Source organism: Haliotis rubra, unplaced genomic scaffold (genome assembly GCF_003918875.1).
Source record: "Haliotis rubra isolate DU_JTF1 unplaced genomic scaffold, ASM391887v1 Scf119, whole genome shotgun sequence".
Lineage (NCBI taxonomy): Eukaryota > Metazoa > Mollusca > Gastropoda > Lepetellida > Haliotidae > Haliotis > Haliotis rubra.
This window is the reverse complement of record NW_025765103.1, coordinates 753,854-1,042,211: the sequence shown is the minus strand read 5'-3', so window position 1 is coordinate 1,042,211 and position 288,358 is coordinate 753,854. Positions and strand designations below refer to the sequence as shown.

The following is a 288,358-nucleotide window of genomic DNA, read 5'->3' as shown; positions in this document are numbered from 1 at the left end:
ATGAATAGTCAGGATAAATTATGATATTGTTGAAAGTTGGAGCCTGTCTGTTTGTCTCAGACAGGGAGGCACTGGTACAAATGAAGACATCTTGGATGGAGTTTGTATCTGTCACTGGCTATCAGGAGCTACTCCTTCTCTGTTGGTTTCAGTTAGAGACTCAGTGTAGTGACCAGCCTAACTACAACAGACCAGACAGTTTACACATGTTGACAAGTGCTTGTCTTCATCATATAGTATAAACCACGCTTTTGTTTATGTGCTTCATTCTACAGCAGTTGTAACACTGTACACCCTATGTAACACTGTACAGCCCATGTAACACTGTACAGCCCATGTAACACTGTACACCCCATGTAACACTGTACACCAGCCCATGTAACACTGTACACCCCATGTAACACTGTACACCCCATGTAACACTGTACACCCCATGTAACACTGTACAGCCCATGTAAACTGTACACCCCATGTAACACTGTACACCCCATGTAACACTGTACACCCCATGTAACACTGTACACCCCAGCCCATGTAACATTGTACACCCCATGTAACATTGTACAGCCCAGCCCATGTAACACTGTACAGCCCATGTAACACTGTACACCCCATGTACACCCCATGTAACACTGTACAGCCCATGTGAACTGTACAGCATGTACACCCCATGTAACACTGTACACCCAATATAACACTGTACAGCATGTACACCCCATGTAACACTGTACACCCAATATAACACTGTACAGCATGTACACCCCATGTAACACTACACCCCATGTAACACTGTACACCCCATGCAACACTGTACAGCGTGTACAGCCCATGTAACACTGTACAGCCCATGTAACACTGTACACCCCATGTAACACTGTACAGCCCATATAACACTGTACACCCCATGTAACACTGTACACCCCATGTAACACTGTACACCCCATGTAAGACTGTACACCCCATGTAACACTACACCCCATGTAACACTGTACACCCCATGCAACACTGTACAGCCCATGTAACACTGTACAGCCCATGTGACACTGTACACCCCATGCGACACTGTACACCCATGTGACACTGTACACCCCTTGCAACACTGTACACCCCATGTAACACTGTAACCCCTTGCAACACTGTGCACCCCATGCAACACTGTCCACCCCTTGCAACACTGTACAGCCCATGTAAACTGTACAGCCCATATAACACTGTACAACCCATGTAACACTGTACAGCCCATGTAACACTGTACAGCCCATGTAAACTGTACAGCCCATGTAACACTGTACAGCCCATGCAACACTGTACACCCCATGTAACACTGTACAGCCCATGTAAACTGTACAGCCCAGTAACACTGTACAGCCCATGTAAACTGTACAGCCCATGTAACACTGTACAGCCATGTAAACTGTACACCCCATGTTACACTGTACACCCCATGTTACACTGTACAGCGTTTACAGCCCATGTTACACTGTACAGCGTGTACACCCCATGTGACACTGTACAGCCCATGTTACACTGTACAGCCCATGCAACACTGTACACCCTATGTGACATTGTACATCTCATGTGACCCTGTACACCCCATGTAACACTGTACACTCCATGCAACACTGTACACCCCTTGCAACACTGTACACCCCATGTAACATTGTACACCCTATGTGACATTGTACATCTCATGTGACACTGTACAGCCCATGTAACACTGTATACCCCATGTAACACTGTACACCCATGTGACACTGTACACCCCATGTAACACTGTACACTCCATGCAACACTGTACACCCCATGCAACACTGCACCTTATGCAACACTGTACACCCCTTGCAACATTGTTCATCCCATGTAACACTGTACACCCCATGTGACACTGTACACCCCATGTAACACTGTACACCCCATGTGACACTGTACACCCATGTAACACTGTACACCCCATGTAACACTGTACACTCATGTAACACTGTACACCCCTTACAACATTGTACATCCCTTGTAACACTGTACACCCATGTAACACTGTACATCCCTTCAACATTGTACATCCCTTGTAACACTGTACACCCCATGTAACACTGTACACCCCATGCAACACGGTACACCCCTTGCAACATTGTACATCCCTTGTAACACTGTACACCCCATGTAACACTGTACACCCCATGCAACACGGTACACCCCTTGCAACATTGTACATCCCTTGTAACACTGTACACCCATGTAACACTGTACATCCCTTCAACATTGTACATCCCTTGTAACACTGTACACCCCATGTAACACTGTACATCCCATGCAACACTGTACACCCCTTGCAACATTGTACATCCCATGCAACACTGTACATCCCATGTAACACTGTACAGCCCATATAACACTGTACAGCCCATATAACACTGTACATCCCATGTAACACTGTACAGCCCATATAACACTGTACACCCATGTAACACTGTACACCCCATGCAACATTGTACTACATTATGTTCTGTGTAAAACAACATTCAACCATTGTTGCATGAAAGTTATGAATTATATAAAATATTTAATATAGAATGCTTGACACAAGCAGCTGTTAATATCATGCAAACAAGTTGTTACCATGTATATAATTAGCTTTCATCACCAGGTGCATAAAGCTAGTATGGCATGCCTGGAGTATATCACCAACCATGATATACTATAGTGTGGCCTAAAACAACATCTACTATCTTATTCCTCAATCTATATATCTCGTGTTGAAGACTGTGTGTGTGCAATATTCGGCATGCATTAGTTTGTGTGTTTGGACAGGGTGTATGCCTGGAGGCTAGTTCCTACTTTGTACAGAACTGTACTATATAACTGTGTGTGTTTATACAGGGGATAAGATTACCAGATTAAATGGTTTAAGACTATATATACACTACTTTGACATGGAAAGATTATGACTTTAGTATAAACTGATAGGCTCTTGAATCTACAGCAGTCAATGTCCCTATTGAGGGGCTGGGTGGAGATATTCCAAGTCGTTAATTTCAGATTACAGATGTCTATCTCACAGCTGACAATGTGTCAAATTATGCTTATGATTAATGAGAGTTTGATTGGGATCATTTTCAATCAGGGTTTAGTTTTCAGTTAAATTGATTAGAAGAGAATTCAGTCTAAATTTGCATGTTAAATTGAGTTTATTAAATATTGTGAATGATAAATTATATGTATGTTCAGATTTGAATTGAGATTGATCTTTTTAATTCAATTTAACTGGATTGAAATTAATGAAAAGCATTTTAAATTTTTTTTGCTAATGGACACTCAAAACCCTCTAAGTTTAGGCTAATTAATAATGTTATTATTAATAATTGATCATCACTTGATCAGGCAATATTTCAAGATTTATTAGAAAGATTTCAAAAAAGCATAAACTTTTCATTAAAAAAGCATGGACAGGAAATATTTGTAAAATATGTCAGTATTCTGGTAGCATTAGATATAGAATCTCGTAAGAAAAGAAAATATTTAGCCATTTTAAGCATATCCCTTGAAACATGTAACGCTACACTTAACACATTCAATTTGATATCAGTGTTTAATCAGCTCTATAGGATCCCTATCATCAACGTTGGTATTTGCTATACTTGCTGGATATCATCAACATGGGACATGCCATTCACCATTTTCCGTAAACACACCAGATCGTTAGAGCAGTCAGTGGAGCCTAGCCTGTTTATCATAGGGCTCATCCTGTCCCCTGCATTCATTGACAAGCTTTTGTACCGCAAATAACCACTTCAACACGGTAATGACTGTCTCGTTTATTTTCAACTATTTTATTCCCAAGATAGGAATCGTGGCCTATCAGAGTGTCAGAACAAGAGAACATATACATCATTATCACGTCAGGGAAGAACATGTAAACAAAAACTGTCTTTTGTTTGTAAATCTGTAGGTTTCATCGAAGTGACTTCATGTCCAGGAGCTATCATGAAGGCTAAGACATTGAAACACAGTAGAAACTGTTGCAGGAGTTGATCAAGTTCAAAGTGGTCGATGGTATCTCCTGTAACAAGGTACCCTGTAACACGCAACAGGTCTGGTGAGATGTGTGTTGGGAGATAATCTGGTCAAGGCTGAAATGGAATGTCAGCCTCAAAACTAATGTCAGATTGGTTTTGCTCTCAGATTGTAGAATATGGTCTGTGTTATTGCAAATCAATTTCTGATAGAATTCATTAAGATAAAATGGGAATGAAATATGTAAAGATTATTTTGGAAAGTCTGTTTAAGGAAATTATGTCTTGACATGGAATAGGAACTCAAGAGTTGAAACCATACTAGTAGTTTGTTCTCATATGTCCTTTGCAAGTAGCAGTACAATATACTGTAGTAGTACAATACACTGTAGCAGTACAATATACTGTAGCAGTACAATACACTGTAGCAGTACAATATACTATAGCAGTACATTATACTGTAGTATTACAATATACTATAGCAGTACATTATACTGTAGTATTACAATATACTGTAGTAGTACAATACACTGTAGCAGTACAATATACTGTAGCAGTACAATACACTGTAGCAGTAGCAGTACATTATACAATACAATACTACATTATACTAGCAGTACAATATACTGTAGTAGTACAAATACTTGTACAGTAATACACTGTAGCAGTACAATACACTGTAGCAGTACAATATACTGTAGCAGTACAATATATAGTGTATAAGTACATGTGTATTGTACAATATACTATAGTAGTACAATATACTGTAGTAGTACAATACATAGCAGTACCGTACTGTAGCAGTACAATATACTGTAGCAGGAGAATATACTGTGATAGTACAATATACTGTACCCTGCTATATCCCATTACAATATGGGTACTGTTTGGTTACCCTTTGATTGGGTGTTGTTGGAATATGGATGGGGTAATGTTGGAACATAGATGGGGTATTGTATTGATGGTGTATGTTTGGAATATTGATTACACATACAGTTGCTAGTGGCATCATGATGAACACACTTTGCTATAGTGTCATCATGATGAACACACTCTTGTCAAGTGTCATCATGATGAACACACTCTTGTCAAGTGGCATCATGATGAACACACTCTTGTCAAGTGGCATCATGATGAACACACTCTTGTCAAGTGGCATCATGATGAACACACTCTTGTCAAGTGGCATCATGATGAACACACCTTCTTGAACTATAGCAATACAATAGTGGCATCATGATACTATACAGTACTTCTTCAAGTGGCATCATGATGAACACACTCTTACCAAGTACAATATCATAGTGGCATCATGATGAACACACACTTAGTCAAGTGGCATCAAGTGGCATCATGATGACTAACACACTCTTGTCTATAGCAAGTGGCATCATGATGAACACAATATCTATGTCAAGTGGCATCATGATGAACACACTCTTAGCAGTCAGTATACTATGGCATCAATATACTGAACACAATATCTATGTCAAGTGGCATACATGATACAAACACACTTTTGTCAAGTGGCATCATGATGAACACACTCTTGTCAAGTGATTCATCAAATGATGAACATCCCATGCTTGTCAAGTGGGCATCATGGGTGTTGATGGAACTGGACACTCTTGTCAAGTGGCATCATGATGAACACACTGGTTGTGGCATCATGATGAACACACTCTTGTCAAGTGGCATGAGTCATGACACATGTCATAATATTTCTGCATTTGTAAGAATTCTATATTGGTTCATGTTTTTTAAGTATATAACTCGTATCATTGTAACATTCTTTACATTTATGATCTAATTAGAAAGCAAGTCCTGTAGTTTCATGCCAATGTCTAATGAAGCTGAAACATTACTTTGTCTTATCGCCATATGAATTAAGGAGAAACTGATGAATGTCATTAAAACATCATAAACGTATTAATTTTCCGTGTGGACCTTTGTGGCTGATGATGAGGGCAGCTTGTTTTTTGTAGTGTTCTCTTGGAAGTCATATTATCTACACAATAATCGTTGACCCTGTGATCTTTGGGCTGTAGTGCCGTTACCTAGCATTTCTTGAATAAGAACCCTTTGTTTCCACTACAGGGTACAACTTTATACAATAATTACAAGAAGCACTGCAGCCATCATCAAAGCATTATGGGTAAAACTGAGTGAGTGATATACGTCTGAGATAAAACTTCAGCTTTGTTTTCATCATAATGTGTTTCTTGGCCGCAAGAGTAATAAATTTCTCATACCTGAAACAAAATCTTCCAATTCATTAGTTTGATTGGTTACCCCTGACTTACGTTTTAGTGATTCTTTACTCAATGTGAAACAGTGCCATTTCCCCGCAGAACCCAGTAATAACCAGGAGACCTGTTTCAGTGTAATGATCGGTCCTGCATTGTGAGTTGCCCAAGAGGTTTATGATAATTGCTTCTATTGGGCGGCCCAGCTTTAACTGCAGCCAATGAACCTGTTATCAACAGACAATTATATTCGGAAGGACTTGGCCTTGTCGATGAAAAGATAAAAATCTCCCACCCCTTTATATTGGGGATCAGGGATAAGGTTTGGTGTAAAAGTAATACGGTTGTTTTGGTTTTGAAAGATTTTGACAGATTTCATGGTGTTTGGTCACAAGTATTGCTGCTTCCTACAAAAGAGCTTGTTTTGCTTATGTTACTGTTTTCATTGCCACACCCAAATTTGGTGTAAAACTGATATTTTTTGTTAAAACCAGAGCGATCATTGTTTTTGTTGCTATGATTAGGATGGCTTAAGGTACATGTATCCATAGATTGCTGGGTGGGTGTCAGTATTTTGTTTAGGATTGCAGGGACAACTGATGGTCCAGTATTGAAGTGTCTGTTATAAGGGTAGTTTTGCAGGATCCAGTTTTACAGGGTCCAGTATCTGCAGTGTCCAGTTTTACAGGGTCCAGTATCTGGAGGGTCCAGTATTGCAGGGTCCAGTTTTACATGGTACAGTATCTGCAGCTTCCAGTATTGCAGTGTCCAGTTTTACAGGGTCCAGTGTTGTAGTGTCCAGTTTTACAGGGTCCAGTATCTGCAGTGTCCAGTTTTACAGGGTTCAGTATTGCAGGATTCCAGTATTGCAGGGTTGCAGTGTCTGTTCCATTCCATACTGATCAGCATCAACAATATACAGATCCTCAAGATGAAATCTGCTTTAGCCCCGATATTTTGTTCTGGTATTTGCAACTAGAATGATCGGTAAACCTTTAATAAACTGCTGAACTGTACCAGTCATTGACATTATCTATATTCTGGAATTCAATGCATGGCACAGACACAGGAATGGCCTCTGGCTTGCCATTAAATCCTTATATGCATGATCTTGATCTTCCATTGGGGAAGGTTGACCTAGGTATGAAGGATGTTTAAATTGTTGAAGACAATGTGGCGTCATGACTTGGAGGGTCTGATGTAGAATCTTCCAGTCCTGCAACTTGCATGGTCACCATGCCTGTGACAAGGCATAGGTACGTGTGTGTGCAGCAGTTGTTTGCTGTTATTGGGCAGGGATCTCTGTCATTGTAGGTGGCATTTTACCCATTACATTGTGTTGTGGTACGAAATTTATTCACAGCAAAAACATTTTTTATAAAATGGTGTGATATGCAATTCCAGTGGCATACAGCACTTGAAACCATGGTTGGAGATTCCACAAAGACAAAAACTATAGACAGATCTGAATTTGATATAATCAGTTCTGTCATATTTCGGGGGTGTGGGTGTGTGTGTGTGTGTGTGTGTGTGTGTGTGTGTGTGTGGCCTAGTGGTTAAGGCATTCACTCGTCACGCCAACGACCTGAGTTCGATTTCCGACATGGGCACAATGTGGGAAGTCCATTTCTGGTGTCCCCTGTCGTGATATTGCTCGAATATTGATAAAAGCGGTGTAAAACCCAACTAACTCACTCACTCACTCACAAACTATGATTCAGTACAAATTCTTTTCTCAAATGAATAATTATATATCATCCACGTATACTCTTCAACGATGAATGATCACCAATAATGCCTAAAAAAAATGTGGTTCCGATTACCCGACCGACCCTTGAATTCTGGTGCCAACCCTATTTTTTTTAAGAGGTATGAATAAAATACGCTTTCAGATACCATTGTTTTTTCCTGGCACCAATGGACATGGTCATTCTCATAGAGAAAGTCATGATGACGTTAAGCTTGATTGAATAAACAATTACACATTGATAAATGTGTTATTAGTTCATACTTTGTCTGTGATGTGTGATCCTTCACCAGCTTATTGGTTAGAAACAACATTTCCCTAATGTCTGTGATGTGTGAGCCTTCACCAGCTTGTTGGTAATCACATCTCAACATAATTGTTTATTACACCCTCGCATCAGGTGCAGCCCTGTTATCACACGCGTCAATTTCAGACGTACATTTCAAGGTATATATCCAGCAATACTGCTTCAAGGCCCATTAAGTAGAACATATTTCATGTAAACAGATAACCCAGACTCATTCACATCAAATTCAGAAACAAACATCCTGACAAAAAAATATTTTCAGATGAGTTTTATCATCTTTTTCAAGGATTCGTGTATCCATCAGGCTGCTTTTAATCGCCTTTATCTCCTTGTGTGCCATGAGGAGCAGTGAAGTGCATAGTAATGTATATTCTGTCATCTGCGGATTAAGTAAGGGGGAAAACATGAGCATTATATAGCAGTGGGATCTTCACAATGTGAAGATTAAGAAGATCTTTGTACAGACCTTCGTGCAAACCTTTCCAAATTTTGTATCAACTGTTGAAGTATGGTGTATCAGATAACAAACTGTTTGGAGGGTCACCAGGAAGGGGGCTATGTTGCGGGTTATTTTGTACACAAAACATCTTTGTGGACAAGCTGGCCAGAATACCTTAGAAGTCGTCACTTCATTAAGTGTTGGATTCTCTACGTGGGTACTGTGTTTGTCAATCTACAGTACTTGTCTTTCTTTCAAACTTTGTAAATCACCAGTGATGAGACTGAAAAGTTTAAGATTGTTGTGTATACAATAATTTCTTGTAATTGTTTAGTGTTTTCCTAATAATGCATCTAATTAAATATTAGATAAAAGAATTATATTTGAATAATTGAATAAGATTTTAAAAAATAAGGCTGTTCCAATTTTTGAGGTAGTAATATTGATTATTCTTTAAGAAGACAATATAATTTCCTGACCAAATCACCACCCTGGTGACCCTCGTCCTTGAACACAGCCAGGTATTCTGAAGAAATTTGATTCACTCATAAATTATCATCAGTACTCATATCTGGTTTCTCAATTTTACTTACTCACCGAGGGACTGTGACTGTTATGTTTATAGCCTCTATACATCATCTCCATGATGTCATCCGCTGTGGTTGAACAGTGACATTGCAACACTGAGTATGTTTCTGTGCATTGCCGAACGGGGATAGGGGTCTCACCTGGTCATGAATGTGATACACGGCATGATTCTAGTTTTCAGTCAACTTGTTGAATCATAAAGTGTCTACCTGCCTGAACTGCCCTGTTGTTGTTTGGAGTACAAGGTGTTCTGGTTGTTGGTGTGAGATGGGGATGACACAGATAGTTGTGACACCTCCATGTGTCTGTATGTGTCAATGCCACGTAATACCCCAGAACACACGCTGCCCTCAACGTGACCTAATGTCAAGGTGGGGAGAAGAGAACACATGAGTATGTACGCTGCCCCTCATGAGGTGACCTAATGTCAAGGTGGGGAGAAGATGTTCGACACATGAGTATGTACAGAAAATATTGCCATCCATGAGGTGGGGAGATGTCAAGGTGGGGGGGATAATGTCAGAAAATATTACCATCCATGAGATGAGGTGGGGGGGAGAAGATGTGGGGAGAAGATGTTCGACACATGAGTATGTACAGAAAATATTGCCATCCATGAGATGAGGTGGGGATAATGTCAAGGTGGGGAGAAGAAGATGTTCGACACATGAGTATGTACAGAAAATATTGCCATCCATGAGATGAGGTGGGGATAATGTCAAGGTGGGGAGAAGATGTTCGACACATGAGTATGTACAGAAAATATTGCCATCCATGAGATGAGGTGGGGATAATGTCAAGGTGGGGAGAAGATGTTCGACACATGAGTATGTACAGAAAATATTGCCATCCATGAGATGAGGTGGGGATAGTAAGGTGAGTTGAGGTGAGGATAGTAAGTAGTATTGAGGGAGTAAGGTGAGGTGAGTAAGGTGAGGTGAGGATTGTGAGGTAAGGTTGGTGAGGTGAGATTTATTGCATGGCATTCCTTGGAGAAACAGTAGCAACACTGAACAAACTGCAAAATATATCAGAATAGGTACAAGACACACAGGTACATTCTACATACAAATGAAAAATTTTGATATTTGCAGTGTATGAGAAATGAAGTGTAATTAATGATGTGAAAATATTGGGAATATTGTAAACCTAAGGTAATACTGTAAGTACAAAGTAGGAAAATAAAACCTGGCACTTTCAATGGTTGTCCATTATTTTTCTAAATATTACTGTCGTTCCACTTCAGTTTAAATTGCATGGTTTACTGAAATCCTGCTGACTGTGTTGCATCTCTTGGGACGTGTGTGTCTCCAAAGTAGCCTCCTCCATCCTTAGCCCCATCCCATCATACATTAATTGTTGTAGTTAATCCTATTAGTCTCGCAATTTAATTACAACCAAATGATGTCACTGTTTTATCTTGTTAATTGTCCATTCAACTTGAATTAATTTTCAAGGTCACACACAGAATGGTCTAAAGACAAAGAGTAGTTCATTACTGTTATCAAGTGAAACAATGACATTGTTATGAACCAGGTGGACATTAACACAACATTTGGCCCGGAGTTATCCATCTTGTTGAACACAATTTCTTACATTGCTTCATTCCCAGATATGGTCCTGTCAGTGGAACTGGGTGTGCTGAGCTGGCACCGGATAACCACGGGAATGTGAACAGAAGACCACTGTCTTGTGGGACATAGTTTAAATTCTTTATCATTGTTTATCATTGTATATCACTGTTTATCATTGTATATCACTGTTTATCACTGCGAATGTGCAAGTTTTGACATTAGACCATGTTAAAATGAATCACATCGGCACCTTGTATTCAAAATCAACAGGCTATGGTGCAGCTTCCTCATTTATTATGCATCAGGCAGTTTTTGAAACATGATTGTTAGAAACCATTTAGCTTAGGTAAAGAAAGAAAAGTCCGTATTTTGAGTTTTCAGGTGAATTGATTTGCCTTTGCATGATTTTGTGATGTGTGTCACCATCATGACATGATCTGATAGTGATTCATAAACACTCACAGGAATATTTGGGAAGATATACTGAGGGAAAAAATAGGGGATCACGTGAAAGCACAAGTGTTCCTATATTTCTTTTCCAGGTTTCTTCACTTGTGCTTTCATGTGATCCCTTATTTGTTTCCCTCAGTATATTTTGAATAAAATGTGCTCAGTCTTCACAACAGATAATATCCCTGAAATCCCGAACATTTTGTTCAGTGTTGTAGGAATTGTCCAATGGACCATTCCTCTAGCAGAGATTTCTCATGGAAATGATTTCTTGTCTTTCCGTCAAATTTGGACAATCTATTAAAGAACCACTAAACTTTGTTTTTTGTTACTCTTTTAACCATTACATATGAAAGATTTGTGGTTAGTCTTATGCGGAACACCAAATTTATTCTTTAAAACGCCTGCTTCCTCTCGCCAACGCCATGAAACCACAGACAGGTTACGTAACTCTGTCGCCAGAGCACTGCAGTGACGTCATATGAGGAACGATTTTCAGTTAGTTGTATAGAAAATGTGTAGCACGCTCATCATTTTGATGATTTCGACATCAACGACGACATGCCGAATCGTTGCTTTGTCGTCAATTGCTCTCCTAGGGTCGGGGCGATGGTGTCCCCATGCACAGATTTCCACAGGACCCCGCAGTTCGTGCTAAATGGGTTATGTTTGTGAGTGCGGTTTAGCGTTGTGGAAGCCTGAAACGATATCTTACTTGTGTTCAGATCGCTTCACGGAAGTTAAAGAATCAAAACTACTTACTAGTTGTAGTAAAATATGCATACGATTGATGACCATAAAGATTTTCTATGACACAACTTGTAACATAACGATTTCTTCCTGGAAGTGAGGTTGTGGTCGAAGTAACAATAATATTGTAAGTAGTATTATATTGACACCCACCTCGCTGCCACGAGAAATTGTTATGATATACGCTATGTCATGCAAAATCCTATTGGCCATGAATAAAATACATATTTTACTAGAAAGTAGTTTTGATTTTAGACCGGTGAAAACAAACCTAAATACCATTTATCCTCAGACTGGCGGATGTTTCCGACAGGGCTACCATTTTTAAAAAAAAAAATCTGTTAGAATTAATGAGATTATAGTTTGTTTTCATCAAGTTAGAAAATCAAGACTACTTTCTACTCGTTGTTAAATATGTATTGGAATCATAACCAAACGGATTTTGCATGACACAACTTATAACATAACGATTTCTTCCACGGAAGCGAGGTGGGGTCGAAGTCACAATACTGCGCGATAAATTTCTTGCTACATTACCATGGTTAATGTCCACTCACCAGTATGTAGATACTAGTCAATGTGCGTCTTTATATTTGGTCTTATAATCCTAATTAGTTTATTATCACACTTGTATGCATTTTGAAACTAAAAATAAAAGCAGACGATCTGCTGATACTTATAGTGAATATATAACAGAACTGTAATATCTAGACATTTTATAGTTTGCCAATGTGAATCATAATTCGCACACACACCCTAGTGCATGTTGTCTGTCTCATTACACTTCACTGGCGAAAACAATGATTCTGTTGAATGCTACGACAAATGAATAAAAACAAAATGCAAATATTAAAATTAAAACAGATTAAAGTTATAGGAACAATATCAGGCCATTACCTTGTTCGAGGGAATGTATCCATCAATATCCACAAAACTGTTCCAAATGATGTGTCTTTTAACAGTTTAATAAACTGAAAAAAGTGATAAATCTTTTCAGGTATTGGTGTATAGTCTCATTGGTCACCCAAGATAGCACACCTGGCAACTAATTGCATAATGTCCGCCTTTCTTTAAAACAGTAATTTAGTTAGCCAATAATGGGCAATCAATCAATGTATTGCCGGTTAATCCTTTGAAAGAAGGACGTTGTTTTTACTTGAACACCGATTAACGACAGAGTGTATTCAGTATAGATTAGTAAATCTACATACATAAACACTACCTTTTGACAATTCCGCTGTGTAAGATAAAAGTAATTAATCAATCAGCGTGTTATCGGTTAATCCTTTGATCGATGTTTATAATGTTGAATATTTACTCCAGACACAAGAAATGCCAAATGGGAACCTTTGTCGGGTAATCTAAGTGTGTTACCACTAATTATACCTGTTATAAATTCATTAACTGACCATCAAGTGAATGATGACAAATAACATGTGTAGGTTTATACCACCTAACCGCCAAGCGTTACAGCGAGGGAGTATTAATTGCTGTATTGCATGTGAAAACTTATGGGCCGACACTGTTTTGAGAATACAAACAGATTTTTACATGACATGATTAAATATCGAGGTAAAACAACACAGAAATGGGATAAATTTGGATCAGTCATTATACAAATAGGGCCTAACGACACTAATCGATTTTGACAGAATCGTCTATGAAAACAAGTTGTAACTCGGAAACTAGGCAAAGCAGGAGACAAAATTAAATGACAGTAGATTGTGAGAACATATAGCTTTCATTTTCCACAACAATTGTCACGATTTCAGGTTTATACAAGCCTGTAAACACGATAATTTACCCCCTAAAATGTAGATGAATTCTGCATCGGCCCTCAAAGCTATTCCTCATATGACGTCACAGAGGCGCGCCGTTCTGATTGGTTGAAATTTCGTTCGCGGGTGAGAATTGTGCACTGTTGTCAAAAAGGTCGATTTAAGTCAATTAAAGGTCGAAATGAGTAGTTTTAATGACGGGGTTTCATTTATAACGATGCCAGTTAGTGATTTATGTATTTGTACCCCCTAGGGTTTATGTGACCTTTAAAGCCTAAATGTTCTGATGTCACTTAAGAATTGTTCCAATTAGATACTTCAATAACCTGTGAGACTAGAACAACATGGATTCATGGCCTTAAACCTAGCGAGATACAAGCAGCAACTGTACACCTGATGCTGGAACCTTGCATGAGTGAGTGAGTTGATATCACTCCTTGTACAGGGTATCTTTAACAATGTACGGATAGTCAGTGGCTTAATACTCACTCTATGTAGAAATTCAAACATTTCCATGACTTAGCTCTCTGTATGCCCTAGTACAGGAAAAACGTATGTTTTTATACACAGTCCTGTGAGACAGCAAAATATGAAGGAAGGAATGCCTACAAAATAAAGTATATAGCTTTGTAAATTGTAAATTAGGCTGATCTGATTACATGTACAGTGCATAGGTATGAATGTGTAAAATTTCAAGACCTAACCATATTTCTTGTAATCATCCAGTTGACATCATTATAAGCTTATGTTGTCAGCTGTGAAATGAATTAAACTCAAATCATCTGATTGTGAAATAAGTAGCTAGATACGAGGCATTAAGTTGGTGCTTATGTTGCATACATTCATTTCAAAGACCATTCCATTGCATATCATTCATATCACATTCCATATTGTATACATTTTTGTGGCACATTTTACCTGTTGTTATGTATCAGATTTTGTGAGCTGTGAAAGACACTGTAGGTTTTTAACTGTGGGTATTTATTGAAGATGCTCACTGATCACCCAGGATGATATATCGTTATGTTACCAATCACCGTGGATGATATGGGGTTATGTTACCTAATCCTGATACTTGGGTGGATTATTGAGCTATTGGTTACATACACAATGCCCTGCTAATGTCACCTCAGATGACAGTCACCTCAGCTAGGGGTCAGCGCAATCCCTAGGGTGGGATAGAAGAAGGGGTGACTAGCCTCCCCTGGGGATCTGTTGAGTAACTTGTTGGAACAGAGGGTAGATTATCAACAGGGTATCCATTTCATGTTGGATTTGTGATGAAATGTGTCTGTTTCAATGTGTAGAAACAAACCTTACATTGCCCCAGGTCTACACACATAGTCTATAGTCTCTTTGCGGTGAAAACGTACCAATGAATTTCACTTTAAACAAAAAAGTAAATGAAATACAGTGAAATTAAAATGCGAATCCTCATAATTTTACCTTGCCAATTGAACATTAAAATCTCAGAATTTTATTCAACTTAGGGTAAAAGTTGTTTAACAAATGATCATAGTTTCAAATCGCTGTTATTGGTTTGTACTACAAGGGGTATGCATATTAAATGAAACCCCGAGAACAAGAAGGGTTGGTTTCTACGGTAGTCTAAGTTAACGTTCATCATGCACCGCACGTGCATTTGTTTCACTGTTCCAACTACTGCGCGTATCCCCTTGTCTCTGTACAGGTGTATGACAGACTAAGTCTCTGTACTGTTTAAGTGAGTGAGTGAGTTTAGTTTTACACCGCACACAGCAATATTGCAGTTATATGGCGGCGGTCTGTAAATAATCGAGTCTGGACCAGACAATCCAGTGATCAACAGTATGAGCATCGATCTGCGCAATTGGGAACCGATAACATGTGTCAACCAAGTCAGCGAGGCCGGACCATCCGATCCTGTTAGTCTCCTCTTACAACAAGCATAGTCGCCTTTTGTGGCAAGCATGGGTTGCTGAAGACCTATTCTACCCCGGATCTTCACAGGGTTAAAGACAGACTAAGTTTCTGTACAGGTGTAGAAAAGACTAAGTCCCTGTACAACAAACTAAGTTTCTGTACAGGTGTAGGACAGACAAAGTCTCTGTATAGGTGTAGGACAGACAAAGTCTCTGTACAGGTGTAGGACAGACAAAGTCTCTGTACAGGTGTAGGACAGACTAAGTCTCTGTACAGGTGTAGGACAGACAAAGTCTCTGTACAGGTGTAGGACAGACAAAGTCTCTGTATAGGTGTAGGACAGACAAAGTCTCTGTATAGGTGTAGGACAGACAAAGTCTCTGTACAGGTGTAGGACAGACAAAGTCTCTGTACAGGTGTAGGACAGACTAAGTCTCTGTATAGGTGTAGGACAGACAAAGTCTCTGTACAGGTGTAGGACAGACAAAGTCTCTGTACAGGTGTAGGACAGACTAAGTTTCTGTACAGGTGTAGGACAGACAAAGTCTCTGTATAGGTGTAGGACAGACAAAGTCTCTGTATAGGTGTAAGACACTAAGTTTCTGTATAGGTGTAGGACAGACAAAGTCTCTGTACAGGTGTAAGACAGACTAAGTTTCTGTACAGGTGTAGAACAAACTAAGTTTATGTACAGGTGTAACACAGACTAAGTTTCTGTACAGGTGTAGGACAGACAAAGTCTCTGTACAGGTGTAAGACAGACTAAGTTTCTGTACAGGTGTAGAACAAACTAAGTTTATGTACAGGTGTAAGACAGACTAAGTTTCTGTACAGGTGTAGGACAGACAAAGTTTCTGTATAGGTGTAAGACAGACTAAGTTTCTGTACAGGTGTAGGACAGACAAAGTCTCTGTATAGGTGTAAGACACTAAGTTTCGGTACAGGTGTAGGACAGACAAAGTCTCTGTATAGGTGTAAGACACTAAGTTTCTGTATAGGTGTAGGACAGACAAAGTCTCTGTATAGGTGTAAGACACTAAGTTTCGGTACAGGTGTAGGACAGACAAAGTCTCTGTATAGGTGTAAGACACTAAGTTTCTGTACAGGTGTAGGACAGACAAAGTCTCTGTACAGGTGTAAGACAGACTAAGTTTCTGTACAGGTGTAGGACAGACTAAGTTTCTGTACAGGTGTAAGACAGACTAAGTTTCTGTACAGGTGTAGGACAGACTAAGTTTCTGTACAGGTGTAAGACAGACAAAGTCTCTGTATAGGTGTAAGACACTAAGTTTCTGTACAGGTGTAGGACAGACTAAGTCTGTACAGGTGTAGGATAGAATAAGCCTCTGTACAGGTGTAGGACAGACAAAATCTCTGTACAGGTGTAAGACAGACTAAGTTTATGTATAGGTGTAGGACAGACTAAGTCTCTGTACAGGTATAGTACAGACAAAGTCTCTGTACAGGTGTAAGACAGACTAAGTTTCTGTACAGGTGTAGGACAAAGTCTCTGTACAGGTGTAATACAGACAAAGTCTCTGTACAGGCTTTTGGACAGACTAAGTTTCTGTATCGGCTTTAGGACAAACTAAGCCTCTGTACAGGTGTAGGACAAGCTGTACATGTTCGAGGTGTTTGTCATATCCTTCGATCCCTATTCATCATATTGTTTGAAGATTTTAAAAGCAGCCCAAAAACATCCATCACACTTGCTCACTGACTTGGACACTCACTTGGCCACACACCAACACTGTTGCCTTGTTTTGGAACTGAACAGCTTAAGAAAAGTTTTAACCTCTATGTTTTCTTGCGATGTATTTTATCTAACTTTAAAAATTTAATACTTGAGAATATGAATGGTATGTTTGCAGATGTTACTAAATTCCAATTGTAAACAACGTTTCTATCCAAGAATAATACTGAACTATTTCTCTTAATGGGTGATATATGTTTAAACCTTTGTTTATTCACGAACTAACTGAACCATGCAGACAGAGTTTACAAAAGGTTGCTGTGGATAATTTGTAAATCCTGAAATCGACAACTTTGCTTAACTCGTGAATTACATCCAGACGTACAGAATATCATGATTCAAAATAATTTCAGTTTGGGTGAAATATGGAATCCATTCTTTTGAAAACATTTCTCCCCTTTCTTGAGATCTGCTGAAAGGAATGTGCCAAATTAAATGTTTGTTTTTGATTATAAATTAACAACAGCTGTGTAAATTGCATTGCATAACAAACAAGGGAATGTGTTTCATGTGAATGCTGTGAAGCAAAATAAGGGAGAAATAAGCGTGTTTCTTTTGGCATTCTCAACTGGCTGCCTTTCTTTGGTCCCTGTAACGTACATTGCATTAACTCTAAGTCAGACTAAATGTGGAATAAATGTCTTGACATGACATAGGAATACACACCATTTTGAACACAAAACACAACTGAATTGTACCTAGCGTCAATACACAGTGGAGTTGACAGACTCCAATATATCTCCTTTAGTGGGGGAAACATTGTAATGATGACTTTGTATGGGTTAATTTAAGCTCTCACACATTCATCTAAAGCATTGAAAGTCTTTTGTTTTTTAAATAGCTTTAAGAGGTATTTAACTAGTTTCATATGACCGTGTCCTGTTTTTGAGATTCCAGCATGGGTCAGCTCTGGTACACAGACATGTATGCAGTATGGATGTGGTCTGTATCAACATACATGGATAGTGAGTGAGTGAGTGAGTTGAGTTTTACACCGCATTCAGCAATATTCCAGCTGTATGGCGGTGGTCTGTAAATAATCGAGTCTGGACCAGACAATCCAGTGATCAACAGCATGAATATTGATCTGCATAATTGGGAACCGATAACATGTGTCAACCAAGTCAGCGAGCCTGACAACCCGATCCTGTTAGTCGTCTCTTACGACAAGCATGGGTTACTGAAGGCCAATATTCTAACCCGGACCTTCACGGGTCACATACATGGAAAACCTACAGTGATATACTTACAACACAGTTAAGGGCAATAATGGATTTAATCATGTTCTTGCAAGCCCATTCAATTCAAAAGGTCAAATCCAGAAAATCCCAAAAATATTCTGATAAAAAGCATTCCAAGAGATATAAACGGTAACATAGTGAAGAAAGTTAAGTGAAGGTGATGACACCAGGGGTTTGTATTGGTAACACCTTCTACTGACTAAATTCCCATTAAAAAGTAAGTGCCAGTGAGTAAGGTTTACTTAGTAGTGAGCTCACTCACTTATCACAGCATGATATTGCTGGAATACTGCTAACATGGCGTAAAACCATACTCACTAACTCACTCACTCACTCACACTCTGTCATACTTACAAAATTCTCCACTGTATACAGTACTCACTCACTCACTCACTCACTCACTCACTCACTCACTCACTCACTCACTCACTCACCTCACACTCTGTCATACTTATAAAATTCTCCACTGTATCCAGTATAAGAGAACTCACTCACTCATTTACTCACTCACTCACTCACTCACTCACTCAGTGTACTTGCTCTAGGTTGTGTCAGAATAAAGTAAGCAGTTTAAGTGGTGTGGTCAGGGTTTATTGCTTGACATGAAAATACATCTTGTCATACAACTTGAGCTGCCATCATTGCACATTTGTTTACACAGAATCGGGAAGGACACAGAACAATAGTGAATTCCTCGCTTGCATCAAACTGTAGTGTGAAGGCTGTGTTGAATGTGAAATAATATTTTATGATAATCAAGGATTACATCTGGTAGGTATACTGCATACATGTGTTTGATATTCCACATTGTGACACAGTCTGACAAATGTATACTGTCATAAGTGGCCCTTAGATTACAGCAGTAATTGATTGAAGAGACCAGAGTTAAAGGGGTACTCACCTCCATGATCCGGTGCCCTATCTCCACATTGTAAAGGATGACTTGTGTCAAACTTGGTCATTATCTTCCTGTAATTGGAGAAGATAATTGTTGAAGGCCAAACTGGAACAATCACACAATCTGAGGCAAAGTGAACTTAGCAAGTTTCATGTAAAACATCCAGTGGATGCCATCTGACCCACCTCTAATTGTATTGTATAAAAGAACATAGGTGAATGGTTCTTGACTAAGTGTTGACTCAAATAATATTGATAGATGATGCTTGTTCCTTCCACTCACTCACTCACTCGCCTTCACACAGCTGTAATATTGCTGAGTGTGCTTGCTTGCTCACTCACTCACTCATTCATGCATGCACACACTCATGCACACAGTCAGTCACTCACTCACTCACCACCATACAGCTGTAATATTGCTGAGTGCTCGCTTGCTCATTCACTCATTCATGCATCACACATGCATGCACACACTCACTCACTCACTCACTCACCACCATACAGCTGGAATATTGCTGAGTAACTAAATAACACTCCCTCACTGGCCTGAAGCCCTGTCTGCCCCTCATATTCAAGATTAAGTCATAAAGTGGCATGTGTGAAGTGCTTGGTCCTGACCTGTGCCCTACACCACAACATGGTCAGTGTGTCCATCTGATGCAGAACACCAGGCAGGGCAACATCAAGTACCATCTATATACATCTTTTGAAAGGTTGTGGTCAGGGGATCAGACCACCAACCTATGTACGTCCGAGTAGACACTCGATCAACTGCATCACTGTCTACTTTGTATCTGATAAACCGTTGAAAGACTTGACAACCTCACACCAACCATTCATGGAGTATATTCCAGAATGTGAAATACAGAATGTAACATCTTCTTCACACAGCCACACTTCAGCAGTCAATAAACAGATCAGATACTTTATAGTCATCACATGCACAAAAGTTTACTCAACTGCAAAAAGTACAGAAAACATAAGAACCCATTTTATTTTAAAATTTGAAGGATAGTGTTAATGTTTTCTTTAGGTTCTCCCATTATCAAGTGTGTCTTCAGCAAAAACATTTAGCACACAAAGCAAACAAATTATAACTTGTGCTTAAATTTACATAAACTTCTCTTGAATCACACAACGACATTGAGGGTAGAGTCTGAGAGTGGGATAATATTTTTCTTTTTATTCTATAGAAAAGTAAACATTGTACTTACTTTTATATATGCTTGTGGTAAACAGTTTAAGATTTCAAAGACTGGTTCATTGTTGGAGAGGTCATCCTGATTATCATCTGAAGGCTTCTTAATGTTGGTATGCTGCTAGAGCGTGGACTCTTGCTGGAACTGTGGTTGGGACAATAGTGAAGCTTCACATGTGTCAACTATAGGAACAAACTAATTTTACAAACTAAAGTTTTTAAACCTCCTTTATATACTCTTAAAAAAACTCAAATTTCCCTACCCCCACCCCCACATCTCCCCCACCCCCACCATTACCTCCTCCTGCTCCTCTTCCATACATGTCATGAGCAATTTAAGAAACACTCCAGCCTAATATCTTGTTCTTGTTTCATGAACAATTATATTCAAAACTACCATGCATTAAATGGCCACTTGAAGATGCAGCTTATGTTCATCATGAGGCTTTATTGCCCATGAGAGATACTCTTTTGCTGATATGGGGAAATATGAGTCAATTTTTAAATAACACTATTATTCTCTAAAAATACCTTTGCTTGCCTACAAGAAAGGAAATTGTCCAGGCATTGTTACATACTACTTTCCTCAAACTATCTTTATGACTTCATATTTGCTAACAGAAAGCGGTATTATATGCCTTAATGCTTGTTCGGGGAAAATTACAGGGTGCTTTGTCTTGTTTAATAGAGGTTGGTGATTATGATTAAATAAATACTGTTGTCAAATGTGAGTAGCTTTAACTTAAGCATGACGACTAAATTGTGGCATTTGCTATCAAGCTGTGAGGACTCATTATGTATTCAAAAAGTTGAACAGACAGTATCGGAAATAAGTATGCAATTCTACATTTCAAGGAATGTGTTGAACCTGTTTGAAATATTAAAGTATGTATTTATCAAAACATCTGCTTGTTACGACAAATGGGACTTCAGTGAGAAGTGACAACATTCTTTATGACAAAAATATTCAAATTGTAAAGTATTGGTATGTTTGATATTTTCTTATTGATCTTGTGTTTTGAATTGTGTGGTTTAAATCTCTGATACTTTTCAGCATCTATATGTTCTGTTACATATACCATAATATCTTTGTTAGGTTGCCGTTAATATATTTTTGGATTTTCATGAAAACAAATGTGATTCGCCTGGATGGGGTGGTGAATTAATGGTGTATAGTGTGTGATTGTAGGATGAATTTTATGTGAGAGGAGAACAGTTCCATCGTCCGTTATGATGCTTTGCACAACATGGACCCAGCTGTGAATGGGTACCTCGTAAGGATGGGAAAGCCACATAGTGGCTGCAAGAGTTGTATGATCCCCAGGGAGTTGAGATTGATAATACTTTGTGCTGTTTGAGACTGACATCCAATGATCGAGGGAAAAACAAAGCGCCTTTGAGCAGGTGATCTGAATATTGGCGCTATATAAATATATATAGATAAATAAATAAAATAAAAGGAATTAGTTATGACTTTGGGCAGTGCATGGAGAGAGCTCCTGTTTTTCAGTTTGTGGTTTTCAAAATTAAACTATAATTTTTTTAATTTTTTTTTCAGTCCAATGTTTAAATTCAGAAATCAGTTTTGATCACTGATGTTCCAAAGCACATAAAATGTGATGTTATTACATGAATATAATTGCCGTCTATGTTCAAACATTCGATACAGTGAGATATATATAAGACACATTGGTGCCCTCTGTGTTCAGGATGTGAAGGTGTGACAATGATGTGTGTGTATTATGGTGTGTTTGAATTGGAAAAGTTTGGATTCATGAAGTTGAAAGAAATGGACATTTTACTTGTGTTTTCATGGTTTCTGTTTTTAAAAGTCGGGCTTAATTTTGGTCTGTGATCTTAGCGCTAAGATGACCATATCTTCCACACGATCCATTTACTACACAGGATTTTCATACATCCACTTCCAATATGGACTATAATCTTGAAGCACCACACAAGATATGCTGAGTGTCAGTATGTGAAACCTAGTACTCAGTGCCCCTGCTTGAACATCCAAATCTGATGAAAAACTGTTCTCAACTGTAACAAGGAATAGGAGTCATGTGGAACATTAATTTAAAGTAATGTACATATTTTATGATTATGGCCCAAATATTTTTCTTCAATTTTGGATGTCATTCTTCGGGATGATTGCATATTATTAGCCTAAGGAAGGCACATTGACGGGTTTTTTTGCATATTCAAACTAGCCGAGGAGCCGGGGAGACAAGCTTTTTGCATCTACAATTGAATTTCATGACATAAACCTCCTATGTCTATTTACCTCCGTGATGATATTTTCACCTGAGGTTTACCATTTGATTGAAAGGATGAAAAGATGTTTTCAGGAAATTGTGATCCCATTAAGCAGCGGGTCGTAAGATATTTCCATAGAGGGCAGCAGATCATTGACCCATGAAAACTGGAAAGTCGTATGTTTTGATTGCTATAGTCACGTGGCAGTACAATCCGAGAAATAAGAGCGTCATGTGTACCTGTTAACACATGCAGACAATAGAACAAGTCAAACGTAGGGAAGGACACATATCAACTCCATCCCTAGCAATACCGAGACACAATGAAGAATACCGTATATGGTATACTATAAATCTAATTCTAGTATATGAAAACATGTTTACACATACAAAATCATACAAAAAAACAAGGTTTGTCTCTGATAAAATGACATCATGATTTTCGAAATTAATTGATAATGCATCGTTAATTTACACAGAAAGATGAGATCAAAGATAATTTTTGTCTGTTTTCAAACGTTAACCTGGCCAAATAAATAACGCCTATCATGAAACAACAAGATGTAATTTAATTTGTATTCCAAGAGAAAGTCCACACAAATTTAAAGGGTTATGACTACCTACCCATGATTCTGGAACATATTAAATACAGATGATTTCACGTGGAAGGTATGTATTGTCTGTCCACCTGGTGGCCGGGGATCAGAAAATTGGACAAGGCACCTCTGTCGTCAAGTGAGAGTGACAGTGGGGTTTGATGCCAAGGACAAGTCACACCAACAGTCGTTAAAAGATGGTACTTGTTGTTGCCATACCTTGTGCTGAACATTAGGGGATAAAACACTTATTTGTTCAGCAAAGCCTACAAGATGTAATCCGTGCAATTAATTGCTATATACCAGCACTATATTAGTGTATATTTTGGTTTATTGATTTATGAATGGGAATTAGATATGGGAATATCAGAGCTCACCATGTACAATGTCAGGAGCAAGTCTAAATGAAAGATTACTTAACATGGAAGCAATCAGACCAAGGGTCATGGTTAGGTAACACTGGGATTCGAACCCAGAACCAGCAATCCTGATAACTAGGGAATACAACTCATATCAGCTGGCAGGCCCATCCTTCACTATAGAGTAAGGGAAGGGAAGTTATTGAAGTATCTATGGTATGCACCACCCACATTACCAGGTATATTCCTATAGTTTCTGAATATACATTTGTCCATAATGACCAGGGATTAAGTTGCCTGTTCCGGTGGTTCGTGTCATACCCTTTGACCCGTGCGGCGCTCGTGTGCACTCTTTATACACAGTGTTAGATTCACTGACAAGGAATGTTGATGGCTTATGACATTATTTTTAGGTCTGCAGACTTAATGGCTAAGGAAGTGTGAAGTAGTAGGACAAATCCTTACCTACCGTCTTTTGTCATCAGCCAATTTAGGAAGCAATTAAGGGCAATTTGAACCTTCCTGAGATCAGGTCAGACCAAGTACGAGACACACCTGTCATAGTCCCCACATCCAGGTACAAGACACAATCATACATACCTGTCATTCATCATCTTGGTCAATCCATCAAATCATTGGTTTTTCTTTGTTTGCTTGTTGTTTATATGCAATCATCAATATTCCAGCTATATGGTGGCGGTCTGTAAATGAATGAGACTAGACAATCCAGTAACATCATGAGCATTGATCTACGCAGTTGGGATACAATGACGTGTTGACCAAGTCAGCAAGCCTGACCACCTGATCATGTTAGTTGGTTCTTAAGACAAGCATCTTCCTTCATTCATCAACTCACTCACTCCATCCTTCATCAACTCACTCAATCTTTCATTCATCAACTCACTCATTCCATCATTCATCAACTCACTCATGCCTTCATTCATCAACTCATTCATTCATCAACTCAATCCTTCATTCATTCATCTCACTCATGCCTTCATTCATCAACTCTCATGCCTTCTCATGCTCATTCATTCATCAACTCACTCATGCCTTCATTCATCAACTCACTCATGCCTTCATTCATCAACTCATTCATTCATCAACTCACTCATGCCTTCATTCATCAACTCATTCATTCATCAACTCACTCATGCCTTCATTCATCAACTCATTCATTCATCAACTCACTCATGCCTTCATTCATCAACTCATTCATTCATCAACTCACTCAATCCTTCAATCATCAACTCATTCATTCATCAACTCACTCATTCCACTGTATGTTTTCCATTTCCAGAGAAGAACTAAACCATTTAATATTCCTTGTTGAAAGTTGACATAGAATTAAGTCCTGTGGTGAACTGGATCCTTTTGATCACTTGGGAGGTGTGTTGTATCTGGAGCTACCTGAAAATGGGGATGTGTCCCACTCCAGAGGAGAACTCCAAAACAGTTGGTTACTCTGTTATGAAACTTGCTATACAGATCAGTCTGGTGCCCTTTATTGATTTGAGATATCATAAAATAACAAACAGCATTACTATTTTCTTTCCCAGAACGGAACATATCCAGTGAATGGGAACCAAAACTGAATTGCACCTGACTGGGGGGATATGTCATCTCCTGATCAATCTCGTTCATCAAGTTACTCGTTCCATCATTTGACAACTCACCCATGCCATCATTTCTCCTCTCTTTCACTCCCACATTCATCCATCAAGTCTTCCATCCACGTTCATACCCCATTACAGACTGAAGGCCTGTGTCTCTACCACGGCCAATAGTAATTCAACAAGTTCCATACTTTAATGATACAAAATTTGTTGTACAAATATTTGCATTCGTGTTTATAAAAAATTGAACATAATGGAAAGAAGATTTGCCACTCAGTCTGTGTCAACATTAACTAATTTTTTTCCGAAAACACCATTCTTTAAATTGTTTCCCAACCCCCTGAGGGTTTTGAAAGCGTATATGCACAAGAGCCGATGTGTTATTATGTAGCTCACAAAGATTTACCTCCCAGAATAAATGAATGTTGGTGAATAGCGATGAAAATTCTTATCGCCCCATCAACATCGAAGTATCGAGGCAGAGGATCAATTTTCAGCTGGTGAAAAGGGGGCATGATGGGTAATTTGGGTTGCCAGCGGAGCGGCAACATCACCAGGTAGCATTAGGTAATTCTAAATAGCCCCACTATCGTGAATCTCTGATTACTTTCTGAAGAATAATCCTGTGATGGTTTGAGCACAGGGAGCTATTTCCACCCCAACACAGCCTGACTGTGGGCCTTTGTGTTGGCCTGATACCAATATATATTCAGTTGACGTTCCACTGAAAAGTTTTTTCGCTTGGGTAAACATATAGAAGTGAAGTCGTTTGAAGTATCCATCAACTTATTGTAAATATATCTTAAAAAATACAAAGGCGATCTTCAGTGCTGTAAATGTCTTCAATTTGAATGTCTTGTCAAAGATTTAGTGTTAATTTTCCAGTCATTGCCAGGAGGTGTAAATAATGGGCCAATGTCGTGACCGCACCTTGCCTTGGTGAAGACATCCTTCTACTTTGCTCTTCATATATTGGTTTTGATGGATTTATGTGGTTATTTATTGGTTCAAATTTATCTTTTTAAAAAGTGTGTCCATATTTATTGTTGGTAAACATTGCTAGATAAGACACTGGATATGTTTAATATAGTATGTTGTCTGGTCTAGACAAGTTAAACAAAATGCATGAAGAATTACATGGGATTGTCAGGTAGTGTACTTGGTTTAAGAGGTTGCAGGGGAAGAACCCAGGATTTATTGTACATTGTATGCGACATATTGTTTTGATATATTGTTTCAATATATTGAATATGTGATATTGTTTCGGTATGTTATTTCGGTGCAGGGGAACATGAAATACGTTAAAAATACCGGGTTGTTGTTAACATGGGATAAGATAGAGAGGACAGAGTTTAAGGTTCACTTGGGATCGGCTAGGAGGATGGGATATAGGGATAAATTGGGATGGGCTAGGGAGAATGGGTTTTAGGGGTTAACTTGGTCTTGGAGGGGGAGTATAGGGTTAACAAGGGATGGGACAGAGAGGATGGGCTTAGGATTAACCTGAGATGGGCTAGGGAGGATGGGTTTAGGATTAAGTTGAGATGGGCTAGGGAGGAAGGGGTTTAGGGGTTAACTAGGGATACACTAGAGAAGATTAGGTTGGGGTTAACTTGAGATGGGCTAGGGAGGATGAGGTTTAGGGGTTAACTAGGGATACACTAGAGAAGATTAGGTTGGGGTTAACTTGAGATGGGCTAGGGAGGATGGGTTTAGGGGTTAACTAGGGATACACTAGAAGATACACTAGAGAAGATTAGGTTGGGGTTAACTTGAGATGGGCTAGGGAGGATGGGGTTTAGGGTTAACTAGGGATACACTAGGGATACACTGAGAGAAGATTAGGTTGGGGTTAACTAGGGATACACTAGAGAAGATGGGCTGAGAGGGAGGATAGAGAGATTAGGTTGGGGGGGAGAGGTTTAGGGGTTAACTAGGGATACACTAGAGAAGATTAGGTTGGGGTTAACTTGAGATGGGCTAGGGAGGATGGGGTTTAGGGGTTAACTAGGGATACACTAGAGAAGATTAGGTTGGGGTTAACTTAAGATAGGGATGGGCTAGGGAGGATGGGGGTTTACGGTTAACTTTGTCTTGGATGGGGGGGGGTATAGGGTTAACTAGGGATGGGACAGAGAGGATGGGTTTAGGATTAACTTGAGATGGGCTAGGGAGGAAGGGGTTTAGAGATAACTTGGAAAGGGCTAGGGAGGATGGGGGTTTTACGGTTAACTTGAGAGTGAGGGGGTGTCATCACTTTGGTCACACAGACACAGTGGGAAGTACTATGGTGGTTATCCCAATTCAGGGTGATATGTGTGTTGGTGCACAATTTGTCAGAGGATCCATTTTGTATGCTGAAAGTTAGTTGATTCTGTTGATGACGCGAGGGAGAACCCATTTCACAAGAACGTAATGTTGTCCAGCAAGGCAACACTAAATATTCAAAATGTTTGCTGCTATGAAGTATCGACAAGACTTGGTCTGATCTAGTTGGCATAACAGATTCTAATGATGTAGACAAGAAACCTTGATGGGTTGTTCCAGGGTGAGTGAGTTTAGATGCCATATCAGCATTGTGTCTGCCATATGACTACAGAAAGAAGTAACAAATGCTGAATGTGTCGACCCTATCCCAACACAAACATGTGCTGGATGTGTCGACCCTATCCCAACACAAACGTGCTGGATGTGTCGACCCTATCCCAACACAAACATGTGCTGGATGTGTCGGCCCTATCCCAACACAAACATGTGCTGAATGTGTCGACCCTATCCCAACACAAGCGTGCTGAATGTGTCGATGTGCCCTATCCCACACAACACAAACGTGCTGAATGTGCCGACCCTATCCCAACACAAACATGTGCTGGATGTGTCGACCCTATCCCAACACAAACATGTGCTGGATGTGTCGACCCTATCCCAACACAAACGTGCTGGATGTGTCGGCCCTATCCCAACGCAAACCTGTGCTGGATGTGGCGACCCTATCCCAACACAAACATGTGCTGGATGTGTCGGCCCTATCCCAACACAAACGTGCTGGATGTGTCGGCCCTATCCCAACACAAACATGTGCTGGATGTGTCGGCCCTATCCCAACACAACAGTAGACTTTGAATGTATTTGAGGAAAATACTGCTTGATTGATTTGAATAATCAATAGTTCAGTTTGCAGACAAGTGACTTTGAGGTGGCTTGTGTCCAACTTGCTAGAACTGTCACTCCCCCTTTAAATCATTAACAAAAGTGATGCCCATGACTCCAAGGCTGTAGGAGTTTACAGATAGGTGTCTGGAGATGTAAATGAGTGGGGAAGGAAGTTACTTAATTAGCATCATGGGGGTGGCGGATGCGTTAATTTTGTTGTGACAATCAGACAATCTATGCATGTAAACTTACCTTGAAGGGGTTTATATCACTTTCCCCACATCTGAATGTTTGGAAAAGGGATTAGAAGGTCACTGGACTGTGGATGTGGGACTATGGTCTGTTCTAATTAGAGTCACTGGTGAATACTTCTCACTGTCAGTAGAAGGGAGCAAAGGCCAAATATAAATTGTGAACTGTTTTAATAAAACAATCTGAGTCAGAAGATCCCCGAATCAACCAGTTTGCAGACTATGTGACAGAGCAGTGGATCAATGGTGACAGAGAAATATGGAAACATTTCGCCACTGTGGGGCCAAGAACAACCAATCATCATCTGGAGGGTTGGCACTGCAAACTGAAGAAGCTTGGTTCGGGCCATCCAACCGTATTTAAGTTCCTTGACTTGATCAAGAATGAACAAGAAGACATTGAACTCACCATCAGAGAGCTCGAATCTGGGGGCAGAAAGGTATGAATTGAGTTAATTAGTTATCCACAGTCAGGGCTGGATATATGTAAATGAGGTTGAGGCATCTGTAGAAGGAACCTGCTAGGTTTCATCAACACGTGTTTGTTTGTTGTGTCATGTTTCCACTAGCTGATATGGAAATTAATCTTCTGTCTTGCTCAGTTTCACAACTCTGGAAGTTAAATGAATCAATAATAAACATCTTCATTTGAAATTTATGAGCCAATTATTTTCAAAGGGAAATGTTTGATGTTAAGTTAACATTTGCTACTTGGAATGCACATAAACTCTGGGGCATATAAAGGGTATTTGAATGTGTAAAGATGATTAAAGACTCTAAATCAGACAATTTCAAAAGTACAATGAAACGCTAATGCTCAAGGTGAACACCAGCGCTTTTTTGGAGCGCATTTTGGGAGACTGGAGAGTTTATAATTACGGAAGCCTCTCACACCACCCTGTCACACCAGCCTCTCACACCTTGTCACACCAGCCTCTCACACCTTGTCACACCACCCTGTCACACCACCCTGTCACACCACCCTGTCTCACCACCCTCTCACACCAACCTGTCACACCACCCTCTCACACCAACCTGTCACACCACCCTCTCACACCAACCTGTCACACCACCCTCTCACACTACCCTCTCACACCCTGTCACACCAACCTCTCACACCACCCTACCCATGACCCTCTCACACTACCATGTCACACCAGCTTCTCATACCACCTTGTCACACCACCCAGTCATACAAACTCTCACACTGCCTTCACACACCAACCTGTTACACCACCCTCTCACACCACCCTCCCACACCAACCTCTCCCACCACCCTCCCACACCACCCTCTCACACCATCCTGTCACACCAAACTCTCTCACCACCCTCTCACACAAGCCTGTTACACCATCCTCTCAAACAACCCTGTCACACTCTCACACCAACCTCTCACACCACCCTCTATCACCACCCTGTCACACAACACTCACACCACCCTCTCACGCAAGCCTGTTATACCACCTTCTCACACAACCCCGTCACACAACATTCTCACACCAACCTCTCACACCGCCCTTTCACCATCCTGTCACACCAAACTCTCACACCACCCTCTCACACCAGCCTGTCACACAACACTCTCACACCAACCTGTCTCACCAGCATGACACACCACCATTTCACACCATTCTCTCACACCACCCTCTCACACCACCTTGTCACACCAGTCTGTTACATCAACCTCTCACACCACCCTATCACACAACCCTCTCCCACAACACTCTCACACCACCTTGTCACACAACACTCTCACACCAACCTGTGACACACAACCCTCTCCCACAACACTCTCACACCACCTTGTCACACAACACTGATGGGTGGGGTAATAATGGTTCAGCAGTATGAGCACTCACAGGTAGCATGGGTTGTATACTCTATATCACATGGGTGGGGTAATAATGGTTCAGCAGTATGAGCACCCACAGGGTGCATGGGTTGTATACTCTATATCACATGGGTGGGGTAATAATGGTTCAGCAGTATGAGCACTCACAGGTAGCATGGGTTGTATACTCTATATCACATGGGTGGGGTAATAATGGTTCAGCAGTATGAGCACTCACAGGGTGCATGGGTTGTATACTCTATATCACATGGGTGGGGTAATAATGGTTCAGCAGTATGAGCACCCACAGGGTGCATGGGTTGTATACTCTATATCACATGGGTGGGGTAATAATGGTTCAGCAGTATGAGCACTCACAGGTAGCATGGGTTGTATACTCTATATCACATGGGTGGGGTAATAATGGTTCAGCAGTATGAGCACTCACAGGGAGCATGGGTTGTATACTCTATATCACATGGGTGGGGTAATAATGGTTCAGCAGTATGAGCACTCACAGGGTGCATGGGTTGTATACTCTATATCACATGGGTGGGGTAATAATGGTTCAGCAGTATGAGCACTCACAGGGTGCATGGGTTGTATACTCTATATCACATGGGTGGGGTAATAATGGTTCAGCAGTATGAGCACCTCACAGGGTGCATGGGTTGTATACTCTATATCACATGGGTGGGGTAATAATGGTTCAGCAGTATGAGCACTCACAGGGTGCATGGGTTGTATACTCTATATCTGGGTGTTGGGGTGGGGTAATAATGGTTCAGCAGTATGAGCACTCACAGGGTGCATGGGTTGTATACTCTATATCACATGGGTGGGGTAATAATGGTTCAGCAGTATGAGCACTCACAGGGTGCATGGGTTGTATACTCTATATCTATATCACATGGGTGGGGTAATAATGGTTCAGCAGTATGAGCACTCACAGGTAGCATGGGTTGTATACTCTATATCACATGGGTGGGGTAATAATGGTTCAGCAGTATGAGCACTCACAGGGTGCATGGGTTGTATACTCTATATCACATGGGTGGGGTAATAATGGTTCAGCAGTATGAGCACCCACAGGGTGCATGGGTTGTATACTCTATATCACATGGGTGGGGTAATAATGGTTCAGCAGTATGAGCACTCACAGGTAGCATGGGTTGTATACTCTATATCACATGGGTGGGGTAATAATGGTTCAGCAGTATGAGCACTCACAGGGAGCATGGGTTGTATACTCTATATCACATGGGTGGGGTAATAATGGTTCAGCAGTATGAGCACTCACAGGGAGCATGGGTTGTATACTCTATATCACATGGGTGGGGTAATAATGGTTCAGCAGTATGAGCACTCACAGGGTGCATGGGTTGTATACTCTATATCACATGGGTGGGGTAATAATGGTTCAGCAGTATGAGCACTCACAGGTAGCATGGGTTGTATACTCTATATCACATGGGTGGGGTAATAATGGTTCAGCAGTATGAGCACCCACACAGGGTGCATGGGTTGTATACTCTATATCACATGGGTGGGGTAATAATGGTTCAGCAGTATGAGCACTCACAGGGTGCATGGGTTGTATACTCTATATCACATGGGTGGGGTAATAATGGTTCAGCAGTATGAGCACCCACAGGGTGCATGGGTTGTATACTCTATATCACATGGGTGGGGTAATAATGGTTCAGCAGTATGAGCACTCACAGGTAGCATGGGTTGTATACTCTATATCACATGGTTGGGGTAATAATGGTTCAGCAGTATGAGCACTCACAGGGTGCATGGGTTGTATACTCTATATCACATGGGTGGGGTAATAATGGTTCAGCAGTATGAGCACTCACAGGTAGCATGGGTTGTATACTCTATATCACATGGGTGGGGTAATAATGGTTCAGCAGTATGAGCACTCACAGGGTGCATGGGTTGTATACTCTATATCACATGGGTGGGGTAATAATGGTTCAGCAGTATGAGCACTCACAGGGTGCATGGGTTGTATACTCTATATCACATGGGTGGGGTAATAATGGTTCAGCAGTATGAGCACTCACAGGTAGCATGGGTTGTATACTCTATATCACATGGGTGGGGTAATAATGGTTCAGCAGTATGAGCACTCACAGGGTGCATGGGTTGTATACTCTATATCACATGGGTGGGGTAATAATGGTTCAGCAGTATGAGCACTCACAGGGTGCATGGGTTGTATACTCTATATCACATGGGTGGGGTAATAATGGTTCAGCAGTATGAGCACTCACAGGGTGCATGGGTTGTATACTCTATATCACATGGGTGGGGTAATAATGGTTCAGCAGTATGAGCACTCACAGGTAGCATGGGTTGTATACTCTATATCACATGGGTGGGGTAATAATGGTTCAGCAGTATGAGCACTCACAGGGTGCATGGGTTGTATACTCTATATCACATGGGTGGGGTAATAATGGTTCAGCAGTATGAGCACTCACAGGGTGCATGGGTTGTATACTCTATATCACATGGGTGGGGTAATAATGGTTCAGCAGTATGAGCACTCACAGGGTGCATGGGTTGTATACTCTATATATCACATGGGTGGGGTAATAATGGTTCAGCAGTATGAGCACTCACAGGGTGCATGGGTTGTATACTCTCTATATCACATGGGTGGGGTAATAATGGTTCAGCAGTATGAGCACTCACAGGGTGCATGGGTTGTATACTCTATATCACATGGGTGGGGTAATAATGGTTCAGCAGTATGAGCACTCACACAGGTGCATGGGTTGTATACTCTATATCACATGGGTGGGGGGTAATAATGGTTCAGCAGTATGAGCACTCACAGGGTGCATGGGTTGTATACTCTATATCACATGGGTGGGGTAATAATGGTTCAGCAGTATGAGCACTCACAGGTAGCATGGGTTGTATACTCTATATCACATGGGTGGGGTAATAATGGTTCAGCAGTATGAGCACTCACAGGTAGCATGGGTTGTATACTCTATATCACATGGGTGGGGTAATAATGGTTCAGCAGTATGAGCACTCACAGGGTGCATGGGTTGTATACTCTATATCACATGGGTGGGGTAATCTGGTTCAGCATTATTCTTTTTATGTGTGTGTGTCCATCCATGACAGACTGGCTCCACCTGAGATAAGGTACCTGTAAAATTCTGAATAGCCACACAGAAATAGGAGAAGCTCACAATGGGAGAATCTTATTATGTTTTTCCGATATGGTCCAAACTTCCGATAATGGTGCAATGCCTACTCTGTTAGTGTCGGCGTTAGGTAAAATATGAGACCGCCATGGTGGTGGAGCATGAAGGGTACAATCGAGAGAGATTATCAACGTCTTTACAGTATGTAACAGTCAGCTGACAATTTCAAAGGGTATTGTAAATATTAAATTGCGCAAGAAAGTTTTGAAAAAAGTCTTTGGTGAAGAAGCTTTAAGTTGCTGCTCTCATAAAATGACAATGTGCCTTTGTTAAAGGGAAATTTCCAGAATTTTTCTAAAACTTAACTGCTGTAATTTTTAAAAAGTTAAATATGATCATAATTTTGGTAACTTGGTATTTGAACTATGTATTTGACATAGATGAACCCGCTGGTACAGGGAACAGCTAGTTTACCTTTATAATACCATGGTAAACTTGTAGTTGTTTCACCCTAAATGTTGCTCTGGTTATTGAGCTTGACTTTTTCTAATGTGTCTGTCTGAAGATTAGGTCAAATAAATACTGATTTCACCTGATGTTCTGATTTCACCTGTCAGGGCTCCAGATAAGGGCCATATCGGCGTATGTACGGATAAAAAAATATGCACGATACGGTAGGAAATAATTTAGGAAGCGTAGCAGATACGCTCCACTACAATGGTGTACGGTCTAAGCATCATTTACAGACGTATTTATCTGAAAAAGTATTGTTTTATTGTTTATTGACCTGTTTACGCAAGCCTAGCAATGGTGTGGTGCAAATATGAAATGAAACACAAGATTACTGATACTCCATTAAATTCCATTCAGTACTCTAAATGTTCTGTTAAGTTTTTCCAGTACTCCTATATTGAAAAAATAAGGAGTACGTACTCCTGATGTTGAAAAATTATCTGGAGCCCTGCCTGTTGTTCTGATTTCACCTGATGTTCGGATTTCACCTGTTGTTCGGATTTCACCTACTCTTCTGATGTTCTGATTTCACCTGATGTTCACCTGTTGTTCGATTTCACCTGTTGTTCGATTTCACCTGACTTCACTGATTTCACCTCACTTGTTCTGATTTCACCTGATGTTCTTATTTCACCTACCTGTTGTTCGGATTTCACCATTTCACCTGATGTTCGGATTTCACCTGATGTGATTTCACCTTCGGATTTCACCTCGGATGTTCTGATTTCACTGATGTTGTTCTGATTTCACCTGATGTTCTGATTTCTGTTTTCACCTGATGTTCTGATTTCACCTACTGTTCTGATTTCACCTGATGTTCTGATTTCTGATGTTTGATTTCACCCTGTTCACCTGATGGATTTCACCTGATGTCTGATTTCGGATTTCACCTGATTTGTTGTTCTGATTTCACTTGTTCTGATTTCACTTGTTCTGATTTCCTGATTTCACCTTTGCCTGTTCTGATTTCACCTGATGTCACCTGATGTTCTGATTTCACCTACTGTTCTGATTTCACCTGATGTTCTGATTTCACCTGATGTCGGATTTCACCTGATGTTCTTGATTTCACCTGATGTTCTGGATGTCTGACTTCACCTGATGTTCTGATTTCACTTGATGATTTCACCTTTCGGATTTCACCTGATGTTCGGATTTCACCTGATGTTCGGATTTCACTTGTTCGGATTTCACCTGATGTTCTGATTTCACTTGTTCTGATTTCACCTGATGTTCTGATTTCACCTGATGTTCTGATTTCACCTGATGTTCTGATTTCACCTGATGTTCGGATTTCACTTGTTCTGATTTCACCTGATGTTCTGATTTCACCTGATGTTTTGATTTCACTTCTTCTGATTTCACCTGTTGTTTGACTGAACATAATTCCTTAACATGTTCATGTAAAAGTCCAAAGGAATGAAGTGATGGATGATAACTCTCATCATCTGCTACATGTAAAATATGTTCGTAACAGCTGTTCCCATCAACCAGGTGTTCAAATTTATTCATCATGTTACAAGTTCATTTGCATTTTGACACAACAGGTTCTCTATCAGAGAGAGGACTTGTCTCTTATCATAATCCATCACTTGCCAGTGTAGTATATGTCATGTATATTCAATCTAGATAAATACAATCCAACAGGTGCCCCTTACCTCCACAACTTCCTACAGGAGAGACACAACACAGTCCAAAAAAAGTTTTACTATATTTTGATGTGTTGGATTTACCCTGTGCCCAGTGAAGCAAAACCACCAGTGACTTGTTACACACAGACTTCACAGATACCTTGTTGTTTTCTTTATGTCTTTGCAGTTTAATGTCTCAACATTGTCTCCACAAGCGACAATTGGTTCTTAAAAATATGCACAGTATATTATGATAGTTGTACAGTGATCTTTGTTACACAAATAGAAGCAATGCCTGTATGATACATGTAGAATGATAACTGTTGTATTCCCCAGGTCACCAACCTCTGTATGTTACATGTAGAATGATAACTGTTGTATTCCCCAGGTCACCAACCTCTGTATGCTACATGTAGAATGATAACTGTTGTATTCCCCAGGTCACCAACCTCTGTATGTTACATGTAGCATGATGACTGTTGTATTCCCCAGGTCACCAACCTCTGTATGTTACATGAAGAATGATAACTGTTGTATTCCCCAGGTCACCAACCTCTGTATGTGACATGTAGAATGATAACTGTTATATTCCCCAGGTCACCAACCTCTGTATGTTACATATAGAATGATAACTATTATATTCCTCGGTTCACCAACCTCTGTATGTGACATGTAGAAAGATAACTGTTGTATTCCCCAGGTCACCAACCTCTGTATGTGACATGTAGAAAGATAACTGTTATATTCCCCAGGTCACCAACCTCTGTATGTTACATGTAGAAAGATAACTGTTGTATTCCTCGGTTCACCAACCTCTGTATGTTACATGTAGAATGATAACTGTTGTATTCCTCGGTTCACCAACCTCTGTATGTTACATGTAGAATGATAACTGTTGTATTCCCCAGGTCACCAACCTCTATATGTTACATGTAGAAAGATAACTGTTGTATTCCCCAGGTCACCAACCTCTGTATGTTACATGTAGAAAGATAACTGTTGTATTCCTCGGTTCACCAACCTCTGTGTATGTTATATGTAGAATGATAACTGTTGTATTCCTCGGTTCACCAACCTCTGTGTATGTTATATGTAGAATGATAACTGTTGTATTCCTCGGTTCACCAACCTCTGTATGCTACATGTAATAAGATAACTGTTGTATTCCTCGGTTCACCAACCTCTGTCGGTACATGTAGAAAGATAACTGTTGTATTCCCCAGGTCACCAACCTCTGTGTATGTTACATGTAGAACTGATAACTGTTGTATTCCTCGGTTCACCAACCTCTGTATGTTACATGTAGAATGATAACTGTTGTATTCCTCGGTTCACCAACCTCTGTATGTTACATGTAGAATGATAACTGTTGTATTCCTCGGTTCACCAACCTCTGTATGTTATATGTAGAATGATAACTGTTGTATTCCCCAGGTCACCAACCTCTGTATGTTACATGTAGAATGATAACTGTTGTATTCCTCGGTTCACCAACCTCTGTATGTTACATGTAGAATGATAACTGTTGTATTCCTCGGTTCACCAACCTCTGTATGTTACATGTAGAATGATAACTGTTGTATTTCCTCGTTCACCAACCTCTGTATGTTACATGTAGAACCTGATGTTACATGTGATAACTGTGTTCCCCAGGTCACCAACCTCTGTATGTTACATGTAGAATGATAACTGTTGTATTCCCCAGGTCACCAACCTCTGTATGTTACATGTAGAATGATAACTGTTGTATTCCCAGGTCACCAACCTCTGTATGTTACATGTAGAATGATAACTGTTGTATTCCCCAGGTCACCAACCTCTGTATGTTACATGTAGAATGATAACTGTTGTATTCCCCAGGTCACCAACCTCTGTATGTTACATGTAGAATGATAACTGTTGTATTCCTCAGGTCACCAACCTCTGTATGTTACATGTAGAATGATAACTGTTGTATTCCTCGGGTCACCAACCTCTGTATGTACATGTGAAAGATAGTAAAGATAACTGTTGTATTCCCCAGGTCACCAACCTCTGTATGTTACATGTAGAATGATAACTGTTGTATTCCCCAGGTCACCAACCTCTGTATGTTACATGTAGAATGATAACTGTTGTATTCCTCGGTTCACCAACCTCTGTATGTTATATGTAGAATGATAACTGTTGTATTCCCCAGGTCACCAACCTCTGTATGTTACATGTAGAATGATAACTGTTGTATTCCTCGGTTCACCAACCTCTGTATGCTACATGTAGAAAGATAACTGTTGTATTCCTCGGTTCACCAACCTCTGTATGTTACATGTAGAAAGATAACTGTTGTATTCCTCGGTTCACCAACCTCTGTATGTTACATGTAGAATGATAACTGTTGTATTCCTCAGGTTCACCAACCTCTGTATGTTACATGTAGAATGATAACTGTTGTATTCCCCAGGTCACCAACCTCTGTATGTTACATGTAGAATGATAACTGTTGTATTCCTCGGTTCACCAACCTCTGTATGTTACATGTAGAATGATAACTGTTGTATTCCTCGGTTCACCAACCTCTGTATGTTATATGTAGAATGATAACTGTTGTATTCCCCAGGTCACCAACCTCTGTATGTTACATGTAGAATGATAACTGTTGTATTCCCAGTTCACCAACCTCTGTATGCTACATGTAGAATGATAACTGTTGTATTCCTCGGTTCACCAACCTCTGTATGTTACATGTAGAATGATAACTGTTGTATTCCCTCAGGTTCACCAACCTCTGTATGTTACATGTAGAATGATAACTGTTGTATTCCTCGGGTCACCAACCTCTGTATGTTACATGTAGAAAGATAACTGTTGTATTCCCCAGGTCACCAACCTCTGTATGTTACATGTAGAATGATAACTGTTGTATTCCCAGTTCACCAACCTCTGTATGTTACATGTAGAATGATAACTGTTGTATTCCTCGGGTCACCAACCTCTGTATGTAGAATGATATTCCTCGGTTCACATGTAGAATGATAACTGTTGTATTCCTTGTATTCACCAACCTCTGTATGTTACATGTAGAATGATAACTGTTGTATTCCTCGGTTCACCAACCTCTGTATGTTACATGTAGAAAGATAACTGTTGTATTCCTCGGTTCACCAACCTCTGTATGTTACATGTAGAATGATAACTGTTGTATTCCCCAGGTCACCAACCTCTGTATGTTACATGTAGAATGATAACTGTTGTATTCCCAGGTCACCAACCTCTGTAACCTAGAATGATAACTGTTGTACATCACCAACCTCTGTATGATGTAGAATGATAACTGTTGTATTCCAGGTCACCAACCTCTGTATGTTACATGTAGAATGATAACTGTTGTATTCACCAGGTCACCAACCTCTGTATGTTACATGTAGAAAGATAACTGTTGTATTCCCCAGGTCACCTGTATGTTACATGTGTATGATACATGTAGAAAGATAACTGTTGTATTCATGTAGGGTCACCAACCTCTGTATGTTACATGCTACATGATAACTGTTGTATTCCCCAGGTCACCAACCTCTGTATGTTACATGTAGAAAGATAACTGTTGTATTCCCAGGTCACCAACCTCTGTATGTTACATGTAGCATGATAACTGTTGTATCCCCAGGTCACCAACCCCAGGTCACCAACCTCTGTGTAGGTCACCAACCTCTGTGTATGTTACATGTAATAAGATAACTGTTATATTCCCCAGGTCACCAACCTCTGTGTATGTTACATGTAATAAGATAACTGTTGTATTGCTCAGGTCACCAACCTCTTTGTATGTTACATGTAGAATGATAACTGTTGTATTCCCCAGGTCACCAACCTCTGTGTATGTTATATGTAGAAAGATAACTGTTGTATTCCTCGGTCACCAACCTCTGTATGTTACATGTAGAAAGATAACTGTTGTATTCCCCAGGTCACCAACCTCTGTATGTTACATGTAGAATGATAACTGTTGTATTCCCCAGGTCACCAACCTCTGTATTACATGTAGAAATGATAACTGTTGTATTCCCAGGTCACCAACCTCTGTATGTTACGTGTAGAATGATGACTGTTGTATTCCCCAGGTCACCAACCTCTGTATGTTACATGTAGAATGATAACTGTTGTATTCCCCAGCCCAGGAACCCTGAGATGCTGCATATCCCAGACCAGGGACACGTATATAGCATTGGATGAAAGATAACTGTTGTATATCCTATGAAAATATGCCCTTATTGTTGTATGAAATACGGTAGCATCCATGGTTACACTTGGTTTAAGATGAAACTCTACCCTTTCATTATAGAGTTACCTTTCTTTACAATCACTCTTCTGTCCAAAGGACTTGATAGGGATGGAGAAACTCACCTTTATAATTACATGTTTTGGCTCTCAACGCTTGACAGAGTTTGTCCAATTAAAATACGGATCATGTGCGTTCTATACAATAGTTTGTCTATTGTGTGTACATTTCAAAAGACAAGTTTGTTAAATAATCTGGGGACAATCACACCATGAGACACATATCGGTTGTAGGTATCGTTTGTTCCTTGTCCCATGTGAGTCATCGACGAGGCGATTTCCTTCCTTGATATACGATATACTGTAATCATTCTGTACATGCAACTCGTCAATTTCACTCATCAACATCAACTTTCGTCCTTATTTCCTCAAATGTATTTAAGTCGAGTTATACGTGACAGTGACAAGACAAATCTAGTGTGCTTAAACACTGACAAGTTTCTATCAAATTTCATTTTTTGGTCATATCATTTTGTATGGGAATATTCATATTTGTAGGCACACACATAATTTACATTTAACAGATGTGTCAAAAAAAGTTACTATTTTCAACTCTTGAATTTGTTATTTGAAATTATCAGTGATAAACATACTTTGTGACACGTTTGGTAGTCATTTATAGATGATGCCCTTTTACTTTGTACTTGTCAAAAGAACTAACTTTTAATGAAAATAAGTTGACCTTTGATGATGTTACAGTGTAGGTAGAGGATGACTCACTCACTTGGTCACTCACTCACTCACTCACATCCATGTGTTATTGGGAATATTTTAAATAATGCATTGATTCCATGTTGAAAGATATCTGTGTGACTACCCTGAGATCTGCTGAAAGCATTGTCCTTCCTGCAGCTGGAAGCTATTGTCAATGTTACAAAACATGTCTGTACATAATCAGTGTTACTTTATTTTAACAATAATGAAATTGAGGAAGGATAGGATTTCAAAAGCTGTGCGTAACTAATTTCAACATTACATGAATCATTTTTATCACTCTAACATCAAGTTTTGTTCATTAATTGTTTGTATTACCATAGTGTTGTAGTGTTATGTCATCTTCCTTTGTCTAATTACCACTTGTGTTAATTTGGTTCATATCCAGTTAAGGTCAAAGGTTAATAAGGAGATCAGCCTGATGACCAACATTTTGCCCACGTCCAGTTGGCTAGCTTCCTCTGTCACTTGAAGAGAACACTTCTCTGGGTGACTTGTTGCTATGGCGACTTTGATTATTTGACTTGTTACTGTAAATGTTGTAAATGTTGATATTCCTGTGATCCTGACAGAGCTGGAAGCCAAGATTGCAGCATTGGTAATTAGAACAACAATACACTTCTTAGAAAAACTGATGCTAGTTTTTTGCTAGGATAAGTCAAGTGAAAATATCAAATTCAAAATGAGCTTTGTCATGACATCAATTTCAACATGGTTGTTGCAAGAGTGAGTGAGTTAAGTATTACGCCGCACACAGCAATATTCCAGCTATATGGCGGCGGTCTGTAAATAATCGAGTCTGGACCAGACAATCCAGTGATCAACAGCATGAGCATCGATCTGCGCAATTGGGAACCGATGACATGTGTCAACCAAGTCAGCGAGCCTTGACCACCCGGCCCCTCTTGTTTAAAGAAGTGGCATCTACCACACGACAATCTCATATAACCTAATTCTGTGAGATGAGTGTTGATTTATTTCATCGGAGGACTCTTCACGTGTAGACCTGTGCATGTCGGTGACGCATCAGATTCCTGAGGTGGATGCACTTCTCACGGCACATTGTTATCTGTATCTTGTTTATTGGCTGAAAAGCAGGCCTTCTGACCCCAGTTTTAGTTTTATGAACCTCATAATATCATATATGTCATCATAAATCTATGGTTATATTTGGACGAGGATCATACAAAGCTTGTATATTTCTGTTGATGTTTATTTTGCCTTTGCAAAAATGAGATCATATATTTCATTGTCCTGTTGTTTTTGTCAATAATATTAGACTCTTTGATGATCGGTTCCAAAGTGTGTTTCCCTGTCCAATTCTTTTGGGTTTGATAGTGATTTTTTTCAAATGTTGATAGTTAGGTGTTGTTGGGTTAGGCCATGCTCCACCGCCATGATCCTGTTCTGTCAAGTCCTTAGCTGAGGTGAAGCAGGGGTTTTGACAAGCTGCTTCCCCTAGAGGTTTCCACTCGGGGTTTTGACAAGCTGCTTCCCCTAGAGGTTTCCACTCGGGGCTTTGACAAGCTGCTTCCCCTAGAGGTTTCCACTCGAGGTTTTGACAAGCTGCTTCCCCTAGAGGTTTCCACTCGGGGTTTTGACAAGCTGCTTCCCCTAGAGGTTTCCACTCGGGGTTTTGACAAGCTGTTTCCCCTAGAGGTTTCCACTCGGGGTTTTGAATAGCTGTTTCCCCTAGAGGCTTCCACTAGGAGTTTTGACACAGCTGTTTCCCCGAGAGGCTTCCACCAGGAGTTTTGACAAGCTGCTTCCCCTAGAGGCTTCCACTAGGAGTTTCATCGAGCTGCTTCCCCTAGAGGCTTCCACTAGGAGTTTCGACGAGCTGCCAACCCTAGAGGCTTCCACCAGGAGTTTCGACAAGCTGCCAACCCTAGAAGCTTCCACTAGGAGTTTCGTCGAGCTGCTTCCCCTAGAGGCTTCCACTAGGAGTTTCGACAAGCTGCTTCCCCTAGAGGCTTCCACCAGGAGTTTTGACAAGCTGCTTCCCCTAGAGGCTTCCACTATGAGTTTTGACAAGCCGCTTCCCCTAGAGGCTTCCACTAGGAGTTTTGTCAAGCTGCTTCCCCTAGAGGCTTCCACTAGGAGTTTTGACAAGCTGTTTCCCCTAGAGGCTTCCACTAGGAGTTGTCACAAGCTGCTTCCCCTAGAGGCTTCCACTAATAGTTTCGACAAGCTGCTTCCCCTAGAGGCTTCCACTAGGAGTTTCGACAAGCTTCTTCCCCTAGAGGCTTCCACTAGGAGTTTTGACAAGCTGTTTCCCCTAGAGGCTTCCACTAGGAGTTGTCACAAGCTGCTTCCCCTAGAGGCTTCCACCAATAGTTTCGTCAAACTGCTTCCCCTAGAGGCTTCCACAAGGAGTTTTGACAAGCTGCTTCCCCTAGAGGCTTCCACTAGGAGTTTCGTCAAGCTGCTTCCCCTAGAGGTTCCACTAATAGTTTCGACAAGCTGCTTCCCCTAGAGGCTTCCACTAGGAGTTTCGACAAGCTGCTTCCGCTAGAGGCTTCCACTAGGAGTTTTGACAAGCTGCTTACCCTAGAGGCTTCCACTAGGAGTTTCGACAAGCTGCTTCCCCTAGAGGCTTCCACTAATAGTTTCGACAAACTGCTTCCCCTAGAGGCTTGCATTAGGAGTTTTGACAAGCTGCTTCCCCTGGAGGCTTCCACTAGGAGTTTTGACAAGCTGCCTCCCCTAGAGGCTTCCACTAGGAGTTTCGATAAGCTCCTTGCCCTAGAGGCTTCCACTAGGGGTTTCTATAAGCTGCTTCCCCTAGAGGCTTCCACTAGGAGTTTTGACAAGCTGCCTCCCCTAGAGGCTTCCACTAGGAGTTTTGACAAGCTCCTTCCCCTAGAGGCTTCCACTAGGAGTTTCGATAAGCTCCTTCCCCTAGAGGCTTCCACTAGGAGTTTCTATAAGCTGCTTCCCTAGAGGCTTCCACTGGGAGTTTTGACAAGCTGCCTCCCCTAGAGGCTTCCACTAGGAGTTTTGACAAGCTCCTTCCCTAGAGGCTTCCACTAGGAGTTTCCGATAAGCTCCTTCCCTAGAGGCTTCCACTAGAGTTTCTATAAGCTGCTTCCCCTAGAGGCTTCCACTAGGAGTTTTGACAAGCTGCCCCCCTAGAGGCTTCCACTAGGAGTTTTGACAAGCTCCTTCCCCAGAGGCTTCTACTAGGAGTTTCTGATAAGCTCCCTTGCCCTAGAGGCTTCCACTAGGAGTTTCTATAAGCTGCTTCCCCTAGAGGCTTCCACTAGGAGTTTTGACAAGCTGCCTCCCCTAGAGGCTTCCACTAGGAGTTTTGACAAGCTCCTTCCCCTAGAGGCTTCCACTAATAGTTTCGATAAGCTCCTTCCCCTAGAGGCATCCACTAGGGGTTTCAACCAGCTGCTTCCACTTGGGTTTCAACTAGCTGCTTCCACTAAAGGCTTCCACCAGGGGTTTCAACAAGCTGCTTGCACTAGAGGTTTCCACTAGAGATTTCAACCAGCAGCTTCCACTAGGGATTTCCAATAGAGATTTCCACCAGAGGCTTCCCTAGGAGTTTAGACAAGCTGCTTCCCCTAGAGGCTTCCACTAGGGGTTTCCACTAAAGGTTTCCACTACGAGTTTCGACAAGCTTCCCATAGAGACTTCCACTACAGGTTTCCTTCAGGAGTTTCAACAAACTGCTTCCACTAGAGGTTTCCACTGGGGGCCTCCACTTGGGGTTTGAACAAGCTGCTTCCACTTGGGGCTTCCACTGGGGGTTTCCAATAGAGATTTCCACTAGAGGCTTCCCCTAGGAGTTTCGACAAGCTGCTTCCACTAGAGGCTTCCACTAAAGGTTTCCACAAGGAGTTTTGACAAACTACTTCAACTAGAGGTTTCTGCTAGGGGCTTCCACTGGGGGTTTCCACACTGGTATGTGTATATCAAGGGTGATGACTTTAATGAGCCCTCGTGAAGATGCACAAGATGAGTTGTGCCATGGACTGTGTGGTCATGCTAGAACATTGAGTTGATGCATGCCATTGTATCGCAGTTGTATAACTCTGTGACAAGGACTGTGTGCCCTGGCTTCATCAGTTCCATCTCATGCCATCTACGGCTGGTCTGCCTGGTCCAGACTTGAACAAGGTGGCCTGCTGATGTAACCTGGTCCAGACTTGAACATGGTGGGCCTGCTGATGTAGCCAGGTCTGCCTGGTCCAGACTTGAACATGGTGGGCCTGCTGATGTAGCCAGGTCTGCCTGGTCCAGACTTGAACATGGTGGGCTTGCTGATGTAGCCAGGTCTGCCTGGTCCAGACTTGAACATGGTGGGCCTGCTGATGTAGCCAGGTCTGCCTGGTCCAGACTTGAACATGGTGGGCCTGCTGATGTAGCCTGGTCTGCCTGGTCCAGACTTGAACATGGTGGGCCTGCTGATGTAGCCTGGTCTGCCTGGTGGTCCAGACTTGAACATGGTGGGCCTGCTGATGTAGCCAGGTCTGCCTGGTCCAGACTTGAACATGGTGGGCCTGCTGATGTAGCCTGGTCTGCCTGGTCCAGACTTGAACATGGTGGGCCTGCTGATGTAGCCAGGTCTGCCTGGTCCAGACTCTGAACATGGTGGGCCTGCTGATGTAGCCAGGTCTGCCTGGTCCAGACTCTTGAACATGGTGGGCCTGCTGATGTAGCCTGGTCTGCCTGGTTCAGACTTGAACATGGTGGGCCTGCTGATGTAGCCAGGTCTGCCTGGTCCAGACTTGAACATGGTGGGCCTGCTGATGTAGCCAGGTCTGCCTGGTCCAGACTCTGAACATGGTGGGCCTGCTGATGTAGCCTGGTACAGACTTGAACATGGTGGGCCTGCTGATGTAGCCAGGTCTGCCTGGTCCAGACTTGAACATGGTGGGCCTGCTGATGTAGCCTGGTCTGCCTGGTCCAGACTCTGAACATGGTGGGCCTGCTGATGTAGCCTGGTCTGCCTGGTTCAGACTCTGAACATGGTGGGCCTGCTGATGTAGCCAGGTCTGCCTGGTCCAGACTTGAACATGGTGGGCCTGCTGATGTAGCCTGGTACAGACTTGAACATGGTGGGCCTGCTGATGTAGCCTGGTACAGACTTGAACATGGTGGGCCTGCTGATGTAGCCAGGTCTGCCTGGTACAGACTTGAACATGGTGGGCCTGCTGATGTAGCCTGGTCTGCCTGGTCCAGACTTGAACATGGTGGGCCTGCTGATGTAGCCTGGTCTGCCTGGTACAGACTTGAACATGGTGGGCCTGCTGATGTAGCCAGGTCTGCCTGGTCCAGACTTGAACATGGTGGGCCTGCTGATGTAGCCTGGTACAGACTTGAACATGGTGGGCCTGCTGATGTAGCCTGGTACAGACTTGAACATGGTGGGCCTGCTGATGTAGCCAGGTCTGCCTGGTACAGACTTGAACATGGTGGGCCTGCTGATGTAGCCAGGTCTGCCTGGTCCAGACTTGAACATGGTGGGCTTGCTGATGTAGCCAGGTCTGCCTGGTCCAGACTTGAACATGGTGGGCCTGCTGATGTAGCCAGGTCTGCCTGGTACAGACTTGAACATGGTGGGCCTGCTGATGTAGCCAGGTCTGCCTGGTACAGACTTGAACATGGTGGGCCTGCTGATGTAGCCTGGTCCAGACTTGAACATGGTGGGCCTGCTGATGTAGCCTGGAGAGTAATGAGGTGTGAAACAATATCCACTCTATAAAACTGACACATGTTCAATCATAACTCCTTATGCTTGCTTGTATTGTGAGACCAAATGCTAATTATTACGGTAATGAAATATCTTGTGTATGCTGATTGGTGGTATGATGTTTCCGACCCATGGCGTCGTGGTGGAGCGGAGTGGAGTAGACTGCACTCAAGTATCTCAGGAAGTTCCATGATAGAGTCACCCTAGGCCGAGTCATCGGTATTTCCTAACTCGAAATACATCGCCAGGAAAGTAGTATTTCAAAGTGGTCAGTGTGATGGTGTAACAAACGCTGACTGATTGATGTCGTACATATACAATGGGTGCTCTATGACACAAAGCTCACTAACTGCATGTGAAATATTCAGCTAGGTTTGGTTTCCATTCCAAGATATTTGTAGGTTATACATGATATGTCCAAATTGTTTGTCTTGAACTCTCTGCCTTGCAGAATGTCTTTACAAGGCACTGTGCTGAATTAATTTTGGGTGATCACTTTTGAAGGGCAATTTTGTGTTTATATGTAGTTGAAGTGTCCTGAAGTCAAATAGGACTGAAATATTTTATTTCGCAATTAATTGATGAAGTTCATAAATTGCTGAAGGCCACTATGGCACATGGCATCTGCTACCCTGAAATGTTAAAGAACATGTAATTCTTTCATATTACACTAGTTAACCTGTCATACTATGCAGGCTGCTTTAGTAATATTTCTTTAACTTCTTTTGGCTCTCAACGCTTGACAGAGTTTGTCCAATTAAAATACGGATCATGTGCGTTCTATACAATAGTTTGTCTATTGTGTGTACATTTCAAAAGACAAGTTTGTTAAATAATCTGGGGACAATCACACCATGAGACACATATCGGTTGTAGGTATCGTTTGTTCCTTGTCCCATGTGAGTCATCGACGAGGCGATTTCCTTCCTTGATATACGATATACTGTAATCATTCTGTACATGCAACTCGTCAATTTCACTCATCAACATCAACTTTCGTCCTTATTTCCTCAAATGTATTTAAGTCGGAGTTATCGTGACAGTGACAAGACAAATCTAGTGTGCTTAAACACTGACAAGTTTCTATCAAATTTCATTTTTTGGTCATATCATTTTGTATGGGAATATTCATATTTGTAGGCACACACATAATTTACATTTAACAGATGTGTCAAAAAAAGTTACTATTTTCAACTCTTGAATTTGTTATTTGAAATTATCAGTGATAAACATACTTTGTGACACGTTTGGTAGTCATTTATAGATGATGCCCTTTTACTTTGTACTTGTCAAAAGAACTAACTTTTAATGAAAATAAGTTGACCTTTGATGATGTTACAGTGTAGGTAGAGGATGACTCACTCACTTGGTCACTCACTCACTCACTCACATCCATGTGTTATTGGGAATATTTTAAATAATGCATTGATTCCATGTTGAAAGATATCTGTGTGACTACCCTGAGATCTGCTGAAAGCATTGTCCTTCCTGCAGCTGGAAGCTATTGTCAATGTTACAAAACATGTCTGTACATAATCAGTGTTACTTTATTTTAACAATAATGAAAGTGTTATATCAGAAAATTGAGGAAGGATAGGATTTCAAAAGCTGTGCGTAACTAATTTCAACATTACATGAATCATTTTTATCACTCTACCATCAAGTTTTGTTCATTAATTGTTTGTATTACCATAGTGTTGTAGTGTTATGTCATCTTCCTTTGTCTAATTACCACTTGTGTTAATTTGGTTCATATCCAGTTAAGGTCAAAGGTTAATAAGGAGATCAGCCTGATGACCAACATTTTGCCCACGTCCAGTTGGCTAGCTTCCTCTGTCACTTGAAGAGAACACTTCTCTGGGTGACTTGTTGCTATGGCGACTTTGATTATTTGCCTTGTTACTGTAAATGTTGTAAATGTTGATATTCCTGTGATCCTGACAGAGCTGGAAGCCAAGATTGCAGCATTGGTAATTAGAACAACAATACACTTCTTAGAAAAACTGATGCTAGTTTTTTGCTAGGATAAGTCAAGTGAAAATATCAAATTCAAAATGAGCTTTGTCATGACATCAATTTCAACATGGTTGTTGCAAGAGTGAGTGAGTTAAGTATTACGCCGCACACAGCAATATTCCAGCTATATGGCGGCGGTCTGTAAATAATCGATTCTGGACCAGACAATCCAGTGATCAACAGCATGAGCATCGATCTGCTAATTGGGAACCCGATGACATGTGTCAACCAAGTCAGCGAGCCTTGACCACCCGGCCCCTCTTGTTTAAAGAAGTGGCATCTACCACACGACAATCTCATATAACCTAATTCTGTGAGATGAGTGTTGATTTATTTCATCGGAGGACTCTTCACGTGTAGACCTGTGCATGTCGGTGACGCATCAGATTCCTGAGGTGGATGCACTTCTCAACGGCACATTGTTATCTGTATCTTGTTTATTGGCTGAAAAGCAGGCCTTCTGACCCCAGTTTTAGTTTTATGAACCTCGTAATATCATATATGTCATCATAAATCTATGGTTATATTTGGACGAGGATCATACAAAGCTTGTATATTTCTGTTGATGTTTTATTTTGCCTTTGCAAAATGAGATCATATATTTCATTGTCCTGTTGTTTTTGTCAATAATATTAGACTCTTTGATGATCGGTTCCAAAGTGTGTTTCCCTGTCCAATTCTTTTGGGTTTGATAGTGATTTTTTTCAAATGTTGATAGTTAGGTGTTGTTGGGTTAGGCCATGCTCCACCGCCATGATCCTGTTCTGTCAAGTCCTTAGCTGAGGTGAAGCAGGGGTTTTGACAAGCTGCTTCCCCTAGAGGTTTCCACTCGGGGTTTTGACAAGCTGCTTCCCCTAGAGGTTTCCACTCGGGGCTTTGACAAGCTGCTTCCCCTAGAGGTTTCCACTCGAGGTTTTGACAAGCTGCTTCCCTAGAGGTTTCCCTTTCGGGGTTTTGACAAGCTGCTTCCCTAGAGAGTTTCCACACTGGGTTTTGACAAGCTGTTTCCCCTAGAGGTTTCCACTCGGGGTTTTGAATAGCTGTTTCCCTAGAGGCTTCCACTAGGAGTTTTGACACAGCTGTTTCCCCGAGAGGCTTCCACCAGGAGTTTTGACAAGCTGCTTCCCCTAGAGGCTTCCACTAGGAGTTTCATCGAGCTGCTTCCCCTAGAGGCTTCCACTAGGAGTTTAGACGAGCTGCCAACCCTAGAGGCTTCCACCAGGAGTTTTAGACAAGCTGCCAACCCTAGAAGCTTCCACTAGAGTTTTCGTGAGGCTGCTTCCCCTAGAGGCTTCCACTAGGAGTTTCGGACAAGCTGCTTCCCCAGAGGCTTCCACCAGGAGTTTTGACAAGCTGCTTCCCCTAGAGGCTTCCACTAGGAGTTTTGACAAGCCGCTTCCCTAGAGGCTTCCACTAGGAGTTTTGTCAAGCTGCTTCCCAGAGGCTTCCACTAGGAGTTTTGACAAGCTGTTTCCCTAGAGGCTTCCACTAGGAGTTGTCACAAGCTGCTTCCCCTAGAGGCTTCCACTAATAGTTTGGACAAGCTGCTTCCCTAGAGGCTTCCACTAGGAGTTTCACACAAGCTTCTTCCCCTAGAGGCTTCCACTAGGAGTTTTGACAAGCTGTTTCCCCTAGAGGCTTCCACTAGGAGTTGTCACAAGCTGCTTCCCCTAGAGGCTTCCCACCAATAGTTTCGTCAAACTGCTTCCCCTAGAGGCTTCCACAAGGAGTTTTGACAAGCTGCTTCCCTAGAGGCTTCCACCAGGAGTTTCTCATCAAGCTGCTTCCCTAGAGGTTCCACTAATAGTTTCTGACAAGCTGCTTCCCTAGAGGGCTTCCACTAGGAGTTTAGACAAGCTGCTTCTCCTAGAGGCTTCCACTAGGAGTTTTGACAAGCTGCTTCCCCTAGAGGCTTCCACTATGAGTTTTGACAAGCCGCTTCCCCTAGAGGCTTCCACTAGGAGTTTTGTCAAGCTGCTTCCCCTAGAGGCTTCCACTAGGAGTTTTGACAAGCTGTTTCCCAGAGGCTTCCACTAGGAGTTGTCACAAGCTGCTTCCCTAGAGGCTTCCACTAATAGTTTCGACAAGCTGCTTCCCTAGAGGCTTCCACTAGGAGTTTGACAAGCTTCTTCCCCTAGAGGCTTCCACTAGGAGTTTTGACAAGCTGTTTCCCCTAGAGGCTTCCACTAGGAGTTGTCACAAGCTGCTTCCCTAGAGGCTTCCACCAATAGTTTAGACAAAACTGCTTCCCCTAGAGGCTTCCACAAGGAGTTTTGACAAGCTGCTTCCCCTAGAGGCTTCCACTAGGAGTTTCGTCAAGCTGCTTCCCCTAGAGGTTCCACTAATAGTTTCGACAAGCTGCTTCCCCTAGAGGCTTCCACTAGGAGTTTCGACAAGCTGCTTCCGCTAGAGGCTTCCACTAGGAGTTTTGACAAGCTGCTTACCCTAGAGGCTTCCACTAGGAGTTTCGACAAGCTGCTTCCCCTAGAGGCTTCCACTAATAGTTTCGACAAACTGCTTCCCCTAGAGGCTTGCATTAGGAGTTTTGACAAGCTGCTTCCCCTGGAGGCTTCCACTAGGAGTTTTGACAAGCTGCCTCCCTAGAGGCTTCCACTAGGAGTTTCGATAAGCTCCTTGCCCCTAGAGGCTTCCACTAGGGGTTTCTATAAGCTGCTTCCCTAGAGGCTTCCACTAGGAGTTTTGACAAGCTGCCTCCCCCAGAGGCTTCCACTAGGAGTTTTGACAAGCTCCTTCCCTAGAGGCTTCCACTAGGAGTTTTCGATAAGCTCCTTCCCCTAGAGGCTTCCACTAGGAGTTTCTATAAGCTGCTTCCCCTAGAGGCTTCCACTAGGAGTTTTGACAAGCTGCCTCCCCTAGAGGCTTCCACTAGGAGTTTTGACAAGCTCCTTCCCCTAGAGGCTTCCACTAGGAGTTTCGATAAGCTCCTTCCCCTAGAGGCTTCCACTAGGAGTTTCTATAAGCTGCTTCCCCTAGAGGCTTCCACTAGGAGTTTTGACAAGCTGCCTCCCCTAGAGGCTTCCACTAGGAGTTTTGACAAGCTCCTTCCCCTAGAGGCTTCTACTAGGAGTTTCGATAAGCTCCTTGCCCTAGAGGCTTCCACTAGGAGTTTCTATAAGCTGCTTCCCCTAGAGGCTTCCACTAGGAGTTTTGACAAGCTGCCTCCCCTAGAGGCTTCCACTAGGAGTTTTGACAAGCTCCTTCCCCTAGAGGCTTCCACTAATAGTTTCGATAAGCTCCTTCCCCTAGAGGCATCCACTAGGGGTTTCAACCAGCTGCTTCCACTTGGGTTTCAACTAGCTGCTTCCACTAAAGGCTTCCACCAGGGGTTTCAACAAGCTGCTTGCACTAGAGGTTTCCACTAGAGATTTCAACTAGCAGCTTCCACTAGGGATTTCCAATAGAGATTTCCACTAGAGGCTTCCCCTAGGAGTTTCGACAAGCTGCTTCCCCTAGAGGCTTCCACTAGGGGTTTCCACTAAAGGTTTCCACTACGAGTTTCGACAAGCTTCCCATAGAGACTTCCACTACAGGTTTCCTTCAGGAGTTTCAACAAACTGCTTCCACTAGAGGTTTCCACTGGGGGCCTCCACTTGGGGTTTGAACAAGCTGCTTCCACTTGGGGCTTCCACTGGGGGTTTCCAATAGAGATTTCCACTAGAGGCTTCCCCTAGGAGTTTCGACAAGCTGCTTCCACTAGAGGCTTCCACTAAAGGTTTCCACAAGGAGTTTTGACAAACTACTTCAACTAGAGGTTTCTGCTAGGGGCTTCCACTGGGGGTTTCCACACTGGTATGTGTATATCAAGGGTGATGACTTTAATGAGCCCTCGTGAAGATGCACAAGATGAGTTGTGCCATGGACTGTGTGGTCATGCTAGAACATTGAGTTGATGCATGCCATTGTATCGCAGTTGTATAACTCTGTGACAAGGACTGTGTGCCCTGGCTTCATCAGTTCCATCTCATGCCATCTACGGCTGGTCTGCCTGGTCCAGACTTGAACATGGTGGGCCTGCTGATGTAGCCAGGTCCAGACTTGAACAAGGTGGCCTGCTGATGTAACCTGGTCCAGACTTGAACATGGTGGGCCTGCTGATGTAGCCAGGTCTGCCTGGTCCAGACTTGAACATGGTGGGCCTGCTGATGTAGCCAGGTCTGCCTGGTCCAGACTTGAACATGGTGGGCTTGCTGATGTAGCCAGGTCTGCCTGGTCCAGACTTGAACATGGTGGGCCTGCTGATGTAGCCAGGTCTGCCTGGTCCAGACTTGAACATGGTGGGCCTGCTGATGTAGCCAGGTCTGCCTGGTCCAGACTTGAACATGGTGGGCCTGCTGATGTAGCCTGGTCTGCCTGGTCCAGACTTGAACATGGTGGGCCTGCTGATGTAGCCAGGTCTGCCTGGTCCAGACTTGAACATGGTGGGCCTGCTGATGTAGCCAGGTCTGCCTGGTCCAGACTTGAACATGGTGGGCCTGCTGATGTAGCCAGGTCTGCCTGGTCCAGACTTGAACATGGTGGGCCTGCTGATGTAGCCAGGTCTGCCTGGTCCAGACTTGAACATGGTGGGCCTGCTGATGTAGCCAGGTCTGCCTGGTGAACATGGTGCCTGGATGTAGCCTGGTCTGCCTGGTTCAGACTTGAACATGGTGGGCCTGCTGATGTAGCCAGGTCTGCCTGGTCCAGACTTGAACATGGTGGGCCTGCTGATGTAGCCAGGTCTGCCTGGTCCAGACTTGAACATGGTGGGCCTGCTGATGTAGCCTGGTACAGACTTGAACATGGTGGGCCTGCTGATGTAGCCAGGTCTGCCTGGTCCAGACTTGAACATGGTGGGCCTGCTGATGTAGCCTGGTCTGCCTGGTCCAGACTTGAACATGGTGGGCCTGCTGATGTAGCCTGGTACAGACTTGAACATGGTGGGCCTGCTGATGTAGCCAGGTCTGCCTGGTCCAGACTTGAACATGGTGGGCCTGCTGATGTAGCCAGGTCTGCCTGGTCCAGACTTGAACATGGTGGGCCTGCTGATGTAGCCAGGTCTGCCTGGTCCAGACTTGAACATGGTGGGCCTGCTGATGTAGCCAGGTCTGCCTGGTACAGACTTGAACATGGTGGGCCTGCTGATGTAGCCAGGTCTGCCTGGTACAGACTTGAACATGGTGGGCCTGCTGATGTAGCCTGGTCCAGACTTGAACATGGTGGGCCTGCTGATGTAGCCTGGAGAGTAATGAGGTGTGAAACAATATCCACTCTATAAAACTGACACATGTTCAATCATAACTCCTTATGCTTGCTTGTATTGTGAGACCAAATGCTAATTATTACGGTAATGAAATATCTTGTGTATGCTGATTGGTGGTATGATGTTTCCGACCCATGGCGTCGTGGTGGAGCGGAGTGGAGTAGACTGCACTCAAGTATCTCAGGAAGTTCCATGATAGAGTCACCCTAGGCCGAGTCATCGGTATTTCCTAACTCGAAATACATCGCCAGGAAAGTAGTATTTCAAAGTGGTCAGTGTGATGGTGTAACAAACGCTGACTGATTGATGTCGTACATATACAATGGGTGCTCTATGACACAAAGCTCACTAACTGCATGTGAAATATTCAGCTAGGTTTGGTTTCCATTCCAAGATATTTGTAGGTTATACATGATATGTCCAAATTGTTTGTCTTGAACACTCTCTGCCTTGCAGAATGTCTTTACAAGGCACTGTGCTGAATTAATTTTGGGTGATCACTTTTGAAGGGCAATTTTGTGTTTATATGTAGTTGAAGTGTCCTGAAGTCAAATAGGACTGAAATATTTTATTTCGCAATTAATTGATGAAGTTCATAAATTGCTGAAGGCCACTATGGCACATGGCATCTGCTACCCTGAAATGTTAAAGAACATGTAATTCTTTCATATTACACTAGTTAACCTGTCATACTATGCAGGCTGCTTTAGTAATATTTCTTTAACTTCTTTTTTATAGCATATTTTTAATAATGTCATGTCCTTTTCATCTAACTGTTCTGAGTGTAGTTTGCCTGACTTTTGTTTACAGAGGGCAATAAAATACACATTTGTTATGTTCTATGAAAACTATCCAATTCAGTTTTATATATAGTTAGTTATAGTATTGTTTCCATATCATGATAAAATACTATCAGCCCATAACAAACACTAGGTGAGTGGTGGTTGCATGTGTAATAGGTGTTGAACTATTTTCTATCCACCTGTCTATCAGTCCATCTCTCCCTCCCTCCCTCCCTCCCACCCACCCACCCACCAATTGTACGGACTTGAAGTCATCACAAACAAAGTTCAAATAACAAGTCCTACAGTTTGTGCCTTTGCAAAAATAAATCTTGAAAATTAAACTTGTTTTTGTTAATTTTATTTCCTGAATATGTAACTGAAACTTGTTTCACCTCTACTTTAAAGGAATTGTTATTGTTTATCACCAGGGATATCTGGTTCTACTGATAAGGATATTTATTACAGATGTGAAAGTCAGGGCTGCCTTTTACAACAAAGGCCACGAAAAATGGAATTGTTTTGTTAATTGCATAAATGAACAATCAAATCATTGTCACAATGGATTGTGTCATCATATGTGTCACAGTAAACTGTCAACAAGAAGGTTGTAAAATGATTTGTCAACATTTGGGCTGTAAACGACTTGTCAAGGTGCAATTACACTCGTTAATGGTGTCATTTGTAGTTCACTGGTTAGTGCAACAGTCCAACAAAAGGATTGGGCAAGTTGAGTGGGTCGAGTATACATACTCAGGCATATTCAGTTTTGAATGTTAAGTTTAGTTATCTTATCATTGAAGGATGTGTAACCAGGCAGAGGGATTATTTGGCTTTGTGGTATCGGGAGACATGGGTACATGTGTGCTTATATGATTTTTAAATTATTTCTTTATTTGTTTGTGTGTATTTTGATACAAATGTACTGCAGTATGCACCAGCATATGATATCCGACTCGTTTGTACCAGCGATGGTAATATACCAGTAGATTTGATACAATGCATTTTTCAGTGCGGAAGGTCGTGGGTTCGATCCCCGACCGTGTCATACCAAAAGACGTTAAGATATGGTACTTGTTGGTCCCTGCCTGGCGCTCGGCATTAATGGGTACAACAAGGACTTGTCGGCTCGGAGTCAGTATAATGTGATTGAGTGGGGTATTCATGCTTCACTGCGGCATGGTATCTCAGTGGGCTAGCACTATAAAACCAGCTTCAGTCTTGGCTAGTACAAGCAGCCGCACATACACATACACACGCATGCACGTCGTCATATGAGCAAAATATTCTCAAGCACGACATTAAACCCAATTCCACCACCACCACATTACATTTTTCAAACATGACCAACTGATTTGATACTACTGTACATAAATACCTGTATTTGCTATTTGTACCACCACCTACAACTGTTGAGAAGATTCCAGGACTCAACAGGTCCCCAGTACCTCATGCTTGTCTCCCTGTGGAGATTCCAGGACTCAACAGGTCTGCAGTACCTCATGCTTGTCTCCCTGTGGAGATTCCAGGACTCAACAGGTCCGCAGTACCTCCTGCTTGTCTCCCTGTGGAGATTCCAGGACTCAACAGGTCTGCAGTACCTCCTGCTTGTCTCCCTGTGGACATTCCAGGACTCAACAGGTCTGCAGTACCTCATGCTTGTCTCCCTGTGGAGATTCCAGGACTCAACAGGTCCGCAGTACCTCATGCTTGTCTCCCTGTGGAGATTCCAGGACTCAACAGGTCCGCAGTACCTCATGCTTGTCTCCCTGTGGACATTCCAGGACTCAACAGGTCCGCAGTACCTCATGCTTGTCTCCCTGTGTGGAGATTCCAGGACTCAACAGGTCCGCAGTACCTCCTGCTTGTCTCTCCTGTGGAGATTCCAGGACTCAACAGGTCCCAAAGTACCTCATGCTTGTCTCCCTGTGGAGATTCCAGGACTCAACAGGTCCCAAGAGTACCTCATGCTTGTCTCCCTGTGGAGATTCCAGGACTCAACAGGTCCAAGCAGTACCTCATGCTTGTCTCCCTGTGGACATTCCAGGACTCAACAGGTCCGCAGTACCTCATGCTTGTCTCCCTGTGGAGATTCCAGGACTCAACAGGTCCAGTGTCCCCAGTACCTCATGCTTGTCTCCCTGTGGAGATTCCAGGACTCAACAGGTCTGCAGTACCTCATGCTTGTCTCCCTGTGGAGATTCCAGGACTCAACAGGTCCGCAGTACCTCATGCTTGTCTCCCTGTGGACATTCCAGGACTCAACAGGTCCCCAGTACCTCATGCTTGTCTCCCTGTAGACATTCCAGGACTCAACAGGTCCGCAGTACCTCATGCTTGTCCCCAGTACCTCATGCTTGTCTCCTTGTGGAGATTCCGGACTCATCAGGTCCGCAGTACCTCATGCTTGTCCCCAGTACCTCATGCTTGTCTCCTTGTGGAGATTCCCGGACTCATCAGGTCCGCAGTACCTCATGCTTGTCCCCAGTACCTCATGCTTGTCTCCCTGTGGACATTCCAGGACTCATCAGGTCCGCAGTACCTCATGCTTGTCTCCCTGTGGACATTCCAGGACTCATCAGGCCCGCAGTACCTCATGCTTGTCTCCTTGTGGAGATTCTAGGTCACAACAGGTCCGCGGTACCTCATGCTTGTCTCCCTGTGGAGATTCTAGGTCACAACAGGTCCGCAGTACCTCATGCTTGTCTCTTTGTGGAGATTCTAGGTCACAACAGGTCCGCAGTACCTCATGCTTGTCTCCTTGTGGAGATTCTAGGTCACAACAGGTCCGCAGTACCTCATGATTGTCTCCTTGTGGAGATTCTAGGTCACAACAGGTCAGCAGTACCTCATGCTTGTCTCTTTGTGGAGATTCTAGGTCACAACAGGTCCGCAGTACCTCATGCTTGTCTCCCTGTGGACATTCCAGGACTCATCAGGTCCGCAGTACCTCATGCTTGTCTCCCTGTGGAGATTCCAGGACTCAACAGGTCCGTAGTACCTCATGCTTGTCTCCCTGTGGACATTCCAGGACTCATCAGGTCCGCAGTACCTCATGCTTGTCTCCTTGTGGAGATTCCAGGACTCAACAGGTCCGCAGTACCTCATGCTTGTCTCCCTGTGGACATTGCAGGACTCATCAGGTCCCTTGTCCCCAGTACCTCATGCTTGTCTCCCCTGTGGACATTCCAGGACTCATCAGGCCCGCAGTACCTCATGCTTGTCTCCTTGTGGAGATTCTAGGTCACAACAGGTCCGCGGTACCTCATGCTTGTCTCCCTGTGGAGATTCTAGGTCACAACAGGTCCCAGTACCTCATGCTTGTCTCCTTGTGGAGATTCTAGGTCACAACAGGTCCGCAGTACCTCATGCTTGCCTCCCTGTGGAGATTCTAGGTCACAACAGGTCCGCAGTACCTCATGCTTGCCTCCTTGTGGAGATTCTAGGTCACAACAGGTCCGCAGTACCTCATGCTTGTCTCCTTTGTGGAGATTCTAGGTCACAACAGATCCGCAGTACCTCATGCTTGTCTCCTTGTAGAGATTCTAGGTCACTGTGGGTCTTCACCACCCATATATGGCAGGGTCATGAGGGTGACCTTTCAGCGTTGCTATCACAGTTGTGAAGGTGTGTGTTCATGCTGTCAACCACTGGTCAGGGGGACAGTTTCTGGGCATCAACAAAGCACTATAGTCCACCAGTATCACAACTGCTTATCAATATATTGCTGGTATAAGGGCATTACACAAAACTTACGAATTCCTTTTATTAGACTTGTTAAACTGATAACTATCGCAATGTCATGATTAAGAAATGAAAATGTGCTGTTGACGCTACATGTGTCTGAAGGAAAGTTTATGTAATCTGTAGTATCTCAGGAATTAACTCCCAGATAAAGCAGTCATCAAACTGACACCTCTATCTACTATAGGGAACAGACATAGCTCCTTCACATGTTAAACATACTGCTACAGATTTACTCGCCATTGTTGAAGCTAATTAGCGTTATCCAAAGGATAATAAATCCAGTGTCTTCTGACAGCAGTAATTAACACCTACTTGTTATGTTCCCTTGTCCTGTGCTCTATAAACAGTGGCATTACAATCCACCTGACACTCATGCTGTAATTTATTGCTGGAATTGTCAATAAAGTTGTGTCATAACTAGTGTATGAAAGGCCAGCCATTACAGGATCAGCAGATATCTTGATAAGACATTCTAAGATGCCTAGCGGTTAGAACAATCGAAAACAACAAACATTATCTGACAATAAAGGTGTAGTTTTTTGATGACATAACAATTGAATGACGTTATCACGTCACTGCGCCATTCTAGTGTGCCCCCTCGTAATCGAACCATTTTACATTACGTCACAATGTAAGAGACCTCACGATGCATGTCAGTTGTCATCGCCTCGGACGGCCTCCTACAGTAAACTACTCCGTTGCATCCCGTTTCTTGGTTTGCAGTTGCTTCACGCAGCTAACATCACTGGTGGAAACATTATGTTTGTGTTTTACGACGGTTAAAATGTGTCAATTCGACTCACAAGTTTTCAGCGACACGGTAACGTCGCAATGTTTACGTTCCCACAATGTAATCGTGGAGTGTCGCTTGACTACTCAGCTTCTTCTGGATGTACTGATCTAAACTTACGTTGGTAGTAGAAATGCGACGTTCATATTGCCCCATATGGTTTATGTTAATGACAGATGTAATTAAAATAATTAAGAGAAGATAAGCGTCCTCGTACTTTAACTATAATAGTTCAGGGCGAAAGTGTGTTTTATTACACTATACATGGTGACAGAGGGAACTGTATTTCTTAATTGCCTGGCGTTTACAGTGCAACTTCTGGTAATGTGGGGCAATGGGTGCTTCACTGGAACTATGGTGCTTCACTGGAACTATGGTGCTCATGAGAACTATCGGTCATACATTGCAGCTTGAACTACTCAAGCCTCCATTTACTTTCTTGAGAGATACTGATATTTAGAATTGGTGTGTTATCAATTTAGTTTTGGTCATTCCACTGGTGTTTCCATGTTATCAATTTTTGTAAAATAAAAAGTATAGCAACAGTTTGTTGATAGAAAATTTCTTTTAAAAAGAAATCTTGAAATAAAATTTAAAAATTCAAGCGATAATGGTTTAACAATTTATGCTTTTTATTGGACAAAGAAAAGTACATTGATCAAATGTTTCTTGCCAAACTTATTCCAAATGTTAACCTTTGGTCTTCTTCATGGTGATTTGACCTCAGCTGGTGTGTCAGGAATTCTTTACCCTTTTCAATATCTTTCATTTGTAGAAAAGGTTTTGTTTCCTAAAGACTATTCCCTGTGTCTGTAGTATCTGCCTGTGTTTTATCGCTTAGTTTACTGTGATATATATATATATATTCTGTTAACCTCAGAATCTGTTTATTTAATAAATGGAATGTATGTGGTGTGTAAGTGCTGAGTGTGATGTTACAACATAGAGAAAAGTTCAAGGATAACAACTTTGTATTACACGGTAAGAGTATATTTCTGTATAGGTTCTTATACTGATGTCAAGCAAGGCTATTGAACATGGTACAGGTTATTTACAGCAGGTGAGGGATTAACAGTAACAACAGTTATCACACCTGAGTGGGATTAACAGGTTAACTAATAACAACTGGAGGATATTGTTGTACTAACATGATGGACAGAGAACACATAATCAGGAAGCTAATTAAACCGGATTACATTATGTACCTTGGGTGATTGGAAAACCTACTGCTGGATGATGTCATAGTTGTCGGATGGATTGAAACAGTAGATTAGAAGGCTTGTGGTGGACTGTGGTAGTCTTCTTTCAGAGTAGTGAGTTTAGTTTTACGCCGCACTCAGCAATATTCCAGCTATATGGTGGCGGTCTGTAAATAATAGTCTGGACCAGACAATCCAGTGATCAACAGCATCTTTCAGAGAAGTCATGGAGCTGGTTGGGGAGGTTTTGGACATTTTTCCCAATTGCTGTTGCTGTTGATTCTATGCTCATGATGTGATCACTAGATGGTCTGGTCCAGATTCAGTTATTTACAGACTGCCACCATATTGCTGGAATATTGCTGGGTGTGGCCTTCAAAAACAATCCAACCCACCCACCATGATATCACAGACCACATCGGGCCACGAAGTCGCAATCTGGACAATTAATTAGGACAATCAAAATTGTCACAACTATTATGACAATTAGGACAATATTGTCACAACAGTGATAACAATTAGGACAATAAAAAATGTCACAATGATAACAATTAGGTCAATCAATTTTGTCTCAACAATGATAACAAGAAATTCAAACCCAATCGTTAATCAACACATTGTGTTTATCCGATCATTGTGATGCAAAGTATTCTCCTAATTTTATTATAGTGGATTGTAACGTATAGGTACTGTTTCTGCTTATAGACACAAAGAAAATCATTGACAGTCTACTGACGCTCTCAGTTGACAGATATTTTGGAAACATAAAAGTGCAGCCTCTGTGAACATGATGGAGTTTTGTGTCTGTTTCATAATGTCAGTTTCATTACCACAACTCGTGACAATGAGTTTGCTCTGCCAGCGATACTAAAACAGTGATGCTTGAAGCTAAAGGGCATGTTATCATGGAGATGATATTGGACCTGAAATGTGTCCAACTCTTCAGCTGATTTGTTACATGGTTACAAACACTTCTACAACTTCCTGAAGCAGAATATGAGAACCTTGCCCAACTCTGATTATAACTAATTCTGTCTTTCTTTGTAACACAATCAAACTGGAATCCTAATCCACTGAGAATGTAATCCAGTATAGGGTTTTTCTGGTACTGTGGAAATGGGTTACAGAGCACAGATGAAGATGCACACTGATTGACAGGTGCCCTTTTCATTTAATAAATTTTAAAACCATTGTGTTGACCATTTTTGTGAAACTGTCGACAAGCTTTTCGACATTACTAAAAGCGGCGTAAAACCAAACTCAGTCAGTCAGTCCTATGTCAAGTGAGTGTGTGCAATCACATCTTGGTAAGTCAGGACATTTCATATACAAAAATGTACCAAAAGACATGTACCTTATCTCAACTCGAGAATTTGATATCAAAATCATTTCTGTAAATGAGGAATTTCATTTTGTGCGTGGTATATCTCCTCGGATGATCGCCCGAGATAAATGTCGTGCAGGGCAGAGTGTATAACAGACAATATATCATAAACAAAGCCGCCTGTGTGTTTGGCAACAAACACTTTCATGTGTTTTGTGAAGCAGATAAAATATCAACATTGTTGAAGAGCACTGTGCATGTGGTATAATGCTCATATCACTCACCCCTAGAGTGAAATATACAAAGAAAACTACATCTGTCTATCATTCCATTATGGTGTTCAACTGCATCAGGAACTGGATAGGCAAGTTATCTCCACAATAAAAACTATCTGTTATTGTTGTGTGATGGTTTATATCGAACAAACTCATATCAACCTGTCATTTTTTTCTTTTCAATTATGATATCTTTTGGATGTTACGGGAAAAAAGAGTACATTTTTACCTCATATTTGCGAATTTATTTGCCAAGTTGAATAATGAACATGTTTTCTATATTTTCATATATCAGTGTCAGAAAAAAAGGGTTTTGAATTTGAGAAGAAACATGCTCTTTAATTGCCTTGTTATGCTAATATAAACCTTTTTCAACAATTTACGTCAAGAAATTGACAATAAAAGTGTGTAAAATAGATTTATCATTTGTTATTGTACATGTCAACTTCATCTCTGGTATCAAAATGACGTAAATGAATCTAGGTGAAAAAAATTGGATACTGTATTTACTTCAAGAAAAAACAAGACATGGATAGAATTAAAAGCATTGTTTTCCTCTGAATCTAGCATGTTGCATGTTACCAAAAATACAAAATAAAAGTAAAGTAATTCCACTTTCTGTGTGTAATACATCGTTTATTCCAAATGCCATCTTTTCGATGATTGACTGTTTCCATCTGAAATTGACATCGTACATTGCACTACATAAAACCTTTAACAAAGACTGGTGTGTGTACCATGTTTATGATGCTTGTACATATGATATATCACACTATATCTACTTTCACCAGCCCCGGCCCCTAAGCCTGTCGTTGACCTTAGAAAAGGTCCCACAAGCATTTGGCACAAGTCCAGTAGAGAATGTTAGAGAGTGTTATGTGTACCATAAAGACGTTATTAATCTTAGGTGACATGGCTTTGTTCCCAAACCTGACTGGAGTAGAAGGTGATATGGTGTTTCTGTATTGACATGGGAGTGTAGGGTCGACTGAGAGAGTGAGTGAGGGATTTGTCTTTCTTCTGCTTTTAACAATATTTCAGCAATATCACAGCACATGACACCAGAAATGGGCTCAGATATTGAACCAATGTAAGAAATCGAACCCAGGTTTTCTCAGTTATGAAAGAACACCTTAACCCTGAGGTAACCTCATTGCTCCAACTGTTGAGTAGTAAGGGCAAACACAACAGTTTTGAGGTGTTGCGAGGTTTTATAACCAAGTTCTGTTTCATATGGGAAATCAGATCCAAACAATGCCAACTATTATCCTGCACTTGTAACACATGTAAACTGGAAAGGGGTAATCAGTTGAAAAGATGAATTAAATTAGATTGCAATAACATCAAAGAAAACTTTCAATACAGCTTCCGATAAAACCTGTAACATGACCAAATGCAACCTTCAACATATCATTCAGCAAACAACTTTACAACCTTAACCTTCAACACAGCCCCAACCTTCAACACAATCCCAACCATCAATACAATACCAACCCTCAACACAATCCCAACTTTCAACACAATCCCAACCTTCAACACAATCCCAACCTTCAACACAGTTCAACACAATCCCAACCTTTAACACAATCCCAACCATCAACACAGCCCCAACCTTCAACACAATCCCAACCTTCAACACAATCCCAACCTTCAACACAATCCCAACCTTCAACACAGTCCCAACCTTCAACACAGTCCCAACCTTCAACACAGTCCCAACCTTCAACACAATCCACACCCTCAACAATCCCAACCTTCAACACAATCCCAACCATCAACACAATCCCAACCCTCAACACGATCCCAACCTTCAACACAGCCCCAACCTTCAACACAATCCCAACCTTTAACACAATCCCAACCATCAACACAGCCCCAACCTTCAACACAATCCCAACCTTCAACACAATCCCAACCATCAACACAATCCCAAACCTTCAACACAATCCAAAACCTTCAACACAGTCCCAACCTTCAACACAATCCCAACCTTCAACACAATCCACACCTTCAACAATCCCAACCTTCAACACAATCCCAACCTTCAACACAATCCCAACCTTCAACACAATCCAAACCCTCAACACGATCCCAACCTTCAACACAGCCCCAACCTTCAACACAATCCCAACCTTTAACACAATCCCAACCATCAACACAGCCCCAACCTTCAACACAATCCCAACCTTCAACACAATCCCAACCCTCAACACAACCTTCAACACAGTTCAACACAATCCCAACCTTCAACACAATCCTAACCATCAACACAGCCCCAACCTTCAACACAATCCCAACCATCAACACAATCCCAACCTTCAACACAATCCAAGCCCTCAACACAATCCCACCCTTCAACACAGCCCCAACCTTCAACACAATCCCAACCTTTAACACAATCCCAACCATCAACACAGCCCCAACCTTCAACACAATCCCAACCTTCAACACAATCCAAACCCTCAACACAATCCAAACCTTTAACACAATCCCAACCACCAACACAGCCCCAACCTTCAACACAATCCCAACCCTCAACACAATCCCAACCTTCAACACAATCTCAACCTTCAACACAATCCAAACCTTCAACACAATCCAAACCCTCAACACAATCCCCTTCTTCAACACAATCCAAACCTTCAACACAATCCAAACCCTCAACACAATCCCAACCTTCAACACAATCCCAACCCTCAACACAATCCAAACCTTCAACACAATCCCAACCTTCAACACAATCCAAACCCTCAACACAATCCCAACCTTCAACACAATCCAAACCATCAACACAATCCAGACCATCAACACAATCCCCTTCTTCAACACAATCCAAACCCTCAACACAATCCCAACCTTTAACACAATCCCAACCTTCAACACAACCTCCATCTTAACCACTTGCAAAACAAGCTCAATCTTAATTATAAACACAACCTTCAACACATGTCTCCGACATGATATATACTATGCCTCTTTTTCACATCCAATACCCTTTGGGCTGAATTCCTGAACCTCGAGTCAGGTTTGAGAACGGGGCCCCAGAGCGTGTCACACAATAGATTCAGCATGTCAACTGTATTCATGTTCACTCTAACCAGTCTGTATTCTGTGGACAAGTGGACAGCTCCATCTCTACGTTTGTCCCAACACTCCAGCTCCGTGTTGACTTGTCCACTCCAAACATATTGCGCTCTCAGTCTAAAAGGGTCATCGATAGATAAATATATACAGCAAATTTTCAGATTGGGATTGTACATTATTTTTACTTACCTTCACTTCAGTAAGGGCTTAATGAGCAGGGCTTGTAATCATTCTGTTTATTTTGGGCTTTGAGGGTATCTTGACTTGCCTGAATGTATTTGGCCACTGATTATGATGGAAAGTGAATGTTGAAAAGGATTATTGGTTTTGTGAAAAGTGACGTATATTTCATGTTAATTTCACCCCCCTGCTAAGCCATTTCGTGACTCGCTTGCATAAAAACAGCCTTTCATTGACTAAAGTCAAGAGGTGTTTGTTTTCATGGTGTTTTAAACTGGGTCAGTGCAAGTGTGGGATGGTGGTGGAGGGGGGATTTTTGGGAAGGGGATATTTTTGTGAAACTGAGTGATATGGCTGTGACAGTGTCATGTGAAACCCAGATATTGCTGGCTGTCACTCGGTGACTGGATGCTGTTCACATGTAGTGACATCCCTGGCCTATTCATATCTTGTACAAATTCAGAAGGACAGCATTGGAAGGGAAGGGCAAGAGGAAGAGCCCTCTTCTCCAGTGCAGGATGAGTCAGCTTGCCCCATCCACCTCTTACACGAGATCATAGATGGCACAGTTGATTGTTGTGCTTCAAAGGGTTTGTCCACATTTGTAAATAGATGAATTAGTCCTGTGAAATTTGTCACCACATGATAACTGATAACAGTAAAAGTGATTTATTCCTTAAAATTGCTATCATTATAACCATCGATTTTGTTTACAGTTGGACCACACATATATAGGTGCAGGTGTACTTAGACTGACGATTATGGTCACTGAGTATGGGGTTTACGACGCTTTTAGCAATATTCCAGCAATATCACAGCAATATCACAGCGGGGGACACCAGTAATGAGCTTCACACATTGTACCCATGTGGGGAATCGAACCTGTCCATCTGCATGATGAGCGAACGCATTAACCACTAAGCTACCCCACCGCACCGTTTATAACTGAAAAATTATAACTGAAAAACGTGATATAGACTTGCCAAATTATTGTAGAGTTCTTATTTCTCAAGGTACCAGCAGTACAGTACAGGTATGTAGTCAGGTGTACAGTACATGGGTGTAGTCAGGTGTACAGTACAGGGTGTGTAGTCAGATGTACAGTACAGGGGTGTAGTCACATGTACAGTACAGGGGTGTAGTCAGATGTACAGTACAGGGGTGTAGTCAGATGTACAGTACAGGGGTGTAGTCAGATGTACAGTACAGGGGTGTAGTCAGATGTACAGTACAGGGGTGTAGTCAGATGTACAGTACAGGGGTGTAGTCAGATGTACAGTACATGGGTGTAGTCAGATGTAATGTACAGTACAGGGGTGTAGTCAGGTGTACAGTACAGGGGTGTAGTCAGATGTACAGTACAGTACAGGGTGTACAGTACATGGGTGTAGTCAGGTGTACAGTACATGGGTGTAGTCAGATGTACAGTACAGGGTGTAGTCAGATGTACAGTACAGGTGTGTAGTCAGGTGTACAGTACAGGTGTGTAGTCAGATGTACAGTACAGGGGTGTAGTCAGATGTACAGTACAGGGGTGTAGTCACATGTACAGTAGGGTGGGGTGTAGTCATGGATGCAGGGGTGTAGTCAGGGTGCAGATACAGGGGTGTAGTCAGATGTGCAGTACAGGTGTAGTCAGTCAGTGTACAGTACATGGGTGTGAGGTCAGGTGTACAGCACATTTGGTGTAGTCAGGTGTACAGTACAGGTCATATAGTCAGGTGTACAGTACAGGGGTGTAGTCAGATGTACAGTACAGGGGTGTAGTCAGATGTAATGTACAGTACAGGGGTGTAGTCACAGTACATGGGTGTAGTCCAGGTGTACAGTACAGGGGTGTAGTCAGGTGTACAGTACAGGGGTGTAGTCAGGTGTACAGTACAGGGGTGTAGTCAGTACATGTACAGTACAGGGGTGTGATCAGATGTACAGTACAGAGGTGTAGTCAGATGTACAGTACAGGTGTGCATGTCAGTCAGATGTACAGTACAGGGTGTAGTCAGATGTACAGTACAGGGGTGTAGTCAGATGTACAGTACAGATTAATACAGATGCAGGGCAGATATACAGGGTGTAGTCCACATGTACAGTACAGGGGTGCTTAGTCAGGTGTACAGTACAGGGGTGTAGTCAGATGTACAGTACAGGGGTGTAGTCAGATGTGCATGATGCATGGCACAGTACAGGGTGTAATCAGATGTAATAGTGTACAGTACAGGGGTGTAGTCAGGTGTACAGTACAGAGGGGTGTAGTCAGATGTACAGTACAGGGGTGTAGTCACATGTACAGTACAGGGGGTGTAGTCAGATATAATGTACAGTACATGGGTGTAGTCAGGTGTACCCAGTACAGGGGTGTAGTCAAGTGTACAGTACAGGGGTGTAGTCAGATGTACAGTACAGGGGTGTAGTCAGATGCAGTAATGTACAGTACAGGGGTGTAGTCAGGTGTACAGTACAGGGGTGTAGTCAGGTGTACAGTACAGGGAGTGTAGTCAGGATGTACAGTACAGGGGTGTAGTCACATGCAGAGTGTAGTCAGATGTAATGTACAGTACAGGAGGTGTAGTCAGGTGTACAGTACAGGGGTGTAGTCAGATGTACAGTACAGGGGTGTAGTCAGATGTACAGTACAGGGGTGTAGTCAGATGTACAGTACAGGGGTGTGTAGTCAGGTGTACAGTACAGGGGGTGTAGTCCAGGTGTACAGTACAGGTGTATAGTCAGATGCCAGAATGTAGTCAGGTGTACAGTACAGGGGTGTAGTCAGGTGTACAGTACAGGGGTGTAGTCAGGTGTACAGTACAGGGGTGTAGTCAAGTGTACAGTACAGGGGTGTAATCAGATGTACCCTTTTGCATTGCAGGAGTAGTAGTCAGATTGTACAGTACAGGGGTGTAGTCAGTAATGTACAGTACAGGGGGTGTAGTCAGATGTAATGTACAGGGGTGTAGTCAGGTGTACAGTACAGGGGTGTAGTCAGATGTAATGTACAGTACAGGGGTGTAGTCAGGTGTACAGTACAGGGGTGTAGTCAGATGTACAGTACAGGGGTGTAGTCAGATGTACAGTACATGGGTGTAGTCAGATGTAATGTACAGTACAGGGGTGTAGTCAGATGTACAGTACATGGGTGTAGTCAGGTGTACAGTACAGGGGTGTAGTCAGGTGTACAGTACAGGTGTATAGTCAGGTGTACAGTACAGGGGTGTAGTCAGATGTACAGTACAGGGGTGTTGTCAGATGTACAGTACAGGGGTGTAGTCAGGTGTACAGTACAGGGGTGTAGTCAGATGTAATGTACAGTACAGGGGTGTGGTCAGGTGTACAGTACAGGGGTGTAGTCAGATGTACAGTACAGGGGTGTAGTCAGATGTACAGTACAGGGGTGTAGTCAGATGTACAGTACAGGGGTGTAGTCAGGTGTACAGTACATGGGTGTAGTCAGGTGTACAGTGCAGGGGGGTGTACTCAGATGTACAGTACAGGTGTGGTCAGGTATACAGTACAGGGGTGTGGTCAGGTGTACAGTACAGGGGTGAAGTCAAGTGTACAGTACAGGGGTGTAGTCAGGTGTACAGTACAGGGGTGTAGTCAGGTGTACAGTACAGGGTGTACTCAGATGTACAGTACAGGTGTGGTCAGGTGTACAGTACATGGGTGTGGTCAGGTGTACAGTACAGGGGTGTAGTCAAGTGTACAGTACAGGGGTGTAGTCAGGTGTACAGTACAGGGGTGTAGTCAGATTTACAGTACAGGGGTGTAGTCAAGTGTACAGTACAGGGGTGTAGTCAGGTGTACAGTACAGGGGTGTAGTCAAGTGTACAGTACATGGGTGTAGTCAGGTGTACAGTACAGGGGTGTAGTCAGGTGTACAGTACAGGGGTGTAGTCAGGTGTACAGTACAGGGGTGTAGTCAGGTGTACAGTACAGGGATGTAGTCAGGTGTACAGTACAGGGGTGTAGTCAGGTGTACAGTACAGGGGTGTAGTCAGGTGTACAGTACAGGGGTGTAGTCAGGTGTACAGTACAGGGGTGTAGTCAGGTGTACAGTACAGGGGTGTAGTCAGATGTAATGTACAGTACAGGGGTGTAGTCAGGTGTACAGTACAGGGGTGTAGTCAGATGTACAGTACATTGGTGAAGTCAGGTGTACAGTAAAGGGGTGTAGTCAGATGTACAGTACAGGGGTGTAGTCAGGTGTACAGTACAGGTGTATAATCAGAAGTACGGTACAGATGTTCCACCTGCTAATTGCTCTATACTTCTAAACATCCATATAGTCAGCTATGTTAAGTCTATCATATATGCATCAATCCCAGCACTGCCCTCTATCCTAACACCTGTAATTTGATCAAGACAAGCCTTCTGGGGTGTAATTAATGAATATAACTGGGAAACTCCTGAGCTGCAACGAGTGTGGATTACAGTCAATATCCTCCCCAGCTATAGGCGAGAGCTAAGTAATAAGTATTGGCCCATCATGATCAAGGGGATTTAGTAGTGTGCAGAAACAATATTATGTTTAGGATTGTATGGGTATATCATAGCAGAACCTTTTGTTACATATCAGCAACAAAGGGACTAAGCTGGCTCCAGTGTAATCCGCCGTGATCGTATATTGTGGTGGCAGATTTAGAAAACATGATGTAAGCATGTCATATGATATAGATTGCGATGTTTTGATTTGAGGAAATACAGCCAACAACATGAAATACATGCGTCAAGCGTATTAGTCATAACTGTATGTTGCTCGATAACTATTTTGAAATTATTCCATGATATAAATGTGTGAGGTAATACATTTTTGTCGTTTTGATTGAGGAAAACAGGGTCAGGTAAATTGAGATGTTTGTGTTGTGTCAAAAAGGAAGGTCTTAAAGCATGGGAAAGTATTTTTGCGGATTAATGTTGTCGACAGAAGGCTAGGAACATAAATAGTTACAATTTGATATGCATGCCACTGAATATTTTGTCTTTTATTTGGCTGATGTGAATAGATATGTTTTGTAGCCTACAGGATGAAATAGCGTGTGTAGTTACGACTGTAATGGTAGAATGTTGTATGATATTCCAGAGCCTTTGTGCACTTATTTCGAACAAATTTATAATTGTCTTGAGTGTTCACTGTTAAACATCACTTTCAGTAGTAGATCTGAATGCAATTAAATCTTGTCAGGTCACCTAGATGATCTTTTAGTTGTTGCAGTTTTCTTGTTAACCTGACAAGTTAAAAATGGTGATCAGAAAAAGGTCATGGAAAAGTCATCGGGAAAAATAACTAAAATCTTGTTGTCCAAAGTTATTTGTTTTGTTTATACTGTATTTCATAAATACTATTTCACTTTCATCTTCAATAAAATTAATAAAACATCCTGTTATTTCCTGAAAAACTTTCAAGTTAATTATTCCTTCTAGTGTGATACTGTAAGCAATTGGATCTTATCAAAACAGGTGAAATGAACATATTATTAGTTATTTAGTCTAAGTAAAAGTTATAGGATTTAAAGTCGAGTCATATATGTTGTTTAACTTGCTTTAAGTTAGGTTCAAATTTGATAATATAATAAATATATTATCAATACTTATTTTGGAGTTTATGACTTTTTCCTATGACCTTTTCCTCACAACTAAAAACACCCCAAATATTTGAGGTTTATAGGGATAGATTGAGTACATTGATTTTTCTTATCCTGTTTGACCAGTATTCACAAGTTTCACCTTTACTTTTTTATGTAAGCATTACACATTACTACAGTCAATGTTATATCACAATATCACCGTGGTCAGAGTATACAGTACAGGGGTGTAGTCCAGGTGTACAGTACATGGGTAGAAGTCAGGTGTACGAGTACAGGGGTGTAATCCAGAGTGTGCAGTACAGGGGTGTGATCAGGTGTACAGTACAGGGTGTGCCTCAGATGTACAGTACAGGTGTGGGGGTGTAGTCAGGTGTACAGTACATGGGTGTAGTCAGGTGTACAGTACAGTAGTGTAGTCAGGTGTACAGTACAGTGTAGTACAGGTACAGCATAGGTGTGTAGTCAGATGTACAGTACAGGGGTGTAGTCAGATGTACAGTACAGGGGTGTAGTCAGATGTACAGTACAGGGGCGTAGTCAAATGTAATGTACAGTACAGGGGTGTAGTCAGATGTACAGTACAGGGGTGTAGTCAGATGTAATGTACAGTACAGGGGTGTAGTCAGGTGTACAGTACAGGGGTGTAGTCAGATGTACAGTACATTGGTGAAGTCAGGTGTACAGTAAAGGGGTGTAGTCAGATGTACAGTACAGGGGTGTAGTCAGGTGTACAGTACAGGTGTATAATCAGAAGTACGGTACAGATGTTCCACCTGCTAATTGCTCTATACTTCTAAACATCCATATAGTCAGCTATGTTAAGTCTATCATATATGCATCAATCCAGCACTGCCCTCTATCTAACACCTGTAATTTGATCAAGACAAGCCTTCTGGGGTGTAATTAATGAATATAACTGGGAAACTCCTGACTGCAACAGTGTGGATTACAGTCAATATCACTCCCCTAGCTATGAGCTAAGTACAAGTATTGGCCCATCATGATCAGGGGATTTAGCAGTGTGCCAGAAACAATATTATGTTTAGGATTATGGGTATATCATAACTTGAACCTTGTTACATATCAGCAACAAAGGGACTAAGCTGGCTCCAGTGTAATCGCCGTGATCGTATATTGTGGTGGCAGATTTAGAAAACATGATGTAAGCATGTCATATGATATAGATTGCGATGTTTTGATTTGAGGAAATACAGCCAGCTTAACATGAAATACATGTGTCAAACGTATTAGTCATAACTGTATGTTGCTTCGATAACTATTTTGAAATTATTCCATGATATAAATGTGTGAGGTAATACATTTTGTCGTTTTTTGATTGAGGAAAACAGGGTCAGGTAAATTGAGATGTTTGTGTTGTGTCAAAAGGAAGGTCTTACATGGGGAAAGTATTTTTGTGATTAATGTTGTCGACAGAAGGCTAGTGAACATAAATAGTTACAATTTGATATGCATGCCACTGAATATTTTGTCTTTTATTTGGCTGATGTGAATAGATATGTTGTAGCCTACAGGATGAAATATGTGTGTAGTTACGACTGTAATGGTAGAATGTTGTATGATATTCAGAGCCTTTTTGCACTTATTTCGAACAAATTTATGATTGTCATGAGTGTTCACTGTTAAACATCACTTTCAGTAGTAGATCTGAATGCAATTGAATCTTGTCAATTTAGATGATCTTTTAGTTGTTGCAGTTTTTGTTAACTGACAAGTTAAAAAATGGTGATCAGAAAAAAGGTCATGGAAAAGTCATCGGAAAAATAACTAAAATCCTGTTGTCCAGTTATTTGCTTTGTTTATACTGTATTTCATAAATACTATTTCACTTTCATCTTCAATAAAATTAATAAAACATCCTGTTATTTCGAAAAACTTTCAAGTTAATTATTCCTTTCAGTGTGATACTGTAAGCAATTGGATCTTATCAAAACAGGTGAAATGAACATATTATTAGTTATTTAGTTCGTAAAAGGATTATGGGATTTAAAGTCACGAGTCATATATGTTGTTTAACTTGCTTTAAGTTAGGTTCAAATTTGATAATATAATAAATATATTATCAATACTGACTTTTTGGAGTTTATGACTTTTTTTCCTATGACCATTTTTCCTACAACTAAAACACCCCAAATATTTGAGGTTTATAGGGATAGATTGAGTACATTGATTTTTCTTATCCTGTTTTGACCAGTATTCCACAAGTTTCACCTTTACTTTTATGTAGCGTACACATTACTACAGTCAATGTTATCACAAATACTTCACCAGCCTACAAACTGAATTCTGGAAGTGATGGCAACATATTCTTCATTACCAAATGCAGATGATAATAATTCCAAATATAGTATGTTTACATCATACCACGGCTTGTCAGACTTAGGAAGAAGAAAGCCCAATTAATGCTAGTGTACAATGGACTGCTTCACATATATTTCTCTCCCTCCACCACACCCCACCCCCCCACCCCACCACCACACACTCACACACTCAACCCCACACATCTCGTCAGTGTGTCACAGAAATTCCTCATTATTCTTTAGCATCACTAGTTTCGATAAGCATGTAAATATCAATATCTATTTCTCCCTCTCACTAGGCTGTTAATAATTCAATCCCACCTCTAACTATGTTTATTACACATCACATGAAACATGCCATTGTCTTATGAACCACCTTGTATGATGTTCATTCACAAAGCACAGATATGAAACCCTTTTATTTGTAAATACTGGAATATTTACCAGATGAAGTGCCCTTGTCAGCTGACACAGGCAAACTGCTGTCAGTTTCATTCCCAGTGTGGTCAGTATCACCTTTGATTAGCGTGTGAGATAAGACTCACTAATCAACACCTGTGTCACTTGCAAGGTTATATCCTGGCTATATCCTGGACCAAATATCGTTATTTAAGTGTCCTGTGTATTCAATATATTTTGCCAAGCTAGAGAGTAAACAGCGACAGCAACGTAGTTAAGTATGTTTGCTCCTTGAGTTAAAATTGATGCCTTTGTTTATGGTTTCCGCTGAGGTCTTGCTCCGATCAGTCTTTAAGTTATCATGTATCCAGCAAACCAGTACCCCCTACTGTTTGGGATAGGCAATTGCAGAATTAATTTACTGTCCTCCTTGAGAAGGCCTTGGGAGTGATTCTCTGATAGATTTATGAAAGACTGTTGTTAGAATGTTCATGCAACTTACAAAGTGTGGCATGAAATAAACTAATGTCAGGAGTGGCAGGTTGAGACGGTAGAGTTGAGGAGTTTACAAAGTGTAACTGTAGCATGGGCACACACTCTACCCAGATCACACTATACTACCCCGCCTGCCACCCTGTACAGCCACCCCTGTCACTACCCCATGCTGTCACCTGTAGTGCTGTCACTACCCCACCTGCCACCCTGTGCCTCCACCCTGTAGTGCTGTCACTACCCCCACCTGCCACCCTGTACCTCCACCCTGTAGTGCTGTCACTACCCCACCTGCCACCCTGTGCCTCCACCCTGTAGTGCTGTCACTACACCACCTGCCACCCTGTACCTCCACCCTGTAGTGCTGTCACTACCCCACCTGCCACCCTGTACCTCCACCCTGTAGTGCTGTCACTACCCCACCTGCCACCCTGTACCTCCACCCTGTAGTGCTGTCACTACCCCACCTGCCACCCTGTACCTCCACCCTGTAGTGCTGTCACTACCCCACCTGCCACCCTGTACCTCCACCCTGTAGTGCTGTCACTACCCCACCCACCCCCCACCTGCCACCCCCCTGTACAACCACCCTGTAGTGCTGTCACTACCCCACCTGCCACACCCACCTCCACCCTGTAGTGCTGTCACTACCCCACCTGCCACCCTGTACAACCACCCTGTAGTGCTGTCACTACCCCACCTGCCACCCTGTACAACCACCCTGTAGTGCTGTCACTACCCCACCTGCCACCCTGTACAAACAACCACCCTGTAGTGCTGTCACTACCCCACCTGCCACCCTGTACAACCACCCTGTAGTGCTGTCACTACCCCACCTGCCACCCTGTACAACCACCCTGTAGTGCTGTCACTACCCCACCTGCCACCCTGTACAACCACCCTGTAGTGCTGTCACTACCCCACCTGCCACCCTGTACAACCACCCTGTAGTGCTGTCACTACCCCACCTGCCATCCTGTAGTGCTGTCACTACCCCACCTGCCACCCTGTACAACCACCCTGTAGTGCTGTCACTACCCCACCTGCCACCCTGTAGTGCTGTCACTACCCCACCTGCCACCCTGTAGTGCTGTCACTAGAGGGAGAGAAGATGGGGATTGTATGGCTACAATGGCTGCTATATAGCAATGGAGTGGAGATGAGGATACTTTAGCTACTACAATGGCTGCTATGTACAGAGGGAGGGAAGATGGGGATGGTATGGCTACAACGGCTGCTATGTATCAAGGGAAAGAAAATGGGGATTGTATGGCTGCTATGTAACGAGGAAGTGGAAATGGGGATTGCATGGCTACAATGGCTGCTATGTATCGAGGAAGTGGAAATGGGGATTGTATGGCTACACTGGCTGCTATATAGCAATGGAGTGGAGATGAGGATACTTTAGCTACTACAATGGCTGCTATGTATCAAGGGAAAGAAAATGGGGATTGTATGGCTTCTATGTATCGAGGAAGTGGAAATGGGGATTGTATGGCTACAATGGCTGCTATGTATTGAGGAAGTGGAAATGGGGATTGTATGGCTACAATGGCTGCTATTTAACGAGGAAGTGGAAATGGGGATTGTATGGCTACAATGGCTGCTATGTATCGAGGGAAAGAAAATGGGGATTGTATGGCTGCTATGTATCGAGGAAGTTGAAATGGGGATTGTATGGCTACAATGGCTGCTGGCTACAATGGCTGTATTGAGGAAGTGGAAATGGGGATATGGCTACAATGGCTACAAGTGGAAATGCTATATGGCTACAATGGCTGCTATTTAATGAGGAAGTGGAAATGGGGATTGTATGGCTACAATGGCTGCTATGTATCAAGGGAAAGAAAAATGGGGATTGTAGTTGGCTGCTATGGCTACAATGGCTGCTATGTATCGAGGAAGTTGAAATGGGGATTGTATGGCTACAATGGCTGCTATGTATTGAGGAAGTGGAAATGGGGATTGTATGGCTACAATGGCTGCTATGTATCGAGGAAGTGAAAATGGGATTGTATGGCTGTATGGCTACAATGGCTGCTATGTATCGAGGGAAGTGGAAATGGGGATTGTATGGTATGTATCGACGAGGGAAGTTGAAATGGGGCTTGTACAATGGCTGCTATGTATTGAAAGGAAGTGGAAATGGGGGATTGTATGGCTACAATGGCTGAAATGTATCGAGGAAGTGGAAATTGTATATCGAGGAAGTTGAAATGGGGATTGTATGGCTACAATGGCTGCTATGTATTGAGGAAGTGGAAATGGGGATTGTATGGGCTATGTATCGAGGAAGTGGAAATGGGGATTGTATGGCTACAATGGCTGCTATCTATCAAGGGAAAGAAAATGGGGATTGTATGGCTGCTATGTATTGAGGATGTGGAAATGGGGATTGTATGGCTACAATGGCTGTCATCTCACACAATATGCGTGCTGATTGTTGATGGCATGATGATGTGTCACAGATAAAACAAATGAATTTTTAACTTTTCAGGGAAACACTCAGGTGGCAGAATTGTAAGTGGTTGGTGAGTAGCTGTGCTTCTTCAATGTTTATTAGTAAAATTGGAAAATATAATTTCAAACGTAACTGAGACGTTCACACAAACAGCATGAATATATTACTCCATTCATTCCAACGTAATTACTAAATGGCATAACTGTGAAATAATCACTAACTTGAGTGGTTTGCAGCTAGATGAGCACAAACATGAATATTTGCATTTTTCAAAGAAGTAAATAAATATTGACCATAGAGTGACTTGCTATTTTACTATCTAAATATTTTGCTGTGTTCTTAGAGCATTGTCCATCACCTGTGCAAACACGCCAACACGCCATGGCTACCACGATGTGCCGATTGGCTTTTTTCGCAGGTACGGTCTGCCAAGATGGACTTTCACACAGTTTGGCCGGATTGATGTAATTGCTGTTAATTTGATGTAAAATACCCGAAGGTTTAACTTATCTCTGTCAGTGTTTAATTTTGAAATCTTCTCAAACATTTGACAAAGTTGGTCTGGTTAATTGTTACAGTTATGTAGAGTTGCCTGGGAAACGCTGCGAAGCTACCCTCCACAAGTAGGATATGCGTTTGATATAGATACGTTTCCAAGGGGGGACCTGCAATACAGATGACCGTGTTATCACTCTCAAGAGCTACCTTCAAGATAGGCCGCTTTGGTGAATTCTCTCTAATCTGTTTTCAGGTGTTTGTGAAACAATGATACCGCTGTCATGGATGATTTTATTCTTCTTAAGCCACTTGACAGAAATCAAACTCACTTCACGGAATTAAAGGGTTGATTCAATTGGCATGTATCGACAAAAAAGGATAAAATGGTATTTTGATGAACAAAGGGTTATCTTACTTGAAACATATGTTTGTGCATGTGTCTAGAAATGTGAGGATTGATGGTGTTTGGCAGAATCAAGGATTAAAATGATACTATCTGTGATGATAGGTTTTGTCTTAATAATCGATTTGTTTTGTTTTGAGTGATATTGATCTTGAATCTGGTTCAACAAGGTGATCATGCCCCACACTTTAATATAGACTTCACCACTGTCATAGTGCTGTGGTCGGGTTGTGGAATGTGGCTGTCCCATTCCAATTTAAAAGAAAATAGTTATTATTTTATACCTCTTCTGTCATCAGTCATGGAATGTTTAGGTCTATGTAATATGTTGAGGATATGTATTGATGTTTCCAGCTGGACTTTAACAGGACCTGTTGTAGACATTGTAGATTGTTTCACTTCCCTTCAACACTGAATCACTTTGAAGTTTGAACAATATAGCATTTGTTTTCCATCAACACAAAAACATTCAATCAGTGTTCTAGGGCATCAATAGAAGTGATTTTGTGGTGTTGACCAAATTTTATTCACCACAATTAAAGTATGGAAAACAGACAAGGGGGTGGGGTGGGTGAAGATGTGCATGAAATTATCTGCAAGAAAATATAGTCTTCATGAATGTTATTCTTGACACAAATCATATTCTTTATCTTGAGTATTTACTGGCATTGTATGAGACATATAATTCTGGAGAATATAACTGGATACACAGTATGTCCGAGTTTCTCAAAAAATAGCAATCACACCTCTGGGCCCACTAGGAAGATTACAATACATATATTTCAGCATTCTGGTAGCCTTTCTGAGCCTGGAGCTCTGTTGAACATGCGGGCCATGTATTCTGCTGAGTAGATGGGTACTTCGATGCTGAGAGTAGGTCCACAATGAGTTAGAGGCCGATGGTCCTCCCATATGGTCCCAGCGTACTGAGTGACCAGTGTCCAGATGGACACACACCACTGACCATCTGTTTCTCTCATTTCAGAGACTGATGGGGCAACAGGTTGTGAGATTATGTGTAGTTATAAATGGCCTGTGCCACATCAAACTAACCATGTAATCACTTACTTTGTCCTCAGATAATGTGCTGTTTTCTCCACAAGACTTTCAGTGTAATTATCTTTAATATTTGCATCTTTGTCACAAGCAGAGGAAAGCAATGGTTTGTTGTAGTAAATGTATCTGTTCATATTTTTGTTGCACATTATTATGAAATTGAAAGAACAATTCATCTCTATTACTGTGAAACAATGAAGGAAACAGATATTCATCACTGAGACATGTCAGTTTCAAGCAACAGGGTGTGCATTTTACATTTGCATTATGATAAAACCGATTTAGAGCGGTAAATGTCACTGAACACGGTATCTCATGTACATGTACAATCTATTCCACTAGTCCCTTGTCCTGTTTTGATGTATAAATGGATATTAAATACCAAGTGGCAATCTGCACTGTTCTGATCAAGTTTGACATATTCCATCAACAGGTGTTAACCTCTTGGCTTTAATCCAGCCAAACAAAGGGTTTGCTGAAGGCGTAAACTCTATTAAAGTTCATATATTAAAGATCTTGATAGCAGCCTTCAAGGGTAAGTGTGGAGTTACGGGGTCTAGGTAGTCGCCGACTGTGACAGGGAGTCACGACATTTGGCGACAGTCTTGTGGCGACAGTCAGGTGGCAGAGATCATGAACATTATACAATGGCAAACTCCTTGTAGTGGATGAATATTGTTGTGATCAGAGTTTAGTCTTGTTATATTACCGGGGTACTGTGTGTATTGTTGAGATGGACCATGTATGGATCTTCATACAGCTGTATGACAGTGGCCTGTAAATGTCTGGACCAGACAAACCAGTGATTGACTGTGACCAGCAGTCCATTCTGTCGGGTACAATGACATGCAACACCAGGCTAGCTTTAAATTCTTTGATTTGGAGATGAAATATGCAGTACATTTTTCATAAGAATCATGATCTTCATATATCGTAATTCAACAGTAAAGGGGCGGTGGGTTAGCCTAGTAGCTAAAGCGGTCGATCGTCACGCCGAAGGCCTGGATCGATTCCCCACATGGGTACAATGTGTGAAGCCCATTTCTGGTGTCCCCCGCCATGATATTGCTGGAATATTGCTAAAGGTGGTGTAAAACTAAACTCACTCACTCACTCAACAGTGAACTTAGACACAGTAGAGGTGTCCTTTCATAATACCTTGATCGACTGGTGATGGGTGTAAATCCTATCATCACCTGATGATGGGCAAGGAAGTAGCCTTGAAACATTGATACAGGCCATACACATCCTGATGGCCATAAAGTTTCATGTTCCAGATTCTAGAAGCCTATCTAGGACCTATTCTAATTCTTTAGTTCAACAGTGATCTTTACTAAAGATGAATACATATATGAGCTGTGGCGTTCTACCCACTGAAAGCTGACTTACTGTGATAAAACTGAAACACTGTTAGAAGCAGGATTGAATTCACTCACTCACTCACTCACTCACTCATCGAAATGAGCATGACTATAGCTCAGTAATGCAACAGCATACACTCTGTGCCCCAATTGTTCATTGTGTAGGGGTGTTCTGTCTGGGGTCTGAAGATCATGAGGGTATGCACCCAACATCATCATCATAGCGGAATGCGATGTCACGTGTTTCTGTTTCCTTCTCGTGCATATATGGAAAACAAATACACGTGACGATAATGCATTGGAATTTGATAATATTGTTCGTAATAATTTCTTCCTTGTCACGTTGTGAGTTTCATGTCACTTTGATAATTTTGTGAGTTATATTTGTGCAAATGTTTTAATCACTATTTGGCAAAGAATGGAAAATGAGTGAGTGTGGTGGTTGTTTGGGATGAGTAGAATCTCAGATTCGAACCCAGAGCCAGTAGATCCTGTCATGACTAAAGGATGCTACTGTGTACCACACATTGAACACCTTGAACCACTGGGCCACCAGTGTCTTTGTGCTGTCTAAACTTTATAACTAACAAAGATATAAACAGAACTTGACAGAAATGTGAAGTTTAAAAACATTTTTGAAATACATGTATAACATATAGTCAAATTATTATCATGCATGCAAACAGATATATTGCTTGTTTATGTTTGGTGAACAATAAATATTTGTTTTGAAAAGTTTTCTAATGTTTTTATTGATTTGTATCATCATTCAGGATGTTGGATTCACAGGATATATCACTGATACAACACATGATACTTCATACATGCTACTAAACCTTTTGAAAAGAATATATATATATATATATCTGTTTACATAAACACAATGTTGTTATGAGTTATCAGTTTGGTGTGTGTGTCAGTCAGTAACTGCAATATCCTGATCAAAAGTTAAGTTTTATGTGTATTGGGGATGAGTTTTGTTGGGCTGTATTTCGATCAGTGTTCCAATTATATCACTGCATGTCATCTTAATGTGGGAGCCTGGTGCAGACAAACCAACATGTGGGATTGGAACTCAGGATTATAGGTTTCTGGCATCCCAAAGATATATAACTCTGCACAGCGAACTGCTGCATGGTGGACGACGGGGTCACTTGTGTTTGTATGACGTCAGCCTGTGTAAAAAACACAGTGAGATAACAACATGTGAAATGTAAGAGGTGATAAACATGAGTATTGTTCTGCTGTAAATAATTTCAAAATTTCACCTGAAGTCCAGGTAATGATGCTTCACAGTGATGTTTTTATTGCACTCCGCTACATCAAGGGGGATTGAACTATCATAAACTGAGACATCTGTACAAACAAGTGGTTGAACATACCAAACTGATCAGAATAACAGTCATAATAGCCAACAGTTTGTGCAGGATAATGTTTCTGAACCCTACCTGATCCAAGCATGGAGTTTAGTTCACCTGGTGCAGACATGTAACCTGCCTGGTCTATGTACATACATATAGCTCACCTGGTGCAGACATGTAACCTGCCTGGTCTATGTATGTACCTGGTGCAGACATATAGCTCACCTGGTGCAGACATGTAACCTGCCTGGTCTATGTACATACATATAGCTCACCTGGTGCAGACATGTAACCTGCCTGGTCTATGTACATACATATAGCTCACCTGGTGCAGACATGTAACCTGCCTGGTCTATGTACATACATATAGCTCACCTGGTGCAGACATGTAACCTGCCTGGTCTATGTACATACATATAGCTCACCTGGTGCACACATGTAACCTGCCTGGTCTATGTACATACATATAGCTCACCTGGTGCACATGCAACCTGCCTGGTATGTAACCTAGCTCACTGACATGTAACCTGCCTGGTGTACATACATATAGCTCACCTGGTGCAGACATGTAACCTGCCTGGTCTATGTACATACATATAGCTCACCTGGTGCAGACATGTAACCTGCCTGGTCTATGTACATACATATAGCTCACCTGGTGCAGACATGTAACCTGCCTGGTCTATGTACATACATATAGCTCACCTGGTGCAGACATGTAACCTGCCTGGTCTATGTACATACATATAGCTCACCTGGTGCAGACATGTAACCTGCCTGGTCTATGTACATACATATAGCTCACCTGGTGCAGACATGTAACCTGCCTGGTCTATGTACATACATATAGCTCACCTGGTGCAGACATGTAACCTGCCTGGTCTATGTACATACATATAGCTCACCTGGTGCAGACATGTAACCTGCCTGGTCTATGTACATACATATAGCTCACCTGCCTGGTCTATGTACGTACATATAGCTCACCTGGTGCAGACATGTAACCTGCCTGGTCTATGTACATCATAAAGCTCACCTGGTGCAGACATGTAACCTGCCTGGTCATGTACATACATATAGCTCACCTGGTGCAGACATGTAACCTGCCTGGTCTATGCACATACATATAGCTCACCTGGTGCACATGTAACCCGCCTGGTCTATGTACATACATATAGCTCACCTGGTGCAGACATGTAACCTGCCTGGTCTATGTACATACATCACCTGGTGCAGACATGTAACCTGCCTGGTCTATGTACATGTACATATAGCTCACCTGGTGCAGACATGTAACCTGCCTGGTCTGTACATACATATAGCTCACCTGGTGCAGACATGTAACCTGCCTGGTCTATGTACATACATATAGCTCACCTGGTGCGAGACATGTAACCTGCCTGGTCTATGTACATACATATAGCTCACCTGGTGCAGACATGTAAACTGGTCTGCCTGGTCTGGTATGTATACATATATAGCTCACCTGGTGCAGACATGTAACCTGCCTGGTCTATGTACATACATATAGCTCACCTGGTGCAGACATGTAACCTGCCTGGTCTATGTGCATTACATATAGCTCACCTGGTGCAGACATGTAACCTGCCTGGTCTATGTGCATACATATAGCTCACCTGGTGCACATGTAACATGTAACCTGCCTGGTCTATGTCTATGTACATACATATAGCTCACCTGGTGCAGACATGTAACCTGCCTGGTCTATGTACATACATATAGCTCACCTGGTGCAGACATGTAACCTGCCTGGTCAAGACATGTATGGTCACCTGGTGCAGACATGTAACCTGCCTGGTCTATGTACATACATATAGCTCACCTGGTGCAGACATGTAACCTGCCTGGTCTATGTACATACATATAGCTCACCTGGTGCAGACACATGTAACCTGCCTGGTCTATGTACATACATATAGCTCACCTGGTGCAGTACATGTAACCTGCCTGGTCTATGTACATACATATAGCTCACCTGGTACATGTAACCTGCCTGGTCTATGTGCGTACATACATATAGCTCACCTGGTGCAGACACGTAACCTGCCTGGTCTATGTACATACATATAGCTCACCTGGTGCAGACATGTAACCTGCCTGGTCTATGTACATACATATAGCTCACCTGGTGCAGACATGTAACCTGCCTGGTCTATGTACATACATATAGCTCACCTGGTGCAGACATGTAACCTGCCTGGTCTATGTACATACATATAGCTCACCTGGTGCAGACATGTAACCTGCCTGGTCTATGTACATACATATAGCTCACCTGGTGCACGTGAACCTGCCTGGTCTATGTACATATATATAGCTCACCTGGTGCAGACATGTAACCTGCCTGGTCTATGTACATACATAAAGCTCACCTGGTGATGTGTAACCTGCCTGGTCTATGTACATACATATGAAGCTCACCTGGTGCACACATGTAACCTGCCTGGTCTGTACATACATAGCTTAGCTCACCTGGTCAATACGTAATGCTGGCGTACCTGGCTCCATACCTGGTTATAGTTTAGCTTACCTGGTCAATACATGTGGCAGCTTACCTGGTTTACCTGGTAGCTTATAGCTCACCTAGTCCAGACCTGTAGCTTGCCTCACCTAGTCCAAACCTGTACCTTACCTTCACCTTTGGTACCCACCTACCCCATAACCTGTAGCTTACCTCACCTGTCCCATGTATCTTACCTAACCTGGCCCATACCTGCACATAGCTTAGCTTACCTGGCCAATACACCTACCCACATACCTGTAGCTGTATCTTACCTCACCTGGCCAATACCTAGTCCAAACCTGTAGCTTCACCTACCTCACCCTGGCCCATACCTGTAGCTTACCTCACCTGGCCAATACATGTAGCTTACCTAACCTGGCCCATACCTGTAGCTTACTTCACCTGGCCCATACCTGTAGCTTACCTCACCTGGTCCATACCTGTAGCTTACCTCACCCTGGACCATACCTGTAGCTTACCTAACCTGGCCCATACCTGTAGCTTACCTCACCTGGTCCATACCTGTAGCTTACCTCACCTGGTCCATACATGAAGTGACATGATCAGTTCATATAGCTAATCTATGTACTTTCCACAAAGTGATTGTAGATGATGGTGCATCCCATAGCATAAACTTACAAATGTCATCGGGCTACAGTAGAATGGGGCCAGGTCAGTATCTAGTCAGTGTTGGCCACTTGGTACACACATCAGGTCTGAACACCTGCAGAGAGAAACCAAACTGTTGAATATTTATATTCATGTTTTAAACAGAAATTGCCACAAAAACTGCAAACAATACACTTTCTCCATAATTGTGCATTGTAATCATTACAGCCTGCCACATGTTCAATGGAGCTTAAGACAGTGAAACACAGACCCTGACAACCCAAGTGCATATGCATTCAGTTCTCCATTAAAATTGTGGCAAGTTTTAATCATTACATTGCACACATTATTGAGAATTACATTGGCTACTTCCATTTATAATATGTAATTATTTCATATTTTAGTTGTTCTCTGGTGGTTATGATTGGCAGGCCTGATACATGTAGCCGGTATTTCCATTGTTTCTTGCAACTAACATTGTATTGCTTACATAATGTCGAGCTCACACTTCTGTCCATACCTTCCTGCACCGCAGCAGCAGTGATGTCACCTTATATAATGTTTATACATTAACATAGTTCTTCTATGCAAGTCCCTGGACTAGAGATTCTCAGTACAAACAATTCTTCCCATATCTGAAGCTGAACATGTAGAGTATACCTGGAACATCCATCACTATTTTTCACATTAATCAATTTTGTAATGTAATCAGGACCTGATAACGTCTATGGAAGGATATTTCAACATTCTACTGTGTTTTTGTGTTTATTTATTAAACTTTTCTTCTAAAGGACCAAAGCATTCAGAGCCTCTTCCCCCCTTGGGGCACACTGCCGTTGTTGAGCCACCACGTTCCTGTACACCGGTAACAATTGCCTCGTCCATCCTGGAGCGGTATTGTTATTCTTACAGGTTTCAAATCAAGAGTAATCTTGCCACAGAATAAATAAGGACCCATCACTGGAGACACCATTGTCCATCTGGGTATTGTCCCTGCACTATACAACCACCATCGCAATCTTGCTATCTACAAGTTAGTGTTCTTTCACCTTGGGAGACAAAAGAACCAGAGAGGCAGAAAATACCCATTAAAATGGCTTGGGAAGCGTGACACGACAAACTTGAAACTCTCACCCACCTCCGACAACACACAATACCCATAACCCTTCAGGCTTAATGTCTGAATGACACTGGACAGCCACAATGACTGACCGCTGGTCACTTAATGAGCGTCCACTTCGGACAATTCCTCTGTCATGATAGTGTACAGGTGCAGGGGGGAATGGTCAGAGCTGCAATCTTGGACAACCTATTTTACCAAGACATGTTGTTTGGGCCCACCTTTGTTCCAAATGCTTTTTAAATGGTGGTTTTTACTGGTAGGTTTCATAACAGGATTGGATGGAGAAGTCATTACATGGTCATCATTGTACCGGTCACTTTGAAGTTGGGACTGGCCCTTGTCGTATTGTGGTGAATGCTCTAGCTTGTTTTCTCCCGGCTTTTGTGTCTGTCCATGGTGGTCAGTGTTTTCACTGTCATCTTTACCTATTGAATAAAGCAGGGAGGAGGAGGAGGATACAGTAATCTGGACCTCTGATGGGCAGAAACACTTCTTTGATGTTTCTGGACTTTCAACATGGTGGTCAGTTCATGGATGTTCTGAGGCTACTAATGTGTATTAGTGGATGTATTGGCTATTAGCGTCGAATGATTGTAGCTATTATCTGTTGGTCAAGGTTTGACTGACTGCACACTGGCAAAAGGTGAAATTAGAGCTTTTGCACTATTCCAGGAACATTATGGTGGGGGACACAAGAAATAGGCTTTACAGATTGTACCTATGTTGGAGATCGATTCTGGGCTGGCGGCATGGAGTGAGTGAGTGACCCTCAGCTTACTTACTTCTATACTTACAGTCCCAAGAGCAGGTACATTCAGAGAGCATGTGATTCAGAGTGAGTGAGTGAGATGGTTTGTTAAAGAAAGTAGGTATGAGTGAGGTTCAACACAAATTACCCATTCAGTGATTTATTCCTGCTGTAGAGTACAAGTCTAACTAGCAAAGTCAGTAGCTACCTGTGGCCTGTACAAGATTCTGTAGAATAGGATGCTCAAACTGCTGAAACTACAAGACAATAATACAAGACAAAATAATTACTTTGAAGTTATAGACTATAACTTGAAGTATCAAAACTGTTTTCCTTCAACTAATAGTGTACACTTTGTAAATAGTTTGTGTTTTGGTTTGAAATCAACCAAAGTACTTTCTAGTAGTATTTGAATAATTTTCTTTGAAATTAATTCTGAGGTTTGTTTATGGGCCCGGTTCCTGTCATCAAAACAATAGCTGACCTTGTGTCTCCCAAGGCTATTCACAGACATTGTTGTCCAGCATATATTTTCTGTGATTAATGGTTTGTGTTTTCCAAAAACAATGTGATGGGGTGTGTTTTAAACTTTGGTCAGTTTCATTTTTACATGATATGTCATTCATACTTTATCAAGAGCAATTAAATAATGTCGCTGTTCAGGACCATTTCAGGAATGTAGTGAATGCATCATCTGCAGAGGGAGTGGAAGCTCAGTAATATAAGTGCAGTAATCTGGACCCAGGAAACCCGTGGAAGTCCCCAGTGTTTAACTGGTACAAACTCAGGACCACTTCACAGAGTGGATCCCATATACAAGTTATACATGCAGTTACCATCTATTTATCAAGACATTTTTATTTTACTTTTCAAACCATATTTGGCCGACTAGGAATAATCTCAGCATCATATGACCCTTTGTCTCATCATATCTTCTTTAAGATCAGGATCCATGATGATCCAGGTTCAAATTGGTCTTCAGTAACCCATGCATGTCGTAAGGGGCGACTAATGGATCAGGTGGTCAGGCTCGCTGACTTGATGGACACATTTGTATCCCAATTGTGTAGATCGATACTCATGCCGTTGATCACTGGATTGTCTGGTCCAGATTTGATTATTTACAGACCGCCGACATATAGCTTGAATATTGCTGAGTGAGACATAAAACTAAATTCTCTCTCACTCACTCACTCACTCTGTGAAGTTGACATGTCATTCCATGCCTTCTTCCAGTCACTGAAAGATGAGGACACAGCACAACACAGCACAGCACAGCACAGCACAGCACAGCATCCCTGAAGTAATATGGTGACACAGAACAAGCTGTCAACACACACAGATATGGTCATGCCTGACTCCGCCATGTAGCTGGAATGTTGCTGAGTGCGGTGTAAAACTAAACTCACTCTTGTCTGACTCATCAAGATTGAAGTAACATGGTGAGACACTGACCAAGCTATGGACACACAGACATTCATTGTCACAGTGGTCAGTACGTCCGTGACAAAGTGGTATCAGAGCTGGAGGCGGTCAAGTGGAACTGCAATGCCACCACTACGTGGCTGACATAAGCCATGTCCAGTCATCTCTGTTTTCAAGGTGTGATCACGTCAATAGCGGAAGGGCTCGTGTTTAGATGGCAGATCAGAAGCTTTTATGAAATCTTTAGTGATTCTGATCATGGTACATTTCCCATGCGGTTGGATGTCGGGCTATTGTCATGTGTTGCTGTCACTGTCGTCCTCACTCGGCTGATGAACAATTGCAGTAGGAAACAGTAGCCGGGGATCTCCAACTGGCCGGGCTGGGTCAACTGCTCACTCTGCATGGTGTCAATGGATGCCAGGTATTACCCTGGCTTGAGGAAGATGATATCACAGTGACTAATGAGGGGCATTGTGTTCTTGATGTGTAGCGATGACAGGTTTATGTGTGCACCTGTTGTAAGTAATCGGGTAGAGTGAGTGAGTGATATGGGTTTGCTTCTGCATGGAAGGAAAACCTGAAGTGGTGCTGGTCTTAGATGTGGACCACTTTGGAACCCAGGAGCTTGGGTATGGTGTGGACAAACCTAGAAACCTATCTGGGATCTGAACCCAGGGGCTTGGGTATGGTGTACACAAACCTAGAAACCTATCTGGGATCTGAACCCAGGAGCTTGGGTATGGTGTAGACAAACCTAGAAACCTATCTGGGATCTGAACCCAGGAGCTTGGGTATGGTGTAGACAAACCTAGAAACCTATCTGGGATCTGAACCCAGGAGCTTGGGTATGGTGTACACAAACCTAGAAACCTATCTGGGATCTGAACCCAGGAGCTTGGGTATGGTGTAGACAAACCTAGAAACCTATCTGGGATCTGAACCCAGGAGCTTGGGTATGGTGTAGACAAACCTAGAAACCTATCTGGGATCTGAACCCAGGAGCTTGGGTATGGTGTAGACAAACCTAGAAACCTATCTGGGATCTGAATGCAGGAGCTTGGGTATGGTGTAGACAAACCTAGAAACCTATCTGGGATCTGAACCCAGGAGCTTGGGTATGGTGTAGACAAACCTAGAAACCTATCTGGGATCTGAACCCAGGAGCTTGGGTATGGTGTGGACAAACCTAGAAACCTATCTGGGATCTGAACCCAGGAGCTTGGGTATGGTGTAGACAAACCTAGAAACCTATCTGGGATCTGAACCCAGGATCACATGTCTGAGGTGGTAAGGGATGCAGATGTTTGAGTGATGTAACACTTAACAATAGGGCCACCTGTGCCAGTGAGTGAGTGAGATGGGTCTAACACTGCTCTGAACTATTGTTCAGGTTTATCATGTCAGCTCTATGTGAGGGAAATCCTCATGGACTCTGGTGCTAGATGTCTGGGTGTCAACCAAGGAAAGTCACTGGTGGACAGTGAATTCATGACAGACCTTGATGAATACATTTGTTATAATGAACAAAAGTTCTGTGTCACAAAAAGATAATGATTATGATCAGTTGACACCAGCTTAGAATATGGCAACCATCTTGGAAATTGGCAGCCATCTTGGATTTTGGGGTGGCTTACTTTTATTTATATACACAAGAGCAATAGTGATGTAAAGTTTTATACTTGTATGATCATATGAGCAATTTCCCTTTATGTTGCCACACAGAAGCCCTCCTGTGAGTGTATCCATCAATTAGAGAACTTCAGATATGCTAATTTGTCCCGAAATTCTTTCACACAATACCTGAACACATCATGTTACCCTGCCCTAATGCATTACAGGTAAAGAGGTGTAAAACAAGGACTGGTAAGATAAGAGTCAATATACTGTGTCAGAGTGGGCCGAACTTGTCAAACTGTGGCATGATATCATAGTGGGCTCTCACTATACATACATGAATATTACCCATGAAGGTCCAGGTTAGAATATTGGCCTTCAGTAACCCATGCTTGTCGTAAGAGGCGACTAACGGGATCGGGTGGTCAGGCTCGCTGACTTGGTTGACCCACATGTCATCAGTTCCCAATTGCGCAGATCGATGCTCATGTTGTTGATCACTGGATTGATTGCTGAGTGCGGTGTAAAACTAAACTCACTCACTCACTAATGAATATCACTGTAAACATGCAATAATCAGTAAACCTGATTTCAAGTCCATACCTGGACATGTATGTTTACAATTTGTACAGGATTCTAATATGTCCTCAACTACAGCTTCACTGATGCCTTTCTCTACCTTCAGTGCTGTGTGTGTTCTGGACGATGTGCCTGTGAGTTTCCATGCCGTGTGTGTTCCGACTGTCCTTGACCCCACTCTACCTTATACATATGCTGATTCATTTAGATTATTCACCTTCTGGTATCAGTTTCCGGTACCCTAATAAAATATCGGGGCAGTGATTGTACAATGAAGAGGAAATGACAGGTCAATGGAAAGTGACACACACTCAATAACAATCTAAAAGAAATAGTCCACTGCAGTAAACCTTCACAAATTCAGTTCAGTGTTCTTCCACTGCCTCAACTCGGTGTACCATAAACAAAGGAATGGATGTAATATTGATGATAGTGAGCGTTTCATTTGTTTCAATACAGAAACTGGAACAGATAGGTCTCCATTCCTTCCCCCTCGCAGATGCTCCTGTTGTCAGAACAACAACTGTTACTGTATGCTGAGTTGAATAACTGCTGACCAAAGGGCATGTACAAAGGAGAGTGGATACTACAGGTCAAGGAGAATACTACAGGCCAAGGGGAATACTACAGGCCAAGGAGAATACTACAGGTCAAAGAGAATACTACAATACTACAGGTCAAAGAGAATACTGTAGGCCTAGGAGAGTACTACAGGTCAAATATATTACTACAGGCCAAGGAGAATACTACAGGTCAAAGATATTACTAAAGGCCAAGGAAACTACTACAGGCCAAATAGAATACAACAATACTTCAGTCCAAAGAGAATACAACAATACTACAGCCTAAAGGTAATACTACAGGTCTAGGAGAATACTACAGGTCTAGGAGAATACTACAGCTCTAGGAGAATACTACAGGCCTAGAAGAATACTACAATACTACAGGTCAAGGAAAATAGTACAGGCCAAAGAGAATACAACAATACTACAGGTCAAGGAAAATAGTACAGGCCAAAGAGAATACTACAATACTACAGGTCAAGGAAAATAGTACAGGCCAAAGAGAATACTACAATACTACAGGTCAAGGAAAATAGTACAGGCCAAAGAGAATACTACAATACTACAGGTCAAGGAAAGTACTACAGGTCAAATAGAATACTACAGGTCAAGGAAAATAGTACAGGCCAAAGAGCATACTACAATACTACAGGTCAATGAAAATACTACAGGCCAAAGAGAATACTACAATACTACAGGTCATGGAAAATAGTACAGGCCAAAAAGAATATTACAATACTACAGGTCAAGGAAAATACTACAGGCCAAAGAGAATACTACAGGTCAAGGAAAATAGTACAGGCCAAAAAGAATATTACAATACTACAGGTCAAGGAAAATACTACAGGCCAAAGAGAATACTACAATACTACAGGTCAAGGAAAATACTACAGGCCAAAAAGAATACTACAATACTACAGGTCAAGGAAAATAGTACAGGCTAAAAAGAATACTACAATACTACAGGTCAAGGAAAATAGTACAGGCCAAAGAGCATACTACAGGCCTAGGAGAATACTACAGGCCAAGGAAAACACTAAAGGAACATCCACTGAAGGTTGTCATGGTTACCAGTACTCTTAATCATTTCTGGCATCTGTATACAAACTACCATCAGCATGTAGAATTTCTGCAAAGTGCAAACAGTGAAATAACTTAACTTAGCAAGAACATTGTAACTGTCCCAACCATGCTCTCTTGTGACCAGCAAACCAGCAAACTTATGGATCTCTGATATACACATATAGGTCATGGGTCTCTGATATACACATATAGGTCATAGATCTCTGATATACACATATAGGTCATAGATCTCTGATATACACATACAGGTCATAGATCTCTGATATACACATATAGGTCATAGATCTCTGATATACACATATCGGTCATAGATCTCTGATAAACACATATAGGTCATGGGTCTCTGATATACACATATAGGTCATAGATCTCTGATATACACATATAGGTCATAGATCTCTGATATACACATATAGGTCATAGATCTCTGATATACACATATAGGTCATGGATCTCTGATATACACATATAGGTCATGGATCTCTGATATACACATATAGGTCATAGATCTCTGATATACACATATAGGTCATAGATCTCTGATATACATATATATAGGTCATAGATCTCTGATATACACATATAGGTCATAGATCTCTGATATCTGATATACACATATAGATCTCTGGTCATAGATCTCTGATATACACATATAGGTCATGGATCTCTGATATACACATATAGGTCATAGATCTATGATATACACATATAGTCATAGATTTCTGATATACACATATAGGTCATAGATCTCTGATATACACATATAGGTCATAGATCTCTGATATACACATATAGGTCATAGATCTCTGATATACACATATAGGTCATAGATCTCTGATATACACATATAGGTCATAGATCTCTGATATACACATATAGGTCATAGATCTCTGATATACACATATAGGTCATAGGTCATAGGATCTCTGATATACACATATAGGTCATAGATCATAGATCTCTGATATACACATATAGGTCATAGACATACATAGGTCATAGATCTGATATACAGTCATAGATAGGTCATAGATCTCTGATATACATATAAGTCATAGATCTCTGATATACACATATCATAGGTCATAGATAGATCTCTGATATACTGATATACACATAGGTCATAGATCTCTGATATATACATATATAGGTCATAGATCTCTGATATCTGATCATACATATACACATATAGGTCATAGATCTCTGATATACACATATAGGTCATAGATCTCTGATATACACATATAAGTCATAGATCTCTGATATACACATATCGGTCATAGATCTATGATATACACATACAGGTCATAGATCTATGATATACACATATAAGTCATAGATCTCTGATATACACATATAGGTCATAGATCTATGATATACACATATAGGTCATAGATCTCTGATATACACATATCGGTCATGGATATCCGTTTTGTAAATTTAGTTCATGTATCTCGAAAATACAAAGCAAATATAATTCATGTGAAGTGTAGTTGATGTGATTCAATATGTGTTATTTGGATTGAGAAATATATTCAAGTTCAATATCCAGAAAATGAATCTCTGCATGAAATCATGGGTGCTTGGAAACAACTTAATGAAAGCCTAAATATTGGACAATAAATCTTGCCTGAAGTGTTGACATGTACAAACATTAGATAGTTTACGGACTGTGCAGTTTATCTTGGAAATGTTATAAGGGGCACATGTTTAAGTAGTGAGGTAAGGGGCAGAATGACCTCACTTCCGCTAAGGTCGTGCGTTACCTGTTTGATATTTCAAGCAGGTATTTACTCTGTCATTGAATAAATGATCCTCAGTCAGTTACTAGTCTTTAATCCAGATTTTGTTTTAATGTCAGAGTTCAAACTCGGCTTTGTGAAAATCTTTTCTGATTTATTTATGTTGAAATATGCAGCAAATCAAGGAAACATTTTTTACATTTTCCTTTCATGTCGATAGAAAATATTTTCAATTACACCACACAAAATAGAGTACCAATTGTGCCAACTTCCTTGAACAAATCCCATAGAAAGGTTGTTCAACAGATTATTGTAAGAAAATATTTTCTCTTACTTTGCATAATGACTGCTTCCTTCTATGTACCTCGAGCACAATGTCATCGAGAATTCTGAAATTGCATGTCGCAGTATAAGAAGACGTTTGCAACAGATTTCATTATGTTTATCCAATAAGCTTGAATGTCATCAATGTACATGCAATGTTATTATTCATGATTTATTTTTACTTCAAAAGCTTATTGTCAACAGTTCCAGTGAAGTTCAATTTTTCTCCTGTGCAGTCTAGACCCTGCTTTCTGTTAGATAGATCGAAGTAACATGTTTAGTCAGCCTACAAGATGGCACATGTTTGGTACACACAAACAGAAATCCTGTCTTAATTAGTTACAAAAGTAAGTAAGACAGTTTTGAAATTTGGCGTACAAATAACCAACAGAAAGTACAACCTTTATTTTAATTACTTGTCTCACATATTTTCAAATATTGGTGTTCAAATATAATTTTTTTAATAAGTTATTCCTTAATTGTGGGCTAGGTAAAATCCACACAAAATATAACGTTTATTGATATAGAAAGTCTGTGAGTTACCTCCCTTCCTATTTTGATGCACATGTTTACTGAAAGTAGTTGACAACTTGGATGGGAGGAATAATATTGTTTTCATCAACCATGATTAAAAATGCCTCGATATAAGAAAGTATCTTGTTCAAGGTACAAATAAACAACTGATTTATGAATATAGTAGTTTTACTCGATAATCCAAGTTATCTCACTTGTGTTTTTTTAAAGGTTAAATCTCTCCGACATAAATTACTATGTCAAGATGTTTCATTCGAAAAACAAGCTTTGCAAAATTGGACACTTGAACCAACTGAGAAGATAAGGCACATCCTGAAATAGAGCCGATGTTGCACGACCGTAACGTGCTCAGGTGGGAGTGGACACACAGACACCATGTCTTCTGTCTTCATGTTAACGTGCTACTTCTCCGACATGATTCGGCAGCGGGAGACGGGAGAATGTGGCTTCATTCTCTCCGACTTGTGGATTAAGTGTTTGCATGTCATATTGAGTTAGTAACGGAACACATGCTTTTGAAACAATCGAGTGTTCTGTTACCCCATTGAGGAGATAGCTTGCAGGATATTGTCATGTCAGTATTGACTGATAACCTCTTGAAATTTGTTTTACATTGTCACAATTACATATGTTATTATTTTCTCAGTTTGATTTTTAGACTTTTTCTGTGTCAAGAAATATTATTTTAATTTCCAAATATATGTCTTAAATTCATCTGTTAATGAACTAATCTGGACAACTGTTAAATGGTGACAAATCGCCATTCTGTTGAGTTATTGACATTTGTACCATATCTTTGAAAATATGGTGTACGTTCACATATCGATAACTACAAGTGATTGCCGAGTCTGTACGTTCACATATAGATAACTACAAGTGATTGCCGAATGTGGCGTTAAACACCAAAGCAACGATAACTACATGTGAAAGATGATATGAAACTGGGAGGGAAACAGCCAGATATTTTCAATAAATCAGCAAATACATTTGTATTTTGTTATTTTCTTTTTACTTATGTTTAAGGGGTGGGATTTGGGTGTGTTTTTCCTGGGAAATTTGTATTTTGTACTGATATGAGTATTGTATGTATTCAGTTGATATTTTGTGAAAATGTTTCAATCTAATCAAAGCCAATTTGATATTTTCAAATTAGTTATTGATATCTACTCAATTTAATGTCATTTATTTTAAATTCTATCTTGGGGTTTGTAAATTTTATGTCCCAGAAAGTGATGTCTGTTACTTACACATCATCAACAGATCATTAAAACCCCGCCCTGTATTCCGGCTGACAGGGCCTGTGGCTAGCACTTCGCCTCAGTGATTTCACTTCACTAATCAATCTGTGATCACGGTCCCTACTGAGGCATTGTTGTGATGTGGAGGAGGTGTGGCTGACGTACCTGTTGATGTCAAAGACAATCCTGTGTACAGGAATTTGAAGGTTTGATGATAAGAATGACAGTTTTAGCCCTTGAATCATAATATTCTGTTATTAGTGAAAGACCAAAAGATTTTCACTCTTCCACTGATATTGAATATATATACACCGGTATATGAATGTAGCAAACATACCTCTATTCAGCAGTTTTGTGTGTATGTTACAATGTTTATTTAATATTTTTGCAGGTTTTATAGAAAACAAAGACTATACAGAAAAAGCTTGCAGTAACATTGAACATGTGAACAACTGTGATGTATAGAGAAAATTATACAATTATATGTGAGTCATACTGTCTTCATGTAAACGGGTCAGAATTCTTGTATTTCCAGAGCAAGAGCATTATTTCTGAACACTATTGAGCTCCAGCATGGATCACCAGCACTATCTAAGAAATCCACAATGGCTGAATGACGTCAACAAGGCTGTTTGTCATATAAAGTTGTTACATAACAATGCTGCAATGCTGTCCCGATGATTAAAACAATACGCTGGGTCCTGTGATACTGGTCCCAATCAACACATTTTCCCTAATCCTCAGGGCAGTCAACTGTTTTATTTCCTTCTCAATACATTCTCTGTTTCCTATGTAAAGATTTCTATTGATACAGTGAAAATTGCTTTGAATGACTAATGAAAATCCAAACAGGAAAATGTTTTAGTTTTCCTTAAAAAAAAAAATCAATATTAAATATGTTATTAGGAAACCTTTCTAGAGTTTCAGACATAGTAATGTATGTCATTTTATTGTATTTTAGTCAGTGTCAGATTCAATGTCAAATCCAATTAATTTCAGTTTTTTCCTGCTATTCTGTCTCTGACATGCGGGTGGCATGTGAAATATAAGCCAGCAAAATCTAGTATGAAAACACTAAAATCAGAACTTGAGCCAGTCCAAGAAATATTGATATGCTTGTGAAGAAAACCCTATTGGACAAACTGACCCCTGGTCAACAAGCATCTCCAGCCGTGTGGATGTGTCCTGTGAAAAAAGCTTGAGGACCATACAGTTATTTCATTACAATGACCACTCCACCCAAGTAAACATGGGAAATATTCAACCTCTCTAATTTCAATATTCTTGTCTGGAATATCATTGAGAGTGTAATCTGTCAATTCCTTAACAGGTGGTACAATTGCATTCTTCTGGCCCCAAGCTCACCTGGCCAGACTAAACAGAACTTGTCAATGCTCAAACACAGACCTGCCTAACGGTCATCTTAAATGATAAAAGCACAGGCTAATTGTCCTCTCGAGAAATGCAAATCCTATGTGTGGCTGGTGCATTGCTGTGAGTGTTTGCTTAGTAGGGTCACTACCTGTAGGATACTGGCCACGGGCAGGGGGCTGTTAATATGTCTATTTATTGACATGAGTATCTTGTCCTGTGTAGATATGTAAAATAAGAGAATGCTGATGTGACCTTGTCTGGCAAAACTACATACCTACCTATATTTTCAACATCTGGCATGATTTGTGTTCAACTGGGTACTAATCTGATTTTGTTCACAAAGGATGAACATCTATACATCTCAACTCTTGATAGGGATACAGTGAAACTGATAATCCGGATTACTAACTTGCAAGATATAGGAATCGCTAATCATTGTTACAGACTAATGTCCATTATATGATCATATGTGTGCATTAATGTTTACCCAGTTTTCATTATGAAGACCTACAGTAATAATAATGATATGATAAGGGTATTTGTATGGCACTGACTTCCACCACACTAAGGCAGTGCTCAAAGTGCTGACAAGTCAGAATTCCTTATTACCACGAATAACCCAAGCTGCCTTTGAGGTGCTAGAAGGTAATAGTCGCATGATTTATCCCACCGGGTACCCATTTTCTGCTGTGTGAACAGTGTCCCAATTAGCTGTGTATGGGACCATTCATAATTTATGGCTAGGGGGGTGATGATGATTTTAAGGGGGGTCACCCATTTTGTTCTGGGGAGCTAGGGGGTCATCAATTTTGTACACACATACTGGGGGCAGCAAATTTGTACATAAAAATATGTTTATAATTATGCTTAGAAATTATGGGAAGGGGAGGGGGTCATTGATTTTGTACATACATTTTAGGGGGGTCATTCACATTGTACATGCTTCTCCATAAAAATCATCATCATCCTCTTCTCCCTTTCTCCCCCAAAAAAAAAAAAGAAGAAGAAAAAAAGTCATAAATTATGACATTTCTGGTGTCCCCCGTCGTGATGTTGCTGGAATATTGCTAAAAGCGGCGTAAAACCAAACTCAGTAAGTCAGTCAGTCATAAATTATGAACGGTCCCTAAGTACTAGAAAACACTCTAGACATGGAGCTACCAACTCCCCCTCCAACCCATCAGCTTGTATCATGGAGTGATTGGAATATCCCTATGAAAACAGAGTAGTATATCATAGTTGCAAATTGCCCTGATTAAAGAGGTCTGCAATGTCCACTAGCCTTGGCCTATATGTACAGTTGACAGCACAAGGAAAACAAACATTCACACATCTATCGATTAGGGTAAAGTTGAACCACAATTGTAAATAAATACGTCACCTAATGACCCACTCCCCTTCCCATAATTTCTAAGCATAATTTTAAACATATTTTTATGTACAAAATTGCTGCCTTGGCCTATATGTACAGTTGACAGCACAAGGAAAACAAACATTCACACATCTATCGATTAGGGTAAAGTTGAACCATATTAAAAGTTATATGTAGTGAGCAATTGTAAATACATGTATATACGTCACCTAAAATTGGCAGTTTTCAATCCCAAACTTGAATTATGTGAAGGAAAAGAATTATGTTCAGATGCACAATACTGTACAAATTATTAACCTAACCAAAATTACCTTGTAAAAACTATTTGGATTAAATAAATTAATACTGGAAATTCTTCTAGCAATATCTGTGTGATATAAAAAGATGACAGCTTTTGCTATCCATATATGGCTTCAAGAGTAGGGGATAAAGTAATGATAGCCCTGAGTACTTCTTTATCTGAGTTCAACTGCTGAACATCTTTACATGAAGTTGCCCATGCTTTGTTCAGCATTCTGGAGGCAAATAGTGAAACATTGCTACAACACATGAATAAGAAAGGGCTCAATACAGCTCCCCAGCACACTCAATATGCCTACATGCCAAACACAGAAAAATACACATTTCAGTGATCAATTGATGTGACACACAAAACAGACTCTACAGATGATCAAATGGTCTGATTGACACCATAGAAATATATGTCTGATTATATGTATGGGAAATCAAGCTAGGAAGTGAATACAGCTATTGTTTGATGTATATCTGCTGTAGGTACCGCGACGGGCCTGGATTCACAGCATCTGCCAATATTGACCATGAAGGAAATACTTCTCTGGAATGTAGCATATTGTTTACTGACAATAAGGAAATAACAGAATATTTCATTAATCGTTGCCAAATTGATAGCCTTAAGCAGTGAACGCTGCTGTACACCTTGGTTAGAAAATTCAATATTTGGTTAATATTTGAAATCAGGTTTCCTATTCAAATTTTGTGATAGAGAAATATTGCTTTTGCATTTGGTGCTTCAAAGGAAACCAGATAAAGAAGTATGTGTGAAGTAAATACAAATGATGTGGCAATGGTCGTCTTTCGTGATGATTGATATATCCTGAGGCCTCCCTATTTACTAGTTACAACCAGAAATATATCATTAAAGATGATGTTTAATGCTAATTTAAGGAATAAACATTGTGTGAAAAACATGGCCTGGAAACTCAATACATTCACTGTCAGGAACATATACCAAGCACAAAAAGTTAGGAGTCATGAAATGTTATTACATACATGTGAAATATGAAATCATATACTTTCTTGTTCAGCGTATGTAAATTAAATATTAATGAGAAATATTCAGCATGGAGTGTGTTTTTTTATTTACTAGATAGATATATGAGAAACTATATGTTTGAATAAATCATTATGATGGCAATTTAATTGTTTTTGTTCCTTCCTCAGTGAGGAGATCCCAGTTGATGTTATAATTCTTTATGTGTGGTTGGTTCAGGAAAGCAGGAGGTTGGGCACTTGAGTACTTTATATATCACTTTGGGCTGAAAGGAACATCAATCTTGTGTGATTCCTCTCTACTTAATGTGGATATGCAGCAGCATGGAAGTGGGCAAATGTCACATGACTGATGTAGGTGAAATTAATCTCTGATGCAAGTTGACACGTAAGGCAGCTCATGATTATCAATTCATGCTGACTAGAATGTGATGTGGAACTTAATGTGTCATTCATTGCGTACTGTATATACAGTCGAACCCTAATGTTCAACACAACTGGGTTCAACTGTACAGATTGTTAAGTGTAAAACATGTGAACACAACAAAAAGCACCATTTCTTATTTCTGATTCAGGGTAGGGTTGTGGTGAGCATTAAAGAAAACATGGACCTGCCTCTAAAGCATAGGTCCCTAAAGTACAAGGGTGTCCATTACATATAGTTCATCAGAGTACAAGGGAGTCCATTACATATAGTTCAAAGGGTGTCCATTATTACATATAGTTCATCAGTTCATCACAGTACAAGGGTGTCCATTATGTATAGTTCATCACAGTACAAGGGTGTCTATTACATTTAGTTCATCACAGTACAAGGGTGTCCATTATGTATAGTTCATCACAGTACAAGGGTGTCTATTACATATAGTTCATCACAGTACAAGGGTGTCCATTATGTATAGTTCATCACAGTACAAGGGTGTCTATTACATATAGTTCATCACAGTACAAGGGTGTCCATTACAGTATAGTTCATCACAGTACAAGGGTGTCTATTACATATAGTTCATCACAGTACAAGGGTGTCCATTACATGTAGTTCATCACAGTACAAGGGTGTCTATTACATATAGTTCATCACAGTACAAGGGTGTCCATTATGTATAGTTTATCACAGTACAAGGGTGTCCATTACGTATAGTTCATCACAGTACAAGGGTGTCCATTATGTATAGTCCATCACAGTACAAGGGTGTCCGTGGATGTCCAATTACTGTAGTTCACCACAATACAAGGGTGTTCATTAAGTTAGGTAGTCACAATACAAAGGTGTCTATGAAATGTGGATGACCACAATTCTGAGGTGTCTGTTGAGTAAAGGTGGCCCCAATACTGGGGTATCTGTTTAATGCATATGGTCACATAACAAGGGATTCTGTTGAGTGCAGCTCTCCACTCTGATATCACCTGCTGTTTTCCCAATTAAAGCACAAACTAACTTTGCTTGCCATGAGGTACAAGACTCTAACTCACTGCTACGCAAGTTAATCATAAGGAGATGCGGCCTTGTGTAGGTAGCTCTGGTATGCAGGAAATGACAGAACAGAAACTCATTCTTGACATCATGCTCCGTCTCTGACCTGAATTTGAAATATAGCTGGTGCGGAGAAGACGGATGAATTTATGCATGAACTGACGAAGGTTTGGGACAGTGTAACAAAGGATGGGGTAGTTGAAGGAAGGAAAGGCAAAATGAATGGAGTGAGTGAGTGACTTAGTGCTAATCAGTGTAATCCAGCCATGATCAGATGGGTGCTGGACAGAGAGAAGTCACAGCAGATCTGCCTCGTTATCCATGTTGAGGAGCCATTGTAGCCAACTAATCCTCAGTGTGGTACCTTACCTTATGGGTTTACTATGACAGTAGTGATCTGTGTCTGGGATTCCCTACCAGGTGGTTAATTTAGACAACTGATTTAAGTTGCCAGGCTGACAATTGAAATGCATTTACTGTGTAAATAATCCTTCCATTTGAAATTGTCTGTGTCTGACCAGTGTAGTCTTCAGGCAAACATTACATCAACCAGACTTCAGCATGTAATGGGATGCCCCTGCCCCACCCTCAGGCAGATGATTGGCGATGTACATTTCGGTACGTGTTAAAGTTTGTTCAATCTCTCACTGAAAGCCTGTAAAGCAATGGGTTAAATTAACAAGGATCGGTCACTGCAAATTTCACCAGACCTTCTTAATTTGATCAACTTTAGGAAGAAGTTGGTACACAACTTTTAATTTGAACATTGTACAACTGAGTTTACTTACACAAAGATCAGTGATCTTAGAGCCGAGTCGGTCATGTACTTCCCTTAGCGAGGAAGATGTTAAAGAGGTTCCATCAACTCGGAACTAATTGGAATGATTCGATTTATTTTGATTCAGGTATTTATTATATTATGTACCCAGATAGTCACATTGTTTAATGCTGAGATCATTTCAGTAGCCTGTGTGGTAGTGACTGACATCATGTTATTATGAATGTTACAGATCTGGTGATGACACTCCCGAATGCCGAAGTGTTTCAGTATAACAGAAGGGCACACAACAGATCTCTGTTGTACTTGTATAGAGTGCATTGTTATGTCCAAAATAGTGCTTAGAATGGAGTAAACCCTCACTCACTCACTCAAAACCTACTCACTCATCAACAATTGCAATCTGTTTGAAAATTGAGTTCAAGAGAAATAAGTCAGCTGCACTACATTGCAAATTTCATCCTTCCCCAACAGAGTTTCTTGAATATTTCAGTGACAGAATCTGTGACCCATTGCCTGTATTGTCACTCACTCACTCACTCACTCACTCACTCACTCACTCACTCACTCACTCACTCACTCACTCACTCACTCACTCACTCACTCACTCACTCACTCACTCACTCACTCACTCACTCACTCACTCACTCACTCACAACAAATACATAATGGTTCGGCGCTAAAGCACCTCAGCCCTACGACTGTCACAAATCAATGTTAAGGTGTGGCAGTCACAATCATTTTAGCACAAAGCTTTGTACTCTGTCACAAACACAACTCCTCAGGAGGCACCTGTGATCAACAAATTACTCATTACCAGAACCAGCTACATGGGTACTGAAGACGTGTGAGCTCTGACGTTCATGTAACTGTGTGTTCAGTAACAAATCAGTCTATTTTGTCCATATATAAATCTTAACAAGTTGCTACCAATTTCCTGTGAAAGATTTGCAAGTATGACACCATTAAAGTATTAATCAAAACACAAATAGTACCCAGCACTTTCAGAAGCCTCTGAGAGGTTTAATCACTTGTTTGTTCAATTTCAGGGGATTTGTGATCTGACAGGCCAACATTTTGATAGCGATGTAATTCGTTGATGGATTCCCTCTTAATGTCAATAACTGCCACGGATCATGAACTTGACACCTGTGATATTAATGCCACAACAAAGGGTAGCAACACTGGTTACAGTGCGGAGCATATTTCTCATCAGAGAGGATTAACATGCTGTTGATGGCATGATGTCACCTGCATTTCGTCATAATTTGTTTGTGTGTATTGGTGTACTGTCTTAGGTGTGATGAGAAGTTGGATGATTGTATCTGAGAAAATTAAAATATATCCCTGCCTCCATACCCCCACCCTCCCCATTGCTCCATACCCCCACACTCTCCATTGCTCCATACCCCACCCTCTCCATTGCTCTATAATTCCACCCTCTCCATTGCTCCATACCCCACCCTCCCCATTGCTCCATACCCCCACCCTCCCCATTGCTCCATACCCCCCACCCTCCCCATTGCTCCATACCCCAGCCTCTCCATTGCTCCATACCCCAGCCTCCTCTCCATTGCTCCATACCCCCACCCTCCCCATTGCTCCATACCCCCACCCTCCCCATTGCTCCATACCCCACCCTCCCCATTGCTCCATACCCCCACCCTCCCCATTGCTCCATACCCCCACCCTCCCATTCCTCTCCATACCCCCACCCTCCCCCATTGCTCCATACCCCCCACCCTCCCCATTGCTCCATACCCCCCACCCATCCCATTGCTCCATACCCCCACCCTCCCCATTGCTCCATACCCCCACCCTCTCCATTGCTCCATACCCCCCCTCTCTCCATTGCTCCATACCCCCACCCTCCCCATTGCTCCATACCCCCACCCTCCCCATTGCTCCATACCCCCACCCTCCCCATTGCTCCATACCCCCACCCTCCCCATTGCTCCATACCCCCACCCTCCCCATTGCTCCATACCCCCCTCCATTGCTCCATACCCCCCATCTGCTGCTCCATACCCCCACCCTCCCCATTGCTCCATACCCCCACCCTCCCCATTGCTCCATACCCCCACCCTCCCCATTGCTCCATACCCCCACCCTCCCCATTGCTCCATACCCCCAGCCACCCATTGCTCCATACCCCCACCCTCCCCATTGCTCCATACCCCCACCCTCCCCCATTGCTCCATACCCCCCACCCTCCCCCCATTGCTCCATACCCCCACCCACCCCATTGCTCCATACCCCTACCATCTCCATTGCTCCATACCCCAACCCTCTCCATTGCTCCAACCAACATTCATACTGTCATGTGTAATGTACAGCCTTACCCCTGCATGTGACCCTATAGGGCCCGATGTGCCCCTGTGGGGCCTGTACGCTGGCCACCACCACCACATCAACAGGACATACATGCACAGTAGACAACAGTTCATCACGAAATGGCCACGATCTGCAGCCTGCCTGACACTTTAATGGTGGCCTGCGGTGATGACAGCAACAAATATGAAATGTATTACCAAAACACTATCTTAAATCAGCCTCTAGCCATGTCTCACAAAAACGTACACTGCTAATATTTTAAGTTCAGTTTGAAAAGTGATAAAAAATAGATTTAGTATCAGTGTCAAAATATGTATGAAGCACCCATGACTGTTCCACAGGGTAATGGACAATATTCCAATAGTTAGGACTGATTGTGATATGATTCTTGTCGAAGTGTTACATTTTCAACAGATTATGGTTTTTCAAACACCTTAATCGTCAGCCATTACTGCTGACATTATGCAATGTGTTCTGTGTACATTTCTAAAGCATTTGTATGACCTTGTTAATCTGTATAGAACTTAATGGCGACTGCCACGCTCTTGGCGGGTCAGTGTTAGCGAGGATGTTATGTAAGTCGTTAGTGGTGAACTTTGAGCAAATTGTGTTTATCTCTTAATCTGCGTAGCTATTGGCACTTAAACATTTGTACAAGAAATCATAATATGTTCATAGGGTGTTAATCTACTGTGATTGCCACAATCATTGTTATGTGGAAGAATGCAGGTAACAGGTCAGGTATATTTATGTTTTCTTGTGCAGTATGTGCATCTTAAACAGTGACATCCAAGATACCATATGACTGTAGTTAATGTCATGCCTGTTGGGTATTGCATCACATCTTCATATTGTGGGTGTTCTTTCATTATTTTGAGTAGTGCATTTCTTTGTGACTTGCCCACGATCTTACTCTGGAAAACCTGGCAGCATCGAGGTGGACTGAAAGTAGTATCGGCATATCATGTGACTGCTCTCAATTGGGATATGAAGTATAGTTTTCAAAAAGAGTACTTTGTCTCCAGCGATCTGTAATACTTTGTCCAGGCGTGTTACTATAGTTATTCATAGTCATGGCGTGTTACTATAGTAACTCATAGTCATGGCATGTTACTATAGTCATAGTCATGGCGTGTTACTATAGTTACTCATAGTCATGGCATGTTACTATAGTTACTCATAGTCATGGCGTGTTACTATAGTTACTCATAGTCATGGCATGTTACTATAGTTACTCATAGTCATGGCGTGTTACTATAGTTACTCATAGTCATGGCATGTTACTATAGTTACTCATAGTCATGGCATGTTACTATAGTTACTCATAGTCATGGCATGTTACTATAGTTACTCATAGTCATGGCATGTTACTATAGTTACTCATAGTCATGGCATGTTACTATAGTTACTCATAGTCATGGCATGTTACTATAGTTACTCATAGTCATGGCGTGTTACTATAGTTACTCATAGTCATAGCATGTTACTATAGTTACTCATAGTCATGGCATGTTACTATAGTTACTCATAGTCATGGCATGTTACTATAGTTACTCATAGTCATGGCATGTTACTATAGTTACTCATAGTCATGGCATGTTACTATAGTTACTCATAGTCATGGCATGTTACTATAGTTACTCATAGTCATGGCATGTTACTATAGTTACTCATAGTCATGGCATGTTACTATAGTTACTCATAGTCATGGCATGTTACTATAGTTACTCATAGTCATGGCATGTTACTATAGTTACTCATAGTCATGGCATGTTACTATAGTTACTCATAGTCATGGCATGTTACTATAGTTACTCATAGTCATGGCATGTTACTATAGTTACTCATAGTCATGGCATGTTACTATAGTTACTCATAGTCATGGCATGTTACTATAGTTACTCATAGTCATGGCATGTTACTATAGTTACTCATAGTCATGGCATGTTACTATAGTTACTCATAGTCATGGCATGTTACTATAGTTACTCATAGTCATGGCATGTTACTATAGTTACTCATAGTCATGGCGTGTTACTATAGTTACTCATAGTCATGGCATGTTACTATAGTTACTCATAGTCATGGCATGTTACTATAGTTACTCATAGTCATGGCATGTTACTATAGTTACTATATGTTACTATAGTTACTCATAGTCATGGCATGTTACTATAGTTACTCATAGTCATGGCATGTTACTATAGTTACTCATAGTCATGGCATGTTACTATAGTTACTCATAGTCATGGTATGTTACTATAGTTACTCATAGTCATGGCATGTTACTATAGTTACTCATAGTCATGGCATGTTACTATAGTTACTCATAGTCATGGCATGTTACTATAGTTACTCATAGTCATGGCATGTTACTATAGTTACTCATAGTCATGGCATGTTACTATAGTTACTCATAGTCATAGCATGTTACTATAGTTACTCATAGTCATGGAGTGTTACTATAGTTACTCATAGTCATGGAGTGTTACTATAGTTACTCATAGTCATAGCATGTTACTATAGTTACTCATAGTCATGGCATGTTACTATAGTTACTCATAGTCATGGCGTGTTACTAAAGCTAAACCATAATGGCATGACAGATTAAAAATAGTAATGTGAAAGAATCAAGTGTTAGCTACCTTTGTGTAGTATATGTAGACAAAATGCTTTTAATTTAATCTGTTTATCACATTTCGGACAACAAAAGCTCAACATATCTGTCATTGATTTCGGGGTCAAAGTATAATAAGTGTCCCAAGAGATGCTGGATTTGATTAATCGCTTGATAAATGACCTCAGCCCTGTCACATTAAACTTGTATTCAAAGCTTGTCAGAAAGAATGCTGTACCCATCAACTGCCAGGTTAAAACCTATGACACTTATGTGTGCAATTACGGTAATAAAAAACTACATCTTCAATATTTACGAGATCTATAGCAGAAATGTTTGTCTTGGGGAACCAGTGTTTACTTGTGAATAAGTCACATTAGCTTCAGTAATTGCACCCACGGAAGCTATGTGTGAACAAAGAAGGTATTCTCAGGAGTATTAACCATGAAAATTCAAAGTCCTCATGAAAACACCAGTAAAATGTGGCTGACAAGCTCCCTAAAGAAAGATGTGCAGTTTAATCTAAGAGAACCTTACAATTTGTTTTTCAAGGGCTGTAATTATTTTTGAAATAAACTGCCGACCTGTCGTGTTGAATAGCATCAATTCTTATGATGATCTTTTCTTTCAAGTAAAAGTCGCCTCCGATGCGACAGCTAATTAGTTTAAATCTTGTGAATAGGTATTCACGTTACTGCAGGTTGAGTTCTTTCAAAGTCGTAGCAGCTATTCACCTGTTGCTGAGAGCTTCTATTCATCAGTGGCTCCCCCTAGTGTTTATCGAAAGATAGATCATTCAGCTATTCATGTCGCCAACATTTAATGGCGTTCTTATTGCCAGCTACGTCTTAACTGTTACCATGGAGAGTGGTCCGTCGTAATACACCCGAGGGTGATGCACATGCGTTCAATCTCCGTCAATTTATTTTAAACCGCTTGAATAGTTATTGTCGGGATGACATACTCGCCAGCACATTCCTCCTCTCTTTCTCTCATTCATCAAATTCTTCATTCTCCTCTAATTTGTGTTTGATTTCATTGCCCATTGTGATGGTTTTCACCCATCCGCTAAAACGTTCAGTTATCCATCTTTCCAGAATTAATTTTGCCTCTCTGATTCCTTTATTTGAATTGGACACACTCTTGTCCCACCCATTGCCTCACTTTGAAATCTTTGTTTGTGTTTGGGATTTGTTTCAGACAATCAGAATTTCCAGATAGTTTGATTTCACTGATGTCTTGTTGTGCTTTATCCATGTGTTGTTTCATTGTAGTTTCTGGTCATTAATGAGAGAAAAGGGTGTTGTTTATGAGTAATTTTTTAAGAATGGAAATCTGTAGTTTTTAAAGGAATCAGCGTGTGAACTGAAACATGAACTGGATACACATTAATACATGTGTGAACACTGTATCTGTTTGTGTCTTGCTGCTGCGATAACACAGTGTTTCTACCCGCAATTATTTTAATACACATCTCAACAATACAGCTATTGACCTGAATATAAACATTACAGGGACCTTCAGATCCATGGCTTGTTGTCCAGTTTGGACTTCATTTTTTTTTCAATTATTTTTGTGTGAAACTGAGGCTTTGTCTGCATATAATTAGGACAATCATCACCATTAAATCATCTGTTTTAGCGGTAGTTATTTTGATATGATTATTGAATCAAACCACCGAGCTTCAGATTTGTGATCAGACGCTCTATCCGCTAGGCCAGAGAGGCAGTCATTCTTTCTTTGATGAACTGATGTGTGAAGATGAACAACTTATGCAACTTACAATTATCAGAATGTTGTACTTTTGTATTTGTAGTTGTATGCTGTTGTACTGAGTTGTACTGACCTAGGGAGGTATTTCCATGGATGTGTTTCTGTACTACCATGAATGTGGTGTTGTGGTGAAGGCAGTAACGCTATGTAGGTAGATGAGGCTGCCTGGAAGAGAGATGCTGATATCCATATAATTATCTCTCATGTTCATCGTTACAAGGAAGACCTGGTTTTGATTCCTCACATGGGTACAAAGTGTGAAGCCCATTTCTGGTGTCCCACGTCATGATATTGCTGGAATATTACTAAAACTCACTCACTAAACTCACTCACTCACTCCCAGCTGTATGGCTACAAGTGTGATGACAGCTGTGTGGGTAACCTCCCTTTGTCCCTGCTGTGGTCTCCAGGGTGAGTAGATCTTGTTGTGAAGGGGACTGACTGGTCACTGTGACTGCCGTGTGGGTAACCTCTGTCCCTCCCCAACTCCCCCTCTCTCCCCTGCCAAACCCTGACTCTGTCACCCCATCTTCAACTGTGACATACTAACTATGATCTCTCCCTACCACTACCTCAATCAGCCCTCCATATCTCACTCACTCACCCTCACCTCAACTCAAATCAACTCAACTCTCAACCTTAGTTAAACCACCCCTCACCCCTAACTAAAAAAACCCCTACCCCTACCTCAAAACCTCACCCTAACCTGGATCACCTACATCATTAACCCCTTACCCCTACATCAATATCCCTTCACCCCTACATCAATAACCTCACCCCAACCTGGATTACCCCTCACCCCTACATCAATAACCCCTCACCCCAACCTGGATCACCCTTCACCCCTACATCAATAACCCCTCACCCCAACTGGATCACCCCTCACCCCTACATCAATAACCCCTGATCCCAACCTGGATCACCCTTCACCCCTACATCAATAACCCCTGATCCCAACCTGGATCACCCTTCACCCCTACATCAATAACCCCCACCCCAACCTGGATTACCCTTCACCCTACATCAATAACACCTCACCCCAACCTGGATTACCCTCACCCCTACATCAATAGCCCCTCACCCCAACCTGGATCACCCTTCACCCTACATCAATAACCTCACCCCAACCTGGATCACCCTCACCCCTACATCAATAACACCTCACCCCAACCTGGATCACCCTTCACCCTACATCAATAACCTGCACCCCAACCTGGATTACCCTCACCCCTACATCAATAACACCTCACCCCAACCTGGATTACCCTCACCCCTACATCAATAGCCCCTCACCCCAACCTGGATCACCCCTACATCAATAGCCCTCACCCCAACCTGGATCACCCCTACATCAATAACCCTCACCCCAACCTGGATCACCCTTCACCCTACATCAATAACCTCACCCAACCTGGATCACCCTCACCCCAACCTGGATCACCCTTCACCCTACATCAATAACCCTCACCCCAACCTGGATCACCCCTCACCCCTACATCAATAACCCTCACCCCAACCTGGATCACCCCTCACTCCTACATCAATAACCCTCACCCCCAACCTGGATCACCCCTCACCCCAACCTGGATCACCCCTCACCCCTACATCAATAACCTCACCCCAACCTGGATCACTCCTCACCCCTACATCAATAACCCCTGATCCCAACCTGGATCACCCCTACATTAATAACCCCTCACCCCAACCTGGATCACCCTCACTCCTACATCAATAACCCCTCACCCCAACCTGGATCACCCCTCACCCCTACATCAATAGCCCTCACCCCAACCTGGATCACCCCTCACCCCTACATCAATAACCCTCACCCCAACCTGGATCACCTCCCTCACCCCTACATCAATACCTGACTACCCTCACCCCTACATCAATAACCCTCACCCCAACCTGGATCACCCTCACCCCTACATCAATAACCCTCACCCCAACCTGGATCACCCTCACCCCTACATCAATAACCCCTCACCCCAACCTGGATCACCCCTCACCCCTACATCAATAACCCCTCACCCCAACCTGGATCACCCTCACCCCCTACATCAATAACCCCTCACCCCAACCTGGATCACCCCTCACTCCTACATCAATAACCTCGACCCAACCTGGATCACCCCTCACCCCTACATCAATAACCCCTCACCCCAACCTGGATCACCCCTCATCCCTACATCAATAGCCCCTCACCCCAACCTGGATCACCCCTCACCCCTACATCAATAACACACCTCACCCCAACCTGGATCATCCTTCACCCCTACATCAATAACCCCTCACCCCAACCTGTACCACCCTTCACCCCTACATCAATAGCTCCCTCACCCCAACCTGGATCACCCTCACCCCTACATCAATAGCCCCTCACCCCAACCTGGATCACCTCTCACCCCTACATCAATAACCCTCACCCCAACCTGTATCACCCTTCACCCCTACATCAATAGCCCCTCACCCCAACCTGGATCACCCCTCACCCCTACATCAATAACCCTCACCCCAACCTGGATCACCCCTCACCCTACATCAATAACCCTCACCCCAACCTGTATCACCCTTCACCCCTACATCAATAGCCCTCACCCCAACCTGGATCACCCCTCACCCCTACATCAATAACCCCTCACCCCAACCTGGATCACCCCTCACCCCTACATCAATAGCCCTTCACCCCAACCTGGATCACCTCTCACCCCGAGCCGTCATGAACACCGAAATAAATTGAGTAACTTACAAACATATATCAACACATCCCAAATCCCTATTATATTTCAAGTATGTGGATTTTTTAAGACAACAGAAATATGAGTTTAGTGTGTCCCAGCACCCAGTGACTACAAGGAAACTGCCACTGACAATGCCATGCTGAAGGTGCTAAGAAACAGACAACCACTTGTTCTATCGAGAAAAAACTAGACGCTTTCAGTAATGGATAGCCTTTGTAATTGAAATGAGTTGTTGACTGAAGCATGTTCTTCTGCGTCCACTTCACTGGTCGTGTTTATCTTGTCTTCACATAAGCACCCACTGTTTCTTTCCCTTTTGGAAGGTGCTGCTGTAGGCCGGGACAGGGGCAGGGCAGGGGCAGGGGCAGGGTGTGAGGGTGGGAGCAAGGACAGGGTGGGGACAGGGGGGCATAGGGGTGGGAGGGACAGGAGGCAGGGCAGGGGCAGGGGGGCAGGGATGAGGGTGGGAGCAGGGACAGGGGCAGGGGTGGGGTTTTGAGCAGGGGCTTGGGCGGGGGCACTACCTCCAAGTCATTAGACTTATGACAGGATATCGGCAACGTTATGACATCTTGTTTTTAACAGCTTAAATATTGGGGGGTAGATAAAGAATGTAGTGATTCTCATTGAAAAGATCTTGTTTGATTTACTGTGAAATACATTTTCCAATGTGAGAATGAATTGTTTGTTTTAGAAGACTATTGTATTATTGATTCAGCTCTCTCCCACAAACTTGTAAACCACTGAAAAACCACCCATCTGTATTACCTGGAGTGTTATTTTAATTCAGATCCCTTCGGCTTCAACATCCCTACCCTTGAAACCATGTCACCACTTCCCTACCCCTGAAACCATGTCACAACAACTCACCTCTTAAACCATCCCACCCTGTTCCCCACAACCTACAGTATCCCTGATCCCCACAACCTACAGTAACACTGATCCCCACAACCAACAGTAACCCTGTTCCCCACAAACAAACAGTAACCCTGACCCCCACAACCTACAGTAACCCTGATCCCCACAACCTACAGTAACCCTGACCCCCACAACCTACAGTAACACTTATCCCCACAACCAACAGTAACCCTGTTCCCAAAACCTACAGTTACCCTGATCCCCACACCCTACAGTATCCCTGATCCCCACACCCTACAGTAACACTGATCCCCACAACCAAACAGTATCCCTGATCCCCACACCCTACAGTAACACTGATCCCCACAACCAACAGTAACCCTGTTCCCCACAACCAAGAGTAACCCTGTTCTCCACAACCAACAGTAACCCTGTTCTCCACAACCTACAGTAACCCTGTTCCCCACAACCAATAGTAACCCTGTTCCCACAACCAACAGTAACCCTGTTCCCCACAACCTACAGTAACCCTGTTCTCCACAACCATAGAGTAACCCTGATCCCCACAACCAACAGTAACCCTGTTCCCCACAACCAACAGTAACCCTGATCCCCACAACCAACAGTATCCCTGTTCTCCACAACCTATAGTAACCCTGTTTCCCACAACCAATAGTAACCCTGTTCCCCACAACCAAGAGTAACCCTGTTCCCCACAACCAAGAGTAACCCTGTTCTCCACAACCAAGAGTAACCCTGTTCTCCACAACCAAGAGTAACCCTGTTCCAATAGTAACCCTGTTCCCCACAACCAAGAGTAACCCTGTTCTCCCACAACCAAGAGTAACCCTGTTCTCCACAACCAACAGTAACCCTGTTCTCCACAACCAAGAGTAACCCTGTTCCCCACAACCAACAGTAACCCTGTTCCCCACAACCTACAGTAACCCTGTTCCCCACAACCAATAGTAACCCTGTTCTCCACAACCAATAGTAACCCTGTTCCCCACAACCAATAGTAACCCTGTTCCCCACAACCAAGAGTAACCCTGTTCTCCACAACCAAGAGTAGCCCTGATCCCCACAACCTACAGTAGCCCTGTTTCCCACAACCTACAGTAACCCTGTTCCCCACAACCAACAGTAACCCTGTTCCCCACAACCTACAGTAACCCTGATCCCCACAACCTACAGTAACCCTGACCCCCACAAACAAACAGTTACCCTGTTCCCCACAACCTACAGTAACCCTGTTTCCCACAACCTACAGTAACCCTGTTTCCCACAACCTACAGTAATGCCTGTTCGTTCAATACAGATTGAGAGTGACATGGCGAGAAATAACACTATATTGAATGAATGCTTTATTACAACACTTTCAAAAGCGATAACACAAGTGAAAAGTACTGTATTAGTTATATTTGTAAATGAAGTTGAAATTATCAATGTTAAACAAAAGTAAAACCTTCCACCATTCTGCTGGGAAGAGTGTGAAGCCACATCCCTGCCAGACAAGTTGGCTTGAGCAGGTCACACCAACATGACATCAATACCACCAACAATCACGGCCTGCCTCAACTCCATCTCACCCATTTCCACTGGTAATTGTATAACAATTAGTCTATGTCAGGTTGTGGTCAAACTGCGGCTAGCACTCCCCGGCCTCCATATTTAAAGGGACAGCTTTCATGCATCAGAGCACATGAGATGCTTCTTTGAAACACCGACTCTATATCTGCATGTGTGTGATTTATGGATGATCAAAGTGAAAAACTAGATGGCCACTGATTTGTGTGAGAAAGGGTTATATGATATTGGTGCAGTGGTCATTTGGTCAAGTTGAAATGAAGACAATAAAGGCTAAACACACAGGGCCAATTAATCACCATGAAGTGTACATTGAGAGGGTCACGTCTCCAGCCTTTTAGTAATGGTGTGGAAATTGAATATTGTATAAAACCATCTTTTCTTCTTAAGTTGTTTCTGATGTGATAAAGAGTTAAAAGGGCTTGACTGATATATAGATGCTGAAAATATACCTGTAGAGGTTGTAATGCCTTGAGAGTTTTATATGGACAAGATTAAAGGATTATCAAATGTAAATTCAAAGAATAAACCTTCAAGAATCTAATATTGAAAGCCACAATAACTCGGTGCGCCCAGTGGCAGCAAGAGTTGTATACTCCTTAGGGAGTTGAGATTGATAATACGATGTGCCGTTGAGATTGACATCCAATGATCGAGTGGAAAATACCAGCACCTTGAGCATGCACCTGTTGCGTGGATATGTGCGCTATATAAATATACTATAATAATAATATAATAATATATATCCTGAGAAAAATATCATGTTTTGTGCAATGGGTCTTGTCATTCCTCACACAGATTACTTTTAGTGGGATATGAGTGAACGGTGTAATCTAAGAAATATACTACAAACATTAACTGTGGAGGAATCTTTTGTCCTTGTCACTAACATTAACTGTGGAGGAATCTTTTGTCCTTGTCACAAACATTGAACACCTTTAGCAGGAAAAGAAGAACTATTCACAAACTGAATCACAGAATGAACCACTTATCTTGTGTGTTTTATTTCAGAAAAACTGCATGATGACACTGGCATAGGACTATGAGGTAGCGTTCCCTCAACTGCGACCCCCTCGACTGACGGCCTCAGATACTGACACAGCCTTCTATACCTGAGCGTGTCTAACCTCCAGACCACAGGTGATTCATCACTTGCATACTGCTCTCTGATTGGCTGATGACTTGGTAAACAGTTGGCGGGTGGATGACAGACCGCTGTGACACTAGGTACGCTACACCTTGCCCCCTCCACAAGTTGAGCTGTGTTGTCTCGAGGGTCTGAAAAACCTGATAAACATAACCATATTGAAATGAAGCTTACAGGGGCACAGTGTTCGTGCAAATTTATCACGCTCATTTCCGGTCATTTTCTTGAGATGAAGTGTATAGGTGTTCCCAGCATAATACCGATACACCAAGCGTCCAGGAAACTTTTATCTGCACTGTGAGCCTCAAGTTTTCCTTTAGGGATATTTCTCAATGAGTCTCAATGACTTGAGCACGTATAAAGCTGTTGAAAATATAAAATGTTTTAAAGAGGCATTTATGACGTGTCACAATTTCTTCATTTGCACATGATTTTTTTATGAGTGTTTTTTTCTGGTATTATGATTTATGAATATTCATAAGGGTGCTTTTATGAGGGGATATGGATCCTTTGAAAGGATGAGATTGTGATTCATGTCCTGATTAAGCAAACCGTGAATCACATGCTTTTCACAACGGAGGGCTTTATGTTTACCATCATGTTAGTCATTATCTGTATTACAATGTACAGGATGTTTGGAAGGGATACCTCATAATAGAGGCCTCAGAAATGAGGTTTGGATTACCATAATTACTAGGTATTTTAGTTCTACAAACACTGAAAATCATCCAGCATTTGTAATTTGTTTTGCTCCCTTTAAATATCACGGTCATGGATGTTTATGTCCTTATGTTAACAAATATGTAGCCTTAATGATAGACGTGAGTACTTTATTGATAATTGCTTTAATTTACAATCATTGAACAACATTATCATTTACATTTCATATATCTACTGAGTTCAGATATGTGAATCATAAGTATTACAAATTAAAGTGGATCTATAACTTAGTATGAATCACATTTAGTTATGTAGCCAGCAATCTCTTGTTCTGCCATGAGTAAAGTACATCACGACAAACGTAATTATGTCACATGACAGTTATATTTTATTCATGAATCACTGAATACATTTTTTTTCAAAATGTAATGACTCAATTGCGTCAAGCACCGGTGTTGTGTAAATTTCTTGTTTCACGAACGTACTGACATTATGTTCCCAGTACAGAAGTGTAGGTTGGACTTGCGACGTACATTAGTTGTCAGTTTACTTAGGCAGTTTCAATGGAGGCTCCGGGTTACGTTTTCAGCATCGCTGGATTTATTTGTGGCCCATGGCGGTACTAGGGATACGTCAGGGTACTTACTGGAGGTTGGAGATACGTAAATAGACTCCGCCAGGGATGGCAGGCTGATGTAATGGTCGGTTTGACCCACATACAGAATGTTTTGCCGTGATGCGACCATCCTTTAACAGATTCCCATCTGCAATGTGAAGGTCGTCTTAGGTAACTAATGACATTTTGTGCGTGGTTATATTTTATCTATGAGATATAGCTCCAGTTACTGTTGTATAGACACATGAATTTAAGGGCGTTTGCGTGTGATCAGGTTTCACCAGTGATGAGATGACATTATATGCTAAACGTACACTACAGTGATCGTACCATACATAGGTGTGTTCCACAGGCAGAGACAAACAGGCTGAGTGGACATCGCAGGTACTGATAGTGCATGACACCACACATGACACTCTAAACATGACAAACTACACATTGAACAGATTGAAGCACTCTAAATGACACTCAACACATGACACATGACATGACATTCTCTACATGACACACTACACGTATATGACACATGACTCACTATACATGACACATGACACACTCTACATAACGCTCGGCACATGACACTCTACATGACACACTACACATGACACACTACACATGTCACTCTCTACATGACACACTACACATGACAAACTATATGACACACTACACATGACACATGACTCACTACACATGACACACTATATGACACACTCTACATGACACACTACACATGACACATGACTCACTATAAATGACACATGACACGCTCTACATGACACATGACACACTACACATGACATGCTCTACATGACACTTGACACATGACAACACATTACACACTACACATGACATGACTCACTATACATGACACGCTCTACTTTACACTACACATGACACTCTTCATGACACATTACACATGACACGTGGCACACTCTCCATGACAGATTACACATGACACATGGCATGCTCTACATGACACACTACACATGACACTACATGACACACTTTGCATGACACATGGCACACTACACATGACACATGGCACACTCTACATGACACACTACACAGGACAGACCCTACATGACACACTACACATGACACACCTCATGACGCTCTACATGACACACTACACATGACTCACTACACATGGCACTACACATGACACTCTACACATGACTCACTACACATCACACACTACACATGGCACACAACTCTTGACACACTCTACATGACATACTACACATCACACACTACACATGACACACCACACATGATGCTCTATACATGACACGACACACATGACACAATACATGACACACTCTACACATGACTCTACACATGACACACTCTACATGACACACTACACGTGACACACCACACATGACGTTCTAGACATGATGCACTCTACATGACACACTACACATGACACATGACTTACCACTTAACATTTCATACAACATCTGTATACATGTTTAGAAGATTATATCACTTCATCATAACATTCCTTCATCTTCATATGTGGGCGGTGTGGTAGCCTAGTGGTTAAAGCATTGGCTCGTCACGCCGAAGGCCCGGCTTCGATTCCACATGGGTACAACGTGTGAAAGCTATTTGTGGTGTTCTCCACCATGATATTGCTGGAATAAAAGCAGCATAAAACTCACTCACTCACTCACTCACTCACTCACTCACTCACTCACTCACTCACTCACTCACTCACTCACTCACTCACTCACTCACTCACTCACTCACTCACTCACTCACTCACTCACTCACTCACTCACTCACTCACTCACTCACTCACATGCTCCTTACAGTAATATAACACATCTGAGCATGGGTTGGTGTACCGCAAGAGCCACCGTGTCCTCATCAGTTTACGCAATCACATTAAATCAGCGACCACACATTGCCACATGTACTCCACTACATTATCATAATGCTGTTTGGGCCGATGAATATGGATGTGGCACCAGGGAGGTACCACGAGGGTGTGAGAAGAATGAGTTAATTATGCCAGACAGGTGTGAAACCAGGTGAGTCAGAATGGTCTCATGACTTATGATTCATATTTTTATGAACAGTTGCGGCCTACTCAACTACTGAGGAAGCACACTTGTCATAAATATCATAAAAATACTGAAGTTGAACTGTAAATATGTCAATCTTATCTTGTCACAGTAAACTTTATGTTGTATTATTATTGAGTTGGTTGTCTTTTTAATGTACCAAGATATTCTGTAAAGGCAGTGGAGAACAGATGTACATAGGACATTGATATCACAGTATAGCTCACCTGGTCAACTGGTTAGTTTAGTCAGTAGTGCAGTGTAATCTAGTCTGTCATTAATTATTGTAGGGGTAAGCTATTTCATGGCAGGAGCTTGTGCTCAAGGCTGGCTTTTTAATGTCCAAAAAAATATCACTGACTCACATGATGTACCCTGAGGCTTGCTCTAGTTTGTGTCTTGTATCTAGGAGGTGAGTGTAGGTTGTAGTCATCAACACAACATCTTTGTCATGACCACCACAGTGTGATGCCAGGTCTGGAGCCAGCAAACCATATACTGACTGTTGGACACCCGTGGGGGAAAGAACAACCAGCCTGACTCTGACTTCAGTTGGTGTCACTGACTGTCAGCCATCTTGTCCAACTGATTCTCACTCAAACTGCCTTGTACAGCATTCTGCTGGAGTGTTTCAGCTGTCCTACGTCAGACAGTAGTTACAGACAGTGTATGGAGGGAGGGGCTGATATGTCAGGAGTACGTTGCTTGCTGTTGGTGACATTGTGTCCAGCTGATCCACCTTGGTTGGTTTGAACGCAGGAGGATGTAGAAGTTTGGATGCTGTAGATCCACCACCTGGTAGAGATTCCCTCTGAGAAGCCATCCATTTGGTCTCAGATAGTACTGGACAGATTGTCACCTTAATGTTTGCCATAATCAGAAACTGTGTTTGTCAACAGTGTTTATCATAATAAATTATATTTTTTAGTTTGAATGTGTCATGTGTTGTTAGTTCAACTACCAACTGACAAAATTATACTCTGACCGGATTATAAACTTTTGAGGTAAGAGGTATTACACTCCATGTAAAATCTGTTAGAAACCATCTCCCTTTGCACCCCATGGAACTAACAACTCATTGATATACCCCAGTATTTCTTCCAATGCTAATACTTTCAGCTACAATTGAGTCAGCTGTACATGGCTCCCAGTTATTAGCATTCTGAACCCACACCTAAATTAACATGTCACCATGAATGTAAAACATACTTCTTGTATCAAAGTTAGACAAACAAGGAGACTTGAGAAGCATCACCTTCAACATAATGTTGAGCAATTAGCACAGGAAATGTCTTCTTATCCTGAACATATTCTGCTTTTATTGTCTCTTTACCAAAGTCACATTCAACAGTTGTCCAAGTGAGTTTCCAGTAAGCATGCATGGGTTGTTGTGTACAATATGGAACAGCCTGAGTCTCCCTGTGCACCACCCCATGGGTTGTTGTGTACAATATGGAGTCTCCCTGTGCACCACCCCATGGTTTGATGACTGCATCTACCAGCTGCTCATTGCTGCTCGGAGGGGGGAGAATGAAATAACAAATGTTTGAAAAGTAGGAAATGGTGACTCAAATAATTACATCTTTTGTAATAATATCTCTCTTTTATCGACAAAGCACTCATTATTTTGAAAAAGATAATAAATATGCATCTGTCATTTATTAATACATTTGGAGTGCCATGGATGGTTGATTCTGGTGGCCCAATTGGTCCAGACGGGGGAAATACTGGGTCCACCTTGTGGTCTATTTTGGTGTTGCCCAGGATGTATCTTCTGGTCTAGTTGGAAATTTGCCAGTGTCCTCCTTCTGGTCTAGTTGGGTGTTGGTCAGGATCCTCCTTCTGGTCTAGTTGGGTGTTGGTCAGGATCCTCCTTCTGGTCTAGTTGGAAATTTGCCAGGGTCCTCCTTCTGGTCTAGTTGGGTGTTGGTCAGGATCCTCCTTCTGGTCTAGTTAGAAATTTGCAAGGGTCTTCCTTCTGGTCTAGTTGGTTGTTGGTCAGGATCCTCCTTCTGGTCTAGTTGGGTGTTGGTCAGGGATCCTAGTTTCTGGTCAGGGTCCTCCTTCTGGGTGTTGGGTGTTGGGCAGGATCCTCCTTCTGGTCTAGTTGGGTGTTGGTCAGGATCCACCTTCTGGTCTAATTGGGTGTTGGTCAGGATCCACCTTCTGGTCTAGTTGGTTGTTGGTCAGGATCCTCCTTCTGGTCTAGTTGGAAATTTGCCAGGGTCCTCCTTCTGGTCTAGTTGGGTGTTGGTCAGGATCCTCCTTCTGGTCTAGTTGGGTGTTGGTCAGGATCCTCCTTCTGGTCTAGTTGGGAATTTGCCAGGGTCCTCCACCTTCTGGTCTAGTTGGGTGTTGGTCAGGATCCTCCTTCTGGTCTAGTTTCAGGGAAGTTGGGTGTTGGCCAGGGTCCACCTTCTGGTCTAGTTGGGTGTTGGTCAGGGTCCACCTTCTGGTCTAGTTGGGTGTTGGTCAGGGTCCACCTTCTGGTTTAGTCCACCTTCTGGTCTAGTGGGTGTTGGTCAGGGTCCACCTTCTGGTCTAGTTGGGTGTTGGTCAGGATCCTCCTTCTGGTCTAGTTGGAAATTTGTCAGGGTCCACCTTCTGGTCTAGTTGGGTGTTGGTCAGGATCCTCCTTCCTCAGGATCCACCTTCTAGTTGGTGTTGGTCTAGTTTAGGGTGTTGGTCAGGATCCACCTTCTGGTCTAGTTGGGTGTTGGTCAGGGTCCACCTTCTGGTCTAGTTGTTGGTGTTGGTCTAGTTGGGTGTTGGATCCACCTTCTGGTCTAGTTGGGTGTTGGTCAGGATCCTTCCTTCTGGTGTTGGTTGTTGGTGTTGGTCAGGATCCTCCTTCTGGTCTAGTTGGGTGTTGGTCAGGGTCCACCTTCTGGTCTAGTTGGGTGTTGGTCAGGATCCTCCTTCTGGTCTAGTTGGGTGTTGGTCAGGATCCACCTTCTGGTCTAGTTGGGTGTTGGTCAGGATCCTCCTTCTGGTCTAGTTGGGTGTTGGTCAGGGTCCACCTTCTGGTCTAGTTGGGTGTTGGTCAGGATCCTCCTTCTGGTCTAGTTGGAAATTTGCCAGGGTGCACCTTCTGGTCTAGTTGGGTGTTGGTCAGGATCCTCCTTCTGGTCTAGTTGGGTGTTGGTCAGGGTCCACCTTCTGGTTTAGTTCGGTGTTGGTCAGGGTCCACCTTCTGGTTTAGTTCGGTGTTGGTCAGGATCCACCTTCTGGTCTAGTTGGGTGTTGGTCAGGATCCTCCTTCTGGTCTAGTTGGGTGTTGGTCAGGGTCCACCTTCTGGTCTAGTTGGGTGTTAGTCAGGATCCACCTTCTGGTCTAGTTGGGTGTTGGTCAGGATCCTCCTTCTGGTCTAGTTGGTTGTTGGTCAGGATCCTCCTTCTGGTCTAGTTGGAAATTTGACAGGGTCCTCCTTCTGGTCTAGTTGGGTGTTGGTCAGGATCCACCTTCTGGTCTAGTTGGGTGTTGGTCAGGGTCCACCCTCCTTCTGGTCTAGTTTGGATCCTCCTTTGGTCCAGGGTCCACCTTCTGGTCTAGGGTCCACCTTCTGGTCTAGTTGGGTGTTGTGTTGGTCAGGGTCCACCTTCTGGTCTAGTTGGGTGTTGGTCAGGATTGGTGTTGGTCAGGGTCCACCTTCTGGTCTCTGGTCTAGTTGGGTGTTGGTCAGGATCCTCCTTCTGGTCTAGTTGGGTGTTGGTCAGGGTCCACCTTCTGGTCTAGTTTGGTGTTGGTCAGGATCCACCTTCTGGTCTAGTTGGGTGTTTCAGGTCACCTTCTGGTCTAGTTGGGTGTTGGTCAGGATCCACCTTCTGGTCTAGTTGGGTGTTGGTGGATCCACCTTCTGGTCTAGTTGGGTGTTGGTCAGGATCAGCCTTCTGGTCTAGTTGGGTGTTGGTCAGGATCCTCCTTCTGGTCTAGTTGGTTGTTGGTCAGGATCCTCCTTCTGGTCTAGTTGGAAATTTACCAGGGTCCTCCTTCTGGTCTAGTTGGGTGTTGGTCAGGATCCACCTTCTGGTCTAGTTGGGTGTTGGTCAGGATCCACCTTCTGGTCTAGTTGGGTGTTGGTCAGGATCCACCTTCTGGTCTAGTTGGGTGTTGGTCAGGATCCACCTTCTGGTCTAGTTGGGTGTTGGTCAGGGTCCACCTTCTGGTCTAGTTGGGTGTTGGTCAGGATCCTCCTTCTGGTCTAGTTGGAAATTTGCCAGGGTCCACCTTCTGGTCTAGTTGGGTGTTGGTCAGGATCCTCCTTCTGGTCTAGTTGGGTGTTGGTCAGGGTCCACCTTCTGGTTTAGTTCGGTGTTGGTCAGGGTCCACCTTCTGGTCTAGTTGGGTGTTGGTCAGGATCCTCCTTCTGGTCTAGTTGGGTGTTGGTCAGGGTCCACCTTCTGGTCTAGTTTGGTGTTGATCAGGATCCACCTTCTGGTCTAGTTGGGTGTTGGTCAGGATCCACCTTCTGGTCTAGTTGGGTGTTTGTCAGGATCCTCCTTCTGGTCTAGTTGCTTGTTGGTCAGGATCCTCCTTCTGGTCTAGTTGGAAATTTACCAGGGTCCTCCTTCTAGTCTAGTTGGGTGTTGGTCAGGATCCACCTTCTGGTCTAGTTGGGTGTTGGTCAGGGTCCACCTTCTGGTCTAGTTGGGTGTTGGTCAGGATCCTCCTTCTGGTCTAGTTGGAAATTTGCCAGGGTCCTCCTTCTGGTCTAGTTGGGTGTTGGTCAGGATCCACCTTCTGGTCTAGTTGGGTGTTGGTCAGGATCCACCTTCTGGTCTAGTTGGGTGTTGGTCAGGATCCACCTTCTGGTCTAGTTGGGTGTTGGTCAGGATCCACCTTCTGGTCTAGTTGGGTGTTGGTCAGGATCCTCCTTCTGGTCTAGTTGGGTGTTGGTCAGGATCCTCCTTCTGGTCTAGTTGGGTGTTGGTCAGGATCCACCTTCTGGTCTAGTTGGGTGTTGGTCAGGATCCACCTTCTGGTCTAGTTGGGTGTTGGCCTGGATCAACCTTGTGGTCCAGTTGGGTGTTATCCAGAGTTCCCATGGTGTCCAGTTGGGAGTTATCCAGAGTTCCCATGGTGTCCAGTTGGGTGTTATCCAGAGTTCCCATGGTGTCCAGTTGGGAGTTGGCCAGGGTCCATGTTGTGGTCCAGTTGGATGTTGGCCAGGGTCCACCATTTCTTCTGCCTTGGTGATGTGAGGGTCCACTTTTGGGTCCAGTTGTTTCATTATTAACCTGTAGCACTCAAGTCAAACAGTTTTCATAACTTGGTTCACATATTGTGTGTGGCAGGTGGAGTATGTAAGATGTAAACCTTTTAAGTAACTGTTAAGGGTAAGTCAAGGTTAATTAACTGAAAACATAACTTTTATATAAAGAGATGTTAGTGAAAGATATGTGTTATTTAACATAGCCAATCATTTTGTCTCACTTTACTGAACTTAGCAAAATATGCTATGCTGTTTGCATAAATAGCATAGTTATCCAGTGACTGCAATGGCTTCTGCATTGGTCTGTTCAACACAGGTTAAACCAAACAAGCCATTTGTCTGTATCATGGCCATTTAAGTGTATTAATACATGTTATCAACAATTATCAATACATGATCCCTTCTGAGATGCTTCAATCATAACCATGATTAGCACAGGGGACAATTGAATAGTCATGTTTGTTTTGGCAGAGTGACCTACATTTGAAGGCATTGATGGCTTAACAAACAATTACCCATCATTGACTGCTATTGATGTTGTCAATTGCTCGTCAATTTCATACCACATGGGTTTATGATTTAATCAATGCTTGTGGTTACTGATATAAGATTGCCTTGGGATTAGGACCTGCTGCAACAATATCATTGGTTTATATCCCTCTTACAATAAAAGGAGGCTTCATGGACTTGTATAGCCTCCATAACAATCTAAGGGCTTTGCTTTAATTATCCTCTTTCCACCATGTTTGTATTTAAGCTTAATATGTAATTGATCTGTCTAATCATGTAAACTTAACATAATAAGCCTTAGCATGTGAACTTGTATATGACTGGACTGGATTTTTTAAGGAAAGAATGTTACAATGAGCAGTATGATAGATACTAATTATATTTCTTTAGGGGTTGTTTCCCTTGTATACTTCATGATGTGCACATTTGAATAATTCCTGACTTACAAGGCTCCATGATTACAAGAGGGCTATCATGACCAGACATCTGTTATTGTCCGGAAAGTTTGATATATTATTTGGTAAACATTTGAAAGAAATAACTTGAATATAGATTAACGTAGCTTTGAGCCCAACTCTGAACAGTATTTTTTGTTGGACCACAGTCAGCTGGGGGAGTGTGGACGACCCAAAGTGATGTCACTGTTACCAGTGTCAAAACTAATCTGTAATATACAACTTAAGATGATAGAAAAAAATGTTCATACCAACAAGTTAACTGTTATCCAATGTTTACCCATGTAATAAATTTACAGACCATATAGTATTTTAAATTGATCTGATATTTATTGAGGATCTGATATTTATTGAGTACAGAATTTATTATCAGTTTATATGTGTACCCATTAGTTGCAATCCAGATTGCCAAATATAAACTATTAGCATTTAACGTTCATAATCAAGGGATGATGTCGGTTGGGGTTAAGATGTTGACCTGGGACCACTGTTTATAGCCTCGTAACAAGTTGTTCAATCAGCCTTTACAAGATTTAGGATTATAATCTTTAAGGAGGCAATGTAAACATAATATTTATTTCCATTGTAATTTATGAAAACAGACACATGACACAGATGATATTAAACATTTGACTGACCTGATATAAATGGCCTGAGATTGGTTGTGGGGGTTTATATGTGCAATTAGCTGATTTGTTGCTTGTCATTTCCACACTGCGAGCTTTCATGACGCAAGAGGCTGAAAAAATATTTAGGTTGCCATTTTTTTAATGCTTGTTAAGTTGGTTAAGTACCATAAAAGCCTTGAATCTGTGAGATAACAAAACAAGCGCCACATAACAGATTGAAAATTGTAATTAAATACTGCAATTTGTCTTGTTAATTTTTAACATTTACAACATTTATCTGTGATATGTTCAAACAATGGCTTGATATTTAAATGTTAAAGAGAAGACTTGATTAAGATTCAGTTTTATGAGAGGTTGTAGAGTATGTGTGATAAACATAATGTGTGATGCTACGTATTGTACATTTGAAATGATATTTTCTGTGTTTATGAACAAGAGCTTTTATTAATAACTTAAATCTACTTACTCGTGTATGTCTTTGATGGCCCCATTTCCCTTGATGATGGGACTGTTCTCTTATCAAGTGTCATGTTTAATGAATCAAGTGTGAAGCTTGTTTTTTAACGCCTCACGTCACAATATTCCAGCTATATGGCGGAGGTCTGTAAATAATCAAGTCTGGATCCAGTGATCAACAGCATGGGCATCAATATACGCAATTGGGTTACAATGATACGATGACATGTGTCAACCAAGGCAGTTTTGTGACCACCCGATCCTGTTCCCATTAGTTGCCTCAGTTGCTAGAGACAATTCTAACCTGGATCTTCACGGGTAAGTGTGAAGCCCTTGTGTATTCTATGGTGTATCGTATTGCGATGTTAATTACCATCTAGATATGTATCATGTATCCAGCAAGTGTATCATTACAACCCTACGCTCGGTGTATGCTAGCAACATGAGCTTTTCCTGAAATAATTCGCAGAAATAGAACTGTTGCACTGAAGGCAGAAAAGTTGGAATCCTCAAGTAAACTGTGTCTTCATTAAACAGCTTCTAACATGCCTCATTACTACATTGTAGACCCGTGAAGGTCCGGGTTACAATATTGATCTTCAGTAACCCATGCTTGTTGTAAGAGGCGACTAACATGATCGGATGGTCAGGCTCGCTGACTTGGTTGACACATGTCATCGGTTCCCAAAGTTGCGCAGATCGATGCTCATGCTGTTGATCACTGGATTGTCTGGTCCAGACTCGATTATTTACAGACCACCGCCATATAGCTGGAATATTGCTGAGTGCGGCGTAAAACTAAACTCACTCACTCACTTTACAACATTGTCAACCACTTGCTTTATAAACTAGACTATTGCCTTCTGTGGTGTCACACTACTCACACACACATTAATGTGTGTTTACGAGGGGGCGGTCAGGTAGCCTAGTAGTTAAAGTGTTGGCTCATCATGCCGAAGACCAGGGTTCGAATCCCCACATGGGTACAATGTTTGAAGCCAATTTCTGGTGTCCCCTCCCCGTGATGTTGCTGGAATATTGCTAAAAGCAGCATAAAACCAAAACTCAGTCAGTCAGTATTTGCTGAGTTGTGTACTTGAACATGTATTCGTACACATTTTCATATTTGTTTCAAAATCATGCATGTACATAAAATATATAAAAACCTTTTGTCGGTCATGGTGTATGTGAAGTTTATCTTGATCTGATCAGTTTAATAAAAATATAGGCTTCATCCATATCTTTCAATTTGACTGACAAATTTCATGTCATTTATTATCTAGCCTTCTGAGTGATTCTTCTGTCAGAATGTACGACATATTAAACAGGGCAACTATCGAGCATTCAATGACCTGACAAGATTATAACTGAGAACTGAAAACAATGAAATACTATCCCCCACACACCTTTTATTGGTTGTTATTAAAACCTGCTTTGTTAAGTGCAAGTTCTGAGTTGATAGGTACATTAGTTCAAGCTTTGAGATAACTTACCTCCACTGATTGATAAATCTCTGATTCACCATCCAACTGAAATATGTTTGTGCTTGGTTTGTGATGAGTTGAAAGTGCATGAAGGATGTTCAGCCACAAGTAGATGTCATTCAGGGAAATATTTGGATTGGCAGGTTTCAGTGTGTTTGTAAATAACACTGACCGCTGTCAATGTGAAATGTTTGAAACAGATAAATGTCAGGATAGTTTCTTTATTATATTGAGTAAGGGATAGTGAGATTGTTTACAGAGTAGAGGTTTACTTGGGATCCTGGGTTGATTTTGGAAGTGGTATAGTAGTGGTGAAAATGTGATTATGTAATATTTTGATTATGTATGGATGGTATGACTCAGATGGAAGAGTGTTTGCTATGTTTTCAGGGTTGATTCCATACATGGTAGCTTATTGGAAAGGATATATGACTTAATTTCTCATCCATGCATGGAAGATACTGCAGTGTAATATGTTTACGGCAATATTACATAAGTGTAATACCGCTAGACGTATGACGTCATGATGTTTTAGTTATGATGTCACAATGCTAATATCTCTGTCACAATGGTATTAGACCTTGCTTGACTTGCAGAAAGCTGAGAGTCATCACACTGTAGGCAGTTTCTATCAATTTATGTTCGAAAGTAATAAACAGAATACTAAACTCACTTCCGTGAAATATCATTTTTATTAAACCTCGCGAAAGGTTTAGTATCAACTTGCTTTTACTCGTTTGATACCAAATCATTAACTCGTTAACTAAAACTGGTAATTACACGGAAGGTCGTTAAGTATCTTCTATGTATTGTATATTTACACTGATTAATGTCTGAGTTGTATGGCTCAGATGCAAGGGTGTTTGCTAGACTTAATGCAGGGTTGATTCCTGACAGGGTCAGTTTCTCTAGAGCAAGCATGTTTGAGTATGAAATGTCCTCACGTTCATTAAGGCCAGAGATATATGGCCCTGATGGAGGAGTGTTAGAATGGAGCTAGGTAGTCCAGTGGTGACAGTGCCAGCTCAAGGCACAGGTTCCATTCCCAAAAAACTTCAGATGTGGGAAGCACACTTCTGTCTCTCATACTGAGGCATTAAATCAGCTTGAAAGTATCTCACTGGCTCGTGCTGGGATTATGTGAAATATTTGAGACGGAAGAATCGGGCCTGTAATAGCTGATATTCAACACTGATGTTCCCATCCGAGGATGAATGCACAAGAACAGGAAAGCCTTGTAGGATACATGGGTCCCAATTAAAAAACATAATAGTCATAGCTATGATTTCCCACAAACATAATTAACTAGTTTTGGAATCAACCCCAAACAATATGCTTTATGTTGGTGTATATTTTCTGGAAATAAATCTATAGCGAAACCATTTTACAAATTGACCCCTGACAAGTACGTCGTTGGATTAACCACAAGGTTTCCCTCACAACTGATGTTATGATGTACCTGTTTTATCATGACATTCTTAAACTACATTAATGAGATGGGGCGGTGGGGTAGCCCAGTGGTTAAATCGTTGGCTCGTCACGCCAAAGACCCAGGTTCAAATCCCCACAAGGGTACAATGTGTGAAACCAATTTCTGGTGTTCCCCGCCATGATGTTGCTGGAATATTGCTAAAAGCGGCGTAAAACCTAACTCAGTCAGTCAGTCATTAATGAGATGCATCTCATAGCTTGAGTGAGTGAGTGAGTTTCATTAAAACCGCACTCAGCAATATTTAAGCTACATGGTGGCAGTCTGTAAATAATCGAGTCTGGACCAGACAATCAAGTGATCAACAGCATGAGCATCGATCTGCGCAACTGGGAATCGATGACATGTGTCAACCAAGTCAGCGAGTCTGACCACCCGATCCCGTTGGTCGCCTTTTACGACAGGCATGGGTTACTGAAGAAGAATTCTAACCCAGACCTTCACATGTCTCCCTTAGCTTGAGGAATCAGATATAGTATACCCAGTATGTTCAATCAATGCTTGTAACTTCACGTTGGTAAAGACAAGATGTAAAGTCTGTTTAACGTGTTCACCACTGCATGGACTGTTTAGAAACTGACAACCACACCCTGGATGTAGCTTGCAGCGGTTGTCACCCACCGATGAAACCCCAAACATATCATTAAAATACATACTTACAGAGTGGTTTAGATGTTTTTGTGATAAGATTGTTTACTTATTACCATAATGTAACAATGAGCCCAAGTTTCAAAAGTATTCATTACAACACAAAGTTTTTAATAATGGCTACATCATACCACAATCTTCAGGCTGAAAACCGCCTATTATCATGATAATGTATGTAGACTTACTACTGGCGGTATCGCTGATCTGAGTCTCACACAAACATTGTTCCCATATTCTCACTCCGCTGACTGTCAGTGTGCACAGTTTAACAACATTGTACCTGCAAAATGCTGGGGTTGTTTGATGGTGTAATACAGTGTTGTGGTTGCCCCATTAAGAACGGAATTAGATTTTATTGCTCAAGAGCAAGATAAAGTAGGGTGTTTTTTGTATATACATCAAAAAGGAAAATCATTTAGGATGCAATTTGTACTATTTATAAAAGCAATACAAGATATATATTGCTCTAGAGTTGCATTGTGATGGAATATATCTTCCTGTTATTCGTAATTGTCATTGACCATGAAGTCCAATGCATCTTGAAATGTTTTTAAATTACTTCATGCATGTGTTTGTGTTTATATGAATTCTGATTCAATTATGTTAATCACTGTGCTAACAGGGAAGGAAGTTAATGGGTGATATGTGTGGAATAATTTTAGAAGTGGATGGTGGCAGGAGGTGGGGGTGGGGTGGAAGGAGATTGGGGTGGGTGTGGAGGTGGGGTGGGGTGGGGGTGGAAGGAGTTTGGGGTGGGTGTGGAGGTGGGGGCATGAGACAGGAGGGCTGAGGAGGGCATGACTTGATTGGAGTGAGGTTATTGTGTGTGAATGTGTGTGCGTGCATGCGTATGTGAGGAAGGAGTACATGTGTGAAGACATCAATTGGGGTGTGGTTATGGGGAGACCGGGGTATGCTGGAAGGGATACACCCAGCTTTTATTTCTGTTATAATTTGTTTATTATACAGGTGATCTTGAAACTTATCCCTTTGTCAGTTCTATGTCATGGGACATGAATAATTGTCAAGCAGTGAGATGGATTCACCCACATGTTTGACAATGAATGTGCAACAACCCGTCCTAGCCTCCCACTGATTTTAATCATGCAAAACTTGTACACTATACAAAATAAACTAAATCATTTAGGGAGTGATTTCCTTAAATGTAAATGATTTTTAACTGTTTGTTTAGTGTCCCACTTCTCCAGAAAACCCCTTTTCAAATAAAATGACAGATGACAGATGACAGAGAACTCCTTCAGTAAAGTCATGAACAGAGGGAGGCTATTCATGCAGTCAGTATGAAATACTAAGTTGATAAATTCCCCTGTCCTCAACTCCTCTATGCAAAATAAAAACCATGTGACCCTGAATTACTTTATAAATGTGTGTGTTCATCCCCCCTATGTTAGCTGAATATGAGTCATTTTCGTCTGTAGGTAGAGTTTGTCATTGAATCCCCCAGTCTTCCCTCCAAGTTTATGACTTGCATGTATAGTTTCATGTACGGGGCCAGCGATGACAGATAGTCATGATAAAATCTGGCAGTGTCCACGAAAAAGACTCTTTTACAAAATCGGTCACCTGTTCCACAAATACCTGTCCACAATGAGGAAACAGTCAACTGATGTTACAACTGATACTGGTTATATCAATAAAACAAACTCAGGAGGGGAAACAAGTAATCGTCTATATCTTATGGTGCCAGTTTGACAGCTATTGACGAGCGTACATAACACATGGTACGTCAATCGTGTTGTTAATTTCTGGCTCTTGTACTGCAGGAAGTCGGATACTCGATGCCGATATAAACCTGTTCTCCACATTTCTAATCCATGGTAGGTAGCAGCCTACACAAATACTGATATCAAATACCCTTATTCTAAGTGGAGGAAGAGAACTAATCTTTGTTATCCTAATCCGTCCCGCGATATTTGATAGAGTGTGTGGTTTTTGCACCCTGATACGAAGAAGCCTTGTTCCGACCAAAGTTCAACAGCTCTTCTTTCTGCGTGCATGGCGGCAGATTGTAAAGACAAGGAGCTTATGGGTGGGGTGGAGGGGGAAGGATTAAAAGTATTAATACATGTATTAAGTTTTACAGGTGGAGAATTTCTTGGTATTGAGGTTTAAAGTATGTCGTGTTAAGTTTATTGCAACATTTAATTTGTTTTTATGTGACAGGAAGAAAAATAATACTGAAATCAGTATGTTTTATTTTGTTAAGGTTGTTGAGAGTCAGGAAGCATCCGTCGTCCTCGGGCAAGGTCGTTAACTTACTATAGAGCTCTCATGCTTGAGTTGTATGTTGGCTGAATCCATGCATAATCTTGTTGAAATGTCATAAGTGTAAACCATCATGCCAAAGATTCATGTGGGATTCTCCACATGGATTGAAATATGTGGAGCCCATATTTGGTGTTACTTGTTTTAGGGGGCAACTGTATCCCAGTTAGGTGCCACAACTTGGTGGGCTGAGCTTTATCACCTCAGGCATTCCAGTCATTTATGATCATGGGTTCAAATCCCAGATTCACTCTGGTAACATTTCATCGGTTTGTCGGCACCAGACCCAGGCTCATGTGGGAATTCCAAACATCAGCCTCCCTTCAGGCTTTCCTCCATCACCAAGTTCACACATTGTGACATAGGAGAACAGAGGCCATATATATATCTTATAGAAGACCTGATTGTCCTAGGCCATTATTATTATTATTATTATACACATTTGTATTATTATATGTTTTGTTACTCATCATATATATATGATTCATTATATATCTTCTTTATGTAGTTTATAGAATATTGTCACTGTTTCTGTATGGAACGTTTGTGCAATAAATATGTTATCTGTTATCTCTATAGAAATACAGCACCATTAGACTCACTCACTCACTCACTCAGTTCCAGTCATTCAGTCATGGACCCAGCCTTCCAACCTGTTTATGGTCAAATAACTCACACGTTGATGCTGTGAAATCTATGTCACTGTGACCCATAATACCAAACCCCGATCATGTTCCAAATCTTCCGGTAGAATTATCTTAGTCCTGATCTCTCAAAGGCGGACAGGTAGGTGGCCCTACCCATTTATTACAGTGGTCATCTCCTACAGGACTTCCACACTGCCTGCATCATATTACCCCTGATATATGGGTAGGTCTAAAAGTAACACCAAGGGATGTGTGCATCAGGTGGAATACGGAATCAAATTACCAATGTAATTAAATGGGAGTGTGTTTGATGGTCACAAGATCTGTTACCAAAAGTTACCGTACTTGATCCATTTCTCGTTTGTCATGTTTCTTTTAGGAGAATGTTAACAAGCTTTTTGATTGTTAAGTTGATCAGATAACAATGACAGGCTGGACAGAGAGTTCAAAACGCACAAAGGATGGAGACGGTCAACTTTGCAAAGGTCTTATTATAAGATCATTTGTTACATTTAATAAGATTTCATGCATCGGTAAACTTGGAGGACTGGGGAATTGACTGAGTTCTGGCTGGGATTTAGCCCTTGCATATTTTCACACATGTGCTTTCTCATCAATCTGATATTCACTCACTTACTTACTCGCAGTCCCTCACGAACTCACTCTTTTCCCACTCTTTCCAGTTCTCAAATAAACATGTGTTTGTATCATGTGACATGACAACTTAGTCCGTAAAAGGAATTTCATAGCTTTGAAACTCACTCACTCACTCCCCACTCACTCACTCACTCACTCACTTTTGGCATTAAGCCTGTCCTTACTCCTTCATCAGGTGATGGTAGGTTAGCCTAGTGGTAAGTGTGTTTCCGGACCCAGTAAACCCATTGTTTCCCAACCAGTTTTCAGCAGTTTTACAGCAACTGTATAAATCACCAAGCAGGTGCAGCAGAATCAAGAAGCTGGTTCGCTGTTGTTATTGTCCACAGATTTCACGATTATTTGTGGAATCAGGATTGAAATTTCACACTGTGGTATCACACCATTTATCTGTTTACTGGCTTCAGCTATGTGCTGGAGGCAGTCGATACATGCCTGTTATCTACCGGTGTTGAGTTCCGCTGAAAAACGGGCCATTGTGATGCATGTAGCTTACAGTGTTCACTGACATGGAAACATGATTGATTTCAGATGAGAAACTGAAACCTGTATTTCTATGTTGATACTGTTAATAGGGTTTTAATGGTATTTGTATCGAAAAGAAGATTTCTTTCTATCTTGATTTTGAATGCAATTGTTGAGAAATCTGATCGGTGTATATGTGGTTTGTATGCTGATTAGGAAGGTGACTGATATTAAAGAGGTTTAACAGTGCAGTTTTATTGGTTATTCTTTTTCTTCCTTGTGTCATAGTCCACCCTGACTGACTGAGTTTGGTTTTACGCCGCTTTTAGCAATATTCCAGCAACATCACGGCGGGGGACACTAGAAATGGGCTTCACACATTGTACCCAAGTGGGGATTCGAACCCGGGTCTTCGGCATGATGAGCCAATGCTTTAACCACTAGGATACCCCACCGCCCCCCACCCTGAAGATCCGTGTGAGAAGTGGTCATCAGCAGTCTTAAACAACCAATGATTGTTGTTAGGAGAGACGCACATGGGTGGATGGTCAGACCTGATGACTTTGTTAATGCATGTCTCATGTCCCAATGCTCATGATGTCAATCACAGGATTTCCTAGCAGATGTGTATGCTAGATACCTAGTTCATCTGCTAACATTCATATGATATAAAAGGTTATATTTCATTGCTCTGTGTGGTATAGTGCCTATATAGCACTTGCTGATGATTAAGGAGGCTTGAGTTTGAGTCCCATATGGTTGCAAAGTGGTTTTATCCAGTAAGTAAAACATGGTCACTCACTCACCCACCCACCTATTTAAGACCTACAAAACAGGACATGTGCCTCCCACTGCCTGTACACAGAAGCATGACAGAGAAACATGGTTGGAGCCATAAGAGTATACTTTGAGTACGTGTACTGACCACTAGCCAGCAGTACGTGTCCCCGCTCCTTGTGTGGCTGATGCAACTTGGCAGGGATGTGGCAGGGTGCTCTCTGTGCCAACTGTATCACTGTTATCTGGTGGGAGGAGAGTGAGGAGATAGCCCAGGACATTGACTAATGAAATACATATGTTATACACACTCCCAACTAGTTCGTAGCCCCCTGCACATGCAGAGAATACACATCGTATACGCTCCCAACTAGTTCGTAGCCCCCTGCACATCGTATACTCTCCCCCTAATTAGCAGCCCCCTGCACATGCAGAGAATACACATCGTATACACTCCCCCCTAGTTAGTAGCCCCCTGCACATGCAGAGAATACACATCGTATACACTCCCCCCTAGTTCATAGCCCCCTGCACATGCAGAGAATACACATCGTATACACTCCCCCTAGTTAGTAGTCCCCTGCACATGCAGAGAATACACATCGTGATACCTCCCCTAGTTAGTAGCCCCCTGCACATGCAGAGAATACACATCATATACACTCCCTTCACCTGGTTAGATAGCCCCTGCACATGCAGAGAATACACATCGTTATACATGCCTCCCCTAGTTCAGTAGCCCCTGCACATGCAGAGAATACACATCATATACACTCCTCTAGTTCATAGCCCCTGCACATGCGTGTAATACCCAGAGAATACACATCATTATACACTCACATGTCGTTAGTAGCCCCTGCACACAGTGCAGAGAATACACATCATATATACTCCCCTAGTTAATAGCCCCTGCACATGCAGAGAATACACATCGTATACACTCCCCTAGTTCATAAGTAGCCTCCCCTGCACATGCAGAGAATACACATCGTATATACTCCCCTAGTTAATAGTCCCCTGCACATGAGAAGACCATACACTACTCCAGTTCGTAGCCCCGCACATGCAGAGAATACACACATCGTATACCTCTAGTTACTAGCACATCGTGTGGGTCTGGATTTGTGTTATGCCATTCCGTGTGTGGGATTCTCCTCTCGGTCCTTCCACACTGTGCACACTCTCCCTCCTAGTCTGGGGTCCATCATGCCTTTCCTGCTCCAGAGAATACACTGGGTCGTGCATGCCATGTGCTGGGTTGTGTAGCCCCTGGCACATGCAGAGAATACACATGTATACACTTCTAACTAGTCCGCCTCCTGCACATGCAGAGAAGACAGATTGTGATACTTCCTCCTAGTTAGTAGCCCCCTGCACATGCAGAGAATACACACACTCCATTATAGTTAGGTAGCCCCTGCACTAGTGTCCTTCATAGTCCCCCCTTGCATGCCATGCAGAGAATACACATCGCACATCCACTAGTAGCCATATCTGCCCATGGTTATGAATACTCCGTGTCCCCCTGTTCAGAGTGTCCCTGGACATGTAGCCATGCAGACATGAATACACATCATATACACTCCCCTAGTTAGTAGCCCCCTGCACATGCAGAGAATACACATCGTATACACTCCCCCTAGTTAGTAGCCCCCTGCACATGCAGAGAATACACATCGTATACACTCCCCCTAGTTAGTAGCCCCCTGCACATGCAGAGAATACACATCGTATACACCCCCCCTAGTTAGTAGCCCCCTGCACATGCAGAGAATACACATCGTATACACTCCCCCCTAGTTAGTAGCCCCTGCACATGCAGAGAATACACATCGTATACACTCCCCTAGTTAGTAGCCCCTGCACATGCAGAGAATACACATCGTGATACACTCCCCTAGTTAGTAGCCCCTGCACATGCAGAGAATACACATCGTATACACTCCCCTAGTTAGTAGTCCCCTGCACATGCAGAGAATACACATCGTATACACTCCCCCCTAGTTAGTAGCCCCCTGCACATGCAGAGAATACACATCGTATACACTCCCCTAGTTCATAGCCCCTGCACATGCAGAGAATACACATCGTATATATACTCCCCTAGTTAGTAGCCCCTGCACATGCAGAGAATACACATCATATACACTCCCCCCTAGTTAGTAGCCCCTGCACATGCAGAGAATACACATCGTACATACACCCTGCATGCAGAATACTAGTTAGTAGCCCCTGCACATGCAGAGAATACACATCGTATACACTCCCCTAGTTAGTAGCCCCAGCACATGCAGAGAATATGCAGATACACTCCTAGTTAGTAGCCGGGAAGCAGGGTATGCAGATAGCACCTGATGTAGATGTGATTGTGTCAATGCAGAGTGGGAAGGAGGATACACTCCAGATAGTCCCCTGCACATGCAGAGAATTGTCAATGTCTGTACTCCCCCTAGTATCCAGTAGCACCTGATGCACATGTGATAGTCAATCTGTAGGAACATCGAGGGTATCCAGAATGGCACCATTGTACACTCTAGATTGTCAATGTCTGCACGCAGGAAGGAGGACATTATATCCAGATAGCACCTGATGTAGTTGAGTTGTCAATGCTGTAGGGAAGGACACATCAGATAGCACCCCCTAGTGGTTAGTGATTGTCAATGCTGTATGGAAGGAGGTATACAGATGGCACTGCCTGATGTATATGTGACTCCCAACTAGTTCAGAGGGAAGGCATGCATAGAGATAGCACCTGATAGATGTGATTGTCAATGTCTGTAGCCAGGGAAGGAGGGTATCCAGATAGCACCTGATGTAGATGTGATTGTCAATGTCTGTATCGGGGAAGGAGGGTATCCAGATAGCACCTGATGTAGATGTGATTGTCAATGTCTGTAAGGGAAGGAGGGTATCCAGATAGCACCTGATGTAGATGTGATTGTCAATGTCTGTACGGGAAGGAGGGTATCCAGATAGCACCTGATGTACATGTGATTGTCAATGTCTGTACGGGAAGGAGGGTATCAGATAGCACCTGATGTAGATGTGGATTGTCAATGTCTGTATCGGGAAGGAGGGTATCCAGATGGCACCTGATGTAGATGTGATTGTCAATGTCTGTAGGGGAAGGAGGGTATCCAGATAGCACCTGATGTAGATGTGATTGTCAATGTCTGTAGGGGAAGGAGGGTATCCAGATAGCACCTGATGTAGATGTGATTGTCAATGTCTGTAGGGGAAGGAGGGTATCCAGATAGCACCTGATGTAGATGTGATTGTCAATGTCTGTAGGGGAAGGAGGGTATCCAGATAGCACCTGATGTAGATGTGGATTGTCAATGTCTGTAGGGGAAGGAGGGTATCCAGATAGCACCTGATGTAGATGTGATTGTCAATGTCTGTAGGGGAAGGAGGGTATCCAGATGGCACCTGATGTAGATGTGATTGTCAATGTCTGTAGGGAAGGAGGGTATCAGATGGCACCTGATGTAGATGTGGATTGTCAATGTCTGTAGGGAAGGAGGGTATCCAGATGGCACCTGATGTAGATGTGATTGTCAATGTCTGTATGGGGAAGGAGGGGTATCCAGATAGCACCTGATGTAGATGTGATTGTCAATGTCTGTAGGGGAAGGAGGGGTATCCAGATAGCACCTGATGTAGATGTGATTGTCAATGTCTGTGTGGGGAAGGAGGGGTATCAGATGGCACCTGATGTAGATGTGATTGTCAATGTCTGTAGGGGAAGGAGGGTATCCAGATAGCACCTGATGTATGATGTGATTGTCAATGTCTGTAGGGGAAGGAGGGTATCCAGATAGCACCTGATGTAGATGTGATTGTCAATGTCTGTAGGGAAGGGAGGGTATCCAGATGGCACCTGATGTAGATGTGATTGTCAATGTCTGTAGGGAAGGAGGGTATCCAGATAGCACCTGATGTAGATGTGATTGTCAATGTCTGTAGGGAAGGAGGGTATCCAGATAGCACCTGATGTACATGTGATTGTCAATGTCTGTAGGGAAGGAGGGTATCCAGATAGCACCTGATGTAGATGTGATTGTCAATGTCTGTAGGGGAAGGAGGGTATCCAGATAGCACCTGATGTAGATGTGATTGTCAATGTCTGTAGGGGAAGGAGGGTATCCAGATAGCACCTGATGTACATGTGATTGTCAATGTCTGTAGGGAAGGAGGGTATCCAGATAGCACCTGATGTAGATGTGATTGTCAATGTCTGTAGGGAAGGAGGGTATCAGATAGCACCTGATGTAGATGTGATTGTCAATGTCTGTAGGGGAAGGAGGGTATCCAGATAGCACCTGATGTAGATGTGATTGTCAATGTCTGTAGGGGAAGGAGGGTATCCAGATAGCACCTGATGTAGATGTGATTGTCAATGTCTGTAGGGGAAGGAGGGTATCCAGATGGCACCTGATGTAGATGTGATTGTCAATGTCTGTAGGGGAAGGAGGGTATCAGATGGCACCTGATGTAGATGTGATTGTCAATGTCTGTTGTAGGGGAAGGAGGGTATCCAGATAGCACCCTGATGTAGATGTGATTGTCAATGTCTGTAGGGGAAGGAGGGTATCCAGATGGCACCTGATGTACATGTGATTGTCAATGTCTGTAGGGGAAGGAGGGTATCAGATAGCACCTGATGTAGATGTGATTGTCAATGTCTGTAGGGAAGGAGGGTATCCAGATAGCACCTGATGTAGATGTGATTGTCAATGTGTCTGTAGGGGAAGGAGTATATATCAGATAGCACCTGATGTAGATGTGATTGTCAATGTCTGTAGGGGAAGGAGGGTATCCAGATGGCACCTGATGTAGATGTGATTGTCAATGTCTGTAGGGGAAGGAGGGTATCCAGATAGCACCTGATGTAGATGTGATTGTCAATGTCTGTAGGGGAAGGAGGGTATCCAGATGGCACCTGATGTAGATGTGATTGTCAATGTCTGTAGGGAAGGAGGGTATCCAGATAGCACCTGATGTAGATGTGATTGTCAATGTCTGTAGGGAAGGAGGGTATCCAGATGGCACCTGATGTGATGTGATTGTCAATGTCTGTAGGGGAAGGAGGGTATCCAGATGGCACCTGATGTAGATGTGATTGTCAATGTCTGTAGGGAAGGAGGGTATCCAGATGGCACCTGATGTAGATGTGATTGTCAATGTCTGTAGGGAAGGAGGGTATCCAGATGGCACCTGATGTAGATGTGATTGTCAATGTCTGTAGGGGAAGGAGGGTATCCAGATGGCACCTGATGTAGATGTGATTGTCAATGTCTGTAGGGGAAGGAGGGTATCCAGATGGCACCTGATGTAGATGTGTGATTGTCAATGTCTGTAGGGAAGGAGGGTATCCAGATGGCACCTGATGTAGATGTGATTGTCAATGTCTGTAGGGGAAGGAGGGTATCCAGATGGCACCTGATGTAGATGTGATTGTCAATGTCTGTAGGGGAAGGAGGGTATCCAGATGGCACCTGATGTAGATGTGATTGTCAATGTCTGTAGGGGAAGGAGGGTATCCAGATGGCACCTGATGTAGATGTGATTGTCAATGTCTGTAGGGGAAGGAGGGTATCAGATGGCACCTGATGTAGATGTGATTGTCAATGTCTGTAGGGGAAGGAGGGTATCCAGATGGCACCTGATGTAGATGTGATTGTCAATGTCTGTAGGGGAAGGAGGGTATCCAGATGGCACCTGATGTAGATGTGATTGTCAATGTCTGTAGGGGAAGGAGGGTATCCAGATGGCACCTGATGTAGATGTGATTGTCAATGTCTGTGGGGAAGGAGGGTATCCAGATGGCACCTGATGTAGATGTGATTGTCAATGTCTGTAGGGGAAGGAGGGTATCCAGATGGCACCTGATGTAGATGTGATTGTCAATGTCTGTAGGGGGAAGGAGGGTATCCAGATGGCACCTGATGTAGATGTGATTGTCAATGTCTGTAGGGGAAGGAGGGTATCCAGATGGCACCTGATGTAGATGTGATTGTCAATGTCTGTAGGGGAAGGAGGGTATCCAGATGGCACCTGATGTAGATGTGATTGTCAATGTCTGTAGGGGAAGGAGGGTATCCAGATGGCACCTGATGTAGATGTGATTGTCAATGTCTGTAGGGGAAGGAGGGTATCAGATGGCACCTGATGTAGATGTGATTGTCAATGTCTGTAGGGGAAGGAGGGTATCCAGATAGCACCTGATGTAGATGTGATTGTCAATGTCTGTAGGGGAAGGAGGGTATCAGATGGCACCTGATGTAGATGTGATTGTCAATGTCTGTAGGGGAAGGAGGGTATCCAGATAGCACCTGATGTAGATGTGATTGTCAATGTCTGTAGGGGAAGGAGGGTATCCAGATGGCACCTGATGTAGATGTGATTGTCAATGTCTGTAGGGGAAGGAGGGTATCCAGATGGCACCTGATGTAGATGTGATTGTCAATGTCTGTAGGGGGAAGGAGGGTATCCAGATAGCACCTGATGTAGATGTGATTGTCAATGTCTGTAGGGGAAGGAGGGTATCCAGATAGCACCTGATGTAGATGTGATTGTCAATGTCTGTAGGGGAAGGAGGGTATCCAGATAGCACCTGATGTAGATGTGATTGTCAATGTCTGTAGGGGAAGGAGGGTATCCAGATAGCACCTGATGTAGATGTGATTGTCAATGTCTGTAGGGGAAGGAGGGTATCCAGATAGCACCTGATGTAGATGTGATTGTCAATGTCTAGGGGAAGGAGGGTATCCAGATAGCACCTGATGTAGATGTGATTGTCAATGTCTGTAGGGGAAGGAGGGTATCCAGATAGCACCTGATGTAGATGTGATTGTCAATGTCTGTAGGGGAAGGAGGGTATCCAGATGGCACCTGATGTAGATGTGATTGTCAATGTCTGTAGGGGAAGGAGGGTATCCAGATAGCACCTGATGTAGATGTGATTGTCAATGTCTGTAGGGAAGGAGGGTATCCAGATAGCACCTGGAGATGGAGTCAATGTCTGTAGGGGAAGGAGGGTATCCAGATAGCACCTGATGTAGATGTGATTGTCAATGTCTGTAGGGAAGGAGGGTATCCAGATGGCACCTGATGTAGATGTGATTGTCAATGTCTGTAGGGGAAGGAGGGTATCCAGATGGCACCTGATGTAGATGTGATTGTCAATGTCTGTAGGGGAAGGAGGGTATCCAGATAGCACCTGATGTAGATGTGATTGTCAATGTCTGTAGGGGAAGGAGGGTATCCAGATAGCACCTGATGTAGATGTGATTGTCAATGTCTGTAGGGGAAGGAGGGTATCCAGATAGCACCTGATGTAGATGTGATTGTCAATGTCTGTAGGGGAAGGAGGGTATCCAGATAGCACCTGATGGAGATGTGAAGGATTGTATCCGCCATAGTACCACATTTAGGTGTGCCGCAATTGTTGTCATTGTCACCCATATTTCCTTATTTGGACATCAAGGTTTGAATTAGAAATCTTTTCAAACTGAGTCCCTACAAAAAAAAGGTTTGAGTATCAGTTGATATGGATAATACTTAATGAGGATTTAATACTGTTGAAAGTAGCGATCTACATGTGGACCCTTGTGATAGTGAGCTGTGAGTCACCAGGGATAGATTACTGGCCCGGTACATCAGGCTGACAGAGATTACAGGTGTGTTCACAGCCTGGAACAGCTAAACACTGACTTGTAAACACAGGAAGTACCCCCAGAATCAAAGACAAGTTTCTGTTTTTGGGAATTGATGTGTTATAGTCAATTTTTGACAAAGTGGAATAGAATACGAAACAGCTGTATTATCAGCAGTTTGCAAATATGCATCAATGTTAGATATGCTTTGTTTGATCTGTATGATCAGGATAATCTGTCGTCAAGCCAATGGTGGATATGTTTAGATCAAGTTCTCTCTTGTTGTGCTTTTCTATCTGTCTGTCAGGAGTAGAGTCCAGGGTAGTGTGAGTCCCCAGTAATCTCTGTTTTAACACATTGATTACATACAGGTGATGTTGCAAACTGTGGCATAAAGCAACTGCCATTCTCTCATTTACTACTCTAGCTTTCACAGTGAACCACTGGCTTCAGTTTCAGCAATGTACTGTACTTTTCTCTCACTAGTTCAGTGGTCCTAAATTCTACGCTGTACTGTAGCTCTCACAAGAGCACTGACGAGATTTTGAGCTGTACTGTACAACTTCATATATTACTGCCACTAATTCTGTCCTGTAATGTCCTATCTCAAACAGGAACACTGACACTAACTTCTGCCCTGTATATTATACCTATCCCTCACTAGAACATTGGCACTCACTTCTGTCCCATACTGTACCTGTCTATCAAAGGGAATAGCTTTGACTCTTTACTTTAACCATCTGTCAGTAGATGGCACAAGCTCAGTGCTGTAGCTCATTCTGTTGCTCATTTTCACCAGACACCAAATTCTGTTTTACGAGACAAATACACGTGGTATTCTTTATCCCTGCATATAATCCAATGCCCAGCAAAAACAAATCAACACTTAAAAAGGTAAATAATCTTGTCAAGCGATGTTGAATTGCAAATTCACAAGAAATGATGTTTTCTTACCACCACAAAAATGAGTTTGATAAAAGTGTAACCCATAGATAAGCTGACTCATTTCTATAGACTGCTTTTGTTGGTCTTCAAAATTCGGCTTTTCAATGATCATATACAGTATAAATAAATTTCCATATTTCTCGGTGGTACAGCTTTCTGTTCAGTATGGTATGTCCTCCTTGGGACATGTCTCCCTCCCCCTCCGTCTCCCCCTTCCAATCAGTCGTCAGTTACTCTGACTCTCACAACAAGGTCAGCTCTTCAAGTGTAACTTACTTTTTCTTCGGACTGTATGTGCAGGTAATCCAGTATTGAAATGTGATCGGGACAACAGGTGGCTAAGAACCATTGCTCACCTGTGAAAGACCTAATCTTACATTTAAATTAAAGTTGAAGTAACATGCTCCTTTATCAAATGGGTTTCAGTGTGTATTGGCAAGTATATTAAAGATGTGTAAGATGGATTAGGACAATATTATGTGTTCTCCACCAGATAAGAGTGTAATGGAATAATTCTTTATAAATTGGTTGGCAAAAAAACTTTTATATAGGTTGTTTTCATATATTCTTCACACCGGTGAACATGCATGGTCGTCATAGTAACAGTTACTCTCCTCTTCATATCAGGGGCGGTGGGTAGGCTAATGGTTAAAGTGTCCGCTCATCACACTGAAGATCTGGGTTTGATTCCCCACATGGGTACAATGTGTGATGCCAATTTCTGGTGTCCCCTGCTGTGATATTGCTGGAATATTGCTAAAAGCGTCGTAAAAAAACTCATGCACGCACTCATGTCTATGTAATATCTGTACAATTCCAGTCCATTAGAATTTGAAATTAATACAATTAAACTTTATGATTTACCTCAACTGGTATATGGGCCCAGTGTGGGTTTTAAGTCTGCTTTGAACTTTATTCCACTAACACATCATATGAGCTAAATGTGGCAGGACAGGTCTTAGCCATTTGCCACAACCACTGAATTGTGCTGACAAACCTACAAGTATTTGAACCCATGATTATAGGATCCTGGCATGCCCAAGGGGCACAACTTTGCACAGTGAAGAGCAGCACCTAAAACAACTAGACCACCAGTATTCCTAATCTGCAGTAAAGAACCCAGAAAGTGGTATGGACAATATTTCAAACCTACAACAATAACAATACTCAGAACAATAGTGGATAAAATAATTATCTTGATGACTAGTTGTGAATGTCTGAAACAACTTTTGAATTGCCCCTTCAGTTCCTTGTCAAGGTTCACCTTCAACCCTGAGTGCCATGGTGGACAGGTCAAGCTTATCAAGCTGGATAACATATGAAGTAAACAGTGTAATTAACATCCATTTGAAATAAACATGAATCTTGGACAGCCCTCCATTACACAAGGTCCATCCCCGGGCAGGCAGCTACTGAACTAATGTTCCCTCAGTCAACAGACCTCCACTGTATGTTCAACAGATATTCTGCAAGATAAGAAAACTGCCATCCAACCTGTGGAATGAGATCATTTTTCATTTTAATCCTGCCTCCATTTGCTGCAGCCATGTGCTCCATCTGTAACTGGGGGACACACTGGAAATAAATCTTGGACAAAAGAAATTCCCAACTTGTAACTAATTAGATAGTCTTGAGACAGATTGGGTCAAGGATCATTAACCTTTGGTATCTCTGTCCAGACTCCTTACATTGCTAGTCACAGTGTGGTTATGCTGCTAGTTACATCCCTGGTTTCACAATGGTTACATTACTGCTACAATTTGATTACATTGTGGTGAAAATGTGGTTATATACTACACAACAACAGGGGCTACAGTACTGCTACAAGGTGGCTACAGCACTCTTACTGTGTGGCTACAGTACTGCTACAATGTGGCTACAGTACTGCTACAAGGTGGCTACAGTACTGCTACAGTGTGGCTACAGCACTCTTACTGTGTGGCTACAGTACTGCTATAATGTGGCTACAGTACTGCTACAATGTGGCTACAGTACTGCTACAACGTGGCTACAGTACTGCTACAATGTGGCTACAGTACTGCTACAATGTGGCTACAGTACTGCTACAAGGTGGCTACAGCACTCTTACAATGTGGCTACAGTACTGCTACAATGTGGCTACAGTACTGCTACAGTGTGGCTACAGCACTCTTACTGTGTGGCTACAGTACTGCTATAATGTGGCTACAGTACTGCTACAGTGTGGCTACAGTACTGCTACAATGTGGCTACAGTACTGCTACAGTGTGGCTACAGCACTCTTACTGTGTGGCTACAGTACTGCTACAATGTGGCTACAGTACTGCTACAATGTGGCTACAGTACTGCTACAATGTGGCTACAGTACTGCTACAATGTGGCTACAGTACTGCTACAAGGTGGCTACAGTACTGCTACAATGTGGCTACAGTACTGCTACAATCTGTGGCTACAGTATGTGGCTACAGCACTCTTACTGTGTGGCTAAAGCACTCTTACTGTGTGGCTACAATACTGCTACAATGTGGCTTCCATCTGGCTACTACTACAGAGCACAGATACACACTCAAGCACACATCTTCCACACTCAAGCCCACATCTTCCACACTCAAGCACACATCTTCCACACTCAAGAACACATCTTCCACACTCAAGCACACATCTTCCACACTCAAGCACACATCTTCCACACCCAAGCACACATCTTCCACACCCAAGCACACATCTTCCACACCCAAGAACACATCTTCCACACTCAAGCACACATCTTCCACACTCAAGCACACATCTTCCACACTCAAGCACACATCTTCCACACTCAAGCACACATCTTCCACACAAGCCACAAGCACACATCTTCCACACCCAAGCACACATCTTCCCACACCCAATTTTCCACACATCTTCCACACTCAAGCCCACATCTTGGCACACAAGCAGACATCTTCCACACCCAAGAACACATCTTCCACACTCAAGCAGACATCTTTCCACACTCAAGCAGACATCTTCCACACCCAAGCAGACATCTTCCACACCCAAGAACACATCTTCCACACAACTCAAGCCCCATCTTCCACACCCAAGCACACATCTTCCACACTCAAGCAGACATCTTCCACACCCAAGCACACATCTTCCACACTCAAGCCCACATCTTCCACACTCAAGCACACATCTTCCACACCCAAGAACACATCTTCCACACTCAAGCCCACATCTTCCACACTCAAGCCCACATCTTCCACACCCAAGAACACATCTTCCACACTCAAGCCCACATCTTCCACACTCAAGCAGACATCTTCCACACCCAAGCCCACATCTTCCACACCCAAGCCCACATCTTCCACACTCAAGCCCACATCTTCCACACTCAAGCCCACATCTTCCACACCCAAGCCCACATCTTCCACACTCAAGCACACATCTTCCACACTCAAGCAGACATCTTCCACACCCAAGCCCACATCTTCCCACACTCCAAGCCCACATCTTCCACACTCAAGCCCACATCTTCCACACCCAAGCCCACATCTTCCACACTCAAGCCCACATCTTCCACACTCAAGCAGACATCTTCCACACTCAAGCAGACATCTTCCACACTCAAGCACACATCTTCCACACTCAAGCCCACATCTTCCACACTCAAGCCCACATCTTCCACACTCAAGCAGACATCTTCCACACTCAAGCACACATCTTCCACACTCAAGCCCACATCTTCCACACTCAAGCAGACATCTTCCACACTCAAGCCCACATCTTCCACACTCAAGCAGACATCTTCCCATCGGTGACGTGTGTGTAGAAGTGCTGACAACCCCTCCTAGAGATGACCATCACCCGACACACCCCAGCAGGTGTATCTATGTAAGTGTCAGTAAGCTCTGTCTCCAGCCACCTCCATTAATTACCGCACCTTGCCAAACCCGCGTGTCTGTCATGACAGAAGAGTACCGATTGTGACAGTGTGCATCTTCATTGCTGACCTTAATAGCAACACTAAAACTACATCCTTTGTAATATAACTAATGACGCCATCATTATAAATACACGACTTTTTTTAAATGGTCATTAAATATATGTCATCGTAAATCTTTTTCAAAATGAATTTAACATGAAAATGCAAATGGCATTGTTTATCCATGGGGCGTGGATGGCATGACCTGTTGATGAGGCAACTTGGGGAAGGGGATAGATCCATTACACAGATGGTTTGTTGATGCTATCTGCAAGTGAAGCAATTAGCCATTTCGGACATTGTCCTACATACATATGTGTATACATAATCATGAAGCCAGTCTTCCAGGAGTGTTGATAAACAGGCTGAAGACACTTGCATGCATTAATACTTAGGTAATTAGGCTGTTAAACATTTAATGGGTCTGTGTACGGCAGAGGAATATGGTATATGGCTATAATTGCATGGAGGTTATTGGTTAAAGGTCTGTGGGAGACCTTCTGTCCAGAGCTTGTGGCAGTTATAGGTTTTGTGTAAATGAAGTTCTGTCTTGATTTTGTTGCATATTAAGTAATGGTGACATTAAGCAGAGAAATATCATTTACTCTGCTGTAAAGAGTATGTTCAGAGCATCTTTTTAACAATATTAATAATCACATGAAAGGGGCAATGAATATTATCAAAAGTATGATGGACAAATATCTTTTGACATTTTGTGGAGACTATTAATGTTGTTATTTGGGAGTTGAGTTGAGTTGGGTTTTGCGTCACATCGGCATTATTCCAGCCATATAGTGACGAGAACAAGTTTGCATTAATAAACATTGTAAGTACATACTCGGAATGAGTTTTATTTCAAAAACAAATATTCATTACACTGTCATTTAAAAGCAGAAAAAGTCATAGCACCAAATTTAAAGGCAGGCAATTTGTTAGTCACATTTCACAGTTACAATTTATGATAGTCACATTTCACAGTTACAATTTATGATTTTGCTATTTGGAAATGATAGAAGTTCAGTATAAAGTTTTAAAACAAAATTATTGAGTACAACCAAGATGTCAAAGGGGGAATACAAAGTCATGAATCCTTCAAACATGGATTTAAGAAACTCATTTAGTTCTTGAGTAAAGACCATGCTTGTAACTCCAACAAATCGCACATTTGTCCCTTGAACCGTTTCAGTGACGACCGGAAATGACACAAAGTGGTGTAATTGACAGTGTTTGTCGACATACTCTCCCCCAGTATTACAGCTATATACATAACCTGTCAGTCACCCTAACATCTTCACATTTATGTACCCTTCACTATCTCTAATTAAACATACAGCTCAAAGGCCGATTTAAACCTCAATTGCTGGATCCTGGCGCATGAGTTGGTTTAGGGCATTCTTGTGGTTGACGTAATTACGTGTGAATCTGTGATCATTATGCCCAACTACACGTTCCCCCCAGCACCTATCTACCGCCATTGAATATGTGCAAGCACCAGAAGGATCGGGGAACTACCTGCTTTATGTCCCGACCCCTCAACACAGCCCCTTACTGATAAAACCCTTGTTTACTATGGCTGGGCCATTCATCCACATCCTGCCTATTCAAAGCTGGATTAAATATCGGGGCTTTTCTGAAGTGATGTGATTTACTCAGATGTATAAAGATATTCTGCAGTCTTTCTTAAGCTATACTACGACCCACGCTTGATTTATTTCCAAAATAAAAAAAGATTTGGTCGCTCGGTTACCACTCGGTTGTACATTAATGTACAGAATTCTGTTATTTGTTAATCCAGTTTTGTTTGCGTATTTTGGCATGAATTGATAGAATCAGTTGAGCTCTTAATCCTTGATTTAATTGTTGACAGGGGTTTTAGATATGAGCATTTGGAGGATATTCATCCAAGTATTGTATGGGCTGAAGTCTTATCTGTAATTACTTTGATTTATGGAAAAAAATTGTAATGTGTTTGTTAGTTTATTTGGACTTACTGACATGCTGACAACATTGAAGATGTAACTATGGTCTAGATATATACACTATTCAGTGCACATATAATACAGATATTCACTACACAACACTGATTGCATAAAATCTGTTCAAAAGCTGTTATCAAATTCATGTTCATGTATATTAAATCATGTTTCCAGTTCAGGAACACAACTAAACACAACTATCTGTTTGTAAAGGATATCGGCACATATAATTCATCACGAGAGCTCAGAACAAAATAAATTTTTGAAAATTCAAAACATAAGAAACTCAGATTTGAAATTGCGCCCAGCAATGTTTGTGACATGTTCACAAGTTAAGATATCTCTCATTACTTCCAGCTTACAGTATGCAATGGTTTGAAGAGAGGAAACTTGAGGTGCAACGTTGTGGTGGAGCTCAGGGTACCTTGTCAAAAGTACATATATATGCCAATCATTTTAACCGAAGCTATGAAATATCATATTTACCGATCCGAGATTTTGCCGTCGTTGCGATCGTTGGTTTGTAAGCACCAGTGCCTATCAGTCTCAGCAAGATGCTACATGTCCACAGCCTGCATCATTCCGCTGGAATAATGCATTTAAGGTTATTGTACGTATATAGTGACATGCGTGATGTTTCACCTGTATACCCAACACCTACACTGACCCCTCATTTCATTACCATAATGCCAAGCATGAGGCCAAGATACAGGATGCATTCACAGCTTCAAACTACCAGCCTCCCCTTGAGAGGCTGTTTCCACTGGACCACAGATATAGTTCCTCTCCCACCATGATATAACTGCAGTACTTGTGGTAGAACAATGGTAGAACAGTGGTAGAACACAGCCCCTCTGTACAGGTGATAATGACAACAGATATAGTTCCTCTCCCACCATGATATAACTGCTGTACTTGTGGTAGAACAATGGTAGAACAGTGGTAGAACACAGCCCCTCTGTACAGGTGATAATGACAACAGATATAGTTCCTCTCCCACCATGATATAACTGCAGTACTTGTGGTAAAAGTGGTAGAACAATGGTAGAACACAGCCCCTCTGTACAGGTGATAATGACCACAGACATAGTTCCTCTCCCACCATGATATAACTGCTGTACTTGTGGTAGAACAATGGTAGAACAGTGGTAGAACACAGCCCCTCTGTACAGGTGATAATGACCACAGATATAGATCCTCTCCCACCATGATATAACTGCTGTACTTGTGGTAGAACAATGGTAGAACAATGGTAGAACACAGCCCCTCTGTACACAGGTGATAATGACCACAGATATAGTTCCTCTCCCACCATGATATAACTGCTGTACTTGTGGTAGAACAATGGTAGAACAGTGGTAGAACACAGCCCCTCTGTACAGGTGATAATGACAACAGATATAGATCCTCTCCCACCATGATAAAACTGCTGTACTTGTGGTAGAACAATGGTAGAACAATGGTAGAACACAGCCCCTCTGTACAGGTGATAATGACAACAGATATAGATCCTCTCCCACCATGATATAACTGCTGTACTTGTGGTAGAACAATGGTAGAACAGTGGTAGAACACAGCCCCTCTGTACAGGTGATAATGACAACAGATATAGATCCTCTCCCACCATGATAAAACTGCTGTACTTGTGGTAGAACAATGGTAGAACAGTGGTAGAACACAGCCCCTCTGTACAGGTGATAATGACAACAGATATAGTTCCTCTCCCACCATGATAAAACTGCTGTACTTGTGGTAGAACAATGGTAGAACAGTGGTAGAACACAGCCCCTCTGTACAGGTGATAATGACCACAGATATAGATCCTCTCCCACCATGATATAACTGCTGTACTTGTGGTAGAACAATGGTAGAACAGTGGTAGAACACAGCCCCTCTGTACAGGTGATAATGACCACAGATATTGTTCCTCTCCCACCATGATAAAACTGCTGTACTTGTGGTGGGAACAATGGTAGAACAGTGGTAGAACACAGCCCCTCTGTACAGGTGATAATGACAACAGATATAGTTCCTCTCCCACCATGATAAAACTGCTGTACTTGTGGTAGAACAATGGTAGAACAGTGGTAGAACACAGCCCCTCTGTACAGGTGTAATGACAACAGATATAGTTCCTCTCCCACTATGATATAACTGCTGTACTTGTGGTAGAACAATGGTAGAACAGTGGTAGAACACAGCCCCTCTGTACAGGTGATAATGACCACAGATATAGATCCTCTCCCACCATGATATAACTGCTGTACTTGTGGTAGAACAATGGTAGAACAGTGGTAGAACACAGCCCCTCTGTACAGGTGATAATGACAACAGATATAGTTCCTCTTCCCACCATGATAAAACTGCTGTACTTGTGGTAGAACAATGGTAGAACAGTGGTAGAACACAGCCCCTCTGTACAGGTGATAATGACAACAGATATAGTTCCTCTCCCACCATGATATAACTGCTGTACTTGTGGTAGAACAATGGTAGAACAGTGGTAGAACACAGCCCCTCTGTACAGGTGATAATGACAACAGATATAGATCCTCTCCCACCATGATATAACTGCTGTACTTGTGGTAGAACAGTGGTAGAACAGTGGTAGAACACAGCCCCTCTGTACAGGTGATAATGACCACAGATATAGATCCTCTCCCACCATGATATAACTGCTGTACTTGTGGTAGAACAGTGGTAGAACAGTGGTAGAACACAGCCCCTCTGTACAGGTGATAATGACAACAGATATAGTTCCTCTCCCACCATGATATAACTGCTGTACTTGTGGTAGAACAATGGTAGAACAGTGGTAGAACACAGCCCCTCTGTACAGGTGATAATGACCACAGATATAGATCCTCTCCCACCATGATAAAACTGCTGTACTTGTGGTAGAACAGTGGTAGAACAGTGGTAGAACACAGCCCCTCTGTACAGGTGATAATGACAACAGATATAGTTCCTCTCCCACCATGATATAACTGCTGTACTTGTGGTAGAACAATGGTAGAACAGTGGTAGAACACAGCCCCTCTGTACAGGTGATAATGACAACAGATATAGATCCTCTCCCACCATGATATAACTGCTGTACTTGTGGTAGAACAGTGGTAGAACAGTGGTAGAACACAGCCCCTCTGTACAGGTGATAATGACCACAGATATAGATCCTCTCCCACCATGATATAACTGCTGTATTTGTGGTAGAACAGTGGTAGAACAGTGGTAGAACACAGCCCCTCTGTACAGGTGATAATGACAACAGATATAGTTCCTCTCCCACCATGATATAACTGCTGTATTTGTGGTAGAACAATGGTAGAACAGTGGTAGAACACAGCCCCTCTGTACAGGTGATAATGACCACAGATATAGATCCTCTCCCACCATGATAAAACTGCTGTACTTGTGGTAGAACAGTGGTAGAACAGTGGTAGAACACAGCCCCTCTGTACAGGTGATAATGACCACAGATATAGATCCTCTCCCACCATGATATAACTGCTGTACTTGTGGTAGAACAGTGGTAGAACAGTGGTAGAACACAGCCCTCTGTACAGGTGATAATGACAACAGATATAGTTCCTCTCCCACCATGATATAACTGCTGTACTTGTGTGGTAGAACAATGGTAGAACAGTGGTAGAACACAGCCCTCTGTACAGGTGATAATGACCACAGATATAGATCCTCTCCCACCATGATAAAACTGCTGTACTTGTGGTAGAACAGTGGTAGAACAGTGGTAGAACACAGCCCCTCTGTACAGGTGATAATGACAACAGATATAGTTCCTCTCCCACCATGATATAACTGCTGTAATTTGTGGTAGAACAATGGTAGAACAGTGGTAGAACACAGCCCCTCTGTACAGGTGATAATGACAACAGATATAGATCCTCTCCCACCATGATATAACTGCTGTACTTGTGGTAGAACAGTGGTAGAACAGTGGTAGAACACAGCCCCTCTGTACAGGTGATAATGACCACAGATATAGATCCTCTCCCACCATGATATAACTGCTGTACTTGTGGTAGAACAGTGGTAGAACAGTGGTAGAACACAGCCCCTCTGTACAGGTGATAATGACAACAGATATAGTTCCTCTCCCACCATGATATAACTGCTGTACTTGTGGTAGAACAATGGTAGAACAGTGGTAGAACACAGCCCCTCTGTACAGGTGATAATGACAACAGATATAGTTCCTCTCCCACCATGATATAACTGCTGTACTTGTGGTAGAACAATGGTAGAACAGTGGTAGAACACAGCCCCTCTGTACAGGTGATAATGAGAGTTAATGTCAGCATCAGTACAGCAAGACTGGGCTATTTCATCACATTCCCAAACCAACAGTATAATATACATATAATAACCAAGAACAATACGACACTGTCTGTATGTCTATATGTACAGGGTATACTGGAATACCAGGAGTACAATATGACACTGTCTATATGTTCAGGGTATACTTGAATACCAGGAGTACAATATGACACTGTCTATATGTACAGGGTATACTTGAATACCAGGAGTACAATATGACACTGTCTATATGTACAGGGTATACTTGAATACCAGGAGTACAATAGGACACTGTCTATATGTACAGGGTATACTTGAATACCAGGAGTACAAATGACACTGTCTGTATGACAGGGTATACTTGAATGTACAATGACACTGTTCCATATATGTACAGGGTATACTTGAATACCAGGAGTACAATAGGACACTGTCTATATGTCTATATGTACAGGGTATACTTGAATACCAGTACAATACGACACTGTCTATATGTACAGGGTATACTTGAATACCAGTACAATACGACACTGTCTATATGTTCAGGGTATACTTGAATACCAGGAGTACATATCAGGGTATACTTGAATACCAGGAGTACAATAGACGACACTGTCTATATGTACAGGGTATACTTGAATACCAGGAGTACAATAGGACACTGTCTATATGTACAGGGTATACTTGAATACCAGGAGTACAATAGGACACTGTCTATATGTTCAGGGTATACTTGAATACCAGGAGTACAATATGACACTGTCTATATGTACAGGGTATACTTGAATACCAGGAGTACAATAGGACACTGTCTATATGTCTATATGTACAGGGTATACTTAATGGGTATACTTGAATACCAGGAGTACAATATGACACTGTCTATATGTACAGGGTATACTTGAATACCAGGAGTACAATAGGACACTGTCTAGTACAATACACGACACTGTCTATATGTACAGGGTATACTTGAATACCAGGATTACAATAGGACACTGTCTATATGTTCAGGATATACTTGAATACCAGGAGTACAATAGGACACTGTCTATATGTCTATATGTACAGGGTATACTTGAATACCAGTACAATACGACACTGTCTATATGTACAGGGTATACTTGAATACCAGTACAATACGACACTGTCTATATGTTCAGGGTATACTTGAATACCAGTACAATATGACACTGTCTATATGTACAGGGTATACTTGAATGACACCAGTACTTGAATACCATACAATACGACAGGGTATACTGAATCAGGAGTACAATACGACACTGTCTATATGTTCAGGGTATACTTGAATACCAATATAACACGACACTGTCTATATGTACAGGGTATACTTGAATACCAGTACAATACGACACTGTCTATATGTACAGGGTATACTTGAATACCAGTACAATACGACACTGTCTATATGTTCAGGGTATACTTGAATACCAGGTGTACAATATGACACTGTCTATATGTCTATATGTACAGGGTATACTTGAATACCAGTACAATACGACACTGTCTGTATGTTCAGGGTATACTTGAATACCAGTACAATACGACACTGTCTGTATGTATATATGTTCAGGGTATACTTGAATACCAGTACAATACGACACTGTCCAGGGTGGGATACTGACACTGTCTATATGTGTATATGTACAGGTTATAATACTTGGTTCCTCTTTCACATCATTGATGTGGGATGAGAATATTACAGGTATACCATGTCTGCATCACCCAAACTGCTGTAATTACTTCAAATCCAATTTGTATCTCACTGATTCATTTTTATCCCATTAACCCATTTATAGCTCTCTGCACAGTAGAATCACAAAACCTTCTCAACATTTAAATGGAATTTCAACAACACAAACAACTTTAGTGCCTGACTTGTACGGCTGTAGTGACTAGTGTTTGATGTACATGCATGAGTGAGGGACAACCCCAGCAGCTATTGAAATGTACATAGCGGCACTAGCTGGCCTTTGATCACTGGGCCAAAGCAAATCTGCATCAGTTAAATGTTTTATAGCATTTTCTATCTACCAAAGGCCAGCACATGGGATGACGTTTATGGCTAAATTTGGAAGCAAGCCAACATTAGAGTAGATCTGTGTGAATATTTGATCAAGTTTTTCATTGCATTGAGTCAGTGATCAGGAAGATATTGGTATTGTGTGAGTTCACACAAGATTTGTTGAAAGATGTTGGTCCATCATTCGGAGAATCAGCTGTGTTGTTAATGCCTTGTATGTATCAGGTATATTTCGTGTCCTCCAGTGTATTACAGTGTGTACTGGGGTCTTGTGTTGTTGATTTCACTGTTGATTTGGTACAGGTGACTGTTGGTCCTAGCACAATGTACAAGTGGTGAGGTCTTGTAGTGTTGTTTATTGGTAAGTTCACACTGAGTGGACACCTTGTATCGTTGATTTCACTAATGTGTATTTGGGATCATTAGCTGTTGGGTCAAACTTGTCAAATGCAGGTGCTTGTATATTCTTGTCTGATAACATGATGATATGAAAATATTACAATCAGAAATCAGCTGAATTTGATGTGTGTACCACGTTTTTTTCATTCATACATAGTATGTCATTACAGCTTAGCTAAATAATCACATCACTCTATTCAGTAAATTTACTAAAATTAAATGTACATTCAGTTAATCCGCTTCCATTTGCAAGTTATATATCATCATGCCATGGGTTAGCTTGTTGTTCTTGCAGTTATACCACCTGCTCCTCCCTCCCTCCCTCCCTCCCTCACTCACCACTCACTCACTCTCTCTCACTCACTCACTCACTCACTCTCTCCTCTCACTCTCACTCACTCACTCACTCCTCACTCACTCACTCACTCACTCACTCACTCCTCACACTCACTCACTCACTCACTCACTCTCACACTCACTCACTCCTCCTCACTCACTCACTCACTCCTCACTCACTCACTCACTCACTCACTCACTCACTCACTCCACTCACTCACTCACTCACTCACTCACTCCTCACTCACCTCACTCACTCCTCACTCTCTCACTCACTCACTCACTCACTCACTCCTCCTCCTCACTCACTCACTCCTCCTCACTCACTCTCACTCACTCACTCACTCACTCACTCACTCACTCACTCACTCACTCACTCACTCACTCACTCACTCACTCACTCTCACTCACTCACTCACTCACTCACTCACTCACTCACTCACTCACTCACTCACTCACTCACTCACTCACTCACTCACTCACTCACTCACTCACTCACTCACCAGGATGAAACTAGGATCTGAACCCAAACTCATGCCTGACGTTAAGTAGAGACTTTTACACAGGAAACTGTGGCCCTCTAGCCAACTGTGCCAACACTAAGTGCCTGAGACAAGGAGCCTCCCCTTGACAACACCCACTCACCTGTCACAGGTTGTCATCACTCATGTGTGAATGTTAAACACATTCGATAACATTTGACAAATGTCTTTCTACAATGTAACAGTAAAACATTCAGGCTATATTTCAATTTGAATGCTTTACATCTTCAGAACTTCCTTATGAGAAATAGTCCTTTCATGTGACAAAACGTTATAAAATGTTAATTGTTTAAGATGGTACATGACATTTTTATTATATCTTGAAGAGACATAAATTGATTGATTAAGATTTGCTCGAGAAATGACCTAGTCATATCATATTCTTCTTCCAAGTTCAATGTCGTGTATTTGTACAATTCGGTGGAATGTCCAAATTCAGTGGTCTTTTTCAACACCATCTATTTACTGCTTTAATTCTCTATACCCAATGTATTCAGAATAGAATTTTGAGTATGCCATGGCGTCCACGTTGCAGTTTACCTTGTTTTTTGTGTTGGAGAAGCTACTTTTAGAAAGTTTTAATTAATAGTTTTATACCTTAATCACAAATTTGGTAGACCTACAATATATTTTTGTATGCTTTTATTTCTTCACACTTTAACCAGTGACTGGGTAGCCTAATGGTAAAGTGTTTGCTTGTCATGCTGAACACCTGGGTTCAGTTCCCACATGAGTGAGATATGTGAAGCTCACTTCTGGGGTCACCAACTCTGATATTGAGTCAGTTATTTTCACACAACAGATTATCTTTCTGGGATACCATTTCAAACTTGATACATGCAAATCATGTTTTTCTATTCTATTTTATATTCTTCAATCCCTATTAACCTATTTCTTCTTCTGTAAATTCTAGCTGACAATTAATCCTTATGATGAACTAAATCAATATGAAATTAAAGGGGGGAATCAGTAGGTAGGATTAGAAGAGATAATTATCTAAATCAGAGGATTAGCAAGGTGATAAGATACCCTGAGCTTCTTTTAGCCCTGAGGTGGAAAGTGATTAAACTCAATTTCACTTGTAACCGAACCCCTTAATGATGTTGGGTGATGGATGTCAGATAAACACACTGCTGGTGTTGCTATTGTGCTATATTCCCAACCATTGTTCCCAAACCAAACATTGTGCATTTCAATCTCTGCAATGTACAACAATGAAACATATCGGAATCAAGATAACGTTCATGTCAGCCATGAGTATCAACATTGACTGTGTTATTCCATGTGTTGAAGAGATAATCATATCACCTAGGTATAGAATAAATAAGAACTTGGTCCATTGTGTAAACATGGCTCCAGGTATTGGCAGGCTGACAAGATATGGGTGAGGTAATCCATGCACATTTGTTACATATGAACAGGCTTTGTGGTTTATTTTGTTTTCATCTGCCAAGCCCCAGTGAATGCAGACAAATTAGTTGTGATTAGCGTTCATTGCTTGAAGGGGATATTAGCGAGATAGACTCACAGTTACATCACAGGTACCATGTCATCAGCTGGAGCATGCCAGCTTATTCAGTTATGTGCTCACAATCACAAGAAAAAACAATCTGAACTCAGGTCTCTTAGTGACATGAAACAAATGTAAACTAATGAAAAAATCAAGGAGATTAGTTGTGAATAATTACTTGTTTAACATTTAAATTGAAAGTTTAAACTTTTATCTTGTAACATCTTTTAAAGTAGTTTTTTGTAAAGATAATGGGACACATTCAGTATCAGGTGCACTTGGCTCCTTTCTGCATCATTTCACGGACAGGATTCAGTCATATTTCATGAACTCATTAATATAGTGTTTCAAAGATTCGGTACTGCAGTATCTGGTGGAATAAATACCCTTATATATGAATTAAGATGGAACAAACTACATAGTGTGCAACAACAGAATCTTGAATCAAAACACATTCAATGTAATCTGAGCAAATACATTCATATGAAAACTTTAATTTAAAACTGTGATGGTTGTCATTACTGATTCTTAGTCATGTGCAGGTGTTTCATATATTTATCTGACTACATCACAGTCCAATATTTGAACTTGGTATTCCTGTAAATTAGATAAGCCAAACCCATGGTTTGCAGGTAATCCTTGCATTAGAGTAGTCTCCCCTGATGCACTAAGTAATGGCAAGTGTTGAAGCTGTGGTCTGTGTTTACAAACACCATGCAGCCAGTGTTATCTACCAGCAGGGACATACATGTGATATACCATGCCTGGCATCAAAGTGGCTTGTCTTATCTGATAATGAGAGATACGAGTGGGTGGTACCAGTCCTTGAGATTAGCAGATCAGCTGCTGAGATAATGAGGATTACATCATTGGAGATAAGCTGTTCTTCAAGTTAAGATTCAGTTAGCTGCCATGGTTCTGTTGTTGGGGAGTAGATATGGGTTTGAACCCTATGGCATATTCATAACTTGTGATGGTAATAAACTGTATGCTGATGTAGAGAAAATATCCAAATGTAATTCTAAGTTTGGAGAATGTTTTCACAGCATCAGTTTGATCTGGGCTCTGAGAAGGGTTTAATCAAAGTAATAAACAAAGGTATACAATAAGTAGCAGTAGCTAGGATTTTCAGTCGATATTTTGTGGTATAAGCAAGTATTTTTTCACAACATCATGAAACCTTTCTACAAAATCCATGTATGGAATTATTGTATAATCCCTGTACAACACTACAATATATCAATTCTTCTATACTACTTATACACTGAAAGGCTCCAGGCCTATGGTGCTGATATGGATAGTACATGCCACACATTGTATCACGATGATGTATGCAGTGTCAGACTCTTAGCCATATAATTGCCGGGCAGTTGCTTCATTAAACCCTTTCAAGAGAGTCAGGGTAATTTATTTCAAATTCATCAGAACATTTAAGCATGTTTTGGCATAATTTATGAAAGAGTCTTAAAAACTGAAGAGACAGTTAGATGGTTGTTCATTTCTGCCTGCAAATTACAAAACAGGCATTCATAATTACCCTGGAACACCAATTACCCCAAATCCCTGGTAACAGTTTCCAAAACAATACCCCTGGGAACCTGCTGGCCATGATCCTCCATCCCCCATACAGGATTCCTACCCCATTTAACGTGACAATAGCACCCTCACCCCTGCATCACAAAGGGTTGATGTTGATGAGCCCCTATACAGACCCTCCCCTCCCTTATCTGGCGGATCACATCTTCCTCCCCTAATGGCTCTTTGACGGTTGTACAAGCCCTCCCTTGAAGGGCCCTGGGCCTCCTGTAGTTCAAAAGACATTTATAATCCATTCTTGATAACCAACTCGATAAGTAAGCTGAAAACCTGTCTGTTATTTGCTGTAATTGTGTCCAAGCTGAGTATTCCATGTCCAGTTTGATTTGGGGAGGGTTGAGATGGTTTGGGGGTTTAGCTGTAGAAGAATGTTTGTACCATACTGAGATATCCGATACAATCACCATGTCGTCTTTATGGATTAACCTCTAAATTTGATGCTTGTGGGTTAAAAGAATTCTTTTTGGAAGACATTTGTGGGATCTATCTTGATTTCAGTTTGTATCTAAATGATGTTGTCTGAAGTTTACTGTGGCCATGAAAAGGCCTTCATCAAAAACATAATGAGTTGGATGGAAAACATTATCTGGACAGATACTTTGCTGCTGATGATTTAGCTTCGACAGACTGGGGTATCCTCATCAATTATTGATGTCACAGTTGATATTGATCATCACTGTGACATTTGTGTTCAGGGAAACAGTTCTGTGTAAACATGTTCATTACACATAGCTACTACTACTACTATTACTACTACTACTACTACTACTACTACTACTACTACTACTACTACTACTACTACTACTACTACTACTACTACTACTACTACTACTACTACTACTACTACTACTACTACTACTACCACTACTACTACTACTACTACTACTACTACTACTACTACTACTACTACTACTACTACTACTACTATTACTATTACTACTACTACTACTACTACTACTACTACTACTACTACTTCACTACTACTACCACTACCACTACTACTACCACTACCACTACTACTACTACCACTACTACTACTACCACTACTACTACTACTACTACCACCACTACTACTACTACTACTGTCATCACTACAAATACATACCATGGGTACGATATGTGAAGCCCATTTCTGGTGTCCCCCACCGTGATATTGCTGGAATATTGCTAAAAGCGGCATAAAACCATACTCACTCACTCACTCACAAATACATACATCTATATGTATTACACACAATCATTCCGAGGCTGTTAACGTCTATATCTCCATACCTACATCCTCCCCTCTTTCATATCCTTGTACATATATGTGTTGCTGCATCTGCTTGCTTCCTCTACATGCTGATAACACCCTTCTCTAGTCAATCATAATGTTTTATGTGTATATATAATAATAATAGATAATATATATATGCATATATAAATATGAAATGTCCAGGAACTGGTCTTATTAGCATATGGATTTTGTTCAAATATTTTGAAAGGTCTGCTTATCATACTTATCATAATATATTTTGAATGAACACATAATAATAGCAATGATAATAGTTTTTGTTGTATTATTTAACAACACAGCAATTCTTCCCTCAGTACATAGAATTATACAAATCAGGAAAAGTGACAAAACAATCTATTGGTGTTCATCTAGAAACTTTTGTCCCAAGTCCTGTGTACGCCCCAGCTCCCCATGGGCTGATGTAGTTACTGACTTTCCTCACCAGGGAATAACCGACCTAGCACTTGATTAACTTACTAATTTGCACATGATAACATCTTTCAAGACTATCTCTCCCCATGATAACACTGATATGATAAAAGGCCATTAATATAAGTCACAGTATCCATGCCAGTTGAGGTGTCATGCATGTTTGCCAGCGTCCACCAGGGAGGGAGGCCAGTAGCCATGTTACATCATCAGAGGTCATCTCTGTTTACTCTGGATGATGGGGAGACACTTACTGATACTCCCTCTAAGATCCCCCACCCCCTCCCCCACTCTTGTTTTTCTCCCCATTCTCCACCTGCCTACAGCACTACACTTGTTTTAATTGCTGGATGTCTGATTTTGAATTTGGATTAATTCAAACGGAAACATCTGTAATATTGACAAACTTTGTGTGAAATAAAGTTGTTATCCACAAGGTTTGTCAATATTGTACTTCCAAACTTTTAAAATTCTACTCAAAGAAAAGACATCTGTATTATCTGGATATATGGGTAATGGTTTAAGTACATAATTGTAGTAAGTGAAGACATGATGGTTACGGCCTTATACGTTGTACAACCATGGTTGCTGTGTAGAGGAATTAAGAGCTGAGGTGGTCCTTGAGGACGTTGATCTACTGCCTCCTTCGACACAACAATGTCTGCGGATATCAGAGATGAGTTCAATTCTCTACAAGAACTGCATATACAGGCACCTAGCATCTCTTCAAACAGCCACTGTCAATACACATGGGTATGACAGCAGTGTTTCCGTGTAGTTCACCATCTTGTGCGGGAAGACAGGAAGTTATGCATGGCTACAGTAGAACACAGCACTTGATTCATATGTAGCTGAAAATCTCAAGTTTTCATATTTCTAAGCTTCATCATATTGGCTGATTCGTCAACCTTGATCCTTCCTTCTGAACTACCTTGAGGCATAAATCCCCTTCCCCCTCACAAACCACCACATAAATCCCTAAACACTCACACGCCAAGGTGCCCCTCTCCCCTGCAGTGCTGCACACTCCTGGGCTTTTATTCCCCAGGGGTGACCAGTGTCCAGTTGAGCCACTTGCTGGGATGCACACTTCAGTCTGTGGCAACAACCTAGGGCACTTGTGGGTCAGAAGTCTGACTGTCTGAACACTTGGTGGTAGTCAGTGGTCTTACTGTCTGAACACTCGGTAGTAGTCAGTGGTCTGACTGAACACTTGGTGCTAAACAGTGGTCTGACTGTCTGAACACAGTCTCAGTGGCTGGTGTTGGTCAGTATCTGTGATACAGATGACTTTACTGTGTGAATAAGACCCCACAGACTATGCTTCAGTAATAGTGTACCCGTGTACCCTTGGAATGAGGTGTTCATGGTCCATCCATATAGCCCTGGTATCACAGTGAGGTGTTCATGGTCCACCCGTATAGCCCTGGTATCACAGTGAGGTGTTCATGGTCCACCCGTATAGCCCTGGTATAACAGTGAGGTGTTCATGGTCCACCCATATAGCCCTGGTATAACAGTGAGGTGTTCATTCATAGGTCCACAGTGAGGTGTTCATGGTATAGCCCTGGTATAACAGTGAGGTGTTGAGGTGTTCATGGTCCACCCATTATAGCCCTGGTATAACAGTGAGGTGTTCATGGTCCACCCGTACAGCCCTGGTATAAGAGTGAGGTGTTCATGGTCCACCCGTATAGCCCTGGTATAACAGTGAGGTGTTAATGGTCCACCTGGTTAACCCTGGTATAACAGTGAGGTGTTCAATATTGAAACACCAGCAAGCATGTGCGTGGGGTGAAAGAGTGTAAATCAAACTACCCATATATAATCTCACAAATGCTTTCAAACATGTGTGTTCTCTGCGATGAGTCCAGCCGTGAAGGGTTTATTACAGTTACAGCCCTGTCAGTGTATCAATATGTCCATGTGGACACCTCCCTGTACCTCCCACCCCACAATATGGCAGTGATTTGCCCCCACAGTGCAGCACCCGAGTCACACCCCACATTGTCCACTGCCATCCCATTAGTGTCACAGCTATTGTCTAACACCACCCTCACCTTAAATGACCCACCCTCCCTCCACCCACACTTCGGCCATAAATGCCACATTTAATATTGCCATTATCCTTCTATAACTGCCTCTCTGTCAACCCCCATGCTGCAGGAGTGTTCTTCCAGAGGTTTGTCCACCACCTGACCTTTTGTCAGACAGTGACTTTGCTCATGCTGGACAACGTCCATGAGTGTTGGACATTTGAATACAGATCTGGTCCTGCCGCCCGCACGATGCAGCTGTCTGAATCTAGATGTGATCCTGACTATGTCTGGAACTGATATTGTACCCCGGGTATGTTTCAGTATACAGAAATGTCCCCATGCCAAAACAAAATACAGGGCACTACCCTATACCCTAAACAGTGGACGAGTCCTCTACCTCAACCCAAACAGAAAACTGATCCATGTTGTAGTTCTGTGTAGCCTTATAATGAGTGCATGCTGGGTACTGTCGTGCATCGCAGGACATAAGACTACTGCATGTACGTGACTTGGTTTCCACGGCTTTTACAGAGCATGCCTCAAAGCATCTCCAACAGTACATGTCAGTTCCGACCCAGAAGAAAATCTGCCATGTTAGAGACAAGGAAATGGTTAAGTGCACTGTGCAGCACAATGCTGCTGTATCCTTGTATTCTGTATCCTTGCACCAGGTATTTTCTTTTCCAGTACCTGAGGTATATATCTGTTATAGCTGGACAGCAATCACCCCTCCAACAACATAGCAATGGGCTCCAACAGTAAGCTTTTCCCCAGGTACAGTTCCCCTGTTGTTTCAGCAGTTGCAGCTCTGCATTGTCTCCAGCTGCATCCATCCCCTACCTATAGATCCCGCCCTAACCCACCCATGTGCCAGAGACAGCCCCCAACCCCCACCCCCCACACACACACACACACACACGCACACAAACTCACATTCCCTTCAATCTATTGCCTGCTATCATAGAACTCATTGATCACTTCTATGCCTCATCAGCTGGCTACTGCTACGCCTCCTTCAACCACCCCTCCAAGGTGGAACTACCCTTCAAGTCCTCTCCCTGTATCTCCCATTAGGTCATACCCCACTCCACCCCTCACTCAGACACCCTACCCTGGGGGAATTACAGTCATCCCTCCACTTTACACTGATGAGTGCCTCCACCCCTCATGAGCACCATATATAGATGCTGACCACCATATAGATACCTAATGTCAGTGGACAAGATCAGCATCTACGAACCCTTTGTCCAACCCGAGCACGGTGGAATCTCAAACCTCTGGCAGCTTCTTCCATCGTGTACATGATGTCCTATCACCTCATATCTCTGACTCCCCCTACTCACACCAAGCTATGTAACACCTCCACCCCCACCCCCTTTGATGTTCCCTCATCCCCCCGCACAATTCCCCCCATCAGCTGATAATCACACTGGTACCTGGTGCTAATTTCTTGTCTTTGTCAATTACATGACAGTGAATGACAGCCGTTGTCTGTTTCATCCTGCCCAGGGGAGTCGCTCTGGTATTCTGATCAGAGCAAGGGAACAAGCTAAATTGAATAAGAATTTAATCTCTTGGAGTGAATCTGCTCAATTCTCAGTCTCATCTCAAGTCTAGACAATTTTATTATGTTATTAAACCATTTAACTTCGCCATCATCCTTATCAGACTGTTTCACTCTTGCTTCAATGGAAATGAATTAATTCAAATTGAAAGTTATGCCTTTGACCATGAAAACAACTCTCCTTTTGTCTTAATAATTTTGTATCATCTTAACCTTTATCAACATCCTCCTTGTTGTGTAGAAGAGGTGATGTACAATATATCCTCTAGGAGCATGATCTGCTCATCCTGTGTTCAAATCCCAGATTGAACTGCAAGTAATGGTCGGTCTGTACCTGCCATAGTAAACAGTTATGCAGCAGTTATACAGCAGGTGTCACTTTAGCCATTCTCCCCACAAATCATAGGTAAATCACCTAGGTAACAGAGTTTAATGTCACGTTGAAGATTAGTCCACTACGATGGTGTAGTTTATCATGGAGACCCCACTCTCACACAGGGTACTGACGTGGAGGCGATCGGTCCTTGCTTTATCCTGAATACCAAGTGCCAAGGATGGTGCCAAGTTGGAGGTGTTAATGTCCACATGTAGGATGTTGACAGGAATCAAACCACCAATCTCTGGAGCAGACACTGTATCCACTACACCATGTAGGTGGTCTAGATGCTGGAACCATGGTGGCAGGAAATAGCTCACATACTGTTCCAAGTGGCACCAACTCCAACTTACTCACTCTTACACCAGGTAAAGATAAATAAATTTGTCAAGAGGATTACCTACTAATTCAATTTCTCAGCCTGTATGTTGATTGGTTATTTAGTGAAATTAAAAGAGAACATACAGAATAAAGTGAAAGAAGAAATTTGAAATATATAGATCAGATATAGATAGAGCAAGAACAATCCAAAACAGTGCCTCCAGAGTTCATCACAAGATGGCCGGCCAGACAAAAGAACAAAATCAATAAACACTAACTTGTGAAATAAACATAAAAATAGTGTTTTGTAAATGGCTGGAGGGTACAGACACCACCATGTTGATTACAATCCGAATCTGTAAACTAATTTGTTACCCCTCTCCCTGGGGGCATGTGAGACTCCAGGGGAGATGGTGGTGGTGCTATAACGAGGAGAGTATTATAACGAGGGACAGGGAGGGGTCAGGTGAAATTCAGGTTGTACATTTCAGCAAATATATATAAATGTGGAGACTTTGTAGCTTGTATAATATAGCAAATGTCAGGTATGTTTAAGTTGGTCATTGTGTATTACATGTATATTTCAAAATCAGTTTCTCAGGTAGTTTTTACTTTGCCAAAATATATCTAAGAAACAAATAGCAGTTACAAAAATCATCAACTTACTCTCAACATAATTCTGTAAAATGCTGGCTTCCTTACAACTACCTGCTTACTTTAAACTGTTATCACCTAATCCTCTTACCTGAATCACATGGGTGCTGCTGCTTTATGTATTTATTGTAATAAGTTGTACAGCAAGTTACATCAGGTGGATTTCAAACTCTACATTTCTGTAAATGTTTAATCCAGCATTTCATGAAACAATTGTACTTGAAGTTTTTCAGGAAACATGTTTTGAGTTTCTGTAAATATATATTAGTTTAGAATTCTTCATTTTGTAACAACACAAAAAATATATTAATTAACATTCATTCCAATATTGAAGTTACAAGTATAATGCAACCGTTTTGAGTGTCTTACAGCCAGGAGAGTGGGGAGCTGTTATACGGGGATGTACTTCAGTTCCAATTACAGGGATATATTAGATTGGAAGTGTAGAAGTGCAGGATTTGTTGTTGTCGGAGTCAGATAGTGGTCAGTTTAGACTGCCCCAGGGGCAGATGTGAGCAGACATTAATGTGAAGGGGGGGAGATCGCAGCCGGATAGAGACTGGGACACTCATGGCAGTTGCCGGGCTGTAATGGATGCCAAACAAACTAAACTTGAACAATACTGTTTCTGTGATTTTATCTCCAAAGAAAATATTGGCAATGTCCATTGGCAGTTGGTTGTGTATTTAAAGCATTACATGACAAGTGAATGGTGCCTTCAAATAAGAATGGTAGACATGGAACTAAAGCATGTAACATTGTGTTGTAATGGGCTTTAAGGCCTGAGTTTTCTATGAGAGCGTTCATAGTACATTAGCTTTACATCATTTGGAGATATATATTCATATTTAGTCCAAAATGGCCTGAAGCAAATGTTACTCATTGAAGTGTAAGGTAAAAGAAACACAGTTTTAATACAAATGGTTAGAATTACTTGAATTTATGATGAATGTTGCTGTTTCCCAATTGGTTCTGTTTCTGCTAATTCATATATCGCTATAGATACTCCCAAATTTCCCTCTGTACCAAATTTACCCAAGTTACTACCCAAGTTACTACCCAAGTACCCAAGTACCCAAGTTACTTCCCAAGTTACTACCCAAGTTACTACCCAAGTTACTACCCAAGTACCCAAGTTACTACCCAAGTTACTACCCAAGTTACTACCAAGTTACTACCCAAGTTACTACCCAAGTTACTACCCAAGTTACTACCCAAGTTACTACCCAAGTTACCCAACCAAGCCCAGCCCTATTAGATTCACACAGGAATCAAGTATGGGGAGGACACAGAACCACAAACTGACATATCTGTCATGTGTAAAAACATCAATTCACTTGTGAATAGCAATGAATTTCCAATAAAAAATAATCATTTTCTGATTAGTTTTCAAGGTAAAGCAAGTGGAATCACAAAACATGCTGACAATGAATGTGTACATTGTGTGTTATTCAAGATGACAGTGGGAGTGTTTTTTGCCATTAGTGAAATGGCAGGAGCTTGTTTGATAAGTCTGTGTGCAAAGTAGGCCAAGAATCAAATTTGTTTTTGGAATCAAGACCACGGTGTCCTGGTCATGTAGTGGTCATTTAACATGTCCAGAGGTCATTTGCTTAATTTATGTCACTTCATCGTGAGCCCACACAAATATAGTGAGTGCATGGTTTAGACAGCTTTTAAAGGACTCAGGGCTATTATTTGTCGTGAAGTACAAACATTTAGTCCATTTCTGGTCAGCTTTCCTTTGCCCCAAGGCCTCTAGTTTGATTAAATACCATCCACGCTGAACAACGTGAAGATGCTCTAGTGGCTAGCCAGTGATGTAATATTGCAGAGTTGTCTGTCCTTGGCAAACAGCCATGTTTGCCCAGATGAAGAATGGTTAAGATGAACAGGAGAAGAAAACACAGGATTTGTGGAATTTTCTAAAAGTCATGCTTCTGACGGATTAATTTGACGGTTGCTTAACCACAAATTTTGCTTTTCGTGGTTGGAATTGTTGTAGCATTGCAGAAAGTTTTCTTTCTCTGAGTGACACTGAGTGCGAAAGATATCTGCCAAATTTGTTCAAACAAAGATTCTGTCATGCAAGGTATTTTGAATGGGTTTTGTGCTGAGATTTTGTCTCCATGACATCATTAAGCTTTAATGGGTGAATCTGTATTTACCAAAGCTTTCCTGGTTGAATGTACAAAATTTACAGATGTATTTAATTCAGAACTTGAAGCAACTGAAGATACTTCCCAATCTACAAGTTACATTGTTAGAACCGACTGGGGTTTACCGTTCCATTAGTGTCAGAAGTAAGGATGCAGTAGTCACAAGTGACTCAGTGTCATGTGACCAAGGTCATCCAGCTTTAGGATAACTGCTACATATGTCATTATTATCTTTGTCTGTCTTTCATTTGCTTGTTTCTAAGATGACATTAGGCATTTATCAGTTCAAAACTATTTAATTTCATCGCAAATTTATCTTTCTCTTTTTGTTTCTTTTTTTATTGTAGTTTTTATAAAAAAGAAAGATTAGAAGTAATGATTTAGTTTACTATTCAATGTTCATGGTGATAATGGTCTGCTTGAGATATTTAATGTACCTCTAACTGAGGTTCTGACAACCAAAACATAACACTTGGTTTCATCATATGTTTGATTTGATTTTTAATTGCAAATATCTAAACTTAGTGATGTGATAATCCCAAAGGTAAACTGTATTGACACTTAAAGTCAGCTTGTTTAATTACTTCTACTTGGTTATATTTATCAAAATATAATTTGATTTAAAAATTAAAAAACAACATTTGTCAATTTCTGTCTTATGGTACACAACTGATGATGGTATCTTTGACATTTTATCTTTCAAAATCAACAAACTCACATTGCTTCCCCTACAGTTGAATGGTTGGGCCAGCCTTTAGAACCATCCATATTTGTGTATTAACAACCACCCTGTGTGAAATGTGTCGTATTTCATCTGAAGGAGGTAAATAACACCTGTCTTTCTACTGTCATGGCATGATAGATTAACTATAGGATTGTGAATCAGGAGTTCCTCCACTTCTCTTAGATATTCTATTTCATTTATTTCACAAAACTATTACACTGATCACTCTGTGTATATTTTGAAATATTTGTTTCTTGTGACATAATCATTGTTAATTCTTGTTCAGACCTACTTGGGAGGAATCTTTACAGAGTTCATTCCTAATATATAACACCATGTTTATTTATGTTCCTCTTATACACCATTAACACTTTGGCATAAATCATGTTTTGTCATACATCACATCTCTTGTCGTGTTAATTTCATTGTCACTGTCTGACTTGATCAGTAGCAAGTAACTTTCACCTGATCTGATCTTTACTTTTCCTAATTTAGGAATGCTCAATAATCTTACCATAAAGTACTGGACATTATCCAATTCCATCATCAACAATTGTTGTACATTTCAGTAACAAAGTTGTACATTTCATTAATTGTCATGTTAATTTCAATGTTCCCATGCATTTCATTGTCCCTTTCTGTCAATCAATCTCACTATATTCTTGGCATGAATCCTTTTCCTGATCCATCAATTGTAGCACAAATTGCCTGTTACCCGACTGTTACAGCCCTCGTGTCTTGACCTGGTGCTTCAGTCACCTCTGGTTCATGATGACCCCTGAGCTGATGGCACATTGGCAACAAGAGATGTATGTTTCAGTCACTGACATTTCAAGGAGATACTGGTTATACAATATAAGAACAAATCTGGTGGAAGTGTACAAAGAGGTCCAGTATGTCATGTAGAGGATGCCTGAGCACAAACATTAACAAAGAAAATCTGGAGATTGGACAGCCTCACAATCACTCTTGTGACTTTTTTTCCTGTGACTTGTTTACCCAGCCAAAATTGTGACTTTTTATCTGTAACCTTTTTTCCTGTGACTTTCTTTCTGATCACCACAATATGTATTGCCCACCAGTTGCTATGGTTACTTGAAATTGCACATGGTAGTTTCACATGGCAGTAGTGTGTTATATAAGCTGTACTACCCAGTAGGTGCTATGGTTAAAGGTGCATACTGTTGTTATTTCATGTGGCAGTTATGTTATTTAACCTTCGCCACCAACACAAGTGATTAGCTTACTGGAAGGTGCATAGTGTTATTTCTCAACAAAATTGCTTCTAAAGCCAATCAATTAACAGGGCATGTCAGATTGTGTGTGTATATTACAGGAGGGTATACCCTTAATTGAACAGACATGTTATTCTACCTAGTACATGTTAATGTACATGTGATTATTATATTGGTATGACACCAAGCATGCTTGTCCACAGACTTAATGAACTGAGGTCAGGTTGACTTCAAGGTGGTTATTGTGTATTTCACTGCAGTAGATTAGCTAGGTATTGTTAATTGTAGAAAACTTTTGTTTGAGCCATGTTTTCACTGTAGTGTTAATGACAATGTGTAACTTAACTTTCCTGATATTTTTACCCTCGTTTGTAGCGTAAACTTTGCTTTGCTTTGTAAATATTTGCTATTATTTCACTCAATGTAGCACTTTGAGTATGCTGTTGTTGAGTAACAACTGTTTAACATCATATTACAGCTGATGATGATCATGCATTTAGGATGAGCTTGCTGACATCATATTACTGAGCTGATGATGATCATGTATTTAGGATGAGCTTGCTGACATCATATTACTGAGCTGAAGTGTAGCAATGTATAGCAATGTTATACTGAACCAATCAGTTCTTATTTTAAGGAAACATTAATTCATTACCTTTGCTGAGAAATCCAGTTCTTGTAGAAAAGATATAGCATTTTGTCATCCTTTATATAATAATCGCATATATTTCTTTCCGGATCCTAGTCAGAAGGGCCGCATGACAAAAGGGCCCCAAAACGGAAAAGTTAAAAGGGCTGCAAGAAAGTCAAAAGGGTCACAAAACCGCCGCATAAAAAAGTCAAAGGGGCCTCAGAGCCCCCCAAGTCAAAAGGTTATATATCTATACAGTGTATACTATATATTACTTGAAAACATACGTACACAATATGTCCCTTTGATGCCATATTTGTGTTTTGACAATCATGTAAGCTGTCACTAATCTCTAAGATGTTTTGATTTCTTTGCTCTTCAGTTAATACTGTCAGAATATTTTAGAGTCTTGTTTTCATTATTAATAAACTTTGTGTCAGTTGAGTTGACTCGATGTCAATATGTGACTATAAAATCATGGACAGACTTGTTTTTGATAACACTTCCCTCTACCATGGCAGTAAAGTGTGTGAAGTGTTTGAAAACTCAATGACGTAGTCCCATGGACAATTCAAATACCTCTGAGAAAGAATCATTAAACTTTTCTTTATTTTTCGCTCTTTTTATAAGTAGCCCATAAAACACTCAGAATGTTTCCTGATCACCCGATCTGATTTAGTGATATATATAATTAAACATTTTCTATCCATAGAGTCGAAGGCTTTACGGAAATCTATAAATTCTACATAGAATCTACCTCTCTACCTAAATGATATAGACCTGTGAAGGTCCGGGTTAGAATGTTGGCTTTCAGTAACCCATGCTTGTCGTAAGAGGCGACTAACAGGATCAGGTGGTCAGGCTCACTGACTTGAGTACCACATGTCATCAGTTTCCAATTGTGCAGATCGATGCTCATGCTATTGATCACTGGATTGTCCAGACTCGATTATTTACAGACCGCTGCCATATAGCTGGAATATTGCTGAGTGCGGCGTTTAACTAAACTCACTCCCTCACTCTTAAATAAAATAAGTTGTAGTCATTGCAAATTAGGTCAGTATGATTGAAATACACTGTGTGATTGATTTGTTTCCTAATCTAGAAATATATCCCTGTGTTACTACAGGACACTGTGAATAGTCACCCATCCTTGTCCTACATGGTAGAGTACACTGTTGTGTCATCACTCGTAACAATGGCAGTTATACTGATATTTGTGTCATCAATCGTAACAATGGCAGTTATACTGATATTTGTTACTTCGGGAAGTAGTGTTGTCTCATATTACCTAGTATTTTGGGTGTTAATCAGGTCAAGGCATGTTTGACAATGCAGACACTAGACCTGATAAATCATGCAATATATTGACAGCTGATTAAATGACTTCCTTAAGAGAATCTTTCAGGTGGCAATACAATGTCAGCTGACACATATTGTAATGGAGCTGGTGGAAGTGCAGAGTTGCAAGGCCATCTCTGTTTATTGTGCAGTCTCACAATTTATTTCTTTTCATCAAATCTAGTAAACAACATTCACCATTTATTCAAATAAATATATGGTGATATATTGTCTTTAGCTTTGAGAAGCCCTGAGTATGAATCCTATACTGTTCAAAGAAGTTAAGACCACTGCATGCTTTCATACAATGGCAGGTTAACTACAGTGATATGAAGCTCGCCTGCTCCCTAACTTGTTTTGATGAGTATATTTAGTCTCTACCCAATAGCTCAGATGGGATATTTACGTTAGGAGTACACTGTGAATAGTTTAAATGTAAGAGAAATGAAATGAAGTTACCTCAGATATTAGAAGTCTTGTCTTGATTTGGCAGAAATTTAGCCTTTAACTTTAAGTTTGTGAGAACTGAAACATTTCATAAGTAAAGTATATAATGAATCAAATGTTTGATAAATCAAACATTGTACAACATTCCAATGTTTCCATGGCAGTAAGGCCAATTTTATTTCTAATGAGACCTTTCTGTGAAATGTCCAAAACATTGAGTGTAATGGAGAATGTGACTCAAGAGAAATTCTTGATATAAGACATTTCAAACCAGTCAGCTGCACTGCACCTCTGAATGCAGGCTGTTGCAACTTGCTGTCAATTATCACATCAGGTAAAAAACTCAACTCTCGGTTGTCAAGCCACATGGCGGCGTTGGGAAGCTTGGCTATGTCCACTAATATATGTATTCAATATGTCTTCAAAGTGAGTGGAAATTTTGAATTCTTGCAAATTGGGTTCATGTGCATCGTATTACAATAAAAGCTGGTTTGATATGAATATTTCACAAAATGTGAGCAATTTGCCAAGTGTTCTGAATAAACAGTAATCTTGAATCCTAAGCATGCTCTCTATTAGCATGGAGGGTGTGGCTTGTGTGCAGTGAAGGAATATTTATACAGGGTTTGTAGAACTGAAATAAAAGCAAGAAGACTTTATATGAACAGATTATTTCCTTAAGGGAATTTTAAATACAGCAAGTGGATGAACAAGGTGCCTGGTGAAGAGTGGGGTATGTTTGAAGCGAGACGGAGCATGGCTAGAGACTGGAGGGTAGTGATGTACTCTTGTTAACTATAGCATAGACTTCATGAACACTGCAGGATTACTGGGTGTTTGTAAAGTGAAGTATAGAGGTGCTGATGAAGTATTGAACGTTTGGAGTGAGTGAGTTAGTGTGTTGGAAGGTGTAAAGTATAGAGGTGCTGATGAAGTATTGAACGTTAGGAGTGAGTGAGTGAGTGTGTTGGAAGGTGTAAAGTATAGAGGTGCTGATGAAGTAGTGTGTTGAAGGTGAGTGAGGAGTGAGTGTGTCGGAAGTGTTTGTGAGTGAGTGTGTGTTGGAAGGTGAGTGAAGTAAGTGAGTGAAGGTGTGTTGGAAGGTGAAGTGAGTGAGAGTGTGTTGAAGGGTGAGTGAGTTGGAAGGTGAGTGTGTTGGAGAGTGTGTTGATGAAGGTAAGTGAGTGAGTGAGTGTGTTGAAGGTGAGTAAGGTGAAGGAGTGAGTGGAAGTGTGTTGGAAGGGTGAGTGAGTTAGTGTGTTGGAGGGTGAGTGTGTGTTGGAAGGTAAGTGAGTGAGTGTGTTGGAGGGTGAATGAGTAAGTGTGTTGGAGGAGTGAGTTAGTGTGTTGGAGGGTGAGTGAGTTAGTGAGTGAGTGTTGGAAGGTGGGTAAGAGAGTGTGTTGGAAGTGAGTGATCCAATGTTTTGTGAGGTGAGTGAGAGAGTGTATGCTAGGGAGTGAGTGAGTGACTGAGTGAGTGTGTTGGAAGGTGAGTGAGCGAGTGTGTTGGAAGGTGAGTGAGTGAGAGTGTATGTTAGTGAGTGAGTGAGTGAGAGACTGTTGGAATGTGAGTGAGTGAGTGTGTATGTTAGCGAGTGAGTGAGTGAGTAGGAGCTTGTAGGTGAGTGAATGGGTAAATGCTTTGTGAGTGAGTGAGGAAAAGTTAGGCTCTCCTCTGACACAATATCATTCACTCTTTCAGAAGGACATACTGTGTTAAACAAAATTTCTCAATCTCTCCATATTTCTCTTGTCACTAATTTACCCTTTTTCATTTCTCTCTCTCTTTGTCATGTCAATAAATTTAAAGTTATTTTAACAAATGTTGTCACTGACTTTACCCATGTCCCCAGAGCTACACAGTGTTTTCATAGCTACACAATGAAATCCATAGCTACACAGTATCTCCATAGTGACACAGTATCTCCATAGCTACACAATGAAATCCAGAGCTACACAGTGTCTCCATAGCTACACAGTGTCTCTATAGCTACACAATGAAATCCATAGCTACACAGTATCTCCATAGTGACACAGTATCTCCATAGCTACACAATGAAATCCAGAGCTACACAGTGTCTCCATAGCTACACAGTGTCTCTATAGCTACAGTGTCTCCATAGCTACACAGTGAAATCCATAGCTACACAATGAAATCCATAGCTACAGAGTGTCTCCATAGTGACTTGGTGTCTCCATAGCTACACAATGAAATCCATAGCTACAGAGTGTCTCCATAGTGACTCGGTGTCTCCATAGCTACAAAATGAAATCCATAGCTACAGAGTGTCTCCATAGTGACTTGGTGCCTCCATAGCTACACAATGAAATCCATAGCTACGCAGTTTCTCCATAACCACACAATGAATTCAAAGGTTTCCTTGAAAGAAGGGGTTGTTCTGGACTAGTGAATGTTCAAATTCATGCTTTACAAAGCAGGCATGCTTCTCTGACTCTCCAAAGGCTGTTTGTGAAAGAGACAGCTACAAAGGATTAAACATGCTTACATGACTAACTTTTGACTGTGACCTACCTGAACTTTGTTTGAACATCAGATTAAAGGTTTTAATATCATATTTTACAAATGTGTTGACATTCACTTTTTAGCGAACCCTTATTTATGTATGTAAATATACATTGTTAGCTGACCTGGCTTGGCTGACAGAAACACAGAAATAGACGATTGCATTTGCATGGGCACATGTGACAAAATTGATGTTGGAGTGCAATAAGATATTGCATGTGCTCCCATGAATAGGAGAACACCTTCACCTGTGTGAAGTAGGTATATATTAGATCTGAAACTTTCAGCATGTGCGTAAGTGGAAGAACGGCCATGTGATGTGTTTAATAAGGTCTGCAAACATGAATGAAGCCTACAAGCACATGTTATTAACATGGATGTCTGGGGCTTATATCATGTTGTATCAATATACAGCTCTATTGGCATCTCCACCTTCGAAATGTCACTGAAATGTACGACTTGTCAATTCTAAAAGATATTTGCTTCATTAGTGGTTTTCAAGTTTGATGAAGAGATGTGTTGAAGGTGGGGGAGTGTTATCTTTCACTACCAGCTTGTATACATGCAGTCTCAAGGTATTGTACAGGTAACCTTCTGATGGAGTGGTCATTCTTCTTACATAACAAAGACATGCAGAGGTGCACTGAGAACCTGCATGACGACAGTCAAGTGATGTGCACGACGACCATCACAGCCCATGTTTCAAGGTCATCGTGTTACATTATTTTGTCATTAGAGTATTTTAGTCTGAACTGGAACACAACTTTGTATATGCTCTGAGATAAAGATCTTCCTAGGACCTGCATGCCATTTTACACAGAGACTCTTGGTGGAGGGGGATTTCTTTGCTCCTTACAAAGAAAACCCCTGGCTGAGGGGAATTTCTGTCCCCATTCCCCAGAGACTCTTGTTGGAGGGTTTTCTTTGCTCCTTACAAAGAAACCCCTGGCTGGGTGGAATTTCTGTCCTCTTTCTTCAGAGACTCTTGGTGGAGGGTGATTTCTGTGTTCCTTCCATAGAGACTCTTGGTGGAGGGTAATTTCTGTGTCCCTTCCATAGAGACTCTTGGTGGAGGGTAATTTCTGTGTCCCTTCCATAGAGACTCTTGGTGGAGGGTAATTTCTGTGTCCCTTCCATAGAGACTCTTGGTGGAGGGTAATTTCTGTGTCCCTTCCATAGAGACTCTTGGTGGGGGGTGATTTCTGTGTCCCTTCCATAGAGACTCTTGGTGGAGGGTAATTTCTGTGTCCCTTCCATAGAGACTCTTGGTGGGGGTGATTTCTGTGTCCCTTCCATAGAGACTCTTGGTGGAGGGTGATTTCTGTGTCCCTTCCATAGAGACTCTTGGTGGAGGGTGATTTCTGTGTCCCTTCCATAGACACTCTTGGTGGAGGGTAATTTCTGTGTCCCTTCCATAGAGACTCTTGGTGGAGGGGTGATTTCTGTGTCCCTTCCATAGAGACTCTTGGTGGAGGGTAATTTCTGTGTCCCTTCCATAGAGACTCTTGGTGGAGGGTGATTTCTGTGTCCCTTCCATAGAGACTCTTGGTGGAGGGTGATTTCTGTGTCCCTTCCATAGAGACTCCTGGCTGAGGGGGGATTTCTGTCCCCCTTCCTCGAAGACTCTGGTTGGAGAGGATTTCTGTGCCCCTTCCATGGTAGATTTGAGGTCTGTGCTCCTTCCTTTTTGAGGACAAGGGTACCACACTCCCAACATATATAAACATCACAATATGTTCATGAACCACACTCCCAACATATATAAACATCACAATATGTTCATGAACCACACTCCCAACATATATAAACATCACAATATGTTCATGAACCACACTCCCAACTTATATAAACATCACAATATGTTCATGAACCACACTCCCAACTTATATAAACATCACAATATGTTCATGAACCACACTCCCAACATATATAAACATCACAATATGTTCATGAACCACACTCCCAACTTATATAAACATCACAATATGTTCATGAACCACTCTCCCAACTTATATAAACATCACAATATGTTCATGAACCACACTCCCAACATATATAAACATCACAATATGTTCATGAACCACACTCTCAACATATATAAACATCACAATATGTTCATGAACCACACTCTCAACATATATAAACATCACAATATGTTCATGAACCACACTCTCAACATATATAAACATCACAATATGTTCATGAACCACACTCTCAACATATATAAACATCACAATATGTTCATGAACCACCCTCTCAACATATATAAACATCACAATATGTTCATGAACCACACTCTCAACATATATAAACATCACAATATGTTCATGAACCACCCTCTCAACATATATAAACATCACAATATGTTCATGAACCACGCTCCCAACATATATAAACATCACAATATGTTCATGAACCACACTCCCAACAGATCTCAGTGTATGGAAATGTGGAAGTCAATTAGTGCTCGAGACGACATATTAAAAACAGTCTTGTAAATATATTTTCCTTAGGAATTAGCTTCACAATCAGATAAAGAAATGTTATAAATATTAATCTCAAGCTCTTTTATTATTTATATTCATTAACAACTTAAACCCATACAGTTGTAATCAAGTGCAAACCAACTGACCCTGGCTGTTACATGAGAAACAAGCATATCATGAAATTTAAACATGAAACTTCAGAAGCGTACGTTCCATACACGAAGGATTACGCCAAGGGAAAAGAAATATTATTCTTTAGTAGCCAGCATAACAAAGTAAGCAGTGTTTGGTATTGTCTGCACTCCAAGGGTCATCCTCAGGTTGTGTTGACACTTGTATATACATACAGATCGTTACAATGAGCAACAATAGGGATGTTTACACGGCACACTCGACACTAGATGCATCCATTGGATGACTATTTCCATGAATCTCCCCTCAGAACTCTTATTTACTTGCTTATCAAAGGGAGTTTATCTCTTCTTTTCCTCTCGATTTCAATATATGAATAGCAGTTTGAATTACGTATGAAGCATATACAGTGAGAGAGTTACTAACAGGAACAGATCACCTTTCTTTGTCACACAGGCCTGGAGGGAGTAAAGGTATTGTACCTGGGTCAGCCAGGAGAGCCATGCGATATCTTGTCTCAAAATATAATTTGTCCAAAGGAGTTTAAAATATTACTTGTAGCCATTTAAATGTTGGTTTCAAGTAACAAGTTTTATATAATCACATGTATCAATGATCTTGGCCAACGTTTGGACAAAAAGTCCACACAAACTTATGACGAATGATCCACCATAAATTGTACTCACTTGAATGACTTAGTGGTGTGAGGGGCGGTGGGGTAGCCTAGTGGTTAAAGTGTTCGCTTGTCATGCTGAAGACCTGGGTTCGATTACCCACATGGGTACAGTGTGTCAAGCCATTTCTGGTGTCCCCCGCTGTGATATTGCTGGAATATTACTAAGAGCATCACAAGCCTCAAGCTGTCTTGATCTCAACTTCACCTCACAGCTATGATGAACGGAAAAGTAATGGATCATGAATATTTCTAAGGGAATTGATTATCGAATTGTGTACTCGGTCTTACAAAAAATAAATACCCAAACAAATAATCCTGATCGCTGATGTTCTATGTTCAGTATAGTAAACAATTCACTGTACCAAATAGAGTTTATAATACTTTAACCAGCCCCAGAAATAGAAGAAGGAGCTGACCACAAATTCCAGTTAAACCCCTTATTCAGCACGATCAGCTTACTGCTACTGTCCCTTTAAATATCTGTTTACACACCCATCTTGGACATCCGTGTTTCTAATTGACCAGACTACGTATCTTCTGAACATTCTGAAATCTCCCCCTGTGAAATACTAGAAGCCTCTTTTGCAATTTCATTGTACATTTAAGATGCCGCCATCCCCTCTTGTCACACGGGCTGTAACGTTATCTTTCCATTCAAAAGAACCGCCATTGATGGTCTTAAAGAAACCCTCTCCAGCACCGCTGCACGTGTTGTTGGTACGTATATTGTGAACCAGGTCATCTCTACAAGCGTGCATGTTTCACGAATACAAGATTCATGTGATGACAGTCTTTTGAATACATTTCTAAACGATGAGTACATTATGCAGCTTCTTTGAAGATGGACTTTGCGCCCAGCTCACCACAAGTCGTACTTTCTTTAGCAGCTCTCCAAGTCTGAATTTCTAAAGCACCCTGTCCTCGCTTGAGTCGTCACAAACACTGGCCGGTCTGTAGCTGTTTCTTTACATATGACCAGCTCATCTTTCCACCGGTTCGGCCATTATAACCAGTCACAGTTACTTGCACGCTTGACAAAGCCAGGAGAGAAACCTGTAGATTTAATCATTTGCGGTTGAATGATATTTTTCACCTTACTCGAGACAGGTATATATTTTAACAACGTGCACCTGTAGTTTAGATGTCCTCAAGCGTTCTCCCATCTCAAGGGCTACACAATGTAGACAGGTTTTTCGCTGTTGTTTTCTATGAATTTATTAATGCAGTTTTCCTCCCAAAATATTCTATTCAATACATTAACCCATTTCAGTCGAGATTTGTATCCTAAGCTATTCTGTCTTGACAAGAGTGTGACGTCAGTCCTTTCACAGCTGTCTGATATACTACTGTGTGTATTTTGCTCTTTTAAAAGAAATATGTAGATGATCATACCAACATGTATGAAAATGTACGTGCATAGAGAATAAAGGTAAAAAGTAGATGTGACCGAATTTGTTTGGAGAAGTTTTTTTAGAAAGATGGATGTTATATTCATGTACCGTGATACAGCTGTATTAATACTGTACTACAAGTAGGACAATAGGTAGGGTGTAGAACAGGTTGAATTGGCTCATGCTAAGTGAGCTTTTCCTCCTTGAATATTGGTGACATTGAGAAGTAGCTCCACCTGAGATGTCACAGTGTGCCATAGTGAGGGCATTGGGAGCTACATCATCATGAATATTTTACACATCATTTTCTTTTTACTTTTATTTTTCATTTTCGCCTGCAACTTTTTTTTTTTTTCAATCTTTTTGTTCATTTCAGTTCATGTTTTACTCTTCATTCTAAGGTAACTACTAATCTAATTTACAACCTTGAAATGCTGTGAAATACTTAAATACTGTTCAAATCATCTTTAAACCCAAAATAGAACCCATACAAGAAACAACCACCAAACCACTCTCACTCACTCACTCACTCACTCACTCACTCACTCACTCACTCACTCACTCACTCACTCACTCACTCACTCACTCACTCACTCACTCACTCACTCACTCACTCACTCACTCACTCACTCACTCACTCACTCACTCTCACACTCACTCACTCACTCACTCAGAAACGACCCTGTCAAGCCTACAGTACAGATCTGGCTGGGGGAAGAGAGGGTAATCAATTACACATATGCTTACAATATATGATGTCCACTCACTCACTCACTCACTCATCTGGCTGGGGGAAGAGAGGGCAATCAATTACACATATGCTTACAATATATGATGTCCACTCACTCACTCACCTCATCTGGCTGGGGGAGAGGGCAATCAATTACATATGCTTACAATATATGATGTCCACTCACTCACTCACTCACTCATCTGGCTGGGGGAAGAGAGGGCAATTAATTACACATATGCTTACAATATATGATGTCCACTCACTCACTCACTCATCTGGCTGGGGGAAGAGAGGGCAATCAATTACACATATGCTTACAATATATGATGTCCACTCACTCACTCACTCATCTGGCTGGGGAAGAGAGGGCAATCAATTACACATATGCTTACAATATATGATGTCCACTCACTCACTCACTCATCTGGCTGGTGGAAGAGAGGGCAATCAATTACACATATGCTTACAATATATGATGTCCACTCACTCACTCACTCACTCACTCACTCATCTGGCTGGGGAAGAGAGGGTAATCAATTACACATATGCTTACAATATATGATGTCCACTCACTCACTCACTCATCTGGCTGGAAGAGAGGGCAATCAATTACACATATGCTTACAATATATGATGTCCACTCACTCACTCACTCATCTGGCTGGTGGAAGAGAGGGCAATCAATTACACATATGCTTACAATATATGATGTCCACTCACTCACTCACTCACTCACTCACTCACTCACTCACTCACTCACTCACTCACTCACTCATCTGGCTGGGGGAAGAGAGGGCAATCAATTACACATATGCTTACAATATATGATGTCCACTCACTTCAACCTGGAAACGTGAAAATGACCAGATTTTGGTGTAGTGTGGGGCAATAAATTAAAGCAACAGTCATCTCCATGTTAACTAAATGTTACCAACCCAACTTTCCTGCTTTAATGTCTCCTAGTAGTGTTTTCACTTGGTTCTAAAGCAGAGTTGGAGTTAAAGTTGTTGCTGAAACAGGTCGAAGTCTGTGATCTGTCTCAACAAATATGACCTTTCCTTGTAGCCTACATCCCTGGATGACCTTTTCCACGCTCTTTTCAACCAATTAGCACCTATTGTCATTTTCATCTTCTGTATTTACAGGTGTCAACACTTCAAAATAACAAAAATATACTGTGATGTTGTCCAGGAACTAATTGTGAAATGTTTCAGCAAATCACAGCTGAGAATGACCAGTTAAGATATATTTGCCATTGTTTGATTTAATGGTATTTCCTCGCCAATATTTCTCCCTGTGGTCCTATTGTTGATTTCATTAAAGACGACATGTTCCGATAGTGATTTCTAAACAAGTGCCATTCAGAGATGTCCATCATGGTTGGCTAGTGCAGTTTAAAATAGTAATAACACGAACAACACAATCCCAACAGATAAATTCCCTGACACGTCAGATAACATTTTGCCAGAGGCGTACATTTCATTGTTCCATCGTTCACGTCTGAGATAAGAGCACTGAAAAATCGACAAGTTTTCCCCCCTTCCTCAATCCCTGACACAGCCATTGTTTAATGACATCAGTAACAAGAGCTCTGTCAATGGACCGTGAGACTACTTCAAGAAGGGGGATTTCGGAAGACACGTCAAATTGTCCGAGTAATTGGCATGGAGATTTTGATTGGTCAAGTTAGCGTCAGGTACCAAGGCCACTGGTCATTCAAGCTTGGCCCTGACCATATAAACAAGCATCACCTATAGAAACGTCTTGAATAGAATTCAACGACCACTGACTCCCTTGTTCAAGTGGGACATTCGTGTCATGACTTCTCATTTTGAAGTTTGATCCTCAGTGTCTGTCCCAGATTGGGTTTAGCGCTTCTGGTGTCAGGTTTCTTAACAAGGTGGTGAATCAGTGTTAACACACATTTCTCAAGTTGGGTAGATTTCACCCAATCTTGAAAAACGATGCTTCAGTCAATATTAGATATTTACAGTTGAATGTGAAGTTGAATGTGAAGTTGAATATAAAGTTGAATGTCTCCCTCATGTAGGAAAACAGAGTCTGTCAAAAGTATACTCCACAATACATCCTGTGTACAATGGTATATACTCCACAATACATCATGTGTACTATGGTATATATACTCCACAATACATCCTGTGTACAATGATATCTATACTCCACAATACATCCTGTGTACAATGGTATATACTGCACAGTACATCCTGTGTACAATGATATCTATACTCCACAATACATCCTGTGTACAATGGTATATACTCCACAATACATCCTGTGTACAATGGTATATACTCCACAATACATCCTGTGTACAATGATATCTATACTCCACAATACATCCTGTGTACAATGGTATATACTTCACAATACATCCTGTGTACAATGGTATATACTGCACAATACATCCTGTGTACAATGATATCTATACTCCACAATACATCCTGTGTACAATGGTATATACTCCACAATACATCCTGTGTACAATGGTATATACTCCACAGTACATCCTGTGTACAATGATATATATACTCCACAATACATCCTGTGTACAATGGTATATACTCCACAATACATCCTGTGTACAATGGTATATACTCCACAATACATCCTGTGTACAATGATATCTATACTCCACAATACATCCTGTGTACAATGGTATATACTCCACAATACATCCTGTGTACAATGGTATATACTCCACAATACATCCTGTGTACAATGGTATATACTCCACAGTACATCCTGTGTACAATGATATCTATACTCCACAATACATCCTGTGTACAATGGTATATACTCCACAATACATCCTGTGTACAATGATATCTATACTCCACAATACATCAATGGTATATACTCCACAATACATCCTGTGTACAATGGTATATACTTCACAATACATCCTGTGTACAATGGTATATACTCCACAATACATCCTGTGTACAATGATATATATACTCCACAATACATCCCAATGGTATGTGTACAATGGTATATACTCCACAATACATCCTGTGTACAATGTATATATATACTCCTGTGTACAATGGTATACAATACATCCTGTGTACAATGGTATATATACATCCTGTGTACAATGATATATATCCACAATACATCCTGTGTACAATGATATCTATACTCCACAATACATCCTGTGTACAATGGTATATACTCCACAATACATCCTGTGTACAATGGTATATACTCCACAATACATCCTGTGTACAATGATATATATACTCCACAATACATCCTGTGTACAATGGTATATACTCCACAATACATCCTGTGTACAATGGTATATACTCCACAATACATCCTGTGTACAATGGTATATACTCCACAATACATCCTGTGTACAATGATATATATACTCCACAATACATCCTGTGTACAATGGGTATATACTCTGTGTAACAATGGTAATACATCCTGTGTACAATGGTATATACTCCACAATACATCCTATGTACAATGGTATATACTCCACAGTACATCCTGTGTACAATGATATCTATACTACACAATACATCCTGTGTACAATGGTATATACTCCACAATACATCCTGTGTACAATGGTATATACTCCACAATACATCCTGTGTACAATGGTATATACTCCACAATACATCCTGTGTACAATGGTATATACTTCACAATACATCCTGTGTACAATGGTATATATGCTCCACAATACATCCTGTGTACAATGGTATATACTCCACAGTACATCCTGTGTACAATGATATATATATTTCACAGTACATCCTGTGTACAATAGTATATGTACTTGACATATAATGTACTATGCTTGATCTGATGTACAACAGTATATCTTACAGAAAAGCATGATGATTAAATATGTTTATCCAGTGATGGCATCAGTCTGCTGTTTAGTGTATTCACACCTGGCAGAACTGTTGCATATTTTTCACTTACTTTTCAAATAAGTTTACAATAGGTGACTTTTGAAATATATGTTAACCACACACAGAGTCTCATCAATAGCCGTCACATAAACAATGTCAACTGAAGAGAAAATGTATTTCCTATGTGTTAAATGTTTGAAACTTTTTTCATAAAGTTTATGGGATTGAATATTTAAGATAAAGTTTCATGTGCTCATTTTCCTGACACATCTTTATGAAGATGAAGCATCCCTCTGATCACGTGATGGACTGATGAGTGAGCGAAACATTGGACAATAAACCTTTGAAAGAAGGAAGTCGTGACGGAATGGAAAAACCTAATCTAGATTAATGAGTTGTCAATTTGCTATTTCAAATTATTTTATCCTTAATTGTATGAATAACCTTTTTTAGAGCATTCATGCAGCACTAACTAATGTTATCCAAAACTTGGCATTTGTGTGCATTTTTGGGAGGCTAATGACCTTGACCTTTGAACTGAATGTCAGAAGTGGTCCTGGTGGTTCTCCCCTCTACGTTGTATATTTGATGTCGCTGCCGCCGCTTGTTTAAACTGGGGTATTGACTGTGATGTAACTAAAATTGGGTCCTCTTTTTATCTTGGTAAACAATACTGTTTTGCTGAATGTGACAGACTAGGCTCTGAATAGATCTGGTATCACACGCTGTTGTCCGACTGGTACAGCAGAAAACTCTTTGCACCTTATTGTGTGTATTATGATGACTTATTGAAAATGTACAATATAATTACAGTAACTATAGCACTTATATTAAAGAAAAAGTTATCAAAATATGCATGTGTGTAATTTCCTTTGGCTGTGTGAGTGAGTGAGTGGCCACCAGGTGGTGGGGTTCTCTGTTATTAAGGTCACTTTGACTTTGAATGACATATGACATTTGAGATACGTATGTCAAATTTTACACAATTCAATGAAACCACACTTATTTGTTAGCTTTAAAATTAAATTTTTGACGCAAATATCATGTAAATTTTATGCAACCAAATAAAAATACTACTCAGTCAAGGTATGTGTATATCCTTTGCATGAGCAGCATATAACCATCAATTTCATGTTTGCTCATGTAGATTGCAAGGCATAGCAGTAAACTGCTGTGCACTTGGTGAGCTAATTAACGCACAACTAACGAATGTTCGCTAACGATGAAAGAGCAGCGGTAATCCCACGGCTGAGTTTAAACCTATGCGTGGAGACCAACACCTTGGTTCATCTAAATGCGGTGCGACTTTCTTGCTAGACATCACGTCGTAGATGTAGTCGCCAACATAAAGGAAGAACCTGACAGTTTTCTCAAAATGTTTGTATTGCATGTCCGGCTAAATCCATCTCCAAATAATACGGGTCTGGAGTGTTGCTTCAATGACCTGTGTCAGTTTCCAGCAACAATTTGTTCACTTAGAATTCTCTAGTCATCTGAGAAATACGCGAGGTTGAAATCGGATTACTCCTCACCATGATCGTCTTTTTGCGGTACGTGTAAACTTTATGTACAAATGAGCCTATGTTGTGCTACATGCACTGCTTCGGCCGTGGTGGCTGCAACCTTTGGAATTGCCCGTTCTGGAATTACAAATATTTCCGTGAAATTTAAAAAGTTGCTATCATTATACTAATCAGTGCTTCCACGGTGATGTGTTAAACATATCAAATTTCCTTGAAGCTTTTGCACTGTGAACCATTTCCTTAACAAATACACTTAAATATTTTTTTACTGCTATTTCAATTAATCGTAACATTTTCAGTTCTGCTGACCTTTTGTTAAGTAACTAGAAAATCTTAATTTTATTTAATTTTGAAAAGACAGTTCTATTTCAAAATGTTTTAAAAAGGATTTACATTAAACAGAATTGTATTGAAGCTCATTTTTGACATAGCCTGTGTTACTGTTGGATATACAAACAACTATGAAGCTGAACAGTCGACCGATTGTGAAATATTCATCATTCTCTAACATTCATATTCACAATTGATGTTAATTGTGAAATATTCAACATTCACATTCTACATCATTTGTGAAATATTCCACATTCGCTAACGTTTATATTCACAGTCTACATCCATTGTGAAATATTCAACATTCTCTAACATTCATATTCACTGTCTACATCCATTGTGAAATATTCACAATTCACAGTCTTCATTGACATGACAACGCTCATGACACTTGCTTCAATCCAGTCGATTCACTGTAAAATATGCTTATTACAAAGAAACATATATATACACCTGTGATTACCAGAGGATATGAGGCTGGTGGGTGAAGAGTTTGCAATCAATTACACATCTACCTACAACATATGATGTCTATTTCACCTCTGACTGACACAGACAAGGATCAACTAGAATTACTTGCATCATACATGTCATGTGACCTCTCACTCCAGAGAATAAATATAGTCTGATTTAGAGTCACATGACCTGACCAGGGGTCAACTGTGAGCAGCCAGGGTCAAAGGTGACCAATGGCTGCAGGCTTACCAAGTTGAACCTGTGACTCCCTAATTATCATTAATGGCTTCTGTGAGATAATTGTGATGTTGTCAGTGGGCATGTCATAGGGGTACCCACAGCGTGGCAATTGTCTCAACACTAAGAGTTAATTATGTCTGGGCTTAGAAGGAATCAGTTCTTCCATTTAGAATTGGATTATGGTCTTGATGGAGATTCATGTTACGTCTATGTGAAATAAAACATATTAAGTGGTATCTATAGAGATAACATGGACTGCGTTCATTTCTTGATTTTCTAGAGTTTATTACATCATCGTTGTTGTCTGTTTGGTGGTGTTCAAAATAATAATCCATGGGGCATTATTTAATCCTACATTCAGTCCTACATTTACTCCAACATTCACTACAACATTCACACCAACATTCACTACAACATTCACACCAACATTCACTCAAATATTGACTACAACATTCACTCAAGAATACGCACCAATATTCACTACAACTTTCACTCAAATATTGACTACAACATTCACTCAAGAATACGCACTCAATATTCACTACAACATTCACACCAACATTCACTCAATTATTGACTACAACATTCACTCAAGAATACACACCAACATTCACTACAACTTTCACTCAAATATTGACTTCAACATTCACTCAAGAATACGCATCAACACTTACTACAACATTCACGACAACATTCACTCAAATATTGACTACAACATTCACTCAAGAATACGCAGCAACACTTACTCCTGCATTCAGATGAAGATTCACTGCAAAATTCCTCCTACATTCACATCAACATTAAAACAACCTTCACTACAACATTCACTAAAACAATCACTCAAGACTACTCTCAAGAATACACACCAACATTCACTCCTACATTCACATCAACATTAAAACAACCTTCACTACAACCTTCACACCATATTTCATTCCAACATTCATTCCAAAATTCTTCGTACTTTTGCACCAACGTTTACTACAATCTTTACTCCAAAATTCATTCAAAAATTCACTAAAGAATAATCACCAAAATTCCTCCAACATGCGCTCCTACATTCACCCCAACATTCACTCAAAAATTCACTCAAGAATACACACCAAAATTCACTCAAGAATTCACGCCAAAATTCACCCCAACATTCACTCAAAAATTCACTCAAGAATTCACGCCAAAATTCACCCCAACATTCACTCAAAAATTCACTCAAGAATACACACCAAAATTCACTCAAGAATTCACGCCAAAATTCACCCCAACATTCACTCAAAAATTCACTCAAGAATACACACCAAAATTCACTCAAGAATTCACGCCAAAATTCACCCCAACATTCACTCAAAAATTCACTCAAGAATACACACCAAAATTCACTCAAGAATACACACCAAAATTCACTCAAGAATTCACGCCAAAATTCACTCAAACATTCACCCAAACATTCACATCAATATGTGCATTCACACAAAGGCTGCCTGCAACACTGCCTAAATGGGCTCTGCATTTCTCACTCACAACTAGGTGTCCGCCAGAGTGTTGTTGTGGCATTTGATGAAGCTACTTTAAATTATGGAATCTGTTGACACATATCTCTACACAGGCGATTTTCATTTGACATTTCACTTCCGGAAATTACTATAATGAAAACAGCTCTCATCCCATCATTAGGAATTTTTCATTTGTTGGATGATCATGTCCTTTTGATCATTTAAATTCTTCAGTGTCATCCATCAATGTTTGATGTTTTTAAGTTGTGATAATGACATTTATTATTTTTGTAGTTATAATCTGGACACAGGTGATTAATTTCCACAAGGTCATGTTTTATAATAGGGTCATTATTGAAATATTCATGTCCCTGTTAAACATACAATTTGAAGTATGTCTGTTGTGGAGAAATATTGTAATCACAGATATGTAATGAAACACAGGAAATCATGTCAATTTCAAGTTCTTAGTTTAATCAGTAAAACACTATTATTTTTAACTTTTGCTATATGTCAGTGGTCTGTAAATAATGGAATCTGGACCAGACAATCCAGTGATCAACATCATGAGATTTGATCTTATTTTAAATTTGACTATATATTATATGATACACTATTAGAAGTTCAAGATGCCAAGATTTTCAATTTGAAAACAAAATATAATTCTAATAAACTGAATCAGAAATGATAACAACATGTTTATCACAGTATCCATGAATCATTGAGCTAGTATATTTTGATTTAGGTGTTGCTGACATGTTTTAAGAAAGTACATACACATACACTGATACAGCTGCCCACATCACAACAAATGTTTATTTCCATGTTGTTTCTGTTGACTGAAATCTACACAAGCAGTCGAGTCTGACAGACACACGCTATCATTCAGTGATATGCTAAACTGTAATTCACCCGTTTATCTTGTAAAGGTCACATGTTTCACACTGGAAATCCTCAGATGACCCATGTGTAATTATTTAATATGACAGTAATGATCAGCGATGCTGCAGACTTGTAGGTTTCCATGGCCCTAGGCCTGCACTTACAGCAGCTCCGATCAATGTTTGTATCAGTACTGTATGACTACACGTGTCAATATATTTCTTTATTACATTCTTTTTGATACAAGTTGTCATATAGCAGGAACTCAGGAGTCAAGTGTGTCACTGAGTTTGTGAGGGAGTTGGGAGTTTTGTTCCTTCAATAATATCAATGTGCTGCAAGTTTGCTCTATAATGGTCTTCATGGTGTTAGCTGTGTCAGTGTGTTAGTGAGGGAGTTGGGAGTTTTGTTCCTTCAATAATATGAATGTGCTGCAAATTTGCTCTAAAATGGTCTTCACAGTGTTAGCTGTGTCAGTGAGTTAGTGAGGGAGTTGGGAGTTTTGTTCCTTCAATAATATCAATGTGCTGCAAATTTGCTCTATAATGGTCTTCATTGTGTTAGCTGTGTCAGTGAGTTAGTGAGGGAGTTGGGAGTTTTGTTCCTTTAATAATATCAATATGCTCCAAATTTGCTCTATAATGGTCTTCGCAGCGTCAGCTCTATGTCCACGGAAAGCAGAAAGTGATGCTTGTCTCTGATGTTTACCACTTTGGTAACCAATGTGGCACCATGGGTAAAACATAGTTGGAGTAAACCAGGAACTGAACCCTCCATAATGATAGGTTTATATATGCCCAAGGGATGACAAAGTATGTCAGTCATTAATCTGTGTCACTGAGATGTGATAGTCTGTCTGTTCCCAGTATCAAGATCTTCAACATCACTGTATTCATCATCTCTGTCTGTTTGTACAACATATGTGTGGTTCCTATGACCATGTTCTATGCAAGTCTGACTGTAGATATTTCAAGTCTTCATCCAGGTAATGGTTCATGGACTACTGGTACCAACCCATGGTTTAGATGATGGCGTAATTGTAGTCTGTGATGCATGGCGTCACTTATGGCATTCCTGTAATACGGGAATCTCTGTATTACAGTATGATTCCTACAGATTATTTCAGACATATTGGATGCATTTCCTAAACATAGAAATCCAGCTTAATGTCAGTTTACATCTGTTATTAAATATTGAACAATCACGAATGATATTCAACATTCACTCCAGGCTTGCCATTCATCGTTTACAGGCACTGTTCAAGTTCAAGCATGAAAACCTTATGCTGTGTTATGCCTGAAACAATCAATCCACTCAGCTTATGACAAAGAAACATCTATATCACCTGTGATTACCAGAGGATATGAGGCTGGTGGGTGAAGAGTTTGCAATCAATTACACATCTACCTACAACATATGATGTCTATATCACCTCTGAGTGACACAGACAAGGATTAGCTAGAATTACTTGCATCATCCCTGTCATGTGACCTCACTCCAGAAAATAAATGACATTTGATTTAGATCACATGACCTGACCAGGGATCAACTGTGAGCAGCCAGGGTCAGAGGTGACCAATGGCCTCAGGTCTTCCTCCCCGATCACGTAGACCACAAACTTCCAAATAGGACATCCATTCTCAGGTAAATTGATGAGTCATCAATCTCAGTGATGCATTTTCTTTTTCAGGTCATGCATTCGGCCAGTTAATCAACACCTAGGTAACACGTCTTGAGACGTCCCTTCCAGGCCTATATCAGCTGATGTGGCTTCCAGCAGTGCGAAGGTCAGCACTGCCTGGATCTTATTTCTGTGACCTCTCGAAACTAAATAATCAACAGTATTCTTTCAACCAAGAACCTCAGGTCCAAGACCTCTTACCCAGGTCCTCCAGTGTGTGTCCTCCAACCAAAGCCCTCCATCCCAAGTCATCAAACCCAGGTCTTCCAACCCAAATCCCCCAACCTATGTCCTCCAATCAAGGCTCTCCACCATAGGTCCTTCAACCCATTTCATCCAACCATTCCTCCAACAAAATTCTTCCAACCCAAGTCCCCAATCCAGGTCCTTCAGTCCATTTCCTCCAATCCAAGTCTTCCAATCAAGGTCTTCCAATCAAGGCCCTCCAACCAAGGCCCTCCAACCTATACTCTGCAACCAATTTCCTCCAGACAAGGCCCACCAAGCTAGGCTCTCCAACAAAGGTGCTCCAAGCCAGGTCCTCCGATGAAAAACCTGAGGTTCTCCATCCCAGGGCCTATGAAACCAGGTCCTCCAACCCAAGTCTCCAACCGAGGTCCTCCAACCGAGGTCCTCCAACCGAGGTCCTCCAACCGAGGTCCTCCAATGAAAAACCTGAGGTTCTCCATCCCAGGGCCTATGAAACCAGGTCCTCCAACCCAAGTCTCCAACTGAGGTCCTCCAACCGAGGTCCTCCAATGAAAAACCTGAGGTTCTCCATCCCAGGGCCTATGAAACCAGGTCCTCCAACCCAAGTCTCCAACTGAGGTCCTCCAACCGAGGTCCTCCAATGAAAAACCTGAGGTTCTCCATCCCAGGGCCTATGAAACCAGGTCCTCCAACCCAAGCCTCCAACCCAAGTCCTCCAGCCCAAGTCCCTACCCAGGTCCTCCAACCGAGGTCCTCCAATGAAAAACCTGAGGTTCTCCATCCCAGGGCCTATGAAACCAGGTTCTCCAACCCAAGCCCTCCAACCCAAGTCCCTACCCAGGTCCTCCAACCCAGGTCCTCCTAACCTGGTCTTCCAACCCAAGTCCCTACCCAGGTCCTCAAACCCAGGTGCTCCTAACCTGGTTCTCCAACCTAGGTCACTGAGACGGCAACATAACATATACCCAAACGAATGCAAGACCACCAACATCTACCCGTGATGTCTGACAAAGTACTCCCTCCGAGCTCACAGACACAGGGGGTGGTTTATGATATATTCCAGGAATAACTCTCACATGATCATAAATCATATTATGTGACTTTGAGACCGAGGTATCTGTTGTCTCCGGGAGGTACTCGTGTTAGACAATGTGTATTGTTCTGTGCTGGGTGTTACTTATGCACGTCCGATTCTTCTGATAGTGATTTTTTCTGGGGATGAGTGGTTTTATTTTGTTTGTTTCCACTCAGACATGAAGGAAATCAGTGAGATCAAATGGTTTCAGCATGAATAATGCATCCCAACAACTGATAAAAACATGGCTGCTTCATTTTTTGAGTGAATATTATATTTGCAAATGTATTTTGTCAATTTCAAAGATTATTCTGGTTTGACCTGTGCACAGATGTATTGTTGTGACTGTAATAGACACCATTATGGCGAGAGGACACCCATCTCTTACCTAGCATACTGTGATAGACACCATTATGGTGAGAGGGACACCCATCTCTTACCTAGCATACTGTGATAGACACCATTATGGTGAGAGGACACCCATCTCTTACCTAGCATACTGTGATAGACACCATTATGGTGAGAGGGACACCCATCTCTTACCTGGCATACTGTGATAGACACCATTATGGTGAGAGGACACCCATCTCTTACCTAGCATACTGTGATAGACACCATTATGGTGAGAGGACACCCATCTCTTACCTAGCATACTGTGATAGACACCATTATGGTGAGAGGACACCCATCTCTTACCTAGCATACTGTGATAGACACCATTATGGTGAGAGGACACCCATCTCTTACCTAGCATACTGTGATAGACACCATTATGGTGAGAGGACACCCATCTCTTACCTGGCATACTGTGATAGACACCATTATGGTGAGAGGACACCCATCTCTTACCTAGCATACTGTGATAGACACCATTATGGTGAGAGGACACCTACCTCTTACATGGCATTGGTCCTGCAGAGAACATACCCTCTGTAGAATTATTCGTGAAACAGTCAATGTTTGGGAGATACATACCTCTGTTTTTTTCTCTTTTTTTTAGAGTCAATGATATGTTTTCAGAAGTACAGAAGTATTTTATTCCCTATAGAAAGTCCTGAACAAGGTCATTTCTACTTAGAATAAAACCCCTTTGGGATGCTGGGGTCAAGGACAAGCATATATTTTCCCCTTGAAACTAAAACCTTTTGAGCCTAAGACTCACACATATTTGTGTCCCCTAAACGAAAACCCCTTTGGGATGCTAGGACAGTCACACTCATGTTCCAAGTTGGGCTGGACCGGTGGGGTAGCCTTGTGGTTAAAGCGCCCACCCACCACGCCGAGGACCCGGGTTCGATTCCCCACATGGGCACAATGTGTAAAGCCCATTCCTGGTATTCCACCCCCCCCCTGCCTTGTGATATTGCTGGAATATTGCTAAAAGCGGCGTAAAACCACACTCACTCACTCACCCCAAGTTGGACTGAAACACAAAGTAGAGTTGTTTGTCTAGAGTGTACTTGGATAGCTGGGCAACATCTGAAAAGATATGTCAGTTTTAAGCGGACTGTATGGTTCAGTGCTGATATTGGTTTGCCTGCTCCATACTTTTCTTGTTAAGATTCTTCAATATAGACCTGTCCAGAACAGAGCTGGACAATACCCATCACTCTGTGATAACACGCCCATTCTTCTTCTTCTCCAGCAGTTATGATTCCACTCAAAACTGTCAATCACTTCCACTCTTGTGAAAGTCTTGTCAATACATCAAAGCGGGCAATCATATTGTACCTGAAGACCTTCCAAACTTTTAAAAGCTCTACAACTTTTACAAATCTTTCACACCTCACAGCCCCTAAGAACAAATGTTCTGCTGGCACGGCTCAGCCTATATATGTATATAGGTGTTTGTGCACTGTTGTTGAGACCAAGCTCATTGAGGACCTGGCTGACAGCTTTGTACAGCTCTGATACAATGAGTTCAATCGACTCTCCTCTCTCCTGGAATTAATTCCATTGGAAATGAATGGTGCATGTACATAGTTAGTTTTTATTCTGTGGTATCACTATGCTGGGTGATGTACATTCACACTTTTCTGCAATGTACGTGATATTGACGACTGGTTTCTTTGCAGCAAGTGTGAATAACTTTTCTCATAGGCTTAGAATGTTTGTGAGTAATTTTTTCTTTGCTTGTACCATATTAACCTCTGATTGGTTTGTACCACGTATAATGGTGAAACAGTCTGTGTATAGTGATTTGTATGTGGGCAATGTACAGTATACAAGAAGGTCCAGCATAACCATGGTTCTATTTCATGATGGTACAATGTTGTGTTGTAAGGATCTGTATTGTGAAATCTTACACCATAAGTGAGTGAGTTGGAGTCTTGTTAATCTTCTCATGCACTTCGCTACTATGTTATTACTAGGCTGATTAGAGTCTGAGTGATATGCGTGAACACTATCTCTTAAGAAAGTGTCAATGCAAAATAAATCAATATCAAAAGTCATGTCCTTCGACATTTTGTCTACCAAATGTGACAATAATAAATACATACATGTTCTATTTCTTTTATTATTCTAGTGAGACTGCAAAATTTTGAAATGAAGATTTTGTTTAACTGTTTAGGCCAGACCAATTTTATTTCTTGTTTTACAGATTTTTGTCCTCAGAAAACCTAAAGGCAGGAGGGAAAAAAATATAAAATAAAATCACCAGTCAAAGTAATATTCGTTCTAAATACTCAAAATATTTTACTTTTGGCAATTTATGAAGTGTATATGGGGAAAAAAACAATCTAAAAAAACTTTTTGTATGAGTTTACACTTTTGGCCAATAAAAACATTAGGATATTATTTTTTGAGCAGGGAAAATTAAGTTTTATTTTTTTTCTTATTCTTGACAAATACGACAAACAACAAGTAAAACAAGAAATAAACTTCGTCTGGCCTTATTATGAATTATTAGTGTATGAAGTTATGATGATATGACGCTAAAAAGAGCTATCCAATCAAGTGCAAGTCATTCTGTGTATAAGTTAAGATGGATAAGGATAACGATATCAAGTGTGTCCATGGTGTATATCGTACTACAGTGGCGATATCATACGTTGGATAATCGGAATGGTTGAGGTGATCAGCCAGGTGTCCTTATCGTTCCATGTCTGAAAATGTCTGGTGATGTCAACAGGAAATGTGATCTGACAGCACATGCACCAAAGGTGACATGTGACAGGGGAGGGGGCTCTCATCCCCTGACAAGTCTCATCTCTGTGAATCACACTGTCAATACACTTGTATTGGCTTTCTCTCAGGAGGCGTACAGATAATATCTAGTCAATCTAAACATTGAATCAAAACTTCAATCCATGATTTGATTATGTAAATTTTAACAAAGACTTTTATGACCGAGTGTATTAAAGTTTAAGCCTGGTGCTCCCACTGAGATAATCCTCTGCATTTACATAATACGCTTATGTTAACATATACTCAGGGCAAGTTACGTGTGTGCAGTGGCTGTAGATAAAAACGGATCTTGACGGTAATGGATAACTGAGCCAACAAAAAACGTTTACGTACAAACGAGAACTTACCTGGGGTGTTGTACTGTTGTACAGTAATGTGGTATACAACAAACAAAGCTGGTGACATATGTGTGTTGATAAACAAATATATACAGTATTTAAGTTATACTGAACAGTTCATGTTTCAAACTTACATATTCATAGAATTCTTTCCTACAGGTAAGTCTATGCACTCGCGATCTGAGACATACATCAGACCCAAGCGATACTCGATTACAGGTGCCCCAGTGTTGTAGTTTACAGGTATTATGTATTAATGTTATGTGTGGTATTTCACAATACCGGTACTTGTACATCAAGGAAATGGGTACTGGGTAATAGATCTTCTCTCTTGTATTCTGTTGCCCTTCAGATGAGTGAGTGAGTGAGTTAAGTTTACGCCACACTCAGCAGTATTCCAGCTATATGGCGGCGGTCTGTAAATAATGAAGTCTTGGCCAGACAATCCAGTGATCAACAGTATGAGCATCGATCTGCACAATTTGGAACCGATGACATGTGTGAACCAAGTCAGCGAGCCTGACCACCCGATCCAATTAGTTGCCTCTTACGACAAGCATGGGTTACTGCAGATCAATTCTAACCCGGTTCTTCATGGGGGGCCCTTCAGATTATGTGAGGGAGTGGTTGATGTGACGCATGTAAATATTGGGGGGGAAGGAGGGAGTGGGGGTTGCAAAAAGTGGAGATGGTTCAGCAAAAGGCTTGACAGGTTCAAGGAAGGGTTCATGAAAGGTTTATTTCTCTTGTAATACAGAGTAATATTGATAACTTACAAAAACTTGTGAGTGGTAGGGGTGCGGGTGGGGCGGGGGGTCCTTGGGTGGAGGAGGAAATACTACTTGCCCCTCTCTGTGCCCTCAGTATACAGGTGCCCCGGGGGTTATATGTCTTGTTTGGATGAGAATATGTCACCTCTTAATATAGACATGTGCATGTGAGAAGACTTGTTTAGTTCAGTGGGGAAGGTGAGAAATCAACAGTGATTAGGCAGGTTATTCTTTTGAAATTCCTAGCTTTATTTTTAGTTTTCAAATATTGTCATTTCAATCGAAAGTTGTCTTCTCGCAGGCGATGGGACATAACAAGCATCACATCTGTTTTCAAATTTCTTTTAAGTCGTTTGTCCCCTTTGTTAAACTCACTGAAAAGCGTCCATCTTGTTTTTGAAACAAACGAGAGTTGTTGATTCCAATTATTGATCCCGTTATGCAAATACACTCACCTGTCCTGTGACGTAGTTCAGGTGGGGGTGGAACGAAGTTTGGAGGTTTGGGGAGATGCCTGTTTATTCGCCTCCACGTCGTGTCGAACATGACTACAGCACCTCAAACCATCACGTCAGTTACTTGCCGGAGTGTTTATTTCAAGATTATGCACTTGTTTATCACTAGATTAGAGCCTTGTTTATTTCAATATTGTCATCTCAACCACACAAAAAAGGTTTTAATATTTCATCGACTGATATTGACGTTGTTTGTGTCCACGATTCCTAAGAACCGTGTGTTTTGGATTACTATGTTTGGAGAGTTTCGTGATGGGATTAGTGAGGTAATACACTGCGACACTACATACAGTGTGAGTGCACCACCTGTCACTGACTTGGCGCTGTCTTGGAGAGTTGGCAACTTCAGGTGTGCCACCTGCTTATAAGTCATCAGTTTCAGGAGACTTTTGTGTTCCGCCAACTTCGGGCAGAGTGGAGGAGAATTATCTCAGAAATGACAGTACTTATTTAAAAATATATTTGCTTTAAAAAAATATGAACATTGGGTTTTCTTTTTATGTGAGTGATTAACTTGATAAGCATTAAATGTGTTATGATCAGTTATAATCAGTGTGATTTGGACCATCAGCAGTTTGTACATACCCTAACAAGCAATGCTAGCCTCATATATGTCATTCGAACCAAACGGAAATTAAAATGTTTTCAGGTATAAACTATTGGGATGGGTATTTTTGTTTTGTTATATTCATTACATGTAAATAAGGCTAAGCAAAATTCAAGACCTTCACCTTGAAAAATATTAAGAATATTATATTTGTATTGAAGGTGTATAAAGGGCAGTTCCTTTATTGCATGTTGTAAAGCTTCTAGATTAGCACAGTCTTAACAGAGGCTATATGTCGCACAATGACTTGGTACAAACTGTCTGGGTAACTTTCATCTTTAAGTCTTTGTTTTTTGCAGTGTATTTAGATATGAATGTTGCCTTAGCATTGAAATTATCAATGGTTGTAACAGTTAACCTAGACATTGCCCCACGAAATGTTTTTAATTGTCATACTGCTTCTTTGTAGCAACAGACAACAAACATATTCAAATGTAGAATTTTTTCACCCTCTTTTTCTTCAATTTCATATTTTTTTCTATTTGCCCAGATTTTAAGCAACACCTTTGTATTGTGTCAAAGATTACCGACTGTGTTTGAGTAAACGAGTGCAGGGATGGCAGAATGTTCCAACTGTTTGGCACTACTGTGAAAGTTATCAGAGAAGGCAGTGGCTACAGGAAATCAATTGCAGTGTAAACTACGTATATTGAACTGCAATTGCTGTACATGTCAGACATGCAACAGTTGAAATAACCACCCACCTTTGTTATGCCCCAGTATTTCGCACAACTGTGTTACATTTCATATCGTCTATTTCAGTATCGTTCATATCATGTTGTGAATGGCCGCCATTTTTTATCAAACATCATCCATGTGTATGTTCATCGAACATGATAAAACTTAAAGCTGTTGACAATTAGAGTGCCGCATATAGTGTTGACTCAGCTCCTTGGATGGTTGTGAAAACAAAACTGAAACCTTTCTGATTGCCTGTTATTTTGTCCGACTGTATGAATAATGTAATTGCACCCATTTCAATGATTTGTTTTCATCTAATCTATATTTAGTTTTAATTTCCTTCAAAGTCATGAAAAACAGCTATTAAGGGTCAATAGTGATATTCCTGTTATTGTGTATGCCCATCAGTATTTATGATATAATGTTTTCGAGCATGCTGATCAATACTAGGACAGCAAGATCCGTACTGAACTTCCCCTTTCGTAGAATCCACAGTGGGGCTGTGGGGTAGCCTAGTGGTTAAAGCGTCCGCTTGTCATGCCGAAGACCTGGGTTCGATTCCCCACATGGGTACAATATGTGAAGCCCATTTCAGGTATCCCCTGCCGTGATATTGCTGGAATATTGCTAAATGCGGCATAAAACCCCACTCACTCATTAGAATCCACAGTCTTATTGGAAATGCCTTTTAATATAAATAATTGGTTCATTTATGTGTTCACCAAGTTTATGGATGTGACAATCAAAGAAGTTGTCAAGGTATGGGTAAAATGTATACATATAAAAAATGTTGTGTTTTTCTTAAATGTGCACAGGCCACCAGTCCACTGAGTATATCCAAACTTCTGCATGTCTTAACACCTTGGTGGATATAGAAAACATCAGTGGATACAGAACAAGCCCAGACTGATATACTTCACATGATCCGTCCTTCTGTCCTATATCACATGTATGGATAGATAGTTTTCACATCACACAAGCAGATATCAGTAAATGTGGACAAAAATTCTTTCAGTATTTTATATTTATATAAAAACATAGTTTCATTGTTGTCTGAACAACTATGATGTGATTATTAGTGTCCTTGATTTGTCAACGTCCCTGGCCCTGGCCCTGGACAAGGAGAACTGTTTCATCAAGGTCAGTGGAGTAATTAAAGGAACGGCCATGACCACCAGCTGAATCTAGGTCTGATTAATAGCACTTGCTTGGCCAGGTGGACACAGTACAGTGTGGAGGGGAAAAAAATGTTACATATATAGAGAGAATCTTCACGATGATTTATTTATGTCATTCTTTTTCAAGTAATCCAGTCTTAGGGAAATGTTTTATACACTCATTTTGAAAAATATTTCTACATCATATGAGGTCATATTGGATATGTGTTTTAATAAAAAAAAAAATTAAGAATGTAGACATTGACCCAGTACTGAATGAAACCTGATATTAATCATGATATTAGTCACTTAACAAAATCAACAGGCAGCTTGAGGTGGTGACTTCCCAGGGAGTTGAGAACAAGTTGATGGACAACTGAAATCAGAGTGGTGAGGCAATAAGCTTTTAGCACTCTCCAGTGGCGGTGCCAAGTATTCTGCATAATAAGTCATTTGTCATTATTTATCTTTTACCAAATATGAATTTGTGTTCTACAAAATTCTAGATATAATTCATCTAAACATAGCCACAATGTTTTCCCAGGGTATTTCATCTCTTTATGGCTGAAATATTGCTGAATCAGAGATGAAATGTTGCTAAATTAGAGCTGATTTGATGAAACACTCTACCGACTAACAATGAATGTTACACACAGCTTGAATGTGAAGACTCCATGCATCTAATGCCAGCGACACCCTACAGGTGAAACAAATACAGCCGCTTGTAACAGAAGCTGTGGAATTAATTTTCTTCATTTTTTTCCTGTCAGAAATGTCTGTCACTTCAATCAGTCATCTGTAAATTGGACCAGACCCGCGTGAGAGGATGGGGGAACTCTGATGTCAGACAGGGGAGTAAAACATGAACTGGTGAGGCTGTACTGTGTCATGTCCAGGACGTGTGCAGGTAGAGGACAGTCATCTATCATGGTGAAGTAACATCGATGACGCTCCCAGTGTGTGTCACTCTCAGTGGAAGTCACAGTGTCCATACTATAATCTCAGGACATGTTCTAGACTAACGCTTAGTCCCTGAATATATATAATTTTGATGGTAAAAAATAAACACATTTGAATTAATAATGAGCCCCAGTGAGTTGCGACATTCAGGATTTTTGGGAAATCTAGACTTGCTTCATTTAGGGCTTTAGCATTGCAGGGAGGGCTAGGCAGTAGGGAAAGTAATGTGGTTCAGGGACTGTGAGACAGACTAGAAATGTTCCCCAAATATACTACGGTGCTTACAAAATGGTGAAAATGAATAGTTTGATTTCCTTAAGATAGTGGTTTTTTATTAAATGCCCTTCACCGTCATGGTTTGACCCCATACTGTGAATGACTGGCCCTTTAACAGGGCGGGTCCACCAACTTGTCATAAGCAGTGATGGAACGTGTTCTTGTGACATAAGCAATGCACATATCTCGTCAATTGCTGATTGTCAATTTCACTTTGATCTTCTCCTTCTCTGGGTCAGAGCCAGACATGACCTCAGCCCCAAATTAGTTTTGGAGTAGGATTCCAGTCATTCTGTGTAGTTTCACATAAATTACTGGAATTCTTATTCAAAACAGACAGATATAAGCATTGTTTATGAAAGTGTTTATTGCAGACTTGTTGAAGCTTTCATTCATTGCCAGGAGTAGATGCTTCTATCAGAATTAATACTACACAATTGATGATTGTTTATACTGACAGAGGTGGTTTACCTGGATTACACCTGTACATACACCTGGATTACACCTGTACATACACCTGGATTAGGAAGTCAGATTTGTGGTACTGTAGGCTTTAGTTGAACTTGGACCTGATCTAGGTCATGGCAAAATTTCTATTAGATCTGTTTTTTATATATTTTGTCACAAATGACCAATTTATCATGATATATTAACATTTGCATTAATACTTGGGTCATTCGGACTGCCCGAGTCTACCATTGTGTGTTGGTAGATAACACTGTGACATTGTGTCCAGGTTAGCATGGTGTTCAGGAAAGTAGTGTCTGTCACCAAGGTGTCCTATATTCTCTGTTACCATGGTGTCCTATACTTTGTTACTGTGGTGTCCTATCCTCTGTTACCATGGTGTCCTATATGCCCTGTTACTGTGGTGTCTATCCTGTTATCATGGTGTCCTGCCCTCTGTTACCATGGTGTGCTATCCTCTCTGTTACCATGATGTCATTCCCTTTGTTACTGTGGTGTCCTATCCTCTCTGTTACCATGGTGTCCTATCCTCTCTGTTACCATGATGTCATTCCCTCTGTTACTGTGGTGTCCTATCCTCTGTTACCATGGTGTCCTGCCCTCTCTTTTACCATGGTGTCCTGCCCTCTCTGTTATCATGGTGTCCTATCCAGTGTTACCATGGTGTCTATCCTCTCTTTTACCATGGTGTCCTGCCCTCTCTGTTACCATGGTGTCCTATCCTCTGTTACTGTGGTGTCCTATCCTCTGTTACCATGGTGTCCTATCCTCTCTGTTACCATGGTGTCTTCTCATCTCTCTTACCATGGTGTCCTGCCCTCTGTTACCATGGTGTCCTATCCTCTGTTACTGTGGTGTCCTATCCTCTGTTACCATGGTGTCCTATCCCTCTGTTACCGTGGTGTCCTCTCCTCTCTGTTACCATGGTGTCTATCCTATCTGTTACTGTGGTGTCCTATCCTCTGTTATCATGGTGTCCTTTCCTCTCTCATACCATGGTGTCTTCTCATCTCTCTTACCATGGTGTCCTATCCTCTGTTACCATGGTGTCCTGCCCTCTGTTATCATGGTGTCCTTTCCTCTCTCATACCATGGTGTCCTATCCTCTCTGTTACCATGGTGTCCTATCCTCTCTCTTGCTGTGGTGTCCTATCCTCTCTGTTACCATGGTGTCTTCTCATCTCTCTTACCATGGTGTCCTATCCTCTGTTACTGTGGTGTCCTATCCTCTGTTACCATGGTGTCCTATCCTCTGTTACCATGGTGTCCTATCATCTCTGTTACCATGGTGTCCTCTCCTCTCTGTTACCATGGTGTCTATCCTATCTGTTACTGTGGTGTCCTATCCTCTGTTATCATGGTGTCCTATCCTCTCTGTTTCCATGGTGTCTTCTCATCTCTCTTACCATGGTGTCCTATCCTCTGTTACCATGGTGTCCTGCCCTCTGTTATCATGGTGTCCTTTCCTCTCTCATACCATGGTGTCCTATCCTCTCTCTTGCTGTGGTGTCCTATCCTTTCTGTTACCATGGTGTCCTATCTTCTCTGTTACCATGGTGTTCTATCCTTTCTGTTACCATGATCCCTGATTGTTTTTGTACTGTAAAGCAACTGATATTTAAAACATAATTGCATGAAATGCGGAAATGCTTTTATGCTGTGTATTTTATTTATTCCTTCACATAAGGGGCTGTTGTCTATCTGGCCTTGCCACAGCATGACCTTGCCACATGGCCCCTGGGGAGAATCATGCCTTGAATGCTAACTCATATGACAGGAACGTGGAAATTTCACCTGAGGACCACATCAATTTCACCTGTTTGTCTGGTGTCTACTTTTACCTGTATGATCGTCAAGTTTGTCCCAAGTCCTTTGATCTTAGTGTTCAGGTGAAATGAGCAAAGGTTAAGTGTTATTTTGCTGCAAGCTAAAGTTGGAAGTGTCTCAAATATTTACATCATTGTCATCAACATTTCTTTCATGCATTTTTGTTTCACAGCTTGTAGGCATGAGAAATAATTTATTGAATTAATCTTTCAGTTATTTCAGTCACATAATGTCTTTTGTTGTTAATTCGTTATAAGAAGATGATGTCAGTGAGGGAAGATGTTTACTGACACAGTCAGCAATGTACCAGCTGTTCACAAAGTGTGATTAACGTATTCAATTCTGTGTGAATCATCAGATTAATTGTAGCTTTAAGTGGCATTTAGACTGCAGCTTACTGTCCTGTTACTACAGGATTTGTACTTAATATCTGTATAAAGGTACAAGTGTCTGTAATCATGTAACAATGATGTAGAACAATCATGCGGAACAATGATGTAGAGCAATCATGTAACAATGATGTAGAACAATCATGTGGAACAATGATGTAGAGCAATCATGTGGAACAATGATGTAGAACAATCGTGTGGAACAATGATGTAGAACAATCATGTAACAATGATGTAGAACAATCATGCGGAACAATGATGTAGAGCAATCGTGTGGAACAATGATGTAGAACAATCATGTAACAATGATGTAGAACAATCATGTGGAACAATGATGTAGAGCAATCGTGTGGAACAATGATGTAGAACAATCATGTAACAATGATGTAGAACAATCATGCGGAACAATGATGTAGAGCAATCGTGTGGAACAATGATGTAGAACAATCATGTAACAATGATGTAAAACAATCATGCAGAACAATGATGTAGAGCAATCGTGTGGAACAATGATGTAGAACAATCATGTAACAATGATGTAGAACAATCATGGAACAATGATGTAGAGCAATGCGTGTGGAACAATGATGTAGAACAATCATGTAACAATGATGTAGAACAATCATGCGGAACAATGATGTAGAGCAATCGTGTGGAACAATGATGTAGAACAATCATGTAACAATGATGTAGAACAATCATGCGGAACAATGATGTAGAGCAATCATGTGGAACAATGATGTAGAACAATCATGTAACAATGATGTAGAACAATCATGCGGAACAATGATGTAGAGCAATCGTGTGGAACAATGATGTAGAACAATCATGTAACAATCATGTAGAACAATCATGTAACAATCATGTAACAATGACGTAGAACAATCATGTAACAATGATGTAGAACAATCATGCGGAACAATGATGTAGAACCATCATGTAACAATGATGTAGAACAATCATGTAACAATGATGAAGAGCAATCGTGTGGAACAATGATGTAGAACAATCATGTGGAACGACGTGTATCTCATCTAATGCCAATGTTATCGACAACCTACAAATTCTGAGAATAGAATTTGATAAGGAGTGATGATAAATACTGCATCAGGACGTTTCTACTTTCCCCTCTGCCCAGTTTCAAAACACAAGACGAGTGATAAGATATTGTCAATATATAATCACTATCATTTACATTCATCAGCTTTATACATTCACAAATTGTACATTTCCAACATGTCCATGTGTTTGGGAGTGTTAAGATGATGTTGTGACACAAGATCTCCAAACTTTGACAATGTTACATAGTGGTCAGCTTGGTCAGGCTGGCACTTAGTGTGACCTTAGATTAATCCATATATCATGTTAAGGAGGATATGGAGGAGATTTTCATATTAGTTTATGGTCCGGTAAGGTCAAACCAAGACCACTTCAGGGTCAGAGACGATCTTCAAGGGAGACAGGTAAAATACAGGTAAGCTGGTACAGCCTCTAACCTCGTTAATCACACCTCCAGGTGATACATGTGAAATGTGTGTCTGTCATTACCTTTCTGACTCTTTCAACTTTATTGTAACAGGGATCAGTTCAAGCATTGCTATCAGTTAGATGAGATTTGTATATTGCTGTACTTACTAAACCTGCTGACCTTGATGAGACAGTTTTTGAAGTGGTTTTCTTCTGCCACGGGTCAGTGCACCAGTATGACACAATACACACTCCATTTAGGTTTCTATATTACAGATGTACAGAGCAATTCCATAGCACAATGAAAATAAACAAATTTCCCCTACATCTCTTTGTTTGTGGGATTGAGAACTATAAATATCCTTCATCTACCAGATATTAAACAAATTGTGTATCTACCAGGTTGATTTGTATGCAGTGTGTCTACTGGAGCCGGAGGTCAGGCTTTTACATGATGCATAGTTCCCGCTTAACAATTTTGTAAAATATTCCCAAAATATTTTCATATGACTCAGCTGATGCATTATTTTTTCAAATAAGTGTACCTTGAATAACTCCAGTACATACAGTACACAATTTAAGTTTTCAGACTGCAATCAGCAAAACAATATGCTGGCCTGTCGCAGCCCTTTATGTAGATTATGGAGACAAAATATTTTCATGAATCACATATTTAGAAAATGACTCCCAAGAACATTTATGTGAGTCACCATGACTCACAAGTCTATAAAAACACTGAGAGATCTGACTTTTTTTGTTATTCTTATATTATTGTTATTATGATTATTACTATATTTATGTTTCAGCTGCATAAGATGAAGGTGTACGCGTGACCTCCCCAGTGGTGCTAGTTAAGGGTGTGTAAACCATACAAAGACAAAAGTGGTGCATGATACAGGTTTGGATTATTTTATATACTTTGTATGTGGTTCATGTAATCCACATTTGAGATTGTTGAATAAAATATGTCTTTAGAAACATTTCCTTTTCTTTCCATATAGACATACAGACTATAGACTTTGATGCTTGGAATGAGTGAGTGTGTAAGGTTTTATGCTGTTTTAGCAATATTCCAGCAATACCACAGCGGGGGACACTAGAAATTGACTTCACACATTGTATCCATATAGGGTTTGAACCCAGGTCTTCAGCGTGATGAGTGGACGCTTTAACCATTAGGCTACCCCACCGCCCCACTGATGCTTGGAGGACTGTAATAGTATGGTGTTATGTAAATCGGTGAACTTGTTCCATCTTGGCAGACTATTTTATCTTCTTGTTTTCTGGACATGAGAATACCTGTCCAAAAATAGACATTTTCAAATTAATAGCAAAACTTTATACATAGTGCATGTGTCTAATCAGTGAAAAATGAATTATTTGATGCAGTCCAAAATCTATATTTAAATGTTTGGCTTATGAAACCTATGATAGTGACAAGCATCTGTACAGGAAGTGAGTGTTCTTCCATCACTGCAGCCATGTAAGGTATTCTGGTGTTATGGCAGTCTGTCAGCTGGACGTGAGAGGAGATGGAAATGATGCAGCTCTCACCCCTGGTGGAACCAGCTAACATGGTATGGTGCTGACAAAGCCAGGAACACTCAATAGGGCGAATCTAGTGTTCGATTCCACTATAAATGGTTGCTGTGTCCCAAAGGGACGCAACTCTGCACAGTAATTGCTGCTCCGACTGGGACAGGGTCCTCCATGTCTCTTCTATGGTGGATAGAGGCTGGGAGGGAATCACACACGTACTAGATGCTTGATCTTCCAGCCACACCTCAGTAATACTACATGAACAAAAAATAAGAAAACATTAAAATACAAAGTGCTTAAAATGCCCGTGGTTACGCTTTGCTGCATACAGATACCAGTCGCTTCTAAAAACGTGTTGTATACAAGATTTTGTGTATGTCAAGGCCAGGCGATTGCGAGATCTGTTTACGATCTCCGATTAGTTGTAAATTTCATGTCCATTGCGTCAGTAGTGATGTCATCTTATAAGAACAGCTAGGAGGTCCATCCGGGAACAATGGTCCACTTGTAGCGTTTAAAAAATGAGATATATTTGGTTGGATAACGTTTTGTTTGTTGAAGTTTACGGAACGAGACTGCTTAAAGCGTCAAGCGATTTGAGCGTGCCGATCGTCTATGTTATAGTAGGTGTTAAACAAGAAAGAGGATTAATCACATTATCCATATTTCCATATTAACTTTGTGATTTTGGGGTTTTTTGTTGTGAAACAAACACAGGCTGTTTTTTTATATAAGTTGATGTTTGATGTTTCGTTATTTTAGGAAACTAATTAAATGATGAATCTTATCGTACCTCCTAGCTCCGGATGCTCATCTGCCCAATCACGTGATCAAGTAGCGGAAGAACATTTCTGAGCGCGATTGTAACCTTAACGTATTTTATAACGGACCAGACGAAGAAACGAAAGTCCAAGACGAGCGAGTATCAATGTGTATTGAGGGGCTGCGTAAGTACCACAGTCAGTTCGTGCTGATATGGTCCTGACTTCCGGGTTGTATGAAGCGGCGCTTAATCATATAGAACCTCGTCATTTCAACAGCTGATTTTAAGGACGGTGCGATTTCAACACTATGTTCACACATAGAGTTGATCCTCAGTGACACAGTTAGATTACTTGCTGGTGTGGGTATGAATCAACACTGGGCCAGCCAGCCGAGATCTGTTCATACATACATCTGGTTAGGTCAGCGGTATTGCCTTACTATAGTGTTACCACCAGGACGAGACGGACACCACCACCACCACCCCCCCACCCCCACCACCCCCCTCCCCACCCGCCATAGGAAACATGTATGTATGTGAGTGAGTGAGTGAGTTTTACGACGCTTGTCGCAACACTCAAGAAAAACCGGACGGAATTGACTTCACCCCCTGTACCTGTATGATGTTTCGAAACGCTTTTACCAATAGGCAATCGCACCGCCTAACATCCGTAAAAAACACACACCTTTAATTAATATTTTTCATAAAAATATAATATAATACATTGTTCTCAAAAGTTAATTGTTTGATAACATGATCTACTTGTTTCCCAGTACTCGGCACGAATACATTTAATACCCGTGTATAGAAAAGAATTTGTCAAAACGCAGTTTAAAACATGAAAGAAAAACACCTTTCAAAGCAACATCTGCTCAATTTGAATACAGGTTTTCTCAGAAAATAATAGACGGCCTTCACCTGTAATAAAGTCTCTGGTTGGAGTAAATACAGCTCTACCATGTAATCAAGTGTTTCAAAGCATCGCTCAAAAGAAACCGGTTAAAACTACTTCTTGCCCAGAAAACATCACGTGACTGCCGCTCACGATACGTCCCTTGAATTGTGACGACGTTTGCTCTTCGAGCATTCATTCATGAGTAAGACACATGTTTGTGACAGGTAAACTTCCTCGCTCCGCTGACATGTGTTTCCCAGAGATGATGTCAATAGCAACACTTATAGTTTGATAGATACTTGACAGGCTAGCGTCAGTCGACTGGTAGCTGAGATTCATGACGGGTTTATTTTGGTTGATATACTGTTCTCGACACGACTGTGTCTCTTAACGTGTCAATTTAATTATCTTTACGAGAGAGATAGAGAGAGACAGTGAGTGAGTGAGGTAGCTTGGTTTTAACCCCCAGTCATGTTAGTGTGCTCTACAAACCAATCACAATCAGTGAGTGAGTTTAGTGTTACGCCACACTCTGCAATATTCCAGCTATATAGCGGCGGTCTGTCTGTAAATAATCGAGTCTGGATCAGACAATCCAGTGATCAACAGCATCAGCATCGATCTACGCAATTGGGATACGAAGACACGTGTCAAACAGGTCAGCTAGACCTGACCACCCGATCCCGTTAGTCGCCTCTTACGACAAGCGTGGGTTGCTGAAGATCAATATTAACTCGGATCTTCACGGGTGAATATCAATCAGTAGCCTACAATTAATGATACGAAACGACGCTTGTCGAATCCTGGCACGACAAAGGGACACAACTGATTCCGGTGCCTCCTAATATTATATCCCACATACAGTATTGAAGTCTGGTATTGTTAAACTTGCTTAGTCCGGAAACTTGGCCTCCGGACTCTCCATCAACATGGCAGCGTCTGCGTGTACACAGAGCTTGTGTGCTTGTGCTCAGTCCAAACCCTTTGTCCTACCCACCAACACCTTCAATCTAAACCTTCACTCTACCCAACACTTTCAGTCTAAACCCTTCTCCGTACCATAATCTTCAGTCCAAAACCTTCACTCTACCCAACACTTACAGTCTAAACCCTTCTCCGTACCATAATCTTCAGTACAAACCATTCACTCTACCCAACACTTTCAGTCTAAACCCTTCTCCGTACCATAATCTTCAGTACAAACCATTCACTCTACCTAACACTTTCAGTCTAAACCCTTCTCCGTACCATAATCTTCAGTCCAAACCATTCAGTCTACCCAACACTTTCAGTCTAAACCGTTCTCCGTACCATAATCTTCAGTCCCAGTCTACCCAACATCTTTCAGTCCGTACCAAATCTTCAGTCTACCCAACACTTTCAGTCTAAACCCTTCTCCGTACCATAATCTTCAGTCCAAAACCTTCACTCTACCCAACACTTTCAGTCTAAACCCTTCTCCGTACCATAATCTTCAGTCCAAAACCTTCACTCTACCCAACACTTTCAGTCTAAACCCTTCTCCGTACCATAATCTTCAGTCCAAAACCTTCAGTCTACCCAACACTTTCAGTCTAAACCCTTCTCCGTACCATAATCTTCAGTCCAAAACCTTCACTCTACCCAACACTTTCAGTCTAAACCCTTCTCCGTACCATAATCTTCAGTCCAAAACCTTCACTCTACCCAACACTTTCAGTCTAAACCCTTCTCCGTACCATAATCTTCAGTCTACCCAACACTTTCAGTCTAAACCCTTCTCCGTACCATAATCTTCAGTCCAAAACCTTCACTCTACCCAACACTTTCAGTCTAAACTCTTCTCCGTACCATAATCTTCAGTCCAAAACCTTTAGTCTACCCAACACTTTCAGTCTAAACCCTTCTCCGTACCATAATCTTCAGTTCAAAACCTTCAGTCTACCCAACACTTTCAGTCTAATCCCTTCTCCGTACCATAATCTTCAGTCCAAAACCTTCACTCTACCCAACACTTTCAGTCTAAACCCTTCTCCGTACCATAATCTTCAGTCCAAAACCTTCACTCTAACCAACACTTTCAGTCTAAACCCTTCCCCCTTCCCCAACTGATTTACGGCTTTCAACCTGTCGATCATTCAAACCAGAGGTTGACGTTATGAGCAACAACCAACCAAATCATATAAACTGATATATATCTGATGGAAGGTTCATAAACGACAGACTTTCAGACCTTCCCCGACACGTCATAGAGCAATACTCAACACACTCGAGACTGTCACACACATGCGCTTCCTGCGGTGGGATGTTAGGATCACCCCTTGACGCAAGGGGATGTTGATATCACAAGCGTTTCCTTCATCTAGCACGTGACTGACAACTATATATACTTAAACATCATACTCCAAATACGAATTTCTGGTTTAATTTCCACATCGGAAATTAAACATCTGTCATGCGAATATGGAAATATAATTCAAATGATATCCTTGTGTTCCAGTGTCGGTTACCGTGGATACCAAAACGATTTGGAGTGTTGGTATTTATAGGCAAAAGACAGTGCTGAGACAATGTGAATTATCTTAAATACAGAGAGAGATAGAGATAGAGAGAGAGAGAGAGAGAGAGAGAGAGAGAGAGAGAGAGAGAGAGAGAGAGAGAGAGAGAGAGAGAGAGAGAGAGAGAGAGAGAGAGAGAGTTTAGAATATGTCACATAGGAATGGGGAAGAATTGTTGGGTCGCGAGTAGAGAGCTAGTCGGACAGGTAAGTACACCTGGTTGGCTGATTCATGTTCTACGCCGCTCAGGAGACACTTTTGTTATCACACCGTCAAAAACTCGGTGTACTTGTACATCCGGAACTGTTCACGGTTTTGGCGGACGTGTGAATGAGACTTCCGGGATCAGAATCAAATCGATAAATTTCGTAATACCCACAGTATGGATGCGTGAGTGGACCTCCTAGTGCTAGTCGCGGTATGTACGTGACAGTCGACAGTGTTGAGGTCCTGTCATAGCACCGCATGTCAGAGACAAATCCACTGTCATTCTTTTCTTCTCTCAAGTATGATTTTATTGAGAGGCGTCATATATTCCGATGGATATCAAACCATGCATTACACTTCTTGTTGTCTTCAGTGGTACAACCCCTAAATACTTCACCAACACTAGTGGTACAACCCCTAAATACTTCACCAACAGTAGTGGTACAACCCCTAAATACTTCACTAACAGTAATGGTTTAACTCCTATATACTTCACCGACGACCTCTTTCTCAGCTGCCGGCATGACCCGCGAGTGTTCAGGGGAAGAAATGCCTTGCCTTTGCATGTGTTTGTGGCGGTCGGGGATTGGTTCGTGTGTGTGTGTTTGGTTGGGGGGACGTAGGTAGCCGAAGTTCACCATTTCATGTATGGGAACGTGACAGGATAGCGCGCACGCACACACACACACACACACACACACACACACACACATAGATATATAGATAAACAGCCCGGATGTGCGCAGATACTGGCACGTACGTTTCATGACTAAAGATTTGAACATGACATCAAGAACCGGAACATCCATTTTTTGTCGCAGTACCTTTGTAATATGTTAGATATACAGAACTGCGATATCATGTAAATCACGAACTTCCGGAATCAAGCCGGATGTGGACAGACAGTTCTTTTATACATATTTGTAAAAGCTTTTTATACTTTCATGTTCATCGTAACTATTTAGTAACAGACAGGGTCGTACTGCATGTCCTTCCTCAGCAGGGTCAAATCCTGTGACGAGGTTTGCTACCGCGGTCATAGAGCTGTACTACTGCTTGGGCCAATCAATCAGTCAACCAATCAACCAAACAACAAACGATATTTGTCGTGTATTTGTTTAAACATATTTTAATGTTCAAAAGACATAGGGATTTGGCACAAGTGCACCACTTATGGTCGTTTAACATAATTATACATATTGGGGATGAACAACTTGCAATGGAAGCTTGATATTGTAGAAACATATAGATATATATAGTTTTACTACAGGATATATACAATGTGCTGGAAAGTGAGAAAGGTGTGCATATTTGTGTTATAAAACATTTTCCCATTTTACATGAACGTTAGGTATAAATAGTTAGATTCGCGATAATTATTCATCTTTCTCTTCGCATGCACGGGATATTGCCTTTGTTATAGCAAGGAAAAGATAAACCACTTACCTGATTCCCCTTTTCAGTATATTAATATATTAAAAATATGTTGATACAGTTTATGAGGAACTGGGGGTGATCCGATATTCTTCACAACGCCTCGACCCATAATTCAACTGTCACAAAACCCCGGAAATGTCATCAACGATTTTGTCTCTAATTTCACTTGTCGGAAACTAATGCAAAATGCTATCTACAGGCACGTGTCATCTATTGCGCGTGCGGGTGACAATTTAACTGCATATAATTGCCTGATTGACAGCGAGCAATCAGCGTGTTATTTCCCTGCTAATTAGTAGTAATTACCTGATTAATTCTCTTGCCATCGAACCCGATCGGCTCTTCAGCCAAAGGCCATTTCTCTTTCCGGTCATTTCCGGGTAGCCTCGGGGAACATCGGGTTTAAACCTCGATACATACAACATCAAGGGCAAGTACGAGATTAATCTTATCTGTATGTCTTGTGTGTACTTATTTTGATACTCACGTTTTCAAATAGATCTTGTATGTTGTTATATTGATACACACGTTTCCAAATAGATCTTGTATGTAGTTATATTGATACACACGTTTCCAAATAGATCTTGTGTTAGTTATATTGATACATACGTTTCCAAATTGATATTGTATGTAGTTATATTGATACATACGTTTCCAAATAGATCTTGTGTGTAGTTATATTGATACACACGATCCAAATTGATATTGTATGTAGTTATATTGATACACACGTTTCCAAATAGATCTTGTGTGTAGTTATATTGATACACACGTTTCCAAATAGATCTGTGTGTGTTATATTTATATTGATCCAAACAGATATTGTTTCCAAATAGATCTTGTGTTAGTTATATTGATACACACGTTTCCAAATAGATCTTGTGTGTAGTTATATTGATACACACGTTTCCAAATAGATCTTGTATGTAGTTATATTGATACACACGTTTTTCCAAATGTGATCTTGTGTGTAGTTATATTGATACACACGTTTCCAAATAGATCTTGTGTGTAGTTATATTGATACACACGTTTCCAAATAGATCTTGTGTGTAGTTATATTGATACACACGTTTCCAAATAGATCTTGTGTGTAGTTATATTGATACACACGTTCCAAATAGATCTTGTGTGTAGTTATATTGATACACACGTTCCAAATAGATCTTGTGTGTAGTTATATTGATACACACGTTTCCAAATAGATCTTGTGTGTAGTTATATTGATACACACGTTTCCAAATAGATCTTGTGTGTAGTTATATTGATACACACGTTCCAAATAGATCTTGTGTGTAGTTATATTGATACTTGTGTGTAGTTATATTGATACAATGTTCCAAATAGATCTTGTGTGTAGTTATATTGATACACACGTTCCAAATAGATCTTGTGTGTAGTTATATTGATACACACGTTTCCAAATAGATCTTGTGTGTAGTTATATTGATACACACGTTTCCAAATAGATCTTGTGTGTAGTTATATTGATACACACGTTCCAAATAGATCTTGTGTGTAGTTATATTGATACACACGTTTCCACATCGTTTCCAAATAGATCTTGTGTGTAGTTATATTGATACACACGTTTCCAAATAGATCTTGTGTGTAGTTATATTGATACACACGTTTCCAAATAGATCTTGTGTGTAGTTATATTGATACACACGTTTCCAAATAGATCTTGTGTGTAGTTATATTGATACACACGTTCCAAATAGATCTTGTGTGTAGTTATATTGATACACACGTTTCCAAATAGATCTTGTGTGTAGTTATATTGATACACACGTTTCCAAATAGATCTTGTGTGTAGTTATATTGATACACACGTTTCCAAATAGATCTTGTGTGTAGTTATATTGATACACACGTTTCCAAATAGATCTTGTGTGTAGTTATATTGATACACACGTTTCCAAATAGATCTTGTGTGTAGTTATATTGATACACACGTTCCAAATAGATCTTGTGTGTAGTTATATTGATACACACGTTTCCAAATAGATCTTGTGTGTAGTTATATTGATACACACGTTTCCAAATAGATCTTGTGTGTAGTTATATTGATACACACGTTTCCAAATAGATCTTGTGTGTAGTTATATTGATACACACGTTTCCAAATAGATCTTGTGTGTAGTTATATTGATACACATCTTGTGTTAGTTATATTGATACACACGTTCCAAATAGATCTTGTGTGTAGTTATATTGATATATTGATACACACGTTTCCAAATATATCATGTGTGTAGTTATATTGATACACACGTTTCCAAATAGAAATAGATCTATATGTGTGTAGTTATATTGATACACACACGTTGATACACACGTTTCCAAAAATACCTTGTGTGTAGTTATACAGATATACACGTTTCCTATAATTATTGTGTGGTTATAACAATATACCTACCTGTCCTATAAACCAGGTATATGGCGGTGGTCTATAAATAATCGAGAAGGGACCAGGTAATCCAGTGATTTACATTATGAGCAACGATCTACGCAATTAGGATACAATAACACGTGCCAACCATGTCAGTGAGCTTGACCACCCGATCCCGTTAGTCGCCTCTTACGACAAGCATGGGTTACTGAAGATCAAGTCTAATCCGGATCTTCAAGGGTGTTACCAAACCAACGTGATCTGCACATGATTGCGCGGAAGTGTCATGATCGGTGGCATGAATGAACAGAGAGTGAATGAACGGACACAGGAGAAAAGAACTACACCCGAAATAATGCACGACCGGCGCACATATGCCCCGTAAAAAAACCTGAAACCTATTTCACATAATTTCGTCATCAGTTTCCAACAGGCTGAAACTGACCCGTGATGGATTGTTGCCAGTAACATAGGGAGAGTGGGGACAACAGCGTGCGAAACAACAACAAACAATCCTGAAACCACCGTTATAAGGTGGATCTACCCCATCTGAAACCACCGTTGGGACCTTGTGTCTGTATGCTATAAGCAGGAAACAAAACTTCACATTGCCAATATATGACATCACTGCTACAGTGCCCCAGAACCATGAACTCTTAAAACAGGTAATCAATTCCACCCGTGTTCTCTCTGGTACCTACCGAGCTCTACTCACCGTTATACTTCTACCCGATCTGAAACCACCATTATAATCTACCCAACATCTGAAACCACCGTTATACTCTACCCCATCTGAAACCACCGTTATACTCTACCCGATCTGAAACCACCGTTATACTCTTACCAACCTGAAACCACCATGATAATCTACCCCATCCTGAAACCACCGTTATAATCTACCCCATCTGAAACCACACTTATTCTCTACCCCATCTGAAACCACCGTTATACTCTACCCGATCTGAAACCACCGTTATACTCTTACCAACCTGAAACCACAATGATAATCTACCCCATCTGAAACCACCGTTATAATCTACCCCATCTGAAACAACACTTATTCTCTACCCAATCTGAAACCACCGTTATACTCTACCCCATCCTGAAACCACTATGATAATCTACCCAATCCTGAAACCACCGTTATACTCTTACCAACCTGAAACCACCGTTATACTCTACCCCATCCTGAAACCACCATGATAATCTCCCCCATCTGAAACCACCGTTATACTCTATCCGATCTGAAACCACCGTTATACTCTAACGAACCTGAAACCACAATGATAATCTACCCGATCTGAAACCACCGTTATACTCTACCCCACCTGAAACCACCGTCATACTTTTCCCAACCTGAAACCACCGTTATACTCCACTCAACCTGAAACCACCGTTATAATCTACCCACTCTGAAACCACCGTTATAATCTACCCACTCTGAAACCACCGTTATAATCTACCCAATCTGATACCACCGCTTTAATCTACCCAATCTGAAACCACCGTTATAATCTACCCAACCTGAAGCCACCGTATATACTCTACCCGATCTGAAAACACCGTTATACTCTAGCCAACCTGAAGCCACCGTATATACTCTACCCAATCTGAAACCACCGTTATACTCTACCCCATCTGAAACAACCGTTATACCCCATCCTGAAACCACTAAACCCCATCTGAAAGCCACCGTATATACTCTTACAAACCTGAAACCACCGTTATAATCTTACCCCATCCTGAAACCACCGTTATAATCTACCCCATCTGAAACCACTTACCGATTATACTTCTACCCCATCTGAAACCACCATCTACCAAACCACCATTATACTCTACCCGATCTGAAACCACCGTTATTCTCTACCCCATCTCTACCAACCACTGATAACCTCTTACAATGATACTCTACCCCATCTGAAACCACAACCCAATCTGAAACCACCGTTATAATCTACCCCATCTGAAACCACTGTTATATCTCTACCCGATCTGAAACCACCGTTATACTCTAACCAACCTGAAACCACCCGATCTGAAACCACCGTTATACTCTACCCCACCTGAAACCACCGTTATACTCTTCCCAACCTGAAACCACCGTTATACTCCACTCAACCTGAAACCACCGTTATAATCTACCCCATCTGAAACCACCGTTATTATACTCTACCCCATCTGAAACCACCGTTATACTCTTACCAACCTGAAACCACAATGATAATCTACCCCATCTGAAACCACACTTATTCTCTACCCAATCTGAAACCACCGTTATAATCTACCCCATCTGAAACCACCGTTATACTCTACCCGATCTGAAACCACCGTTATACTCTAACCAACCTGAAACCACAATGATAATCTACCCGATCTGAAACCACCGTTATACTCTACCCCACCTGAAACCACCGTTATACTCTTCCCAACCTGAAACCACCGTTATACTCCACTCAACCTGAAACCACCGTTATAATCTACCCACTCTGAAACCACCGTTATTATACTCTACCCCATCTGAAACCACCGTTATACTCTTACCAACCTGAAACCACAATGATAATCTACCCCATCTGAAACCACACTTATTCTCTACCCAATCTGAAACCACCGTTATAATCTACCCCATCTGAAACCACCGTTATACTCTACCCGATCTGAAACCACCGTTATACTCTAACCAACCTGAAACCACAATGATAATCTACCCGATCTGAAACCACCGTTATACTCTACCCCACCTGAAACCACCGTTATACTCTTCCCAACCTGAAACCACCGTTATACTCCAGCCAACCTGAAACCACCGTTATATTCTACCCAAACTGAAACCATTGTTATAATCTACCCAATCTGAAACCACCGTTATAACTCTACCCCATCTGAAACCACCGTTATACTCTACCCAACCTGAACACCACCGTTATACTCTACCCAATCTGAAACCACCGTTATAATCTACCCAATCTGAAACCACACTTATATTCTCTACCCAATCTGAAACCACCGTTATACTCTACCCAACCTGAAACCACCGTTATATACTCTACCCAATCTGAAACCACCGTTATACTCTACCCTACCTGAAACCACCGTTATACTCTACCCAATCTGAAACCACCGTTATACTCTAGCCAACCTGAAGCCACCGTTATATTCTACCCAAACTGAAACAATTGTTATACTCTACCCAACCTAAAACCACCGTTAAACTCTGTCCCATCTGACACCAACGTTATACTCTACCCAACCTGACACCACCTTACCAAGGCCCCCAACCTGAAACCACCGTTATAATTTACCGCTACCCCGATCTGAAACCACCGTTATGGATCCAATCTGAGACTGAAACCACCGTTATACTCTACCCAATCTGAAACCAACCGTTATACTAGCCTACTGAAACCACTGTTAAATCTTCACCACCAACACCCCTAGGGAAACCACCTGAGCGCCTACCCCCACTACTCCCGTGCCAAGACTTTCCGCCACACTACTCCTTGCCACCCACGCCTGAGCTGCCACTCTTCAAGGCCTGTGTGCAGGCGTTCACAAGCGACACTCTACGGAACTATCGGGGACAGTGAGACCGATAACATCAGAGACGACTCTACTTGGCGAAGAACCATGACTGGTCTACACCTGAAGAACACTGACTGTCTCTACCCCTGAAGAACCCTGACTGTCTACACCACAACTCTGACTGTCTACCCCTAGAACCCTGACTGTCTACCCCTAGAACCCTGACTGTCTACCCCAAGAACCACGACTGTCTACCCCTAGAACCCTGACTGTCTAAACCAAGAACTCTGACTGTCTACTCCAATAACTCTGACTGTCTACACCAAGAACTGTGACTGTCTACACCAAGAACCATGACTGTCTTCCCCAAGAACCATGACTGCCTACACCAAGAACTCTGACTGTCTACCCCTAGAACCATGACTGTCTGCCTCAAGAACCATGACTGCCTACACCAAGAACCATGACTGTCTACACCAATAACTCTGACTGTCTACTCCAAGAACCACGATTGTCTACACCAAGAACTCTGACTGTCTACACCAAGAACCATGATTGTCTACACCAAGAACCATGACTGTCTACACCAAGAACTCTGACTGTCTACTCCAAGAACCACGACTGTCTACACCAATAACTGCGACTGTCTACACCAAGAACCATGACTGTCTACACAAAGAGCCATGACTGTCTACACCAATAACTCTGACTGTCTACTCCAAGAACCACGACTGTCTACACCAAGAACTCTGACTGTCTACACCAGGAACTCTGGCTGTCTACCCGAAGAACCATGACTGTCTACACCAAGAACTCTGACTGTCTACACCAAGAACCACGACTGTCTACACCAAGAACCATGACTGTCTACACCAAGAACTCTGACTGTCTACTCCAAGAACCACGACTGTCTACACCAAGAACTCTGACTGTCTACACCAGGAACTCTGACTGTCTACCCCAAGAACCATGACTGTCTACACCAAGAACCCTGACTGTCTACACCTAGAACCATGACTGTCTACACCAAGAACCATGACTGTCTACACCAAGAACTCTGACTGACTACACCAAGAGCTCTGACTGTATACTCCGTGGGCCTAACCCACGCGCGTGTATAGTCTCCAAGCCGCAGTGAAGTTGCAGACACATCCTCATATATTATTACAGCCAAACAGTCAAAATCTATACCGTGTCAGTGAACTCACGTGAACGAAAGGGTGATAAGAAACTTGGTTGTTTGAAAAAAAACAACAATTTGACAGTTGGGGTTCACTAAAAATACAGATTTACCATTTAAATTGTGTTTCCTACTCTCCTGGGCATTGTTCATATGCAGGGATTAATATTATATAGCAATCAGCTGTTCAGGTGTTTTCTCTGTCTACAGGTGATTCAATTAGAAAGGACCCATTATTATAATTCCATGACATTTTCATGCAGTGGTTGGAATAAATTGTAACTGAAACCATTAACATGTCAGAATGATATATTAGAATACCATGTCATTTTTGTTGCAGCATTTACTACAAATATTTTATGTAAAAATAAAGCTCGAAGCACTTGGAGCCAGTGATTGTTGTTTCCGGATATGTTTAAGCAGGGAACAGTTTGAACAATCACCGTTGATTTCCCTCTATCTTCTGTTTCAGTTCAGAATACGTCATCAAGATAGAATACACCAAGGGAAATATGACCTTTAACGCGTTTTAATATACCGGTTTTAATATACCGGTATGTATCCGTTTCTCTCAACAAACGTTCGCTTGAACAAGGCTTTACTACAGATGAATTCGTGCGGTCACTCACAATTACGGTGAACAATATTGAATGGATTTTTAATAAAGTCACAAACATCAGTCTAGATATATAATGAATATTTTTTTTATAATCAGCGAATGTTATATCAGGATTAAATTAACACTGTGATCTCAAGATACCTGTCTCTTTGATGTTCGATGCCAGTTGATGAATTGCTTAAGCATGTTTCTTTACCTCTGTGGTAAATAATTTGTCTTACGAACTCATTAGATTTCCCGCTATTTCATGTCATAAGTAGTAAGTTACTGTAAGAACTGGTCTCCTGATCCTAGACTCACGAAATCCCAATCCTCACGCCTGAACCGCCGAACACTCATTTTGAACATGTTATATGGCCGCTTGGTTTACCTACACCCGTCCTGATCAAAGGCGTTTCCAAAGGAGGTGTACCTGATTTCCTCCTGACCCCGACTAACTCAGAGCGGCCTGGGTGACGGATATCCTGATGAACTCAGGGATATATACCATGTTACAATGTGATTGCGAATGTGTCTCGAGATGATGAATGAGTGTCCCGAATAAAGAAGCGAAAGCTATTTGTTCTGGATCGTGGTCGACCGTGGTAGGTGAGATCTCTGCTTTATCGGGTCCATGTTGAGGTTCGACCAGTATATACACCATGAAAACCCTTGATCATTTCAGGCGCCGCTAGTCGCACCCCTCGGTACTATATATCATCCCGTTTACTCAATACATGACTCACGTTTTCCAGCATTGTCGACTGCTGGAGCGACATTGTTCAAAATGCGTAAACCCGTTTCAAGTGACCGTCCAAGGGATTCCCAACCCCATAAACCCCCTCTTCCCTTTAACTTTCCAGGTGTCATTACCACCCATGTTTCCCCTTTCTGGCTCCCCCTTGCGCGTGACCGTCTCGCGTCCCCCACACGCCCGCCCCACCCCGCACGCTCCAGCCAAGCGACCCACATGTATGTCTGTATGTATGTATGTCAATGAAAAGCCGTCGGGTGACTTGGGGTTTTGTGGTTAGACTCTATATAGCTGTGTGCGGGGTGCAGGGAGGCCGCCGAGCTGTTAAAGGGTCGGGGTTGAGAGCGAACTATACAGATGTCTATCGGGACGTTTTCGTGCTGGACAACCACGCGAGAAACCATTACTGCACACCGCTGGCTTGAACATTACTGCACATCGTTGGCTTGACAATTACAGCACACCGTTGGCTTGAACATAACTTCACACCGTTGGCTTGAACATTACTTCACACCGTTGGCTTGAACATTACTTCACACCGTTGGCTTGAACATTACTTAACACCGTTGGCTTGAGCATTACTTCACACCGTTGGCTTGAACATTACTTAACACCGTTGGCTTGAGCATTACTTCACACCGTTGGCTTGAACATTACTTCACACCGTTGGCTTGAACATTACTTAACACCGTTGGCTTGAACATTACTTAACACCGTTGGCTTGAACATTACTTCACACCGTTGGCTTGAACATTACTTCACACCGTTGGCTTGAACATTAGTTAACACCGTTAGCTTGAACATTACTTCACACCGTTGGCTTGAACATTACTTAACACCGTTGGCTTGAGCATTACTGCAAACAGGCCATGTTGAAACCCTTGAAATAGGTGGATGGGATTTGAGAACAGGGTACATTGAAACTAACTAACTAACTAGCAGTTTGGTATGTATATCAGTATTATTAATTGTATATTCTTGATTAAAAACGATCGGTGTACTGCTTTGGCCACAGAATACCATCCAAATCTACTGAATGTGTCCGTTTGGAACTGATCCGGACCAAAGGGCAACTGTGATATACCATGAAACAAATACCATGGTGATTTACCCTTTACTGACTGTAATATCACTTCCGGGTTCCGGCGTGTATTGCCCCGTGAGATCATCATTGGAACCTTTGGTCGTCCGAGTTGTCACGCCACAGCAACTGGAAGAATGCATTCTGGGAAAATACAAACTGCAGGTCAAGGTTGTGTCATAAATGCTACCCACATTAATATCTTAATAGACATTGAGCCGATGAAGGTGAAGGACATGTAAAGACTTGAATATAGTACCCTAGTATCATCTTGCCATATACATGTATATGGTTTTAGGTATGAAGTATAAGGAGCACTAGTCTAACCTTTTATTACAGTGTATGCGGTTTAAACAATTTGGTTTGGGCCAATTAGACCGTGGTCGGTAACACAGGTAGCGTTCCACGTCGTCGGGTAACATGACACATACACGCGTCCCCCTCCGTAGCCACCCGCTCTTAACCGTCAGTTCTTTCGAGGTCTGGAGACCTGTACATGTTTTGTTTATTTGTTGCTGAACGTCCAGCTATAGGACGACCAGGCAGATCCAGACAATCCAGTGATCGATGTTGCGGGTACGAGGACACGCTATGAAGCGTTTGGTCACCTCTAGCATGGGTCGGCAGGTACCTAGTCTTAACTGGGAACCTCTTGGAGGTTTCGCTGTGTTATGTCAAGGGAGGTAATGCCAGTTACGTTGATACATGTCGCTGCAGAACTTCAGCGTTACGCTGCCCGAATGTCCCGTTACTATCACCACACTGACTGATAGCTTCTGCCTGTTTCGTCGCCTGCAGGGATTAGAAGGCTCCATCACCTGTTTGGGAGGGAGGGGCAAAAAAGGCCCCAGTAACCTATGCTTGTTGTGTCACTTAAACTGGATTGGGTGGTCATGTGCTCGGACTCGGGTCGTATGACCTGGTGCCTCGATAGTATAGATCGCTGTTATCCTCTCACTCACTGGTTAGGCTGGTTCGGCTGACTGAGTTGAGTTTTACGCCACTTTTAGCAATATTCCAGCAACATCACGACGGGGGACACCTGAAATGGGCTTTACACATTGTACCCATGTGGGGATTCGAACCCGGGTCGACAGCGTGACGAGCGGACACTTTAACCACTAGGCTACCCCACCGCCCCTAGGCTGGTCCGGATTTATGTACAGTGGTATAGCAGGAATATATAGAAGACCAACATTCGCGACATGAAGAACACCCGGTTTAGATTCCCATGCGTGAAAACTGTGCAGTTAATGACCAATAATATATCGCGTTTAAAGGAATGGCGGTGTAAAACTACATTGACCCACAACACCCTTGAGAGTACAAACGGTTGACTCATCTATCACTGACCGTCTCGTCCTTAGATATAACATTATAAAACCCACTCTCAAACATATATGTTAGATTTAATAAACTGGAAAAAGAAAAGAAGATTAAAAGATTTCAATCACACGAAATTTAAAGCGCAGTAAACTCATCCCAACGCTGTAACAATCTGCGTACACTAGCTGACCCACATGAAGGTTTTCTAAAGAAGTTGACTTCGCATAAAGCCGACAACAATAAGGTAATAAATACAATTACCAACAGCATATACACCCGGCAGTATTGTTGAACGACAATGCACAATCTCAAACAATTGTTCGACATGGCAACACAAAGGTTCCTTGTGAAGTGACAATATTCATCGCCAATACATGTACCGTTGAGAGAACGATACAACCCAGCTACACAAGCGGCCGCTCTCAGAACGTAATACGAAATTAACAAGTCGGCTCTTCATTAGAACATATATTAGCATCATATAAACAACACAAAGCAGATTCACGAGGGACTTGAAAGACCAGCGCCGCTTTTTGCACCATATGTGCTACAATGTTTATACCTTTTGTCATATAACAGTAAATAATACGACATATTCATATACTGCCTCACTCCCCGTTGGTCACTTAAAATGGGGTGTTAATATCCCCTAACAAAGGAAAGGCATTCTTTTCCTTTGGTGTAGGCATAAATCACTAATTCGAACAATGGAGGAATATCTTCTCGGGATTGAGATATACATTCATGTCATAGCCCATCAAGTGGAGCGGGTGCAGTTTGTATTGTCAACTCCCTACCTGTGTCACAATGAATTCCATTCAACCACGTGTCTGTAGCGAAATGGATTACTGAAGTGACGAAATCAATCGTGAGTAATATAACATACTAAAATGTACCTCACGGTCTAGCGAGGTCACCGTGTTCACTAGACTGTGTGTGTCCCTGTAGTCTGAACGTCTGACCCTACCCCTCCCCTCCCACTTTGGGAGACCCAGGGGATTATATCGCCGGGCCCTGGTTAAAATAGATATGTAACGGGTATTGAAACATTTCACGCTATTCCAAAAGGGATCCATTGTACCTTATGACTAGGTCAGATGTCACGACCTTGCGAGGTGGTGATTTGGTGTATTCTTGAAGGTGTTACTTGTGAAAGAGTTTAAATTGTAGAAATAAATCAAACGTCCGTTAAACGATATGGCAATCTGTATATACCCAACATGAAGGCTCCTGTACATGAGTTCCAGGGGTGAGTATACATCTCGTTAACGTACATGGTTACAATACGGAGGTCTGGACCACACAAACCAGTGGGTGGCCCCGAGAGGAAGCTCACAGAATCTTCTACTATTTGAACCACCATGTACCCCTTCCAGTCAGTCTCTGCACACAGCAAACAAGGGCTACTGGGTGAAGAGTCGGAATACTGTACGGAGTAGTGTTGGGAATTGGTTAAAATCTCATAATTGATGATTGCTTCATTGCAACCGACCAATCATCGAAAATAATTGGTTAGCGTCATTTATGAAATTTTCCTGTTTATTTTGTTAATGCACAAAAACATAAAGAAAAAACATGTAGTTCTTGGGAGTTTTTTGTGGGGGCAAATTTCACATCTTGCAAGGATGACTAGTATGTTAGGAACATAAATGTCTTGGGGTCTTTAAGATAAATTCATTCATGACTTGGAACGAGCTTGTAGTGCTCAGGAAATGTAACTGACAAAACCAACCTTGTGAAAAATATTGTTAATGCAAAAGGTGTTCCAGAATTGTTTGTGTTCGATTATGAGAAAACATGATCAATTGCTTGGTCGTTTAGTCACTGCGACCAATTTTCGATTATTTCAATTAATCGGACCACCACTAGTACGGAGAAGAACCCGGATACAATGGGGACCTGTTCTGCCCCGGAATACCGGTGGTGCAGAGAGAAAGCAACGGATGGTAACGTTGTTAACAGTTGTATAAATTTGCTCCACCTTTTCTTCATATACTGACATCAATTGATAGTTCTAGTCTGTCAGATTCTGAAACAAATATACCCAATACAGCCCATGCAAATCTACAATATGTGGCAAATCTACATTCCCACAGCTTCTCAAAAATGAAGAAAGACTGTGGGCTACATTTTATAATATTTTGTGAAGACAATTTAGGTATTTTTCCTGTAAAATGTGTTAATTTTATCTTTATATGTCATGTAAATCCAATTACAGTTGGACATTCCTTAAAGTGTAATGCTTTCATCTTGCAGTAGCAAAATTCAAGCGTTCAAATGTGTCATATATCTTGTAACCTAACATGTCTACTACATATCGGGTCATTTAATATCTGATTATCTATCTATCTATCTATCTATCTATCTATCTATCTATCTATCTATCTATCTATCTATCTATCTATCTATCTATCTATCTATCTATCTATCTCTCTATATATATCTTTATCTCATAAATATATATATTTGTACATCTGTTTTGAATTGTTATAGTACTGACGTTGTCAACCCGCCCATTGCCAACGGAATACAGAAAATAAACTAAAAATGAATGACAATATATTAATAGCCTATTTGTCTTTAACGTAGATTCATGAAAGTATATTCTTGTTTACAACAAACAGGGTAAAAGCCTGTATCCTTTATCTTTAAATGAAATGAAAGTGAAAATTGATTAAATATATACACGGATATATTAAGTAAAACATTCTGGGACGAGGCCAAAAATGCGTCTTTAAACGTATACGCTTCGATACGTGCACAGGGCAAGGACGTCATGCCAGCGAGCCCCTACCAGGTATTATAAGAGCTTGTTTAAGCTAAGGGTGTAGTTATACGAGTCGCTAGAGTAGGAAGTTTATCGTGTAACTGACATGATTAATCAATAGTCGTCTCAATGGCCAGCAGCATTGAACCTTGAGTTTTTTCACAAGGCAAATAAGGGTGTTGACGACGACCCACACACCCACGCAGAGCCAGATATGGAATCAAATGAGCGTGAACATGACGCATGAAGGTGTACATGAGTTGAGATAGTTTGACACACATCCGCCATGGGCTGTTCGATAGGGGACATAAATTAAGTCGCCATTCGTGTTGTTCCGGAATGATACACGATGCATGTATGAGTACATTATAACAACGCAGTTACCACTCACGACTGAGACAGCCACCGCATTGTCTGCAACACCTTTACAGATACAATATAACGTGAACGTCATTGACGTCCGTGAACTACTTCATCGCGACACGCCAGCTCAACGCTGCTCCATTGTTTTTCATAAAAGGAGACATTTCTCACCACAACAAATCCAGTTCTCTGATAAAATCAAACATAGATATATTATTTATATATTTATTTATTAATTTAATTATTTATATTATTTTTATGTTCCAGCAAAATTACGACGGTCTGTAGGTAATCGAATCTTGACCAGACAATCTAGTGATTGACACGATGAAGATCGATCTACGTGGTTAGGACCCTGACCTTCCCATACCGCTAGCCGCCTCTTACCACAAGCGTGGGTTTGCTTCAGACCAGTTCTAAACCGGATCTTTATCTATAAACGTATCAAAGGAACTGGAACAAGTTATGCAGTTTAGAGGCCCGCTCCTTACATAACTCTACAAAGACATGGACGTTATAACTTCAAGTGACTCTTGTCGTGAGTTAATAAACACTCCTATATGAAATACTCTGCCACTAAATATTAAGTGCAGATAACTGCAAACAGGCCAGAAGTGTTATCACAACTTCTTGGGCGTAAATAAATCTTCTTTTAAATATTGACACTGCGTTAATTCTTACGTCTGTTACACGTAGAAAACGCTAATACTTGACCCGAGAGTGACTGCGTCAGTTGGGTTATAACTCCCCTTATAACAGTATACCAGGTATATCACGGCGTGTCAGCTAGGTTATAGCCCCCTTATAACAGTATTCCAGGTATATCACGGCGTGTCAGCTAGGTTATAGCCCCTTATAACAGTATTCCAGGTATATCACGGCGTGTCAGCTAGGTTATAACCCCCTTATAACAGTATTCCAGTTATATCACGGCGTGTCAGCTGAGTTATAACCCCCTTATAACAGTATTCCAGTTATATCAGGGCGTGACAGCTAGGTTATTAACCCCTTATAACAGTTTTCCAGTTATATCACGGCGTGTCAGCTGGGTTATAACCCCTTATAATAGTATTCCAGTTATAACACGGCGTGTCAGCTAGGTTATAACCCCCTTATAACAGTATTCCAGTTATATCACGGCGTGAGAGCTAGGTTATAATCCCCTTATAACAGTATTCCAGTTATATCACGGCGTGACAGCTAGGTTATAACCCTTATAACAGTTTCCAGGTATATCACGCCTGTCAGCTAAGTTATAACCCCCTTATAACAGTATTCCAGTTATATCACGGCGTGACAGCCTAGGTTATAACTCCCTTTATAACAGTATTCCAGGTATATCACGGCGTGTCAGCTGGGTTATAACCCCTTATAACAGTATTCCAGTTATATCACGGCGTGTCAGCTGGGTTATAAACCCTTATAACAGTATTCCAGTTATATCACGGCGTGAGAGCTAGGTTATAACCCCTTATAACAGTATTCCAGTTATATCACGGCGTGACAGCTAGGTTATAACCCCTTATAACAGTATTCCAGGTATATCACGGCGTGTCAGCTAGGTTATAACCCCTTATAACAGTATTCCAGTTATATCACGGCGTGTCAGCTAGGTTATAACTCCCTTATGACAGTGTTCCAGGTATATCACGGCGTGTCAGCTAGGTTATAACTCCCTTATAACAGTATTCCAGTTATATCACGGCGTGTCAGCTAGGTTATAACCCCTTATAACAGTATTCCAGGTATATCACGGCGTGTCAGCTAGGTTATAGCCCCCTTATAACAGTATTCCAGGTATATCACGGCGTGTCAGCTAGGTTATAGCCCCTTATAACAGTATTCCATGTATATCACGGCGTGTCAGCTAGGTTATAACCCCCTTATAACAGTATTCCAGTTATATCACGGCGTGTCAGCTGAGTTATAACCCCCTTATAACAGTATTCCAGTTATATCAGGGCGTGACAGCTAGGTTATTACCCCCTTATAACAGTATTCCAGTTATATCACGGCGTGTCACGTGGGAGGAACACTCCAAGTGATGAATGTGTCGGATGTTTTCCGTATCTAAGAAACCCACGAGCATTCATGGTGCTTACAAACCTAGAATTACAATTGGGACGTTTTGGAATTCGAACCTACACTCGTACTTAAAGGGACTAGACCTTTTCCATAGCCAAATCTTCACCCTAAAACATGTTCCACCAGTGAAAAAATTACAATCTGCATGACTGACGATATGTAACTTAATCACTTCATTGACAATTTTATTCATCAATTTCACCTTGGTTTATTTGATGGCATTACTTCTATTTGTGAAACAGTAAACCACAGTCTCCGTCATAACAGTGGTTGGGGTAGAAACCGCCTAGAACACTGCATCAACCACAGAAGACCACATCCTAAATGTCGGAGGAAGCCCAAAGTGGAAAGGAAAAGAGGTTTATCACTTAGGTTAAATTCACGAATTATTTCAATCAATGCACTCTCAACCAAACCACACATATCGAAGGTCAAGTGCAGACCGCCATGCAAGGTGAAGGTCACGGGTTGATGGTGACGTAGCACACATAAATGTACACAGCGCGCACTGCTTCCTCCCGGCGAGATAAAGTCGACTCGCATTTTTAGAACTCACGTCGCGATGTTATCACATTTCGATCACGTGACCAATTATGTTATAGTCAGAGCGTACACCCTAAACTTCCGGATTCTGGTACAACGGCCTATTGTCTGTACCTAAACTCCTTTCCGCATCATGGCCGAGAGTCATCGCCAGCATCCGGCAACACTTGTTCGTCATTAACAGCGAATCCTCTGAAACAGCTACAATAACTATTACAACGCTACGTTTATTATGAGCGTTCAGAACATGTGGGTAACAGTTGTACGTGTGTGATGTATGGAGAAAGATTGTTGTAATATCACAGTTAAACAAAACTCGAATATCGTAAATCATATGTTAAAAGCTTGTACTAAACCTAAATTGAAGGTTTGGATTAAAGTGCTTTAGGCCGCACTTAACTCTATTCCAGTCATTTGAATGCGGTTTGCAACATAAGAAGACTGACTGACTGACTGAGTTTGGTTTTACGCCGCTTTTAGCAATATTCCAGCAACATCATGGCGGGGGACACCAGAAATGGGCTTCACACATTGTACCCACGTGGGGATTCGAACCCGAGCCAACGCTTTAACCACTAGGCTACCCCACTGCCCAAGATAAGAAGAAAAAACAAAAAAACCGAGTCAGGACCAGTGATCGACCTCATAAGCATCCGTCCATGTAAATGAGGTACGATGAGATGTATCAAGGATGACAGCCAATCCCGTCAGTCTCCGCTCCGGCACTGACGATATAGCCCACCTGTAACTCAGTTCATCGCTGGTATGTTTCTATGGCGAGTCCAATAAAAATACAGTACTAAATGCATCTACTGCATTTTTTGTTGTTTGGTGGACGTTGAGAAGCTTCTCGTGGCAAGCAGAATGTAAGAACCCAAGCCGATCCTCATGTTTTCTCATTCCTTGGCTATAATATCAGTCGGACTTGAACTCCTTGAACTCCTTGTCAACAGCGATGAGTAGAATGCTAAAGATGTGTTTATTAGCGGGGCGAGGGTTGGGGATGGTGCGCAGACGAGGGAGTGATTGTAGACCACGCCGCAGTTGTAGCCACGTCACGGCGGGCGGAGGGAGGGACTGGAATCAGGAGCCTTGGTACCTCGGTGATATGCAGTCAGCCCAAAACAGCCCAAGTACCCTCTGTCCGAAACAGTTCTTTGAGACCATTCTGTTTTGTATTCTGCGTGTGATCACATGAATTTAATACGCGACCACTCTTAACGTCACCAAAAGAGGTTACATTATGCGTGAGTGACTTAGGTTTTCGCCGCTTTTAGCAATGTTCCAGCAATATCACGGCTGAGGACACCAGAAATGGGCTTCACACATTGTGCCCATGTGGAGATCGGAACTTTGGCGTGAAAAGCGAACGCTTGAACCTGCCCCACCACCCCTTGGTTACATTGTGAGTAAGTGCGGGTGTTTTGGCCAATAACAGACATGCCAACCATATCGAGTTTCGTTTCCGCAGATCTGTCAGTTTTCATTTTCAAAACAAAATTAAAGCAATAATAAGAAAGTAATAGCCAAGCATGTATAAGAAAACAGCAAAGTAAAAAGGTCGCCGTGGTGTTGGTATGTCAGTCAGCACCTTCATCAACATCGATGCGTCACTGATTCTTGACACGACGATTGTAATCGATACTTTAGTACTGGCGTGCATACTACTGCTGAAGGAATGTGTATTTTATACAAGATAATCTATCTAGTCATGTTTGTGTCAACTATTGGCACATGCTATCGTGTCAATCTGGCTGCCGCTCCTGACCACGCCTGCCGTAAACTATCTGAGAGTGCGGTCACACAGAACGCTCTTGTATTTCCGCCGTCCTTCGTGTCACCTGTTTCCGAGGACCAAACAGGTTATTTCGGCGAATCGTGTTGAATGCGCAAACTGGTTCTAATTCGGGTATGCAAATGTAGCGGTTGACAGGCGCCCAGTCGAATTTGTTCAAACTATTTAACTTTGAACAGGGGCTTATCCGAGCTATATTCTCCTTAGTGCTATATGAGGCGTTTGTTAAGATCAATATGTGTCTTGTATATTCCATATGGTGTAAAAGGGGTTCGTCAGCCCGTATTGTAACCAAAAGACGCCAAAGATATTTAAGATGGTATTTGTTGCTGCCCTGCCTGGTAAAACAAGGTCTGGCCTGGTTTCTCGGAATTGCTTCCACTGTGTCACATCTGTGCGCGACATTACATTGATGCCACACAGACACACATCCCTCGTTATTCTCAGATAACTCATATATATCCTCGAGAATTTCCTGTACTGGTTATCTCCCCTGGAAGCCTTCTGTTTGAACTTGAGCTACTCGACATGTTGTCATTGTGCGAGAAGGATGAGAATTGTCGAGATTTTCCCCAGAAACGTTAACTGGTTTCCTGCATTGGTCATCATTACAATCATTCGTGGATACACGGAAACACACGAGTGAGCTATTCCTCTACATCCTTTGTCGGCCTGTATCAAGAGTTTGTGGCCTAGGCTGAAAGTTTGTGTATACATACAGTATATGTAGGTACAGAGATACAGCGTTGCTATAAGAGCATTATTTTGTCCTGGTAATTGCTGCCTTTCTACAAGAAAATACAACTTCTTCACATACTTTATAAAATATCTTACATTTGAAATTACACTTTTGTTATATTTGAAATTACACTTTCTCAATAAATCACAGATTCTAGTACTTTTGTTAGGTTGAGTCCCATCCGGGATTCGAACCCACACCCTTAGAATCAGGCAACTAATCGACAGCAAAAGTACAAGAATCTGTACTTTACAAAGAAAGTGTGATCCCAAATGTTACATTTGACCCGTGAAGATCCGGGGTAGAATAGGTCTTCAGCAACCCATGCTTGCCACAAAAGGCGACTATGCTTGTCGTAAGAGGCGACTAACGGGGTCGGGTGGTCAGGCTCGCTGACTTGGTTGCCACATGTCATCTGTTCCCAATTGCGCAGATCGATGTTCATGCTGTTGATCACTGGATTTTCTGGTCCAGACTCGATTATTTACAGACTGCCGCCATATAGCTGGAATATTGCTGAGTGCGGCGTAAAACTAAACTCACTCACTCACTCACTCACTACATTTGACCACTTTACTTTGTTTCATATTTTAGCTCTGTTGTTTACACAATCAGAGTCGAAACTTGTGGGTACTGAAAAAGAAGATCGTACGCCCTTATACATAATGCTTGTTGCAAGAGTCCAGCATGATGGGGATCAGGTGGTCACGATGTGGCACCTGGCTCATTGTAGGCTTTCGTGCAGTGCTGACAGACACGTGTGACAGACATGGACTTTTGCGTCATCAAAAATATTCACTCAAAGTGAATCTTAAGTGAGTGAGTGAATGAGGTTTTATGTCGCTTTTAGCAATATTCCAGCAAAATCACGCGGGGGACACTAGAAATGGGCTTCACACATTGTACCCATGTGGGGAATCGAACTCGGGTCTTAGGCGTCACGAGCGAACGCCTTAACCACTAGGCTACGCCACGTGAATCTTGAACTCTAGTGGGGAAAGGGGGTCCCTAGACTCGTCCTGTCCCAGCCGTGCCTGTATTTACAGTATAGCGTGTATCTTGGGTGGGCGAGGGGACGGAGTATAAGCCACAGTACTTGACTATTGACGCACTACCTTTGTTGTGCTCCTTGTAATGACAAGCTATATTGTTGGTCAGAAAAATACAGTCGTAAGGCTATTTTTACGTTTGCATGCAAAAGGAGGATCTAATTTGCCAGAATTACACATCATATCGCGCCAACATCTTCAGGGGTCATCTCAGCGTGTGACACTGGTTGAAATCGGGTAAGAATGAACAGAAATCAGAGACGGTGATCACATGTGGCAGTGAGGAGGTTTTAGGGTTAGTGAGTTAACAGTTTACACCGACGTTTACACCATACTGGTGAAGGCCTGGTATGGGGCTGACGAAATGTGTCGTGATCGGGACGAGATTCAAACACAGGATCACAGAAATCAGGCTCGCTGTAGCTAGGAGCTATGTATAGACTTACCAAATGCACATGGGATTGGGTTGTGGGTTGTGGGTTGTGGGTTGTGGGTTGTGGGGTGTGGGGTGGGTTGTAGCTTTGAGGTGTCGGCGTGGGTTGGGTTGTAGGTTTAGTAGTTGGGGCGGGTATGGGTGTGAGTTGGGTGTTGGGACGGGTATGGGTGTGAGTTGGGTGTTGGGACGGGTATGGGTGTGAGTTGGGTGTTGGGACGGGTATGGGTGTGAGTTGGGTGTTGGGGCGAGTGTGGGTGTGAGTTGGGTGTTGGGGCGAGTGTGGGTGTGAGTTGGGTGTTGGGGCGAGTGTGGGTGTGAGTTGGGTGTTGGGGCGAGTGTGAGTGTGAGTTGTGTTGGGACGGGTGTGGGTGTGAGTTGGGTGTTGGGGCGAGTGTGGGTGCGAGTTGGGTGTTGGGACGGGTATGGGTGTGATGGGTGTTGGGACGAGGTGTGGGTGTGGGTTGGGTGTTGGGACGGGTATGGAGTTGTGTTGGGACGGGTGTTGGTGTGAGTTGGGTGTTGGGGCGAGTGTGGGTGTGAGTTGGGTGTTGGGGCGAGTGTGGGTGTTGGGACGGGTGTGGGTGTGAGTTGGGTGTTGGGGCGAGTGTGGGTGCGAGTTGGGTGTTGGGACGGGTATGGGTGTTGGGACGAGTGTGGGTGTGGGTTGGGTGTTGGGACGGGTATGGGTGTTGGGACGGGTGTTGGTGTGAGTTGGGTGTTGGGGCGAGTGTGGGTGTTGGGACGGGTGTGGGTGTGAGTTGGGTGTTGGGGCGAGTGTGGGTGTTGGGACGGGTGTGGGTGTGAGTTGGGTTGTAGGTTTGGGTGTGGGTGTTGGTTGAGGTGGGGGCACGGGTGTGAGTATGGGATGGAGGTTTGAGGTTGGGGCACGGGTGTGAGTATGGGATGGAGGTTTGAGGTTGGGGCACGGGTGTGAGTATGGGTTGAGGTTTGAGGTTGGGGCACGGGTGTGATTATGGGTTGGAGGTTTGAGGTGGGGGACGAGTGTGGGTTGGGTTGGAGGTTTGAGTTGTCGTGTAGGGTAAGGGGTATTGAGGTCGGATGGAGTTACACATGAAATCACCTGGGTCATGACACGGGTTCATGTAATTAATTTAAAATGCGGTGACGTCTTCTCCGAGGCACACAGTCCATACTGTCATTGCATATGGAATGACTGATATCTATATTAATCCCCTTATTGAGAGAGGTAGGAATGGTCTGTGGAAAGAACGACCCACTCCTGCTGGACATATGGCGCATAGTGAAACACTCTTTGAGATGGCCCCTGTTTCACCATTCACTGTTGTAATCGTTCAATCAGATCTTTCTATTTATGCCTTTTCAGCGAAACACTAATAACATTAGCTCCTGTGTGCTAAGCCTTCAACCGTTTGTTTTACACAGGGATTGTTAGCGTGATAAATCCAAATTCGTTTCTTCTCCGTTGCCCATTAGTATTCATACTATTACCCTGTGGAGTAATGGTGTAATCCCCAGAACAAAACTCTACCATATAGAGTTACGAATGAAGAACAGCGTTGCATTGTTTACTGGGAGTTTGCGGGGACAGTACCCCAACCTCTGCTTAAGTCGGCAAAGTCTCCTAACAGAGCCAGGAACCGTACAATGCACCCGTTTGTTTTATCATATCTTCTTTCTGGGTTAATGCGTAGCACACATCTATTTTGAGTGCACCGAGTGAAATAATATACTTCCAATGCCATGCTCAATGAATCCAAAACACACACTGATTCATGTAGCCCTTGCTCAGTTCGGTATCGTGACACACTGAATGGTCACAATCAGACTTTTTTTGCTTTCAATTCTTTGAAATTAACGTGTGTGATCAACTTGACGTGGCTCAATCAAATATTGAACTAATGATGCATTGTGTTCGCCATTGTACACGCTAATACGCGCCAGCCTCGTTGGCTTCGTGAACGACGACAGTCCATGCGACACTGTCTAGAGCGACGATGTTTTTTTCTTTCCAATAAACAGTGAGGTAACAGTTTCATCGTGATGGCATACTAGATCATTATGTCAAATATACGTGTATTGAGACATCACGCACACACGTTGTGAGACATCACGCACACACGTTGTGAGACATCACGCACACACGTTGTGAGACATCACGTTCACACGTTGTGAGACATCATGTACACCACACGTTATGAGACATTATGTGGATCACACGTTATGAGACATCATGTGCACCACACGTTGTGAGACATCACGCACACACGTTGTGAGACATCACGTTCACACGTTGTGAGACATCATGTGCACCACACGTTATGAGACATCATGTACACCACACGTTATGAGACATCACGCACACGTTGTGAGACATCATGTACACCACACGTTATGAGACATCATGCACCACACGTTATGAGACATCATGTACACCACACGTTATGAGACATCATGTGCACCACACGTTTTGAGACATCATGTGCACCACACGTTATGAGACATCATGTACACCACACGTTCTGAGACATCATGTGCACCACACGTTATGAGAGACATCACACACGTTATTACACGTTGTGAGACATCATGTGCACCACACGTTATGAGACATCATGTACACCACACGTTATGAGACATCATGTGCACCACACGTTATGAGACATCATGTGCACCACACGATATGAGACATCATGTGCACCACACGTTGTGAGACATCATGTGCACCACACGTTATGAGACATCATGTACACCACACGTTATGAGACATTATGTGCACCACACGTTATGAGACATCATGTACACCACACGTTATGAGACATCATGTACACCACACGTTATGAGACATCACGTACATGTTGTGAGACATCATGTACACCACACGTTATGAGACATCATGTGCACCACACGTTATGAGACATCATGTACACCACACGTTATGAGACATCATGTACACCACACGTTGTGAGACATCATGTGCACCACACGTTGTGAGACATGTATACCACACGTTATGAGACATCACGTACATGTTATGAGACATCACGTACACGCATTACTGCACAACACGTAAACAGTATGAGACCCCACGTACACGTGTTTTGAGACCCCACGTACACAAGTTATCAGACATGAGGTACACATAATGAGACCCCACGTTCACGGGTTATGAGACCCCACGTACACAAGGTATCAGACATCAGGTACACATTATGAGACCCCAAGTACACGGGTTATGAGACCCCACGTACATGGGTTATGAGACAACACGTACACGGGTTATGAGGCCACACGTACACGGGTTATGAGACCCCACGTACACAAGTTATCAGACATGAGGTACACATTATGAGACCCCACGTACACGGGTTATGAGACCCCACGTACACGGGTTATGAGACCTCAAGCACACGGGTTATGTGACCCCACGTACGCAGCTTATGAGACCCCACGTAGACGGGTTATGAGACCCCACGTACGCAGGTTATGGGACCCCACGTACACGGGTTATGAGACCCCACGTACACGGGTTATGAGACCTCAAGCACACGGGTTATGTGACCCCACGTACGCAGCTTATGAGACCCCACGTAGACGGGTTATGAGACCCCACGTACGCAGGTTATGGGACCCCACGTACACGGGTTATGAGACCCCACGTACACAAGTTATCAGACATCAGATACATATTATGAGACCCCACGTACACGGGTTATGAGACCCCACGTAAACAGGTTATGAGACCCACGCACACGGGTTATGAGACCCCACGTACGCAGTTATGAGACCCCACTTACACACATTATGAGACCCCTCGTACACGGGTTATGAGACCCCACGTACACGGGTTATAAGACCCCACGTACGCAGGTTATGAGACCCCACGCACGCAGGTTATGAGACCCACGTACACGGGTTATGAGACCCCCGTACACAAGTTATCAGACATCAGGTACACATTATGAGACCCCACATACCAGGGTTATGAGACCCAACGTACGCAGGTTATGAGACCCCACTTACACACATTATGAGACCCCTCGTACACGGGTTGTGAGACCCCACGTACACGGGTTATGAGACCCACGTACACAGATTATGAGACACCACGCAAACGGGTTATGAGACCCCACGTACGCAGGTTATGAGACCCCACTTACACGGATTATGAGACCCCACGTACACGGGTTATGAGACCCCACGTACACGGGTTATGAGACCCCACGTACACAAGTTATCAGACATCAGGTACACATTATGAGACATACGAGACGCCACATACACACGTCATTAAGCATATACAAATTTCATTTTAGTCCAACTGTTTACATGAAATCAGCCATGCTTGTGTGTATGAATCAATAAATATGGTGTGGTGTGAAGTTGTATAGATCCCAAAATACGATAAATCCAGTTTAAGTCTTGTGAGCTTAAATGCATTTCGTACATGTAGCGTTTCTTTCGACGTTTAGTATAACAGATCCTTCTTCAGATCTCACCGCAATTATATTCTAAATGAAGTGAGGCGGGGTGATATTGAGTTGAATGTTGTGTTCGCGTTTAAGATTGTATGTTTGCTTGTAGTTTTCTAATGTCTGTTCTATAGTTAGCTACGATGCCACATCTTAACAGGGATACTCTATCGTCCTACACTGAGCACACTGACCCGAAGCCGCGCAGTCCGTGTGTTATCCCCTATATTCCCAGTGTCTGACGAGATAACGACAGGTACCACCTTGTATCGTCGTGTGTGTGGACACTGTCAGGGGTTCGAACCACTGAGCTTCCTCTGTACGGGCAGATGCTCTATCCACTACACCAACAAGGCAGTCGATTCAAAATAACTAACAACAATTCCGACAGAAAAGGGACAAAGCATCAGTATATATTCCGGAGACACGTCCGATTTCTGTTGTCCCTTTTAAACCCACAATTTACGACTTTTGGCTTGGTTTCAAAATCGACACAAACGTTATGAGCGTAATCTCCACTGTAAACATGTTCCACTTAGAATGGTCTCAGTGGCTGTAAAACGTACTTCCACTGGTGTGGCGAGATTTGCTGCGATAGCTCAAGCTGAAGACAATGGTTGTCTCCACTCTGGAGTATATAGGCTGATAACATCAACCCTGCCAGATATGTATTGCCTGGGGTAGTTGTCGTCATAACCAACGACCGGACATGTGAATCTTACAAGAAACATGGCGCCGATAAGGAAGTCGGCAATATTTCTACAATATGTAGTCAATGAAACGTATCAAAAATGTTTTGGCCTTTTGTCATCGAGGAGGAAATTTCAACTTTTTATTCTTCTGCATTGAGATGATATATTTGTGGTGAAACAACCGCAACGTACAGTTATATACAGTCCGGTGTATAACATAAGATAAGATCAGATATTTATTGCATAGCATTCCATAAAGGAACAGTGGCAATATTCTATAAACTACAAATATGAACACAGTAGGTACAAAGATATAGAAAAACAGATACATGTCACATAAGGGGCAGCTGTGCGGAGTGCTGGTGAATCTCCCATCTACTGACACAACATTACCTGCGTCTAATTATATTTTCATACATGTACGATGATGTTTTCTGAAACAATACAAACAAATGGATGTGTATATTGCTACTGTAATCTGTATAACGCTGTTTATGATACTTAAGTTTAATACGGTTTAGACTGGTAGATCAGGTGGTCAGGTTCGTCAACTTGGTTGATGTATGTCATCGTATCCCAATTGTGAGTTCGATGCTCATGAAGTTAATCACTTGATTGTCTTGTCCAGAATCGACTGCTTACAAACGGCTTGAATATTGGTGTGATTGATTAAACAACTCATCTACAGATACACGACAAATATTTGCTGCAGGGACCGGTGTCGCGCTCTGTCGCCACAGACACACTGGTAATGCACACTTTTAACTGTAAAAATTCCATTCAGATTACTGTCATACAATCCACACAAGGTAAGGTGTACTTTTTTGTGTGATTACTTTCTCATATATATTTTTTAAAGAAACCCAAACACATGAAGTGAAATTGACGAGCTTTTAACCGCGGTGACATTGCTCTGTGAACAGAGCCTCTTATGTCACCTGTTGCAATGAAAATCATGTTTAAAATCTCTTCCGCTCTTACCGCAAACTTTGACAGATCGACCGCACAAAGCATGCATATTTACCGTCAAACACTTGTATTTAGGGGCCATATTCCAGGTGAAATGGGAGACACCGAATGTCACGTTTTGTTCTTGATGAAAATACCCGTGGAACCTTTGACTACAGAATATGTACTTTATATTAGCTTTGATTTGAAATTGAGTGCCATACATGTCTTTACAGTGCAATTAAGACTGCGCATCACATTGAGCTCAGCACGCACCCAGTGCTTAATGAACTTTTAATTTATTTGAAATGGAACGTGAAACGCGAGGACGGAGCCTTCAGCTTTTGTGCGTGAAGAACCAGATGAAATGCATAAAGGTTTAAAAAATAGCATTATCTATTCTTGATAAAAATGAAGATTATTATGTCTGTACATTGTAAAGTGCGTTATGATAGGGAACCAGATATTAACAAGCGTCTCGCCAACAAAAAGCCACTTTAAGTCGTCAAACGATCGGAGGCAGTCATGGTCCGTGCACGGTGGTCGTATAGACGTAAACAATCACTGGTTTGTGTGATGGTCGTGTATGTCAGCGTAGAAAGGTAGACGTTGTTGTCGTTTCTGTGGCATCTACATGAAGTTTACACAACTTCCCAAAACACAACTCTTTAATAACACCGTCCTTACGATGGACCATTAATGCAGTCCCAATACGTGCGCTATAGAATTACGATATCCTAACATAAATACATTGTCAGTGTTTATACCTCAACGATCCCACAGCATCACATATTCCATTGTACCAAGACAGCTAGCGATGGCGTTACTAGACAATTTTGAAAAGTCCCCAAATCTTAACACAGGCGCATGAGTGAGTGAGTGAATTGAGTTTAACGCCACTTTCAAAGCGGCGTGACAGTTCAAAACGAGAGGGACATTCACCACTATGCTGGAACCCACGAGTACGGGTATGGTACCTACAAACCTAGAAACATAGTCGCGGCGAACTGGGATTCAAACCTACAACCATATTGCCAAAGGGACGCAACTCTTTTCAGCGACTTGCAGAGCTTAATAGGCCACCCGGGCCAACAACAGGATCTCCAAACACACTTAGAAAACAATACATGCTTGGTATACTGTAATACGTGAGTGAATATACTTTTATGTGGCTTTAAATACGGCCATGGTGCTACATGGATGCACACTAAATACAGTCACTCTGATACTTGGGTGTGACTATAACTATTTGAAAGGGATCCTCGGAAAGACCTCGTTCAGATCATACTCACTTCCGATTACTTGGGAACCAATGACACATAGATCATTCTTTCCAGCTGAGCTCGAGGCGTGAGTTGATAATTTGTTGATGTCATAACTTATCAAGTGTACGACACAATCTTGACACATTTCCATGAAAAATGTGCAAACAATACATAAGTATTGTAGAGAGCGGCGCGGCGGACAGGCAGTCGAAAGGTAAAATATAACCCGTGATAAGGGCATTTATTCCAGACGTACTTATTTCAGATAACCCAATGTCACAAGATAAAAGTGTCCGCATAAACATGGAGTAAATTACACGGGAGGGCAGTCATCCTCGACACCGAGTCATTCTAGAGCAAAACGCCAATACACGCGAGAGGCGTTTACAGCTAAACGTAATTAAAGCAACGTTGTTGAGTAATAAACGTGCCTTTGTTGGAAGGGGAGGTAAGTATGTGGATTAAAGATGGCGGACGATCAGCGAAGGAGTGTCTTGCGATGAAATGATCATGGTCGTGTCTGAGGAATGCAGAAATTGACGAATAGGACCAATATGGACAGAAGGATAAGAGTGGAGATAATAGGAAGAGCGTTTTACCTTTGGTGGCGTGGGCAACAGACGTTTACCTGCGACTAATACCACGGAGATAAGGGATATATCTTCAGTTAATGCCGTTAAGATATTATATGCATTACCTCCTACTTACATGCACAGTGATTGTGGATAATGTCAGAGATTATTTACCTGCTTCACAATCAGTAATGATTGACAAACTATCACAGTAAAATGTTTGGGATTCAACTAGTATTGACAAAAATGAACCACTCGTTTTGGGTTGGTTTTAGGGTGGTGTCGACACTTAATACGGGGTGTGGTTAGCGTTACGTACAAAGCAGCGTCACCGACCATTGGGGAATAAGGTGGTAGATGGTGACGGAGTCCTGTGTATCGGGTACAGACAACCAGAGGGTTACATGATTCCCCTGTGTATCGGGTACAGACAACCAGAGGGTTACATGATTCCCAACAAATATAGGTGTGTGAGTGAGTGAGGGTTAACGCCGCTCGAGCAATATTTCAAGACATCATGGTGGAACAAGTACGGTAGGGAATTGAACACAGGCATTCAGCGTGACAAACGAAGGCTTAACCTCGGGGCTAGTATACCGCTCAAGAGTTGTGGGTGAGTTAGGGAGTTTTGTTCGAACAGTTTTGAGAACTATTCTATTATCACCCGATAGACATGAAATATCTGTACAGATAAAGGGGGGTATGTGCAGGAAGGAAGCTGTATACCTTAATACACTAACGTGGGGTAAAGATAACCATCAAGCCACACTGACGGGCTTGAAGACATCAAGCAACGCGTGGCTTTAATTCGTCAAAATGGAAATCTGTCTCGGCATACGACATCTTGTTCAAACGTATCGCAAAACAATTCATTCGAGTCAATAGCATAAAGTGAGTAACAGTTTCGTTTTGTTCCGTACACCGTTAACCGGTCGTTTATCAAGGGTGGAGGGTGGAGGTAGGGTGGAGGGTGGAGGTAGAGTAACAGTTTCGTTTTGTTCCGTACACCGTTAGTCGTTCATCAAGGGTGGAGGGTGGAGGTAGGGTGGAGGGTGGAGGTAGTGTGGAGGGTGGAGGTAGAGTAACAGTTTCGTTTTGTTCCGTACACAATAGCTGGTTGTTTATCAAGGGGTGGAGGGGGAGGTAGAGTAACAGTTTCGTTTTGTTCCATACACCATAACTGGTCGTTTTTCAAGGGGTGGGAAGGTGTGTGTGTGTTGGGGGGGATGGAGGTAGGGTGTGTAGAGGGTGTTTGGAGGGTGGAGGTAGGGTGTTTGGAGGTGTGTGGAAGGTGCAGGTAGGGTGTGTGTGGCGTGGAGGGTGGAGGTAGGGTGTGTGGAGGGTGGGGAGGTAGGGTGTGTGGCGTGGAGGGTGGAGGTAGGGTGTGTGAAGGGGGAGGTGTGTGGAGGGAGGGTGTGTGGGGTGGAGGGTGTGTGAAGGGTGGAGGTAGGGTGTGTGGAGGGGGAGGTGGGGGTGTGTGTGTGTGGAGGGAGGGTGTGTGGGTGGAGGTGTGTGAAGGGTGGAGGGAGGGTGTATGTGGAGGGGGTAGTGTGTGGGTGGAGGGTGGAGGTACAGACCCTGGCGAAGTGCCAGTTAAATGTCCTCCTGAAGTTAGAAGTTTAATGCGTTCTTACCCTTTCACTGCATTGCAACAGAGTTTACGATGCACACATATGTCTGCCGATGCCGGTGTGTGTGTGACAACGCTTCCTGCCTGTATAAACAACACAGGTATTTGTGTATGAGTATGTTCAGGATGGGACCATCGTGTCACTTCCAGGAGACTCGGCGTGGAAGAGGGGATTCTCCGACCTGGCGTCCAGTTGGGGATGGGGGATGGGAAACTAACAACGACCTCGTTACTAAGCGTCATATACATATTTATGAAGTGTCGTGTTGCCGTCGGTGTTTGAAGTTTCGGTCAGGAAACAGAGTCTCCATCACTAGACTTCTCAAGTATGCGCATACAGCTGTCACCTTGCTCCAAGGGCAGATAACTCTGAGTGTTGATAGTACTTTCACTCACCTCGACGTTTCAGTATTGCGGTTGTACGTGCTTTCTTTTCCCTGACAAGAACTGGATGAGTATTGGAGTGTTGGAGAGTTAATTGTGGGGGGTGGAGAGCGGGGAAAGGTGAGGGTAAGGGAGCGAGCAACGGAGGAATGAGTGAGTTAATATGAGAGTGAATGAGAGAGTAGATGAAATATGTCCCGCTATTAAAGAATTGGTCCACATTTAGAAATGACATCGTGGGATTAGATATTTATGCATTTTGTGAATGATTCAACCAAAAGACTCAGCTTTTTGACAGTCTCGGATATATCGCCGTTCTCGGGTCACTGGTGGGATATGGTGCTTCCAGATAAAGCATTTTGTGAATGATTCAGCTTTTGACCACTCAGATGGAAAAGCTGACAGTCATCCGGATATATCGCCGTTCTACAGGTCACTGGCAGGATATGTTTCAGTTACACTGCTTCAGATAAAGCATCAGTGCAATACACTACTCACTGGCGGGAAATGTTTCAGTTACACTGCTGCAGATAAAGCATCAGTGCAATACACTACCACTGGCGGGAAATGTTTCAGTTACACTGCGGATATGTTTCAGTTACACTGCTGCAGATAAAGCATCAGTGCAATACACTACTCACTGGTGGGAAATGTTTCAGTTACACTGCTTCAGATAAAGCATCAGTCCAATACACTTCTCACTGGCGGGATATGTTTCAGTTACACTGCTTCAGATAAAGCATCAGTCCAATACACTTCTCACTGACGGGATATGTTTCAGTTACACTGCTTCAGATAAAGCATCAGTCCAATACACTTCTCACTGGCGGGATATGTTTCAGTTACACTGCTTCAGATAAAGCATCAGTCCAATACACTTCTCACTGGCGGGATATGTTTCAGTTACACTGCTCAGATAAAGCATCAGTCCAATACACTTCTCACTGGCGGGATATGTTTCAGTTACACTGCTTCAGATAAAGCATCAGTGCAATACACTTCTCACTGGTGGGATATGTTTCAGTTACACTGCTTCAGATAAAGCATCAGTGCAATACACTTCTCACTGGCGGGATATGTTTCAGTTACACTGCTTCAGATAAAGCATCAGTGCAATACACTTCTCACTGGCGGGATATGTTTCAGTTACACTGCTTCAGATAAAGCATCAGTCCAATACACTTCTCACTGGCGGGATATGTTTCAGTTACACTGCTTCAGATAAAGCATCAGTCCAATACACTTCTCACTGGTGGGATATGTTTCAGTTACACTGCTTCAGATAAAGCATCAGTTCAATACACTTCTCACTGGCGGGATATGTTTCAGTTACACTGCTTCAGATAAAGCATCAGTCCAATACACTTCTCACTGGTGGGATATGTTTCAGTGACACTGCTTCAGATAAAGCATCAGTTCAATACACTTCTCACTGGCGGGATATGTTTCAGTTACACTGCTTCAGATAAAGCATCAGTTCAATACACTTCTCCAGGTGCACCCTGAGCATATGTATTCCAGCTAGAGCTCCTATATGGCAGAAAGACTGGTGTCGCTGTATCGCATGGTGTAGTTCTTGTTCCACTGTCCCTCAGTGAGGATGTTTTATTTCAACCACTACATGTACATTCCTCTGTCTTCCAACCCCCGGGGAATGAATGACCAAATGAGTCACTCTCAAGTAAAACTTTTTGGCGTGTCAAATTTGCCAGTACATGGCTCCATGTGTATTTGACTGCATGTTCATTGTATGTATTCTTTGTGGGCTAAGTATAAGGTACTACAACCACTACACTATACTGCTACATTCGTGTACGTGTGACTGTATGGTGCTGCTGCTCTAACATCTACTACTACTACTACTACTACTACTACTACTACTACTGCTAAAGGAGGGTTGGGGGCAAGCCCCACTCACTCATTCTGTGTGTACAGGAACATTGATACAGGTGTGTTATATGTTTAACGCCGTGACGTGGGCTCTTTCACGTCTACTGCGTCTTAATGATAAAAGAGTGTTGGTCAAATTTAACTGAACTAGATTCACCTGTTGCGTTACTTCGAGATTAAGTGCGGTTCACAATACATCGTCACGCAGGTAAACGTGTGTGATATTGTTAACTGATTTAATTGCATCCGGGTCCGGATTTATCACCAATATTTAATACTGAACAGTGCACAAACCTCGACTCAATTTCAGGCGCACCTGTGTTGATTTCAACCTTATCATGTGTCAGAAAGTTCATTGACAGATCTCTATGGACGGTGTGTACAGCACGCGACCCAGTGTGGGTCTCCAGTCGGCGGATGTTTATACTTTGATTTCAATACGGGTACATTTCCCGTTTGAAATAAACAACATCATAATACCTTGTTTATATCGCGGTGAAACTGATGCGCTGTGAGGTCGCTGTATTTTGCCAGTTTGGTGTATTTCAGTGCTGTTGAACTATTGCAACAAAAACCAAAACAACTTCTTATAGGAGAGCGTTATTTCCGGCAAGTGTGACATTATTTAAGGGTGGATTCCAATGAAATGTTGTGAGGTTGTCTGTATGATGGTGATGGTGGTGGTGGTGGTGTGGTGTGGTGTGGTGTGGGGTGGGGTGGGGTAATGTACTGTGTAGGGTTACCAGACTGGGTGGAGGTGTAGCGGTTGCCGAGGTTAGTGTGAGATGCACTGACAGGGATATACTATCCATACCCATTTTCCAGAGTTTTCGGAAATATACTGCTCAAATCAAGTTGTAGAACGGCTACAATTGGAGGGTTATTTGTATGTATGGGTATACAAACAAATTGTTCTGTCATTAACTCGTTTGGACTGGTGTGTATATGCGGCTGACCCATATAGCCGCCTAAAGTAACACATGGGTTAACATTTACTGGAGGGAGTTTCAAGGACGAAGGTTAATGTCAAGTAAAGGTGAAGGTCATTGGAAAAGGTGAAGTTCATAGGTAATAATGGAGGTCGTGGTTGATAGAATACAGGGGTTCGAACATGCACGAAACATACAGTTTTAAGGCGTCTTTATAGTGTAACGACATAATGGAGGGAATAGATTGTGAGGAAGCTCTTCAATTTGAAACATTCTCACACATATCCATAACAAGAGTCACGTACAAGAACATGACAAGTTACCTAACATATCACACAATTGTGTTTTGGACCATGTCAGCACGCCAGCATCACTCGACTCCGGCTGAACACGTGAGTCCTCCTATCGATGATGTACACCGTGGACTCAGTACGTGATGCCAGGTTGCAAGCGAGGTGACGTACATGAAATTAACGTGTCTGCCAGATGAATCATTGAAACTCAACTAACACTTCAGTCTGCATATCACAATATAATGTTGCATTATGACCTATTGAAGGAATCTCTTCATCGACGTGTTTTAACCCCAGTATGTTAATCAGTGGCGACATGTAACAATACATATGCAAAATGTCCTCAAAGAAACAACAACAGCACCGAGTGTGTCTTTCAGTTTTGACTGGCTTACATCTGTTGAAATTGACACGCAAGATGCAAGCCGTTTACCTACGCGAATGAAATGTCTGAATTTTTACGGCAGCAATGAATGAAAGGTAGTCAAACGAGAAACTAACGACATGTGGCAAACGATGATCTGGGAGGGGTGAACAGAGAGGGTAGTGGGGTGGGTGGGGGGTGTTTTTACTTCGCTTGACAGAAACGTATTGGATGTTTACGTGACTGTCGGAATGCTGTCAATGGACGAGCCGGAATTAACTGAATCTCTCTTCATTCGTCTCTCGCGTCTTTCATTCATAATCCTCCACCGTTTCCCCTAATAGTCGATAATGATGTTAAAGGGGTGTCCGTCAGCTTACAAACTTGTAAATCTTTGTCCTCGCGCTGTTTGAAATGCATTCTAAAATAGGCATTTTGCTCTGTACATTATGATCACTCTGAACACACAAACAACAAATCCTTGTCGATAGCGTCCCCTCTCTAAGCTGTCATTATATGTGAGTAGGGGGGCAAAGTAGAAATTACGTTTTGTTCTCCACACACGCACGAGAGCGAGACCACAGTTTAGGGTATCTACGCCGAAGTTGCTATTGAAATCTTTCAAATGTACCTCAGTATATTTACCATTAAGACACAGCACATCTAGTGTGTAATTTAAACTTACTCTTACCGAGGCATTAAAATAAGATTTGCCTCGGTGACCTCGACAGACATTTACAAATGTTTATTTTTTTACACATTGAAATATCAGTAAGGTAGTTATGAACAACTTATAAAGCCATTACGTTACGTTTATAAGTGAACTAAGTTTGGATTTCTTTTACAATATAATTGACAATTTGTATAATATTCGTCGACATATTTATCCGGTTTGTACATCATCTTAACACTGGATCACATGACAATATTAGCAGGTGCATCAACTTACTGCTCTTTATTAGTGTGCGCATGCGCATGAGGGTTGAACATCCAAAGTATGTCAGAATTTTATGCAGTGTACTCAAATCAAATTAGTTGATGATTTGGCGTATTTTGTTCAGTGGATAAAACAACAATGGATTTGGAATAATTTACTTGTGACTTTTCTCTTATGAAAATATTTTTTTGGACTAATTTGCTATGCATTTCCTTAATTTTGCCAATTATTTCGTAAGCCTGTCAGAGACGCTCATGTCACAGCCAGCAGGTGGCGGGGCGAATATGCCAGCTCATGCTACCACAAGGAATTCTAAAAATACATGTTCCATTACTTATCAGAGGGCCCTGATTAGACACCCTGGCTGCGGGACTCCAAGACCAGTCTTATCGATGTCAGTCCATGATCATGCTCAACACAATATATATATGTACATGTATATATACACGCGAAACGAATGTACAGGAGTAAAGTACTGAAAGGTTTGTGATAATCATCAGACATTAGTTAAAACATTCCTATATTCTCATCTCTGAGAGGCATTTTAGAAGTTGTATAGATGAAGGAAAACCAAGTTCTATGGAAAGTCAACTTCGGCATTGCAATGAGTGCGACGTTTTCGGTGTAGGTACTAACACCGTTATCAACCAAGTATACCTACACCGAAACGTCGCACTCATTGCAATAAAGAACTTGGTTTGGTTTCAATCATTCATTCATTCTCTCTCTCTCTCTCTCTCTCTCTCTCTCTCTCTCTCTCTCTCTCTCTCTCTCTCTCTCTCTCTCTCTCTCTCTCTCTCTCTCTCTCTCTCTCTCTCTCTCTCTCTCTCTCTCTCTCAGGTTTGAGTAAAGCCTTTCCATCCCTAACTGAAATGTAGAAGTGTCTGTATTGATGAGGTTCCGCTTTAGGTGGTTGTGACTGGGTTCAACCTTAAAGACTTAGACTGACTTTACTGACAGCCTCATGTTTCGCGTTTGAGGGTTCTTTTAAACTAGCCGAACGTAAATCGGGGCTCCGATTCACTAGAACGGAAATGTAGAAAAGGACCTGGATGATCGCAAATACAAAAGGCGGCAACGTACAATTTGTATATCTAAAAAAACCATGCATGCTGTACGCGTGCTTTATGTGACATTTTCTTTAACAAACAATTCGAAATTTACAGCATTTACATAGTTCCGTTGACAGCTGAATGGACATTCGTGACGCAGCGCCGTACACCTACATAATATATACACACACGCACTACATACGTTAGCTTAAGTGCAAGTAAACAGTTAGATTCACGCAAACCGACAAACAAACGACCAGGCAGTCGTATTTTGTCCTTTTTGACAATGAGCATATACAACCTGCAAGAGCATTCAAGAGCATTCAAGAGCACTAAGGATGTGAGAGGTCTGACACATGTCTGTCGCAGAACCAGCTCAGTAAATCCCGACCCGTTTGTAAAATCACGTATTCGCAATGACCCGGTCGACATGTTTATGCTCAATCAGTACTCTTCAGTTAACCCTATCACCCACAAGAAGAAATTAGGATCGCCCTGGTATTGTCACGGGGTATGCTATTTTCGGTTGTAGGGGAGTGAGTGTTAACAGGGGTCATCGCAAGGTTCATTTCGGACTTGCTACGTGCCGGGATATCTTACACCGCGAGGAACTGTCGTCTATTTATGTAAGCAAATAGCAAAAGGCCGAGACAGTGTTTTCGAGTCATATTTCGTCGTCGACCTTATGACTGGATGACGTCAGAGTACGCTGAGTGGCTGTGTAATTAAAAATAATTGTGGATCCTGTCCAAGTATTTCGTAAATACTTTGGAGTGAAAATGATATAGGTAGAATGACAAGGGACACGGTTGTTGAGAGACACTCGGGAATATAGTGTATAGATCATAGGTCAGTTATAGGACGGGTACGTGGTATCGAATAGAATAGAGAAGAGCGTGACAAACGAGACCCCATGGGACAACGTGAGTGAGTGAGTTTAGTTTTACGCCGCACTCACCAAATTTCAGCTATTTGGTGGCGGTGTGTAAATAATCGAGCCTGGACCAGACAATCCAGTGATCAACAGCATGAGCATCGTTCTACGCAATTGTGATACGATGACATGTGTCAACCAAGTCAGGGGAGCCTGACCTCCTTATCCCGTTAGTCGCCTCTTAAGGGAAGCATGGGTTACTGAAGATCAATTCTAACCCGGATCTTCACGGTCCATGGGACAACGGGGGAAACAAGCAGACATGGGAAATTAAAGAAGTATAACACAAGAAGAGAGGGGAGACACAGATTGATGACAGTACAGGTGAGAGACGGGGGTAGAAAGTTAGAGAGGATAGGGAGAAAGTGAAGGAGAGAGACGGGGAGAAAGTAAAAGAGAGGAAAGGGAAGGAGAGAGACGGGGGTAGAAAGTAAAAGAGAGAAAGGGAGAAAGTGAAGGAGAGAGAAGGAGAGAAAGGAAAAGAGAGTAAAAGGGAGAAAGTGAAGGTGGAGAGATGGGGGAGAAAGTTAAAGAGAGGAAAGGGAGAAAGAGAGAAGGAGGAAAGAGAGAGGAAAAGGAAGGAGAAAGAGAAAAAAGAGGAAAGGGAGAAAGTGAAGGTGAGAGATGGAGAGGGGAAGGAAAAAGAGAGGAAAGGGAGAAAGTGAAGGAGAGAGACGGGGGTAGAAAGTAAAAGAGAGAAAGGGAGAAAGTGAAGGTGAGAGACGGGGAGAAAGTAAAAGGGAGAAAGTGAAGGTGGGAGAAGGGGTAGAAAGTTAAAGAGAGGAAAGGGAGATAGTGAAGGAGAGAGACGGGGATAGAAAGTAAAAGAGAGGAAAGGGAGAAAGTGAAGGAGAGAGACGGGGATAGAAAGTAAAAGAGAGAGGAAAGGGAGAAAGGAAGGAGAGAGACGGGGAAGAAGTTAAAGAGAGGAAGGGAGAAAGAGAAGGAGAGACGGGGGGAAGAAAGAAAAGAGAGGAAAGGAGAAAGGAAAGAGAGAGAGGAAAGGAAAGAGAGTTAAAGAGAGGAAAGGAAAGGTGAGAGGTGGAGAGAAAGGAGGAGAAGAAAAGGAAAGGAGAGAAGGAGAAGGGAGGAAGAGAGGAAAGGAGAAAGAGAGGAGAAAGGGAGAAAGGAAGGTGAAGGGAGTAGAGGAGGTTAAAGAGAGATAAAGGGGAGAAAGTGAAGGAGAGAGACGGGGAAAGAGAAAGTTGAATAGAGGAAAGGGAGAAAGGAAGGAGAGACGGAGGAGGAGAGGAAAGAGAAAAGAGAGGAAAGGGAGAAGGAGTGAAGGAAGAGGAAGTGGGAAAGTAGAAAGAGGAAAGGAAGGAGAGGAGAAGAGGTGGAAGGAGAGAGAGGGAAAGTAAAAGAGGAAGAGAGAGAGTGAAGGTGGGAGAGACGGAGAGGAAATTAAATGAGAGGAAAGGGAGAAAGGAAGGAGAGGAAGAAGAGAAACGAAGAGGAGACGGAGAGAAAGTAAAAGAGAGGAAAGGGAGAAAGTGAAGGAGAGAGACGGGGGTAAAGAGAAGAAAGGGAGAAAGTGAAGGAGAGAGAAGAGAGAAAGTTAAAAGAGGAAAGGGAGAAAGGAAGGAGAGAGACGGAGAAAAAGAGAGGAAAGGGAGAAAGTGAAGGAGAAAGACGGGGGGTAGAAAGTAAAAGAAAGAAAGAGAGAAAGGGGAAAAAAGGGAGAGACGGGGAAAGTAAAAGAGAGGAAAGGGAGAAAGTAAAGGAGAGAGACGGAGAGAAAGTTAAAGAGAGGAAAGGGAGAAAGTGAAGGAGAAAGACGGGGGTAGAAAGTAAAAGAAAGAAAGTAAAAAAGAGAAAAGAGGAAAAGTGAAGGAGAGAGACGGGGGAAAGTAAAAGAGAGGCAAGGGAGAAAGTGAAGGAGAGAGACGGGGGAAAGTAAAAGAGAGAAAAGGGGGAAAGTGAAGGTGAGAGACGGGGGAGAAGTTAAAGAGGAAAGGGAGAAAGTGAAGGAGAGAGACGGGCAGAAAGTAAAAGAGAGGAAAGGGAGAAAGTGAAGGAGAGAGACGGGGGAGAAAGTTAAAGAGAGGAAAGGGAGAAAGTGAAGGAGAGAGACGGGGGGAGTAAAAAGAGAGGAAAGGGAGAAAGTGAAGGAGAGAGACGGAGGGGAGTAAAAGAGGAAAGTGAAGGTGAGAGACGGGGGAGGGGGGGTAAAGAGAGAAAAGGGAGAAAGTGAAGGTGAGAGATGAGGTGGGTTGGGGGAGAAAGTAAAGAAGAGAGATAGAGGTAAGAAAGTAAAGGAGAGGAAATGGAGAAAGTAAATGAGAGAGGCAGAGGTGAGAAAGTAAATGAGGGAGATAGTAAAGGAGAAGGACAAGGAGAAAATAAATGAGAGATAGAGGTGAGAAAGAAAGGGAGAGAGAGAGTGTGTGCCACAAGAGAGAGAGAAGAGAGAATGTCACACATGGACACAGTGAAAGCCTTGAAAATCTTTAGGTTACGTTTTAACGTCATGAAAGCAAGGACGGGATCATTGACTTGGCTATTGTTAATTGCATCCCTCGGTAAAATGTAATATCTTAAGCCAATCACGTCAAATCGACCGTTTTAGGAAGTTAAACGAAATGTTGTTGCTTTCATTTTTGCACGTGAAAAGGCACACATAATCAGATACTTGTTTGGTCTGATTTCGCAACCCGCATCCCATGGGACGTCTCAGAAACTCGCTACAAAAAGTCCAGCCCTGCAGAACAAGGAACCAGGACAGTACAAATAACGGGTAAGAGTCCTAAAAATCAATGAGCTCTCGGTTACTAATTAAAAACTATTTTCCCACTAAAACCGACATTCAAAATGGCGCCAACCCCACAATGCACATGCAAAAGGGACCCATCTGGCAGAAAATGGTTCATATTTCGGCGGTAGAATTTTTTCGCGACTTCTTTATTTTTAGATAATACTGAACAAAGACTATTTCATGCATTTTTGATTAGTGTGTTTAATTAAACCCTATTACAGCTGTCGCGCTCTTCTAATTAATTGATTTTTGTAATCGGCATTAAAATAATAAAGAATTCTTCTTTTAGCGGAGTCAGCTCACTTATCATGGTGTGGGGGCAATTGTCTTTTCTGTGCGTCTCGCTAGAAACACTGGACACTCAACGGTATCAGACAATTGCATGATCTGGGCACGGCGCCTTTACAGCGCGTCGAGGGAGACGGAGCTACGGTATAACAAGCAATTACGGTTCAATTTTGATCAACAAATTGTCAAAAACTAGGCTCTCATGCGTCCATCTTAATGTGCGATTAAACACCCCTGAAACGACTGCATTTAATCTTACCAACTGTTACTACGTGGACCATTTCCTTCAACAAAGGATTCGATGGCTGAGGATCATTTGCTTTGTAATGATAAAGATTAATACCCATGTTTAACAAAACCTTACAAGTTAACTTTTCCGATAATCAGTTGGATTCATTATCAAAAAGATGGAAAGTATTTCGTCAGCAATACAGAAATACACAACTACCCATTTCAGTTAGTTGATTAAAAGAGGAGTTAAAAAAATAATTTATTCATTAAAAACGGTATTGGTCCAACTTACGGAGAACAAATATGTAGAGGTTTTTGTTGGTTGCGTAGAATCTGTTTTGGAATTATGAAGTTAAAAATAATGTAAAGAATGACTGTCTCAAAGGGAGCGTATATTATATTTTTGTTGAAGAGCGGCGTAAATTTCATGTAACACACGTGAGATATCGTTTCTTCAAAGGACGAAATATTGTTTCTTTAGGTTAATATATTTCGAAACTAACTCAGTCACGACTGTTGTACGTTGTCCTGCTTTAATTCCGTTTGTCAACATCACCATTAAGCCCGAGGGTAAATCGTCATTGTATTTCCCAGAACAGTATTTCCCCCTTGTCCCTGTCCACGTTCTCGGAATCCGCACCTCGCCTCACTAAAAAATCAACGCGGGGTTTTCCCGAAACGTCACAACTTCCAAATAGGGAAGCAAGTCGCCACATCACGAGACTAGCTTGATGACGTCATCACAGGCTTAGAAATTCGCCAGAGGCAAGCTTTGTCATATGTTAGGGTAACATAGGCGGAAGTGAGGACAAGGTCGCGATTTCCATGTAAATAACTGTCACGTCACTTTCTGGAGTATTACGTACAGTAAACAGCTTTTAGCGGGAAATAAGATTGTTGTTTTCATTCCACCAAAAATAGACTCACACAGTCCAGTAAATTGACGTTGAACACAAACTGCTCTCAATACTTTTCCACAACACGTTATACATTGGTTAAATTCACTTTCGGTTGTATTTCGTGTTATATACACACGTGTATGTGTCAGATTAAATACGTATGTCGCTCATAAAACTTGTTCCTTTACTTTGACAACTTTCTCTTGAGCGCTTGTTATTAAGGTGTATAATGACGTCAGAAAAGAACAGGTTATGGGGTCCAGACTCGATTATTTACAGACCGCCGCCATAAAGCTGGAATATTGCTGAGTGCGGCGTAAAACTAAACTCACTCACACATTATGGAAACACAACGATGCTCAGTTCTCGCAATGCTGGGGTGGGGTAGCCTAGTGGTTAAAGCGATCACTCGTCACGCCGAAGACCCGGGTTCGATTCCCCACACGGATACAATGTGTGAAGCCCATTTCTGGTGTCCCCAGCCGTGATATTGCTAAAAGCGGCGTAAAACCACACTCACTCACTCTCTCAACGCCAAAATACGATTCAAATGCCCTACGTTACTCAAATAAGAACCAAATGGTCCCTAGCATGATGGACTACTTTGGGCTGCGGGTGATCTATAGCCTGAGTTGTATATTGGGTCGTTTTTATTAGTTTCAACAAACGTGATTTAAAATGTGTAACGTTGATACACAAACCCATTTTCATATTAATACCCAACATCAACTGAAAATCGATTTACCATTATGTCTATTTCGTGTAACTGAAACACTGTCGGGTAGTGATGACACCGGGTGTTTCAGAATAAGGCGCGTATCCTGCCCCACCGGTGACACCCGTCACAAACACATGCACAGGCAAGTCAATTGTTCACTTGAATAAAACACAGTATTGGTAGAAGTCGAAATGGGCTCATTCATTACTGAAATCAGAAACAAACACACCATTCACCCAGTGAGTGAGTTTGGTTTTACGCCGCTTTTAGCAATATTCCAGCAATATCACGGTGGGGGACACCAGGAAGAGTGGGGAATCGAACCCGGGTCTTCGGCGTGACGAGTAAACGCTTTAACCACTAGGCTACCCCACCGCTCCCCATTCACTCAGTACTCAAGGCGGGTAGCCTAGTGGTTCATGAATTAGTTCAAACCGTGAACATCCGGATTCGATTCTCGACATGAGAAGTGATATTACATGGCCGCAGGATGCGGGATGATGCTAACAGGCCCATAACGACACTCACAGACATCCATCCATCCATCCATCCATACATACATACAAACAAACAAACATACATACATATTTTTGGCTATTTGTACATCCATATACAGCTGTCAATAGGACTGGCATAGTCGGCCTGGGACTCGTGGAATCGTATGGGCGTTACCGTTCCCATTTATATAACTTTATAACTCCTTATGTGAAGATCAGCAGAGTGAGTGAGATGTGTGAATGTGTGAGAGTGAGTGAGTGGACTGTATTTGCGATTGTTCACAGCGTGTGCTGAAAGCCCGGAGTAATGCAGGTGTTAAATATTTCACGCATTAAACGGTGAAACTATGAACACGGTTGCATGCTGACAAGTTCGTCTTGTTTACCAAACCAAACGTCCCCAGTTGAATATATGTATAATTCAGTCAGTACTCAGCAAGTGGATGGCCGACGTGTCAGCTGACACCAGGGACATTTATCTTATCTGTGATTCGGTCCCGAGTATTGTATAAAGCTGTTATCGCCCGCCAGACAGGCCTGGGTTAACAGTCGAAATAACTAAAGTAATGGCGTAATATTTGCTGAGATCTTCAAAACACGACACATTGTTTGTTTCCTTGTCCTGGCGTGTTGTCAGAACTATCTTGTAGAAGCTTATATGTTTCATTTTGAAATAATTATTTCCCGTATTTGGTTCAGTAGTAATGTGGAAGAACAAGTCTTTATACCATTGAGTATAATTGAAAGTTTGAATACTTATGATAAGCAGAGCAGGTCATGTTTCAAAAGTTAACAGGTCATTTAGAAAAATGTGAAAATGATTTCAGAACTGAATATGTAAGTCTGTACTTTAAACATTCTGACGTGTCAGGTCGCTCATCACACATGGAGAAACTCGTGCGTGTTTGTTTTTTTAAAAATACAAAACACACAAAACCAACAGCAAAACCAAAAGAAATACGATGAATTTCCCAATACATGTATATATAACAAAACTTGTACCCATCTGTGTCTCGGTGCCGGTGGAGTTGTCTGCCCCTGGTGTATATGGTGACACGGCTTGGCGTCGTGCCAATGTCGCCTTCTAACACAATGGCTATTGGCCTCAAGTGTAGAAATGCAAAACTGGTGAAATTTCCTGTTCGGGGCGGCTTTATTGGTCCCAGGTTTCAAGGACCAGCTAACTAAGGCCGTCTCTCGAAGCTTTTAGCTTGACAAATTAGACCGACCCAGGGTTCGGGTCGGCGATATCTAAATGTCAATGCACTTAAAAGAACAATTGTTAAATTCATAACTCGGGGAAAGGGTGATATTTTTAAAAGGTACAATTACAAGTTGGGAATTGAATTCAGCTTTGGATGCAATTCGATTTGAACATATTGTTAGGGTATTACGTCTTAATGTTTCATGCCCCAACACATCTCCCACTTTACAGCGTTTTGTGTGGAGTGAATTTGAGCACCATGCCTGGCCGGGTTTATAGACTCTAATTAAGGGGGGTTGATAACGCTGCTTTAGGATGGTTAATAACTGAATACTCACGGTAGATAATGTGTCAGGATTAAAAATACTTTGTTTCCATAAAGATAGATGTAAACGATTCAACAAATATTTACCATTTCACAAAATCTTAAACAAACATACATACATGCAGTAACGACCTAATTAATTAATGTCACTCAAGTAATTGTCTCAATTGATATCGGGTCGTCAATTTCACGGTGGCCATGTCCGTTTCACCGTTACATCATATGCTTGTTAATTACAATGGTGAGATTCTCCAGTGCCGAGGTTTCTCTGTTTCTCACTGACACGTTAAGCCAGCCAGTTGCTCATCCTGACGAACACTGGTAGCAGATACTGTACCATAAATCTATTTATATTAATATGCTGGCCTCAGGGCACAAATAGTTGAGGAGGTGAATGTGACAAGCGTGACGTCACTTGCTCGATTGATGCACGGGTTTCTAAAAATTTAAAACAATAACGGCTTTGTGCGATGCTTATCTGCGATTTGGGTTGGGAAAGAATTTAGGCCAATTTCAATCTGCTATATATTTGTCATTGACTGCTACAGAACAACCGACTGAAATTCTAATTTCTACAATACAGTACAGCGACTACAGAGCCATCTTCAGAGACGCTACAAAAGCTACCCCTATCAACCTGGCCCGCGGTTACTCTGACCTTGACAAAAACCACGTGACGCTTGATCTCCACATTAAAACGGCGAGCACGTGTTCTATTTCTTTCCTTTTTTCGCGGTCAATCACTTTCGGGATTGTGTATTTTCAGTCTAAAAAGAATTTAATAAACGAAACACATAGAGCTTGTAGGTAGGTCATGGCTTAACAAGTATAGGAGAGATTACTGACCTACTTTCAAATTTGAATTTGTCAGTTTTCACATCCCAAGATAACAAACAACTTGATAGTCCATTCATTCATTTAACTAGTTGTTCACTGAAATATAAACGCCCGAATCAAGGCAAAATATATTCGTCTTTACACTGGCCTGTTCCATATTATTACATATGCAACATGTTCTGTGTTGAAGTCTGCAGGGAGATCTATCCTATAAAACCGTGTCGGAACAGCTAAGATCGTAAACGTCTCCTTGGATCGGGAATGAGTGATAGCGCCATACACCTGTAGCTACCTGTTGTCAGTATCGATCACTTGGGCTCATCAACAGGTATATTTTACCTGTCCGCTCACCTGTGTCAATCAACAGGTGGCAGACGAAGGCAGTGAGATAGTATCGACCGGTGCTCCTCCAGCGACCAGCACGTCAACTACCCTCATCAAAGAATCACAGGGAATAATATAAATTCCTTTCTAAATTTCGCATGTTGTGTACCTTTAACTGTGTGACCTAGCCAAAGTCAAGGTCGGATAGTTCACAAGCGAAATGACAAGAACATATATTGAAATATTTTCTCGTTTTCAGATCATTTTGGATTGATATACCAAACTTCCCGTCAGCATACCCAGCACTGGGTCAACTTTGATATTCAAATTGTCAACGGCCGACAATTTTCACAAGTCAAACCAAACCAAATATTTTAGAGTAAAGAAGTCGATACACATCACCATCCAATCGTACGTATGCATGGCGACATTATTTCAACTTTTTACGGACCACTTCGAGTGTAGGATAGGACTTCAGAAGTTTTAAAAACTCGTGTCCTATTTTAGTAAGTCCTATCCAGTGCGAGCCCACTAGTCCTCGTTAAAGGGTCCGAACGACTACTCGCAGTGACCAACTAATGGAGTAACCGGTTTGGGTTTGGTGTGGTTTGACATGCACGGAGAGTAACATGGAAGAGAAAACAGAAAAGGTGGATTTTGTATAAACGCAATAAGCGATTGATTTTAATATTTTTTTCATTTTTCAATTTGAAACATACTCAAGTTTTGTATTAAATACAAACAATGATAATTGTACAAATGAAAGAAATGAATTAGTCATAAAAAATGAGATATGACAAAAAGAATTGTCTCTTTGGTGACCACATAATTTAACACAAATATAATATAAACAATATTTATATAAATCTATCTTACTTAAGTAGTTGGTTTTCCCCCTGAAGAAATAGTAGGAAGCGATATTAAGATAAACAGACCAAGGAATAATAAATAATATATAAGTTAAATGAAATCCCATTTCACAAGAGCAATGAATATCTTCCTAATATTTTAAATGCAACTCGGAAGACCTTGTAGATTGATATTTATGATATAAGGCACGGTGATTGACAATACTATAAAGATGGATTATGTGAAAAAATGGTCCACTTGCAAGGCCACATTGTGGTGTGAAAGCGACAAGGGTGTCCAAATAATAAATATATGCGGAATGAAAAAATATTTTACTTTACACGATTTACATAAATAAACTTTGTTTTTGTTAGGTAGCATAAAATAGAATAGTATACGAAAATACGTTGTGACACTGGCGTATCGGTGCGTCCTACCGATCAAGACTTAACACTCAAAGTCAACTAATGTATCTCTTAAAAAACGAAATGTCAACAAGTTTTACAAGGTTTTTCAAACCTTGAACAAGGCAGCGGTGACACAACTCCTGGTGGAAAAGTCCGGCACACATTTACTTGCCATCTATGCTTAGCTGGTTAAAGAACGGCAGACGCAAACTTTTACCAACGTCCAAAGGAGATCCACATGTTCCGTAACTACTAGATCCTTGCGAGGCAATGCTCCCAATGCTGTCCCCTGAAATCGATTCCGGGGAGGAGGGTGGGGCCGTTGCGAAAACGTCGTTGGCACACATAGTGTCCCTTGAACATAAGCTCGTGCACAGGTCAAGAAGATTGTCCTCGAATACAGTTTGCTGGTTGTCATTCCTCTGGTTCAGATTGAGCACCGAGTTGAATTGCATAGTTGTAAAATCCATAGCTGAATTGTTCACGTTCACATTGATGTTCAGTTGTGTCTGAACGTTCAGTGGGGTTGTCGAGTCAATAATGTCAGACACTGGGGAATAGTTGAACACAGGGCTAGAACGACAACTGTCAGATGAACGACTGCTAGTTGAAGAGGAAGATCCCGAGTGGAAGGCACTGTACGAGAAAATGTCACCTGATAACGTCGGGCTGAGGTTGGTAGGACTACCTGTGGAACTGGACGGTGGCGAATCGAACGATGAACCCAGAGAGGTGAATTTGATGGATTTTGGTCGCTCGATGGGAGTAGGCTGTTGGACTCCTGTAGGCAACACCACCGAGTTGGCTTGTTGGTTTTTGTTGACAAGCTGATTCAATTTGCGTTCGTCTTCGTTGTGAATGAAATGACACCTTGGTCCGTATGGACAGAAGCCGATTGTGTGGAAGGTACGACAAAGTTCAGTTTTGTACTTAGGGTGCCTTGCCAAATTGCGAAGTTCGTGGATGCCATGCGCGAACTGGCACTTATCGCCGTACTTACAATGTCCACTCTCCTCGAACGGGCGACACATTTCTGTCTTGTATCGGCTAGAGTTGATATTGCCACTTCCTTGGGTTCTGCTGCCTACAGGTTCGCTGAGACTACGGTCCAACTTTTTGTGTTCACGTGTGTTTGTCACCGAGGTAATCCCGCAACCCAAAGTGTCATTCTGAGATATCAGCATATTTGATCCGGGTACCAAACTGCTTTGGGAAGAACCGCGACCTGTCACCGGTACGAAGGCACTGCTCGACCCTGTAGAGAAATTACGATTCCTCATCCCGACGAGCGAGGCAGACCCAACTATCCGGCGGTCTGTTGATACTGGGGCTACCTGTGACTTCATCTGGTTGTTTCGGCGATTCTGAAATAAGTAAACAACAACATAAGTACACACATACATAACGGCAACAAAATTAGCCAACACCGGTGACACGGAAGACTACTTTACAGCGGGGAAAATCACGGGTTCGATCATCGGCAAAGTCTGAGAATTGAATCCATATAGAACATGACTTACCTGAAACAAGTCGCCAACGTCATAGAACGATGACATGAGAGTAGTAGACATTGTGAAACGTGTGTATATATATGTCTTATCCCTCCACAGCTCGACTACCTTGCTCAAGTATCCGAACCACGACTGACTTCGCTATCCTCGTGGTTCATTATAAGCTCTTAGTGGGCGGAGCCACCTGCCTGTCACTTTCTGGCGTAGTGCAGCGAAACACGCCTCCTCCAATCTGATTGGCTTAGCGTTACACAATCGCCGGTGAATGCCGACGCACTTGTTGCGATAAGCACTTGCTAGTGGCGGAATGCTTAGCAGTTTTCCGACAGCGCTACACACGTTCTTCTACTGTCGGATCTTACGATTGGTGTAGGAGCTGAAATAGCATCTTGAAGGAGTGGCCGATTTCACTGTTTTTTTTCCACCGATTGTTGTTATTATGTTTTGAGGTTTAAAGGTCTGTGACGTCACACACCGCATGCTTCGTGGGGGAGTAAGACAAATTTCAATAGCGGCTATCACTCGCCCTCTCCCGCTACCGGCCTGTCAATTTACTTAGATTTTAGACTGTTAGAATCTCAGCTTCTATACTTCAATAGCAACCGCGATGTTGAATAAAGTTTAAAATACACACACGCTATACGAGAAAATTAACAAGAAACGTCCATTAAAGTTCTACAACACGCCACCATGCTTGTTGATGGCTTCAAGGACCGCGGCGTGGCAGCCACATGATAGGCAAGCAGTTTCCCGCGTTTTCTAGCTTTTCGCGCCAAAATGAAGCCAGCACATGTTAACAAAGCACATAAACATGACTACTCGTGCGGCGAGTGGGGAAGGTAGAGCCCAGACAACTTTGTGCTATTCAAGCCCAATATGATATCCAACCTTGAATTCAGAATATTTGATCTTGGGATATTGTGTTGAATAATTTAGGCATTTAACGGGATAGAGGTGGCTGTTTTTCCTAACATCATTAAGTAGCCTGTTTCTTACTGACAGGTCAACGTTGTTATCAACAACTTTCGACCTGACATCCAGAGTATTTGTAATCATGTCAGAAACGAATGTTTGGTACAGGATGTGTCAACACACACATTGTGTAAACTTTTACATCGTAAACTATATAATTTGCTACAATGTTCGGTAGTTGCCACGGTATGCGTAAAAAAGTGCCAATTCATATATAATCCAGATGATTTAAATGGTTTGCTTTGGTGAGAAATATTACAATATACACACGTTTATATCAATTTGGCAGGATTTTGTAAAGACACGTGAAGCCATGTTGTGGCGTAAATTCATTCATGTGCCAGGTTTTGTATGCAATAGACAGCTTATAAAGTGTACATGTATATTGCTGTAACAAGCACCTGTCTACTGCAGTCATCACCAACAATAACATGTTTAAACTGTTATAATTAGTTTGTCAGTTTGGATAAGGTATTTGTTCGTTTATAACAAATTCACTGTTGGTTTATCAGCCTAAGTGATGACATGAAATCGATGACGAGTTCAGCAGTTTCGATCGCAGATTTTGACACCATAATTGGGCTACTGAAACGTTTAGTGGAAGTTCTGTTGTCCTTGACAGTGCCAAACAACATTAGCTGCAATAATTATCCGAAATTAACATTGACGCTCAAGTCTGTTTATTTGCTATTTGGAAATGTACGATGCGAGCTGTCGAGGTGACAAGTGATTGACACCGGTGATGCGGCACTGTCCAGAAAATGATCCCGCTATAGGGGGTGAGGGCGAGGACGTGGGGAGTGGGGGAGGATAGTGAGCACAGAGATTTCACACTGCGCAATTTAGCCCGTTTCATTCAACCTAGAAAGACGCTTTTTGCTTGAGCGAGATTGTAAGAATGGAACCCCGTAGGGAAATGAATACTGATGAATTTCATCCCCGAAATTCGCCCAACCGTGACACGCTTGTTTCGAAATGTATCCCCGTGTCATGAAGGTATATATAATAGGCGCTAGTTGCATGAGCGGGTGGTACCCCTCCCGGTAGCGGACTAAGGGTAATGTTACCAGTGTTAATCTCGGCCAGTGGAGATGGCCTATTGTCAATATCACTGCCGTAACACGTGACTTCAAGCCGGAAATAATTTCGCTCCTTTTGAAAACCAGTTTGATAACACTCACAGATCTGTTGTAGGGGGATGTTTATATTTAGATATGACACATTTGTCAGAAAGAGTTTCATGTGCAAAACTCTTTCTGAGTAAAAAAACATTACATTCGCCACACAGACTTGACCCACATTTCTATGACGCACAGTGTTTTATTTCCTTTTGAAACGGAAATATTTTTGCTAATGACGAAATGACGTAATGTAAGTCACCAAGTGTTTCGACTTAACGCTTGCAGATTTTAGAGTTTTACAGTAATAATAAAATATACATGCAATATGATATCTGCTTTTGGTTGACCCCCCCCCCCCCACACACACACACACACATACACACACGGGTGAACACGATTCTGTGAGAAAATGCTGTTTCATATGCCATGTTTATAAAGTTGGATAGAGTAAGCTCTCCAATAATTAAAAAATTGAAACAGAAATCTTTTCCGTTCGTGCAGCTTACTCAATTAGACAGAAAAAGTGAAAATGTCATCGTGGCCTGTGTTCCCACTGCGACACAGTTCACCATTACAAAGTTCCTGAGAAAAGGTCGCCTGCGGGAACCTAAGACAACACCAGCGCTCCAAGTCACAGGCCTAGCGATATCGTACCTAGTTTTTTCTTGTCAAGCGAACGCAGCGAGAGACGCCTATGAAAACCATATGTAGTGTGCATCTACTCTCGGCGGGGTTAGAACAAGTGACATTCATTTGTCGAATCAGATTTACATTTCCTACCGACTGAAGTCTGTTACCTCTGAAATGTACATGTATCTGATATATTTTACAGTGGTAGCATTGTATTGTCTTATTAAAGAATATGTTTGTGTCAAGAACCGTTAATTGCTTAGTGTAGTACATGAGATGTCGTTTATTTCATTGTTGATGAACAAATCCAATCAGCGGGGTTGCAGTCTAAAGAATGTTCGAAATAAACTGTGCCACGAAGCTAGTTCTTACTCATGCAATTTTCTTCACTGACGAAATACGTGGGTAACAATAGTTGATTACTGCCAAGCTACCGGCTGATGTGGCTTCCATCGACGGAATTAGTGGACAAAGGGAAGCAACTCTGTATAGATTCTAGTCGCTGTCACAACACAACTGGCTTCGCTTCAGGGCTTCGGAAACCAGTCTGTGGTTTTTGAAGGCGAGTGTAAGTATAAACATGGGCCCTATCATAGACGTATTAATCGTCCATTATTCATGAGTCACAAGTCCAAGAGTATATCATTTTGAAGAGCTTGAAAATGCAATAATTACTTGTAAAGATACAACCTCGGCAGATAACTAGTTGTGTTATTATTAATTAGACAAATCCCATTATTGACGCCCTCCCCCCTCCGATACATGCGGCTGATTATATGGGTTACAAATAATTACGAGTATAACACTATATAAAGCCTGTGTACCACAGAGGCCATAATTAGGCTCTATCTATGTACAGGAGGGTTAAATGACAATATGCTAATTTAATGAATTTAACCTATGATATTGTCTAAAAGATGGCAATTGTGGCGAAACCCAAGATGTGAACTTTAAAAAGAAATAGATTTTATTGATATAAATATAACTGTTCACAAACATTACGATACGTTCATGTAAATAATATAGCAGTTGTATTATTAATTTATTAATTTCTCGTCTTTCAGTTCTTAATTGTTTATACCTCATCTCGAATTATTTTACTGTATAGATACGTTTGTTCGTTATAGAGTCTTTCGTGTTACATAATCTACATGTCAGTGTTGACTGACTCCGTTATTAACATATTGCCTTTAGATAACTGGTAGATAGCTGTCCAACACCCTCATTAGTTTTGTCATTACCTGGTTATAATTTCCTGATTTCACCTCACGGGAACATGTTAGTGGGGTCAGTCAGTTCAAGGTATCCAGTTCAATACCTGGTGACTGTGTCAATCAAGTTCAATCAACAAATTACGTCTGAGTTGAAAAGGTGAAGACTTCGTTTCCTGGTAATATAACTGGTGTGATTTATTGAGCCAGTGATTATCACTATGATGTATTGATGGTCAAGAATGGCTTATATTACACACGGCGAGGGGAAGTGGAACTATGTCCATCTCTGTCCGGAGTTATGACGAATTACATCCAAAATACAACATATTGTGACGTCCAAGAACAGAATGGATCAGTGGACATCGGTCTTTGTGCTGGTTTTGAAATAATTGGTAATTGTTTTCTCAGTCAGGTGTCCAGAACCGAGACCGGTCAGCGTTCGGTCAAGAAGAATCCAAGTGATTACGTCATACAGTATAAGGCGTGAACATGCTCAAGTTCATTCCCGTGCCACTATTTCAGCCCGTGCAAGATGCAAAGACGCATTTTTAAGTTGAAATGCGCGATCGAGTAATACCATCCAGATGAAACCCGAGTGTAACATGCTGTTCAACTTGTACAAACACCTTTGAGCTTGTTTACTTAAATTCTTTTATTTTACATTGCCAATAATGGCTATGCTATTAAATCTACATCCCGTTTTAGATTTTCTTGTCCTCTTTTGTCAGAAGCTGATAGGGACAATCCTTAGTCTTTTGTATTTGAAGGAAGTTTGTACAAAACTTTTGATAAACAGCCATGCGTGTCTCCCATCTTTTGTTTCTGGGAAGGATGTTTTAGTGTTGAAACAACATGGTACCCTCCGGCCTGCAACCTGAACGTCTCCAGCACCCGCATTGTCTCAGTAGTGTCTGTGTGCTTAACGACTTTGTACAACGTTTACGATTCCTTCAAAGGTCTTACCTGCGCTTTGTCACCTTGGTAACAAAACACTTTTGCAAACATAGTACGTTTATTCTTCTTCCTCAATCTTATTACATACGTCATTATCAATTTAGGTGTGTAATTATCTGTAGGATAAATGTAAGTCGTTTTATGCGGAGTCTGCAAGGCATACATTATAAAGTGATACACATGGCGGCGCTTTGATGTCTATTTCCATTACGCAAGTGAAGATTTAGTCAACGTTTGGTGATAATGTTGGGTATCTTGTACAAATAACTTGTTGGCTGCAGAGTAAACAAACATGAGCCCATGTACTGTCCTGTGGCTTCGGAGTATATGCAGGGCTAAACGTTTAAACAGAATAAAATACATTTTATATAAAGAGAATAAGCGGGAGTGTATATTTCAATATGAATAGGTATCACCTACTTAACGTACGGGATATTCTGTACATTAAAAACGCAATCTTAAGCATATATATATATATCTCTTTTTTCAAACATACAGTTTTCAGAGACTTTGAAAACGGATAAACGCAAGAATGTTTTAAACATAAGTGGACAATTATTAAGACTACTCTGTGTTAATTCAAACAGTACGATACAGTTCTATGAATTATGAACATGTGCTAATGCGAGAGTTGGACGAGAACAAACATTGTGGGATGAATTTGTCAACTGATATTAATATATGTCTATTGCATTTCTGGTGTTTTGTCTATTGGCCAATTCAGTTTATGTTTTCGAAAACAAACTGATTTTTTTTCAGTTTAAACCAGATACGTGTATAAAACTGCCACTCTGCGTCATATGGCTATGGGGAAATTTACCCAGTTTACACGAAAGAATATTGACTTAAATGACTATTATATGAGTGACTGTTCTCATATTCAGGTTGCCAACCATTTTGTAGTGTTATTGCCGTTGTCCGCATGTCTTCAAGAACAGATTGTTTCGTAAATTTAAGAAACTTCGGGATGCCACAAAAACTACCCTTTTATTTTGAGAAAGTGTGCAATAGATGGCAGCGGCTACATGTAGAAGTGAGGTTTGACATATGTCAAACTGTCAGTCAGTAATATACAACCATTAACGATGCAACGACCATGCACAGGTGCCCCCTATAAACTTGTCAATGTCTTGACTGACGGCTACAGATACCGCTCGCGTGCTCAACCTGAGATGGGTCTGGGGTGAAGATGCCATTGGTAGCATAAAGTAATTAGCACATTGTGGAAACTTGAATGATTAGGGATATTGATAACTTTTGTTTTCATTCCGAAAATATACAAGACTTGTCAGATTTATCCAGAGAATGTTAATTTCAATGTAGCAACTCGTGAGTGGTACATTAAATGTCAAAGTAACTCTGTTAATTTAGTAATTTATAAAAGCATTGTAATGATTTAGCCATGTGTCAGAATTGCCATTTTGAACTTGACTTCAAGGTACATTTGCGCAGGTTTGTTTTGCAACTGAAATACCAAAGATTTGTAGACACAACGCTATTGATTGTCTATCCAGCAATTAGCATCTCGCCTGGTGTTGTGACTGACATTAAGGTAATTGATGAAGGTGGCAGAACGTGTACACTGCAGCTAAGCCTTGAAATAAATGCATCGCTGAAGTGTAATGTGTTGTGGTAGCAATAACGTGTTTAGTTCACTGTGAGTTATTAGAATGCCAAACTATACAATGTTGTTTATGCTTCGAACATTGTGGCGAACTGTCCTCGTCTTTGAGATCTACACGAATGACTCAAGATGCGCTCTCTGGCTTTTGCATCCATGACGGGAGTGGAATTTTTACAAACAGGATCTATATTTGAAACGAGGATGCCACATGTGGTATTAATTTCTAGACACTATTTTCGTGAGACAAATACCACTGAAAATAATGTTTGTTGTCCAACTTTGAATTATATGTCGCTTGTGCGTGTATTTTTATTAATGTTTTAACAGTTCCTATAACATAATGTTTGTTGACAATTTTGTGGTCTGTCGGCTTTTCAAAAGCTTTTCAAAAGCTTTTCATGTACATGTGTATCTGATACATAGCAGGTTAATCCTGTTTCCTTCTATCAACAGCACGCGCAGATTAATACAAATCGTATTATAATTCTTTTAACAGTTTTCTAACCAGATCGCCAATCCAAATATTCAAATCAGTAAGTTCCTAACCAAACGTCTGGGATAACTCAGTTGAGGCTAAAGATCAATCGCCAACTGCAATATTGACTGTGTCGGCTCTTTTGATCGATTGTATCTGTTAATTGTATTAATTAATATATCGTTTATTTAATTTGCAGTTAACAAGGATCGGCGTTTAGCCCCACTCCTGTCAGACGGTCGTCGCGTCGCTCCGATCCCGATAAATAATTAATTAATCCGAAAAGAATTTGCAATGAGAGGACCGCAAAAAGTTTCATAAGTGGGCCATTATACAATGTTTACCTGTGAAATCAACAACTTTTTCAATGACAAAGGGTCAATTAACGCACCTCTAAGGTGCAACAGGCTATGTTTTTAACGCTGTGTCGCCAATACCCTCGTATAACCCTACCCGCATAGACCTGTTAGACGCCGGCATGTTTGATGTGATATAAGCTGATGAAATATGCACTTTCTGATTCATGCTGAAGTATCAATTAATAGCTTACGCATATTGAATATATGCCCCAATACCTATTAGTCATCTGTGTAGTAACAGAACATATGACGTTGGTAAGATGAAATTTGATACAACATATCGCTGTGAGTTTTAACTGATGTTACTATAGTTGGTAGGTGGACATACATTTTCACCAATGTTTATCTTTTAACGACGGACAACTACCAACGGTACATAAGTGATACTAAGTTGCAAATAAATGACCTTTCGTCCAAATATGGGGTTGTTTTCGTCCACCGGACACGACCGGACAATGTGTTATACAGTGTTGCAGGCAAGGTATTCAATGAATGACAGTATGTGTAGATCTCTTACACTGGAGTACGCACAATGTGGGTCATAAGTATATCGGTCGGGATTTCTCCGAATAATATTCTAGTAATAGCAGCTACGTGTTTCCCTATATTGATTCCATTTTCGTTTATGATGAATATAAGAAAACAACGTATATATCAGGTGTATGTCGAAATATTATATTATACTTAACTGAACCGAAACTATTCTAATTCTATTTACAGTGCTGTGCAATACTGGGTGCGGCCATTGACATGGCTTATGATAAAGAGCCCAACACTACAATACTTGAAGTGTCGATAGATCCGTATATGCGTTGTATGTGAATAACTAGTAGTAATTAAATGCCACCAGTTTATACGACATTTGAATGAATGTCTCTAATGTCGGGCATGTCTGGTCTTGGACGTGTAGTTGGGTCAAAATGAAAGTTTAGTATGTATGGCTAAATGTATATATATACAACAGTGCACATATGTAAGAGTAGTTACCACACATTTTAATTATCCGTCCACCAGCTGTGTTTTACCGGCGTTTCACCTGGCTATCATTGGGTCAGTTGAAGGTTTGGGTTGTTTTCTGTTTTGTATTTTGTTGTTGTTGAGACATTGCATCTAGTAGGAAACATTTCACACTCAGGATTCGACATACGTCTTGTTCAAAACAGTTCAGCTGAGCCGGAAAAGTATGGAATTGTGTTCAGTTGCCAAATAACGAGACCCTCCCAACACTTGTCGTCACTGAATCTGGATTATGAGATGTCTCTGAAAGGTTTCCATAGCTTGTAAGGTCGACGCACTCATTTCACTTAGTTGATGATAGTTAAAACAATGTTGTACACGGGATCGATCACACTTGCTCGATATCATACCCTATAATACCAAAAGCTACAGCCAAATCAGAAAACGAGTTCCCCCGTACCTAACACATTTACATCGCTAACATGCGACATTCATTCTTCCCAGGACGCCTAAATGCGCAAGTGTAAACTGGTACCTTTTCGCTTGACGAAGTCTTTGTAATCCACAATGTCGTTATAACGTTTAACACGATTCAACTCAAAAACAGTTTAAGAACATCCAGTTGTTCACATTTCCTATATACGTACACACACGTAAAAAGTTTCAGTGTCTCCTACAGCCCGACCAACCAGTGGTTGATGGTGTGAACAACCGACAAACCAGTGGCTGATGGTGTGAGCAGCCCCCAGGCCGTGAAGGTTAGAGTCTTACTATCTGGTCCATTCATTCGCCAGTTGCGACCACAGTTAGCATGTTTGTGTGATATATATAATATACACACAGAAACATTGTACACATGCGGTACTGTGTTTATCTGTCTCAGTTGTGTCAGGAAATCTTGTCAAAATATTATTTTAAAAACATGAACATCGTACCACTAACAGATTAGGAGGCATATTATATGTTCAAAATTTCGATATATCATATTTCTTGTGGCCATAACTATGAAGACTATGTTCATTATTTCTTTTCATATACTCTTTACAACGATATACGTCAAATTATGAATTTTTATACTAAAGGGTTTGACCTAAAATCAGTTTTGTTTGGAAACCAGAACTGTTCCTCAATAGTAAACAAAGAACTTTTAAGTTCAGTGCACTCGTTTATAAATTTAACAGGCAGATTTGATCCAAAATAATTTGTTTATATGATATATACTGTTTAACAATGATTGGCGTTATTTCTCGTTTTTGCAACATTTGTACATTCATCTTGACATGTTTACTCTTCTTTATATTGGTATCCCGGAGCGGTACTCATATAGATCTAAGCTTATGCTTGTTTACCAATCCGCGGTTCCTTCCATTGGAAATAAATATGTTTAAATCATATATCAGGCACTACACAGTTAGGAAAAACGGGAACATAACAGTCAGCTTATAGATATCACGACTATTACATAGATTTTAAAATATTTTAGCTTTCTGTGAGGGACATTGCCCAAGCACTCGTACATGGTGGCGCATCTGACTGTACAACATTGTTCCAGATAGTCGGACATTGTGTAGGGTTTCTCCTTCGGGTGCCAAGGGCACGACAGCCTCCATGTCCTAAATATTGTCGAGAATATATTCTGAGTGAGACTTATAAACCAGAGTTATTCTTGATGGAACAACTTCTACCTACAAAGAGTAGAAGGAGAAATCACGACTGGCTTAAGTCTGGGTCCCGCCAGTTATAAAGGTGTTCGATAAATCGAGTCTGGCCAGAGGTGAATGTGTATTGTGGTAACAACAATACAATAGTGTGATTTGTGCTGATGACCACATGTCAGTTATTAGAAGAGGAAACACTGTCCGTCACGCCCACTTCTGAATATCCATCAAAGACTTTGGTGACCTACCCACATTGGTATACTATGCAATTAATCAAAATGTAGTGCCACGTTTTTTCTTGACAATTAACAAAATATGTCACGTAGGTCTCACCTACTATCAAACAGTGTACGTGTTTCACTTTGTAAGACTAGATGTCACAGCCAGGTTAAAAACCCCAGCAATTTCAAGATTTTTTATTATTTCAGGGTTTGACCAAGATAATCAAATTGTCCATTACAGAGGAAACCTTTCTGTCGACCTGTGTATGACAATGGAGTTTTTATAAAACAATTTGTATAAGATCCATTACCCGGTAGTCTCCAAAACCACTTATACTTTTCATAATATGGCGGATACAGTGTACGTGTCTTTGACAACGTAATTGTCAATTTCTAATTGAATTTCTCCTTGAAATGTAAACTTTTGGGTATGTCGTGGATGTATCTAAATTACTTTTCAAACACTTCCCAGTATCATTGCAGGTCGTCGGTTTGATAACGGTCTGGTCGTGTGGTGAGTTTACTGACGCGTTCTACCACGCTAATATCTGCATGCCTGTCGTTTTACATCAAACTCAGCAATATCAATACGACTTCAAAACTCAAGAGAGCGCCTGGCATTTCCCTTACTGCTGGGATGAGAATACCCCAACCTCACCCATAATCAGTTTTTTTGACATATACACGATCTTTCATTTGGAAAGAAATAGCCCTTTCTTACCAGTTTAATCTAATGCATCACCTAGCTCAATACAAACTTCACATAGATTACTCGAAATCAGTGAAAGCAATGTCGTCAACTCACCGATTCCTCGAGAATCCCGCACTGCACATTTCCGTAACGCGTCAGCTTAGTACAGGCGTTTCTTGTAATATATAACTCACGCTAATACATTCAGATTTTATTAAAACTGAAGTCCTCTAACGACCTTGAAAGTTTGCATCCTATCACCCAATATCATTGGTCAACATGACTATTTTGACAGAAATATTGTGACGAAATGTTCACAACAGTGTGGAAGTTACTTTCCCTCTTTTAGTCTCAGTATCGAGGAACAGAGACTGTGGTCGTTGTGGCTGCAACATTATTACAGTGGCTGCAACATTATTACATTGTTGCACATACAAAAGAACACAAAGACGCAAGATAGTACCCGCTGACCTTTGCTGGCAAGGTTTCGCTGTACTGGAAGGTGGCATGCAGGTTCAAAAGGTTTCGGATATAACTGAAAAACGCTGCGGTTTGTCTGTATATAATGTCAGCTGCGTGAGTTTGTTTCAGATGTAAATAGTAATAACTCCTTGTACATCATTGAATTAGTAAATTCAATATTGATACATAAAAATGCAAGATTTATGAATGTCAACGTCTTTAGTGTGAAGAACACCACGTTTCGGAGTGTATGCTTGCTCCTTCATCCTGATCTTGCTTTTCTTATGTTTTCTAAATGCCCTTCAAAGATTAATATTGATGCAGGTCTAACATAATAATCCGTTTGTAAACATTTCCAAAGTTGACGATGACAATAATGGTGATGTTGGTTGTGGTGGTGGCGGTGATATGTTTCCTAAACAGACAATGGTTCCCTATCAACATTTTGTTTTTATCACAATATGGTCTCCCCCTATATCGGTGTTGGACCGTATTTGATGTATCGACGATCAAAGCCTGCCCCACGAGGGTCGCCAGCTTCGCCGAGCAGACCAAACCACCTGTAGCTGAGGTCGGACACTTTGCAGTAATTACGACGTTCATGTGGACAAGAGGTGGTGGGTGGTTCCAAGGTGTCGATAATCGTCGAAGCCATAATTAACGATGATTTTATCATGTTGGTTAACATCTACTTTTAATATATATAATAAGCGGGATTTAACCCATAGGAGATCGCACGGAAATGTTACACTATAACTTGTACTGGCATTTAGGACCTGCAGTTATAACTAAACATAGGTTGACTTAAGCAAGTTAAATTCCCTTCATAAGTAAGTAAGACATTATGTACGAAATTGTCGATTAAATAAATAAAACAGAGGTTGGTACATACAAACCCGTCTTAAAAGTTTTTACTTTATTTTAAAGACAAAATAATATTTAAACGATAAATTCATTGGAATTTTGGAAATACGAAATTAACTGCTATTTATAATGTGACATTGGATCCTAACATATTTACAAACTTTGCAGTCATTGGTAACCATACGCTGTTGATCTTTCCCTCATGATTCTTCCACTGGGATTCGGAAGGCGGTACCCGTTTGCCCTGTTTAACAAGTTACTGGTAGATAATCTCTCCACATTTACACCTTGCATTAACATGTTGACAATAGTACTCTCTGTGTTTCTACCACATACGTAGAAACTCTTACACAACGACGGTCAGCAGGAGGGACAACTCAACACATGCATTGCACTACTGGCCGAAAACTGATCGCACATGGCGGCCATCTTGGATTTCAAGAGAATTGTCATCGATCAAAGATAGGAAAAATTGTGCAAATTGATATCTCACTGATCCGCTAGGGGGCGCCGGGGGACATCAAAGTCCTGGCGTTGCACTTGTTGATACATTTAACACCAACGCGCATGTGTTTGCAGGTCAAGTCAATTAGCCCCTTAACGGGTGACTATCTGATCATAGTACTTCTCGCCGCTTCATTAAAGGTGATAATTAATCTAATATTCAGTGCTGCAGGGATCAACCTTTGCACGCATGTTAGAAGAGATGGTGTACACAAACTGACGAGGAAACACACAACAGTTATAGGAGTTGTTTTCTTAAATATAAGTTTAATGGCCATTTTTTCAAAGATATCTTTGAGTCTCCTTGACCTGAGATTCCTTTTTGCTGCAAATAAATCATGATAATCATTGCTTAAAAATAACCTTACATCAACTTTGAACACACACTCTATGTGAGTTGGTGGTTGAGGTCAGTTGTGGATTGGCTGGACACTACACTGGAGGTCAGTTGTGATTCTTCACCGGTCATTGGTTAATTTCGATTTGTTCAAAGATCTATCTTTAACCGGGGCAAGCCTTGTTGCAAATCCACTAAAATACGTTCCTGGCGCACCGAAGGGAAGTAACTGTACTGCGAATCGCAGAGATTTAAAGTCGTTGTTTTTTGTGCAGGATATAGAAGACCACAAAAGCAATGCATGCATTTAATTCGTCTCATCGCGACCATTTCGAGATCCATAAATCATCTTACATCACAGACTATCCCGTGTTCCTCGCCATATTGGAATCCAGATTGACCCGACAATCGCAGATGTATACATGGCGAGAATTGTCTGCACATCTGCACGGTGCATATCAAAGACGACGTCCAACGTGGACGCAGCGCTGGCGAACGCGTGCACACGTTAGTGCAATTAGTATGTGCAAGTAATGTGCTTTGATGGACCTCTGGCACCTGGATACTAATTGTAAGACCCTACAACAGGTGACGGATCATGTGGACCAATATGTTGGTTGGACAACGGACCAATATATACATATGACACAGGTTAACATCTCCAGAACTATACTACTCACACTTTGATAAGGATCACACAATTTCACAACTTTACTTAAACGTAGATTTATAATTTGAAATTGTATCCATTTAAAACGGGATAAATAATGATATGGTAACCCATCTTTAGGCAAACAGTCACTTTAATCTAACCTTATGCACTTGATACATGAGTAACCATAAAATGGTTTTCATGGCACCAATCAACCATTTTGCAAATCATGGAACGAGTCATTGACAAATAAACAACACCTGTTAATAGCAGGTATACGGGATCCACAAGATGCAATGACGTACTGAAACCTAGGATACATACTAACAATAAGATTACATATTTAAACTAAATTTGACCCCACATCATAGTTTTCTGTTGAATCCATGATTTGATCCTTAGCAAAGTGTGAATAGTATATGTGGATTTGATAATAGGTCATCCATTCACAGGTATCCTGCTCAGAGGGTATAGACTGACAAATGGATCCCAGCACAAGGTTTAGGCTATCTGGACCTGCCAATCAACCCTTAATTAATGGTGCTCAGAGAGGTATTGTGAGAGAAAATATGTGAAATTTAAATCATTTTTTATCTGGTACCTCTGCTGTACCCCCCATTTACCGTCATGTTTTCGTTCTGTACCCCTTCTACCGTTGATGACCGGTAGTGTCAACTGACCCAGGGGTGTGGGGGAAGGGGATAAACCTACTCCGAGACATTTATTTCGCTTATTAAAACTCAATTGGGTGGTTACATGGCAACACGTGCCTGTTTGGCGTCAATGTCTACGTGAAATATGTTCGAAATAGACATCATTGTACTATAGTAGGAAATGGCAAAGAGGAAGTGATATCAATACAATGGAGGTATTCGCGTCAATGTCTTTACTAAGGATATGACGTGAGCGAGATAGAAATATAGACAGGGATCGTTTGATATGGGTTGAGTGTGACGAGCAATGTACAACTCTCTTTATATATATAATGGATCCAAAATGACTGTGTGCGCGCGTGTGTGTGTGTGCGTGTGCGTGAGCGTGCGTTTTGTTTTTGTTTAACGTGGCACTTAGCAGTATTTATAAACATGTAAATAACAAAACATTGACCAGACAGTCCAGTGATTAACATTGCGAGCAACATTGATGGGAATATGTCAACCAACCACCCTGTCTGACCTCCACCCGACTCACTCTGTCGTCATGTCAACCAACCACCCTGTCTGACCTCCACCCGACTCTCTCTGTCGTCATGTCAACCAACCACCCTGTCTGACCCCACCCGACTCACTCTGTCGTCTTGTCAACCAACCACCCTGTCTGACCTCCATCCGTCTCTGTCATGTCAACGAACAACCCTGTATGACCTCCACCCGACTCACTCTGTAGTCATGTCAACCAACTACCCTGTCTGACCTCCACCCGACTCAGTCTGTCGCCATGTCAACCAACCTCCCTGTCTGACCTTCATCCGACTCTGTCATGTCAACCAACCACCCTGTCTGACCTCCACCCGACCCACTCTGTCGTCATGTCAACCAACCACCCTGTCTGACCTCCACCCGACCCACTCTGTCGTCATGTCAACCAACCACCCTGTCTGACCTCCACCCGACCCACTCTGTCGTCATGTCAACCAACCACCCTGTCTGACCTCCACCCGACCCACTCTGTCGTCATGTCAACCAACCATCCTGTCTGACCTCCACCCAACCCACTCTGTCATGTCAACCAACCGCCCTGTCTGACCCTCACCCGACTCACTCCGTCGTCTTGTCAACCAACAACCTTGTCTGACCCCCACCCGACTCACTCTGTCGTCATGTCAACCAACAACCCTGTCTGACCCCCACCCGACTCACTCTGTCGTCTTGTCAACCAACCACCCTGTCTGACCCCCACCCGACTCACTCTGTCGTCATGTCAACCAACCACCCTGTCTGACCCCCACCCGACTCTATCATGTGAACCAACCACCCTGTCTGACCTCCACCCGACCCACTCTGTCGTCATGTCAACCAACCACCCTGTCTGACCTCCATCCGACTCTGTCATGTCAACCAACCACCCTGTCTGACCTCCATCCGACTCTGTCATGTCAACCAACCACCCTGTCTGACCTCCACCCGACTCTATCATGTCAACCAACCACCCTGTCTGACCTCCACCCGACTCACTCTGTCGTCATGTCAACCAACCACCCTGTCTGACCTCCATCCGACCCACTCTGTCGTCATGTCAACCAACCACCCTGTCTGACCTTCATCCGACTCTGTCATGTCAACCAACCACCCTGTCTGACTTCCACCCGACCCACTCTGTCGTCATGTCAACCAACCATCCTGTCTGACCTCTACCCGACAAACTCTGTCGTCATGTCAACCAACCACCCTGTCTGACCTCCACCCGACTCACTCTGTCGTCATGTCAACCAACCACCCTGTCTGACCTCCACCCGACTCCGTCATGTCAACCCACCACCCTGTCTGACTTCCACCCGACCTACTCTGTCGTCATGTCAACCAACCATCCTGGGCACCTGGTGCTTATCTCGCAGTCGCAAGCAGGTGGATCTACACGGAGATACGTACTGACTTGGGACGCTGCGATACGTTCAACGCGGAATCACCATTTCATGATACTGTTGTATAGTTGTATATGTATTTCTCTTTAAATGTCCGATAAAGGTTGGTGGATAGCAGGTATTTTACCAAATTAAATCAAGTAAGTATACATAAGTACATTCTTCATGTTATCAGCATTATACAAACACTGAACATTTTGTTCTCAACTTATTCCTCTCGTTACATCCGATACTTAAAATTCCACTCCAGACGTATTCGTGAAATCAGATGATGTCCTTACGAGCTATAGGCAGCACGACATACACTGTTAAATACTGCAACAAACATTCTCCTTGGATATCGAAATTCAATACCTCATGAACATTTATGAAATAGTAAACACGAAATACATGTTTTATGGAGTAGACAACTTGGCATTTTTCTTTCTACAACGTCACGACACACACGCGTGTCGTGAAACACAACCACGACTGATCTCTGTTTACGTAATATCCCGAAATGACCCGAGGTTGTTTGATTGCACGCCATCTGCACATAAACCTATATTCTTTGTGTATTTTATTATAATACATTTTGGAAGTTTAACCTTTTAAAACAATCACGCCGGAGATAAAGGTCTGAAATATTTCTCCGTTTGTAAATGTAGATAGACACAGGCATGTCATATACAGCGGATGTTTGACGACCTTTTCCTAAATATGAGTTTAATTCCGTTAGGAGGAAATGAAGAATTGACATTTTGTTAATGACATTTAATTGTAATTTTGAGATAATTCCTATCTAACATTGCAGCTGGTGACGTTACAAGCGTCGGAGGTGAGATGAGATCACTTATACATACGTGTATTACACCAGGAAGTTACCTATATCGACATACAATACTGCCTATAGTCACCGCAGCGCCTACGCCTGCATGCAATGCGGCTCATTGTGGGCATATTGATTTGGAGTGGGTTAATTGGCGGTACATGTGGAACTGGCGTCAGGATGACGGAGTCGGAGACTGGAGCCGAGTGATCCGTGTACGGAGGGGATCCACGGAGGGGGATCCATGGGGGAGGAACAAAATCGGGAAGACATCACGTGTCCTCTACACTCTGTGGTGGGCCATGAGAGACCGTATATACATAATAGCCTACTTCAATTCGTGTAGATATATAAGATAAGTAACACTACATACACGCGCATATAGATTAAGCCATTGTATGCGCAGAAACACCCATACAAAAGTTACATTCTGACCCAACTGCACGCCATTGAACGACATTAGAGACATACATTCAAAAGCATATAAACTAGTGGCATTAAATTACTACTAGTTATTCACATACAACGCACATACGGATCTATCGACACTTCAAGTATTGTAGTTTTGGGTTCTCTATCATAAGCCATGTCAATGGCCGCACCCAGTATTGCACAGCACTGTAAATAGAATTAGAATAGTTTCGGTTCAGGTACGTATTAAATACGTGTAATAGTGTCGACACACACCTGGCATATATAGATTACGTTGTTTTCACATGTTTATCATAAACGAAATCGAAATGAATATAGCGGTCCATATCAATAGACCGGTATACCGGGAAGACTTGACTGATTTACTACTGATCCATGTGCTCCTTCTGTTGCCTGGATCCACTCGGACTGTCATTCATAAAATACCCTTCTCGAGACAGAACACGTATATGTGTGACCTTGGAGAAAGAATGCATATATTGTTTCCTCAAGGTGGAGTATAACGTCTACTTGAAAGTAAATACTCCGTGTAACACATTATGTAAATGTAGGAGTTGTGTGAATAAAATGTTGGAGTTGTGTGAATATAGATATACTGTTTATGTTTAAATATTTGTTTCATCCTGTGAAAATACACGGCATATGTATCACATTGAAGTGTAGAGTAACGCACTCATTCATCCACAACGCTAACACACACACGCACACACGCACGCACAGCCCATGTGCCTGTGTTGTGATCAAGGCTGGCAGTTCAGTGTGGAAAACAATGACCCAGTCCGCTCCGTTCCGCTCTCCCTGTCCAGTTATGCCTCCAGTGATATAAAGCGATGTGTAGGACGTTAACTAGACTAACAACTAGTCTCTGAAATGAACATATTTTACTGAAAAAAGTTCATAGTAAAAAATTATAAATTATAATGAAAAGGAGCCCTGAGACTTTCTTCATTTTCAGAAGCTGAGGAAATCTAGACTTGCCACATTTTCTAGACTTGTGTGGGCTTTCTTGGATATATTTGCTTCAGGGTCTGTACGAGAGACTAGACGTTAACAAACACAATGAGATGATGAGAGATGCCCCTCCCAACTATAAGGTGGCAAAAACACGTCAATGTTATGTTTCCGTCAATGTTATGTCCATACAATTGCCATGTCCCTTACACACATTTACTGGTTCCTTTTCAACATAAAAATGTTTAAATCTCTTCCGTCGTCGGTAACGACTAATCTACTCTAACATCATCCAGGTGCGAAATCCGTGAGTCGACAATCAAGCTCCCAGGTTCATTCCCTGACATGCACCTGTGTGCCGAGGATGGATCAAGCTGTCATATTATTTCTTCTATGACAAGTACACCTGCCTCGCTACATCATGACGAAAGATACTGACAGTCTGTTTCTGGACTTTGTATGTTGTCCATTAGTGTCCCGGGTCAGATACTTGCCACTTTCTCGCTGCAGAAACTCTTTAAAGTCTTATTTCAGAACAGTACGTCATTATTCTTACATCGGGCTTGGAAGGTCGTACCTTTGGTAATATTATGTGTGCCTCCTTAGTTGCGATTCAATACAGCATCGCCACTTTGAAAACTTTTAAATTCCTGTAATTGTCATGTTTGGATCTACATGCCAATACAGTGTTTAACATACAACCTGCTCGGTTGGTTTATGGCGCAATGTCAACATTAACGCTATCTCGTCATAACAGAACCATAAATCGGAAGGCCAGGTTTCTGAGTAACACAAATTTAATATTAATGCGTTCACAGTTTCAGACACCTTACAACAAGGACTTCCTCAATTTCGCGCAGGTTTCGTTAAAACGCCCACGTTGCGAGTTATGACGGCTGTGCAAGTTGACGCCGCTGCGAGGAAGGTGTGGACGGAAGGTATTCTGTCTCGGCTGAAGGAAGACAACGGGTTAGGCGCGGGGGGAAGTATTGTCCCCAGTTAAAGGAGTTAAAAATTAGCCAGGTCATATTGTAATAATGATTGACGGCGCTCCTCTCTGAACAACGGGTGTCTGACTCTCCCGTTTCAGTTCACATTATGTACATTTTACGACGTACTATTTTGTCCAGGCTCAGTCAGAAATGTTGCGACTTGCTAATGACGTGTTGAAAATGCACCCAGTAACCCGCACAAGATGTCATAGTCCTCATACTTGCACGGTCTGCATGATTAACCGATTTATCATTCAGATGATCATGTAAATATGTTTATTTTGTACAATGGCCATTGACTTCGCCTCACCACCGATATACTGGGTAAATTGTAGTGAAAGGGAGACTACTCTCGTTGACATTACCGTTGTGATGGTCAAAAGGGCGCCTTGGTCAGCATACTTCCTTCTTAAATGCAAACTCAAGCTAGTCATTTGTGAAAATATTCACTACTTCGTAGATTGCTGAAGAGAAATGATAAAACGTCTACGTGCGTGGCTATAGAAATAACGTCAACGCTAAAAGTAAGCGTTTCTCACACAAAACATTCTTTTCATGTGGAATTTTTGACAGTGTGACGTGTAGTAAGAGCGTTTTGATCGAATCTTAACTGATAAATTGATGCAATACAGTTTGTTAGTGAATTGGTGTCTTGGGACAGATTAAATCAATCTGCCTCATTGCTAATACAACCCGACAAATATCATTAAGAGTCCACGGCTGGTATCCTGATGACATCATCACGCTCGCTCCACGCTTCGGTGATTTGGATCCAGCTAGAATAACAGTAATGATTAAAACTAAACACTGAGTAAGTCTCTTATTGCGCACGTGACACTTTTATTCCGTTACATAACCCCGCTTACCGTTCATTGGGGAAAACCTAACCCTGATGTGAAACACAATACCATCAACACCTGCTTAAAATAGCAAATCCGTCACGAAACAGAGGTTCTCTAATTAGCGCACATACTTTTTAATTACTGTCATTTCTAATTACCATTATATATTATGTAAATTCTGATAGGCATATCAGCTGTTAGCACTAGCGGGATTAACGGTGACACGTGCTGATTAACGCTAAGTGGTTGTTATTCCAAGACACTGTTCCCATAGTCTAGAAAACCTATAAGCTGAACTTGTGTGCTCTGGTCTATAATTCCTTTCTTCCTTAAACCCTAATCCACAAAAACTACAGAAAAATTGTAAAGAAAGAACGAAAAACCAAACCGTCTACGTTTTTCTCACAAAGACGTTGCTAATACATGTACATGTTATTTCAAATCATATTTGACCGTAATCTTCGAATTTGTTCATCTGATCGTTATTAGATGCTGCTATTTTCTTACTCTTTCCTATCCTTAGAGGCCAAAAATTAACTATTTAGCAATATGTAATGCAAATATTATATGAAATGCTACCATAAAATAAACTCTCTTCGTATATGCCCCCTTTGGACATTGCTGAATATTTTATACGCATGTATCAAGCAAGTTATATATAAAGCAAATATAACTTTAACATTTTTCAGATTTGTTCACGAGTTCAATTCCCCACATGGGTACAATGTGTGAACCCCATTTCTGGTGTCCTCCGTCGTGATATTGCTGAAATATTGCTAAAAGCGGCGTAGAACTAAACTCACTCACTCATATTTGTTCACACAGTCATGGCAGTAAATATTAAAGTTATGAGACACGAAGATAAAAGATAATTACCTATAGATTTACACACGTTAGAGGCTATCCGTGTAAGATATGTGTTGGTTGTTGTATTGAGTCCTGATTATGTCGACAATTAAGCTCTTGCCGGGTACACTAATTATATGATAGCGATGTTTACAGCACATTTACATGTGCACGCACACACGCAAAAACACACACACACACACACGAATATATGTGTATGTGGGTAGATCAATGTATGTTGATACGAATTTACGTACGTGCGTGCGTGTACGTGTACCCGTTCATAAGCCTGTATTTGAAAAATGAAAAGTAAAATATAGTGTCCCGCTTCCTTTCGTTTGTCAAACGGGTCCGGTGAATGGCAGATGTTATTTTGTGCCAACCTTCTCCACGTTTTGAGGAGGGCGTATATGGCAGACGTTTAATATGGCTGAATGTGTGTGACAGGTATGTCATGTAGAGACTGTCTCCTACCAGAAGACGACGCACCATGCTTGCATTGTTTAACATGCAGGGATAGGTTTAATCGTAGTGCACCACGCTCCGTGACGCTGCTGCAGATAGCGACGTGTCATTGCTAACCACCTGCAACACATGTGTGTTAATTACACACGACGAACATTCACTGACATTCCGACGCGTTTTCATGTGTGTGCACTTGCGCACGTCATGTGCGTTCTATCACGCGCTTCGCCATGTCGATTTCACAGCTGGGCATACGCGAGTCTAAACAACGAGAGGAGGCGCATGCACGTTAATTGCAGAAAATGAAGCCATGGATCTGTTACCGATGTCGATAGCGTTGTTATTACATGTGCCCGACCAGACATGTCAGTTTCACGGCAGCGGGCGACTACATGTGCGAGTTACTGACGCTCGCATGACGTTTCCCCAACGTACAACTTGTTGCTTCTCTGCTAATTAGAACCATGTTGATTTCATCCCAAGGGAGCTAATCAGGTTTATTTGCCCGTGGAGATGCACCACAGTTGACAGAGGGTCAGATTATGGCAATTATTGTCAGTTAAAATGTGTGTATATGTGTAGATAAGAAGATGAGCAGCACGACAGCAATATATCTGTACTTGCATTTATTGTCAGCGTCGGTAGTCTGTCTCTGTCTGTTTCTCTCTCCCTACCCCCCACCTCACACGCACCAACCCCAAAATAATTTTCATGTTGTTGTTTATATTTTTATAATCTCAACTTTTTTTTAGTATTTAATGGAGATATACCCTACCATGATAAAGTACGCTTGAAAACGGCATAAGTAGCTATACCGAAACGTTGCTAATGCACAATAAAGAAGTTGATCATCCATAAAGATTGTCATTCCTATTACTTACAACCTCTAGAATGCCCCTCAAACAGTACATGATAAAGTAGACTAGCAGATTATCCGCAATATATATAAAGTGATGCTTCATTATGTAAAGTTTGCTTTTAATGTGACCAGCAACTAACTCTCCCCTTTACGACCCAATTCAAATACCAAGATTCTGGTCATTCATTTGACATCGATACAAAACATGTGAAATAATTAATTAATGTTTTCATATATGATGCATTGTTTTAGTTTTGTTATCACTGGAAATGCGTTCCAATAGATTCTAGGAAAGGATTAGCTTCCGCCGGATCATCCTGTCGAGATTATCTCCCCTGTCAAGCATCAGCATCACAGATAAGTGTCTCATTAGGAGCGTGGGTGTTACAGGACAGGGGGTGACATGATCCTCACTTCCACGTGCATGTACCCCTCCTGACCCTGATCCCTGACCCAAGGGGGGAAACAGCAGGGGGGTGTCAGTCCCCCAACAGTTGTAATCCTTGCACTAATCTGAGCTCGTGTCTAAACTATCCTATCCTGCTTATTTCCACCCTGGCAGGGACGATGCCCGACCCCCCGGGCTTGAAGCGCGCAGGGGTCGGAAAGGGAGAGGTTTAATTGTCCAGGGTCAAATCCAAAGACTCATCTTATATTAGTATTATAACCCTCCCTTGTACCATTCAACGTCAACAGACCCCCCGGTCGGGGGTCACAGGCAGAGAAATCATAGCAGCGTCGACAACCTGCCCTAACTCCTTCCCGAGTTTGCGTCCTACCTTCCTTGTTCGTGGTTAAACGTAACATATATTATATTTAGGATCACACTTAGATGGGGCAAGAAGAAAGGATAAGATATTTTATTGCGCAAACGTTCCACACAGAAACAGTGACAATATCTATAAACTACATAAACAAGATAATGCATCACCTTATGTAGTAAAGTACAGATTTAGTACGTTTGAGGTTGAGTCTAATCCGGGACACTCTCAGGTATATGGTCTCTGCTCAGAGTTATATATTGAACAGTCATTATTTTAACTGAATCAAAATATGCATCTTTAAACCCACAGTGCATGTGGTCGCTTACACTGGAGTCCGGCTAGCTGTATATATACTGTGGACCGTTCGCAAGTCTATCCGTGCAGTTAGGGGCACCTGCAACCTGTATTGATTAATATACGGCGATGAACTCATCTGTATCTAAGAGATCTGATATCTTGGTGTGGTCAAATGCATCTATGTAAATAATTGTTTCTTTTTCAAAATCTCCTGGTGAATCAAGAAAATAAACATCATAAATTGATGCATAAAGTCGCTAGCCAACACCAAGATGGCAATCAATGTCTTGTGGAGGCACGTAAGTGGAAATCAGCATATTAGGTCGATATATACGTTCAAGTTTATGCCAGTTTTATTTTTGTCAGAACAATATTCTCCAAAATATATGTTTTGAATATGAATGACGTGCTTTTTGATTATCGTGCAATCTACAAATACCGGTGTGTACACGATCACAGTCTACGAGTTGATTACCTAATTTCACCTGGTCTTGATTAGTCTCGATGACAGGTATAATGGTGTTTGTTTACCTGAACTCATCGCGGGGTAATCAACGTCAGCCTGTGTTTGCTAAACCGATTAATTTAAATCCCTGCCTACGTCAGAGCCATTACAATGGCGTTGTAAGAAGCTGTAAGTATAGTCCGACTCACTCACTCACTCATTCACTGACTATTTATCAGCATGCTGTTATTTATCTTATATTAATATCTACACATCATGGACAGATATTGACGTCAATACATATTCCAGTGGTTACTAATCAAACACCCTGTAGTCGACACCGTCGCAGCAACACGTGCTTGTGGGAGTACAGGGTTTATTTTAGTCATACCATTTTACGACATCATCGACGTGTACGTGAGGACCAAGACGTGCTCCTCACACCGACACCGAACAGATTCGTCATGAACTGTAAACACGAGGAAGCCATGGATTTCCGGTGTTTGGGGCGTCCTGAAGCCTGGATACGGTGACTAATTAATGGAGCGGAGCAAACAGAATCTCAAAGTTGTAGTCATAGAACATGCCGAAGTTTAAAGCAGATTAAGGTCTAGTCAGTGACTAAAATGAAATACAAACTATATGTGCTTTCACAAAGACATTTTAAGTATTACAACAGAGGCTGGGCATGATCAGTGATAGACTTAGCGACTGATGGATCTTCGATAGGCAAGGAGGACCCACAGAGGAGCTGTTCTTACTGGATATACTGTATTAGACATATTCAGTATTTGATATGTTAAAACCCCTTGAGCTATTTTGTATTTCAGGACTAAAATGAAATAATTTGAAAATCGCGTCAGATTTTAACTAGTGAGTTTGATGACTAAGGGGGGAGACATATTCCCACACTTTGACAACCGATTTTGAGTCTTGCAGACACATACCCAGACAATACATATCCACACTGGGACAACACCTTCTCACACTGGGACAATACATATCCACACTGGGACAACACCTTCTCACACTGGGACAATACATATCCACACTGGGACAACACATATCCATACTGGGACAATACATTCTCAGACTGGGGCAACACATTCTCACACTGGGACAACACATTCTCACACGGGGATAACACATTCTCACACTGGGACAATACATATCAACACTGGGACAATACATTCTCACACTGGGACAACACATTCTTACACTGGGACAGCACATTCTCACACTGGGGCAACACATTCTTACACTGGGACAATACATATCCATACTGGGACAATACATTCTTACACTGGGACAACACATTCTCACACTGGGACAACACATATCCACACTGGGACAGCACATTCTCACACGGGGGCAACACATTCTCACACTGGGGAAACACATTCTTACACTAGGACAACACATTCTTACACTGGGACAAGACATGCTCACACTGGGACAACACATTCTCACACGGGGACAACACATTCTTACACTGGGACAACACATTCTTACACTGGGACAACACATTTTCACACGGGGACAACACATTCTCACACTGGGACAATACATATCCACACTGGGACAATACATTCTCACACTGGGACAACACATTCTCACACTGGGACAACACCTTCTTACACTGGGACAACACATTCTCACACGGGGCAACACATTCTCACACGGGGACAACACATTCTCACACGGTACATTCTTACACTGGGACAACACATTCTCACACGGGGACAACACATTCTCACACTGGGACAACACATTCTTACACTGGGACAACATCTTCTCACACTTGGAAAGACACTTTCCCACAACTCGACGACACATTCTGATAGCACATCCCAATACATTCTGTCACTCGGGAACACATTTTAACAGTTTTATAGATATATTCCCATATTTTTGTTAATATTCATATTTTATATGCTGAAGTCCACACGAAGATAGTCTGTTTATATCGTTTTTATTGAAATCACATGACACGTTTCCTACTTTCAATACACATTTCGTAGGATTTCAGATTTACCGTTTTCATGATACTTTTACTTACTGTTTATATCCCAATACTACTACGTCGCAAAACACGAAAAACAGAAGAAACCCACAGAAGCATGATTGAGCGGTACCCTGACGTCCCTGATGTAACAGATGCAACAGTTATGTCACCACCTGGTTGTCTCTTTCCCACCATTTGACAGGAAGCTTTACACGACGGGTCTCTGTATAACACCAGGTGGAAGGGGAAACCGACATTGCAATATTAGGCACACGGGCGTGTGAAAAGAAATAGACAGAAATCGACACGTGATGCTCTGAAATGTACAAGATGTCTTAGAATGTATCAACAGGTGTTTTCGTAGGCTCTATCCCGTCAGTGAAATTGACAATACTTGTCGAGCTTCCGTTTATTTCATGTTATACCCAAATGAACTTGAAAAACATGCAGTAGGTGACACGCGACGAACTTGATATTGTTTGTACACGGAAACGTGTGTTAATGTGGTTATTCACCAATCATAAGATTATTGTTAATAATTTAATAATTTTCTTACTTTCTCATGCTTAATACGATGTTGTCAAGGACCATCTATTACCGGGTTATTCAACCGAACATCCGATGTTTCACGTGTCATTAAACTCTCCATTATTCATATTTACTCGTCTGTGACACAGTTGGCATTTTTCTGATAAAAGTTCAATTTTAATGAACCCGATTACAATAAAACACGTGACTTTGATTTTGCATTGATTAAGGTTTGCGGGGGTGGAACGACCTCTCATATAATGACTGTCAATCACCTGCCTTTGTGACGTCACAATTAGATTCAGAACCCCCGTGACGTGACGTCACAGCTGTATCAGCCACGCCTGACCTGTTTTTTTAGGGCTCATTTTAATGCGTCCCCTGAAATAAAAATACAGCGCAGTCATTTTAACACAGTAGGGTGGATGGCAGATGCTTTTTATAACTGTCAGTATTATTTTCGTCTCGCGGAAGTAAAATGTCTTTTGTATATTTGTATGGAGACTGGCAAAAGGAAAAACTGAAGGAAGAATGACAGATCAATACATGCGAGTTAATGCCGGCTACCTGCTGTGTTTGTCGGTCAGCTGGACACTACAGATCCCGTACTTGTAACGTATTGAATGTATAAACGTTGACTTGAATTAAAATACCTCCAGGTCATAGGCACATACATTAAAAAGTAGTAATATATTACAAATGAAATTATTCTTAAAAAGCAAATACACGCCACTCATATCAAAAGCAATATTCCGCTTCTTATCCTAAAACGGACGGGTACGTCTTTTTATAATGGTTTAAATAGTTAACTAATAATGCCATAATTATATTTTTTTAATTGATAACTTCCTATTTATTTGAAATATAAAAATATAGACAAAAACGATAAAGTATTTAGTTTCACGAATGATATGTAATGAATACTTTAGCTTGAAGTCGGTACAACGACATAACGGTCAATGAACTATTTCGGTACACAACATATTTCTCTCATAAATCTCAGTTGGAATATAAGTAGTCAGATTTGACTATTTTTATCACGAATACTATTTAATTCTTTTCATTAAATAATGAGCAGACATCCGCATCCATAATGTAGTACTATAAAGTACACAGGGAATATATATCGTTAACCTGACTGTATGTTTTCCATGCAACACCGTCGAGGAAGATCCGCCTGAGTGGTTGAACAAGGTGGTGTAGAGACCGACATGACAATGGAACCTTGACGTCGATTTATTACATTCACATATTATACATCTTTTTAAAAATCTTCAAAATAACTACCCTTGATCCTATAGTAAGGCTTAACGTCGGTCCGTCAAGTGCACGTGATTCACCCAACAATTAACGTAACACCCTATTTTAGGAGACACATTTCTATGAAATCATCCATGGTTTATTCATTTGGTTTTACATATGTGCGAAATATTTTTTAAACTTGCCCATTGCACTTGTTAACATTTTGAAAATTTAAATTTTATTGTACGTTTGTGCATACAATTTAACAGTGTCAAGTTGTTCACCGATTGTCGACTTTTCCTGTGTTTTGAAACGTGGCGACAGTAACCGTTTATTGATAGATCGCTTTACAATCGTTCCGTTTGATATGTTCAATAAAAGTACTATGATATGGGATTGGCAGGTAGGGGAGTGGAGACGCACCTCCCACAACTGTGTCTGTATTCACTGATCACTTGCCAGTCTCATATATAGCCGGC

The 288,358-nt window shown here is 41.5% G+C and overlaps 2 protein-coding genes, 6 long non-coding RNA genes and 1 pseudogene across 13 annotated transcripts in view; 4 read left to right on the top strand and 5 right to left on the bottom strand.

Annotated features, from left to right (window-relative positions):
- Positions 1 to 40,738, bottom strand: part of LOC124260521 — an 81,936-nt gene extending 41,198 nt beyond the window's left edge. Inside the window, exons 1-3 of one of the 2 annotated variants that reach the window (XR_006894114.1) lie at positions 40,639 to 40,738; positions 20,897 to 21,025; positions 19,687 to 19,754 (exon numbers count right to left, since the gene is read on the bottom strand). This is a non-coding gene — a long non-coding RNA (uncharacterized LOC124260521). The remainder of the gene's footprint in view (positions 1 to 19,686; positions 19,755 to 20,896; positions 21,026 to 40,638) is intronic. The other variant, XR_006894115.1, reaches the window with a different exon arrangement.
- Positions 1 to 78,481, top strand: part of LOC124260529 — an 88,334-nt gene extending 9,853 nt beyond the window's left edge. The window contains exons 3-4 of the long non-coding RNA XR_006894117.1: positions 76,936 to 76,969; positions 77,243 to 78,481. This is a non-coding gene — a long non-coding RNA (uncharacterized LOC124260529). The remainder of the gene's footprint in view (positions 1 to 76,935; positions 76,970 to 77,242) is intronic.
- Positions 78,482 to 88,710: 10,229 nt separating this feature from the next.
- Positions 88,711 to 90,349, bottom strand: LOC124260979 (annotated as a pseudogene).
- Positions 90,350 to 93,785: 3,436 nt separating this feature from the next.
- Positions 93,786 to 96,478, top strand: LOC124260544. The gene is made up of 2 exons (XR_006894119.1): positions 93,786 to 95,893; positions 96,223 to 96,478. It is a non-coding gene; the product is annotated as an uncharacterized LOC124260544 (long non-coding RNA).
- Positions 96,479 to 108,677: 12,199 nt separating this feature from the next.
- Positions 108,678 to 205,907, top strand: LOC124260536. The gene is made up of 6 exons (XR_006894118.1): positions 108,678 to 109,110; positions 114,897 to 115,112; positions 190,570 to 190,689; positions 191,008 to 191,104; positions 199,199 to 199,332; positions 205,734 to 205,907. It is a non-coding gene; the product is annotated as an uncharacterized LOC124260536 (long non-coding RNA).
- LOC124260494 lies at positions 114,854 to 129,934 on the bottom strand. Of its 5 annotated transcripts, none has more exons than XR_006894100.1 (4): positions 129,447 to 129,934; positions 125,194 to 125,294; positions 116,339 to 116,456; positions 114,854 to 115,172 (listed from the first exon to the last, which is right to left on the bottom strand). XR_006894100.1 is itself a non-coding variant. In XM_046694827.1 (3 exons), exons 1-3 carry the CDS (start codon positions 127,211 to 127,213, stop codon positions 115,008 to 115,010), a joined length of 363 nt encoding a protein of 120 aa, XP_046550783.1. In that variant the 5' UTR covers positions 127,214 to 127,574; the 3' UTR covers positions 114,854 to 115,007. The 5 variants fall into 5 exon arrangements, 1 of the variants encoding a protein (XP_046550783.1); XR_006894099.1 differs by lacking the exon at positions 129,447 to 129,934 and adding an exon at positions 127,134 to 127,591; XR_006894107.1 differs by lacking the exon at positions 125,194 to 125,294.
- A 268-nt stretch (positions 205,908 to 206,175) lies between the features above and the next one.
- Positions 206,176 to 207,689, bottom strand: LOC124260516. The gene is made up of 2 exons (XR_006894111.1): positions 207,260 to 207,689; positions 206,176 to 206,720 (listed from the first exon to the last, which is right to left on the bottom strand). It is a non-coding gene; the product is annotated as an uncharacterized LOC124260516 (long non-coding RNA).
- A 43,797-nt stretch (positions 207,690 to 251,486) lies between these two features.
- Positions 251,487 to 252,569, top strand: LOC124260883. Its single transcript, XR_006894202.1, has 2 exons — positions 251,487 to 252,019; positions 252,327 to 252,569. It is a non-coding gene; the product is annotated as an uncharacterized LOC124260883 (long non-coding RNA).
- Positions 252,570 to 258,015: 5,446 nt separating this feature from the next.
- LOC124260486 (mRNA decay activator protein ZFP36L2-like) lies at positions 258,016 to 260,296 on the bottom strand. Its single transcript, XM_046694818.1, has 2 exons — positions 260,137 to 260,296; positions 258,016 to 259,980 (listed from the first exon to the last, which is right to left on the bottom strand). Exons 1-2 carry the CDS (start codon positions 260,185 to 260,187, stop codon positions 258,781 to 258,783), a joined length of 1,251 nt encoding a protein of 416 aa, XP_046550774.1. The 5' UTR covers positions 260,188 to 260,296; the 3' UTR covers positions 258,016 to 258,780.
- Between the last annotated feature and the right edge of the window lie 28,062 nt (positions 260,297 to 288,358).

Excerpts from the sequence above, each read along its gene's own strand:
- LOC124260494 (XM_046694827.1), bottom strand. The coding sequence starts at position 127,213 with ATGCACTTTCAACTCATCACAAACCAAGCACAAACATATTTCAGTTGG. Across the intron at positions 116,457-127,133 it reads AGATTTATCAATCAGTGGAG|ATGGGAATCTGTTAAAGGAT; the intron begins GTAAGTTATCTC and ends TTCACATTGCAG. Across the intron at positions 115,173-116,338 it reads TTACGTATCTCCAACCTCCA|GTTTTTCAGACCCTCGAGAC; the intron begins GTAAGTACCCTG and ends TATGTTTATCAG.
- LOC124260486 (XM_046694818.1), bottom strand. The coding sequence starts at position 260,187 with ATGTCTACTACTCTCATGTCATCGTTCTATGACGTTGGCGACTTGTTT. Across the intron at positions 259,981-260,136 it reads ACGTTGGCGACTTGTTTCAG|AATCGCCGAAACAACCAGAT; the intron begins GTAAGTCATGTT and ends TACTTATTTCAG.